General features: G+C 50.5%; 9 protein-coding genes and 1 long non-coding RNA gene across 21 annotated transcripts; 6 read left to right on the forward strand and 4 right to left on the reverse strand.

Annotated features, from left to right (window-relative positions):
* The first annotated feature begins 3856 nt into the window (after nt 1–3856).
* On the forward strand, nt 3857–119819 carry ZNRF1 (zinc and ring finger 1). Of its 3 annotated transcripts, XR_006605610.1 has the most exons (8): nt 3861–4862; nt 88139–88234; nt 98026–98131; nt 99753–99844; nt 101014–108224; nt 108516–108651; nt 119284–119350; nt 119691–119819. XR_006605610.1 is itself a non-coding variant. In XM_004754001.2 (5 exons), the coding sequence occupies exons 1-4, from the start codon at nt 4439–4441 to the stop codon at nt 99808–99810; spliced, it is 684 nt and encodes a 227-aa protein (XP_004754058.1). In that variant the 5' UTR covers nt 3857–4438; the 3' UTR covers nt 99811–99844; nt 100720–101462. The 3 variants fall into 3 exon arrangements, 2 of the variants coding, with proteins under 2 accessions (XP_004754058.1, XP_004754057.1); XM_004754001.2 differs by lacking the exons at nt 108516–108651; nt 119284–119350; nt 119691–119819 and having other exon boundaries at nt 3857–4862; nt 100720–101462; XM_004754000.3 differs by lacking the exons at nt 101014–108224; nt 108516–108651; nt 119284–119350; nt 119691–119819 and adding an exon at nt 100113–100713 and having other exon boundaries at nt 3857–4862.
* On the reverse strand, nt 102190–109286 carry LDHD (lactate dehydrogenase D). 4 transcript variants are annotated; one of them, XM_004753992.3, is made up of 12 exons: nt 109160–109286; nt 108347–108459; nt 108009–108150; nt 107705–107846; nt 107405–107564; nt 106970–107169; nt 106759–106887; nt 106550–106677; nt 105887–105977; nt 105689–105800; nt 105450–105606; nt 102190–102297 (listed from the first exon to the last, which is right to left on the reverse strand). In XM_004753992.3, exons 1-12 carry the CDS (start codon nt 109235–109237, stop codon nt 102235–102237), a joined length of 1515 nt encoding a protein of 504 aa, XP_004754049.1. In that variant the 5' UTR covers nt 109238–109286; the 3' UTR covers nt 102190–102234. The 4 variants fall into 4 exon arrangements, with proteins under 4 accessions (XP_004754049.1, XP_004754048.1, XP_004754050.1 ...); XM_004753991.3 differs by having other exon boundaries at nt 102235–102369; XM_004753993.3 differs by having other exon boundaries at nt 102251–102334.
* Nucleotides 107606–150873, forward strand: ZFP1 (ZFP1 zinc finger protein). 7 transcript variants are annotated; one of them, XM_013057015.2, is made up of 5 exons: nt 107606–107735; nt 119284–119350; nt 130009–130067; nt 146423–146574; nt 147964–150873. In XM_013057015.2, exons 4-5 carry the CDS (start codon nt 146424–146426, stop codon nt 149037–149039), a joined length of 1227 nt encoding a protein of 408 aa, XP_012912469.1. In that variant the 5' UTR covers nt 107606–107735; nt 119284–119350; nt 130009–130067; nt 146423; the 3' UTR covers nt 149040–150873. The 7 variants fall into 7 exon arrangements, with proteins under 7 accessions (XP_012912469.1, XP_012912470.1, XP_012912471.1 ...); XM_013057016.2 differs by lacking the exon at nt 107606–107735 and adding an exon at nt 108627–108651; XM_013057017.2 differs by lacking the exon at nt 107606–107735 and adding an exon at nt 113769–113903.
* Nucleotides 150874–151061: 188 nt separating this feature from the next.
* LOC101693376 lies at nt 151062–164084 on the reverse strand. Its single transcript, XR_001179724.2, has 3 exons — nt 163947–164084; nt 152250–152513; nt 151062–151363 (listed from the first exon to the last, which is right to left on the reverse strand). It is a non-coding gene; the product is annotated as an uncharacterized LOC101693376 (long non-coding RNA).
* Nucleotides 164085–174060: 9976 nt separating this feature from the next.
* LOC123390987 (chymotrypsinogen B-like) lies at nt 174061–175241 on the reverse strand. The gene is made up of 2 exons (XM_045076310.1): nt 175098–175241; nt 174061–174621 (listed from the first exon to the last, which is right to left on the reverse strand). The coding sequence occupies exons 1-2, from the start codon at nt 175167–175169 to the stop codon at nt 174460–174462; spliced, it is 234 nt and encodes a 77-aa protein (XP_044932245.1). The 5' UTR covers nt 175170–175241; the 3' UTR covers nt 174061–174459.
* A 10580-nt stretch (nt 175242–185821) lies between these two features.
* LOC123390988 (chymotrypsinogen 2) lies at nt 185822–189029 on the forward strand. Its single transcript, XM_045076311.1, has 7 exons — nt 185822–185930; nt 186840–186943; nt 187061–187140; nt 187464–187542; nt 187848–188028; nt 188114–188247; nt 188799–189029. Exons 1-7 carry the CDS (start codon nt 185879–185881, stop codon nt 188958–188960), a joined length of 792 nt encoding a protein of 263 aa, XP_044932246.1. The 5' UTR covers nt 185822–185878; the 3' UTR covers nt 188961–189029.
* Nucleotides 189030–198266: 9237 nt separating this feature from the next.
* On the forward strand, nt 198267–201452 carry LOC123390989 (chymotrypsinogen 2-like). The gene is made up of 7 exons (XM_045076312.1): nt 198267–198375; nt 199273–199376; nt 199494–199573; nt 199885–199963; nt 200269–200449; nt 200535–200668; nt 201222–201452. The coding sequence occupies exons 1-7, from the start codon at nt 198324–198326 to the stop codon at nt 201381–201383; spliced, it is 792 nt and encodes a 263-aa protein (XP_044932247.1). The 5' UTR covers nt 198267–198323; the 3' UTR covers nt 201384–201452.
* Nucleotides 201453–210455: 9003 nt separating this feature from the next.
* LOC101691590 (chymotrypsinogen 2) lies at nt 210456–213653 on the forward strand. Its single transcript, XM_004753990.3, has 7 exons — nt 210456–210564; nt 211462–211565; nt 211683–211762; nt 212087–212165; nt 212472–212652; nt 212738–212871; nt 213423–213653. The coding sequence occupies exons 1-7, from the start codon at nt 210513–210515 to the stop codon at nt 213582–213584; spliced, it is 792 nt and encodes a 263-aa protein (XP_004754047.3). The 5' UTR covers nt 210456–210512; the 3' UTR covers nt 213585–213653.
* A 377-nt stretch (nt 213654–214030) lies between these two features.
* Nucleotides 214031–217836, forward strand: LOC101691591 (chymotrypsinogen B). Its single transcript, XM_045076316.1, has 7 exons — nt 214031–214135; nt 214911–215014; nt 215104–215183; nt 215591–215669; nt 216096–216276; nt 217012–217145; nt 217618–217836. The coding sequence occupies exons 1-7, from the start codon at nt 214084–214086 to the stop codon at nt 217777–217779; spliced, it is 792 nt and encodes a 263-aa protein (XP_044932251.1). The 5' UTR covers nt 214031–214083; the 3' UTR covers nt 217780–217836.
* Nucleotides 217837–218561: 725 nt separating this feature from the next.
* On the reverse strand, nt 218562–242092 carry BCAR1 (BCAR1 scaffold protein, Cas family member). Its single transcript, XM_045076315.1, is given in 8 exon segments — nt 218562–219525; nt 223196–223285; nt 224077–225174; nt 225928–226044; nt 226221–226382; nt 232009–232620; nt 241792–241812; nt 241814–242092. Coding segments are annotated over 8 exon segments (2877 nt in total). The 5' UTR covers nt 242078–242092; the 3' UTR covers nt 218562–219012.
* Nucleotides 242093–271384: the final 29292 nt, after the last annotated feature.

Raw genomic sequence — 271384 nt, forward strand, 5'->3', positions numbered from 1 at the left:
GCCACCCAGGCGCCCGAGGCTGGCCTCTTCTAATCAGTAGACAGGACTATAAATCCTAATGGCAAATTCTTAAGTAACAGAAAGAAGTAGAGCTGTTAAGCAGATCTACTCTTTTGCACTCCATTGACGAGCATGCAGAGAAAATGAACTTGGCGTCCAAAGAGTCCTGGATGATCCAGTTTGCTGGGAAGCTTAGAAGTCTGGCTCTACCCCTACTAGCAGAGTGACTTGAATGCCTGGGTGTAGACTTTATCTCTCTGTCTCTCTCCATTTACATGGCTCCAATATTAAAATACCGAAAAAGTACATGATGAGGGGTGCCTGGGTGGCTCAGTGGGTTAAGGCTCTGCCTTTGGCTCAGGTCATGATCTTAGGGTCCTAGGATCAAGCCCCACATTGTGCTCTCTGCTCAGCGGGAAACCAACCTGTTTCCCCCTCTTTCTCTGCCTGCTGCTCTGCCTGCTTGTGATCTCTCTCTCTCTCTCTCTGTTCAAATAAAATCTTAAAAAAAAAAAAAGTACATGATGAAACAAAATCTTTGTCATCCACCCTGTCATCCCACTGTTCAGTGCTGATGATGGCCCATCCCCACGGGGGCTACATCATATTGTTTCATGTCTCTGTCTAGTACCTTTATGAATCTAGAAGCTAAGAAAAATATAGATCTTTAGGTGGGGAGGGGGCAAGTTTCTTAATTTTTCAAGTCTTGACATCCTCACTGCTCATTAGTCATTGGCCATTCTTATGTGTACTGATAATGATTTTGGTAAATCTTCCCAGAGCTCTGTACAACCTCAGGATATGGTCTGTGCTCTCTGTTGTGGCTCCTAGGACCCTCAGGCTTGCCCCCTGAGGACCAGCTTCATCTTTGGTTTCCACATCCTCTCCTATCAGCTCCACTGCTGCTTTCAGTCCCTTGAAGATGCAGTGTTCTCTGGGCCTTCGAACATGCTAGGATCATGCTTGGAACATGCTAGTCTTCCTTCAGTGCAGTTCTACCCCCGCGACCCCATTGCCAGGCTCATCACTGGCTCAACTTTTAGGCCTTGGCTTAAGATCACTGCTGGTGCCTGTCTCCTTCCATCAGCACCAGAATCTTTCACTCTCATGGCACTTCCTCATTCACTCAATCATTCACATGAGGGGCTAACCACATGCCAGGCACTGCGCTAGGCGTATCTGTCACCCTGTACTGTCACCGCTTACTTCAGTATTTTGTATGACCTTGCATTGTCATTCACATACCATCAAATTCGCCCTTTTAAATGTGTAATCAAGCAGTGTTTCGTATGTTCACAAGATTGTGCAAACATCACCACTATTCTTTAAAAAAAACATTTATTTTTTTTAGAGAGAGAGAGCACGAGCAGCGGGAGGGGCGGAGGGAGAGGGAGAGGCAGACTTCCCACTGAGCGGGGAGCCCAGCAACGCAGGGCTCAATCCCAAGACCCCAGGACCACAACCCAAGCCAAAGGCAGACGCTCAACTGACTGAACCACTCAGGCACCCCTCCTTTTTTTTTTTTTTTTTTTTTTTTTAAGTAGACTTTATACCCAACATGGAGCCCAATGCAGGGCTTAAACTCACAACCGTGAGATCAAGACCTGAGCTGAGATCAAGAGTCAGACACTTAACTGACTGAGCTACCCAGGTGCCCCAAACATCACCATTATTTAATACAGAACAATTTCATCACTCGAAAAGGAAACTAACCCTTTAGTGGTCATTCTCTATTCTTGCCAGTCCTTCGGCTCCGACAACCAGTAACCTTTCTGTCCTAGGGGATTTGTCTATTCTGGAAATTTCATATAAGTGAAATTACACAATATATGGTCTTTTGTGATAAGCTTCTTTCACTTGGTGTAATGTTTTCAAGGTTCATCCATGATGTTACACATATCAGTACTTTATTTCTTTTTGTGGCTGAATAATAGTCCACTGTATAGTCACAACACATTGCCTTTATCCATTCATAAATGGATACACAGTTGGGTTGCTTCCACTTTTTAGCTATTTTAAATAATGCTGTTATGAGCATTCACATACATGTTTATCTGTGCATATAGGTTTACATTTCTCTTGGAAATAGACATAGGAGTGGAATTGCTGGGTCATATGATAGCTGTTTAAACTTTTTGAGGAATCACCAGACTGTTTTCCAAAGCAGTTCTACTATTTTCCATTCCCACCAGCAAGGTCTGAGCGTCCCAATGTCTGCACATCTCACCAACACTTGTATTTATCACCTTTGATTATAACCATTTTAGTGGGCATGAAATGGTTCTTCTGAAACTTTGTGAGAACCCAGACTCCATCTGTCTTGCTCGCCAGACAAATCCCAGAACCTAGTGCTGTGCCTGGCACTTACTAGACATTCATATTTTGTTCTATGTGCTAAAAAAAAGTGTTGAATGGATAGGTAAATCAAAAGTTACTTAGATGGTTACAATAATGCTTACTGATTGTGGATTCTTCTCCCTAGTAGAGCTCTGTCAAGGGATCCAGTATCCTTTCTCCTGCACAGAACTGTACCACACCTTTTCTGTTACCATACTTTTTCTTCAGGGAGAAAGGAGGGTTAAACGTAAGCTTTCTTATTTTCCTTCAGATCACTCATTTGGATCTTAGGTGTGCACAAATTCCTTATTTAGCCACTTAACAGATAATTTCTTGGGTATTGGAACATTTTGTTTTTTTCTATGTTGATTTCTCAAGCGGCATTTCTGCTCACCTCTAAGCACTACACGCTTGCAAATAAATATCCTTCCTCCTGTTTCTTTCCAAGCTACTCACCCTGGGACAGTCAATACCTGTGACAGACCAGCTCTGCTATTGGGGGGATGGGTTCTTTTAATATCTCTCTACCACCTGTTTTGGCTCCTTGATGTGGAAGTATCTGAGGGATGTTTAGAGCAAGGAAGATGGACTAGGGACTGGGTGATGTTCATAGCCAGCACCCAGCACTTGAAAAATGGTTCTTGAATGAATGGATGGATGGATGGATGGATGTCAATATGTAAGAGAGACATATTGCAAAATGCAGACTCGGTGGACAAATACTTATTGAGTACCCACTGTGCATCCCACTATGGTGCATGTTGGAATAAAAGGTAAACAAAACCAGGGACTCGCCTTGGACTAGGAAGTTTCTAAAATTACCAGTTCTGGCTGTGTCTCACTTTCTATGTCACACCTAATCATCTTCAGGATCGCATTTTAGATAAGGAATCCGTCCACTGCTTAAGCTTCAAGTAGGAAGTTCCGATCTACTCTCAGCAAAATTCGGAGTCACAAGTGCCCCAGTGCCAAACAGCTAAAAATTCCCCAAATGCTAGGCTTCCTGATATGATCTTAGGGGTTCCTGGTTGGGAAACCTCCGCAAGAATGGACAGCACGTCCACCAGAGGGTGCTGTGGGGGCAAATTTGTGCCGGGAGGGAGGCTTGACCAGTGACCCTCAGAGCCAGGTAGGCGTCTCGAGTAATTTTCATTCTTCCTGGCGTTTCCTTCCCAGCCCCTTGAACCGTCGCCGCCCCTCCTCCCATAGGTGGTTCCCCCTCAATAATTAGCCATTTTCAGGACCTCTAAAGAGCGCTGGCTTTGAAAAGACGCCCGACTTCTGTTCCTGACGCCCCGTGGCTCGGGCCACTCGGGTCACAGGCCGGGTCGCGCTGGGTGGGTGGGTGGGGACCTCCTGGGCGTCAGCGGCCGGGCGCCGCAGGGGCCGCGAAGGGGTTAACCCGGCGGGGGGGAGGGGAGGGGGCGCGGGCCGCGCCTGCGCTCTGCCGCCCTCCATTGTCTCCACGGCGGCGAGGAGCGCCGGCGAGCGCAGCCCGGGACCGAGCGGGGCGGAGCGGCTGGCGGGGCCGGCGGCGGCTGGAGCGAGAGCGCGACGCGACGCGACCGCGGCTTCCCGAGCTCCGCCTGGCCGCCCAGCGCCGCAGCCCGCCCGAGGCCTGGAGGGGTCCGGGCCGGCGTCCATGGTCGCGGCGTCCTGAGGCGGGGGACGCGCCCGGTGCCCCCAGCCCTCCTCCGCCTCCTCCTGTCCGGCGGGCGGCCTCCTCCGCCGCCTTCCTGCGCCCGCCCGCCGCCTCCCTCCCTCCTTCCCTGCGGCTCCCCCGGCTTTCGGGAGCCCGGGGGCGGCCTGTGGCGCGCCGAGCCCGCGCCGGACTGCGCTTCTTTGGACCTTGAGGGGAAACATGCGTTTGGCTTGGATCGTTTTAAATTCTTAGTTTGGGATCCCCGCCCGCCTGCCTCTTCCGCCCCGCGGGTTTTCTTTCCTTTTTTCTTTTTCTTTTTCTTTTTTTTTTCCTTTTTTTCCTCCCGGTCTCCTTTTTGACTCCCTCCCCCTTTATGCTCGCCCAACCCTCCCCCCGCTGCTGAGAAGTGGGGGAGGGTCTCGGCCTCCAGGTTCCCGCCCCACCGGGGCCCGGGCGAGCATGGGGGGCAAGCAGAGCACGGCGGCCCGTTCTCGGGGCCCCTTTCCGGGGGTCTCCACCGATGACAGCGCCGTGCCCCCGCCGGGAGGGGCGCCCCACTTTGGGCACTACCGGGCGGGCGGCGGGGCCATGGGGCTGCGCAGCCGCTCAGTCAGCTCGGTGGCGGGCATGGGCATGGACCCCAGCACGGCCGGGGGGGTGCCCTTTGGCCTCTACACCCCCGCCTCCCGGGGGACCGGCGACTCGGAGAGGGCGCCCGGCGGCGGAGGGTCTGCGTCCGACTCCACCTATGCCCATGGCAATGGTTACCAGGAGACCGGCGGCGGTCACCATAGAGACGGGATGCTGTACCTGGGCTCCCGAGCCTCGCTGGCGGATGCTCTACCTCTGCACATCGCACCCAGGTGGTTCAGCTCGCACAGTGGTGAGTCCGCGGGCGGTGGAGGCCTCGGAGGGTGGAGTGCAAGGGAGGGCGCGCCGGGGCGCCCCAAACCTTCGCGCGCGCTTGCGAAGATTGGGATGTGGAGTGCGCGACCTGGATCTGTCCGCCTTCCCTTTGGTTCCTGGGGATGAATGGGCTATCTACCCTTTAGAAAAGAGGCTTCCTGCGAGGCTGCGGAGCTGGGCGTTTTAGGACTTCAGGCGTTGGTTCACTTGTGGATGAGCAGAGTGAAACCTGCCCAATGAAGTCCCATGTATCGGCATCACCGTCCTCAGAGAGGAGATCTTGTCTGGCTTATAGCAAGTCGGCCTCGATGCTTCCTTTCTGTCACTGCAGCATTGTGCCTACCTTCCCGTTAACAGGGAGAGGGATCCGGTTTGACCAAGCGGTGTCTCCCAAACAAAGAGTGTGAAAAGAAAGAAAATTGGGGGCAAGTGTTGTTTGGATTAGGGCTCCCACTCTTGCTGAGAAAAGAGGGTGCCCAATTTTGCCACCCCGCTGGAGAGCTGTCTGAATTGTTTAAAATGGAGCAGCCGGAAGGCTGCTGCCATAGACAGGTGTGGCCTGCTGAATGGAGGGCCTAGCCAGGGAGCCTCCCTCTGAGGCTTTGCAGGACCAGGGCTCTGGTGGCGGGTGCTGTATGCATGCAGTAGGCTTGGCTGGGTGACTCTCACATCCCTCCATCTTTTTTCTTCCCTCCATGCCAAGTGCTAGGTCTTCCTGGTAATCTCTACCTTTTTGTCATGGGAGGTTGGACTTCATTGCCTGGATGTTGCTGGTGTGTTACCGGGGGAAGAGGGGGGATTCAGAAAATCTGGATGAATTCATTTTGTGAACTTCTGGTGACAGGCCAGCAAAAGGCTGGAGGAGGATTTCCCAGGCCCTGACTGGCAGGGCAGAAAAGGCACTGGCAAGAACTTCTGGAGGAAAACAGGTCTGTCTGCTCAGCTAACCTGAGAAGCCAGGTTAGGCTGCTAGAAAATTGGTCAAAAGGGGTGTGGGGCCGCTATTTGCTAATTGGCAAGTCAGTGTGAAGAAGTTAACATTTTCAGACTCTTTGGGAGAGTTAAACAAATCTAGATATTGTGTAGAAAGAAGATTGCCTTATGGAGGGTGTATCTATTGGAACACTGTTCTAGCTATTGTGGAATAGGGTAGACTTTTAAAATCTTTCTTATTTCTGGAAGTAGTCTGGCTTTTGTTTCGATTCTATGAACTTTAATTTGTGAAATAATTTTTGAAGGGGAATTAGTGACTAATTTAGAGTAACACTGGAAAGTGGCTTTTGAATTGCTAAAATGATATTTTAATTCTTTTTTTTTAAAGGTTTTATTTATTGGGGCACGTGGGTGGCTCAGTGGGTTAAAGTCTCTGCCTTCGGCTCAGGTCATGATCCCAGGGTCCTGGGATTGAGCCCCCGCATCAGGCTCTCTGCTCCGCAGGGAGCCTACTTCCTCCTCTCTCTCTCTCTGCCTGCCTCTCTGCCTACTTGTGGTCTCTGTCTGTCAAATAAATAAATAAAATCTTTAAAAAAAAAAAGATTTTATTTATTTATTTGACACAGAAATCACAAGTAGGCAGAGAGGCAGGCAGAGGGAGGGGAAAGCAGGCTCCCCACTGAGCAGAGAGCCCAACTCGGGGCTCCATCCCAAGATCCTGAGATCATGACCTGAGCCGAAGGCAGAGGCTTAACCCACTGAGCCACTCAGGCGCCCCAGGATTTTAATTCTTAAACGGACCTCTAGATACCATCCGAGCTTCCTTGATCTACATCAATCTCTGTCCTGAATAAGATGCAAGGTGTGACTGCTTTGGGCACTTTTAGACATTTGATCATTTTTAGACATCTTGAAATTAAAATTTTTTCTTATAAAATTAGGTCCAGAAAAAGGAAGCTCTATTTGTAAGATGACTGTGATTAACTTTTTAAAAGAACTGTCATTAGTATCCGATTTTAAACTGAAAAGCAGTGCATGATCGTTCTCTAAAATCATAGAATTTGTGTGTTGCAAAACACATGTAATCTTATGGATGCTTATCTGGGGAAGGAGTTCCCGTTTTGAAAATTTCTTAACTGTTTCTTACTAGACGCTTCTTTTTCCTTATTCCACCTGGTACCAGGTTCCATAATGGAGTTAGGAGCTTACAGTTGAATTCCAAAATTTCAGACTCCTCAACTGCGAAACCTGAGTTTAATTTTTTTCATCTAGCTGTGGTGAGGGTAGGAAGAGCCACAGAACCATGAGAATATAGGAAAAGCCGGGGCATAGTAATCCTTCTGGGATCAATATGAAAGTGTGTGTGAGGCTGCTCCTAATATTTTGGGTAATACATTCATTTTCCAAATTTTATATAGATATACATACACACTTTTTGAAAAGTAATCTTTATACCCAGTGTGGGGCTTCAACTCACGACCCCAAGATCGAGGCTCATGCTGTACTGACTGAGCTAGACAGGCCCCCTGGGTAATACATTTTTTTATAGGACTGTCCTTTTCTAACATTTTGAGCATACCTGGCCCTGCCCACTACATGCCTCCACAAAATTCCCAAATGCTCTTGGTGCAGGAGCGGGACACCATCCTGACTGACAACCACTTGTTCAGGGATTCATTCTTTTATTCAAATAAAATAATTAGTTTTTCCTTTGCAGTTCATTTACCATGAACCTTCACATTTCCAGTCTTCTGCACTGGTAGTTCTGTCTCACTTTCCGGAACAGGCCACAGGACCTTCCTTCCAGGACATCCCTTTCCTCTCTTGTTTATTGCTGTAAGAAGAGAAACTTGTTTCTATTTTGGAGCCTTTGAGTAAAGCCAAGCAGTTTTTGCTCCTGTGTCGTAAGAGTAAAGGATAAGGACTTTGGTGCACAATTGACTAGATGCCTAGAAGTTGATGGTATGTTGTTGCTTGTGTTTTTAAGGTGCTTTTGTAAATCTTCATGGGCACCGACAACAGTTGTCAGTGAAATAAGCAGGGGAGTTCAGGGTACACGAAGCTTCCTTGGAGGGAGAGAGCTGATGTTGTGTCTGGAGGTAAAATACTAGGGTCTCTGGCCCTCCTCAGAGTAGCTGTGACCTTGGGGAAGACACATCACCTCTCTTGAGCCTCGTCTTTGTTATTTTAAAAATAGACGTGTTAGTCTTTGGCAGCCAGCCTGGAAAGGTTATTCCCCAGGTCCCGTGAGGATACATAGCCATCACATTTGTCTTCTCTTGGTTCCTACGCTTCCCCAGGTTGTGAACCTTACACGCCCTGCTCCCTGTAATTGGCTTGCTTTCCCTTCCATTCTGTTTTTGGGTAGTTCTTTCTGATCCCTCATGACTCAGACTTAAATGCCTCCTTAGAGACGGCTCTTAAAATTTGCCTCCCTTCTCTGGATCTTTCCAGCCACTCACCTGTTACCTTAACAGCACTTCACACACTTTATAAGTATTTTATTTTATCTGTTTGCCTTTTCTATTTAGTTTGACTGATTTTTAAGTGTCATGAGAATAGGATTGGGCCTCTTGCTCACTACTGTATCGCTTGCACTGTGTGTGCCTGGCACAAATATTTGTCGAGGGAATGAATCTGAGTGCCTCCTGTCCATCATCTCATTTAATCAACCCTATAACTGTGAGGTAGGCGGTTTCGTCCCCATTTTACAGGTGAGGAAACAGAGATGTAGGGCAAGGTCAGGAGCAGACACAAGGTCAGATAGTGAAGAGGTGGCAGAGCTGGGGTTGGAATATAGGTCTGCTGATGTTAGAACCTGGGCTCGTAACCATTACACTGCACTGCCTCCCATCCCAGAACACCAGGAAGCTGGCTAGTGTCCTGGAAATCATGCTGGCCGGCGAGCCAGAGCACTAGGCTCATCTGCTGGTTGGGCTATCAAATAACGGCCTGACTTGTGACCATGGGCACGTGACTCATTTAACCTCAGAGGCGCTGTTTTCTCACCTGGAACATGGTGGTAATGCCTGTCCTGCTTACCTCTCAGAGTCGTCGGGGGTGGAGGGGTCTCATGAGCTAGTGTTTACAAAAGCCAAATAGCAGACGTAAGCAAAGTGTGGGGGGGGGTTCCTGTAGGGGCACTTCTACAGTTCTCTGCCTTCTTTCCTCCGAGCAGAAGGTGCTAGGCAGGGAGATTGAGAACTGTGTGAACTGTTTCCCCAAAATGGAAGCTACTGCTCTCTGCTGAAACCTGACCTACATTGGCGGGCCGTTGATAATAATGAAGACTGTCGAGAAGAGCTGTTTTAGAAGATGAGAGTTAGTGTCTCTTCCTTTCCACTTTAAAGTGTCAATTTTGCTATAAGGTGTTTAACCTCCAGATGGTCTTCTGCGTGATGTTCTGGAGATCTGGTTCTCAGAACATGGATTTCTGGGGCGTCTGGGTGGCTCAGTTGGTTAAGTGTCTGCCTTCGGCTCAGGTCCTGGGATCAAAAAAATCTAAACTGTTCTCTGTTGTCCCCAAGTCATCAGCGGGGCTGATAGAAGGTAACTTTTGCTAAGTCTTGGACCAAGCTGGCAGGACATCTCCTGGATTCTATTTGCTGCCATTCTAGGATTCTCAGGTGATTTAATTGTCTCCTCTTAAATAATTTAAACAGTTGCCAATTCCATTGGAGGGGATCAGAAAGCCTCTCTGTGCTTCACCATGGATGTGCTAGAGGTAATGGTCCTTTACATGGCTTCTGGGGAAGGAAAAGCATTCTGTGGTCTTCAGAGAGCAAGATGGGTCTCCTACCCTGCAAAAGTTCTATTCTTAATGAAAATCTTTCTGTACAGCGGAGTTTATAGTTCTCTGTTACTATGAGGGCTTATTTTCTACAAAATAAAAATTTAAAAAGTTCCCTTGAGAAGCTGATAATTCCTTGAAGGTCACAGTTCACTCTTCCTCATTGGGGTTTGAAAGGTGTTGCAAGAAACAGTGGCTTGGCTCTTAAAGTGTTTGTTTTATGGGATGTGTGCATTTAGCTACTAAATAAAGACACACCCCAAATATGTCATAAGGAGTACTCTGAGCCAGGCCGTGCTGCACCAAGGAAATGCAATTCTAGTTCCTTTTGAGAAAAGAAACCTGCTTTGTATTGTACAAATGTGATACTCAACACAAGCTTCTAGGGCACTCATATTTTAGTAAATCTGATTATAAAACTAAACATCAATTTCAACAGTTCCAAAATTAGAAGAAACTTCATAGAGAAGTGGTTGTAACAGACAGACTAGTCTTGTGCCTGCTAACCCTTAAGTAGGGTGCTTCTAGTGATCGTGGGTCATTGAAGCTATAGTTCTAGAATCCTAAAGATAGCTCCAAGCCTAAATCCTAATCCCAGTCAGGGATTTAGAATGCTGGAGGAATTTAAATTACCATCTCTTTCTTTTCTAAGCGTTGTCATGGCCTAATCTGTATCAGATCATCCCTAGTGATTATTAGTGTACAGAAGGCATTTGTCATAGAACCAGCAGTTTTCACTTCTGAATCTTATTTTCTCATAAGGTCAGAGGTTTATCCTTGAATGCAACACATGGGTTCCTGGTTTTGGTAGTTGAGGAGTAAGTTTTGGGTATGAATGAATAACCTGAAAACCAGTTACAACCCTCAAGTGTGAAGCAGATAAGGAGCTAAGTTTAATCTTAAAGCAGCAGCTAGGGGTAGCTTCTGGACCGAAGAGACTGTTTACCCCGAAATCTCCCTGGAGTTGTTAGAACTGAGAGTGCAGCCTTCCTCTGCTGGAATTAAAAAGGAAGGGGGAATTCACCGGCTCTCTATAAACACCACGTTAAAGGAGGGCATGATAAGAATTTACAGCGCACTCTTTGGATCTATAACAAGGAGGCAGAAGCAAGAGCTCTCTTGATTTCTGTGAATGGTTCAAGGGGTTTTCAATCTTGACGGCCCCCATATTCTCTGGGGGGCTTGTTAACAATGCAGATGACTGGACCTCACTCCCAGAATTCAGTAGAGCTAAGGAGACACTGAAGAAGCTGAACTTGGAACAAATGATTCTGAAAATTCTCATCCCAAACAAAAAAAAGAAGTCTGAATGCTTTTCGGTGCACTCATTAGTGTTATTTTCAGTATTACTAAACGAATCAAGTGTCTCCAAAGCAGGATCCATACAGATCTTCCTTTCAGCTGCTCCAGAGGCTGGATTCACCCAGCAAGAGCATTGCTCATGGTTTGATGTTTTTCTTTTACATGGAACTGAGCATTTTTCTCCCAGAGATAGGCCTGAGCCCATCTGCCTTGGTCCTGAGAATTGAAGTTGCTCAGAACAGAAGGTAATTGTGGCAGTGTCCCTTCTCCTTCTGTGCTTGCCTTCCCCCTGATTTTTCTCCTAAGGCACAGCTGCCTTTGGCTGCTTGTGCTACAGAAGGGCTTGCTGAGCTAGATCCTCTTTTATGTGGCCCCAGCCAGCAGCTAGAGAAGATCCTCGAATGAATCCAGACTTTAAATGGACAAAATACCTACTTTTCCTTTTTTCCTGGAGACCCAAAACTCTGAGACCTTTTGAGTGTGTGTATGGAAATCTGTTGAGCCAAGACATTCATTTATTCAGCTGCCAGTCACTGAGTGTCTCCAGTATCCTAGGACTTGTGTGAGGTGCGGGGAATATATTTTTAATATAAGGGTGATTAACATTACTTTGTTCTTTCTAAGAATTTTGCTTCCTTACTCCTTAAGAGAGAGTCGGAATCTTGCAGCTTAAGGGGAGATTTTTACCTTCTCCATCAGTTCTTCTGTTGAACAAACAAATTCAAGGTTTCGTCTCTGAGGCTGCTCTGTGGATGGTGTTTGCTCCCTGCTCTTCACGGACAGTCTTCATTCTTTCCTTAACCCTGTTTCTGGGCTGGAGCAGGTGATTTTTCTTTGTGGTTGCAGCCCAGTGCGTGTTAAGAAATTCCTCATGTAGCCTCATACAAGTGGTCCTGTATCTTCTCAGTGAGAACATCTAAAGGAAAAACTGTTTTTGCAAACTCTTCGTGTGTACCTCTGGCTTTGGTGTCTTTGTCATCCCTAGAGCCACATTTCTTTTTGGTCATTGAACACGGTTTTCTAGAAGCATGATCCACCACTTTAGTAATCTTGTCTCTGTAAAATTTATCCCAAGCCACAAATACCCATAAGGAAATATGAGGAACGGTTTTTCCCCTTGGTCTTGTATGTCTCTGAGCTCCACAACGTTGACACTTAGTGCTGTTTTCGGTGATTTTTATTTTTATTTTTAAAGATTTTATTTATTCCTTTGAGAGAGAGAGAGTGAAACAGACAGAGTGAGAGAGCATGAGAGGGGAGGTCAGAGAAGAGGCAGACTCCCCATGGAGCTGGGATCCCCGTGTGGGACCTGATCCCTGAACTCCAGGATCAAGACCTGAGCTCAAGGCAGTCACTTAACCAACTGAGCCACCCAGGTGCCCTTTAAGTGATTTTTAAAGCTTTGCTTATGATGTGATGGCCATCGTTGGTGCCGGAAACGTCCTCCCTGCCTCCCCCGAATAATTATTAAATGTGTGTTATTTTTGAGTTTGGGGGTGGTTTTTTTTTTTTCTGAAAATAAAGGGTTTGAAAGAATGTTCCCTGCTCAGAGATTTAATATGGGCTTTGGCTGTAGGATGATACCTTCATTTTTGGAGAAACCTCACTTTATATTTAGGAATATGTAGTCATCTTGATCTTAGTGAATCAGGTTTGTCATAGCTTGGCTCCAGCTGTCTTGTTGGTAGTACCCTTTAGCCCCCTAAAAAGTATGATTAAAGAAGCCATTGCTTCACATGGAGTCGTTCTGAAATTGGTCCGCTTTGCCGTACAGTATCTCTTAAGGTCAAAATTTATTTGTTAGCATGTGGGAGAAACTTACATCTGGAGTCTTCCAGATGATCTGGGCAGAGGGAGGAGAACCCAAGACCCTAGACCCCAGCTGTTTTGGTCACTTTGCCCATATTTCTCAACTCTTTGAAGATGTTTTCATTTGATTCCTCTCCAGTAACCCTTTTTTTTCCCTGCTAACAGGGTGCTTTTCCTTAGGGAGAGTCATTAGAATTCTTTTATCCCGATGTCTGCCTGAGTACTCTGGGAATCCTACAAGGATTTGAGGGAGTCCTTGGGATTCCAGCCCAAACCAATGAAGTACTTGCCTACCATAAATACAAATTAGCTTTTTGTGATATGGTTCTATTCTGTTTAGATAATTTACACGTTTAATGCCTTGTAAAATATAATGCTATCTAAGACAGCTTTTCAGAGAAACTCTGTTTTGACACCACTCACTACGGTAACGCATCACCACATACCCCATGTACACCATATATTATTAGATTTCCGCCGTCCTGGTCACATGTGGCTGCAGTAGTCATACCATTGCAGCCAGCTGCCCTGGGGAACTATGGCAAGTCTCATACCTCTGATGAGGGCTGGTTTACACTCGCTGAACAAGCCCAGCCTTGTTGACTGTATTTAATCCGTCTATTCCCTACCTCTTCCCTCAGCCCAGAGGCCAAGTGCAACATGAAAGGATAGTGAATCTGAACATCTCCAGTATTTTGAGGTATAGGGATCGCCTATGAAGTGGCAGGCCTTTGAGAAATAGTATTATGAGCTGTTCTGTTTTTGCTGTGGCTTTAGAAAACCTTTGGATTCTTCTACTGAAAATTTGTTTAAAAAAAAAAATCTTTTTAATGAAATAGTGACTCACAAAGCAGCCACTCCTTCTCATAATAGCATTTCTCACCAGGGGAATTTTTGGTAGCTGTTGGGGGAGGGATTTGAGTAGGTTGTGGATGATAAATCCCTGGGTGGAACATAACCAGAGGCTGCCATGTCAGAACTCTGGTGCTTTCCATGCTAACAGTGAGCCCTGAATTCAGAGTGCAGGACAGCAGAATAGAATGGGGAAGGCCTGTGCCCAGTGAATTGCCACAGTAGCATGACCAATGAGATTGGAGTCGAACATTCAAACTCAGTTCATTAAAACACCGTTGTCGTGTAAGAGGATCATGAAACTGAGGCCTTGGGTGAGAGGGCCTGAGGCCCCTTAGGGGAGGAGCATCACATTTCTGGATTAAGGGATGGCTGTGGACCTAATGATGACAATAAAAGAGTCAGGAATATGCCTTCTTTTTCCATAGTGTGAAATGGTGGCCTGGTGCTTGGCGCTGACTGTGGGACTACTTTACAAGGAGACAATTCAAACAAGGTCATCTGTGCTCTGAAGGTTTTAGGTCCTAATAAAGCCTTTACAGGGACACCCAAAGTGAACACATGACCCGTCCAGCCTCTGTAGGATGGTGAAAAGGAAATGTTAGGGATAGTAAGAGTTTAGAACACACCAGGATTATGCTGTCTACATCCAAAATGCTGTCCTCAACCCCTCTGGCCGCCCAAACCAGAGCTTTAACTGTTCCCAACTTCAGTGACCTACAACTCCTCAGTCCTCGCGTCTGAACCACAGTCTTATGTAAGCTACAGACAGAGGAAAGTCTGAAAGGTTATTACAACCGTGTTAAGATTTGCTTTCCTTTGGAAAGTCGTGGCTGTCTCCACTCCGTGTTTTCCTGGCTTTGTACTTTTCTTCAAAGCCTCTTCCCAGTTCCAAGGCCCCAGAGCTCAATAAAGGGGAACAGGAAGTCAGCATTTAATGCCCAAGAGCCAGCAATAACTAATAGAGAAAAGGGCACAAACAAGGGACTCAGAGGGGGTTTTCTGGGCCTGAAAGCTCTCAGGCCTGTAGGATTATAGACCCATCCCTCGGAGATGACTTTGACCAGGCCTTCAAACAAGGAAAGAGTAAGAGGAACCTCTACTCTAAGAGGACTTTTTCTTGGGTAATATAGTGGAGACTCCACATTTTTTTTTAAAAGATTTTATTTATCACAAGTAGGCAGAGAGGCAGGGGGAAGCAGGCCTCCCTGCCAAGCAGAGAGCCCAATGCGCGGCTCGATCCCAGGACCCTAGGACCATGACCTGAGCGGAAGGCAGAGGCTTTAACCCACTGAGCCACCCAGGCGCCCTGGAAACTCCACATTTTTAATTGATGTCATAATTGCAAAGTATCTTTTGCCTAAGGAGTTCAAAGCAGTGAAGGAAAAAGTGATGGTCACTTTTTTAAAATTAAGTTTTTAATTTTAATTCCAGTATAGTTAACATACAGTGTTAAATTAGTCTCAGAGATGCAATATATACAATATATACAATTCAATATATATAATACACAATTCAACAGTTCTCTATATAACCCAGTGTCCATCACTGATAGGTGTACTCTGAACTCCCAGCACCTATTTCCTGCATCCCCCCACCACCTGCCCTCTGGCAACCATCACTTTGTTCTCTGTAGTTAAGAGTCTCGGGTGCCTGGGTGGCTCAGTGGGTTAAAGTCTCTGCCGTCGGCTCAGGTCATGATCTCAGGGTCCTGGGATCGAGCCCCACATAGGGCTCTCTGCTCAGCAGGAGCCTGCTCCCCCCCCCCTTCTTTGCCTGCCTCTCTGCCTACTTGTGATCTCTGTCTGTCAAATAAATAAATAAAATCTTTAAAAAAAAAGTCTTCCTTGGTTTGCCTCTCTTTTTTTTTCCTCATTTGTTTTGTTTCTTAAATTCCACATATGAGTGGAATCATGTGGTATTTGTCTTTCTCTGACTGACGTATTTCATTTAGCATTATACTGTCTCGCTCCATCAGTGACATTGCAAATGGCAAGCTTTCATTCTTTTTTATGGCTGAGTAATATTCCATTGTATGTATACACCACATCTTCTTTATCTGTTCAGCTATTGGTGGATTCTTGGGTTGCTTGTCGTTTAGCTATTGTAGATGATGCTGTAGTAAACATAGAGATACATGTATCCCTTTATGAATTATCGTTTTTGTACTTTTGGGGTAGATACCCAGTAATGTGATTATTGGGTTATAGGGTAGTTCATTTTTAACTTTTTACATTTTGCTTATTTAAGTGATCTATACACTCCCAAGTAGGCTCCAACTCACGACTCTGAGAATCAGGTCTTTTGACTGAGCCAGCTGGGTATCCCTTTATGTGCCTATTTTTATGCCAGTACCATACTGTTTTGATTACTACAGCTTTGTATTATAACTTGAAGTCTGGAATTGTGAGGGGTTTTTTTTGTTTTTGTTTTTGTTTTCAAGATTGCTTTGGATATTTGGGGTCTTTTTGGTTCCATACAAATTTTAGGATTGTTTTTACTAGCAATAGTTGTTCTTCCAACCCGTGAGCATGAAATGTCTTTCCATTTCTTATCGTCCTTCTGAATTTCTTTCATCAGTGTTTTACAGTTTTCAGAGTGCAGGTCTTTCACATCTTTGGTTAATTTTATTCCTAGATATCTTATTGTTTTTGGTGCAATTATAAATGAAATTGTTTTCTTAATTTCACTTTCTGCTGCTTCATTATTAACATATAGGAATGCAACAGATTTCTGTACATTGATTTTTGTATCTTGCCACTTACTAAATTATCGATTCTAGTAGTTTTTTGGATTTTCCATATATAGTATGATGTCATCTGCAAGTAGTTGAGCTTTTACTTCTTCCTAACCAGTTTCAATGCCTTTTGTTTCCTTTGATTATCTAATTGCTGTGACTAGGACTTCCAGTACTATGTTGGATAAAACTGGTGAAAGTGGACATCCTTGTCTTGTTCTTGACCTTAGGGCAAGAGTTCTTAGATTTCCCCATTCAGTACGATGTTAACTGTGGGGTTTTCATACATAAGACTTTTATAATGTTAAGGTATGTTCCCTCTATACCTACTTTGTTGATGGTTTTTATTACAAATGGATGTTTTACTTTATCAAAATTTTTCTGCAAGGCAGTGATCACTTGCCTTTTTTTTTAAGACTTTTATTTATTCATTTGATACACAGAGAGAGCACAAGCAGATAGAGAGACAGAGAGAGGAAGAAACAGACTCCTCAAGCCTGATGTAGGGCTTAATCGCAGGACCCCAGGATCATGACCTGAGCCGAAATCAGACACTTAACTGACTGAGCCACGCAGGCGCCCCGATCACTTTCATAAAATATCATGAATTACTTGCCCACCTTCTTTTCTTCGGGGTACATCTTGTCATAGGATCCAGACTGGAGCTTGACCCTTCCTTCTCCTGTCTGTTTACTTATATTAAATGAACTCTAAAGTTTCTGTCCTATGATTGCAAAATGGAAAAGTCACAGGATTTTATACTATCTCAATTTTTGGCTTCACTTGCACATTTCAGGAGATCAGATACTAGTATGACTGAATAGGAGCTCTGATGTCTTGGAATCTTTTCCAAAATAACTATTGTAGGCATTCAAAAGAGATAATGTTTTTACCTACCAAACAGATTAATAAATAAATAAACCATTATAGATGAAATTGCATAAATCCCACCCCATTCCTATATTTTTTTCTTCCCTCCCTAAAGGTATTCACTGCCTGACTCTCCTGTTCTTCATCCTCTCCATATATTCTTTATTTCAGGTTTCTGCTAAAACAATATTCATTTAATTCATATAAACATTATCATAATGACTCTATCCTTTTATATCCATATATATAATGGAGATACATATATATATATCCCCAAATGAGTTTGAGATCTGTCAGTACCTCATCATAGTACTTATTGCTTATGTTGACACATTCATTTTCACTATTGTATTCTGTTGTATGACTGACTCTACCACAAATATCACCATTTCTCAATCCATTCTTTTACAATGGGTATTAAAGTTATTTTCAGTTGCTTTGAGAATTTTTTCAGTTTCTTTACATTCTTTTACATTCTTTACATTTCTTTTCAGTTTCTTTTGAGTGAGAGTGTTTTTTTAGGGTACATCCTTAGTTGTGAAATAGCTGGGCCAGAGGTATATATATCTTCAGCTTTTAGAGAGATAGTGCCCACTGGCTCTCCAATATGCTTGTACCAGTTTTCATTCCCCAAAATAGCATATTTTCACTTCCTCCGTGCCCCTTGCCAAAACTTCATTATCATCATACTTTAATTTTTGGCAAGCTCTGGTGGGTATGAAATGGAATACCACTGTGATTTTGTTATTTATGTATTTGATAAGGTTCATTTACATATAATTAATATATTAATATCATATATTTAAATGTTTTCTTCTATGAAATGCTTGTTCATGTCTTTTACCCAGATTTATGTTGAATCTTTCATCCTTTTGACTAGTTTGTATGAATTTGTGTTTTTGTTTTGTTTCCAGACAATTATTATTTGTTGTCATATGTAATGCAGATGGATTCTCCCAGTGTGTGGCTTCTCTCTTTATTCTTTTTGTGATTTGTTACAGTTAACTTAATTGTGTAATTGAATATTCCACTGTTTTTCCTTACACCATATGCATTTTGTGTCTTAAGAAAGATTTTCTTTGCCTGAGGTCATAAAGATATTGTCTTACATTTTCATCTAAAAGTTTTTAACTTTTGCCTTTCACATTTAAGTCCTTAATCCCTGGAGAATTAAATTGTTTGAATGGAGTAGGGTGAGGATATCTTTCTTTTCCGTATGACTACTAGCTCTCCCAGCAGCAAGTGAAGAATGGTGAGGTTCTTCCCTACTGATTTGCAAAGCCCCCTCCGACATATATCAAGTTTCCTTCCAGGCCTGTATTTGTTCCTGGGCTTTTTGTTCTGTTCCATTGGTCAATTTGTCTACCCTTGTGCTAACACTTACTTAATTACTGTAGTTTTGTCTTGCTGTGTGGAAGGGCACATCCTTTCATCTTGTTATTCTTTTTCAAAGCTGTGTTGTCTAAGTGAAGCTTTCTAGGGGACAAATAAGGGAATCAGGATAGAATAAACAAAATGAAGTACAGAGTGCTAGGAACTGCTCTGTTTATAGCTGGTGTTCTTAATGACAGGACATCTGGCAAACTGACCCTAATGGGCAGTTTCAAATTTTTTCCCTTACTATGTTGTACAAACAATAACATTTCCCTGTGTCTTTGTATTGCAAACAGCAGAATAAACAGTTCTTTCTGTATGTTACAGACAACAACAATAAAAACAACAGAAACCGGTTAGCTATTTTTGGCACTTAATGCTCCCAGAATCAGCTTTGTCAACTTCTATGGGGGAAAAGCCATTAGAATATTTATTGGAATTACATTGAGTTTCTCAGTTGCCATCTTTATAAATTTGAGTCTACCTATGAACCTGATGGGAATGGGTTTGTAGATACAATAGAATTTTTAAATATTTTTTAAAGCTTTGAAATAATTTCAGATTTACAGAAAAGGTGCAAAATTTGCACAAAGAAATATTGCATTTGTGTCACCCAGAATCCTCGGATGTTACTAGGAAGTCATAAATAATTGAATGTCCAATTCAATTGGATAAAAATGTCCAGTGACTCTGTAAAGTAGCTTAAGATGTTAATGAAACTTCTCAAATATAAGGGGCCTACGTTGACCTTCTCCTAGAAATGGAAAAACCACATGATCTTAAAAATGATATGGTGTCTGAAGGGGTGGCTAGATCTAATGCTGAGATCTATTTTCATCAGAGTTGGTCTATATCCTTACCATGAACCTTTGCTCCCAAGGTTTGTACTCTGGTCCCATCTGTTGAAATAGGGGCTTGTTGCCCATAGTTCAAATCAAATCTGCCTCAGTATGACATGACATGAGACTATGTCCTGGAGTCTTGACTCAGCTGAGCTGGAGGTGCCTTCATGGGAGGAATGGGACACCCCTCTCTTGGGAGAGGCAGTGTAGGATACCCATTAAGATTGTAGGCTTGGAGGGGCGCCTGGGTGGCTCAGTGGGTTAAGCCGCTGCCTTCGGCTCAGGTCATGATCCCAGGGTCCTGGGATCGAGTCCCGCATCTGGCTCTCTGCTCAGCAGGGAGCCTGCTTCCCTCTCTCTCTCTGCCTGCTTCTCCGACTACTGGTGATTTCTCTCTGTCAAATAAATAAATAAAAATCTTTAAAGAAAAAAAAAAAAAAAGATTGTAGGCTTGGAGGGGTGCCTGGGTGGCTCAGTGGGTTAAGCTTCTGCCTTCGGCTCAGGTCATGATCTCAGGGCCCTGGAATCGAGTCCCGCATCGGGCTCTCTGCTCAGCAGGATGTCTGCTTCCCCCACCCCTCTCTGCCTACTTGTGATCTCTGTCTGTTAAATAAATAAATAAAATCTTTAAAAAAAAAAAAAGATTGCAGGCTTGGAGCCAGACTGCCTTAGGTCTGAATCCCAGGGTAACTGAGTTTTAGTTCCGGAATCTTGGGCAAGTGATTTACCCTTCCTTGCACCATAATTTCTTTAATTGTAAAGTAAGGCTAATAATAATTATATCTATCATGTGGGACTGTATGAATTAAACAAATTTGTAGGCATAAACACACTGTTCAAAATAGTGCCCGGTAGATAATAAGTAGTCTGTAAATATAACCTCATGTTATTACTTAATGTTTTTGGATAAAGCTTTATAATTTTTAAAGATCTTGAATCCCTTTTGTTAGATTTATCACTAGGTACCTTGTTTTTGCATTATTACTGTAAGTAGCTTTATATATTTTAATAATCATTTTAGATTTCTTGTATATTTGGCAAATCTGCTGAACTCTTAGAAAGAAAGAGACTGAGTATAATAATTATAATGTGAAACGTCTACAGAGAAAATTCAAGAGAATCACATCTGCAAATAACCACTCTTTAGTTCCTTCTTTTCTAATCCTCTTCTGTGTCACTTCTTTTTCTTTTAAGATTGCAGGCTAGTTCCTCCAGTAAAAAGTTTGTGTGAGCCGGTAATCATGGGCATCCTTGTTTTTCCTCTTTTTAAAGGGAGTGCTTCTTGCATTGGAACCATTGTCTGTTTGGGGTCAATTTCCTTTATTCCCTTCTATTCTTAATTTGTTAAGTATCACAGGTGGCTCTTTGATCAGATTTTTCCCTTGCATGTATTCAGATGGTCTTTCTCCCTCCATCTATTAATGATTACATTAATAGGTTTTATAATGTTTAACTCTCCTTCTTGAAGTAAGCCCTACTTGGCTGTGGTACATACATTTTTTTATAAATTGCTAGATTTAATATGTGAATATTCTACTTGGGATTTCTGCATATATGTTATGAAATTTCACTCATAATTTTATTTTCTTCTATTGCTACTATGGTTAATGTAGAATTTTTTTTTTTTTTTAAGATTTTATTTATTTGTCAAAGAGAAAGGAGAGCAAGTGCACAAGCAGGGGGAGCAGCAGGCAGAGGGAGAAGCAAACTCCCCGCTGAGCAGGGAGCCTGTCGTGGGACTCCATCCCAGGGCCCATGGACTGTGACCTGAGCTGAAGGCAGATGTTTAACCAACTGAGCCACCCATGGGTCCCAAAAGTTAATGAAGACTTTTAAAAGGAGTTTAGGAATATGTATATGTTCATTCTCTTCTAGAATTTGTACAAAGGCCTGTTAGAGTTCTGGCTGCAAACAGATTGCACACCCAGAGAGGTAATGGAATCAAATTTAATTGAAGAGACAGTTTAAAGGTGTGGGCAGGATTAAAGGCACTAACAGTGGATGACTGAAGCATCCAGAGATTGGCCCCAGTGGCAGTCTGTTAGCACTTCTGAATCCCAGGTACAAGGGGATGGGAGCTCTTTTTTTTCTTTTTCTTTTTTCTTTATTTATTTGACAGACAGAGATCACAAGTAGGCAGAGAGGCAGGCAGAGATAGAGGAGGAAGCAGGCTCCCTGCGGAGCAGAGAGCCTGATGTGGGGCTCGATCCCAGGACTCTGGGACCATGACCCGAACCGAAGGCAGAGGCCTAACCTGCTGAGCCACCCAGGCGCCCCGGGGATGGGAGTTCTTATTGAACCTGGTAAGAGGGCCGCCTGGGTGGCTCAGTGAGTTAAGCCTCTGCCTTTGGCTCAGGACATGATCTCAGGGTCTTGGAATTGACCCCCGCATTGGGCTCTATGCTCAGCGGGGAGCCTGCTTCTCTGCCTCCTTGTGATCTCTCTCTGCCAAATAAATAAATAAAATCTTAAACAAACAGACAAACCTGGTGAGAACTCTGGCTGTGGGAAAGATCTTGCATGTAAAATTGTCCTGTGAAAGTGTCTGGGCCTAGTGCTTTTTTTTTCCATGGGTAAGTTTTTATTTAATATGATTCAAGTTCTTCAGTGTTATTGGTATATTTGAGTTTCCTATTCTTGTGTCAGTTTTGATAAGGCCTATATGTCCAGGCAATCTCTGTGTCTATGCCTATATTATGTCCTCCTTTCCATTCCTATATTTGTAAGTTTTCTCTTTATTCTTGATTAGTCTTACCAGAGCTCGGTTTTATTAATTTATTTTCAAAGGACCAGCTTTTGATTTTGATTACCTTTTATTCCCCCCACATTTTGTTGCTTTCTGCCTTTTTTAAAAAAAGATTTTATTAGAAAAAGAGAGAGAGAGCACATGCAAGCAAGGGGAAGGGCAGAGGGAGAGAAAATCTTAAGTAGACTCCCCACTGAGTATAGAGCCTCATGCTGGGTTTGATCCTTCAACCCTGAGATCATGACCTGAACCAAAATCAAGACTTAGAGGCTTGACTGAGACAGGCTCTGTGCTTTCTGCTCTTAACTGTATTTTATCATTCCTTCTATTTCCCTTGGGTTTACACTGTGTTATTCTAATTTCTTGAGTTATCATACTTCATCTGAGTTAAAGTTCTGTCTTCCAGAGGTAGGCTTTAAAATTTTTTTCTATGAGCCTCTTAATGGCAGACTCTTTTTTTGCTTGCCTAAAAGTGTTTTTGTCATAACCATTGAATGATAATATGGCTTGATGTAAAAATCTGGGCTGACAGTTATTTTTTCTTTGCAATTGAAAGATGTTATTCTGTTTCATTATCTTTTGGCTTCTAATATTGCAATTGAGAAGTCGGCTTCTCCACTCCTTTTTTTTTAAAATATTTTATTTATGTATTTGACAGAGATCACAAGTTTGTAGAGAGGCAGGCAGAGAGAGAGAGGGAAGCAGGCTCCCCGCAGAGCAGAAAGCCCAATGCAGGGCTCGATCCCAGGACTCTAGGATCATGACCTGAGCCGAAGGCAGAGGTGCCCCTGCTTCTCCACTCTTAATCTGTTTTTTTTTCTCTCTCTCTCTCTCAGCTGCTTTTTTTTTTTTTAAGATTTTATTTATTTATTTGTCAGAGAGAGAGAGAGGGAGAGAGAGTGAGCACAGGCAGACAGAATGGCAGGCAGAGGGAGAAGCAGGCTCCCTGCTGAGCAAGGAGCCCAGTGTGGGACTCAATCCCAGGACGCTGGGATCATGACCCAAGCCGAAGGCAGCCGCTTAACCAACCAACTGAGCCACCCAGGCTTCCCTCTTAGTTGCTTTTTAATCTTCTCTTTGTTCATAGTGTTCTGCACATTTGCTGCCATGTTGGTTTATTTATCCTGCTTGATCTTTGTCTTTGAGTCTGAGACTTGGTGTCTTTCAAAGCACCTGAGAAATTTTCAGCTGTTTATCCCTTCAAATTTTTTATTTCCTTCCATCTTTCCTTTGGAAATCCTGGATGTTCTGTGTTGTACTTTCTTATTCTCTACTTCATGTTTCTGAAACAGTTTCATATTTCCCACGTCTTTAGCTTTGTATGCTGTGCTGTGGGTAGTTTCTTACCTACACCTTTCAGCACACACTAGTTCTTTCTTCGCCTGCTTTTTAACCCATCCACTGATTCTTCTATTTCATTGAACTGTATTTTAAATTCCTTGGAATAAGTTGGTGGATTGTTTACTTATTGCCGTCAACTGCATAAAAACAAACAAAAAATGAATAAATCACTTTATTTCATGGTTCTGGTTTTCCTCATTTGAAAAGTAAGTGGGGCTGGCTAGTTGCTTTTTGTTCTCGTCCTCAGAAATTCCATGAAGCCATATCACTGGCTTTATACCCTTGAGCAAATAAGCACTAGGAGCAGGGAGGCAGGAAGCTGGAAGCCCATCTTCATTTTGGTTCCTACTCCCTCCCAAGGGAAGAGTAGCTCCTGAGTCATCTAGAGAAGCCTTTTAGCACTGTACCTCTTTGGGGTGGAGGGAGCTGGCTCAACAGCTGGGACAATGGTCCATGTCTATGGCCATAGGAAGCTTAACTCTTTCTCTGTACTCAGGATAAACTTAGAGCTTTCCATTTTCTCAGGAGGCTGAATTTATTTTTCTTTTTCTCGACAGCACTATCCAGTACGGTAGCCACTAGCCACATGTGGCTATTTAAATTATAATTAATTAAAATTTAAAATTTAGCTTCTGACTCACACTAGCCACGTTTCAAGTTCTCACTAGCCACAGATTGCTAGTGACTGCTGTAATTGGACAGCACAGATATAGAACATTTCCGTCATTGATGAAGGCTCTGTCGGGCAGGACTCTTTCATACTCTCCACAGTATTCTGAACAGTAGATAGAGAATTGGTAAACATGAAGTTTCAGGAAATGGATCAAATGGACTTGTTGATACCCAGAATCTAAAAGGCTCTCTTTAGAGTTACCATAATTCTGCACCACCTACATTTGGAAGAATCTAGAGAGGGCATTACATTCTAAGAATGATTTATGGGATGAAATGGTGTACGGAAGCCTACTTGTCTTACTGTAACTTGGTGCCATGGGAGGGGGGGGAGCCAGGTAGGTAGAAAGGTGAATGAACCCCTGATGTTCAATCATCTTTGGGAACATGGAGAAAAATTACTGCAGGGGTATACTGAAGTTATGCGATTGTGATTAAGCTGAGACTCGGGAAGGTGGCCTTGTGAGGTAACTAGAGAAAACCAGCCCAAGTTCTTATGACTTGAAATTTGACTCAGGTTGGAAATTCCTTATAATGAAGTCATCTTTTTCCACACCCTTAAATTGACATCTCATTCTTCTTTGAGTTGCTGTAGAAGAGTTAAAGATTCTCAAGAAAAGAAAAGAGGTACTTTTGTTCTCCCCGCAACCACATACACACAAACACCCACACTTTCTTCACATATAGCTGCGTTTCGCAGTGACTGGTCTCCAGATAGACCAAGAATAAGAGCAATGTAGGTCAGCCCTGGCCCCAGCAGGCTGTAGAGTGAAGAACCACCGACCCTAACTTTGTTCATCACCCATGGCAGACAGTGCTAAAACTTAACCTCACTCTTCATTATGGAGCTCTGAGTGGACTCAGAATCCTTCTCAACACAGTGCTCTCGGTTCCCAAACCATATTAAGTAGCTGGAACTGGCAGGTGAGACTGAGACTAAACCTCTTTACTGCCCTTTGCTAGGGATTGAGGCTGGGGATTTGCCGTTCACAAAAGGGACATTGTTCTTACTGATTTCAGAGTGTAGTACCAATTTTAAGCCAGATGAAGTAGTTCAGCTGCCTGGTTGGCTCAGTGGGTAGAGCATTCAGTTCTTGATCATGGAGACATGGAGACGTGAGTTCAAGCCCCATGTTGGGCCTAGAGCCTACTTAAAAAAAAAAAAAAGTCTATCTTGAGTATTTATGGCCCAATGTAAGAATGGATACCAAAATGAAAGTTGTTAGTGAAAATGGATGGTAATTTTAGCGGTGATGGTAAAGGGAATTCGTAATGGAAAGGGGTTCAATACTTAGTTCATTCCATGATTTTTGTAGGATTGGCAAAAGTAAGTTGGAGTTGACTTTCTGGAAGAAACTGATCTGAAAGAAAAAGATGGCTTGTAAGATGACTGGGAGGGATTTAGGAGGAATTCAGAGACAGCATTTGTAAAAGGACAAGGAAGTTCTAAAAAAAAAAAATGTCCTACAGCAGGTGAAGGAGTAGGAACGGATTAACTAATAGGTAATAGGCACTTTGTAGAAACACAAAAGTTAGCAAACATTTGTGATCTCTAAATCAGTGGGGTTTTTTTTTTAAGATTTTATTTATTTATTTGGCAGAGTGAGAGAGATCACAAGTAGGCAGAGCAGCAGGCAGAGAGAGGGAGGGAAGCAGGTTCCCCGCTGAGCAGAGAGCCTGGTGTGGGGCTTGATCCCAGGACCCTGGGATCATGACCTGAGCTGAAGGCAGAGGCTTAAACCACTAAGCCACCCAGGCACCCTGAGTTGTTTTTTTTTTTTTTTAAGGTAAATCTGGAAGCATGGGTTCTTCCCAAATGTTTTTTTCCCCCGATCACAAAAATAATCAAAATATTCATTGTAAAGATTTCAAGCATTAATGTAGAAAGCAGATTTCCCATGGTTCCTCTGGTATGTATGACAGACTTGCTCTTGTGGATGAATGGATATGCATAAGAAAGTAGTACCGGGTTACCGTTTCACAACTTGTCTTTTCTGTTTAATGCCTTCTTTGTTCCACTTCATCCCATGTGCATGTGTGGATTTCTTTTGTTTTGTTTTTGTTTCTGTTGTAGTTTCTGGAAACTCGTACATGGAAGTAGAGCCTATTCACAGCAAATCCTTCCCCTTGTCCCATTATCATTGTGCCTGTTTGGGTGAAGTCACAATGAGGCATGTCGCTATCTGTGAAGTTTGCCTAGAAATGGCTTTTGCTCCTTTACTTCTTTGCTAGAGAGACGATATCTACTATTTGGTCCAGACTTCTCTGTACGTTGTTATAAAAATATCATAAGGAGGAGCGCCTGGATGGCTCAGTGGGTTAAGTGTCTGCCCTTGGCTCAGGTCATGATCTCAGGGTCTTGGGATCGAGTCCTGCATTGGACTCTCTGCTCAGCAGGGAGCCTGCTTCCTCCTCTCTCTCTGCCTGCTTCTCTCTCTGCCTTTGTTGTGATCTCTTTCTGTCAAATAAATAAATAAAATCTTATAAAAAAAAAAAAGAATACTGCAAGAAGAGTTCATGAAGCCCCTCCTGTAAATTTAGTTCATTTTCATAGAGCAATTAAATTATGAACTAGAAAGAGCTCAGAGCGCAGCCCCAATGACAGAGGATGTTTGGTAAGGAAATCACACCAGGCGAAAGGATTCATAGGAGCCCTCGTTCTCCTCCGGTCTTCAATTCTGAAACAGTCTGAGTATCTCTCACTTGTTCCAGAGTTCACTGCTTCTTTCCATTTTTCTTTCTGATGAGATGGTTGCTCCTGCCCGTAGCTAGACTTAAAGCAGGAGAGAGTTGTCTCTGGGATCTACAGTCTCAGCTACTCTAAAAGAAAACAGGCGGGGAATGGGTGTGGAGATACTTCAAGCCTGGCCTGTAAGAGGCCGCTGATCATGGCTCTGCATTTGGCTGGTGCTTTCGCTTCCTTGTGGGGTTGCAAACAGAAACTGTCAAACAGGCAGCGTGCTGGTGGGGTCTGCAGCCGTCTCCTGGGACCTAGCGACTGTCCGGGATTATATCCCACAGGGGAGTTTCACGTGGGCCTGAGTTGCACAGCCCCACGGTCTGAGGAGCTGTCAGGTGCCAGTCGGGCAAGGTCCCCTCCTCCTCCTCTTTCCAGTAACCTGTGGAATAAAAAAAGGACCCTTTCCCGAGGTGTTTTATTAAGATGTTGCTGTTCCATGTGACTGTCCCGTTGTGTGGGCAGGAAGTAAAGGTGCTGGCCCAGAACCTGGAAATGGAGTTTAGGATGAGGTGAGATCCCTCAACAGCCAGGTTCAGTGTTTATAGGATTCCTGTCCTTGAGCTTACAGCCCTTGCAGATGGCACATGTTGTTTCCCCCAAACCCCTGAAAAGTGGAGAAACTGGAGCAGAGTGGGAAAAGTACTTGGAAGAATTCTGGAATGACTGAACACTTGAGTCTCTGAACTCTTCCCTACAGGGACTGTTGCTCTGATAACACTCTGTTTTTGTTGGTTATTGCATCTTTTAAAAATAAGGAACATGCGCATCCTCAGCAAATGGTAATGCTGTTCCTAAGAGCAGACAGTTTATCTGTTGCTTACAGAGTGCCAGGCCCAGTTGTAATGCTTCTCAGATGTTGCTCGAATCCTCATCCTGTGAGCCGTTACTCTTACCCCCATTTTACAGATAACTGAGCCCCAGTGGTTGGGAATTTGCCTAGTGTCCCACAGCGAGGGAGTGATGGGGCTGTAGTTAACAGCCCCTCCTGTTGTTACCAGATGCCGTCAGTCTGGACGCCACATATCCCATGGTGGGAGTCTTTTCAGTCCTGAGTCCTTCCTCCCACTTAGGAGCCTAGAGCGTTTGTTGTAGTTTCGTGAAATGGTGGAGAAATAAATCTGATCGCCTTCCCACGTCAGCTCTGAGTTGCCGCTCTTGAGTGCGCTTCTCTGCTCTGTATCATAACATCAGCCCCGTCAACAGTATGCCCCCGGCAGGACCCACTGTAGTCCTTTCTCCCTGTCCCTCATGCCCTCATGCTCTTACTTTCTTTCGTAAATAACTTGCATTCCAAGGAATTATCTACACGGCCTCAGGTAACACACGGTTAGTCCCCTTTCCCTCTTCCCTCTTTTGCTTTGCCACAGTTAGCTTGGCTAAGCCACAACTCTGATGAAATCCAAGTCTCTGCCTCCGGTGTGGCTGTGCTTCTGGGTTGGGGGAATGGGGCGTGTTGGCTGACCTCACTCCTATTCCACGGTCACTCACCTCAAGCAGGCCTCCAGTGCTGCCTGGGAATCCTACTGTGTTTCCACTGTTCAGTCATTCTCCCCCCATCCTAGAGGACTAGTCTACACCTTCCCCTCTCTCCTCAAAACTCCTTTCTCAGCCTTTGCTGATGAACGAACTTCTGATTTCATCGAGGAAACCTGTTATTGACACTCATCACCACCTCTGTCCACCCATTTGCATCTCTGCTGTTGGCCCCTTTCCTGTAACTAGTACATCTGAGTTGTCTGTGCCCCTGGGAAGGGCTAGGATGTCCACTTGTGTGCTAGACTTCATGCCTCCTTGCTGAGTTAGGAGCGTAGCTCTAGCCTTCCTCTCTGTCTCCTAAATGTTGCTTCTCCGGACTGGCATGTTCTCGCAGCCCACAGACTACTCGTGTTTCTTCCATCTTGAAGACAGTAACGCGTTCTCTTAGTTCTCTGGTTCTCCAGATACTACCCCATTTCTCTCCTTCCTTTTATAGCAGATTCCTTAAGAGTTCGCTTTTCTTGATTTTCTGACTTTTCTCCTTCCAGTCTCTTCTAACCCACTCCGGTCAGGTATTCCCCCACACTACCGAAGCAGAACTCCTCCTGTCAAGGTCACCGAGGACCTTTGTGTTGCTAAATCTAGCAGTTGCTTCTCGCTTCTCGCTTAGGGAAAGCTGCACTTGGTCTCCTTGAAACACTTTCTTCACTTGCTTCCCGGAGTCCACCTCGCCCTGGTCGTCTGCCCGTCTCTCCCACTCTTACCTCCTTGGCTCTCAGCCGCTAATTTTGGAGGCTTATCCTGGGATTACGTCTCATTCTTTTGTATATCACAGCCTTGGTGAAGTCTTCCAGGCTGGTGGTTTTAAGCACTGCGTGTATGCCAATGTCTCAAATTTACTTTCCTGCTCAACGGCTCCCTTGGCCTTTTTTAATTTAACTGCTTTATTGAGATATAATTTGCATGCCATACAAGTCACCCATTTTAAATGTACAGTTCAGTGATCTGTTAGTGTATTAAGAGGATTGTGCAACCGTCCCCATAATCAATTTTAGAACATTTTCAGTACCCCAAAAAGAAACCCTGTAACTGTTAGAGTAACTCTGTTTCCTTCAATCTGCTCTATCCCAGGCAACTGTTAATCTACTTTCTACCTATTTGTCTGTTCTAGACGTTTCATAGACGTGGAATCATACAAAATGTTGCTTTTTCCACCTGATTTCTTTCACTTAGCAGATGTTTTCAAAATTCATCCATGTTGTAGAATGTGTCAGTACTCCATTCCTTTTTATGCCTGAATAGCATTCTGTTCTATGGGTGTATCCCATTTGGAACACTACATCAAAAGCTAATGATGTACTATATGGTGACTAGCAATACAATAAATAAAATAAAATAAAAAGAATTTTATAGTCTTAACTCTTATGCTTAGGACTTTGAACTGTTTTGCTTTAATTTTAGTATTGCAATGTGATATAAGTGCCCAACTTTTTTCTTTCACGTGGGGATGTCCCCTTGTCTCAGCACCATTTATTGCAAACACTATTCTTTCTCAATTGAATGGTCTTGGTACCTTGTTGAAAATTAGTTGACCCATAGATATTTGGGGTTATTTCTGTTCCACTGGCCTATATGTTTATCCTTATGCCAGTGTTACTTCTGGATTATCATAGCTTTCCAGTAAATTTTATTTTTTTTAAAGGTTTTATTTATTTGACAGATAGAGATCACAAGTAGGCAGAGAGGCAGGTGTGGGGGGGGGGACAGGAAGCAGGCTCCCTGCTGAGCAGAGAGCCCGATGTGGGGCCCCATCCCAGGACCCTGAGATCATGACCTGGGCCGAAGGCAGGAGGCTTTAACCCACTGAGCCACCCAGGTGCCCCCATTTTATTTTTTTTTAAGATGTTTATTTATTTATTTGACAGAGATCACACGTAGGCAGAGAGGGGGGGGTGGGGCGGGGGTTGGGAGGGGAGCAGGCTCCCTGCCGAGGAGAGAGCCCGATGCGGGGCTTGATCCCAGGACCCTGGGATCATGACCTGAGCCGAAGGCAGAGGTTTAACCCATTGAGCCACCCGGGCAACCCTCCAGTACCTTTTAAAATCAGGAAATATGAATGGTTGTTTGATGTTTCTTGCAGTTTAATTTGAATTTTAGGATAATCTTACCCATTTTTGTGAAAAAGGCACTTGGGATTTTGATAGGGATTGCCCTGAATATCTAGATCAATTTGCCATTACCAATATTGGGTTCTTCAGTGCGTGAATATGGGATGTCTTTCCATTCAAATACTCCTTTTTTTCTTTCAGCATGTTTTGTAGTTTTCAGTGTACAAGTCTGGCACTTCCTTTGAAAGTTCATTTTCCCCCCTAGTTGTTCCAGCACCACATGCTGAAAAGATTATCCTTTCCCCTACTGAATTACCACGGAACCTTTACAGAAACTCCATTGACCATTCGTGTAAGGGTCTACATCTGGTCTCTGTTCTGTCCTGCTCTATTTGTCTGTCCCTATGCCAGTGTCACACTCTTGAACACTGTAGTATTAAAGTAAGACTTACAGTCAAGAATTGTAAATCCTCTACCTTATTCTTTTGTAATTGTTTAGGGTATTCGCAATCCTTTGAATTTCCATACTCATTTTATTTATTATTTATTTATTTAAAAGATTTTACTTATTTGAGAGAGAGCGTGCTCACACATGAGCAGGGTAAGGGGCAGAGGGAGAAGCAGACTCCCCGCTGAGCAGGGAGCCCAGTGCGGGACTCCATCCCAGGAACCTGGAATCATGACCTGAGCCAAAGGCAGATGCTTAACCACTGAGTCACCCAACGTGTATGCCGTGTAATGCCATACACATTTTAGAATGAGCTTATAAATTTCCTAGGAAAAAAAGCTGGCAGGGATTTTGATTTGGATTGAATGAAATTTGTTAATAAATTTGAGGAGATTTAATGTTTTAATATTATAAATTCCAATCCATGAAAGCGGTATATTTCTACATTTATTTAAGTGGTCTCAGTAATGTTTTATACTATTAGAATGAAGGTCCTGCACACATTTTCTGTTTTTTAAATTTTATTTATTTATTTATTTATTTATTTGAGAGAGAGTGAGAGAGAGAGAGAGAGAGACAGCAAGAGAGGAAACATAAGCAGGGGGAGTAGGAGAGAGAAGCAGGCTTCCACCAAGGAGGGAGCCCAATGTGGGGCTTGATCTCAGGACCCTGGGATCATGACCTGAGCTGAAGGCAGATGCTCAGTGACCGAGCCACCCAGGAGCCCCTTGCACATATTTTTAAAACATTATCTTTAAGTATTTCATGTTTGTTTAAAAATTTTTAAAAAATTATTTGTTATTACACACAGCATGAAATTTACCATCTTAACCACTTTTAAGTGTACTGCTAAATGGCGGTAAGTACAGAATATTTATATTGTTGTGTGACCTCTAGATTCCCCAGAACTTTTTCATGTGGCAAAACTGAAACTTTCTACCCATTCATTAAACAGCTCCCCCCTTCTCCTTCACCCAGCCCTTGGCAACCACTGTTCATTCTACTTTTGTTTCTATGCATTTGACTGTTTTTACTTGACTTACCTCATATAAGTAAAATCATATGGTATTTGTCTTTTTGCAACTGCCTTATTTCACTTAGCATAATATCCTCAAGGATCATCCATTCTGTAGCAAGTGCCAGATTGTGTTTCCTTTTTAAGGCTGATTAATATCCCATCGCATGTATATGTCACATTTTGTTTATCCATTCATCCACTGATGGACATTTGGGTAGCTTCCATCTTTTGGCTACTGTTGAGTAATGCTGCTGTGAACATGAGTGTGCAAACATCTCTTCAAGGCCTTCTTTTCAGTTGTTTTGTATACATACCCAGAAGTGATATTTGTGGATCATATGGTCATTCTATTTCTAATTTTGTGAGGACCCGCCATCCTGCTGTCCACAGTGGCTGCACCAGTTTGCATTCCTGCCAGTAGGGCACTAGGGTTCCCTTTTCTCCACTCCTCACCAGCATTTGTCATCTCTTGTCTTTTGGATAATAGACATCCTGACACGTGTGAGGCAATATTTCGTTATGGTTTTGATTTGTATTTCCCTAATGATTAGTCATGTTGAGCATCTTTTCGTGTGCTTGTTGGCTATTTGTACATCTTCTTTGGAGAAATATCTATTCCAAGTCCTTTGTCTATTTTTAAATTAGGCTACTTGTTTTTTTCTTGTTGAGTTACAGAAATTTTTTATATGTTCTGGTAATAACTCCTTATTGGGGGCGCCTGGGCGGCTCAGTCAGTTAAAGCCTCTGCCTTCAGCTCAGGTCATGGTTCCAGGGTCCTGGGATCGAATCCCTCGTCAGGGAGTCTGCTTCTCTTTCTGCCTCTGTAGCTCCCCTGCCAGTGCTCTCTTGCTCATTCACTTGCTCTCTCAAATATATAAATAAAATCTAAAACAAAAAACAGCCAACAAACCTTATCAGATATATAACTTGCAAATATTTATTCCCATTCTCTAGGTTGCATTTTCACTCTGTTGTAACCTTTGATGCACAGAAGTTTTTAATCTTCATATGGTCCAACTTACCTGTTTTTACTTCTGTTGCCTATGCTTTTGATATTATATCTGTTGATGGTATTTTTTAAAACTTTATTTTCCTATAGTTCATTGCTAGTCTATATAAATACAATTGACTTTTGTATATTGATCTTGTATCCTGTGACCTTGCTAAATTAACTTACTGGTTTTAGCAGCTTTTGTGTAGTCCATAGAATTTTCTACATACTTAATTACATTATCTGTGAATCAAGACAGCTTTCCTTCTTTTCAAATCTGTTTGCTTTACTTAATTGCCCTGGATAGGATCTCCAATACAGTGTTGATTACAAGTAGTGACACAGATATCCTTGGCTTGCTACCAGTCTTAGGGGGAAGCGTTCAGTTTTCTGTTATCTGTTATTAAGTGTGATACTAGCTGTACGTGTTTCATAAGGTTTCCTTCTATTTCTAGTTCGCTGAGAGTTATTAACAATGGCTGTTGAGGGAACCTGGGTGGCTCAGTGGGCTAAGCCTCTGCCTTCAGCTCAGGTCATGATCCCAGGACCCTGGGATCAAGCCTGGCATCAGGCTCTCTGCTCACCTGGGAGCCTGCTTCCCTTCCTCTCTTTGCCTGCCTCTCTGCCTCCTTGTGACCTCTCTCTGTCAAATAAATAAAATCTTAAAAAAAAACACACAAAAAACAATGGCTGTTGAATTTTACCAAATGCTTGTTTTATATCTTTTGAGATGATCATAGAATTTGTCTTATCTGTTAATATTGATGAAAGCCAATTTATTTCAATTTTTAAAATTTTAAGGATTTCTGCTTTTATGTTTATGCATAATTTTTCCATGCAGTTTTTGTCTTGTTTTGGTATCAGTAATGTTGGCCTCATGCAACTAGTTGGGAAGTGCTTCTTTTCTGTTTCCTATAACATGTTGTGGAGTATTTTTCTTTCTTAAATGTTTGATAGAGTTCAATTAAATGTTAAATAGAGTTCAAATTAAATTTAAATGTTCAATAGAGTAAAGCCTTTGGAGCCTGGAGTTTTTTTAGTAGGTATAGAGCTATTAGTGTTATTTATTTCTTATCAAGTAGGCGTTAGTAATTTGTGCTTTTTTTTTTTTTTTTAAGATTTTATTTATTTGGAGCACCTGGGTGGTTCAGTGGGTTGGGCCTCTGCCTTTGGCTTAGGTCATGATCTCAGGGTCTAGGATCGAGCCCCGTATCGGTCTCTCTGCTCAGCAGGGAGCCTGCTTCACCCCCCCCACCTGCTTGTGATCTTTGTCAAATAAATAAAATACTAAATATTTTATTTATTAAAAATATTTTATTTATTTATTAGCACAAAGTTGTAACAGAGAGACACACAGTGAAAGAAGGAGCATAAGCAGGGGGAGTGGGAGAGGGGGAAGTAGGCTTCCCACCAAGTAGGGAGCCTGATGTGGGGCTCGATCCCAGGAACCTGGGATCATGACCTGAGCTTAACGACTAAGCCACCCAGGCACCCCAGTTATTTGTCTTCTTCTTTCTTTCTTTCTTTCTTTATTTAAAATATTTTATTTATTTATTTGACAAAGAGAGAGATCACAAGCACGCAAAGAGGCAGACAGAGAGGGGAAAGCAGGCTCCCTGCTGAGCAGAGAGCCTGATGTGGGGCTTGATCACAGGACCCGAAGATCATGACCAGAGCTGAAGGCAGAGGCTTAACCCACTGAGCCACCCAGGTGCCCCCATAATTTGTCTTTTTAATGTAATTTGTCCATTTCATCTAGGTTGTTGAATTTAACAATGATTTATTAATATCATTATGCTTACTATTATTAACAAAAAGTTGTTTGCTGTGTTTTTTTGGATGTTTTGTTTTCATTGTAACAACCATAAGGATGTTTAGGGGTGATATTTCACTCCCGACATCTTTCACTCCCGACATTGGTGATTTGTGTCTTCTCTTTTTTCTGATTAGTCTGGTAGAGATTTATCAATTTTATTAATTATTTCAGTGAACTAGGTCTGGGTTTCATTGATTCAGTTAGTCTGTTGTTTTTCTGTCTTCCATTTTGTTGATTTCTGCTTTTGATTTCATCCTACTTTCAATTTAATTTGTTCTTTTTTTAGCTCCTGAAGATTGACTTTTAGGCCTTTTAGACCTTTCTTTTCTAATATAAGCATGTAAAGCTGTAAATTTCCCATTCTTTTATTTACCTTTTATGTATTATGTATTCCATAAATGTTGATACATTATACTTTTATTTTCATTCATTTCAGTGTATTTTCTATTTATTTCTGATTTTTTTTCTATGACTCATAGGTTATTAGAAGTGTCTTATTTAATTGCAGATATTTGAGGGGTTTCCAGGTATCTTTCTGTTGCTGATTTTAGTTTAATTCTGTTGTGATTAGAAAACATACTTTGTCTTACTTGAATCCTCTTAACTTTAAGATTTTATTTATTTATTTGACAGAGAGAAATTACAAATACACTGAGAGGCAGGCAGAGAGAGAGAGAGAAGGAAGCAGGCTCCCTGCTGAGCAGAGAGCCCGATGCGGGACTCGATCCCAGGACCCTGAGATCATGACCTGAGCCGAAGGCAGCGGCTTAACCCACTGAGCCACCCAGGCGCCCCCCTCTTAACTTTTTTTTATTAAGTTTTGACTTTGATTCCAGTATTGTTAACATACAGTGTTACATTAGTGTCAGGTATATAATACAGTGACTTAACAATTCTGTACATTAAGTAGTGCTCATCCAGATTAGTGTGCTCTTGGTCTCCATCCCCTAAGCCCCACCACCTCCCCTTTGGTAACCATCAGTCTGTTTTCTATAGTGAAGGCTTTATTTCTTAGTGTGTCTCTCTCTCTTTTCTCCCTTTGCTCATTTGTTTTGTTTCTTAAATTCCACATAGAAGTGAAATCATGTGGTATTTGTTTTTCTCTGACTTATTTTGTTTAGCATTATATTCTCTAATATATTCTCTAGCATTATATTCTCATTATATTCTCTAATCCACATCGTTGCAAATGAATCCTCTTAAATTTTTCGAGATTTGTTTTGTGCTCAGAGTGTTTTCCGGTTTGGTGATGCGCCACATGAATTTGAGCAGAAAGTGTTTTTTGGTGCTTTTGGATGGATTTTCTATCAGTGTCAGGTCAATTTGGTTGATAGTGTTGTTCAGGTGTTCTGGAGTTATACTGATTTTCTTTCTTTTTCTAAGAGATTTACTTCTTTTTATTTGAGAGAGTGTGTATGCTTGCGTGTAAGGAGGGGCAGAAGGAGAGGGAGAGAGAAAATCTCAAGCAGATTCCCCTGGATGGAGAACCCTGTTGTGTGGCTCATGGTGGGGCTCTATCCTAGGACCCCTGGATCATGACCTGAGTCGAAACAAAAAGTCTGCTGCGTAACCCACTGAGCCATCCAGACTCCCCATACTGATTTTCTGTTTACTTGTTTTATCAGTCACAGGGGAAAGTGTTAAAATCTTCTGCAATAATTGTAGCCAATTCAGCTTTCTTTTGATTGGTGTTTGCACGAGTATTTTTTTCAGTCTTTTTTCTTTTAACCTATCTGTATCTTCCTACTTAAAGTGGATTTCTCAGAGAAAGCATGTAATTTGGTGTTGCTTTTGTTTTTCCAGACTATCTTTGCCTTTTACCTGGAGTGTTTGCATTTAATGCAGTTACCAATATGTTTGGATTTATGTTGACCAACTTGCTTATTTCTTTCTCTTTGCTCTTTGCTTCTTTTTCCCTCTTCCTGACTTCATTTGGACTAACAGAATCTTTAATATTCCATTTTATCTCCACTGTGGGCTTGTTAACTTTTTACCTCTTTGGCTTATTTTATTACTGATTGCTCTAGGTTTTACAACATACATCTTTAACATCACAGCGTTCCTTCAATTAGTGTTTTATCACTTCATGTACAGGGTGAGAACTCTGCAGCAGTGTTCCGTTTATTTGCCTGCCCCAGAAAATCTCTTAAGTCCTTCACCAGTGCTGCAAGTTCAGCCCTGCACCTGAGAGAAGAGTGAATGAGTAGGCCCTGAAGGACAAAATTCAGATTTCACAGTTCATTTAGCAGACATCAGATACTGAGCAAATCATGTAAAATTGAGTCCTGAAAAGCAGACATAGTCTCATTGGGGGGGGGGGGTTCTTTGATTCTGTTGGCTAAAAGAGTGAGGGAAAATTCAGTGTAACAGAGACAGGTGAAGCCTGGGCTGTGATTAGTGGGTAGCTGCCCTTATCAGTTTAATGCCAGTTAAAGGTGAAGATTCAGGTACTACCTAAGAATCAAGAAGGGTTCCCTTGAGAACCATCAGTCTCCTAAGTCCTAAGAGTTAAGCTCCTCTACCTGCCAGAATCCTTGTGAATGCTAAGACTTGCCCCTGTTTTAGCCAAGGCCTTCCTTTCTGTCAAGTAGTAGACTCAAGGACTTGTTACTTCCCAACACTGAAGTTCACTCGCCAGCTCTCAGTGGTGAGTTGAGATCATCAGACCTGCATAGCTGCTTTGGGCTAAGAGCTCATCTCTGCAGTTCTCCTTTTAAGGATCCATCTCTAGACAAGCACAGCTTGCTCTCTGGCAGCTAAGTTATCTGCTTTCTCATCCAAAGAACTTTGGACAACCCATCCGGAAATGTAGAGGCAGCTTCATTCATTTTCTTTCTCAGATGTTGACATTTTAAACACTTAAAAGGGTTAGTAATACCTGTATGGTACTTGGAGGAGTTTGTCCAGTGCACCTAGAAGGTATATGTTTATGCGTACAGACATATGTTTATTTCCCTTGGGCACAATTAGCTGAGCCATGTGCGATTTAGTTTCTTTGTATTTGCTTAGAATAAATTCAGGGACATCCTAAGTCTGTGCAACACTTTATAGGTTCGGCTGCATTGATTTGGGAGAGAAGAGAGAAGGGCGACATGAACTTGACATTTCTTGAGTGCATGTTCAGGGCCAGGCCTCCCACCTTACAGATGGGAAAAGGCAGAGCCAGAATTCGCATCTGCCTGACTCCCGTGTCATCTTTTGCAGCCTTTGTCATGGGTGGCATTTTAAATGTGGTTACGTTTAAACTTCTTTCCGATTATAAATGGACACAAGGTTCTGGTATGTAGAGAGAAGAGTGGAATGGATGATCCCATTGAAATCCACATCTTCAGGATCTTTCCTTCCCCCTGTTTCAGCAAACTCTTAAGAGCAGAGCCACATTGATAGGTTGGTGTGTAAGGGTGGAGCCATGTTTCAATTGGCCTTTAGAAAGGATATAAAGTATTCACATAAGAAATTTTTTTAATATAAAATTTGGAAAGCAGTGAAACCTTTTGCTGCCAGACATGGAAAACTTCTGTGAAAAGGAAGCAGATCAGGTCTGGCTTGTGGATATTTATATTCTGCCCCACCCCCAGCTAGATTCAGGCTGGCCCCACCCCTGAGGTGTCCAAATCAAGTCCCTACCTATTGACTACAATCTGCATATCATTTACCTAGAAGTATGTTCTAGAACAGAATTGAAACCTCTTTTGTTGTCTGTCATTGGGTAACAAAACCCACTCCCAGACTTAAGGCTTAAGACCACAGTCATTTTATATTTGCTCACAATTCTGTGACTCAGGAATTTAGGCAGGGCTCAGCCAGGCGGTTCTTCTCTGCGTGGCCCAGCAGGGCCTCTCACGGGGTTATAGGAGTCGAGAGAGCGGCTGGAGGTGGACCATCCAAGATGGCTTCACTTCCATGACACGTCTGGCATCGTGGTGGGGATGGCTAGGAGGCAAGGACCTCTCCTCCCCTTGCCTGACTGGGATTTTGTTACATGCCAGCAGGGTTCCAAGAGCAAGCATTCCAAGCCGTGAAGGTGGAGTGGCATTTCATTCAGGGCCAGCCTCAGAAGTCACCTCCTCCCCATCTTGTGGGCCTGAACAAGAATCTGGGCTGGCCCTGTGATGAGGAGGGGGTGGAGAGCGGCCATTCAGGAGGAGCCCACGGGTTGGACAGAGGCGTGTCACGACTATCTTTTAGGAACACAACCTATAAGAGAATCCTTTCCGTAGAGTGCTTGAGCCCTAGCCCCAGCCAGTTCAGTCAGAATCTAATGGCACAGCCAGGAGCTTCTCGGGAAGTCCTGTGTGCGTACTCCTGCAAGCACGGTTTGCATTGAGGTTCTCAGTCTGGCTCTTCTGGCTCCTCCCGCACCATGGCATTGCAGTGTGCGAGACTACTCCCACTCCTTTGAGCCACACTGATAAGAGAAATTGAAAATAATTTAAGTGCTGTTATATTTTTTTCTAGGACACAGTCCTATTTCTATAAAAATTTCCCCCGTCTGTTCCCGCATACACTGATGTCGAGTACTGTTGTTTTTATAATATTTGGAAAGTATGGTGAATTCCTGGTATGGACAAGGTCTTCTGTGTCTGTGACTTCTGTGATACCCCAGCATTAAACTCCGGTAGGTATTTAGGGAATTGTTTTAGGATTGAACCATTAGCACTGCTGCTGCTGAGTGTTATTAGTGTCTGTCAAAACTGTGCTCTTATAGATCAAACAATTACACATCCCTGTTAAGAATTCAGAAAAACATGTGATCTTGCACTTACACAGATTTAAAATTAGATTCAACTTGAAGAGTGACCTAAACACTTTCAAAAGAAAAACATTTTTTTAAATGTGGGAGCATATTTAGAATACCTTGAATAAATATAATTTACTTCTGTCAAATGACTTCATTTAGAAAGGCCCAAGGCAGAACTCTTCTGTCTTTGAACCATTTAAAATATAGGACGTCTTTGGGGCACCTGGGTGGCTCAGTCATTTGGGTCTCCAACTCTTGATTTCAGCTCAGGTCGTGATCTCAGGGTCATGAGATCGAGCCCCATTCATCAAGCCCCATGTCAGGCTCTGTGCTGGGCATGAAGCCTGCTTGGGATGCTCTCTCCCCTTCAGCATACACCCCCCCCGCCTCACCCACATGCCCCCCCCGATAAATAAATAAGCCAACACATACGTGTGCATAAATACATAAAACACAGGACATTTTCTTTGTTGCTTTCAACACAGGAACGCACAGATTTTACTCTTGAAACTACTTATTAATGGTCCATAAGAGTGTTGTAGTTCATGGAGTACCAAACCATGTGATTGTTCAGTCATGATTCTATTCTGTAAGAGGTATGGGTTACAGCTCTGATATAATCTCTGGGGGGACTTTGGAAGCTGTATTTTTCCTTTGTGTTCCTGGAGCTTTTTACAGATGCAAATTAATGAGCCCCAACCCTGACCTATCTGGGGTGGAGGGATATCTTAGGGGTCTGTGTTTCCAAGTGACTCTTATATGCAGTAAAGCTGGAAAACCACTCTTGCAGAGAAATCTGTATCTTTGTCCTCTGCTTCAAAGTTCCATTTCTACTAGAAAGTATCCTAAAAGATTTTCCCAGTGTGGGAACCTGCAGTTAGGGACCCTTAAGATAATACAGATGGTTGGTTGTTGGTGTTTTTTAAAATTGAGTTGTGGTTTACATACCATAAAATTCATCTCTTGTAAGTGTACAATTCAGTGATTTTTTTTTTTTTTTTTTTTTTTTTTTTTTAGTAAACATACAGAGTTGTATAACTATGACTGAAATCCAATTTTGTAACACTTCCATCTCTCCCAGATATTCCAGGATATCTGTTTGTGGTCAGTCCCTGCTCCCTTCTCCAGTCCCAAACAAGCACTTATTCTGCCCTCTCTAGATGTATGTTTTCTGGAGATTTCTTGTAAATGAAATAATATGTAGTCTTTCGCATTTGGCTTCCTTCACTGGGTTCATCAGCATGAACATGTTCCTTTTTATTGCTAACTGGTATTCTGTTTTATGCATTTACCGTGTTTTTTCTATCCATTCACCAGGCAATAAAACATTTGGATGGTTTTTGCTTTGAGGCGGTTATGAGTGATGCCACTGTGAACACTCACATGCAGGTTCCTGTGTGGCTGTGTATTTCCATCTGGCAGGCCTACGTTTAACCTTTTAAGAAACCAAAGAGCATTTTCAAAGTAGCTGTACATTTCAGCAGTGAGTGAGGGTTCCAATTTTGTCACATCTGCCCAACACCTGGTACTGTCAGTCTTAGGAATTATAGGCAATCTAGCAGGTATGTAGGGCTATCTATTTGAGGTTGTAATTTGTATTTCCATAATAAGTGATGATGTTGAGCTTCTTTTCATGTATTCTTCAGCAATTCCTATATCTTCTTTGGTGAAACATTTTCAGATCTTTGCCTGATTGTTTTTTATTGGGTTGTTTGTTGTCGTCTTATTGAGTTGTGAGAGTTCCTTATGTATTCTGGATTCAAGTCTTTTTTTTTTAATATTTTATTTATTTATTTGAGAGAGAGAGAGAGAATGAGAGAGAGAGAGCTTGAGAGGAGAGAGGTCAGTAGTAGAAGCAGGCTCCCTGCTGAGCAGGGAGCCCAATGTGGGACTCCATCCCAGGACTCCAGGATCATGACCTGAGCAGAAGGCAGTCGCTTAACCAACTGAGGCACCCAGTCTCCCATGGATTCAAGTCTTTCGTCAGATGTGTTGACTTGCAAATATTTTTTCCTAATGTGTGGCTTATCTTTTCATTTTCTTATATGGTTGTCTTTTGAAGAACAAATGTTTTTAATTTTGACTAAGTTCGGTTTTATCAGTATTTTTCTCTTCTTGGTCAGTTTTTAGTATCATGTATTTAAAAACTGTATGCCTTGGGGCAACTGGGTGGCTCAGTGGGTTAAGCCTCTGCCTTCAGCTCAGGTCTTGATCTCAGGGTCCCGGGATCCAGCCCTGCATCGGGCTCTCTGCTCAACAAGGAGCCTGCTTCCCCTCTCTCTCTGCCTCTCTCTCTGCCTGCTTATGATCTCTGTCTGTCAAATAAATAAATAAAATCTTTAAATAAAAATAAAAATAGGGGCGCCTGGGTGGCTCAGTGGGTTAAAGCTTCTGCCTTGGGTGTGGGTCATGATCCCGGGGTCCTGGGATCGAGCCCCACGTTGGGCTCTCTGCTTGGCAGGGAGCCTGCTTCCCTTCCTCTCTCTCTGCCTGCCTCTCTGCCTACTTGTGATCTCTGTCAAATAAATAAATAATATATTTTTAAATTAAAAAATAAAATAAAAATCTATGCCTTGTCCAAGGTCACGGAGATTTTCTCTTATGTTTTTATGTAGAAGTTTTATAATTTTAGCCCTTACCTATGTCTGTGTTCCATTTTGAGTTAATTTTGGGGTATGGTGTGAGGTAAGGGTGCAAGTTCTTTTTTTTTTTTTAAATCAATACAGGCAGTTGTTTTGACACCATTTGTTGAAAAGACCATCCTTTCCCCCACTGAATTCCCTTGGCAAAACCAACTGGCCATAAATGTAAAGGATTATTTCTGGACTTGGTTCTATTCCATTGACTTATATGTCTATCACTATCCTGGTTACTTACAGTTTTACAGTAAGTTTTGCAATCTGGTAGTATATGTTTTCCAACTGTGTTATTTTTCAAAATTGCTTCACCCATACCAGGTCGTTTGTATTTCCATCTCAATTTTAGGATCAGCTTGTCAATTTCTACAAAATGGTTATCCCTTTTTAAACCTTTCTATTTTTCATTCAGGAGTCGGAGACTTCTCAGCGAGAAGCTAAAGCTGACTCACTGCTCTTTGAGAGGTTGTAATAAACGGTTCCTGAGAGACACTTGTTGTCATGGCATTTCTCCAGGCAAGGCATGTTACGTGTAACGGCTAGTGAGAACACAGGCCAAGGCCAACTCCAGAGTACCAGTGGGGGCAGGGTGGGGGTAGAGTTCCCTTCCCCGCGGAGTCTCATCAATAGTTGGCCCTCTATAAATACGTAATAGGAGTGAGAGAACATCTGCAGTTTAAAAAAAAAACAAACAACCAAGTTGAAGATGAAGCATTTATCTTCTCTCTTCTGTTTGAGCCTTCCTTATTTGAAAGCCATCTTGATACCAGTAAGTTTTGCAGCAGCCTGGCCAAGCATGGCTCCCTCTCCCCTGGGTTATAGGCAGTGTCTTGGCTGATGACTTTTATCAGATTTTTTTTCACCTGTTCTTGCCTAAGCCTGTAACACATTATCACTCACACCAGACATGCTTTTATCTCTTCAGAAGCTTACAAGAGGAAGCTCTGGTGCTTTCCTTCCTCAGTTGTACTTAGAAGAACATTTTATCTCTTTCTGGCAAAGGTTGGCTGTTCATCTTTTAACATTTTAAATGGGCATTTCTTTTGAACAGGTTGCCTTCCAAAAACTGTGTACTTCTTCCTTCTACTTCATCAGGCCTCTTGTGCCAGATTCACTGAAACCCAACTAATATTTATTAAGCGTTTGAAATATTCAGGCTGCCATTTGAGGCCCTCACAGATGTGGAGAGGGTTCTTGCCCTCACAGAGCTTACAGTCTGCTCAAAGAGACAGTGTGAGGTGTAAGCACACAGATAGCTAGGAGGAGCAGTAATATCAGAGACTGGAAAGATCTCAGGACTTTCCGAGGAACCTGCTGTGAACTAGGATGTGCCTTTGTTTCATATTTTAAAAACCATGATCTTGACTTTCAGAATTTAGTTCTTGGAAATCTCTTGTGGTGGTTTAGCCTTACTGACCATAGAACAGATAGAGCGCTTGACTTCCTTGTCCTGCTGACTCACTTTGCTATCTCTGATTGTACAAGGCTCTAGGATATATTTTTCATTATTATTTTTTTAAAAGATTTAATTTATTTATTTGTCATAGAGAGAGAAGCGAGAGCAAGCACAGGCAGACAGAGTGGCCGGCAGAGGCAGAGGGAGAAGCAGGCTCCCCGCCAAGCAAGGAGCCCGATGTGGGACCCGATCCCAGGACGCTGGGATCATGACCTGAGCCGAAGGCAGCTGCTTAACCAAGTGAGCCACCCAGGCGTCCCATATTTTTCATTATTGTTATTTGATGGGCATTCTGTTTTCCCTTGGAGAAAGGGCTGTATATTTAACAAATGAACCATGAGTGACATGCCTGTAAAGGGAGTAACATGATATTTTAAGCACCTCATCTGTTATTTAATATATTGTTAAAAGTGGGGTTCTTTTCTCTCACATTGCTAAGTACTTCCACCAGAAAAAGGAGGTGGCAGAGGATTTGAAATAGTGATGCTGTTAGCTGCCCCCCCCCACCATCCCTTTCTTTCTTCTTCTTTCTTTTTTCAAAATTTTATTTATTTATTTGACAGAGAGAGAGAGACAGCGAGAGAGGGAACACAAGCAAGGGGAGGGGAAGAAGGAGAAGCGGGCTTCCTGCCGAGCAGAGAGCCTCTATCCCAGGACCCTGGGATCATGACTTGAGCAGAAGGCAGACACTTAAGGACTGAGCCACCCAGGTGCCCCCCCCCCACTCCCTTTCTGTACTGTGGGAAACCCTATTGATCAGAATCTCCTGGCAGGTGTCCTGGTTGGGTCCATGGGCGGTGCTAGTCTCATGGTCTCATGGATCTGGTTTGGAGACCTGTTTGAGCACTTGGGGTGAGAGTTTGTTTGTCTGTTTTTTAATCTAACCCACACCCATGCAAACCACGCTCCCCATACCAGTACCAAAATAACCCTGGCCAAGACTCAAGAAAAACCTAGTAAGTGACCTAAAATTAAATGCATGAACTCTTTCTGACCTTTGCATTACAATCTGTTGTTGTTGTTGTTGTTGTTGGGTATTCTTGACTTTTTTCCCCAGGAAAAGTCTGGGGAGTAGAAGTTTGAGTCACTATCCTAAGCCTAGAGAAGGGATGGAGGATTAGGGAAGGAAGGTTACTGCTAATAAGCATGGGTGGGGTCAGTGCAAATTTTAGTGGAGCTCAGATTTTCTTTTTAACCTAGCCATAAAGATTCCATGACATTACCAGTCACTGGTTTTGTCCGAGAGCCCTATTATGGTCTTGACTTTGTGAATGTGAACCATATTGCTCCTGGTGCCTGTAAGCTGGCTTTGCCCTTTTACCTTCAGCTGAGTCTTCTCCTTGATGAGCCCAGGTGTAGAGTGTGGTATGTTTACCCCCGAAACCTTTCAGATTATAGGAGGTCATATAAGCCTTGAAAAGGGCTTGGTCTTTACTCTGGCTTGAAAATAAACGTTTTGGGTATAAAACACTTTCTTTCCTAATTTTACCTTCCTGCTGGTTAGTGGTAGTTATGGGAGTGAGTTTATTGTCTTCAGAAAAGGAATGTGGTGTTGTGGAACTTTTTAAAACATCACGAGCCCTTTAGAATTTAATGTTTGCATTTATCTAGATCTCAGAGTTTTTTATTTTTACCACAAAACTTAAACATTGCCAGTATATAGGAGAGAGTATAGAAAATAATGTGGCAGACATCTATGTGCCTATCCCTGAGATGAAATGTTTACATTATTTTTTATCATTCCTGTGAATTTACCTGTACTTGTACCACTTTCATGAATCCCTATGATTTTGCATCTTAAAAGTGAATAGATTAATGTATTGTTATAACTTGCTTTTTTGTGATTTTTAATTCAGTTATGTTTTGGTGATGTATCCATACAGATTCAGCCCATTTATCTTAACTGCTGTGTTGTGTTCCCTTGATACGTGGATAAATATATTGGAACTTATATTTATCTGTATGCACAGAGAGGGACAGTTAATTAATGCACCTAAATTTCTAATTATTTTCTAATTGTTGGTTTATATTGATTTTTGTGTGTGTTTCTCCGTATAGCAGCTTTACTCAACCTTTATTAGTTCTGGCCATTGTGCTGGCAGATCTTCCTGCCTTTCTTAATACCTACCACACTTGAGTTTCTTCCTTTCCAGCCCTTGTATCTCTCCTCTCTTCTCCTTACTGTGTCAGTTCGCTAGGGCTGCCATGATGAGGTACGACAGACTGAGTGACTTAAACAATGTAACTGTATTTACTCGCAGTTCTAGAGGCTCAGAGTCCAAGATCATAGTGTCAGCAGGGTTCGTTTCTTCTGAAAGTCCCTCTGTGGCTTGTGGATGGCTGCCTTCCCGTGTCTTCACATGGTCATCCTCTGTGTGCATCCTATCTCCATTTCTTCATTAGGAGATAGCCACAGTGGATTGGGGCCTGCTGCAGTTTTACCTTTATTTTTAACCTTTATTTCTTTAACAGCCCCTTCTCCAAATACAGTCACCATCTGTGTTCCTGGGAATCAGGTCTTTAAGGTAGGAATTTTGAGGGGACAGAGTTCAGCCCATAATACTAGGTTGGCTCAGCCACCAAGTATACCACTGAATTCAAGTACTGATGGTGGGGTCCTTGATCTCTTTCTGACTACAGAGGTTTTTAAAAGAGAATGTTCTTGGGCCTCCTGGGTGGCTCAGTCGATAAGTGTCTGCCTTTGGCTCAGGTCATGATCCCAGGATCCTGGAATTGAGCCCCGCCTCGGGCTCCCTGCTCCTCGGGGATCCTCCTTCTCCCTCTCCCAACCCCCTCTGCTTGTGTTCCCTCTCTCACTGTGTCTCTCTCTGGCAAATAAATAAAACCTTTAAAAATAAATAAATAAAGAGAATGTTCTTGAAGTTTCAGCACTGAAAGGGACTACAACTGTGGGTTTGTGGATACCTTTCACTAGGTTAAAGAAATTCCTTTTTGTATCTTGTTTGTTCTCATGAATGGATGTTGGAGACTTTCCAGCCCCATGAGGGCCCCTTTGCAAGTCAGAGTCAGAAAAGGCAAACGCCTGGCCTTCCTGACGGCAGGGTTTGGAGACATGACCTGGGATCCATCCAGAGGCTAATTTGGAAAGAGCAGCTTGAGGCGGAGGAGGCGGCACGCTGTCCGAATCCAGTTCGAGTGGAGACTTGGCGTGATGGGGGGCGGGGGGCCGCGAAGGTGGCGGTTTCCTCCAGCACCTGAGGTGGACGGCTCCTCATCAGTCCGGCTCTGTGGTGTGGTGTTTGGCTTTGTCACTAGAAGCTTAGCTTCCAGTTCCTGGGACTCTGCTACCATCCTTTGAATTAGCTCCTTTTCCTCCTCATCACCATGGCCATTTCCTGCTGGTTGCAGTGAGGAACGTTTTCTGGCCCAGTCGTCCTCCCTTCCACTCTCTGTGACTCTGCTCTCTGGTTCCCGCCTGGGTTTTTGAGTTGGACACTCTTAAGATTTTCCATTATGTTTACTTTCTAGTATGTACCTTTCTCATGTATGTATGTATGTATGTATTTATTTGACAGACAGAGATCAGAAGTAAGCAGAGAGAGAGAAAGAGGAGGAAGCAGGCTCCCTGCGGAGCGGAGAACCTGATGCGGGGCTCGATCCCAGGACCCTGGGATCTTGACCTGAGCCGAAGACAGAGGCCTTAACCCACTGAGCCACCCAGGCGCCCCATCTCATGTTTTTATTGAGATATAATTTACATATAATTCACCCTTTCAAGGTGCATTGTTCAGTGGTTGCTAGAATATTCAGAGTTTCAGGGGTGCCTGGGTGGCTCAGTGGCCTTTAAAGCCTCTGCCTTCAGCTCGGGTCATGATCTCAGGGTCCTGGGATCAAGCCCTGTGTGGGGCTCTCTGCTCAGCAGGGAGCCTGCTTCCCTTCCTCTCTCTCTCTCTGCCTGCCTCTCTGCCTGCTTGTGATCTCTGTCTGTCAAATAAATAAAATCTTTAAAAAAAAAAAAGAATATTCAGAGTTTCATAACCATCACCAGCATCAATTTTAGAACATTCTCATTACCCTAAAAAGAAACTCCATGCTCTCTAGATATCTCCCATTTCCCCCTAGGTCTCCTAGGCAGTATACTTCCTGTTTATATAGGTTTGCCTCTTAAGTATATGCATTTTAAATCGCCCTTAGGTTCTGCTTTGCGGTGTCCCACAAACTATTTTTAATCACAGAAGAATTTTTTAAATCCCCTTTTATTGTTTCTTTCTAAAGATCACTTTGATATTAACTTAAGAGGCTTTATGCTTGGTAAGTTAATAATCAGGATTCATGGCTACTGAATATAGAGTGGAAAATACTACTCTGAGATCTTTTGGTGAAGCAATTACATTTCCTCAGATGATCCAATACAAATGTGTACTATCATCCGCTCTGTTCTAAGTGGTATGAAACCTAGATTCCCTGAAATACAGGAACTAATTCTCCCTTGAGTGAGCTCCTAGGGACTCACTTCCCTAAGTTACTTGGATTGGAACCCCGGTGTATCATTAAGTGGTTCCAGTGTTTTCATCCTTCTTTTGTAACCCTCACCCTCATTACCGTATGTAATTGCCTTGATATGAACACGGGCTTTTCTGTTTCTAGTTGTACAAGATAGGTTTCTTGGGTGCCTGGGTGGCTCAGTCGGTTAAGTGACTGCAGTCGGCTCAGGTCATGGTCCGGGAGTCCTGGGATTGAGCCCCGCATCGGGCTGCCAGCTCATGATCCTCTCCCTTCTCATGCTGCTTCTCTCTCTCTCTCTCTCTCTCTCTGTCTCTCAAATAAATAAACAAATAAATAAATAAAATCTTTCCCCCCCAAAAGACATGCTTCTTTTCTTCATCTTCTTACTTTGAAAAATTTCAGTACTACAGAAAACTTGAAGGAATAGGACAAAGAACACCCAAGTCCCCCTCACCTAGATTTGGCCACTTAACATGTTGCTGTATTTGAAGTTCTCTCTGGGTCTCTCATATTTTTTTCTGTACCTTTTAAAAGTAAGTCGTAGACACCATGACATTTATTCCTGAATATGAGCTAATTAATACACCTAATCTTCACATCCTTACTCAAGTTTCCATTTGTCCCCAAAAGGCCCTTTTTCTCAGCTCCCTTTTCTCTCCACCTTCCCTCCCTTGTTTCCTTCCTTCCGCCGTGTCTTACTCTTTGGAAATTGGGAATCCTTGTGTATGTCTTTAACCCCAAATGTACTTACTCTACAGGGCCTGTCAGGCCGGACTGTTGTCAGATTCCTGCGTACAGTGGGTTGCCCCCCTCCTGTGTTTTGTGATTTTTAACACGAAGCTCATCCTTAGCCGGATGCAGGCGGTGCAGGCCCGTGGTCACGGGTCTCGGGGGAGACTGTTCTGTCCTCTCTTCGTGGAAGGACGAGCCTTTCTCCAGTCTCACGTTCTCTTTGGTTCTCTCTGTTTCTGACACTTGGGGATTTCCAGTCCTTTTCTTTTGTTCTCCAATTGTATAAGGTATTTGCAGCGGTAGGGTTTTCTGGTTATGTAGGCCATCATATTACTGTAACTGGAAGGTCCCCTGACTTTCATTTTCAGAACTGAGACTTGGCGCTTCAAAGAATTTTTAAGGCTCAGGTTTACTCTTCTGCAGACTTTCAGCAAGTATCCAACGTGGTTGTCTTTCCCCACATCTCACAAGTCCAGGAATCTTAGCTTCCAAACGGTTAATCCCGATTCCAAAGATCTTGCAAATTCTTATTTTTTAAATGACGGGGAGGTTGGAGAAGGGATGGAGTTTTGAGACCGTGGTAGGGAGAGTAGTGAAGTTGTCCCAGAGGTGGAGTTATCCAAGCTGCAAGTGCCTTGTTTGGCTAAATCTTTCAGTCCTTAAGGACGTCCGCATTTGAAGAACGGTTTGCTTTGCAGTGTGATCAAGCCCCAGCAAAGTTACTACGTTTTATAAGATGAAAAGAATAAAGAATCGTGGTTCACTCCCCTGCTGAGGTTGTAGTTTGAAGGATTTATGACTTTTAACATTTTCTTTTTTTAGACAGGATCTTATTTTCAACAACAGATGGAAACAGCTGTGTCTAAAGCATGTTCCCTCCTGCCTCTTGTGAAATTTACCAGCAATCGATGATTTAGGAGCTCTCAAAGCTGAGAGAACCCCATTTTGACAAACCCAGGCTTGGGTAAAGTGGGTGTAAAGCACTCAGGTTTTGAAAAAATCTTCTCTATAGTTTTCAGTTTGCAAATTTGCAGCTACCCCCATGTAACTATAGAAAACATCTGTTTTTTTGTTGTTTTTTTTCTCCTTGAGGCCCACTTGACTTAAATTATCTATTGATCTCTTCATATTTCATGCAATGCCAAGATTCCTATCCCAAGGAGGAAGGGAGGAGGTCTTTAGGCACAAATGACTCAGAAATATTCATTAACATTTTTGGTAATTGATTAACTGTCCTTTAGTTTTGAAATTAGAAGATAAAGAATTCTGTGATTGAGCAACCTCTTTGGACTTTGGTTTTCCTTTTCTACAGTAAGTGGTTAGATGACGTTAGTAGCTCTTAACTAGGGAGAGGTTTCAGAATTGTCTGAAGAACTTTTCTTTCAACTTTGAAATAATTAGAGATTCTCAGGAGGTTGTTAGAATAATACAGAGTGGCCCCTTGTACCTTTATGTGGTTTTCCCCTGTGGTACCTCTTCCGTAACTCATGGTATTATAGCAAAATGAGGAAATTGATGGTCACCTTGGTACAACCCCCAGACCTCACTCAGGTGTCACCAGTGGGCCCAGCACCCATTTGTTTGTTGTGTAGTTTGTGCAACTACGTTTGTTACGTTTGATACAGTTTGTGCAACTGTATCACCTGTGTGGGCTGGAGTGTCCACCACCACAGTCGAGAGACCGAGCGCCCATGGCTGCAGAGACCCCTAGTGCCTCCCTTCCTGGTCACACACACACACACACACACTCCCGTTGTTCACCCCTGGCAGCCGCCAGTCTGTTCTCCGCCTCTGTAATTCATTGTTCTGTTTATGCTGTATAAATGGAATCCTACGAATGCATCCTTCAGGATTAGCTGTTTTCACTTAGTGTAATTCCCTTTTCCAGACTGTTGTGCGTATCAGCAGCTTGTTCCTCTTTGTTTGGGGGGTAAGTGTATTCTATGGTATGGACGGACGATGGTTTATTTAAGCCACCAGAGGGACCTTACCAAATGCTCGTCCACTGGTGCGGCCATACGGTCGCTTCCACGCTGCCCCCCTCCAGGACACCTTCTACTCCGCTCTTCCGTCCGTCCATCACTCCGATGGTCTTGACGCATTTCAGAGTAGTTGCAGACATTCGTGTGCTTCCCTTTAAACATTTCAACATGCACACCATCGACGGGTATTAAGTACTGGTTTATAGTTTCTCGTGTTGTAAAATTTGCATCCAGTGAAGGGCACGCATTTTAAGTATATGTTAGTTGAGTTTTGACATGCGCATAGACAAGCACACCTCACACTCCTCTATCAAGACAGAAACATGACGTCTTCCCACTAACCTCAGACTGTGGCTCCAGAGACTTACAGCCCAAACATGAGCTATTTGTAAAAGGTCCCTAATTCTGAAAAGGCTGATTCTAACGCATCCCATCTAAAGTACACTTGGGGACTTGATAGACCTCCTTCAGGCCAGAAGAAAGTGAGGGTAGTTCTTTTGATCTCAGGGCTGCGTGACATCCTTACTCCGGCAAAGCTGCCGCCATCCTCAAGCAAACAGGTCTGCCGGAGACAGTAAAATGAGAGAATTATGCAACAGACACCCATGTGACCACCACCTCAACTCTACAATAAGCATATCCCCATGTTTGCTTTATCACAAATTGTTCGTCAGTGCAGTCCTTCACCGGGCCACCCTGCCGTTCTGCTGCCTTCCACCGCATCTCTGCAGGATCTCTGGGATTCCGCCCCTGTGCAGCACAAGCTCAGAGAACTGACACAGAGCTGGTAACCATGTGAAAGTGAGGAGAATCTGAGCCTGCAGATGTGAGCTTGCTGCCACTGGGGATATGACGTGTGTATTCCCGAGGCGAGCTAGACGTCCTGTGACTTGGCTCCATAAGGCGTCTGTACTGGAAATGAAGGATGAACCGCCCGAGGAAATGGACTCCTTCTTAAAGTCCTGGCGAGGCAGGCCGACTGCCTTCCTGAAGCCCTATTTATAGATCCCAGAGGAAATCTAGGGGATTTTATCTCGCTTCCCACCCTACCTTACAAAATTAGTTCAGGTGGGTGGTTAGAATCCTAATGTTACACACCAGTTATCTAAATATACATGTAAGGTGGGAGCAGAGGGTCAGAAAAGACTGATATTCTCCAACTTGAGGACTCCAGCCTGCAAGATAAAAAAAAAAAAAAAAAAACTATGCGCCTGTTGTCTGTAGCTGTCAAAGGCTCCTTGTGAGCCCAGAGGTTTTCTTCTCTTTGCATCTGTAATTAACCGTCATGGGTATGCCTCCTGCTGCAAAACATGACGGGTATTAAATAAGCAAATTTGACTCATCTAAATTGTTCTTCTCATGAGCTCGATTATGTCCTTTCAGTTTGTGCTTTGGTGTGGCACATCACATTGTCAAGAAAATCTAGACTTCAGGAGAGAACCTGTAGGGTGTTCCTGGTTGGTCTGGGGCCCCCGGGCTCCCTATTCTGGCCACCTTTGTTGTAGGGGCCATTGGCTTGCTTGGCTCATCCTGGTGACTCAGATTCTTCTATTACATTCCCTTTGGTGGTCAGCGCCTTCCCAGGCTCAGGTCAAAACTTTGCTTCTCGTTGAATGAACTATGCGTCTCTTCCTTCGGCTTCTAGGTTTGCTTTCGTTTTAAATTGTTTCTTCCCTCCTGTTGACAGTTTGCCTTGTACTACCCCCTTTCCCCAGCAAGGCCCTGGGGAAAGTTTTGTGGTTTCCGTGGAAATGGCAGAGGCCCCCATGGAAAACAGTGCACCTGCTGTGTGTGTTTGAATGATGTGATATCTTCATGTATGCTTTTTGTGTTCCAGAGCCCCTAGCTGTTCTGCCGTCCTCGCTGATCTCTTCCTGTCAGAGGACAAGATAGGCACAGGCCTCAGATCCGGGGCAGAATTCCCCGTCAGGCCAGCGTGAGAGGGAGTAGTGGGGAGGGGACCACGGGTGGGGACAGCCATGGAAGAGATCACTGTGGGCTTCCGGGGCCACATGCTGAGTTTTCAATCTTGACTCTGGTCTCTGAGTCAGGCATGTCTAATTAAGGGTCTAGAATCATTAGTTTTTACTTTAAGAAGTAGTTTAATAACTAACAGTGATACTGTTTCTGCACTTCCCTGACCCCTCCACCATCTCAGTGCTTTGACAGCATTACCGTATTGCTCTGTGATTTCCCTCCTGATACCAGTTCCACTGGGGGGTTGGCCTTAACCTGTTCACACGAAGCATCACCTCTCCCGGAGCAGGAGACCTGCTCCCTGGTGATGGTGCCTTGGCTTTCCCTGGCCCCATTGGATGGACGATCTCAGTCTCTGCTTGTCTCTCACACCTGGCGTTCCATGCTGGTCAGGTCCAAACAAGAGGCTCTGACTCTCTTCCTGGTCTGTTCTGCTGTGTAGTTCTCTTGTTTTAGAGCAGTAATTAAAGGAGCAGGGTGTCTGGATGAACCTGTTCCTGTGATCTTATCAGCTTCCCAGAGCAACTGCAGAAAGAAGGCCTCTGTAACAGGCAGCGTGGGTGGGTCACGTTCTCTTTCCTTTACGGAGGGATGGCTTTCCTTTCTCAGCAGGTACGGCCCAGCTTCGTCCTGTGCTGCATTGATGCAGGAGAAAATTGAGAAGTGTGGGAACATCGTTTCGACTTTTCCCCTTGCTCCTATGTTATTGTTTTCTAAAGGAACTGTTTCTCTGGTTTAACTAAAGTGGCAGCAGCACTAGCTAACTAGAATTGAGAATCACTCCTCCTTTGTTCCTGCTCACTCTGCTTTTCCAGTCCCTCGCTTATTCAGAATTTCACCTTTCTTGCGTAGGTCCAGGGTCCTGATTGAAGGTCCTGGTGTCTCTTGTCAGGAAGAACTTGGTCCCAGCACTTCCTGTGCTGCTGGCCCAGGAATAGGTCATGTTCTATCCTCAGACACTGGGATCTTCTCGGGAAGACTGCGGGCTTGGTGATGGGCACTGCTTATCCCTTTTGGGAGAGAGGTCTTTTCCTCTGCCCCACAGAGCTGGAGATTTTGTGGACATGCCAGCTGCCCTCTAGAGCAAGAAACCCCTTCTTGCCACTCTGTGGAATGTTACTTCTGCTGGAAACACATATGAATGCCGATTGACCCCTTCAAGTGAGCTTGGAAACCAAAGACTGATTTTACAGAAGGAAAGGCAGCATAAACACACAGCCTTCCGGTGGGTAATTACTGCCTTTCCCGAAATGATCTTTCCTTGGGAAGGTCAGCCTCATCTCTAACTAGACGTGTCCTTGAAGAACCAAGAGGGTGTCTCTTGCACCACAAGCTCTGAAGAAAACAAGTAATGTTCCTGCTCCACTCTTTCTTCAATAAAGCCATTAGCTAGTCCATGACCCAGAGCTGTCCCTGAGCTGCTCAGAATTTAGATCTATTCCTTTGCTGAGCCGGCAGGTTATATTTATATATGATTGGGACTGTTTGCTAGTAGAGAAGATTCTGAGGACTGCAGTCATTTGAGCTGTTAAAGCTGATGATTATTTCTATAGGTCCCCTTTCCCGTTATCACTTCAGAGGCTTCTTTTCATGTCTGTTTGAAACGTAAGGATCCATAAGAGGAGCTGGAATCTTCCTCTTCGGAGCTCAGGCCTTCAGGAAGTAGGCTGAAAGGATCATCTCTTTCCACAGATCCCAGTGGCCGTTCTAGTTCACATCCCCATCAGGTGGCTCTGGCCAGAGGCTCCATAAACTAAGGTATTGGCCCGAGAAGTCCATCTTTTCCCAATGACAGCCATGCTCCCAAGTTCTAGTGGTCGTGACCAGATCAGAGTCAGGTATTCATAGTGCTGTCTGATGTTGGTGATTACCTTTCTTGGCTAAACAGTAAATCCGACACTGGCGCCCTAACAAGAATGGGAACTGTGTTCTTGTACAACGGCTTGAAGATCGTGAAGTTCACATGTCGTGTGCAGGAGGACAAACGGCGATGCGCTTAACTCACAGAAGAGACTTTTAATACCAGCAAGTTCAGCCACTCACGGTGGAAACCCACTTGAGAAGCAACTAGGAAACCCAGCAGTTCTCTGCCTCTGGCCATTTTACTGCAGAAAGGTAAGGCCCAGGGCCACCTGGGTGGCTTAGTCAGTTAAGCAGCTGCCTTCAGCTCAGGTCATGATCTCAGGGTCCTGGGTTCTAGTCCTACATTGGGCTCCCTGCTCCGCCCGGATTCTGCTTCTCTCTCTGCCCCTTCCCTTCACTCAAGCGCGCGCGCACACACACACACATGCACACACTCTATCTCTCTTTCTCAAATAAAATAAAATCCTAACAAAAGAGAGAAAGGTCAGCAGGATTGCAATGCGTGGACGTCATTCATTTCTTAGAGTTAACCAAAGTGAAAATGAGTCAGTATTACCTGGCTTCCCGCTTTGAGAAACAGTTGATGTCCTTCCATTTGTTCAGAGGTAAAATTTCCTAGCTGGCATGTTTTTAGAATGACACTCTAGTGAGTGTGAAGCGTTTGAACTCTGAAGGGCAGGGGAGTATCTGCCCAAGGGCCCGTGGCCTGAGCTTGCTCAAGCAAGGTGGTGAGGCTGACGCTTGGCTGCGAGACCCTGTCTCTGTGTCGACTTGTCTGTTTTCTCAGGAGAACTTTCCTCAGACCCTGGTGCCTATGGTCCTGTGGCATCTTCCTGTTCAGTTTCTCAGACTGTTGGATTCTTATCCTTTTTTTTTTTTTTTTTTAAAGATTTTATTTATTTATCAGAGAGAGAGAGGGGGAGAGAGAGAGCACAGGCAGACAGAATGGCAGGCAGAGGCAGAGGGAGAAGCAGGCTCCCTGCTGAGCAAGGAGCCCGATGTGGGACTCGATCCCAGGACGCTGGGATCATGACCTGAGCCGAAGGCAGCTGCTTAACCAACTGAGCCACCCAGGCGTCCCTGTTGGATTCTTATCCTGACGGGATTTCTCCTTACAGAGTCAGGCTGTTGTCTTTTTCTTTCTGATTTTTTCAAAATCTCCTGGGGTTTTCCCTCATTCAGAATCGGATGGCTCCCGGGCTTCTTTGAAAACCTCCGCCCTACCAGCCTCTTCTTCCTTTTTCCTGCTCCTCTGACTCCTGTGTAACTCAAATGCTTGTTTTATGCTTATTCACGCCAAGCAGATTTCTGATCGAAATGCGTTTACTGAGGTTATCCCAGTGCAAATACAGATGGCGGCAGAGTTTGGTTTTCTTGTCTGCTCAGCAGGAATCACCAGGTTCTGTCAACACCTGGAGAATTTTAGAAATGACTTAATTTGGTCCTGGATCGAAAGGGGCTCGAAGAAGACGAGCATCTTCAGCCCTGAGACTAAAGAGCCTTCCCTTAGCCAGGAGGTGGGCCAGGTCAGGGCGGCAGGCTGACCAGATTCCTGCTGTTCTTTCTTGGGCTTTCTCTGCGTCTGTCACTTTTGAACCTTCTAGTTTAGTTCCAGAGTCAGAGGTCTTAGGACGTAGGAGTGGAAACAGCAGATGCACCTCAGGATGGTCATTAGCATCTGCTTTGCCAGGACGTCGCTGGAGAGGGTTCTGGAGGTCTGCCTCGGAACTGCCCTTCCCACAGTGAGTTGTGCGTGGAAAAAGTAGGGACCAGTACGCTGTAAGTCCCCTGTAAGTAGGGACCAGTACACTGTAAGACCCATGCAGGGTCTGAGAGAAAAGAACCTCTACTGAGCACCTCTGGTCCTATCAGGACTCTGATATCTGGCCTTCCTCCTCTGCTTTCCCTTTTCGGCAGGAGCGGACAGATAGGATGAGAGCCTGGGGCTGTCCCATTCCGTGCGCTGTGTTCATCAGGGGTGTGCAGCGTTTTCCTATGATTTCCCCCAACCTGTGGGGTCAGCACACTGCAGGCAGCAGGAACTAAAGGGAAGAAAAGTGGCCAAGGCCTCACGAAAGAGTGGGAGAAGTGGTTAGAGATGGGAGCAGCTTGGAGGGGAGTTGAGCCCTTCTGGACAGCAGGGCTCCCAGCCCTTCATAGCGTATTTGGGCAGAAAGTACTTGGCAAATCTCATTGAATTGCTTTGAAAAGACAGGCTTGGATTGAGTTTGGTAACTTGATAGCAGCTTAAAAGAAGCTAGTTCTTGTCCCAGGCTCTCTGGTGCAGCTTTGGGTGGCTGGGTCCAGTAGAATTAGTCCACGCGGTCCCTTTCCTCCTCTCCTTTCGTAAATCGCATCTCACCAGCCAGAAGATGCACTAGGCTCTCCGCACACCTCAGTTAAGAGTTTTTGACCACACTGATTTTTTCTTTACTATTTTTTTATTAAAGATTATTTATTTATTTATTTATTTGACAGGAAGAGAGAACACAAGTAGGCAGAGAGGCAGGCAGAGAGAAAGTGGGGAAGCAGGCCCCCTGCCGAGCAGCTCCCCCCCACCCCGGGATGCAGGGCTCCATCCTAGGACCCTGAGATTGTGACCTGAGCAGGAGGCAGAGGCTTAACCCACTGAGCCACCCAGGTGCTCCAAAGCTGGTTTTTTCTTGTTATTGTTCTGGTTCTGAGCCACTGCTGTCCCAGGGACTGCTACTTGCTGGACTTTACAAATTTGAATATAAATGACTAGATACTGGCCTTGATGTCCAGCTGCATGAGCATTTGGGAGCCGTGAAGGGAGCCCTCAGAATGTCCCAGACATGCTCTAGGAAGAGCCTGCTATCAGAACCTTTTTCAGATTAGATTACAGGACTCCTTACAGACACTTTGAAATTACCCTTCGGGTTTCCGGCTTGACCGCAGATATCCATGTAATTAAAAAAAAGAACAGCATAATAAATCAAGATCAAACGCAGTAAGTCTCTGATACTGTGAGGGTATCAGAAAACCATGGTCTTTTTATTTTTGTTTGTGGCGAAACAATTTAGCTAGTTGGTCCAGGAACCGGTCTCTGCCATCAAAACACTCAGTCTCTTGAAGTTTGTTCTTAGGTCTTATTTGATCCTTCTGCTTTTAGGTGTGAGCAGAGAAAGATTTGGAGCCAGCGGTTGGAGTGTTTTACTTTACCTGCAACGACTGGAAGTTGTATAAATCAATTTAAAAGTGGACCGGGTGCCTGGGTGTCTCAGTCCGTCGAGTATCCAGCTCTTGATTTCAGCTCAGGTCATGATCTCTCAGGGTCCAGAAATAGAGCCCGCCTCGGCTCTGTGCTGGGTGTGGAGCCTGCTTAAGATGTTTTCCCCTCTCCCTGTGCCCCGGCTCGCATCTGTGCACTCACAGTCTCTCTCTCTCTCTATATCTCAAGAACAAACAAACAAAAAAACAGTGGACTAAGCATGTTAGGCTGAGAGATTTGACTGCTCGCCTCTCTTTCAGGCCAGCTTTTTGTTTTATTTGACCCTTGGAAGTCATAGTGTTTATGTTCCTGTATCTTTTCTGCCCCTCACTTCTCCCCCTACTCCTTTGCACTTACCAGGTCTGGAGGAACAGAGAGTTGAGGAAGAATTCTGTGACCAGACATTCGGTATGATTATTTGGTACAGTCCAGAATATGAGGATCCCCTCTCAGTCATGGAAAACCCAGAAGCACTTGGGCTTGCCATTACCAAACCAAGGTGATGGGCAGTTTTCTAACTTGGGTGGTCCTTCCTGGCCTGTGACAGGATTGGGGAGACAAATCCCAGCCACACATGGGAGCACCAGAGCCGTGAAGTTCACCCTAGCACACCAGCCTCAGAGGAGAGTTTAGGAGTACAGAAACCTGGATTTTAACCTTGACTGCACCATTGGTTTGGGGGAAGACTTCTGAGGTCATCTCTTCATTCCTCCTCTGTGCTGTGAGGGACCGGGCATCCCTTCACTGCAGGAGGGGGAAGCTAAGAAAATGAGGCAGGAGGATCTCAGTTATGCCTAGCGGTGACTTCCCTTCAGGGGACATGGTAAATCCAGACCCTGTCATGGAGCTCTGGTATTCTGACCAGCAGGTTTTATGACGGCTTCATCAGAAGTGATCAAGGAAAGAAGACAGGAGAACTATGGCACTTCTCAGCTGGTCCCTGTGCCCCAGTACACGTTTGAATCCACCAGTTTTCCTCACAGAATTCATCGCTTTGCCACCAGCTTGGTTTAAAGCATTAATTAGAGGAACCAGCCTTGTAACAGCTTCTGACCTAGCTGAGGCCTTTTAAAGAAAATTGGCCTAAGTGTAGTAGTGCTGTAAGAAGTTCCTGGGCAGGAACGGTGGAGGACGGTGGTTTATGCTGTATTTCCCTCCAGTTAATCTGTGAAAGAAACTTAAAACCAGGTTATACTTCTGACTTGACAAAGTATCAGTGTTCTCGCTGTTAATGCTGCTTAGAAGGATCTAAGCAAATGGCTCTTCAATGACTTCAAAAGAATCAAGACAGTTGAAAGAACTTGCTTTGACAGACCTGTTACATCTCATTTATAATAACATGCTTAGAACTGTATCTGTTCCGGGGCGCCTCACAGGAAGGTGGTGTCATGTAGCTATTCCCTTGGAAGCACCAGTAAGCCCCACCCTGGGAGGCCGGGGTCTCAGGGGCGTACACCTCACATCTCTTCAGAAATTGTATTTCTTAGTCACCTGGGAAATACTACTCCCTCCATAAGCCCTCTCGAGGCCTCTCTGAAGACCTGGAGAGGTTTCTACCTGCCGTAGCTCAAGGTCAATGCCTTGACCTTCTGCCAAGGTTCAGAGTTGCTGAGGTGAGACGGATTATTTGCCAGAACGAGTTGGTTAAGAGAGCTAAGAGAGAGTGCAGATAGGAGCTACTTTACCTTTTCACAGCAGCCATGGCCACCTGCTCCTGAGTTCACTTTGCCATCCGCGTGCCCAGTGGTAGGTGTGGAGCTGGGTCACCCGGGAACTAGGGTGTTGCTATTTTGGCCTCTTCGTGGCACTTGTGGCAGGACGAATGGCACTGCTTCACCTCTCAGTCTTTAATTGCCTTGTAAGAGCCTCTCTCCTTCAGGTCACTGTAAGTGACAGAAGCTTTGGGGAGAGGGTTGCGGGGGGTGACTGGGGTGCTGCATGGGGGGTCCAGAGAGAAACATTGGGAGAAGTCTTTCAGAGTTTCACAGTCAGTGTGGGAATAACAATTATCCCCTTGTCTTCTCTCCCAGAGGCTTTAAAAAAAAAACCCAGGAGTATTAATTCTGAAAATATTTTAGGGGGCACCTGGGTAGCTCAGCTCAGATCATGATCTCAGGGTCCTGGGATCAAGCCCCACTTCTGGCTCCCTGCTCAGCAGGGAGTCTGCTCCTCCCTCTCTCTGCTCTTTCTCGACTCGTGTTCTCCCATGCTTTCTCTCTCTCAAATAAATAACAATCTTAAAAACGAAAATACTTGAGAATATTTATCATGTGTGAGGCTTCCCAAGTCCTTTTGTACACCTGGGAACAGTAATACTGCCATTCTTCAGGGGCAGAAGAACCCAGGGTCCTCCCTGAACTGAAGGGGACCTTCCCGAGGGGAGGAAAAAACCACAGTGACTCCTAAATTTAAATCCGCACGCCTTACAATTAGCACGAATCTCAGAGACCTAAGTCAGTCTCCTTTTTATAGGTGAAAATGTGGAGAGTCAGAAATGCTAAGATCTGTCCAGGTTAGAGACAGATCCTTGATAAAAGCACTCGTGCTTTTAGCTCTCCGGTTAGTCCTTTTTCTACCGCCCCGCCCCCTACCACACCCGTGGCCAGCTGGACACTTAGAGGCCTTTGGGGCGGTAGGGAAGGAGGCCTTCAGCCTGTGCATTGCTGGAGGCCAGGGCTCGATTCCAGCCTAGATTGGGGTGGGTGTGGATAGCCAGGCTCCACCTGGGTTGGCTTTTTCCTTATCGCCCCTTCATCTCTGACCTTCCCGCCTCCCCCTACTGGCTTCAGCATTTGCCTTGGATAGGTTCTCATGTTCCGTAGCTTTGGAAAAAAAACGTGGTGGCATTCGTTTGTATGTTTCAAATTTTAGCCCAAAGATTTTTATTTCTGAGAGTATTTGAATTAATAAACGAATGCAGATACATTGCTGGTTTTGAGAACGGACGATGAAGTCTGTGAAGTCACTTTGTGAGCTCTGCGGTCCTGCCGCAGTCAGGGAGGTGAGCCTCCCTGAGCACATGGTCTCGCTCGTGTGATAAGGAAAAGACCATTCTTACCAGAATCTGAATGAGAAGGGAGAAAACTCCGTCACCACTTTTGTTCTCAGAAGTAAATGTGGGGGATAAGTGGCCTTTTGAGTGGGCTGTGACCTCCCTGTGTGCTCTGCCTCCCTGGCCCCAGGTAGGGCTAGACAAGGAGTGGGAGTTTCCTCCCTGCGTAGGATTTTTGTTACCACCGAGGTGTCCATTCCCATTATTCTTATCGCCCTTCCTGTGTAATTCTACATCACCCAGAGCAGTGTAAGATGAAAACATCTCCCTGACCTGGAGTTTTGCATTAGCTAATCTTTGAGATAAGGACCTGATTTTAAACCAAAACTCTGTTGCTCTGTCCTTGATTGGAAAGGCAGGACAAGTCAGCTGGGGTTGGTTGCTTCGGTCCCTCCCTCCCTCTGTACCTCGCTTCCCCATCTGGTTTTCCATATTATCCCGAGGTCTGTCTTCCTGGGCTGTCCTCACCCCTCCGATCACTCACAGCCGTCTGACCTTCAGTTCCCCGTGCCGCCCGCACCGGAGTGCAGAGGTTGGAGAGAGATAACACGCAGGGAAGCCATCAAGCCTCCCAGAACCTGGGCCAGGCACCTACAAGCGGCTCTGGAAAATGCAGGCTGCCCTTCTCATTTGTGCTTCCTCTTGCTCCTCTTCCCACTGTCCTGGGTGGATGGAGAAGCTAAATGAGCAGTGGATTCGGTTGCTGTGACAAGAGAATGGGGAATGGTTTTCTGGCTACTCTTGGCTATCCTCGCTTTATGTGCCACTGGCGTGGCTTGTGTTGGTGAGAGCCACGGGGACTTTTCAGAAGGACTTACTGCCCAGCCCTGCCCTTGGCTTACCATGTGCCCTCCCCAGCATCACGTGTGCTGTCCCGTGTCTCCCGGAGGGCCCAGCAAAGGACACAGTGAACACCAGTAGCCGGACCTCTCCACTCGGACCTGGTGGTGTGGGAATGCAGTATCAATCAGACTGACGAAGCTGCTTTTCCTGGGGGCTTAGCAGGTAGTTCTCCCCTTGACTTCTGTAAGAGATGGGCCATGTTCCTGCATTCCTTCCTCAGTAGTTCTTGGGCCTTCAAATAAGGAAAAGGGGAATATGCTTTCACGGAAACTGTACCAACCGCATTGCTTTGATAATTATAGTATTACCTGAGGTAAATGCAGGCAGTCAGAGCTGGGAAGGGAGAAGCGGGAAGCAGAAATGAGAAGAAAGCTAAGGAGAGACTCTTCACTGCTCTTTCCAGCATGGCCATCCAGCTAAGAGGTGCTGGCTGCTCCAGCAACTGGGGTCTCTGGGGCAGCCCCCCCCCACCGTTGCAGGGCTGTCAAGGTAAGCAGCTCCACATGGGGAGCACGAGATGGGTGAGAGGCAAAGGGACAGGCAGACTCCGCACTGAGTGGGGAGTTCCAGCACGGGGCTTAGTGCCAGGACCCGGAGATCATAACCTGAGCCGGAGTGAGATGCTTAACTGACTGAGCCACCCAGGCACTCCTCACTGCAGCTTTTTAAAGAACCTGTTATTATAAAAACTTTGAAACATTCAGAAAAGTTAAAATGATACCCCAGTGGGCACCCACATATGCACTACCTGAACTCAACACATACCATTTTTGCTGTATTTCCTTTATCTATATTACAAATATATGTATTTTTTCTAAGCCATTTGAACTAAGTTGCAAACTTTGTGACACTTTTTATCTGTATATACTGCTACATATGGGTGTTTCCCAAGAGAAAGGACATTTTCCTGCAGAATCACAGTATAATTGTCACACTTTTAAAAATTAACAGCAATTGGGTGTGCCTAAGTGGCTCAGTTTGTTAAGCATCTGCCTTTGGTTCAGGTCATTATCCCAGGGCCCTGGGATCGAGTCCCGAGCGAGCTTGCTTCTCCCTCTCCATCTGTCTCCTTGTGTGTGCGCATGTTCTCTCCTTGTCAAATAAATAAATGAGATATTTTTAAAAAATTAACAGCAATTCTATAATATCAGTACCCAACCCATATTCAGACTTTCCCCATATATCCCCAAAGTGTTTTCCCCATTCAATAAGTGTTTATTGAACGTTGAACATTATTTGTTTTTTGTTTTGTTTTGTTTTTTCAGACTTTTTATTTATTTATTTGACAGAGATCACAAGTAGGCAGAGAGGCAGGTAAAGAGAGAGAGAGGAGGAAGCAGGCTCCCTGCTGAGCAGAGAGCCTGAATCCGGGCTCAATTCCAGGACCCCGGGATGACAACCTGAGCCAAAGGCAGAGGCTTTAACCCACTGAGCCACCCCGGTGCCCCTGTTTTTTGTTTATTGAACAATGTGTAGTGAACATTAATGAATACCTTAGTAGTCACAATGGAAAATGGAAAAATAAATTTTAAAAAATCAATTAGGTACGCCTGACTGGCTCAGTTGGTTAAGCGTCCAGCTCTTGATTTCAGCTCAGGTCATGATCTCAGGGTCATGAGATTGAGCTCTGTGTCGGGCTCCACACTGGGCATGGAGCCTGCTTAAGAATCTCTCTCTCCCTCTCCCCACCCCCTTATAATCAATCACTCAGTCAGTCAATAAGACTTGCTCCCTGTCCTCGTGAACAGTCTAGCGTGAGAGATGCAGGCATGCGCAAGAAACATGATGCAAGATAGAAGGCAGAATCCAGCTCTGTAGGACGTGGGGCCTCCTCCTGCTGTAGGTTGTTGGGGGAGCTGCCAGATCCCTGGTCCTAACCCACCTCTCTCTCGGCTCCATTCGTGGATTCTAATTTGAGGGATATTTGGTCTCCGTCCAAAAAATACTTTTTTTAGATGTCTTTATTGAACTAAGATTTAGTCAAGGTTCATAGGTTACATTTGGGGGTTGATCTGTTTCTTGAATTTCTCTTGATCCAGAACTCTTGAGTGTATGTGTGCGTGTGTGGTACTGACATCTTGTAAAAACCACAACCAACTGACAGAATGTTCCTCATTCTGGATTTGTCTGATTGTTAACTCAGGGTGTCATTTAACCTGTTTCTTTATACTATCCCTGGTATTTATTTATAAACCTGTAGCTGGGTTTAAAGGCTTGATTAGTTTCAGCTTAAACATTCTGGGGAAGAGTGTGGGTTTTACGGCTACATACTTCACATTAATTATATCATGTAAGAGGATACGTAATGAATGTCGGGTTTTCCCACCATTACAGTTCTGTTAAGTTTGATCATTTGGTAAGATGGTAACTGCCAGCCCCTCCCCTTATAAATGTTTGTTTGCTCTTTCCCTTGGCAGTGAGCACGTTACTAACAGGGCAGTTTCCCTGTTAGAAGATACTCTGCAGATACCCTGGTCTCTGGCAACCAAATGACTTTATTATCATCTTAATGATAAAATTTAATGGTTTTAATATCTATTGGTGATCCTTGCCTGGATCAATTACTTCTAGGGTAGATCACTTCAAAACTGTTCATGTGTGTAATTCCATGATGTTGTCCTAGACTTTAACAGAGCTGTTGTCACTTTTCTTAAGTCTGGAACACGCTGAATTCCAAAATTACCAAGCCCCGAGGTTTGCAGATAGGGGCTTATTTAAGAAAAATAAAAAGGGTAGGAAAAAATGCAGAATGTCTTTGTGTCACAGGAGCAGGGAAGAACTTTTTCAAGCACAAATAAGGCAAAAATGCAGATGGTATTTAAAGCTTCAGTACTCAGAAGGGAGAGGATATAGAAAGAGAAGAGTAGAGGGTCAGGACTGAGGCTTGAGACATCGACAGTTAGTAAGTGGTTGGGAGGGAGAGGAGAAGGAAAACAAAAGAGGAGACAGAAGGAGCAGCTGGTGGGGTGAGGAAAACCGAGGAGTGCCATGTGGAAGCCAAATGAAGAAAGACAACCTGATCTGTGCCCCTGGGAGAGCCCGAGAAGACAAGAACCATGAGTGGACTTGGGTTTGGCAGCAGGGGGCCAGCGGTGCCTTTGATGAGCCATTCTGATGGAGTGATGAAGGCAAAAGTCTCATGGGGGTGGGCTTCAAGTGAAAGGGAAGCGAGGCATTGATTGGTAGGGACAGCGTTTCCGGGGAGGTTTGCTGCAAAGTGATGCAGAGAAATGGGGGGATAGCTGTTGAGGGAAGCTGAGTCAAGAGAAGGCACTTTTCTAAAATTGGAGAAATACCAGCATATTTATTTGTGGATGGGAATGATTGTGTAAAGAGCAAAAAAGAAAAACAGCCCCATTCCCCAAATGACTATCCACATTTTTACAGGCACACCTGTAAATCAGATGCACAGGACGCACACTTAACATGCTTGCTTTCAGAACAGAAGGTCGTGCAGGGAGGAGAATGGGGTGATTCTTGGGGATGAACGGACTCCAGAGTGCCATGAACTGTGGCGTGTGTTACATCAGCCCTTGCAGCCAGAGGGTAAAAACAGAGATCGGGGATGAGCGTGACATCTCTGACATCTGGCAGTGAAACCACAGCTAGCCCCCCACCCACGGACAGGAGGTTAGAGCTAAGTCATTTGTGAAGTCTCAAAAACTTGCCCTTTCCCGGGAAAATGCTGATGTATATTGTGCAGTCCTAATGAGGGAGCAAACCAAGAAAGAGGGAAACCTGGAATTCCAGGAAGGGGCCCTACCAAAGGAGGAGATAGTGAGAGGGCTGTGTCCTTACAGAATGAAAAAGATGCCGTTATCAGTAATTACCTTAGGGAGTTGCACTGGGGACTTCCTACTCCTACTTTTAACCTTGTATCCTTTCGTAGTGGGTAGAAGTTGTTGTAAAGCATCTGCATCTTAACTAAGCAGTTTTACTTTGTGAAACTTACCCAAAGGATGAAACTGTTAAGTGCCCAAGATACTCAGGTGCGGTCAAGACGGTGTTGTTCTGATACCAGAGAACTGGAGACAATCTAATGTCTGTCTGTAGGAAACTAGCTGAAGGAATTATATCTCTGTACAGTAGGGTGCAAAGGAGATGAGTGAGGTGGTATTATTTCCATATAAAGAAAATGTATTTTATTCTTTTCTTTTTTTTTTAAGATTTATTCATTTGTTAGAGCAAGCACAAACAGTGGGAGAGGCAAGCAGAGGGAGAGGCAGGCTCTTCACTGAGCAAGGAGCCCAGCACGGGACTCAATTCTAGGACCCTGGGATCATGACCCAAGGCGAAGGCAGATGCCCAACCAACTGAGCCACCCAGGCATCCAAAAAATGTATTTCAAAATGAAAAAAAATTTTTTATCAAAATACTGTAGATGGCATGGTATATTAAAAAAAAAAATCAACGTCTAAATATTTTAGTCCAGAAATATGTTTTACAAATAAAAGTCTATTGATCTACACTGGGGAAGGAGGGTGGTCATGCCAAACAGGGCTTTGGAGTTCACAGCCGAGTGCCGGCGTTCCTAAGAGTACAGTCCCCTGGTAAAGCCTTGAACCGAAAGAAGATGGCAGTTACAATTAGCTGGCACTTCACAATATGCTTAAGTGATTGGGAGGGGGGGGAAATCCCCAAGCGTTGTGCCATCCCCAGGGAAGGCACCTTACCAGGCCAGGAGTCTCCGTCTGCGTGGGGAGCAGGCTGTGGGGCAGCCGCACGGGTGCTGCAGACCCCTTTCTCAGGAGGCAGAACTGAGCTCTCATCCACACCCGCTGTTCCTTTTTCACAGATGGTCTAGTTGGTTGGTTTGCCTTTTAGAGCCAAGCTCAAACATCAGGCAATCCAAAAAGGTAAAGACCCAATGATCTTGTTTTGGAGCGTGGCCTCTGGAGACAGAGTGCCCCCGGCGTATGCGAGGGCCTCTAACTCCAGCTGGCGTCACGAGCAAGGCCAAGTCCAGTTCTGGGCTCTGGAGTCTGTACGGCAAGCCTCCACGTCTCTAGCTAGCCTTCCTGCTTCCCTCTGAGGCACAGAGTATCATCCCCCTCCTCCAGTTTTAAAATCTGGCTCTGGTGGCCAGGACTGGAGAACATACTTCTCTCATCACCCCATTTCCTTCCTCGGGTGAGCCTTTCTCCTCTTCTGCAAAATGGGCCTGAAACCACCTCACCAGCTCATTTTGGATGCACTCAAAAAATGAGAGGGTCCCTCCACTCCCACCGCCCCCGTTCCATTCAGCAAACGGAGGAAATCAAGCTGACACCTGAGGAGAACCAGTGGGACTGAAAAAAGTGAGAGAAACGGTACTTTCTGCTGCTTGTTACTCAGCGAGGGGACCAGTGTTGTTTAATCATTTTAAAGATCTGAGTTAGCCCAAGTCAAGAGGTAGGGTTTTAGTAACACCACTTTCCAGCTAACAAACACAGGAACAGAAGGAAAGTCCGTCAGAAGAGTTGCTTTGCAGATAGATAGCTATAGTTTGGGCACTTCATCTGGTTTTTTGTTTTGTTGGCTTTGGATTTTAGGGTATGCACTGTAAATATTATTCATGGCTGTGCCCTTCCTCACCCACTATCCACGATATTTGCACTCATGTTTAAATGTGGTCCCTTAAATGTTATTTTCCCTCAGGGCCCAACCTGGGATCCTTATACATTCTCCTAGAGTGGGTTTGTCTGTTCCCGTGGACATTTTTTTTTTCCTTCCCTATTTTATTTATTTATTTTTAAAAAGATTTTATTTATTTATTTATTTATTTATTTGACAGACAGAGATCACAAGTAGGCAGAGAAAGAGAGCGGGAAGCAGGCTCCCTGCTGAGCAGAGAACCCAATTCGGGGCTTGATCCCAGGACCCTGGGACCATGACATGAGCTGAAGGCAGAGGCTTTAACCCACTGAGCCCCCCAGGCACCCCTTCCTTCCCTATTTTAAACTGTTTCTACCCTCAGGCACATCCCCCATCCAGATCCTCTGGGCCTCGGCTCCTCACTCCACAAACACCAGCTATTTCCTCCCTCGCGTCTCTCCGATTCCTCAAATGCAGTGTGTTCGGAGTAGCCCATCGTGTTCATCCCCACCTTCGTCCAATAACCCATCCTCTTCTTACAATTGCTATGTCCATAGAAACCACTGCTTACCCGCTTTCTGAAGCCAGAAACCTGAGCATTATCGTTAGCTACTTCTGCACCCACTCCTCTGACTTCTATAATAAAAAACCCTAGAATAGGAACCCCTTCAGGATCTTTTTAACCCTGTATTCTCTGCCGGGGCTGGGCACAATGCATAGGAGGATGCCAGAAAAATTTTGGTGATTGAGATAAATAATTGTTCTGGGTTGCATCGACCAGATGTCCCTCCTGGATTCTGAGTCTGCCAGATGGCTCACTGGGCAGCCAATCCAGAGGCCTTAGGGGCGTCGGGGACCTTAGTGTTTACCAGGGGTTGGCGGGGCAGCAGGGTAGCCTGGCCCATGCCTGTTTTTCTCTATTCACCCCACTTTTGGCCTGAATGACTGCAGCAACTCCCTAATTGCTCTGCAGGCTTTCAAACCAACCCAGTCTGCTTACTGCACTGTGACCACAGTGGTGTTTTAAAACCTCATCCATGTCAGACTTGCTGGATTGCTTGTAATATTTCTGGAATGATGCACGGAAGTCCTCAGTGTGCCTTACAAGGCCTTCTCAAATCTGATCCTTACTTCCCTCTTTGGCTTCCACTTTTTTTTTGGCCCCTCTACCTGTTGACACTTTTAAAAAAGGAAACTTTTTAAAAATTATGGTTCATGTACATTCAGAAAAATGCTTGTTGCATCCTAAGTGTGCATCTTGATGGATCTTCACAAACTGCACAACTCTGTAAGCAGCGTCCCAGGAGACCCTCCCTTGGCCCTTTCCAGTCCCTGCTCCGTAGCAGGGAATGGTTCTCCCTACTGGTAACAGCGTGGATTTGTCTTACGATTGTACTTTAAGTAGGTAGAGTCATAAGCTTTGCACTCCTGTGTCTGTTCCCTTCTTCAGCAGCATGTCTGGGAGACGTGCCCGTACTGTTAGGTCAAGTTGTAGACCTTCCATTTGCTCCGCTGTAACGGTTCTCCATTATCTGAACGCGCTGTATTTTATGTGTCCATTTGTTCTTGCACTCAGGCTACAGAGCAAAACTGCCCCAGACTACGTGGTGTAAAATCACTCTCATGCTCCCGGATTGTGTGGCCCTGGTATTTGCATAGGGGACAGCAGGAGCAGCTGGTCTCTGCTTCATGATATCGGGGGCTTCCGCTGGACAACTGGGTGACAGGGCACAGTGTCTCTTGATGGCCCATGACTCACCTGACTGGCTCTCAGCTAGAACGCCAACATGTGTGGCCTCTCCTTTCGGCCTGCGCTTCCTCCCAGCGTGGGGGCTGGGTTCTGGGTGTGGGTCCTGAGAGCGCGCGAGGGGGCAGCTCTGTCTTCCGTGTGACAGCCTCACAAGCGTTTCATCTGCTCACTTGGTCAGACCAGTCAAAAGCCCACCCGGGTTGAAGGAGAGGGAAAACAGGTTCCAGAGCCTGGTGAAGACAACAGGGTTCTGGAAGTGTGTGTGGAACTGGGAAGAGTCCTAAGGCCATTTCTGGAAAACACAGTCTGCTACTCCATTCGACTGGTGATTGATGATGGGTTTTTGCCTTTCTGATCCAGCAGCCACACTGAGAATTTTTTAGTTCTTTGAAAAAAGAGCCTCTCTGTCCTCAGGCCTTTGCACGTGCTGTTCCGTTCACTTAGAAGGAGAACTCTCTTCTCCCTTTCCTTCCTTGCTCGCTTCTGCTCCCCGCCCCTCGCTGCCTGGCTGCCTTCCGCCGTCCTTCAGTCTCAGCGTAGCCCGTGCCACTTCCTGGAAGCCTTTCTCACATCACTGCCCTCAGCCCCGGCCTCGAGCTCTCCGTGAGGGCTGCACTCCCCTTCCACGTGGCACCTTGTCCTGTGCTACCATCAGGGCGATTGTGAGGTCATGCCCCGGCCTGCGTACCCGTATGTAGCATCAGAGTCGAAGCTCCAGGAAGGCGCTCTTTCTGCCTTGTCTGCCAAACAGGGCCTGGCACTTCGCAACCCTCAGGAAAACCCTCAGGGTCCACCCACTATGTCTGCACAAAATTGAGCGTTAACACTTTAATTCGTTGGATTAATTGTGTTGTAAGACACACACTTGTGAGCACAAGCACTGAGTGTGAGAGCAAGCAGCCGTCGTGGGTTTAGATCGTCCCATCAGACCCCTCCTTTTGCTGGTAAGAAATGTAAGCAGAGCTGTGACATGAGTCACCGTGCCTGAAACAGAGGCCTCCGGGACCCTCAGTTAATTCCAGGTCCACTCTGTGAGGGGAGGCATTGCAGTGAAAGGGACTGGGTTTAAGTCCCCGGCTCCCTTCACCTCTGATATGGGCAAGCGGGATGAAGGCCAGGCGCTGCCATTCGTCATACCCTTCCCACATGCAAGCAGCGACAAGGAGCGAGGCCTCCTCTGTCGGTCCCCCTGTGGTCCCCTTGTTCTCCTGTCCCCCATCGGGGGCTGTTTGTCAACCAGTTAGCTAGGTGGGTGAAACGAAGCAGTAGAAAAATTGAGGCCAGGCAGCTTTTCACAAGTATTGATTGTTTGCTGGCTTCTGTTAATAGTGCGCTCCCCCCCCCCCCCGCCCAGTCTCCCTCTGGTGCAGAGTTAATACTGTTTCTTGGTTTGTGGCATTTTATCATTGGTCTGGGCAAGGCCGTTCTCTTGGTTTTACTCATTTGTACATTGATTTACTTCCTTTTATTCCTGTTCGCCATTCCACTCCACAGCCAACATGCCCATGTGCTTGGGGTGTATTCCCTTACTGGTGTGTATTGTGAATTGTTGCTTTGTGTAGTGTGTATTTATGTTTTTGCATTTGGATTATAGTTAATCGTGGGCATATGTTTTTCACTTAAGTAAATGGCTTGGTACTACATATCCTTTGTTTCTTCCTTTTTTTTTTTTTTACTTGGCGCTGTGTTCATCTCTCTCGTGTGTTCGTGTGTGTGTACAGTCCATTGCTGCTGCCTGCTGTATAATGCTTCGTAGGGTCCATGCTCGACATGAACTCCCGCCTACCTCATCTGGGCTGCCTGGAGCTCACTGCTACTTGCCTCTGTGCTGGGGTGGATGTCCTGCGCTGTCTTCCGGTTGGCCTCTGGGAAACATATCCAGACCAGAAAGCTTTCTAGGATCATTTCTTCTGAGGACATAAAAGCGATGGCTGTGTCTGATTTGTCTCCCTAGTCTCTCCTAGGTACAAAGAAGGTGGGCTACTTAGACTGCCCCAGCTTTTAGCCTGGCTCTGGAATCTTGCTGTGATGCCATCCAGAGACAAAGGTTGGGGTTTTATTCTCTCATGGGTCAGTTTGAAGTTTGAGATTCTTCACTTTGAGTTGTTCAGAATCACATTGCTCCTTTTGTGTCCACGTGTGAAACAAGCCACCATTGCCAAGGTCTGTTCTGTTAGCCTATTGTCCATGACTGTTCTAGACCTCCTGTGTGGAGGCAGCTTGGTGTAGTGTGAGGCCATACAGTGGAGTCAGGCAGGCAGAAGACATAGCTTGCTTCTCCATGTGCTTGGTAGCCCCATCTGTGAGCTGGGGTCATACCATCGGCCCACAGGGTGTGTGTGGGGTCCCACATGGAACCACATAGCACAGAACTTATCCAGGGGGCAATTCTGACTCTCTTCTTGGCTCTCCTGCTATGGGACATGAAAGCCCCCAACAAGAGTGTTGAAAGAGAACAGTGTCTAATGGGTGTTGATCTGTGTTAAAATATTTGTTACCACATGGTGAATTATTTATAGATAGACTTATGTCTAGAATTTGTTTCAAAATAACCTGGCACATGGTGGGGGGGTGGGTTGGGGTAGAGGTCAGGTAACCATATAATTTATTGTCCAGTCCTAGGCATGTTTGAGACTGAAAAAGGGGGCTCTTAATTACACAAGGATTGGAGCCTGGGTGCTTCAGTCAGTTAAGCATCCAACTCTTGGTTTCTGCTCAGATCATGATCTCATGGGTCATTCTCCCTCTGCTCTTCCCCACCACTCATGTGCACTCTCTCTCTCTCTCTCAAATAAATAAGTAAATCTTCAAAAAAAATTACACCAGGACAAGCTTAAACCAGGATTGTCCAGGCAAACCAAGACATGGCCATCCCAAGAGAAAATGAGACAGAACTGACCCTGAGTTGATCATCGTTGAAGCTGGAGGATGAGTACCTGGGAGCTCATTCTATTCTATTTTTGTTTGTCTGAAAAACTCCATAATAAAAGGGGTTTTCTTTAATTTTTGAAACATTTATTTTTAAGATTTTATTTATTTATTTGACAGAGAGAGAGAGATCACAAGTAGGCAGAGAGAGGGGGGAAGCAGGCTCCCCACTGAGCAGAGAGCCCGATGTGGACCTCGATCCCAGGACCCTGAGATCACGACCTGAGCCAAAGGCAGAAGCCTAACCTGCTGAGCCACACAGGCGCCCCGATTTGTCTTTAATTTTAAAGAAATATATCTTTTAGACTGCTGAAGCATTCAGAAGTCCCCACCATCCAGGAAATGGCCATTGTGTCCCTAAGCAGCTCCTGCCTGGAGTAGAAGAGTCACTGGTACCCTTCCACCTCCTCTAGGCACTTCCACGTGGGGAGAAGTAGATAGAGAGGTCCAGCAGAATGAGACACCAGAGAGGATTCTAGGTCAACTGGACTTGGTTTAGCATGGGGGCAGGGCTGATGTCTTTCCCTCCTGCAGGACTTTCAAGTCCTACCCAGGTGGCAAGCTGAGCCGAGCCCTTCGCATCCGCTCCACACCGTAGTGCTGGGGGGGTGGGGGGGCATGTGATTACAATCTGCACCCTGTGTCAGAACCACGGGCTGGGCAGGAAGCAGCATGACCGCAGCGGGTTTTTAACGAACCTGCCTCATACACTCTGCACCATCCTACTTAGTTCTCAGTGTGATCCGGTGGTTGGTGGAGCCTTGAGTGGTAGAAGCTAGCCCCTGCTGGGAATGGACTCAGATATAGTCTGATGTTCCCTTAATTTGTTTTCTCTTTCCAGTTGTACAGCTGGGCCTTCTTCACACAGTTCCATGAAGTGTGATATCCATACTTCCAACTGATAGTTTCAAGAGCCTATCAGATGCCGTGATCTGGGAACATAGCAGTAAAAGAAAAAGATTCCGCCTTCCAGGAGCTTATATTGAAATGGGGTGACAGATAGCAGGTGCAGCGGTGGGGAATGCTAAGAAGAATATAAAGCCCGTTGGGCTCTGGAGGGTGGATCGAGACTGGTGGCCGTTAGAGCGGTTGTCCAAGGAGGTGAGAGAGAACTAGCCAGATGTTGAGGAAAGGGCATGATAGGGGACCAAAAAGCAAGTATAACAACGTGCTGGGGGCAGGTGGAGGAGGGCCACCTTTCTCAAATGCTGCTGATTGTTGGATAATTGACTTTAGGATTCTATCATGTGGAGGTCCTTGGTAGTGGCAATTTTGGGGATTGGAGTAGTTCAAGAGGGAACAAAAGGAGAAACAGTGTGAAGAAAGCCATGGTAGATAAGTTCTTCGCAGGTGCTCCTCATTGTAAATGGGGCTGTTGCTGAAGGTGTAGCTGGTGCTGAGAGTGCCCTGTAGGCTGCGGATGAGCGTGTGTGCATGGACTCAGTAGAGAGGGAAATTCTGTTTACTGGAACTTGTTGTAAGTGACCCTCTGGTACACTTTAGTCAGTGTGAAATGACCCTGATATTGAGGTATGGAGCCCTCAGGGCCTGGTTCAGTTTTCTTTTTTCTGTCGGCAGTCCCTCTTCTCCATACTAAAGGTAACTCACAAGTGTTGGGACTGTTTTCAAAATACCACAAAATACCAGGTAATCTTCTGTCTGTAATCCTAATTATACAAATAGTTATTAACTTTTGGGTTATAAATCCAAACCCTTTTGACAATCTAAGTGTGTGGATGGATCCAGTGCCTAGAAAAAAACATCCCTGCCACAGAACCTGCCATATTATTTTAGGAGGTTTTGGGATCCTGTGATGTCCATTCTAGAAGTGTTCAGGTCAAGAGGCTGCACTATCAGGTATGCTGAGTAGACGCTCACTTAAGCCTAGAAGAATCATGAAAAGAATAAGAGCTCTGTGGCCTTGTTGCTTCTTTTCTTCCCTAATAGATCATCAGTTCCTTGAGGGTAGAAATTATATTCAGTCCTTTGCCATGTTTCCTTACCACTTAATAACTAGAATAAAAATGAATGGACAGACCCACTGATTGACTTGGCTGCTCATCCTACTTGAGTGTGGCAAGCAGTTGTGCAGTTGTCAGTGGTGCCCCAAGAGAGGCATGCTCCAGTAATTTTTGGTAGAGTCATGGGACCCCACGTATGCCCCCCACCTATGTCCCCCCTTTAAGATCTGATCCTTTAGGAAAATAACGAAGCCTCCTGTAACAATCTACATTCATTTCCTATTACTACTACAACGACTTATCACAAGTTTGACCACATAAATTTACTCTCATATTTTTGGAGGTTCAAGTCTGAAATGGTCTGACTGGGTTAAAATCAAGGCATTGGCAGAATTGCATCTCTTCTGGAGGTTCTAGAGCAGAACCCATAGAACCCGTTCCCTTGCCTTTTCTAGCTTCTAGAGGCTGCCTTTGTGATTACATTGGGCCTCCCTGGATAGTCTGGAATGATCTCCGATTCTAAAATCCTTAATTTATCCCATCTGCGAAGCCCTTCTTATCATGTACGCGGTATCTGGGATTAGGATGTGGACATCTTTCGGGAACCATTATTCTGCCCGTCACGCATTTGTATAGCTTTTTACACACGTTTTCATTGAATGGCTAGACAGAATTATTCCTGTTTCACAGAACAAAAGAAAAAAAAAAAAGGGGAGTTCAAGGAGGCTAGGTGACTTGGCCTTGGCCATGGAACTGGTGACTCAAATGCCAGAATTCTGAGTCCAGATCCAAGTTGTTCCATTCTGTTCGGTTGCTTGTGTTTTTGATACTCTTACCTTCCACAGATTTCATTAAGTGATATTTATCAATATTTAGGTATCTGATGCCAGTACTTTGGGAAGTTGATGTACTGACGTGAAATGGGGGGATGTCAGAATCTGCAGAAAAGTCATCAAGGCAAAGACGTCAGCGTGAAGGAGGAGTTACCATTTTGAGTGGTCTTCCCATTTCACAAACATGTTAAGGGGCAGTGCAGGGTCAGCTCACTGGCTAAATATTTTATCTGCTGACACGCAGTTGATTTTACATGTTGCATCATATCACAGGCTTTTGCTTGCCCTCCCGATTACTTAACCATGACGAGACCCCTGACTTTCTTCACCTTGGATCCTAGTACTGGGAGTAAGGATTTGTAAGGTATGGCCGTGTTCCTGCCACCACGTTGGCGTCTTTCCCCTTGCTGTCCTCTCTCCATCTACCATTTTAGTCTACCAGCCTCAAAGCAATCTAAACCAGAGATGAAGAAAACCAGTACAGTAGCACACTTTATGCATCTTGATAGGGGTCATACACTATTTTAGGGAGCTTAGAATTGACGATCCTTCTAGCTTGTGCTTTGTGTCTGGAGGGTCTCTGGGGAATCCTTTTTTAACTCATCGGTTGGTCAGTACCTCCTAGCTCTCTAGGGTCTTTCCATCTCCTCTGTGGTACTCACAGCCGTGGATGACAAAAAAGCAAGGGCTGAGGCATGAAGGCCTTCTCTTACCCTTTGAGTTCCCTTTGATAAGATTGATTGTTCTACTGCTGTTAGGCTTTCAAAAACAACCCCATTCTATTCTTCTGGCCTCTTCCTCTTTAGATGCCATTTCAAAGCACAGTTGTGGCCTACAGGACTGTGTCCTCTGAGTTCCTGCTTCCATCTACTTCGGTGTTGGAGGTACAGCTGAGCAGAGGGTGCCCTGCTGGGCGGAGGCCAGGTCTAGACCCAGGCAAGAAGCCAGCCAGCATTCATTCTGCCAAATAGCCACACTCAGCCTGCAGTAGTGCCCAAGCCGGAGCTGCTCATTGTTAGGACAGGAATACAGTGGCACGTGTGCTGCATCCCGAGATTACATGGAGAGCTGTGAGGAACTTTCCAGCAGACCTCCAGGGACATGAAGGCCAGTGTTGTCAGCATCAGTAGTGCCAGGCAAATGGTGTTTTTCAGTATAAGCAGTCACTTAGATGTGAGTGTCATGTCCATTTGCCTGGTGAGTGGGATTCTGATTGAATGTGGTATAGTAGTATGTTCAAGTATTTTCCTTCTTGTCAGTGAAATTCCTATCAGCCATATGGACACTGGGGTAGACGATGCCTTCAGGAGCTCAAAAATAAACTATTGATTTTCTCTAGATTTTGTGTGAAACTTTCCTTCTTTGTTCTTTCCCTTCCATAACTCTCCCTTTTCCCTCCAATTCTACCTCCAAAAACTTTAAAAAAAAAAAAAAAAAGCAAAGTTCATTCAAAGTTGATTTTTTTAAACAAATCAATCAAGGCCCCAGGATTTGAAAAAGAATATATTCAGTAGCGAAACAGGCCAGCAACAGGGTGGTTCCAAGCCCAGTCCTGGCTGGTGTCCTACTCAGACAGTGTCCGCGACTGGGAGAAGTGAGGCTCCCTTCTGTTGCTAATCAGTCCACAAATCTCTTCAGGTGTTAACTGCCCTTCTTTGCCTAGAAACCAGATTTTATTGTTTCCTTTGTCTTTTTTGAGGTCCCGTGGCCCCACTCTTTGCCACTGAATCTGTGAAGAAAAGGCAGAGGATTTTTGCCCACTCCTAAGAGTGTTCTCTGGCACTGCCTAAACACTGGAAAGCCCACCTGAGCGGTAGCTATGGGTGTTGGATCCAAGGGCCATTGGAGGCATGTGGTGTGTTAGGGATCGGAACAAAGGTAGGGGCAGCCGTTGATAGGAAAGCATGGCATTCAGCTAAGGAACTAGGTATTTCCGGGCCAGACCTGTCTATCCCATTGCCTAGCTTTTGGTGATCACTAATAATCTAAGAATTTAAAGAAATTCTGGCTTGACTCCTTAGATACTATTACTCTTGTAACAGATGGTCCATCCTTCAAATAAGACATCTCTAAAATGAAAGCCAGATGTTCATCTGGAGTCCACATACACATTTGCTGAATCATGATTAGATGTCCTTAAGCTTGCCTAAGGATGCTAGCCAGGTGACGAGGGGTTATATTTGACATTCATCTCCCCTGGCCTTGATCACACTCACTCTTGGGCTTTTGCTTTTTCCATATTCACACTTGCTCAGTCTTGGGTCATCAGACCATCATGTCCCCATCACTCCCTCTTCAACAGTCCTGGGGCCTCTCTCTGGAAGAAATGAGTTGTAGTGTCAAAGGAAAGAGAACCGATTAGTCACCATAGCTCCTGTTCTGGCGAATGCCTTTCCTCTTCTTCACTTGGCTGCTGCTGGGCTCCCCCTGCTGAGAGTCGCTGTAGCACCTGCGTGGGTCTGATGTCATCAGGCACGGATCCATGTGCACACCCTGCAGGTCTTTGCTCTGTGCCCTCTGTAGATACCGTCACTGAGCCTGTTCTCATTTGTAGTAAACGAACAGGAATAAATAAATGTATCGGGTATATCGTTGGGATTGGTCTATACATATTTTTAAATATCCATATATGTATTTCTCATATATTCACTGATTCTAATTTGATTATGATTTAACAACTCAAAAATCAAGATGTATCCTATAATCACATCTTATAGTTAGCAGCAGGGTTTTGGGGGTTTTTTCCTCTCTTAAAGGTTTATAATGATGTCTCTTTAAATTGATGGCATCTTTGGATCCACAGAATATGTGTGGTCAGCTCATTTTCCATTGCTTTGCCTGAAGAACAGGCAAAGAAATGAAACAGGGAGATCTAACAGTTCGCCTCAGTATATTTGAGCTGAACTGAGCGCAGCCTAGTAAAATGGCCACCCCACGTTCCACATGTCTTTTTCTCCACACAGAACACTCATACATCCATCTTTGGTTGGACTTTAAAACAAACTGGGCACTATACAAATATTGCTAAGTAGCTTGCACAAGGCCACCTGGCTAGTGCAAGGGAGAGCCTCCTTCTTCTGACTCCTGATAGGATTTTCTTTCCTCCAAACCAGTCAGCCCAGAGTCCAGAAAGAGCAAAAACACGTTGGGGGTAGAATATACCGTGCTTGGAATAGAGAATGGAGATCACTACTGAGAGAATCTCTATAGTAGGTGAAAGTTGGAAATTCAGACACCCACAGAAGAAAAAAGCTAAGCACAATATATGATCACTATAGAATACATAGACATTGAAAATGATAAGTATGTGGATTGTTGCTGATGCAAGGAAGGATGTATATTTAAAAAGCAAAATATAAATATCCAGACAGAGAGGATTCTGGGAAGGTAGTGCCTGTAATGCATGTCTCCTCTTTTTGACTTACAGTGCCAGCTCTTTCCCTCTTCGAGCCAAGCAGTGGGGCAAGCAGTCATGGCCCAGGAGTTAGAAAGGCTTAGCTCCTGAGAAAATGCTTAGACACAGCATGAAGGTGGAGATTGGAGATGATAAGATACCTGGAAGATGTACAAGACATTTGACATACAAGTAATAGGAATAATGGAAGGAAAAGAATGTAGAGGAAGAATGTATTGGTCAGGATAGGCTAGAACTAGGTCGATAATGTAATAACAAATAAACTCAGTAGTTTAAACTCAACAAATTCATTTTTTCCCCACACTACAGTATCCAGTACAGGTCATGGCTATGTTGGGGGTTGGAGGGAAGAGGTGCATGGAGTAGTGGTCTGCTCATTGTTATTTAGGAACCTAAGGTGGTGGGCTGCAGCACAGGACTGTGGTAAATCATGAGCTAGTGCTTAAAGTCTGCTTGGCAGTGCATAGATTACTCCTACTCACATTTCCCTAGCCATAGCAAATCACAACCTCACCTTTAACTTCGAAGGGGGTAGGCAAGTACAATCCTACTGTAATATATAGCTAGAAGGAGGAACACTAGAAATACTTGGTGGACAGCCCTCATGCCTTACCACGAGGGGAATGACTAAGGCACATCTAAGCATATCCTATAAAATATCTGAACCCTAAGGATGAAAGGAAAAATCTCTCAAGCTTTCTGTCCAAAGGAACATATTATTTACAAGGGGAAAAGAACCACACTGGTGGTTCAAATTTTCTATTTGCTACACCAAAAAGCCAGAATATGGTAGAATTTTTATCCATAGACCATTGAGGAAAAAAAGGAAAACAACGATCCTATCCTCAGGTAGACTTTTATTAGCATAGTATTAGAAGTCTTAGTCAGAGCAATTAGGCAAGAAAAAGAAATAAAAGTCATCCAAATTGGAAAGGAAAAAGTAAAGTATCAGATGATGTAAAATTGTATAGAAAACCCTAAAGCCTCCACCAAAAAATTGTTTTACCTAATAAACAAATTCATTAGTCAGTGACATATCCAAAAATGAAATTAAGAAAACTATTCTATTTACAATAGCATCAAGAACAATTACTTAGGAATAAATTTAACCAAGGAGGTAAAATATTTGTACACCAAAAGCTCTAAGACACTGACGAAACAAACTGAAGAAGACAAATAAAAAGATACTCCGTGTTCATCGATTGAAAGAATGTATGTTGTTAAAATGGGATTTTCACATTCAGTGCAATCCATATCAAAATTCCAGTAGGATTTTTCACAAAAAATAGGAAAAACAATCCTAAAATGTGTATGAAGCCATAAAAAATCCCGAATAGCCAAAGCATTCTTGAGAAAGAAGAATAAAGCCAGAGGTATCACACTTCCTGATTTCAAACTATGTTGCTAAGCTATTGTAATCAAAACAGTATGGTATTGGCATAAAAACAGATACATAGACCAGTGGAACAGAATAGAGGCCAAAAATAAACCCATGCATGTACGGTCAATTAATTTTTTACAAAGCACGGAGAATACACAATGGGGAAAGGATAGTCTGTTCAGTGGTGTTAGGAAAATTGGTTATCCACATGCAAAAGAATGAAACTGGATCCCTTACATCATACACAAAAATCAACTCAGAATGGATTAAAGACATTAGTATAAGACCTGAAACCATAAAATCCTGCAATTTATGATTGAAATTTGTAAGAGAGCATGTCCCCACTGTCACCTGCCACTCCTGGTACTTACTGTGCTTGTGAAATTGACTATCACTGTCCTAACACACCCAAGTTCTCGGGCACCTGTCTCCCCATCGGAGGGGCCTTCCTTGACCACTGTAGCTAAATTAGTGCATGCATGCACGCGCACATACACACACACACACCCTCACTGCTTGCTACTTTTTTGGTGATTTATGATGAAAATTTCAAACATACAGGAAAATGGAAAGAAATTTCACTTAGGCATCATTTTATGATACATTTCATTTCAGTGCACATCAGTACATGTTGCTTTAAAATGCTTCAGCACGTGTATCATTAACTACAGTTCAGTATTTGCTTAATTTTTTTTATGGTTGTGGCAAAATATAAAAACAATGAAATTTCAAATCTTAACTGTCCATTCATTGAAATTTGAATTCATTGAATTCAATTTTGAATTTTTACACATGCATATGTGTAACCCAAACCCTCTTCATGATATAGAACATTTCATCACCCCCAAAAGGGCTCTCATCCCCTTTTCAGTTCATTTCTGCCCAAACTGCTACCTCCCAGAGACGGGCAGTGTTTTGATTTTTTCCACTACAGAATTTTCCCTGTTATAAACTTCATACATCTGGAATCATAATATGTGCTCTTTTGTGTCCTTCCTCAGCATATTTTTCGTATCTGTCCATGTGGTTGCATGTATCAGTAGTGCTTGCTTTGTATAGCCAAGTGGTGTTCCATTGTATTCCATCAAGCCACAGTTTGTGTACCTGTTCCGTTGATAGACAGTTGAGTTATTTCCAGTTTTTGCTTGTCATGAATAAACCTGTGATGCAAATTCTTACAAACATCTATTTGTAGACATAAGTCTTCATTTCTTTTGGGTAATTATGTAAATGAGGAATTGTTTAGGTCAGGCCGCGTATATGTTTTGTTGTATAAAGAACTCCCAGACTGCTTCCCAAAGTGGCTCCTGCCAACAATCCGTGAGAGTTCTAGTTGCTCTACACTGTTGCCAGTATTTTAAATTTTACTGTTTGGCAATTGAGTAAATAGATGCATTGGGGTTCTCCAGAGAAGCAGAGCCAATGGTCAGGGGAAGGAGAAAGGGAAAGAGAGAGAACGTGATTTATTGTAAGGAATTGGCTCATGCAGTTATGGAAACTAAGAAATTCCATGATCTGTCATCTGCAAGCTCAAGATCCAGGAATGCTTTCTGGAGTTAGTTGCAGTTTGAGTCTGAAGGCCAGAGAACCAGGAGAACCAATACTGTACATCCCGGTCTGACGACAGAAGACAAGTGTCCCAGATCAGCCAGGCAGACAGCTCAGAGCCTCTTTTTCTCCATCTTTTATTCTGTTCAGCATTTCCAATGGATTGGATGATGCCCGCCAGCCTAGGGGTAGGCAGTCAGCTTTATTGAGTCTACCAATTCAAATGTTAATTTCATCCAGGAACACCCTCACAAACACACCTAGAAATTATGTTTAAGCAGATATTTGGGCACCCCATGATGCAGCCAAGTTGACACATAGAGTTAACCATCACAACAGACATGTTAAAATACATACACACGTGCGCGTGCGCGCGCGCACACGCGCACACACACACATTAAACTGGTTCTAGGTGTCAGTGTGGCTGTGTCCTCTAATAGCCACTTACGAGAATTCTCTTGGCTCCTGAGGCAACAGGTAAGCCTCAGTCCCTGGAATGGAACTGCGGAAGGCAAGTCCGGAAGAGAGGTGTTGTTAAAAGAAGCAAGTCAGAACTGCTGGGCCTTTTCCTAGTCCAGAATGTTCTTTAGGCAGGCATGCCTCACCAACTCATAAATTGTGCCTTGGTGTCCAGTTATGTCTCAGAGGTTGTGTGGGAAAGTATGTGTGAAGAATGTGATATCCGCAGCCTCTGCTCTTGGGGACATGTCTCTTCGGCAGTTAGAAATGTCAAAGAAAGTCATCCATGTTACCCCTTGATCTTTTTCCTGTAATCCCATTTTACAGGGGCCCCCCGGGTGCCTTAGTCAGTTAACATCTGCCTTCAGCTCAGTTCATGATCCCAGGGTTCTGGGGTAGAGCCTGAGTTATTGGGCTCCCTGCCCTGCAGGGGGAGTCTGCTTCTTCCCCCGCCCTCTGGTGTTCCCCCTACTTGTGCATGTTCTTTGTCTGTCGCTGTCTCTCTCTCTCTCTCTCTCAAATAAATAAATAAAATCTTTTTTTAAAATCCCATTTTAGCAAATCATTTGGTCAAGTCCCACTTCACAGACAAGCCCCACAGGATGTGAGAGGAAAGATCCAGGCTGGAAACTAGGAACTGAACCGTGGGGACAAGGTGTTGAGGGTGGGGTTAGGGGAATGTTCATCCGCCCCCCTTCCCTGAGACAGAAGGCCCTGCCTGGACGGCCTGGCTTCCTTTTCCCTGGTTGCTTCTTCAGATTCTTCTCCCTTTAGGTGATCCCAGAGACAGGCAGAACTGGGGCAGCGTTAAAATAGCGCATCAGCCTAGGAGGGAGGGTCAGGGAGGGAACTGGGGCAACACGAGGAGCACACGTCCCGCCCGAGAAATCAGGTCTTAAAGGAGAAGGTTGCAGTTTTGGGAACTGAGAAAAACTGATTTACATCACAAGGTGGATGTTGTGGAGGACTGAGAGGGTGGTGACCTGAGCCAGTTGCTCCTGTCCCCCCTCGGTTGCCTTGTCAGTCCTGGAAGGACCCGGGTGCAGGCAGAGGCTGACCATACATGACTGTGTGTGCGCCCCGGGGTCTCTGCGGGTTCATCTAGCAGGGGGCTTACGCTGCCCTTGTGGCTACAGGGGTCCAGGCCCTGCACTGGGTGCCGAGTGGAGGTTTGTCTTCTGCCAGGCGCAATAGTTTGTAGACCAGCTGAGGATTCCCCCGTTTACGCAATCTGCTGTTGAAAGACAGGAAGCAGCTGGGCTCTGGCTGATCACACACTCGTGGGCTGTTCTGGCTGTATAATTCTGAGCGGCTCTGATGACGAGAAAGAGCAGAAGTGAGGTCCCCATCAGAAGGGCTCCTCTCAACTGGGGTAGAGGAATCCTGTGGCAGCGTCTGCTTGGCAGAGCCCATCCTGGGCAGAATCGGCAGGTTACAGGCAAATTCCCCTTGGTGCCCTGTCATTCGTCCCTTCCTCATTTTGAGAGGTTGGCAGAGAAGGGCTAGGAACCGTGTAACTTCCGTGCCTCTGCCACAGCCTGGTGGGAGCACATGACGACTGAGAGGAACCGTGCTCAGACTTGGCCAGCAAGCTGGGGGCGGTGAGTGAAGCCGGCCCTTCACTCTGTTCAAATTAAAGACCCAACGTGTGCAGGGCGCTGCTTCTGACAGAAAATAAGATCGGGAGAGGGAGAGTGGCCGGGTGCGCGTGCTGCCTGCCTCCCAGCTCCCGGGGTGCAGTGGGCAGTCAGGTCTCAGGGGCAGGCAGGGAGCACCTGTCCCAAAGACTCTACTGTAGCTTTCTCATGAAGGAAAAGAAAGCATCTCGTGCACACACTTCTTGAGGGCTGATGAAGGGCTCTCCTGAAATTGGAGTCAATCTCATCAGTTGGGCGACTTCGTGAGCCTTTGTCTTTGTCCACGGGCTGATTTCAATTTGGCTCGAACTTTTTTCCAAAATGGTATCAAAATTTCCTAGATACTTTAACCTCCCGGTAGTTCATAAGGATCACAGTATGTATCATTCCATAGCTCTGTTGATGCTAAATTGTGACTGGACATTTACAAGAAAAGGTTGGGGCAGTAGAGTGGTAGCACCCGTCTGAATCATGGGATGACCTTCCAGGAAAGAAGGTGGGGACATCAGTTATTCCCCCTTCCCTCTTGTCTTTTATTTTCCGTTTCAAAGGTGATTTGCAAACTCGGCCTTTTAACCCCCAGTGTTACAGGCGCCAAGTAGAGAGCACAGCTCTGTCCTTCCATGTGAGCAGTGCCCAGGAGGAAAAAAAAATGGCCGATTGCTTCCGTGTATGGGATTATCCAGGCCCATGTGCTTCAGAAGAAAGTGCTGGGACAGTGTGGAGGATTTGAAGTTATTATTTCGTAATACCCAGCATCTGTGTGGCATTCATGTTCCCTTTGCCGTAGCACGCCACCCTCCTATACCAGCCCTCCTGTCGCCCAGCTCGGCAAGCAGGGCACACGCCAGGCGGTGAGGCTTCCTGGGCACTGTGTGCCAGCTCTGCGAGGTCGAGCTCACGGCAGTACCCCCTCCGTCACCCCGTCAGTGAGGAGACACACACAGCCCAGTGGCTGCTCACAGGGACCACTCAGTGCCCTCGAGCTGCTGTCGGTCACCCGCTGCAAGAGTGGGAGCCACAGGCTGAACGGGGAGCCTCATTCCACATGGGGTTTAGCAAAGTGCCGTGTGTGATGCTCCAGAAGTGCACAGGGAGCCAGTGGGACAAGGAGAGGTGGCCACTCCCTCCCTACCCGCTCTGCAGGCCCACTCTGCGTGACCTATGGCCTCTGTGCCCTGCTGCTCCGCCATCCCCAACCCCCGTCTCCTGGCCCCCCAAACCCTTCCCCAGTCCTCCTTCCTCCTTCCTCATTCCGTGCTGCTGGGCTGGATGATACATTTGATTAGCTGCTTCCTCGGGCACTTGCAGTCTTCTTACCTCATCCGATCCTTGCAAGAGAGAGGCCAAGTCCTCTTTCTTTCCGATGAGAACACAGAGGTCCAGGGAGTGGAGATTACTTAACCACATCTCGAAGCTGGAAAACCCAAGTCATCTTGTCATTTCCTACTCATGTAATAGTCTGTGAGTTCTTTTTTCATCCTTAATCTTGCCCCCCATTCCAGAGGAAGGTCTCACAAGTGGCACTAACCCTGCTTTTGCTAAAATGTAGGTCTCTTCCTACCACGGCGCTGCTTCCTCTCCCGATGTAATGTTTCCTGACCCACCTCTTCTTAAAACCCTGTTCTGAGGTGTTTTCCCGGTACCACTGTGCAGTTAACCCAGTTTCAACCCTGTTTCCCCAGAGATAACATCAGACCGCACAGGTTAAGGGCTCCGTCCCCTGAGACTGCCCCTCATTTCAGACACCAGTCACAAGTTCAGGTTGTCACCTCTGCTTCTGCCTGACTGCACTTAGTGAGATGTTCCCATGATCCCCTCTCAAGTTTGTTTAATTTGCTAGAGCAACTCACAAGACTCAGAGAAACATTTTACTTACTTGATGACCATTTTATTATAGAAGGATATAACTCAGGAACAGCCAGATGGAAGAGATGCAGAGGACAAGACATAGGGACAAGGCATGGAGCCCCCATATCCTGTCCTGGGGTGCCAGCCCCCCTGAATCTTCATGTATTCACCGCCCTGGAAGCTGTCTGACCCCCATCCTCTGGGGGGTCTATGGAGGCTTCATTACACAAGCATAATTGATGGAATCAGTGGCCATTGGTGACCAACTCCATCTCCAGCCCCCTCCCCTCCCCAGGGGTTGAAGGGTGCGACGAAAAGTTCCGATCCTCTAATCAGCTGGTTGGTTCCCCTTGCAACTAGCCTCCATCTTTAGTTTAGTAAGGAAGTTTCCCAGAGTCACCTCATTAACATAAATTTTGGTGCATTTGAAAGGGACTTGTTATGAGTAACAAGACGTTCCTTTCACATTACAGCTCTGGAGCTATTTGGGAACCAGTGACAAAAAAACAAATACTACTGGTCTTATAATGTTAGGAAATTCCCAGGGTGTTAGGAACTCTGTGCCAGGAAGGGGATGAAGACCAAATACATAGTTCTTACTGTAAATCACAATATCACGTGTAGTCGGCTTGTTCTTCCTGGATAGAAAGGATTTTCAGTGGCCTAAGAAATCTGACCCACCTCAGCCCCACCCCTTCAAGTGTTTGAGCCTGAGTCTTCTTCAAGGCCTCTTTCTCTTTACAATGAGGGCACTGGCCTAACCCTGGGAGTCTCACCTTGGTTTGTTTTTCTGGGACATAAATGTCCAATGACGTTTCCTTGTAGACCTTCTCGTTGGGTGGCCTACTTCCCAGTACCTTAGCTATAACTCAACTCCCTGTCCTGCATTCAAGGAGTCATGTTAGGACGCGGGGGTGATTGATGCTATTATAGTGATAACCATGAACCTGTTCTAGGTTATCAGAAAAGCAAGTAATGCGGGGCATAAGGCCTCCTCTCAGTAGTAATAGTTCACGTCAGTATTCCCAGCAACTGTATCAGGCCCTGGTTTTGGAGGAGCTGGTCCAGGGCACATCCAGCCTGACGTGCTCTCAGCTGTGAGCCCTCAGCCTGCAGACAGGGTGCTTACGTGTAACAAGTTGAAACTAGAAATGTCCTATAGTCATTTAAGGTGTCACAAAACCTTGGTCTTTTGAGCCTGAAAAAAAGGTGGAAGAACTCTGAAGAAAAAGAGACAATCTCCCAATGGTTGGTAATTCTGTGGAATGTTTCTTCATATTAGTTTATGGGCATGAGGGCAGATTCAAGGCTGCAGAGGGACTTAGGGTAGATGTGAAGACATCCTCATTGTACAAGACTCAAGTTCCTTACTTTCCTGTCCACCACATGTGTCACACTGGGTCTGTAGATTTCTGACCTGGGTTAGAAGAGAATCAGCCTGGCACATCTGAGATCTGGTTTTGCCAGAAAACAGGGGATGGACCCTCTGCCCACCATGTTTCTTATCAGTTTTCTGGCTTTGTTATTAATGGATTCATAACCCACCTAGAGATCAGAAAGTATAGCCCTTGCTCAAAGCTTGGCCAGGATCCTTGGATTGATAGCACTTGCAAGACTTTTTAGCTGAGACACAGGATGCCCACGATCTTTGAGGAAAGGGGTCAGGGGAATAGGGACTGTGCCCTGAAGTCTGAGGTCCACTTTGTCCATAGTTAACTGGACACTGGATTTTCTGTCTCATCCTATAGTTCATTGTCACTGAAAAGAGGAGGTTTTGGAGAAGACTTTGAGCAAAGTGCTTATGCCCTACATGGGGACACAGGAGCTGGCTTGCTTCCTGTCTCTACACCTGCAGCTCTCAAAGTCCAGGGCTCCCATATAGAGTGAGCAAGGCCCTGGGAAGAAAAGTGTGACCTCCTCCGCTGTCCAGGAGCAGCTAACAGTCAATATGAGCCCTCCACCTCTTACCTGTTTCATAGGAAGTGTTGCCGATAGATATTACCAGCGTCCAGTGAAACTGGGCATAGAATGATTTGGAAAGTTAACAGGAGAGTCAGATTTTCACAACAAGATTTAGATGTGCTGTATTGAACCTAGGAAATCCAAGCTTGGGGACAAGTAGGAATTATGGTCACAAAAGGGAGAAGCTGCAATGTGTGAAATTTGATGTGGACAAATGAGTAATAACTTTTCAGTGGTATTAGATCATTTTGGTAGAATGGAGCAGAATTGATCATTTGAAAATAATTTCAAAAATAAAATGGGGGAAAATTGGAAATTGTTTATCTTTAAGATGTTTATTAAAAAAATAAGTCAAGGGACTGTGTTCGTTTAATCGAGTTTAGCTCAGAAGATTCTCGGCGGAAATCTCCCAATACTGGTACAGTTCTGACTGGACTGCCCAGATGTATGAGCAATCCAGACTCCCATGGCGGTGGGACGGCGGGGTCACACCACCCTGTGTTCGCCGGATCTTGTGCAACAGCTGTTACTCTTAGTGGCACACGGCCAAGGCGCGCGTGGCATCTGGGAGTGCTCCAGAGGGCCACCCTGCTGCTCCACACTCTCAGAGGACAGCTGCCTGAGCAACAGGGAGGCCCGGTGGGACGGAGGTGCTACCTGGTTCGGGGGGCAGGGGCGGGCAGGTGAAGGATGCACATGCTGAGCTGACTGCTGTCAGGCTTCCTCCCACAGGTGCCCAGCCCAGTGGTTTGAGGGCTGTGAGGAGGAGGGCTATTCCACGCTTTGCATCCCTGCCTATGCCTGCTGTCCACTGGAGCCCCTTGGGAAAGGGTCTAAAGGAAAATAAAACTCAAACCAGCCCGGGGCCTCGGGATAAGATTCGCCAAGGGGCCTGGCAGGGATCGCACTGGCGGGACAGTGGGCGTTGGGAGGTTGTGATAAAATAACAGAAGGAACGAAGGAGGGATCGGGTCTAGGGTCTGTCTAGATTGTAGTCCTCCACGTTGGCCCTGAACCCCCTGGCCATAGCTGTCTTGGGGCCTCTGTGTTGGTTGTGGGTGTGCTTGGCTTGGAGGAAGTGTTTCATACTGTTCTCCTCTCTTGCAGGTTTCAAGTGCCCCATTTGTTCCAAGTCTGTGGCTTCTGATGAGATGGAAATGCACTTTATAATGTGTCTGAGCAAACCTCGCCTCTCCTACAACGGTAAGGATTTGGTGGGGGGCCCTCCAAAGGAGAGTCTTCAGTTCGTGCGGCTCTGGGCAGCGTTGCCACCCCATTCTCCGGCAGGAGCGCCTGCGTGGTGTTGAGGAACTGACTGTTCAAGGGATCTTGGTGCAGCAGCTGGGAAGGAAGCAGAGCAGAACAGGAAGGCAGGCCCAGGGGTCAGGCCTGCGGCCCTGGACAGGCTCTCAGTGTGCTCAGTTAGGCCTTTGCCCATTTATGCACCTGCCATTGGGGGCCTGGGGAGGACGCCCCCTCCTTAGGGGAGGAGGCTTCGGTGCCCCTGGTGTGCACAGCACAATAGCTTCAGCGAGCGGACACCCTTCAGAAAATAAAATGCTGACCTGCCACCTAGTTAGTCCACCAAGGCCACACTGCTTCCCACCTTGGAGGCTGCCTCAGAGCTGAGCAGTGGGGTGCAACAGGGAGTGCAACAGGGGGTAGAATCATCAGGCAAGGCCGTCCCATGAAACACGCAACCTCTGCGGACGAAGGAAGTGTCAGCATGGGCCTGGTATGCTGTGGGTCAAGATTTGGGACCCAGCCAATCTGAATTCAAAGTCTGCCTCCATCACTTCGAGACTATACAGTCTTACACAAGCTGCTCAGCATAGCAGAGCCTTGGTTTTCTGTCCATGAAATGGGACTGTCAAGGGTCAGTGGTCAGGAAGTTACAGCAGCCATTGATTGAGACAGTCACCCTCAAAGATGTGAACCCCTCTTGAGTTTCCTCTTGTCATTTTCCAGAGTGGACTGACCTCTCTTTAGTGCTGGGTCCTGTGGGCTGCCAGCAGCTCTCTGGTCTTCCACTGTTACGTGCTTAATCTGGTCTCCAGACCACGTTCACCAGAGAAATTCGTCTTCTACCAGAGCAGGCGCTGGATTGGAGGAGGTTGTGTCCCAGCCCTGTCACTGGGCTGCTCCCTGGGGTTGAAGTCAGAGCAGCACTCGGGAAGGGTTCAGCGAGTTCTCAGTCTGTGGACTGGATGGGAGGTGAGCCTGGGATCACTTGAGCCCCGTCCTGACAATGAAAGTGTCCCGGGTAGACTCTCCTTCCAGAGCTGTGCTTGGCCTCCTGCCTCCTCAGACCCAGATGCACTCCTGCCTCCACACAACGTTAGTCTAGGGAGGCCCGATGATTCCAGATTGCTCCTACAAAGTGCATCTGACAAATCTGATCTACTCCTGCTCCTAAAAGCACACCCTACTATTCTTTTATCTCTTACTTACTTGCTTAGCCGAAATTTCTGCATGCATGTGGGTAGGCTAGTTACCTTCTTGTCCCAGCTACCCTCAGTCAGTCATACTTGGTGGGGTCAGAGGCTGCAAGACAAATTGTGGGCCCTGCCCCCACCCCCGGTGCTCCCATCCCCTCTATTTCCCACCTGGTACCCAGGAAGCCCCTGTTCTACCCTGAGGACACCCTCTCCCTGTCCCCGGACACTGACTGCTGCCATTCTCTGAAACATTGTCATGTGAGCTCTGGGCTTCCTGTCAGACTCGTCAGTGCACGTTCCTTAAAGGATGCTCCAGCTCCACTTGGTTCTGCCCCTCGTCTCTGCCTGGGACCATGGAGGGTGTCGAGTCTTCTCCTATTGCCCGCAGCCCTCCCCAGCCATGGCCTCAGAAACTGTGTTCACTCATTCTCCACATGTGCATAGCCCTCATGAAGACCGCTTTTTGTCCTGTGGGTGGCTGGGGAGAGTTCTCTGTAGACACTGCCTTGCTGTCATAAGAACACAAAGCAGCCTCAGAGTTGCCTCCGTCCGAGAGGACTGGGTTCTTGACGTCATCAGGGAGAACTTTGCAAGGGCAGCTGTGAGAGGACAGAGCGCTCTTGGGGCCACCTGTGTGACAGGTACCCACACACCCCATTCATTGAGCTGGGAAGGTGAGGGCCTTATAAGTGCCTGGTGCTCCCCAGAGTTCTCCTCTATGCCCACAGCCACAGGGCAGGGCCCCCTCTACCTGTCCCCTTCACCGCTTGGCAGCCCAGTCTGAGCACATGCCACCCGCAAAAGTCACACTCACAGTCCCCTTAGAGGAAGAGGAAGTTGGCCAACCAGCCCAAGACAGAAGTGCAGCTGTTCCCATCCTGGTCCCATTTCCCCTCCTCCTCTAATTGAAAGCTACATCTTCAGAATGTGTGTGTGTGTGAGAAAGAGAGAGAGAGAAAGAGAGAGTGCGTGTGTATGTGTGTGTGTGAGAACTAGAGGCTTTAAATTCAAGGTTCTCTTCTGCAAAAGCCAATCCTTCCCAGCAGAGGCAAGAGAAGTGTGTTGCATCTGGTCCTGTCAGTGGAATTTGACTTAAGGCCATGAAGATGCTTCAGAAATGATGGCCAGCCTCTCCCTGGAGACCTACGCATTAATGGCCGGGCTCCCGGGAGCCAGTCTCTATGTTTGCTGAAGACATTTGAACCTTCCAGATAAGAGAAGGTGTTTGCCACCTGGAGTGTGTGTATGGAGTGGAAGTCTCCAGAGCTCATCTAGGGCCTGTTCTACTTCACATGTAGGACAGGCCTTTCAGGGGCCATAGGCCAACCAAGTCAGGGCCTCTAGGTGTTTATTTTAGTTTTGCCAATAACGTAGTTTGCCCATGATTTCTCATCACCCCATCCTCCCCACCTTCTACTAGATCTTTTCTGTTAAAAAGAAATGTGAGAAGACTTAAAGAATCTATAAAGTGTGCAGCTCCTGGAATCTTCTGGAAAATGGGCAAGATGAGCTTTTCTTAGTGGATAGAAAACAAAGTACCATTTTCTTTCTTCTTCTTCTTTTTTTTTTTTTTTTAATATTTTATTTATTTATTTGACAGATCACAAGTAGGCAGAGAGTGGGGGGAAGCAGGCTCCCCGCTGAGCAGAGAGCCTGATTCGGGGCTCGATCCCAGGACCCTGGGATCATGACCTGAGCTGAAGGCAGATGTTTTAACCCACTAAGCCACCCAGGCGCCCCACAAAGTGCCATTTTCTTATGAAGATTCACCAGAACTCCTGGTCACTCCCCTGGAGATTATTTCTCATTGACATACACATACACACACTTTCTGTAATTGCTGGCACTAATTGGGGGAAATTTCTAGAAAATTTACAGTGGTTATATAAGATGAAATTTAGTTAACCACCAAAGGAAAAAAAGTAGAAACCTCCTAAATGAGGCAGATAGAAAGTAGTATTTTTCTTATTATGAGGGTTGGCCTGAGCTGTGGGCTGGAAAACCTCCAGTAGCGGCCTGCCAGATTAAAAAAAAAAAAAAAAAAAACACAACAACTTAGGAAAGGCAAGACTAGTTTAACTGGTCCACCCAGTGCTCAAGAGAAGTGTGAAGAGCAGGAACTGGTGCTCCCAGGGCAAGCACCTGGCTCAGAAGGCTTGTGAGTTGCCTACGCCATGGAGAGGGTGCAGAAAGCGCGCCATCCCTCCTCCTCCTCACCCAAGGGCCGCTCTGAACTCAGGACCCCTAGGAGATGAGGGGGGAGTTGGTCCGTCCCACTTCTGTGGGTAAATGTGGTGAGCTTTAGTAGGCCTCTGATTTCTCTCCTATTCAACATCTGTTTGTAGTCCTGAGAGCTGAGACTCACCCTCAAGAATATGCATCCCAGTTTCGACCTCAGCTGGCAGAATGAGCCTTGAGATGGGCTGGGGGACCTGATTTTGTTGTGAACATAAGAGAGTCCCGATACCGTGACGGGGCGGGCACAATGGATGGCCAGCTGTTTGTGGAAAGTTTAGGAGACCCTGATTCCAAGACAGCCAGGGGTCTGTGGCTCCGGTAGATTCTGGGGTGTTTCAGGTTCCTTTGCCAGCAGCACTAAGGGAAGCTTAGTGCCTGGTAAAGCAGCTTCAGGAGATGCTCAGCTCTCTTCTGGAGTGCAGACCATGTCCTGCGTTTTAGGTCCTCCCTACCCTCTCTCCTCCTCTCTGCCAAAAGTCGTTGCCCCCAACTTCAGGGCTCTGAAAATGCTGCGTGTTGTGCAAAGTTTCTTTGAAGGAGCGAGAATCTGACTCCCCTAAAAGCAGGAATACTTCCTGCTAGTTTTCCCCAAGCCAGCAGATGTGTGTAAATGGTGCTTACTTGGCCTGTGTCCCTGCTGAGACCCTGTGGTTGGGATGGAAGTGCCTTTTCTTAGGCCTGGAGGAACCAGGTCCTGGCCGGCCGAGGAGTGTGCCCAGCCCAATGGGGCCCTGCCAGGGGCTATTGTTAGACCTGCGGCAGTGCCAGACTCAGAGGTGTCCCCTCCTCCAGGAGGGAGGGCCGGAGGGAGCTCCAGCATTGCTGACCAGTTGGCTGTTGGGTGAGTGAGGAGTCAGCGGGCCGGAGACACACAGGGGCTTGCCACAGTGGGGACACAAGAATCAGGTGGCTGCAAGAGAAGGGACTGAGTGGGGTCACTGTGGGGAGCCCTATTGAAGAGGAAGTCCTCCAGGCCTGAGCTTTATTGGCTGACTCTCGCTGGGCTTCCATTATTGGAGCAGTCTGGGGTGTCTGGGTGGGGATGCCACCGCTGGTAGGGGATCTCTCTGCTCTAGGTTTCCCTTTTCCTGGAGATTTCCCAAGAAGGGAGCTGGCAACACCTGGCACTGATGGCACCATCCCTCCCTAACCCACAGGAGACGGGGGCCGGCAGTTCTGCATTTGCTGGGGAGGCAACAGGGGTTCTCCTTCTGGCTCCTACCTTCCTTCCCAGCACCAGGGGAAACGCATGATGTCTGGTCCTGCCCTCAGCGGCTGACTCTGAGCTGTACCAGCTTCAGCCTCCCCGCCCCCCACCCATGACGCCAGCAGCTCTGGACGTCCCCTGGGGAGTGTGGGGGCCGGGGCTCTCCACAGGGCAGCGCAGCCTCACAGTGGCACTCGGGGCTGTTGGGGGCAGTGCCGCTCCCTGCACCTAGGCTTCTCCCCCTTCTTGGGCCCCGCATGCACAAATCCACAAGGAGAGAAAGAGCTGAAACTGAGATGGCTGGTGCTTTCTAGCCTCAAGGGAAGAGACCCTGTTGCCTGGTCTCTTGGAGACCAGGAGAGGAGGTAAGGTCACCAAGTAGAAGGAACTGGTCTTGGAAGCCATGGCCACTTACCAGCTACATGGGCTGATTCAGAGACACCCCGTCCCCGCCTGCCCAAAGGGTCTTTAGCATTCACTGAGAGGTTTCTGTGAAGTCCTGCCATACAGCTGACCCCAAAGAAGTGAAGCCTCCTTTCTCTCCTTGTCCTAGATCTTTCTTTGACAAACAGCTGCTCTCAAGAGTGCTCCCCCTGTATCTCAGAGAGAGAGCAGAACTAAGCAGTCACTTCCCACCCTGCCCTACCCCAGCCGCTGCCCAGGCATCACCTCTCCCCCTGCTGTGGCACCGGAGAGCTTTGCCTCTGGTTTGGTTCCCTGGTGTAGTTGGAGGGACAGGCATTGGCATCATCAAGCACCACCCCCAGCCGGACCAAACACTTCGAAGACCCCCCTTGGGCAGTGACATTGGCTTTGCACAGGGCATCAGGAAGCTTGGGCGGGGCAGGGGTGGGTGGGGGCAGTGGTTAAGAGCCAGTAAGACAAAAGCAGAAGGCAGAGCTTCATTTCTGGGTTCTCAACAACCAGCATCGGTTAAGGCCCCATCCTGTGGGTACCTAGGGATACCAAGGGACATTTGCGTCTGTCTACCAGGTGGCCTCAATCTGTGCCAGGCCCAGGGTCCTTGGCTTTGGGCCTGGAGGTTCCCAACGGCGGGCAGTAGCCTCCTGCAGAAAGGGTGTGGAAATCACATAGGAACCTGTTGATAGCCAGGCATCGGTTTCAGCCACTTCCACCCTCCTGCTGAGCTCCCAGGGACATCTGGGGGCTGCCGATTCCAGAGCTCCAGGGACTGGGACAGGAAGTTTTACTCAGCCCACTCAGGCCTGTGGCCGGATCTGTGTACCTCCTGTTTTCCGCTCCGGGAAGAATGCCACTCCCTGGGCACAAAACTGGGTGTGGACACCGCTGGCCTCCCCACACTGTCAGGTTCCCAGCCCCCAACTCCTCCCTATCCTCGGCACTCCAGGCCACGGTGAGATGGGCTCCCCACCCTTGCCAGCTGCGTGGGCCAGTCCGAGTTCATTCCCACCCACGCTGCTGTCCCAGGCTGGCTGGTGAGGCACAGCGCGGTGCTGTCTGCGAAGTGTCATGTGCTGGTAGTGGACTGTTAGGACAAAAATGCGTCTGACCTTCATGTGCTCAAGCCTGAATCCTTGGTAAGGAAAAGGAACCGCCCTTGCGCCTCCTGTCTCCTACGCACGCCTGGCCCTTCCCTCAGTGACATCCAGTATGAACAGAGAGGAGGGTCAAGTCCAGTCCTGTTGAAGAAGCAAATCTCAAGTCTTATCTCCATTCCCGGCTCCCGCCCCCTAGCTCCGTCACCTCTACCCTGGCCAGAAGCCTGTGCAGGTGGAGAGCACAGCTGGCCGGGCAAGGAGCTGTTTGGAACCCAGGGAATTCCAACCTAACCCCTTGGCCTCACAGCTGGGGTGCCAGTCAGTGGGGGGAAATGGAAGGGATGATAACTTGGATCTGTAACCTTACTGTCCGCAGGAAAGGAATTCAGCCATTAGTGTGGAGAGAGGGGCGTGACCGGGACCCAGGGCCCACACTCCCTGTACCAATGAGACTCCCGAGGCAGGGAGGGCAGAAGTCAGCACCCAGGAATGTCTGCAAGACAGCTCTGCCTTCTCAAAGCCCAGACCAGTTTTCCCCCCATCCTTATTGGGGATTTTTCCTGCAATGTTTTATTTTGAAAGTGTCAAACATAGAGTACAGTTTGAGGGTTTTACCGTGAACGCCCAGATCCTCACCATCCAGAGTCTGCGTTTCCCTGCAGGCGCTCAGTTACTTGGCTCCGTCCACCAAACCCATCTTCCCCGTCGACACGTTTCAGAGCCACATGAATACACCAGTACGCTTCCTTCTTGGGGTTTTTAATTCTACAGGTAATGCACGTGCGAGTACATTCAAAAACACATAAAAACGTTCTGCTTTTAGTCTTCCTTGCCTTCAACATGGAAGTGTAGCTCCTCCAGATGTTTCCTGGGCTTACATGAACGCACAGATGCACACACATACTCAGTAAGGAGGGCATCTGGTGCCGTAGGACATGGGATCAAGCTCTTCTGCTGATCCACTGCTTGCCACACTGGGAGTCTGAGGTGACCACTGGCAGACCAATGATGCGCCACCTGCTTTTTCTGTTCAGGGGGGCCTGTGGGTTAGCCTGATGTTGGCAGGGGACAATCCCAGGTCGTCATGGCCAGGCAGCTGAGAGTGACTTTTCCCACAGCTCTTATGCCCAGGGACATCAGTACTGAATTGTTCCTAACTTGGGCTTTTTTGTCAGAGTTCTTGGTAGGGAGCTTTAAGGCACTTTAGCTCTCTAGGCCTTGAAGAATCCTCATTTTCTGGGCCCCAGATGTTTCCTTTCCCACCAGAGCAATCAGAGGGAGGACCTAGAAACAGCAAGGGTGAGGGGCACCAAGTGAAGGGTTTCAGGCCCTGCAGAGGCAACATGTTTGACTTCTCTGGCTTCCGTGTCCTCCTTGGCAAGACAGGGATGACACATACGTCCTGCCTCGCTCGTGAAACTGCGGCTCAGTTGAACACACACCATCTCGGTGTGTGTCAGTGGCCGTGCTCGAGAACAAGTAGTGAGGAACTGATCCTGTTTCCAGCTCGCCTTTCTCCACATCCATCACCCCCTCCTTGGCATTTCTCCTGTGGTTTGGGGAACTTCTGAGTAACCTTGGCTTCCCTCACCCTTGCACCTGCCTTTCAGATGTTAGAGTTAACCTTGTGTTCTGTCTTCTGCCTTCTTGGATTTCAGCTGAATCTCTATCCCACGTCTACACTCGTCACCCACATCTCTCTTCCAAACCCCAGCCCTAGACTGCAGTGGACTCCTGGAGGTTTCCATTAGCATGTCCCAGTGGAGACACCTGGTCAGCACCTCGCACCCAACTCAACTCACTTCTCATGCCTGACCTTCTCTTCCTGGGTCCCCTCTCCTAGGCACCTGCCACTTGCCCAGCTGCCCTGGTCAGCACATGCCATCTCTCCCTCCTTGCCCCCGTGGCTAGTGCAGGTCCTGAGTCCTTCCCTCCTGCACTGCTGCCGCGGGCTCCCCATCTCTGAGCTCTGCGAGCCCATCCTCCAGTATTAGCAGAGACCAGCGGTGATCAGAATGCGTCTCCAGAGGCTCCTGATGAACCACATGAATCCTAGGCACCACAGCAGAACACGAGTTTGTCCTGGGGGTGTCTGTCTCACCCCATTGTGGCCCCCATGTTTCTCTGCAGATGCCTTAGCAAACTTCCCGCTCTTCCCAGTGCACAGATACTGTTCCCTTTGCCTGAAATGTCCGCACCCTGATGGGGCATCAGCCATCCCTTCTTACCTGGGCTTTTATGCATCATAAGGCTTCCTAGAAGTTCGTGTGCTGTTCATTTCCATTTTCTTGTCCGCCTCCTCTGTGAGACTGTGACTTCAGTCCTGAGGCCGTGGCTTCTTCGCAGAGTTGCCAGTGCCCAGAATGTCATAGAAATTTAATAAGGGGCTGCTGCCCCAGCCACAGTGCTCCCTCTGTGTGCTCAGGCTTTTCCAACCATGGCTGTGCGAAGGGCTTGGGGTGTCCAGTGGCTTCCTCCTGTTCCTTTTGTGGTGGGGGACCTTTTCTTCTTTTTTAAATTGAGTCATAGTACCATTTAGAACCTTCCCAATGCTACCACCACCACCATCTCTTTCTAGTTAGGATTTTCCAAAGAAAACCCCTTGCGTGATTGTACTTTTACCTGAAATAAGAGTCCATCTCACAGAGCCAGAGGGTAGAAGAGTGGGTCACCGGGGCCAAGGGGACGGGGAAGTAGGGAGGTGCTATTCAACAGGTGTAGAGTTTCAGTCATGTCAGATGAGTAAGTTCTGGAGATCCGGCTGCAGTTAGCAGTACTATCGTGCACTCTTGAAAATCTGTCAAGAGGGTAGATTTCATCGTAAGTGTTCTTAAGAACACCACCAGAAGAGGAGAAGAACACCCCTGCCCCATAGAGCAGTCACCCCGCAACCCTCCTGCCCCAGCCCTGGGCCTATGTCTTGTTCGGATTGGCCTGCGCTGCACATTTCATAGAAAGGAGTCGTTGAATAGGGGACTTTTTGTGTCTGGCTTCCTTCCCTTCACGTGATGTTCTCCAAGTCCATCCACACTGCAGCCCGCATCCGTGTCCGCCCCTTTCCCATGGCCGAGCGACACTCCGCTGTATGGATTTGTTGATCCAGTTCTCAGCCGGGGGCGCCAGGGCTGTTTCCACCCGTCGGCTGTTGCGAGCCATGCTGCTGCGGACGGGCTCGCCCCAGCTCCCGCTCTTCCATCCTCTCTCCCTCACACCCCACCGCCGTGCTTTGCCAAACCAGAACTCCAGGCACCTGGTCCACATGTTTGGGGGAAGGTTTCCTCAGGGAGGCAGCTGGCCTCTGCGACATACCTGTCCCCGCCCGAGCCCCTTTTGCCCTTCGTCCCCTGGCCACTTTCTTGGTGATTGGTCCCACTTGGTCTCGAGATCACGGACGTGCAGTATGCATGTCTTGTCTCTGCAGGGAGGGCTTTCGGGTCAGCGAACCCTTGGGCTCCTGTGTCACCCACACAGCCTTGCCCACTTCAGGTGGCCCAAGGGTCCCACCCAGTTCGCAGACCTGTGCCCGCTTTGTGCCACCTGTCTGCTAGTGACTGACCATCTTCCGCTCTCCTCTGTCCCCCCCCTTTGCAGATGACGTGCTGACGAAAGACGCGGGTGAGTGTGTGATCTGCCTGGAGGAGCTGCTTCAGGGGGACACGATAGCCAGGCTGCCCTGCCTGTGCATTTATCACAAAAGGTATGGAAGGGCCCCCAGGGCCGGTCAGCTCCATCTGCAATCCCAGAGGGCCCCTTCCCTGCTGCTGGGGTGGGGGGGCACCCTCACCACTAGCCGTTCAGTCCCCTCGCGTGGTGGGACAACCTCTTTGCCAAGGGCTCTAAGTGGGGGCAGAGCAGGTCTCTGGTGTGATGGCCTGGATGGTAAGGGCTGACAGAGACCTGCGGAGCCCATAGGCGAGAGGCACTTAAGATCCCACCCGGAAAGAGGTTGCTTTTGCATGTCTCCCTGAGCCTTTTCTTCCTCCACGGGCTGCTCCACAGCACGAGAACTGTCATCCATGCCAGAGAGGCTGCACAGAGGGCTAGTGCGTGCAGCCCCTGTCCCTTCTCCCCCGAGGGCCAGAGGCAAGAATAGCCACGACTTGGGCAGCCACGGCACGAAAAGCTGCTGGAATTAGCAGGGCTCAGAGTCATTCTCAGGCTCTAGTACGAGCCGTGGTCTTGCTTCCAGCTAGAAAGAAGACACCTCTTTTCCCAAGACGGGAGGACACTCTGTGCCATCTGCTCTTGGCTCCCCGAGTCCCAGAACTTCTTCTGACACACGGGCTTTTTCACAGCCCGCCTCACAGGGCTACTGGCCACGAGGCGATGGTGGCGCCTGGCACACAGATGTGGCTGGTGCATGAGAGGCTCCAGGTTGGCCCCAGGGGAGGAGGTCTTGGACTGGGTCTGGCACAGATTGCTCCAGCCCCCCAGGGACGCACCGCTCAGAACCAGAAGATGGAAATGCTGGGCTCTAGGGGAGAATTATGCAAATTATCTACCTGGTTCCTGTGTTCGAAAATACCCAGATGTTGGCTTACAAATCAGAAAGCTCTCTTGGGGCAATCTCTGTTTCCTGTCTGGTTCAGATGGTCCTTTCTCTGAACACTGGAGACCAGGGTTTCACTGTCAGCCTCTTGTCTGGCCCTGTCTGACTGTCCCCAGCAACGTGACTGAGCCAAAGGGCTGGTCCTCCCCTTCCCATCTCCTCCAGGAAGGGTTCTGGCCATCCGCTGACCACAACTGACCAAGCTATGTAGAGCTTGGCAGGGGTGGGGAGGGAGGATGTCTCCTGAGAAGTCCCACCGGGGACAAAGCCTCAAGGCTGCCCCTTTGACCAAGGAGGGGGCTCTCCGGACCCCAAAGCTGGAGCAACAGCCAGCCTGCTGGGTCTTGGTTCCCATCTTCTTGTGCTTTAAGCCCGAGAGATGGTGGGCTCACTGGCCAGCATGGCTGTCCCGCTCTCACCCTCTCCCTGGTAGCTGTTACCCCCCACCGCCCCAACCCCATCCAGGCTCCCCTCGGGTGAAGCCTTGGTCCCTCTCAGGGCCACACTCCCTGCGTCCTGCAGCTCCCAGATCCAGCCAATCCTATACCCACCCTGCTGGGCCGATGCCTCAGCCTGAGCTGACATCAGTCTTGGTGTTCTCCCTTCTTGCTTCAAAAAGTGGGTGTCTGGGGACATACTTGTTTTCCCCGGAGGTCCTCATGAGTGATTTAGCAAACCCCTGCTCAGAAGCCTAACCCCTGGAGAGCACACCCCAAGGAACAGCCTGGTCAGTGGTAACGTGTCTCCCCTTGCCACCTCCCTGCCTCAGTTGCATAGATTCATGGTTTGAAGTGAACAGATCTTGTCCAGAACATCCCGCGGACTGACCCTGCTGGGCTCGCTTGCTGACTCCTCTCAAAGGTGAGCCCGTGGCTGGGGGTGCTCTGGACTCTGGGCCTGGGGTCCAGTCACTCTGGGGCCTGGAGGGTAGGGAGCTCAGGTGCCCTTACACACCCCACCAAGAAGGGAGCATCTTCCCAGTTAATGGTTCTGTGAGGGGGCGGGTATGATTGTCCAGGAAGACTAGCAGATACAAACTCCTAACCTGATGGAGAAGCTGCTCAGTAGAATTGCATTCGCTGGGAAAAGACCCATGTATTCCGGACATCTAAAGTGAGTCTCCCTGAAGGCTCAGAAAGATCCCGTGGAACGTGCCGGGTGGGAGAAGCAGCGGCGAGCTCTAGGACCAGACGCTGGGTTTGTGTCCTGCTCCGCCTCGTGCTGGAGGAGTGGTGAGGGCAAGTCCTGCTTCTCGGGGTCTCTGCTTCTTCAGGCCAGGGGGATAACCTCACTCCCTGTGGGAGTCCCTGTGGGACGGTACACTGTCCTCTGCGGTGCTCATCCGTGATCATGTCACTGCTGGTTCTTCCTGCCTTTAGGCCACCTGCCTCCCACACACACTCACACTCTCACCCATACTTACGCACACACCGCTTCCAGATCAATCTCTGCAGCAGGCCGGCACAGCCTTCCCCACCAGATGTGCACACGTGGTCCCTATCTAACTGTGCTCTGACTCCCCGTCTCCTCCCCAGGGCACCTTGCTTCCCAGCTGACCACCCTCTCCTGTCCCCATCCTCCCTGTCCCTTGTGAGTTCTGAGGCGGCAGAGAAAACCAAAACCCTGACTCCACCTCATCTCACATCAAAAGGTTTTGGGGCTTCCTTTCTTTTCTCTCTCTCGCTGTCTCTCTTGTTTTTGTTTGTTTGTTTTGTTTTCCTTTGTTCTTTCATTAGGTTTATTTTATTTATTCCAAGTAAGCTCCCAGAACAGCTGATGATGTCAGACAAATCAGGGACATTTGCTCTTTTTACCTTCCCCTCAAAAACTGAGGACACGGGGAGAAGAAAAAGCAAGGGTGAGAGTGAGGCAGAGGGACTGGGCCGGCGCCGGAGCGGGAGTCCAAACCCCGGCGGGACGTTTGGCTTCGGGCCCCAGAGTGGAACCACAGACGCCCGGCCAGCCTCAGCGGGATGCATGCGGCCGGCCTCGGCTGCCAGAGCGCGACTTACGTGTTCCGGTCCACACAGGGACAGCCAGCCCCCGTTCCTGAGAGGAGGCATCGGACACGGGCAGAGCTGAGCTGGGGACACCAGTGGGAACAGGGCACCCCTTCTGCACTGACTTCCAGAAAATGGTTCTCCCTTTCTCCCTGAGGACACCAAATTGGATGAGAGCGAGTTTGAGAGAAGAATCAACTGCTATCTTTCCCCTCAGCCCTCCTCCCAGGAGGGAAAGGGCATTTTCTTTTACACCTTTGAAAGGCATTGTGGGTCTGTCTAAAGTGTTTACAAAAAAAAAAAAAATTATAAAAAAAAAAAGTCTAGTGTCGACTGGTGTTTTCCCTCGTGATGTTTACAGATTGCTGTCTGCTGCCCAGCTAGAGCCCACTCAGTGACAGACGGACGGGGCCGCGCACACGGTCTCCTCCTGTGCCCAGCACCATCCCATCCCACGCCCACCCTGGCCCTGTCTATCACCACCACTCTGCCTTGGGTGTTTTGTCTTTCTTTCTTTCTTTCTTTTTCTTCTTTTTTTTTTTTTTTTTTTTTTGTATTTTTCCCCCTCCAATTTCTGGCTTGGTTTTGCACATATCTCACCTTGGGACCCTGATATTTAACTTCATTGCCAAAAAAACAACAACAACAACAACAACAACCAACCTATCAAGGACCTCTTCCTCTCCCTACCCTTTATCTCTCCCTCCTTCCCTCCTGGTTCTGGTCAGTTCAGAGGATTTAATAATCACAAGTGTCCTGCAAAAATGCCAGAACATTTTTCTTAGACCCTTGTGGATTTTTTGTTTCCAGAAAACTTAAACACACAAAAGACTTACTAAAGGAATATGTACAGTTATCCCTGTTTTCAGGCACTCTGTTTGAGAACATTTTAGCCATTGATGTTCACACGTGGCATCAGCCCATGCAAGATAGGTTTCTGTATTTATATATTAAAATACAAAAAAAAAAAAAAACCTTATAAAATGTTTAAAAAAATGTTCAAAGCTTGGGGGAAAAGCTTTCTTCATTAGTCAAGGTGTTTTGATATGGTATTAAAATGTCTAATAAAAGGTGCACTGTGTGACTTTATTTTAACGAGGTATTGTTACACATTTCAAGAATTGGAGGTTGAAGGCCTGTCCCCCACTCCCTCACCTACCTCCCTAGCCTTTTCCAGGCTGCTACTTGGCACTACAGGAGTGTGGAGTGGTCCTCAGAGCAGTCATGCCTGGGCAGAGGGAACCTGGCAGGTCATACCAGAGTCCTTCGGGGGTTTTGACCCTCCCAAGCATCATGGAGTCCATCTGCCATCACCTGCGGAGTGGTTATGACAGAACTCTTCAGGAAAGATCTGCGGGGGCAAAAAGATCCTGCAGCCGGTGGAGGCTGCGAGGATGCAGACTCAGGTATCGGCCCAGTCCCCGCCTTCATCCTCAGTTCCCCATCCCACGTCCGTCCTGCCTCGCCTGTTGCTCAGTCTGCATCTCGGTGCTGACTCATGGGCATGCTTCATTGAGGCCGAGAAGGAGGCCCTGCTTTGGGGCTGAGCCAGCTCAGAGCCCTTGAACTGGAACCAGCCACTCCGGGCTCACAGGAGTTGGCACACCTCAAGCTGGGCGGGAAGCTCGGAGCAGGGGGTAGCGGCTCATGCCTGGCCTCTGTCCCTGTGCCAGACAGGCTCCTGGAGCAGCATTCCAGGGCCTCCTGCAGAGCCTGTGAAGGAAGGCTCTGGAGGGAGATGCCTCCAAGCTTCTGTGCTCACACCCCTCCTGGGGCCTCTCCAGTGCTGTTGCCTGGAGAGTGCTCTGCCTTCCTCAGGCCCTGGCTCTGCAGTCCTCCAACGTCAAGTGCTTCCCGAAGCACCTACTCTGTGCAAGGGCACCGTAGGCCGGGGCGGATGTGAACCGAGGCACAGGCACACTCAGAGTGTTCAGAGAAATGCTAAAGAATTTGCGGGTCTGAGCCTGGGCCTTAGCGTCAGACCCACCTGGGGTGGGGAACCCCCAATCCTCCCTGCCCCCCGGGTCCAACCCTTTCCAGGGTAGCAAGAGCATGAGCTCTAAACTGTCTGTAGGTGGGCTCCTCTGTTGGGCAGAATGATCTTGGGGGGACAACGTGGCCCTTCTGAACCTGAACCCCAGGTTGGATCGCATTTGAGTGGGGACAGAGCCGCACAACTCAGGTCACCGTGAGGGGCAAACAATCCTCCCGGAAGCCTCTGGCACATGCAGAGCAGGTTCCCTCGTAGATCCGTCCCCGCAAAGAGCACTGTTCTATTCACAGCACCTCCTGCTTCTGCCTGGCAACTGTGTCTCCCTGTTCTAAATTTAATTACTCTAGCAAAGCTGGCCCTGGAGATCTCCTTGCCTGACCCCTGGGCCTGCAGGCAGAGGCCTCTGTGACCACCTTGGCGGCTTTGGCCCGGGGGCCTTAGCAGGTCCCTGGGTAAGCCAAGTGGTCGTGACCCGGTAGGGCAGGCTGCAGCCCACACTGGGCTCTATTCCAGGCTCCTGGGGCCAGTCCCTGTCCCCACCCCCAGCGCCTTGCACTCCCACCCAGCGCACGGCGGCCCTCTGCCGGCTGCAGTGTTCTCAGAATCTACCCAGATTGCCGGCTCCGAGGGCAGGGTGGACCGGGCTGGTCCAGGCATCCCAGGGAGAGCTGCGCTGTCATTCATGCTCCATCCAGGCAGCTCTCCCAAGCTCTGTCCTTCCAGGAGGGGAGGAAACCAGCTGGAACTGGGAGGTGGCTAAGGGCCTTGCACACCTTGGGGAGCTTCCTGGGCAGAAGCAGCTCACTAAGACCGTTCAGCTAGCAGCCGTTTAACAGTGTTGAGTTTCCTAGGAGAAGGTCCTTATGCTTAGGCGGTAGATGTTAAATTCTATAGGTAAATGGTGTCAGGAAATGTGTAACTCAATTCCAGATGGTTCCCCAGAAAGTACACACACAAAGCAAATTAGGCAGAAATAGTCAGTTGAATCTTCAGGGGCTGGTATTTCAGCAAACAGTGAGATTGTTCTTCCAGCTCATCTAAGAAGAGCCGTGCCCAGTAAGGGGAGACACCTCCATTGCAGACCTTCCCCCTGAGCTGGGGGCGAGGCAGCCAAGTTGGGGTGGGGGTGGGGCCAGTGAGCTGTGCGCTGCTTAGATGGTGCCTGGAGCTGGTCGCTTGGGGAGAGCCGGTGAGGCTTGCCCCCACATCACCCCTTGACTGAGCTACTGCTTGTAGCCTGGGGGTGGAGACGTCCCAGAGGAGCAAACTGGGCTCAGTCCCCAGTGTTCGAGTGGCTTCCAAGGACCAAGTTGGGCTGAGAAGTCCCAGAAGGGTGCCTCTGTCCAGGGCCTGGACAGCTGATGGGAGAGGCAGGGAGGGACCCAAGAGGTGGAGGCAGGGAAGGAGTTCAACAGGTTCCTGGGAGTGAGGTGAGATGGGAGGGTCCCGCTGGCCTACCCGCTTTGCTGAGCTAGCACCTTTGCTTAGGGGCCAAAGGAAATGGGCCCGCAGGATAGGCTCCTGGGCCGGAGTTTAGAGACCGACTTCCAGGACACCAAGCCAACCCCATCTCAACCTTGGGGAAGTAGGGAGGGGACCCAAGGCAGAGTTACAGGCCCTGGACAGAGGGGAGTCCTGGGTGCCGCTGCCCAGCGCAGATGCTGTGGTGTTGGGCGCCCTCTTGTGGGCTTGGGAACAACTGATAAGTTTGAGGGCCAAGTGGTCTGGTCAGGGATCCTAAGGCATGGGCAGGCCCAGGGGAGCGAGGGCAGATCCTGACTTCAATGGGGAAAAGCTAGTAGTAAAATACATCACACCATGGAGAAGTATAATACGAGGACAAAAATTTCACTTCCTTTTCCACTGATTGGCAGCAGCCATTTGAAGAACATGTTCAGAATGTTCTCGGGCCCAGTTCAGGCCGGTTGTGAGGGGCGTCAGCCATGGGCAAATCCTCAGGCTCTCTGTTCTCATGAGCAGCAGTTGCGACAGGGACTTTCGTCCCTGAAAGTGACTTTCTGTAGCCTAAGCACCATTCCCTCCCTCCCAGGCTGCGATAAGTCAGAGGACAGACAGGGGAGGAGGGACGAGGGACAAGGACAAAGGTTAGAGAACCCGAAGGAGGTGGTGAGGACAGGCACAGGAGGCCATTCACAGGTACTGTCTGCTTATCTCCAAACTGCCGCAAATGGGGTTCTGGTTTATTTCAGGGGCCCAAGGACACCTACACCAGGAAAGGCCTATTCCTGTCCCCACACCAGACAGGTAGAGTAGGGCTGAGGGAGCTAAGTCCCTGAGGCCTTGCCCCCAGCCCTCAGCAGCAGGGAGGGCTGGACCAAGGGGAAGGCAAGCAAGGATACCTGCAGATCTGGGCCAAGACAGAACTGTTTTGTGACAAGAAGGAAGGTTCCAGAACAGGAGGTTCCACTGTCTGGGGGCTTGTAGGCCAAGTACTTGGAGACCCTCACAGCACCTTGCCTGGGTTCATGAGGCCTCGGGGATCCAGCATGGCCTTCAGCTGCCGCATGATCTCCATGCCCACGACGCCCACCTCCTCCTGTAGCAGCTGCCGCTTGCCCAGACCAATGCCATGTTCCCCAGTACACGTCCCGTGGAGTGCCAGTGCCCGCCTGGGAGGCAGCGAAGAGATCCTCAGCAGGGTGCTCCTTCCCCCCACCCCACCCCCCCGCCAGCCAAGGGGTTTTCTCTTACCTGCCCAGCTGTTTTCCAAAGTCCCTGACCCTGCGGAGCTCCTCGGTGTCCTCTGGGTCCACCAGCAGAATGCAATGGAAATTGCCATCGCCCACATGTCCAACAATGCATCCTGCGGGCCCAGAGGATAGAGCTGCTGCCCCAGTCCAGGCCTCCCCCTTCCCTCCCACATGGTGCTCCGGCAGTGGGCATGCGGACCTGTGAGTCCTGACGCCTTCAGGTCCTCCTTGGTCTGCACCAGGATCTCCGGCAGCCGGGAGATGGGCACACACACGTCGGTGGAATAGCCCTGGGTGGGGGCAGGTTTGTGAGGTTGTCCCCCCTCACCTCCTGCCTGCCTGGAGGTAAGAGGTCCTTGTGGCCAAGGTTAAGAACAGGTCAAAGGAGCCTTGACCTCACCCCCCCACAAAACTAGCTGCTTTTCTCTAGGCCTATTTGCCCCGGGCGACCACACACATGGCCAGAGTGAGTGCCCTGCCTTGCCCACAGAGGCTTTGCCAGCTCTCACCTTGCTCCCTGCCGGGCCACATGCAGGGCATACATGGAGGGGCCCAGGCAGCCACGCCTTCACACATGCTGCCTGGAGCCCAGTCTCCTCTTCCATTTGGCCGACCCCTTCTGCTTCATCCTCTCTCCAGCCAGCCTGCCCTCCGCGTGCACAGACCCTAAGAGCACCTGCACTGTCCCTGTGCCCAGGCCGGGGCTCCCTCCTGAGGCTTTGGCAGACAACTACTTCTCCGCTAGACAGTGTCTGAGAAGCAGCTGGGTAGGGGCCAGGCTGCCCACAGTGGGTCTCAGCCTCCTGCTTGGGACAGCAGGATGGTGGGCAGTGGCTGCTACCTGCACCCCAGCCCAACTCACCTTGCAGCCCGGCCGCAGGGCCAGAGCGGCGTACCAGGCGTTGTGCCGCGCCGCCCAGAGCCGGCTGCGCTCCTGGGCCCCCTTGGCCCAGGAGAAGTGGGAGGCTCCGTTGTGCTGGGTGATCTCCTCTGCAAGGGCGGGGGGAGGTTCACACAGGGCCTCACTCGGGGGCCAGCCTGAGCCCGCCACCCCATAGGAGCCCAGCACACCTGCCCGCTCTATCTGCTCGGCCAGTGCCCGCTCAGACCCGTGGAACTCAAGGAAGAGTGTGGGTGCCACGAAGGAGTTCAGCTGGCTGTGCCTGTTGCAGGCGTCCATCATGACTTCATCCAGAAACTCTGGGGCCAAGGAGAGGGCAGGTGAGGTGAGGCCCAGGCCTCTTCCAGGAAGCCTACCTAGACGGCCCAGCCCCCAGCTCACCAATGCGGGCCACGGGCACTGCAGCCTGGAGGATGTGAACGGTGGCATCCACAGCAGCCTGGACACTGGGAAATGCGCAGGTGGCGGCCACCGTGGCCTCAGGGGCGGGGTGCAGGCGCAGGGTGGCAGCCGTGATGAGTCCCAGTGTCCCCTCAGAGCCCACGAAGAGCCCTGTGAGGTTGTAGCCTGCTGCACTCTTCCTGGACCCAGGGGACATATAAGGCAGGTGAGTGCCCGGCCAGGAGGTGGTGGCTTTCTGGCCACAAGCCTGAGCTGGAGGCCCAGCACCGTCCCCCAGGCCCCTGCCAGGAGGGGAGTCGGCCCAGCCTGCCATCAAGACAGGTGAAGAACGTTGGCGGGTGTGTGCGACTGGAGGCTCAGAGCCCTCAGGGGCCTGGCCGCCCAATCCCATTTCCGGGAGGGGGAGGGGCTCACCGGAAGTGCCGGCCCAGGCCCGCGGTGTGAAGCAGCCGGCCCCCGGGCAGCACCACCTCCAGGTTCAGCACGTTGTCCCGCATCGTGCCATACCGCACAGCGTTGGTGCCGGAGGCCGCGGTGGCCACCATGCCCCCGAGGGAGGCGTCCGCGCCCGGGTCTGCAGGGCAGAGTACAGGCAGAAGGCGGCCTGGGGTACGTACGTACCTGGGGACCGAGGGCTCCCCTTGCGCCCGGAAACAGCCCTGCCCCCCTGGGAGCCCTCAGGGCACCGGGGAAGGGCCTCGAGCTCCAGCCTACCCACAGGAAACCAGAGGCCACTGTCCCGCAGGTAGGTGTTGAGCGTTTTGCGGGTGACGCCGGGCTCCACCACCACAGAGAAGTCCTGTGGGTTTACCCTCAGGATTTGGTCCATGCGTGTCAGGTTGATGCAGACGCCGCCCTGGTGGGAAGGGATGCCAAGGAGCTGACGGACCTGTGTCCTCCCGGGGCCAGGCACCTCCCATAGGACCTCCTCTCCAGGCTGAGCTGCCCAGAGGTCAGGAGCCCCGGAGGGCAGGTTAGGGTGGGGAGGAGGCAGCCACGGTGGGGGTGGGGGGGCTACCTGCATGGCACAGACTCCACCCTCAAGCCCCGTGCCAGTGCCAAATGGGACGATGGGCACTCCTTGGCTGTAGCACAGGGCGGCCAGCTGGCTGACCTGTTCCACATTCTGGGGCCACACCACAGCGCCTGGAGGTCGGCACCTGGAACCAGACCATCAGCAGTTTCTGCGGGCACGGTGTACCCTCGGTGCTGCTCATGTCGGAGGAGCCCCAAGGTATCACGGGTGGGAGAGGGATGGTGGGGAGGAGAGGCAGAGAATGCAGCCCTCCCCCCAAAAAACGATAGGGTTGGGGGAGAAGACAGCCCAGGACTCTGATGGGGGAGGGGCCCCCACACCTGTGCATGGACTCATCGTGCCCGTGCTGCTCTCGGTCAGCAGCAGTAGTGGACACATGAGGGCTCCCCACAACTGCCTTCAGAGCCTCCACAAAGTCTTTGCCGAGCTCGCCCTGCAAAGAAGAAACACACTCGCTCAGAGCCCCCCACCCCCGTCCCCCTGGGCCAGGTCCAGGAGTGGAGGAGGGGCTGCCAGCACCCCACTGACACCAATTGGAGGACCAGCACATCTAGGCCTGGCCGGTGGACCCACAGGAAGTAAACCCACTCTACAAGAAGGCCCCTTTCTAAACAGAACCATCAAGGTCAGTGTTTCAGTTGGGAAAAAACAGCACCGGGGTCAAAATCGAGCCAGTTTCACTCTACAGAAAGGAACCCTACAGGGTTCCATAACGTAGCCAGTTCTGCCCTAGTGGCTTGGAAGATTTACTTATCTCTGCTCTTCCTCCACCACTGCCCCAGGCACGCTAGGAAACTGAGAGGGATAAAAGAAGAATGGGAAGGGAAAGCCCCATCCCGAAGTCACTGAGGTGCCTCCCCCCAACCATCCTTACCCCCTAGGCATTGTTTCAAAATGGGAGCCCCAAAGAGAGTGTTCTGGAGCCCATATACTTTCGATTTTACACCCACCAGCCTCATTTGTGGCAGCTGTGGGGACCTCAGCCCATCTCACTCAACACCCACACTTGGCACAGAGCGAGCCCAGTGATCCTCCGCTCAAGGTCATAGGGTGCTGGTGCAGCACACAGAGCCTGGTGGAAGCTTGGCATCTGGCCCCTCACCCTCCAGCGGGCTTCCCCGTCCCCCACCTACCTTCGTCCCCCTGGAGCAGTAGCCCCTCCAGGGGAACAGCCCCCGGGGGTTCGCAGCAGCCTGGAGCAAACTGGCCATTGTGGGGCAGCAGCCCAAGGGGCGTGTGCAAGGTGGCCAGGTTGCTGCCCCAGCCCAATGGCTGTGCTGGGGGGAGGAGGGGTGGCCGCTTAAGGTGGCACGGCCTTAAGGTGGCCCTGCCAGCCCTTGGTGTGTCATTACTCCCAAAGAGGTGAGGGTTACCTAAAACAAAGGCAAACAGGCTAGCGGCCCCTCTCTGGCTTAAGGCTCTGTGGTGGCTTCCCTTGGTCTTTAAAATAAAGGCAGCATCCTTGCCATGGACTTAAAGGTCCCTATGGTCCCTGCTCTACTTGACATCTACCCACTTTTTTCCAGTCTCCTCTTTGGCATCTGAGTTCCAGTTTCCCTTTGGGTTCCTGTATCCCCTGAGCTCCAGCCAGCTCAGGGCCTTGGCACACACCCTTTGTCTCTCTTACCCTGCAAGTCTCAGGACTCTGAGGAGGGAAGTGCACGGAGGCGGAGGTGGGGAGCGAGTAGGGCAGTGAGGCAAGCCCGGAAGTCTCCCTGGAAGAGGGGAGATCTAAGTAGGCACTCCTCTAGTTCACCAGCTAAGTGAAGGGAAAGGAGGGTGTCCTTTCATCTCCACTGTTCTGCTGGGTGGATTTCAGAACTATCCTGCAGTGATGTGGCTGCCACTCCTGAAGCCCTTTCAAGCTCCCTTTTCCTTCCACAGCAAATTTGGAGACGCATGTTGCTAACATTACTAAGATAAAGCTATTCCCAGCTTTGTTTTTCTTCTCAATTGAATCTCGAATACAAACTCCTACTTGGGTCCTTCTCCCCAGCCGCGTTTGAATGAATTCACATTGCCACTCCCGGTGTGTTGCTTAACTGGCTTGTTTCAAAAAACGTCTCTTACCGTTGGCTAGTTCAAATCAAGATCCTGTGAAAGTCCACAAAACGCAGTTGGTTAACATGTCTCATAAATCTGTTTTCTTCTCTAGCAATTTCCCTCCCCCCATACCTTTTTTTCCGTGCCATTTATTTGTTAAAGAAACTGGGTCTCTTGTTGTGCAGAATTTTCTACCTTCTATTTGTGGATGGTTGCATCCATGTGGTATTGTTTGATATCTTCCTCTGGTCCCTGTATTTCTTTTTTTTTTTTTTTAAGATTTTATTTATTTATTTGACAGACAGAGATCACAAGTAGGCAGAGAGAGAGAGAGAGAGGGAAGCAGGCTCCCTGCTGAGCAGAGAGCCCGATGCGGGGCTCGATCCCAGGACCCTGAGATCATGACCTGAGCTGAAGGCAGCGGCTTAACCCACTGAGCCACCCAGGTGCCCCGGTCCCTGTATTTCTTGTAAATTGTTAGATCAAGGTGTGGCGCTGTGCAGTACAACTTCCTCTTAAATTTTGGAAATATTCGGTACCTGTGCTTCCATTAGCCACAGGTAGCTAATGGTACTGGAGGTATCTGTTGTTTGAGGAGAGATGCCAGGGAGAGATTGTGGCAAACCCTAAAAGAAGACCTGCAATGCAGATCCCTAAGGTTTGGAAGCAGGGTCATGACATTTGCAACAGAGACTATATACACCATTCAAAAAAGTGCCCCCTGGCCTGTTACCAGGTCCTGGTTATGCTGGTGAGTGTGAGCACATCAAGTGGCTACCTGGCCGGAGCTGGGCATCATGGGCTGTGTTTGTTTTTGGTTTGTTTGTTTGTTTGTTTGTTTTTAAGATTCCATCCATTCATTTGTCAGAGAGAGAGAGAGAGAGAGAGGACAGCAGGCAAGGGAGGGAGCCCAATGCGGGACTCAGTCCCAGGACCCTGGGATTGTGACCTCAGCTGAAGGCAGAAGCTTAACTGACTCAGCCACCCAGGCATCCCCATGGGCTGTATTCTATCAGACTCACCAAATCATAAAGGCAGGTGGGTCCAAAACAACCCATCATTAGACAAAAGAGTAATAGGTAAAATTGGGCACAACCAGGGCCAGAAGGCAAACTAAGCTGCACAGGTAGACGGCTTGGATCCCCAGGTCACCCACCATCACCTGGCCAGCACCTTTCCTTCAGCTCACACCTTTATGGCCATAAGGGGAACTTTGATGACCCGCTGATAGAAGAAGGAAAAGTTCAAGCTCGGTTCATGAATGGGTAGGCTCAGTATGAGGGTGTGAGCCAACAGACTGTTGCTACACTAGGGCTCCACTTAGGGGTAAAGGAAGTCCCTCCAGTTGGCAGAGCTCCAGGTCACGCACCTATTCATCCCCTTTTGTAAAAAGAAAAATGGCCCCATAGAAGAATAAGTATAGGCTCCTGGGCAATGGCGAATGGCTTGACTATGTAGTCAAGGTCCTATGAAGGAGAAAGATTGGAAAATCAGGGTCCAAGAGGTTTGGAGAAGAGGCATGTAGATGGAGCTCTAGGAGTAAGCACAAAGTGGGATCTCTGTAGCACAGGTATCACACGTTAACGCCCACCAGCCAGTATCTGACACGGAAGAGACCAAACAGAGCAGATAATATGATTGATTCTGCCAGTTATCATTGGCCAATGATATCAGTGTCAAAGACCACTCCAGTGCTGGCACAATGGTAGCATGGAGGCTAATAATGGATCTGCCAGCGTGGAAACCACTCACTAAGGCTGATCTGGCTATTGCCACTGCTGGGCATTCACCTACTGCCGCATTGAATCCCCCCACATAGTACCATTCCTCAAGGAGACCAACCAGTCATTTGGTCACAAGTCAGTTACAATGGACTGCTTCCACTCTGAAAGGGGAGCAATTTATGTGGGCTGAGATCAACACAACACATGTTATGCATCTGGAATTGCCTCTCCTGCCTCCAGGGACTCAGCCAACCCTACTGTCTGGAGGTTCACAGAATATTTGATCCACCACCACAGTATACCACATAACATCGCCTAAAGCCAAAAAAACCACTTATTTTTTGTTGACCTTTTAGAACAGTGGTGGAATGGCCTTTGGGAGGTACAACTAAGACAGCAGCTTGGAGATACATCCACTCCACTGCAGTGCCAGAAGAGGAAGAGATTTTCATATAACTAACAGATAAAAGGGGAGTATCAAAATGACCTTCAACTTTTTATTCTGAAATAATTTTAGACTTTGAGAAAAATTGCAAAATTAGTACAGGGAGTTCCTATATATCCTTAACTTGGTTTTCACTAGTGTTTACATTATATATAACCATAGGACAGCTGTCAAAACTAAGAACAAGTAAAATATTCATCAATATAGTTAGAGAATTGGTGCATATTTGATTTCACCAGCTCTTCCAATAAAGTCCTCTTTTTGGGGGGTGGGGAGAGGAGTTGTTTGGTCCAGGATCTAATCCATCATCTCATTCTGCCATTAGTTGTCTTGTCTCCTTTGTCTCCTACAATCTGTTGCAATTCCTTAGTCTTTTCTTGTCTTTCTGACCTTGACATCTTGAGGGGTACTTGTCAGTTACTTTATTGAATGTTCTTCAGTTTGGATTGTCTGTTGTTTTCTCATGAGTATATTGAGGTCATGTGTTTCTGGAAAGGATGCCACAGAAGGGTGATGCCCTTCTCAATATATCATATCAGCAGTTTCAGATGTCAGTATGTCTTATTAGCAGTGACGTTTACTTTGAACACTTGGTTTAGGTGATGTCTGTGGGGTTTCTGCACTGCGAAATAACATTTTTCTCTTTTTAGTTAGCAAACATTTGGGGTAGATACTTGAAGACTGTACCAATATCCTGTTTCATCTCACTTTCATCCACCAGTCTTAGCTTCTACTGGTGGATCTTGCCTGCAGTCATTGTTATTGTGGTATTGTGTGTTCTGATGGTGATTTTCTACTTCTCTTATTCCCTCAGTATTAGTTGATTAGAATTATTCTCTAAGGAAGAGCCATCCTTCTGCCTCATTTATTTATTTGCCTACTCAATTATTTATATATTACCAATATGGACTGATGAATACTTATTTTACTCCACAGTTTATAATCTAATACTGTTATTATTTTGTTGCTCAGTCAGTTCTGGCTTTGGCCACTGGAGACCTCTGTCATATGGATTTCTCTGCCCTTTAGACACCCACAGCTATTTTTAAGCACTGCCTTACTTTCTAGTACTATAAGATGCTCTGGGCTCATCTTGTCTAACCCCTTCTCACACCAGAAACCAACCACTTTTCCAAGGACTTCTGGCTCCTTTTAGTGGAGAATAGTATTTTAAACTTGAGATTTGCTTGTTAGATGTGCTTCTAAACTGAACAATAAGAAAACAAAAAACGTGTGCAAAAGATCTGAGCACTTCACCAAAGAAAACATACAGGTGGAAAATAAGCATATGAAAAGATGCTCAACATCACCTGTCATCACAGAATTACAAGTTAAAACAAGACATCACTATGCACCCATTAGAATTATGAAAATTAAAAAAAAAATGACATCAAATGCTGACAAGGACACAGAGCAACAGGAAGTCTCATTCACTGCTGGTGGGAATGCAAAATGGTACAGTCACTTTGGAAGATAGTTTGACAGCTTCTTACAAAGAAATGCCATAGTCTTACCATATGATCTAGCGATCATGTTCCTAAGTACTTATCCAATTGAGTTAAAACATATGTCTCCACAGAAGTCTGCACGTGAATGTTTACAGCAGCTTTATTCAAAATCTCCATAAACTCCAAATCTCCAAGATGTCCATCCAAAGGTGAATGGGTAAGCCAACCATAGTGCATTAAAACAAGAGAATACTTAGCTCCTAAAAGTCACAAAAAGACATGGAGGAATCTTAAATGCATCGTGCCAAGTAAAAGAAATCAGTCTGAAAAAAGCCACATGCTATGTAATTCCAACCATGTGACATTCTGGAAAAGATAAAACTAGGCAGGCAGTAAAAAGACCAGTGGTTTCCAGGGACTAGAGTTGCAAGGGAGGAATACATGAACTACAGGGGATTTTTAGGGTGGTAGAACTATTCTGTATGACTTGGTAATGGTGGGTACATGACCTTACGCAATGTTCAAAACCTACAGAACTTTACAACACCAAGAGTGAACCTTACTGCAAACGAATTAAAAAAAAAAAAAATCATTTAGGGGGTTGGAAGATCCCAGCAAAGAATGCAGGCTGTGACAAGAGGATCTAACTATAGCTTTCTAAATGTATGAAGCAAACTCACTGAAGGGGGTATGGGAAAGTAGTGCTGACCCAAGGAACTTTGGGAATGGAGTGTATAAGACTAAAGGCAAAAGGAACTGCCCATGTACCTAGTCAGTACCACAGAAGTACGAATTAACAGTTCTGATACAACCATACATATATGCTGGATTGATTGAATAAATTAATAAATGGGGAGAAGAGACAAGCTCCCCATGCAGAAGAATTCCAAATAAGTTATGTAGGTACTCAATCCTAGAGATAGAGAGCATAACTTCCCACTCCAAAAATGTGGACTGTTCATAGTGACTTCCTTGCCAAGAATAAAGTATGGAGAGGGGAAAAGAAAAGAGTCACTTTGCAGTGGGGAGCTCTAATAAACACTATGTGGCCAAGGTCAACACCAACAGTCATAAATCATGTTGATAGCATGGGTTCAAGTGTATCCTCCCAAAATTCATGTCCTTCCCAAGACCTCAGAATTTGACTCTCTTTGGAAATTGGGTCATTGCAGATGTAATTAGTTAAGATGGGGTGATTCTGGGGCGCCTGGGTGGCTCAGTGAGTTAAGCCTCTGCCTTTGGCTCCAGTCATGATCTCGGGGTCCTGGGATCGAGCCCCGCATCAGCTCTCTGCTCAGTAGAGAACTCGCTTTCCTGTCTCTCTCTCTGCTTGCCTCTCTGCATACTTGTGATCTGTCAAATAAATAAATAAAATAAAATAAAAAAAAAGATGGGGTGGTTCTGGAGTAGGGTTGGCCTTTAATTCAATATGACTTGTCTCTTTGTAAGAAGAGGAGAAGAGACATAGGGACAAGAGCTGAGAATATCGTGTGACAAAGGAGGCAGGGACCGACATGCTACAGCAGGAGCCAAGGAAGCTAGGGAAACCACTGGAAGCTACAGAGAAGCAAAGAAGGATTTTTCTGTGGTTTTCAGATGTGGTGGCCTTGCCAACTTCATTTCAGACCTCCAGGCTCCAGAACCAGGAAAGAACAAATTTATGTTGCTTTAAGCCAGTTTGTGGTACTTGGTTATGACAGCCCTAGGACATTGATACAGTGCCCGTGACATGATATGATGAAAATGGTCCTTTATCTTTCCTCCCCAGAACCCATAACTCCTGTCTAATCAGGAGGAAAAACACCAAACAAATGCCAAACATCCTACAAAAGTTCTGACTAGAACTCAAAACTAACTAGAACTTAAAACTGTCAACATCATCAAAAACAAGGAAAGTCAGAGAAACAGTCACAGCCAAGAAGGGCCTATCCCTTAAGCCACTAGAACTGCTGAAACCATTAACAACATGTGTTTCTCATAGTTCTGGAGGCCAGGAAGTCCGAGCTTTAGTTTTTCCATTTGTAAAGAAGTATTTGGACCAAAGAGACCCCACAATCCGTTCTGTTTCTGGATCCACTCATGAAAAATGGGACTCTTTGATTCAACTGGTTAATTTTTTAATAATACTTGGCCCAATAGTACTAATACCCATGTCTTTTTTTTTTTAAGATTTATTTATTTGAGAGAGGGAGTAGTGAGAGAATAGGAGCATGAATGGTGGAGGGAGAGGAAGAAGCAGGCTCCCCGCTGAGCAGGGACCCCCCCCCCCATTGTGGAGCCTCATCCCAGGACCCTGAGATCATGACCAGAGCCAAAGGCACAAACTTAAACCAACTGAACCACCCAGGCACCCCTCCCTATGTCTTTCTGACCCATATGAAATTATTTCTAAATCCTCTACAAAAATAATGCATCCAGTACTGAAACTTATTCAAAATGACTATGATTTTGTTTTTTCACTTTACAAACTATTCTTCATTCTGGTTTTGGGTTTTTTGTTTTTGTTTTTGTTTTTTTAGTTTTTGTTTTTTTAATTTAAATTCGATCAGCCAACATCTGGTACATCATTAGTTTCCCATGCAGAGTTCAAAAATTCATCAGTTGCGTATAACACAGAATGATGATTACTTTTTTTTTAAAGATTTTATTTATCTATTTGACAGAGAGAGACACAGTGAGAGTGGGAACACAAGCAAAGGGAGTGGGAGAAGCAGGCTTCCTGCTGAGCAGGGGGGCTCAATCCCAGGACCCTGGGACCATGATCTGAGCCGAAGGCAGATTTTTAATGACTGAGCCACACAGGCATCCCTGAGAATGACTTTTTTGTAGAGCCAAGAGCTGGCCAGCAGGAGAAACAAGCTAAGGGGGCAGCTCCCTCCTCTGGCATGGGTACCTCTTGTTCCCCTCTGGTGACAATAAAATGTTGGGTGGTGCTGGTAGCCACCCCCGGAGGCAAGAGGCAGCCTGCACAGGCAGCACCTGGTACCCTCAGGTGGACAGGACTACAAAATTGGATGATCTTGGTCGTGGCTGCATTTCAAGCATCAGAAGTTCCTGCTCTTGTCATTCTTTTTTTTTTTTTTTTTTTAAGATTTTGTTTATTTATTTGACAGAGAGAAAGAGATCACAAGTAGGCAGAGAGGCATGCAGAAAGAGAGGGGGAAGCAGGTTCCCCACTGAGCAGAGAGCCTGATGTGGGGCTCGATCCCAGGATCCTGAGATCATGACCTGAGTTGAAGGCAGAGGCTTACCCCACTGAGCCACCCAGGCACCCCACAAATCTTTTTTTTTTTAAAGGATTGATTTTTTTTAACAGTTCTTGTGATAGTCTATAAATAAACATGAAAAGTAACCAATTGCCGAAATATACTCAATAGTACTATTATCTTACCTGTATGTAATTAACTTAGGGAGGTTGAACTTTTTCCTTTGCTAGTTTTTCACATTGGTAGACTTGATAATAGGAAGGCATTCACAAAGTGTTGATCTAATTAAAAATCTGGAGAATGCCACGCCGACCTCATGATTTCTAGTTTCCCTTCTTTTGTAAGTTGAGGGAGCAAGTTACAGTTTTCTCTGTAGCCATCAGGGAAACCCAGCCACAGTTTAGGTGGAAAACACAGCTTAACAATTTTATTATTTTGAATGTGGAGTCCAAATTTGTCAAAAAGAGAGTTGTCAGAAGAAACAAGAATTACCTCATGCGATCCCTGTATAGCCACACCCTCCAAACCCCAACTTCTAGCAGCCACTGATAATGTTCTCCATCATTGTAGGTTTTTGGGGGGGGTTTTGAAGATTTTATTTATTTATTTGACAGAGAGAGATCACAAGTAGGCAGAGCAGCAGGCAGAGAGAGAGGGGGAAGCAGGCTCCCCACTGAGCAGAGAGCCCAATGAGGGGCTCGATCCCAGGACCCTGAGATCATGACCTGAGCTGAAGGCAGAGGCTTAACCCACTGAGCCACCCAGGCAATCCCATCACTGTAGTTTTGTCGTTTTGAGAAGGTCATTTAAATGGAATGATTCAGTATGTACTATTTGGGTTGGTTTCTTCCATTCAGGATATCACCTTCAAGATTCATCCAAGGTACTTTAAGAATCGATAGATCATATACTTTTAGTTGGCGAGTGGTAATCCACTGTATGGACATACTACGTTGATCATCTGTTGCCCCATTGAAGAACATTGACTGGGCTGTCAGCAGTTTTTGATGATTGTGAATAGAGCTGCTGTAAACATTCACAGATAGATTTTCCTGCGAATGGAACTTTTCACTTTTCCAGGACAAATAGTTAGGAGTTGGGATCAATGGCCTATGGGTCAATGGGTCAATGGCATATGCGTGTTTAACTTTTTAAGAAGCTGCCAAACTGTCATCTATTTTTGATAATAATTTCTTAATACTGGAATAGCGCAGAGTTGCAGTCTTGGTTCTCCTGCCTCTACGGTTTCCTGCTTCACAACCGAGGCTCAGGCTCCAAGTATAGTTGTGTCCCTTCATTGAAAGCGCAGGCATCCCTAAGGTGGAGTGTGTCTGGCTCACCTCTGTGCATTTCGCAGTCTCGAGTTCTGCATGGTCAGTGGCGGAGTGGGTGATAGTGTATGTGAGTGCGTTGGTGTCCAAACAGCCACCTCTTCCCTGTGGGACCTTGGGCAAGCTGGATTGTTTCGTCATTTAGCTTCTACACTTGAGAAAGAACTGAATGACACCCTTAATTTGGTTGTTGCAAAGATTAAATGGGATAACAAAACCTAAAGCTCTCAGCTTGGTCTGGAATGCAGTAAGTAGTTAGCACATTGCCTGTCATTAGTTCTTACTTTGCCCTGCATGGTATAAAAGTGACATGGGGGAAAGCTTGTCACTCTGACCTTTTACCTCTAGGCCTGTTTAATAGGCAGACGGAAGCTGATGATCGGCCCCGAGGGCTGGTCCTGGTGATGTTGGGAAATTCTCCTGTAATGTTGATATATGGGAAAGGTTTGTGTGTCTGCCCTGCTCTCTTGGCTGGCAGTGCTGCTGGGAACACACCGAGGACAGAGAGTGGAGCATCTGCAGGCTGTGCTTATTTCAATTGTTGGTTGTTTTTTTTTTTTTTGTAAGATTTTTATTTATTTATTTGACAGACAGAGGTCACAAATAGGTAGAGAAGCAGGCAGAGAGAGAGATGGGGAAGCAGGCTCTCTGCTGAGCAGAGAGCCCGATATGGGGCTCGATCCCAGGACCCTGGGATCACGACCTGAGCCGAAGGCAGAGGCTTAACCCACTGAGCCACCCAGGCGCCCCATCTTTTTCATTCCTCATCTATCCCAAGCATAGTACTGGAAAGACAGAGAGAAATGAAACAGTCCCTGTATCCCCTGGGAATCCTTGGATAAAACCTTTCTAAGCCATTGGCCATATGAGAATCCTTCACTTACCAGGGAGAAAGATAGACTTGTCAGATGCTCAGTAAGATAGCTGGATTTTGCAAGGTTCAAGCTGTTCCATTTATGTTCAATTTACGTTTAAAAATGAAGGAACAAAAGCATGAGGTGTTTACTTTGCTCGGATTTGGGAGAATTTTTTGTGAGCTTCCTACTTTGTAATTTTGCAGGGAGCGAAAAAGAGATTGAAGGCCATTTCTCAGAGCCCCCAGACGAGGAAGGAGAAGCTGTGATCAGGTATTTTTCCCTTCCATCATCTCAGGTGTGAAAGGGGGAAGCAGGTTGGCTTGCTGGGAGGAATGGAAACCAGATGGAGTGGTGTTGTCAGACACTGGGAATAACCAAGGGCATCTCCCACTAGGGGTCTGCTGATAGAGTCTTGGAATTATGATTACGGAGCCTCATACCTGATTGCAGAGTCTTGGCTCAAACCTCACCTGCTCAGTAAAGCCTTCCCTAACCACTCTGTTCCAAAATGCACCCCACCACAGCACTCCCGATAGGTTCTCCTTAGTGGTGAATGCCACCTGACTCGCTGTATATTTTGCTTTTTGTTTATTGCCTTGTCCTCCAACAGGAATGTAAGCTCACAAGGGGAGGGAGCTTTGCGTGTGGCTCACAGCTGTGTCTTCACGGGTGCCTGATAAACCTTGATTGCAGGAATGCTGAATCAAGGGGTAGAAAATAAAGACACCTGGTGGAAAAACCCGACCCTGTCACTATCTTTTTTTTTTTTTTTAAAGATTTTATTTATTTATTTGACAGAGAGAGACAGTGAGAGAGGGAACACAAGCAGCAGCAGAGGCAGAGGAAGAAGCAGGCTTCTGGCTGAGTAGAGAGCCCACATGGGATTCAACGCCAGGACCCTAAGATCATGACCTAAGCTGAAGGCAGATGCTTAACGACAGAGCCACCCAGGTGCCCCTGTCACTAAATATCTTAGAAAAAGAATCATTTTTAGACCTGGAAAGGAGTAAGGAATTGCTATTAATATGTGGCCAAAAATTCTTCCTAAACATTGACTTTCTCAGGTTCAGAGTCCAGATAAAGGAACAGAAAGTTGTTAATTAAAATTTAACATGATCAGGAAAATCCAAATGAGGAAATTCTTCAGGAGAGACAACACTCTGTTTTCAACATATAAACGGCAAAGAAAGAAAAGATATGGATGGAGAACCTATGATATGGAGTCATTTGGATCTTGAGTTATAAAAACTTAAAGAAATATATGATGTTTTTTAAAAGAATTGGGAAATATGAGAGCACCTGGATGGCTCAGTTGGTTAAACATCAGGCTTCCGCTCAGATCATGATCCCAGGGTCCTGGGATGGAGTTCTGGAGGGGGTTCCCTGCTCAGCGGGAGTCTGCCTCTCTCTCCCTCTGCCCCTCCCCGCTGCTTGTGGGCTCTCTCTCACTCTCTCAAATAGATACATAAAATCTTAAATAAAAAAAAAAAAAGAATTTGGAAATATGAACAGCAACTGGATATTTGAATACCACTAAGGAAACAATGTTAATTTTTTTAGGTGTGATAATGGCACATAAAGATTGTGCTGTTAATGTAGTCTGTAGACTCCTGGGGTTCCCAGGATACTCTCAGAAATCCAGGAGGTCAAGATTATTTTGATAATGATACTTAGACATTACTTTCTTGCAAAAGCAGTTGGAGGAGAGGGGGGCTTTCCTGGGGCCACCGCAGGATTGAAGAGAGTGGCACCCCACTGAACTAGCCCTCATTGCATTCTGTGCTCTCACGTAATTCTAGAGAAGGAATGCTTGGTTTACTTAAGAATGACCTTAATGGAGCAGTAAACATTATTAATTGTATTAAGTCTCAACCTTCCGAGCATGTCTTGTTCTTGTATTTGTTTTTAAGATTTTATTCATTTATTTGAGAGAGCACAAGCAGGGGGAACGGCAGGCAGAGGGAGAGGGAGAAGCAGACTCCCTGCGGAGCAAGGAGCCCCACGTGAGACTTAGTCCCAGGACCCTGGAAACCACGACCTGAGCGAAAGGCAGGCACTTAACAACTGAGCCACCCAGGTGCCCCGAATGTGTGTTTTTAATAATCTTATGAAACAAGAAGAACGCACAAGTATTCTGTCCCAGGCAGGGGCCGGATGATTGTCTCCAGGAAAATCACTCCTGCAGTCCTTTGAGTGCTGAGCTGAACGGGCTGCGTTTCTCATGGAACACCTTTTTTTACTGCATTGGCTGACAGTCAAACCAAGCCTGAGTGTTTGGCAGATATTTTCTCAGAAATGAATGAAGTGAGCTGTCACTTCAAGGAAAACAACTGGCTATATTTGTTGCCCAATGATAAAATGAGCTTTCAAGTGAAGATCAGAGTTTTGGCAAAGACTTGTATCTGCTTCCAAATACTTAAAGCTTTTCTGATGAGACCAGTGGTGATATTATTGCTGTCCTTTGGCACTATGTAATGAAATCTATTAACACTTGAAAGATCTTCATGACTCAGTGAGCCAGTTATTTTTCAAATGCTCGTTTTCTCTCTCTCTCAAATAAAACAATAAAATCTTTCAAAAATAAATAACTTATTTATTTATTTGAGAGAGAGAAAGCACATGTGGTGGGGGGGAGGATCAGAGAGAAGGGGAGGAGCAGACTCCCCGCTGAGCAGGAAGCCCAATGCAGGGCTTGGTCCCAGGACCCCAGGATCACTACCTGAACTGAAGGCAGACGTTTAACCAACTGAGCCACCCAGGGGCCCCCAGTGGATTTTAATATAACAGTACAAAATTCATTGATATGCAATGTGGCAACACCTCAGCCTTCCTCGGCTGAGCAGTTGGTTGAATAGTTGCTTCCAGCTGAGGTCATAACTCCAGGGGTCCTGGGATGGAGCCTGCAACCGGCTCCTTGCTCAGCAGGAAGCCTGCTTGTGCATGCTCTCTCTCTCTCTCTCTCTGACAAATAAATAAAATCTTTTTTTAAAAAAAGGCACAAATAAAAATGCAATGTGTTTTCCAAAAAACATTCTCTACACTTGTCCTTTATTCCTAAGAGGAAATTAACAGAAAATAATGTGGTTTTGAATTTTTCAAGTTCTTCAGAAACAGTCCACACTACACAGTATTCTGTGTTGTTAAGCATAAGGCATAGGAGAAATTATTTTGTGTGTGCATATGGGGGATGGGTTCTTCCCTTTTTGTATATTCCTGTAGTCTTTTCAAAATACACCCAAAAGATTTTTTATTATTTTGTGTAATACGTGTTTATATCTATTAGCTATTAGTCTGTGTTTTTATTTTATTTTAAAGATTTTATTTATTTATTTGACAGAGATCACAAATAGGCAGAGAAGCAGGCAGAGAGAGAGGAGGAAGCAGGCTCCCCGCTGAGCAGAGAGCCCGAGGTGGGGCTCGATTTCAGGTCCCTGGGATCATGACCTGAGCCAAAGGCAGAGGCTTTAACACACTGAGCCACCCAGGCTCCCCATCCAGTTTATTTTTTAAAATTCTGATAAAATGTACATAACATGGGGCACCTGGGTGAGCCCTGCCTCAGGCTCTCTGCTCAGCGGGGAGCCTGCTTCCTCCTCCCTCTCTTTCTCTCTCTGGCTGTCTCTCTGCCTACTTGTGATCTCTGTCAAATAAATAAATAAAATCTTTAAAAAATAAAATATACATAACATGAAATTTACCATTTTAAACATTCTAAGCATACAATTCAGTGGCATTAAACATACTCACAATGTTGTATAGCCACCAGCATTATCTCTTTTTTTTAAAGATTATTTATTTTTTGAGAGAGAGAGTGGGAGCAGGGCTGGCGGGGCAGAGGGAGAGAGAGAGAAGTTCAAGCAGGCTCTGTGCCACCAAGCACAACCTGAGTGGAAATCCTGAGTCTGGCACTCAATTGGCAGCCACCCAAGCACCCCATCACTATCTCTTTTAAGAACTTTTTTTTTTTTTCATCATCCCACACATTGTCCCCATGCCTCCCTTCCTCTAGGCCTTGGTAATCTCTATTCTACTTTCTCTATGAATTTACTTAGTCTAGATACTTCCTGTAAGTGGAATTACACAATATTGGCTTAAGTCACTTAGCATATCTTCAGTGTTCAGCCATGTTGCACCATGGGTCAGAACTTCATTCTTTTTTTGGCTGAATGATATTGCATCATACATATATACCATGTTGATTTATCGATTCTTTTGTTGGTGGGCACTTGGGTTCTTCCTACTGTTTGCCTATTGTGAATACTGCCACTATGAATATTGATGTACAAGTACCTTTTTGAAATCATATATTGTTTTAATTAAAAGCTAGTTGTTACCACTACACACCTATTAGAATGGCCAAAATCCACAACAGTGACAATACCAAATGCTGACAAGGATGTGGAGCAAAGTGAATTCTCATTCACTGCTGGTGGGCATGCAAAATGGCACAGCCACTTTGAAAGACACTTTGACAGTTTCTTAAAAAATGAAACAAACTCCTCCCATATGAGCTAGCAATTATACTCCTTAGTGCTTGCCCAAATAAGTTATTTTATTTCCACACAACCCTCTGCACATGAATGTTTATAGCAGCTTTATTCGTAATTTTCAGAACTTGGAAGCAACTTGGGACACCTGGGTGGCTTAAAACAAAACAAAACAAGACAAAACAAAACTTTAAAAAAATGAACTACCAAGCCATGAAAAGATATACAGGAACTTCTAATGCATATTTCTAAGTGCAAGAAGCTAATCTGAAAAGGCTACATTCTATATGATTCCAACAATACTAAACTATGCACATGTAAATATCAGTGTTTTCCAGGGGTTCGGGGAGAAGGAGGAAGGAATGATTAGAAGGAACACAGTGGATGAAAAACTATTCCATATGATATTATAGTGGGGGATAGATGTCATTATGTATAATACTTTATATATACATATCAAAATCTATAGAATGTACATGAAGAGTGTATCCTAAAGTAAACAACATGAAGAGTGAAACTGTGTCAATGGACATTTCATTATAACAAATTTACCACTGTGGTTAGGGGATGTTGATAGTGGAGGAGACTATGCAGGTTCAGGGGCAAGTGGTGTGCAGAAATTCTCTGTACATTCTCCTCAAATTTTGCTGTGCACATAAATCTGCCCTAAAGAATAAAGACAGAAGAAGCTAGTTGCAGCCTGTGATATCTTTATGGCAAATTTTTTCTCTTTTTTATTTTTTTGCTTAAAAAAAAGAGATTTCATTTTTAAGTAACCTCTGCACCCAACGTGGGTCTTGAACCCATAACCCCGAGATCAAGAGTTGCATGCTCGGGGCGCCTGGGTGGCTCAGTGGGTTAAGCCTCTGCTTCCAGCTCAGGTCATGATCTCAGGGTCCTGGGATTGAGCCCCCCATCGGGCTCTCTGCTCAGCAGGGAGCCTGCTTCCCCCTCTGTCTCTGCCTGCCTCTCTGCCTACTTGTGATCTCTGTCTGTCAAATAAATAAAAGTAAAATATTAAAAAAAAAAAAGTTGCATGCTTCGGGGCGCCTGGGTGGCTCAGTGGGTTAAGCCGCTGCCTTCGGCTCGGGTCGTGATCTCAGGGTCCTGGGATCGAGTCCCGCGTCGGGCTCTCTGCTCAGCGGGGAGCCTGCTTCCTTCTCTCTCTCTGCCTGCCTCTCAGTGTACTTGTAGTTTCTCTCTGTCAAATAAATAAATAAAATCTTAAAAAAAAAAAAAAAAGTTGCATGCTTCATGGACTGAGCCAGCTAAGCACCCCTGGCCAATTTTATTTTTAAAAAATCACGAAGGTATGAATTTAATGTTACACACGGCTATCTTTGAAAAATTATAGATATTTATTTTATACATATTTTCTAATTAGTTACCATAGATTACCTATGTAATCTTTGAAAGCCAAGTTTTTATATTTTTGGGGAGGTGGTGGTTGTAATTCATAACCCTTTCTGCGGGAAATGAACAGTTCAGACGGGGGATTATCGCCTCCGCCAGGGATTATCTCCGTCAGGCTCAAACCACCCGCCAAACTAGAAACCTTCCTTAGGAGTCCCTACAGCGGCACGCCCAAAGACTTATGGGAAATGTAGTCCCGGAATTTGATGAACCACCCCTCAGAGGACCCTGGGACGGCCAGCAGCCCTTGCATCTGCGCATGTGCAATGCTGCGAGCGCGCCGGTGGCTGCCCTTCCCCCACCTCCTGCCGCGAGTGGGTGACAGGGCCCCGGTCTCCGCGCGTCTTCGCTGACTCGCTCCCTGACCCGGCTAGGCACTGAGCCACAAGTGGAGGCTGTGCCCCTCCAGGTATGAAGGTGGTTCCCACGCAGCTCTGCAAGGCCTGGGGGCTGAGGGGAAGGAGTTGAGGGATGGGCTCCTGTCCGCGCGGGGTGGGAGCCCAAACTTCCGCGACTCGAAGGCGGCGACGACCCTCGGGGCGGCGTCGGGGGCCGCCTGGCGTTGTTCTCGGCGCGGGGCTGGCGGGACTCGCCTGGCCGGACGTGCGGGGGCGGAGACGGAGGCTGGGGGTGCGGCGGCGAGGGCTCGCCTTCCTCCCTTTGTCAAAAGAAGCGCCGCCGACTGGCCGCAAGTGTCTCTTGCCGCGCGGGAGCGAGTCCGGAAGCTCGCGCGGGTGCGCGCGTGACCAGGCCCCGGGGGCGCGGGGCGAGGCTGGGGGCGGGGCCGGACACACCTGGCGGCGCCGGGAAGGCACGTGCGGCGTGCAGGAGCCTCGCCAGGTGCAGGGAGCAATGAAAGCCCCGGCAAGTTACCTGAGGCACACGGGGTTCCTAATAAGAGCTCTGACCTCTCAGGAAAAACCTTTTCAGCCAAATCTTCCTCTGATCCTTACACCTGGTCTGCGACGCCGCTAGTGTCTCAGTTGCAACCGGAGGGAAAAGGGAGGCTCAGATGGGCGGAAGACCCGAGATCATACAGCCAGCCAGCACCTTGTGTAAATGGCACGTGCTTTTTCCATTTGCCTTTTGATTTCGCTCACTGATAGTTGTGCCATGCCGGCGTTTTGAATTTCTCTGTTGTAGAATTTACTGTTCCCTTGTATGACGTCCAGAAACCTTGACCACTTTGAGATTATGCAGGTTGACTTATGCTTCCCACTGTACTTTAGAATCAGTTGTATTTTTTTTTTAAATCTGCCCGTATTTTATTATCCAATTAATGGCTGCATTTAATGAGGAGGAATGGACTCCTTTATGATACTGGGTCTTACTGTAGGCCTTCCCAGTGTTCAAGTCCTGTTTTGTTTTGTCCCCTTCAAGGCGCTTGATAATTACAGTTTGTCGTTTTTTCAGCTTTATTCTTATGTACTATTTTATTGAAGATGTAATCATTTTTCCATTATTTCATATGTTTTCTCTTGCTTTTGTTCATATTTTCCACTGTTCTTATTTTGTATCTTGGGACTTCACCCCTTTTTGTTTTTGCCTCCTTTATTGTGGTAGCTAACAGTTATTTTTATTATTAATAATAGCTTTAATATCTGTAGCATCTGTAGTAGTGTCTACTCCGTCATTTTTATCTTGGAAATTGGTGTCCTTTTTTTTTTTTTTTTACTTTTGGCCAGGTTACCTAGAGGTTTTTCAATATTATTGATGTTTTCAAATAACCAGCTTTTGGGTTTTATTGAATTTCTCTGTTTTTTTCTGTTTTTTTTTTTTTTTTAAATTTCTATGCTTACCTTTATTATTTCCTTTCTTATGTTTGCTTTGGGTTTAATTTCCTTTTCTGATTTCTGAAGGTGGAAGCTGCGATCATTGATAAAAATTTTCTTCTTTTCTGATACAAATAGTGTAATGCAGTGTTTTTTTTTAATTTTTTTAATTTTTTAGGATTATATTTGTCAGAGAGAGAGCATAAGTAGGGAGAACGGCAGGCAGAGGGAGGCAGTCTCTTTGCTGAGCAAGGAGCCCAATGCAGGACTCTATTCTAGGACCCCAGGATTATGACTGGAGGCGAGGGCAGAGGCTTGACTGAGCCACACAGGTGTCCCTAATGCAGTGTTTATAGTTAACAGTTAATATTGTAAATAGTTTAATGCTGTATTACTACTTCAGCTATGTCCCTCAAATTTTGTTATGTTGTGCTTTCATTTCCATTTAGTTCTTTGATTTTTTAAACTTTTCCTTGTGACTTTTCACCCCTTGGTTATTTAGAATTCTTTTTAACTTCCAAATATTTGGAAGGAAGGAATTTCCAGATCTCTTTCCATTAATTGATTTTTAGTTTAATTCTGTCAAGGAATATACTTTGTTACAAATTTCAGTTCTTTAAAATTTGAGGTTTATTGGGTTTCTGGGTGGCTCAGTTGGTTGGGCAACTGCCTTCAGCTCGGGTCGTGATCCCAGAGTCCTGGGATCGAGTCCCACATAGGGCTCCCGGCTCCACGGGGAGTCTGCTTCTCTCTCTGACCTTCTCCCCTCTCATGTGCTCTCTCACTGTCTCTCTCCCAAATAAATAAATAAAATCTTAAAAAAAAAAAACCAACCCAAAACTTGAGGTTTGTTTTCTGACCAAGTATGTGACCTATCTTAGGAATTTTTAATATGTATTTTAATGACTATTGTGCTGTTGGTGGTAGAGTCTTCTATAAATATGAAATGGGTCAGGGTGGTTTATAATATGGTTTAGTTCTTCTGTATCCTACTGGTTTTCTGTCAACCAATTCAGTCACTGAGAAAAGAGTATTGATGTCTCCAACTATAGTTATGGATTCATCTGTTTTTTCTTTCAGTTCTGTCAGTTTTTGCTTCATGTATTTTGAAGTTGGTAGGTACAATATATTTAGGATTGTTAGGTCTTCTGGTCATTTGACACAATGATCAGGTGATATCTATAATACCACTCTCTGGTAATATTATTTTGAAGCCTACTCCATTTGATATTAATATAATCACTCTAGCTTTCTTTTGATTAGTGTTTACAAAGCATATCTTTTTCATACTTTTACTTTTTTTTAAAGATTTTTATTCATTCTAGAGAGGGACAGAGAAGAATTGTGGGGGGCGGGGGGGAAGCATAGGGAGAAGGACAAGCAGACTCTGCTCAGCATGGAGCCCCATGTGGGGCTTCATCTTGGGTCCCCGAGATTGTGACCTGAGCCTGAACTAAGAGTCAGACAAAGTGTGTCAGTCAAGCGCCCCCATCCTTTTACTTTTGATCTAGCTATGTTTTTATGTTTCAAACTGTGTATCAACAGCACATAGTTTGGCCTTGATTTTTTTTTCCAGTTAGACAGCCTCTGTCATTTCATTGGTGTATTTATACCAATTATCAGTGTGGTTTGATTAAAACCTACTGTCTTGCTAGTTTTTTCTACTTGTCCTATTTGGTCTTTGTTCCTATTTTCTTCCTTTTCTACTTCTGGATTGATGGGTACTTTTATGATTTCATTTTTTCCCTCCACTATTGGCTTATAATTTATTTGTCTTAAAAAAATTTTTTTGTGGTTGCTCTAGAGTTTATAATGTAAATCTGGAGTTAATTCACAGTGGACCTTTAAGTAATATTGTACTGCTTTATGTATAAGATCATATATATATATATATATATGTATATGTGTATATATATACTCCCAATTCATCATCCCATCTTTTGTGCTATTGTCATGTATTTTGCATATGCCATAAGCCCTCGAAACTACTTTTTAACAAATCGATTATCCTTTAGAGTGATTAAAAGTAAGAAAAAGTTTCCTTTAGAGTCATCTTTATTTTAACTACTCCCAGAGATCTTTATTTCTTTGTGTAGATCTAGGTTTTTGTCTGGTTTTATCATATTCCTTCTACCTAAAGAACTGCTTTAAATATTTTGTGTAGTACAAGTCTACTGGTAATGAGTTCTCTATGTTTTTGTTTGTTCAAAAAGGTTTGGATTTCAGTTGTTTTTTTTTTTTTTAAAGATTTTATTTATCAGAGGTGGGGGGGGAGCGAGCACAGGCAGACAGAATGGCAGGCAGAGGCAGAGGGAGAGGGAGAAGCAGGCTCCCTGCCGAGCAAGGAGCCCGATGTGGGACTCGATCCCAGGACGCTGGGATCATGACCTGAGCCGAAGGCAGCTGCTTAACCAACTGAGCCACCCAGGCGTCCCATCAGTTTCATTTTTTGAAGAATATATTTGCTGGGTATAGAATACTGGGTTGATAGATGCCCTCCTCCCCCCTTTTAAAGTACTTTACAGATGTCACTGCATTATCTTCTGGCTTGTATAGTTTCTAAGGAAAAATTGGCTGTGACTCTTTATCTTGGTCCTCTATATAATGTGTCAGCTTTCCCTCTGGCTACTTTCAAGACTTTCTCTTTAACCTCAGTTGTCAGTGGTTTGAATATGTTGTGTTGCATATGGTTTGGCTTGCTATTTATCCTATTTGGATAAATTATTTGAGCTTCTTGGATCTATCGTTGGTATCATTCCTTTTTTTTTGGAGAATTCTCAGTCATTATGTCTTCAAAACTTCTGTCCCAATCTCTCTTTTCCTTTTGGGATTCCAGTGACGTGTTTGTTAGGCTGATTGATACTGTACCACAGCCTTTGGATTCTCTAATTTTTCATTCTGCTTTGTCTTTGTGTTTCATTTGGGTAATTTATTTTTAAAAAGGATTTATTTATTTGAGAGAGAGAGACTGTGAATAGGGGGAGGGCAGAGGGGGGGAGAGAGAGAGAGAATCCTAAAGCAGACTCCCTGCTTTATCAATAATCAGGAGTCAGCTGCTCAACTGATTGAGCCACCCAAGTATCCCCTTTCTGTCCATTCTGAAGAGGCAAGGGACTATCCCAGTAGGTGGTGTTTCCCCCAGTGATATGTAAAGCTCTATAAACAAGTTACTGTTTGTAGGGATTGTAGGGGTTTGTAGGGGTTCCAAGGCAGATCACATCACTAATAACAATATCTTCCTTTTTCTCTCTTCCAGTTCTACCTTCATAGTTCCTGGGCTTCACCCAAATACTGCAAAAAATGAACAAATCCCAGGTGAGTTGATTGTTTTTCCCAACTTTATTTTTCAGTGCATCTGAGGAAGTTTATAAGGAAGGACCCAGAGAAAGGTGAAATAGAATAGAAAGGAAAACAGTAAGAATGGTTGATCAATACTAGCAGCCAAAAAGCAAACGAGTTGTCTTGAATTGATTATGTGTTATGTCCTTGGTTCTCTGGTATTAGTTCTGAACAAATTTTATGGACCTTCACATAAATGGTGTTTTGGACAACATCCCCAGATACTGTGGGTTTATCAGTTTGTCTCTGGTTGTTTTATATCGCATTCTTCACTGCAAATGCAGGGTTTTGTGTGTATTTTATTCTTTCAATCAAATTAGTATGATGCCAAAGAATTCAGTAAATCTCTGGGTGTGTATTTAAATTCAACAGCCTCCACGAGTGCCACTGTCATTACTTTCTTGACTAGCTTTCCAGAGTTTATATGTACATATTTATACAAGTACAAGTATAGGTTATTTTTTTTTTTTTAAGAATTTTATTTATTTCTGGGACGCCTGGGTGGCTCAGTTGGTTAAGCAGCTGCCTTCGGCTCAGGTCATGATCCCAGCGTCCTGGGATCGAGTCCCACATTGGGCTCCTTGCTCGGCGGGGAGCCTGCTTCTCCCTCTGCCTCTGCCTGACTCTCCGTCTGCCTGTGCTCGCTCTCTCCCCTCTCTCTCTCTGATAAATAAATCTTTAAAAAAAAAAAAAAGAATTTTATTTATTTATTTGACAGAGAGAGATCACAAGTAGGCAGAGAAGCAGGCAGAGAGAGAGGAAGGGAAGCAGGCCCCTGCTGAGCAGAGAGCCCCATGTGGAACTCGATCCCAGGACCCTGAGATCATGACCTGAGCCGAAGGCAGTGGCTTAACCTACTGAGCCACCCAGGCGCCCCTACAAGTATAGGTTATTTTAAGATAGCATATTAATCATGCTGGTTTGTTTATATGTGGGTTTTTTTTTAGGTTTTTTTTTTTTTTTTTTTTTTTTTTTGAGAGGGTAAGTGGGAGAGGGAACACAATGAGAGGGAGTGGCAGAGGGAGAAGCAGGGTCCACACTGCACAGGGAGCCCAATGTGGGGCTCAATCCCAGGACCCCAGGATCATGATCCAAGCTGAAGGCAGATGCTTAACTATCTGAGCCACCCAGGTGCCCTATATGAGTTTTATTTTGTTTTTATTTAATACACTTCAAGGTTTTTTTCTTTTTTTTTAAAAGATTTTATTTATTCATTTGACAGAGAGAGGGGGATGACACAAGTAGGGAGAGTGGGGAGGAAGAAGCAGGCTTCCCACTGAGCAGGGAGCCCAATGCAGGGCTTGATCCCAGGATCCTGGGATCATGACCCGAGCCAAAGGCAAATGCTTAATGACTGAGGCCCTTCTAGACTTCATTTTTTCAGAGCAGTTTGAATTTACAGAAGATGTGAGCAAAAAGTAGAGTTCCCATATACTCCTTCACTCCTTCCACACAGTTTACCCTTATTAACATCTTGCATTAATGTGGTATATCTGTTATAATTCACGAGTCAATATGGACACTTCAAAATCTGTAGTTTACATTAGGGCTCATTCTTGGTGTTGTACGCTCTATAGATTTTGACATTATATGACAAGTATTCCCCACTGTAGTTTCCTAGAATAGTTTCCTGGCCTATCTGTTCATGCTTATCTCCCTCTCCCTGAGCCCCTGGAAACCACTGATCTTTTTACTGTGTGCATAGTTTTGCCTTTCCCAGAATGTCATATAGTTGGAATCATACAGTTTCTTTCACTTAGAAATATGCATTTGAGTTTCCTGTATGTTTTTTCATAGCTTGATCATTTCATTTTACCACTGAATAATATTCTGTTATATGGTTGTACCAACATGTATTTATCCATTCACCTATTGAATGATTGCTTCCATGTTTTGATAGTTATGACAGGCGCTACAAACATTCATTTGCAGGAGATAAAATAACTTGAGTAACTACAGAGGAGTGTAATTGCTAGACCATATGGTAAGGGTGTGTTTAGTGTTGTAATAAACTGCCAGAGTGTCTTTCAAAGTGGCTGTGCCATTTAGCATCCCTATGAGCAGTGAATGAGAATTCCCGTTGCTCCATAGACCTTGCCAGCATTTGTTGCTGTCAGTGTTGTGGATTTTGGCCATTCTGATAGGTTTGTAGCAATATTTCATTGTAATTTGAAATTCCTGTATGACATGATGTTGAGCATGTTTTCCTATGTTTATTTGCCATCTCTATATTTTCTTTGATGAATTGTCTGTGAAGGTCTTTGGCCCATTTTTAAATCAGGCTGTTTGCTTTCATATTGTTGATTTTTAAGAGTTCTTTTATAGAATTTGGATACCAGTCCTTTTTCAGGTATGTGTTTGCAAAGATTTTCTCCCTATCTGTGGCTTGTCTTTTCATTCTCTCAATTTTGTATTTTTATCACTCAATGTCTGAAGTCTCCATATCAGAAGTTTCCTCATTTTTTTTAATTGTATAATGTAACATATATACAGAGGAGTGTTTAAAGCTTTGTGATACTCTTTATATACATTACAACAATGTGTATAATAAATATGTATGCCTTGGGTGCCTGGGTGGCTTAGTTGGCTAAGCGTCTGCCTTCGGCTCAGGTCATGGTGTCAGGGTCCTAGGATCGTGTCCCTCATCTGGCTCCTTGCTCAGTGAGGAGCCTGCTTCTCCCTCTCCCTCTTCTGCTCTCCGTGCTTTTGTTCTCTCACTCTCTCTGTCAAATAAATGACTTTAAGAAAATAAAATAAATATGTATGCCTTAATAATAAAATGGGCATCCATGTACCATACCCAAGTTAAGAAACAGAACATTCTCTGGGGTGCCCGACTGACTTACTCAGTTAAGCATCTGCCTTCTGCTCAGGTCTTGATCCCAGGTCCTGGAATCGAGCTCTACATCCGGCTCCCTCCTCAGCAGGAAGCCTGCTTTTCTCTCTCTTTCTGCCCCTCCGCCCTGGTGCACGTATAGGCACTCTCTCAAATAAAATTTTTAAAAAAGCAAAACATTCTGTGTTCCTTATGATACATTTTCTGATTCAGTCCTCCTAGTAGGTAGCCAGTATCTTGATATTTCTGTGAATTATTCCCCTCCTTTCTTTAAAGATTTTGTAGCTTATCTATATATATTCCTAATCAATATAAAATTCAGTTTTGAGAAACTATAACTGGAATTTATATTACTTTGTTTTGCATAATTTTCTTTCTGGTTGGTGGGTTTTTTCTTTTCCTTCCAGACAATAAGATCTAAAAATGTCCTTATATGCACCCATGTTCCCTTTGTCAAGACTTGGGTGTTTTTTGTTTTTTTGGGAGCGGTTTAAGAAAAATTTATTTAAATTCAATTAATTATTATATAGTATATTATTAGTTTCAGAGGTAGAGTTCAGTAATTCATGAGTTGTGAATAACACCCAGTTCTTATGACATCATGTGCCCTCCTTAATGCCCATCATGCAGTTACCCCATCCCCCAACCCACCTCCCCTTTAGCAACCCTCAGGTTGTTTCCCATAGTTAAGAGTCTCTTATGGTTGTCTGTCTCTCTGATTTCATCTTATATAATTTTCCCCTCTCTTCCCCTTCTCCTATGATTCTGCTTTGTTTCTTAAATTCTGCATATGAGTGAAATCATATGATACCTGTCTTTCTCTGACTTATTTTGCTTAGCATAATATCCTCTACTTCCATCCACATACAAATGTTAAGATTTAATGGTGGTTTTTTTTTATGGCTGAGTAATATTCCATTGTATACATACACCACATCTTCATCTGTTGATGGACATCTAGGCTCTTTCCATAGTTTGACTATTGTGGACTTTGCTCCTGTAAACATTGGAGTGCAGGTGCCCCTTCAGATCACTACCTTTGTCTCTTTTGGGTAAATGTGTTTTTTGGTAATCATTGTTTTTTCAAGTTACATTAGCCAGTGTTCACTAAAGAGATGTAACCATTCATGTGTTATTAGTGGTAGTCTAAAATGATACAACCTTACTGGGGAGTAATATGGCACAAATGATCAAGTAAGCATAAGTCTAATTGTATCTAGAAATTTTGCTGTATTGGGTAAAGATTTCTAGGAGAAAATGAGCTGAATAGAGTCTCTGGGTCATAGTCTGGCTTCAGCTTTTCAGAGAGTTTCCAAAAATCCCATTTGGAAATGTCATTGGCAAGGTCATGAGAAAGATAGGAAAACCTAGGCTCACATAGTTGGGCCATCTGGCAGGGTCAAAGTGTGGATCAGGTATAGAATGTCTGGTAGAAATATAATTAGAGCAGGTGGGTTGCTCTATATTCTTTATTTCTTAGCTCACTGGGCAACAGCCACCTCTCAGGAGTAGATTATAGCAGAACACAAGAAGTGAGTGTCTTCATCTGATCTAGGGCAGCTTGGTGTGGAGGGGAAACATAGATGCCATCACTACATGTTCAAACCAAGTCAGACCCCATATGGCTAAGAATCTGAGCCAGGCTCACCCAGGCATTCTGCCCTCAGGTTGAAAAGGTGGTACAGTGCGGTCAGCATCTTGTTTATGACAACCCTCAAAATGCTTGCTTTCGAATCAAACAATTACATTCTCTATGACAAGCAGTTTGGTATCAGTAGAGAATCAATGCCATCCTGCAGTCTCCTTGAAACTTTGCCTAGGGATTTCCTTTGGCTCTGATATTGATCGTTTTTTTGCCCCTTCCCATGTCTTTTGTCTTATTTGGGTTACTGTTGTTTTACTGGAATACATTCATTCTCCAGTATCTTCTTAAGAAAGGGTATGTGAGAGATATGTTTTGTAGACTTTGCATTTGTGAAAATGTCTTCCTTCTGTTGTGATACTTGCTTGATAAGATAGTATGAATGTGTATTTGTCCATTTGTTGCTTTAGTTCTCTCTGGTGTTGCTTCATGTAATTTGAAGCTGTGTTATTGAGTGTGTGTGCATTTATAATTGCTCTCTCTTCCTGGTGGTTTTACCCTTCTGTCATTTTGGAATGCCCTTCTGTGGTTATAGAAATACAGCCATACCTGCCTTTTTGTGATTAGTGCTTTTGTGTTGTATTTTTTAAGTGGTTTCTGTAGGGATTACGGCTTATATACTTTACTAATCATCTTGAATTAATATTTTACAACCTGGGGACACGTGGGTGGCTCCGTTGGTTGAGCGTCTGCCTTTGGCTCAGGTCATGATCCTGGGATCCTGGGATCGAGTCCCACATTGGGATCCTGGGATCCTGGGATCGAGTCCCACATTGGGATCCTGGAGTCCTGGGATCAAGTCCCACATTGGGATCCTGGAGTCCTGGGATCAAGTCCCACATTGCTTCTCCCTCTGCCTCTTTTGCTTCCCCTGCTTGTGCTTTCTCTCTCTCTGACAAATAAATTAAATCTTAAAAAAATATATATACTATACCACCTCAATATGATCCAAGAACAGTATATATTCTATTGCAATGAATTGTAGCTTTTATCTCTATGTATGCCTTTTATTTTACCCTTTTTTTTTAAAGATTTTATTTATTTATTTGACAGACAGATATCACAAGTAAGCAGAGAGGTAAGCAGAGAGAGAGGAGGAAGCAGTCTCCCTGATGAGCAGAGAGCACGATGCGGGACTTGATCTCAGGACCCTGAGATCATGACCTGAGCCAAAGGCAGAGGCTTAACCCACTGAGCCACCCATGTACCCCTACCTTTTTTTTTTTTTTTTTAAGATTTTATTTATTCATTTGAGAGAGAGAGTGCACGCCACACAAGCAGAGAGGAGGTTCAGTATGGTTCAGAGGTAGAGGGAGAAGTAGACTCCCCACTGAGCAGGGAGCCTGACATGGGATTTGATCCCAGGACCTGCAGATCATGACCTGAGCTGAAGGCAGACATCCAACCATCTGAGCCACCCAGGGAGTGCCCCTATTTTACCTTTATTTTGAAAAATATTTTCCCTGGGAAAAGAATTCTAGGGTTTGTTTTTTCTCTCAGTACTTTTTTTTTTTTTAGATTATTTATTTATTTATTTGATAGACAAAGATCACAAGTAGGCAGAGAGGCAGGCAGAGAGAGAGAGGAAAAGCAGGGTCCCAGCTGAGCAGAGAGCCTGATGCGGGACTTGATCCCAGGACCCTGAGATCATGACCTGAGCCTAAGGCAGAGGCTTAACCCGCTGAGCCACCCAAGCCCCTCTTTCAGTACTTTATTATTTTTTTGATTTTCTAAAATTTTATTTTTTTCAGTGTTCTAGAATTCATTCTTTATGCACCACACCAGTGCTCCATGCAATACATGCCTCCATAATACCCACCACCCGGTTCACTCAACCCCCTACCCCCTTCCCTCCAAAACCCGCAGTTTGTTTCTCAGAGTCCACAGTATTTCATGGTTTGTCTCCCCCTCCAATTTCCCTCAGCTCACTTCTCTCCATCTCCCAATGTCCTCCATGTTATTCCTTATGCTCCACAAGTAAGTGAAACCATATAATTGACTCTTTCTGCTTGACTTAATTTCACTCAGCATAATCTCCAGTCCCATTCATTTTGATACAAAACTTGGGTATTCATCCTTTCTGATGGAAGCATAATACTCCATTGTATGTATGGACCACATCTTCTTTTCCATTTGTCCATTGAAGGGCATCTTGGTTCTTTCCACAGTTTGGTGACTGTTGGCCATTGCTACTATGAACACTGGGGTACAGGTGGCCCTTCCTTTCCCTGAATCAGTATCTTTGGGGTAGATACCCAATAGTGCAATTGCAGGGTCATAGGGAAGCTCTATTTTTAATTTCTTTTTTTTTTTAAATTTATTTATTTGACAGAGATCACAAGTAGGCAGAGAGGCAGGCAGAGAGAGAGGAGGAAGCAGGCTCTCTGCTGAGCAGAGAACCCGATGGAGGGCTCGATCCCAGGACCCTGGGATCATGACCTGAGCCGAAGGCAGAGGCTTTAACCCACTGAGCCACCCAGGCACCCCTATTTTTAATTTCTTAAGGAATTTCTACACTGTTTTCCAAAGTGGCTGTACCAGCTTGCATTCCTTTGAACAGTATAAGAGGGTTCCCCTTTCTCCACATCCTTTCCAACACTTGTTGTTTACTGTCTTGTTAATTTTGGCCATTCTAACTGGTGTAAGATGGTATCTCAATGTGGTTTTGATTTGAAACTCCCTGATGGCTAATGATGATGAATATTTTTTCATGTGTCTGTTAGCCATTTGTATGTCTTCTTTGGAGAAGTGTCTGTTCATGTCTTCTGCCCTTTTTTTTTTTTTTTTTTTTAGGATTTTATTTATTTATTTGACAGAGATCACAAGTAGGTAAAGAGGCAGGCAGAGAGAGAGGACAAAGCAGTCTCCCTGCTAAGCAGAGAACCTGATGTGGGGCTTGATCCCAGGACCTTGGGATCATGACCTGAGCCGAAGACAGAGGCTTTAACCCACTGAGCCACCCAGGTGCACCTCTTCTGCCCATTTTTTGACTTGATTATCTGTTTTGTGTGTGTTGAGTTTGAAGAGTTCTTTATACATCTTGGATATCAGCTCTTTGTAGTGTCATTTACAAATCTCTTCTCCCATTCCACGGGTTGCCTCTTTGTTTTGTTGACTGTTTCCTTTGCTGTGCAGAAGTTTTTGATCTTGATGAGGTCCCAAAAGTTCCATTTTCGTTTTTGTTTCCTTTGCCTTTGGAGACCTATCTTGAAAGAAGTTGTTGTGGCCAGTGTCGAAGAGGTTACTGCCTATGTTCTTCTCTAGGATTTTGATAGATTCCTGCCTCACATTTAGGTCTTTTATCCATTTCGAGTTTATCTTTGTGTGTGGTGTAAAATAATGGTCGAGTTTCCTTCTTCTACACATAGCTGTCTAGTTTTTCCAGTACCATTTATTGAAGAGGCTGTCTTTCTTCCACTGTATAATTTTTCCTGCTTTGTCGAAGATTATTTGATCATAGAGTTGCAGGTCCATATCTGGGCTCTACTCTGTTCCCCTGGTCTATGTGTCTGTTTTTGTGCCAGTGCCATGCTGTCTTGGTGATCACAGCTTTGTAGTAAAGCTTGAAATCAGGCAACGTGATGCCTCAGTTTTGTTTTTCTTTTTCAACATTTCCTTAGCAATTTGGCGTCTCTTCTGGTTCCATACAAATTTAGGATTGTTCTAGTTCTTTGAAAAATGCCGGTGGAATTTGGATCAGGATGGCACTGAAAGTATAGATTGCTTTAGGCAGTACAGACATTTTAACAATGTTTATTCTTCCGATCCATGTGCGTAGAATGGTCTTCCATCTTTTTGTGTCTTCTTCAATTTCTTTTTTTTTTTTAATAAACACAATATACTTATCAGTACTACTGTTTTTGTTTTTGTTTTAAAGATTTTATTTATTTGACAGAGAGAGATCACAAGTAGGCAGAGAGGCAGGCAGAGAGAGGGGGAAAACAGGCTTCCTGCTGAGCAGAGAGCCTGACACAGGGCTCAATCCCAGGACCCTGAGATCATGACCTGACCTGAAGGCAGAGGCTCAACTCACTAAGCCCCCAGGGACGCCCCATCTTCTTCAGTTTCTTTCATGAGTGTTCTGTAGTTCCCTTGAGTACGGATCCTTTACCTCCTTGGTTGGGTTATTCCCAGGTATCTTATGGTTCTCAGTGCTGTAGTAATGGAATCAATTCTCTAATTTCCCTTTCTTTATTTTCATTGTTAGTGAATAAGAAAGCAACTGACTTCTGTACACTGATTTTGTATCCTGCCACATTACTGAATTGCTGTATGAGTTCTCGTAGTTTGGGGGTAGAGTCTTTTGGGTTTTCCCAAAAGATATATATAACATTTATATATGTTATATATATAACATTTATAACATTATATAAAGTATCATGTCATCTGTGAAGAGAGAGAGTCTGATTTCTTCATTGCCAATATGAATACCTTTTATTTCTCTTTGTTGTCTGATTGCTGTTGCTGGGACTTCTAGTACTATGTTGAACAAGGGTGGTGAGAGTGGGTATCCTTGTTGTGTTCCTGATCTCAAAGGGAAGGCTGTCAGCTTTTCCCCATTGAGGATGATATTCGCTGTGGGTTTTTCATAGATAGAATTTATGAAGTTGAGGAATGTTCCCTCTGTCCCTATACTTTGAATCATTTTAATCAGGAACGGATGCTGTGTCTTGTCAAATGCTTTTTTTGTATCAACTGAGAGTATCATGTGGTTCTTCTCTCTTACTGATTTGTTCCCTCACATTGATTGATTTGTGAATGTTGAACCACCCTTGCATCCCATGGATAAATCCCACCTGGTCATGGTGGATAATCTTTTTAATGCACTGTTGGATCCTATTAGCTAGGATCTTGTTGAGAGTCTTGGCATCCATATTCATCAGGAATATTGGTCTGAAATTCTCTCTTTTGGTGGGGTCTTTGCCTGGTTTAGGGATCAGGGTAATGCTGGCTTCATAGAAAAAGTCTGGAAGTTTTCCTTCCATTTCTATTTTTTGAAACAGCCTCAGGTAAATAGGTATTATTTCTTCTTTGAATGTTTAGGGAGAGATCATGACTAACACCAAGGAAATAGAAACAATCATTAGAAATTATCATCAACAATTATATGCCAATAAGTTAAGCAACCTAGATGAAATGGATGCATTCCTAGAAACCTATAAACTTCCAAAACTGAATCAGGGGGAAATTGACAACTTGAATAGATTAATATCTAGTAACGAAATTGAAGCAGTGATCAAAAGCCTCCCTAAAAACAAGAGGCCAGGACCTGATGGATTCCCTGGAGCATTCTTTGAGTACTTTTTTTTTTTTGGACAGAGATCACAAGTAGGCAAAGAGGCAGGCAGAGAGAGAGGAAGGGAAGCAGGCTCCCTGCTGAGCAGAGAGCCTGATTCGGGGCTCGATCCCAGGACCCTGGGATCATGACCTGAGCCGAAGGCAGAAGCTTTAACCCACTGAGCCGCTCAGGTGCCCCTTGATGCTTATATTTAACAAAGTTTAAGACGTTAGTTACAATTTATATTTTCTCCCCACACACAATACTTTCTGCTACAACTCCCAGATTGCTGGAATCCAAAAATTAGTTTCAGCTAATTACTTAAAACCTCCTTCCCACATCCTTTATACACTTATTTTAACAACATATTTTGCTCTCTTATTTGCTTCTTGATGCTTTTTGCATTCAACTGACTCTTAATAGATTTAACTGTCCTCTTTATGGTTCATATCATTTTATAGTAGTAAAAATACCTGGGACGCCTGGGTGGCTCAGTGGGTTAAGCCGCTGCTTTCGGCTCAGGTCATGATCTCAGGGTCCTGGGATCGAGTCCCGCATCGGGCTCTCTGCTCAGCAGGGAGCCTGCTTCCCTCTCTCTCTCTCTGCCTGCCTCTCCATCTACTTGTGATTTCTCTCTGTCAAATAAATAAATAAAAATCTTAAAAAAAAAATACCTAACATTTACCTGACATTTATTATTTAGGAGCCATCATTTTTTTTTAGATATTTTTAAATTTATATATTTGACAGAGAGAGGGAACACAAGCAGGGGGAGTGGTCTCCCCACTAAGCAGGGAGCCTGATGTGGGGCTCAATCCCAAGACCCTGGGATCATGACCTGAGCTGAAGGCAGACGCTTAATGGCTGAGCCACCCAGGTGCCCCAATAACCATCATTTTTTTTTTAAGATTTTATTTATTTATTTGACAGAGACATAGCGAGAGAGAGAACACAAGCAGAGGGAGTGAGAGAGGGAGTGGGAGTAGGCCTCCCACCAAGCAGGGAGCCCGATGCGGGGCTCGATCCCAGGACCCTGGGATCATGACCCGAGCCGAAGGCAGAGGCTTGATGAGTAAGCCACCCAGGCGCCCAGTAACCATCATTTTAGATCAGGTTGTTAAACTAATGCCATGAGCCAAATGCCCTTCAGCCTTCTTTTTGTATGACCCACAAGTAAAAGTGGTTTTACATTCCTTTAATGGCTAGGGAAAAAAACCAAAAGAATAGTATCTTATGGTATGAAAATTGTATGAAATTCCCATTTCCGTGTCCATAAATCAAGTTTTATTGGAACACAGCCATGCCCATTTGTTTACATACTTCCTGTGCCTGTTGTCGTGGTACAGTGGCAGACTTGATTGGTTGTAGTTAAGACTACATGTGGCCTGCAGAATTGAAAACATTTACTATTTTCCTTTATAGAAAGGAAATTTACTATTTTGAGGAAAATTTACTATTTTCCTTTATAGAAAATTTGTCAACTCAATGTCTAGTATCTTCAGTACCTTGGTGATATTCTGTTTTCTGGCTTACATTGTTTCTGTTGAAAAGTCAGCTGTTGGTTTTATTGTGCCTTTGTAGACAGTACATCTTTTTTCTCTGGGATTGTTAGCAGTTTTATGATGTGAATAAATGTGATTTTCTTTTTATTTGTTCTTCTTGGGGTTAATGGTGTTCAGTGTTCTGATGTGTGAGCTGTTTTGGAAAAATCCAAGTAAGCCACTGTGTCTTCAAGTATTGTTTCTGTTGCGTTTTGCCTCTTATACTGGGACTCCCAACTGCAAGTATATTAGGCCTTTTTAGTTTGTCCCATGGATCTTTTAGTCTTTTCGATATGTTGCCCATCCTTTATTCTTCCTCCATTTTGGTCTAGATTCCTTACTGACCCTTACTGATCCAGTTTTCTCATCACTTTCTAGAAGTGTCTAACCTGCTGTTAAATCCAGTTACATACTTTTAAAGCATCTTTTCTAAACACTTTTTTTTTTTTTCCTGTGCAATTTTACTCTGTGCTGTTCCTTTCTTTTGTGAGAGGTTACGTAGCCCATGACTTATGCCTGGGTGATGAGTCATATTGTATGTCTCTACTTACATGATGCTGAAAATGTGGTGATTTCACTGACACTTACTCCATGAATGTAGTGATCATATCCTGGATGCCGAAAAGCTGACTAACCACTAGTAAAACTGATACCTAGATCAAATATACGGCCAAGTACAAATAAAGCCAGAATTGATCTAGGAATCATGTAGATTACAAACTGAATAACACACTTTTAATGAAGAGACAAGCATACTGGAGCATGACATCTCAGGAAAATGAGCCAGATATTAGGGTTCCCCGTGTAGTACCAAAATCTTTATATAATCTGAGTATGAACAACTGAGATGCTCTGTTATTTTGGCTTGCTACTTAGGATGTTGCTGTAGGAATTATGTGGCATGTCTCCTTAGGAAGAAGAAGATAATGAAAACCAAAGTTGAATACTCCATTCAACTCAGCATTATTTTGTTTGTTTGTGCCTGACATATACTTATGTACTTTGTGCTAACAGGAATATAAAGATGAGCAAGGTACAATTTCTGGTCTAAAAAATTTTAGCATCTAGGAGGGATAATGGAAGGAATAAAACACATTTAACAAAAAGAAAGCAAGGCAAAATTGCCACAAGAGATAGAAACAAAATACCCAGGATTTAAAACCAATCAGGGACTCACAGTATGGAAGGATCACATCGAAGTGATGTAGGATGTGATCCTACCGGAAGGATCTTTGCATGGAGAGGAGAGCCATGGGAAAGAGGGATGGAACAAAAATTTGAATGATGTTGAATACTGAACTAGTCATTGTTTATTAGTTTTCAGTGGGTAAGGAATGATTGTGTCTACCCAAGGTAATCGTGTACTAGAACTATTCTTTAGGGAAATGATGTTAGCTGTAGAATGTGGGGTAAATGAGAATAAGGGGAGGCAGAAAATAAGAGGCTTTTGTAATAATTGGGGTGGCAGTGGAAACAGTAGGCAAAGAAAGAACTTGACGGGTTCTCTAGCTTGCCTATCCGGATGAAGACTGATCTTGTGTTTTGTGTCCCTAGTACTTAATTTAGTCCCTTGGAAATTTCCTAGTGATTCTGTTATGTGAACTGTAATTTCAGAAGTGATATGATAAAGGAATAAGTTTTTACTACTGAGAAAATGTTGGCACTATGATTGTTGACCCTCCATGGCCTTGATCTCAGGCACTGACCCACCGCCTGCATTCTCTGCCCCTGCCAAGTGGCTAAAGAATCCTAGACGGTGTCATGAAATAATGCTGATGAGGCTACCTGCAAAGGTATGCAGCATAACTAAGTCATTTGTAGTACTCAGACCTTCATGTCGTTTTTTTCTTACAACTTTTCCCAAGGCTAGGAATTATCAATGAGAGACGGTGAGAAGTCAGTAGGGCAAGGCTTTTAAAGATGGGGACAAGTGTAATCTAGATTTTGGAGGTATGATCTAAGAGGGGCACGGACAGGAAGAATCACAGAAGCCGAAGGAATCAAAGGTCATAACTGAAGATGAAAGATTCAGAATAGAATGTGCATAGGTTAAAGAAGATTCTTGTACTCAAAAGTAAATTGGGAGGTGACAGTTTAGATGTACAGACAGTCCCCAGCATGAGATTGTTCATGATTTCTTTTACCTTACAATGTTGTGAAGGCAGTATGCATTCGGTAGAAACTGTACTTGGAATTTTGAACTTTTCTTGGCTTAAGGGTACATGGTAGCATATACTTGTGATGCTGGGCAGCGGCCGCAGACCACAGCTCCCTGTCAGCTACACAGTCAAGAAGGTAAACAACCAATATACTTAAAACCATTCTGCACCCCAATCAATCATTCTGTTTTATCATTTTCAGTACAGAATTCAGTAAATTACATGAAATATTCAATGCTTTATTATAAAATAGGCTTTGAATTAGATGATTTTGTGTACTTGTCCGCTAACATCAGTGTTCTGATGTTTACAGTAGGCTAAGCTCCACTGTTCAGTGGGTTAGGTGGACTAGATGCATTTTCAGCTTACAGTGTTTTCACATTGTGGTGGGTTTATCAGGATGTAACCCCACATCGTAAGTCCAGGAAGATCTAACAGTTTGAAGAGTTGAAGAAGGGGTAGTAAAAAATGGTCGGCTCTGGATGTCAAGTATGCTCGGCGCACCTCTACTCATGGCCATCGGCTTTCTCCCCAGAACACCAGATTCATTCCAGATGGAAACTATACTGTCTTGGCAAGTCTTTGAAGTCAGTCATGTTTGATGTACCTTTTAATGCTGTGGTATCAGAATTGTGTTTTATCAACAGTTTTTTGAGTTGTTTGTATACGTATGGAAAATGGCACTGAGAGAAAAAAAAAGTATTTTCACATTGGATGTTAGAGTCCTTTCTAAGTCATAGTTCCTTCGGGGCACCCGAGTGGCTCAGATGGTTAGGCATCTGCCCTTGGGTCATGATGCCCGGGTCCTGGGATTGAATTCTGCATCAGGTTCCTTGCTCCGTGGGGGCTGCTGCTTCCTCTGCCTCTGCCTCTCTGCCTGCTTGTGCTCTTTTCATCTCGTGCCTTGTATGCACTCTCTCGCGCTCTGAAATAAAATCTTGAAAAGAAAAAACCTTGTTTACAAAATAAATTCCTGTAACTTGAGTCAATGTAATGTGCCAGAGGCTTATCCCCCTTGCTGGTCTGGCGGCCATCCGAAAGTTATTGTACCTGTCACCTGGCCACGTGGATGTAGGTTAATAAAATCTCTATAGCCACCATTCAGGCCAAGAAATAGAAGTTACCCAGATTCTTGAAGCTCTTATGGAATCTTCCCTGTGTAGCTGGAATTAATTCATTTTCACTGCTTTATAGGACTCAGTTCTAATAGACACAGAAAATCAGTCTACTGTTGATGAACGTTTGTCTTTGGGCTCTTAATGTAAAATGGGACTGTGAACATTTTTAAAAAAATTTGTATTTGAGGTATAATGACATAGGACTGTTGCATGGGTACAGTGTAATGGTTTGATACTGGCATATATTGCTCAATGATCACCTCAGTGAGTCTGGTAAACATCCATCACCAATACATGTTGTAATTTTTTTCTTGTGACGAGAACTCAACAGTTTTCAAGTACGCAGTATAGTATTGCTAACTCATGTCACTGTGCTGCACATGCCATCCGCACGTCTTGTCTAATAATTGGAAGTTTGTACCTTTTGACCCCCCGCTTTGCCCAGTTCCCACCCTCCACTCTGGCAGCCAGTCTGTTCTCTGTATCAGTGAGCTTGGTTGTTTCGGGAGGTTTTAGATTCTACATACAGGTGAGGTGATACAGTATTTGTCTTTTTGTGACTTATTTTGCTTCACATGATACTCTCAGAATCCATCCATGTTGTCACAAGGGACCAGATTTTCTCTTATGTCTGAGTAATAATAGTCCATTGTATGTATGTGCCACATTTCCTTTTCCATTCGTCAAGCCTTGGACATGGAGGTTGTTTTTATATCTTGGCTGTTGTAAATAAGGTGGCAGTGAACGTGGGAGTGCATGTATCTTTTTTTTTCCTTTTCTCTTAAGATTTATTTTTGGGGGAGAGAGTACATGCACGAGTGGCGGGGGGCTGGGCAGAGGGAGACGCAGACTTCCTGCTGAGCAGGGGGCCCAGTGCTGGACTCTGTCCTAGTATCCTGAGATCATGGCATGAGCCAGAGGCAGACACCCAGGCGCCCTGCACGTAGCTTTTCAAGCGAGTGTTTTTGTTTTCTCTGGATAAACACTCACAGGTGGAAGTGCTGGATCAGGAGGTGGTTCTGCTTCTGGAGGCAGCTTCCCACTGGCTTTCTTAGTGGCCGCACCAGTTTGCATTACCACAAACAGTGCACTGGGATTCCCTTTTCTCCACATCCTCAAGGAGTTCTTTGTATATTGGGATATTAACCCCTTATCAGATGATTTGCAAGTATTTGATCCCATTTGTAGGTTATGCCTAACATTTTACTTTCTTTTTTTTTTTTTTTTTAAGATTTTATTTATTTATATTACAGACAGAGATCACAAGGAGGCAGAGAGAGGAAGGGAAGCAGGCTCCCTGCCAAGCAGAGAGCCCGATGCGGGGCTCGATCCCAGGACCCTGGGATCATGACCTGAGCCGAAGACAGAGGCTTTAACCCACTGAGCCACCCAGGCGCCCTAATTAATTCTTTAATACTGTCTGGTTTGATACCACAGAAGTACCTATATGAGCATCAACTCTGCTCTGCTCTAGTAACACTAAATACTGCATATTTACGCATTTATCTCCGTATACACATTTTCAGAGAACAGTGTTTTATTAATCTTAGATGCCTGTCAGATGTGATAGTGCTGGAGGTATAAGGGAATCTAAATAAATGCTCTATTATAAAAAATTTTTTTGGAAATATGACAAAACCGTGAAGATCTATAGTTGGTGTTCTACATACATTTTCATGGTGAATGACTGTTTTATAACAAGGTGAGAGTAAGTTTTCACATATCCTTTCTACATTACCAAATGTTGGTCATTTCAGAATGAATAGCAATATGCCATTTCAGGAATCTGTTTCATTCACGGATGTGACTGTGGACTTCACTCAGGAGGAATGGGAGCAGCTGGACCCCTCCCAGAGGATCCTGTACATGGATGTGATGCTGGAGAATTACAGCAACTTACTGTCAGTGGGTAAGGGCCTCTTTCTGGTGCAGTTCAGTGTCCATTACCAAAAACTCTTGAGTATCTGAATTTCTGAGTGGTTTTGGCCTTGGGCTCCAGTTGTTTAGCCATGAGAGAGCAGACTGTTAAGCTGTGCCTTCTTTATTTTGGAGATTTCTGAAGTCCGGGCTATGTTCCATTAGCAGTTATCTGATATCAAATCAGATGTGATTTTCAGGCTACAGGAAGAGAAGAATAGAGAGCATATGAACAATTGCCAGTTCACAAATTTCTAAGGAAGATGGCAAAAGAGGGAAGGAGAATCAGAAGCCAGTGGAAGTAATATCCTAGGAATTATGAATGGGTTGAAATACTTTAAAACATTTTTTAAGAATCAGTTTTTCAGGTTTCCAAACCATTAGAGATGGCCAAGACCAGATGACCTGTATTGTTCAGATCTCAGAATCATACCTCCAACTACCAGTCTGTCCCTGCAAAACTTTTGCATTTTTCCCTCACTCTTGGCATTTGCCTAACCTGTCCTAAACCTTTGTGATTAGTATTCTCAGTTTGCCAGAATGGTGACTTTGGTATTTTAGGTCTTGGAATTGGTATAATAAACGTAAGGAATTTTTAAAAAAAAATTTTTTTAGCATAAGGGTGATATCTTTGTCCTAGACGCAAATGGCAGCAGGATCACAAGAGTCAGGAATGATCACAAGAGTCAGGAATAATCAGGAACACACAGATGAAAATAAAGGTTATTTCAGGTGTAGGTCAAGGGAATAAATCTGATCCTTAAGATTTCTTTCAAATTAAAGCAGGGACAAGATGGGTTTAGAGAAGAAATTAAACATAGTAGGATAAAAATGATTGTCTCAAGGATATGGGACTCTTGGATTAATTTTATTTCCTACAAAATAGGAGTTCTGGATCTTGTCATCCACTTGCAAAAGTAAAGAGATGTGAATCTTTGCAGCACTGTCCGCTCTGCAGACCTGCGAGAAGTGTTGGCTCTAGGAAGTTAAGTGGCAGAGATGAGCAGCCCACAATCATTCAGAGCCTAAGCGGAGCTAAACTCAGATCAGTTTGGCCTTTTTTCCTTAACATCTTCATCTGTGCTAACTGTTCGGTGTCCTTAAGGACAATTCTTGATCTCCTTTGCCCCCCCCCAGATTTGCCAGCCTTCCCACATCGTTTGTGCCCTGTTCGGTGCTCTTTGTTTTTTACTGTCAAGGCTACTTACATCCATTGCCAGTTTCTACTTTTTTTTTTTTGCCAAGGGCTTTTGTATTTCAAAGCTTAAGAACTAGGTAGAATTTGCATTGGAGATTCTAATACTGGAAGACTGGATCCCACACTCAAGAGGCAGCCTCACACTTCCGTTCTCTAACGTTGTCCTCACGTGCTCTTTCCTAGAGGTGTGGAAGGCCGACGACCAGATGGAGCGGGACCGCAGCGGCCCCGATGAGCAGGCGAGGCCGTTTATCATTTTTAAGAACCAAACCCCAATGGAGGAAAGAGGTAGTCTCTTCGGAAAAACATTTAATCTGAGCACAGATTTTGTTTCTTTAAGGCAAGTACCCTATAAATACGACTTATATGAAAAAACTTTGAAAACAAATTCAGACTTAATTAATAATAATCGAAGCTACATAAGAAAGAGACCTGATGAGTGCAATGGATTTGGGAAAGCACTCCTCTGTCTGAAGCAAGAGAAAACCCATAATGGATTAGAGTACTCCGAATATAACAAAAGTGGAAAAGTCTTTAAAGAAGGCATTTTTAAACATCAGAAAATAAGAAATTTGGTACAACCTTTTATTTGTAATTACTGTGACAAGGCTTTCTCCTTTAAGTCACTCCTTATTAGTCACAAGAGAATACACACTGGAGAAAAACCTTATGAATGTAATGTATGTAAGAAAACCTTCTCCCATAAGGCAAACCTCATTAAACATCAAAGGATTCACACAGGGGAGAAACCCTTTGAATGTATTGAATGTGGAAAAGCCTTCACCCACCAGTCAAACCTCATCGTCCACCAGAGAGCACATATGGAGAAGAAGCCCTACGAATGCAGCGATTGTGGCAAGACATTTGCCCAGAAATTTGAACTTACTACACACCAGAGAATTCACACGGGAGAACGACCCTATGAGTGTAATGAATGTGCAAAAACCTTCTTCAAGAAATCCAACCTCATTATACATCAGAAAATTCACACCGGGGAGAAGCGCTATGAGTGCAGTGAGTGTGGGAAGTCCTTTATCCAGAACTCTCAACTCATCATCCACATGAGAACTCATACGGGGGAGAAACCCTATGAATGTACCGAATGTGGCAAAACCTTCAGCCAGAGGTCAACCCTTCGATTACATTTGCGGATCCATACAGGAGAGAAACCGTACGAGTGTTCGGAATGTGGGAAGGCCTTCAGCAGGAAATCCCGCCTCAGCGTCCATCAAAGAGTTCACCTGGCGGAAAAGGCCTGACACTGCGGCCCCCGGGCCCGTGGCAAGCCCTCCCACCACAGCCCTTCCCGCGCGGGAGAAACCGCACGAAGGTACTGAAGGAACATGGAAATTCACAGTGAGCTACGGTCCGGCACGTCGAAAAATGTGTAAAAACAGGGTCCCCTCCGTACAGTGTTACACCAGAAGTTAGTGGTGATGCCCAGCTAAAGAATATCTAGCAGCTTACAGCAAGTGTAAACAGACATGCTCACTTGTATTACAGTGAGTTTTGTTAAGTCTTGAATTACTCAAGAATGAAATATTCTGGGCAGCAGCGTCAAGGATCAGTACCTTAGGAATTTAGTGGTTATGTGTGATCCTATCTTGGGTCTACACCTGTAAATCTGACACAGTCACTGGGAGTTTGAGATTCTTGTCCTCTGACAGTAGGGGCACAAGTAAGATTTTCCATGCTAAACATTGTGTGTTTTTCAGTACCTTTCCAAGCCCGTACGCATTCCACGTGAAACAGGTGACCGTCTCTGTGGCGTACGGCCGCTGTTCTCTCCTCCTCGCTGCCCTGGAGCGTCGGTCTGCGATCCTTGTCCTGCTGCCTCTTCCATAAACCGAAGACAACGTTCAAGTTTTAACTTGCTTCTGGGGTTGCTGGAAAGCATTCTTCCCATCAGTAGGTCAGTGAGCGACCATCAAGAGCGGATTGGGAGAGTGCAGGAGCTCGGCGGGCCGGCACCCCGGGCCCCAGCCCACGTGGCGCCATCGCTGGTGTGCAGCTGCCGTGCAGGTGTTTACTCCAGATGCATGTCGTTCAACATAGTGTATAACCCAGAAACTACGTGTACTTTTCTTTGTGCGTTTCCCTATTTCTCCTAATATTTTACAAATTGTCTTACAAAAAAGTAGGATGTGTATGTGGTTCGCAGATGTTACATTTTAGAGACTTAGAGAAAAAATGTAAGAAACTGTCAGTAAGTGTCTTACTGCTTTTTAAAATGTCCATGTGCACAACACACTTTAGAAATGCATTCTTGCCACATTCTGTTTAAAGGAGGCATTTCCGCTCCCTGAGTTTCATGGTCACCTACCGAAAATATCTCCCTTCGGAAGTTGAGTAGAAGTTAAGCCTTGCCTTTAAAGGTTCACAAACACCTTAGAAGTTAGACTTTTCGGTGATCTCTCCATATGTTTAACAATTAACCTAAACAGCTTTTCGCATAACTCAGAGGCACACCATCTTAGTATTGATTTCAAATTCCCAAGTTTCTCTCCTGATCTGTCATAAATCACACACCAGATTTGTCACTGGCAACTATAACTGGCCTTGTGTCTTCCTTGTTCCTGAATGTCACTGATGTGTGCAAATCTGTAGGAGTGTGAGAGACTTTCTGAACAGATTTACCAGAACAGCTATAGTCCAGGAAATCTCTTGTCTTTCTAAATTGTCATCTTGTCTACTACCAACAAGGAAGCAGGGGAGAAGATTCATTTCATACACCACTGTTAGAAATGTGTCAAGTGTGACTTTTAACATTAAGAATACACCTACACTTCAGTCCCGGAGTCTCACTCCTGGGACTCTATCCCTAAGACAACAAAGTGCCAGTACTTAAGATTATATGTTTATCAATGTATATTGTATTTTTTGATAAGGACAAAAAAAGGAAACAATGTGAGTGACCATCAGAAAGAGAATGATTGAATAAGCTGCAGTAAAAATGTACCATGGCTGGATGGTATCCATGGAAAAGAATGTGTAGGAGCAAATGCCTCCAGATCAGATGAAGAGAAGGGGGGGGGAGAGGAAAAGGGGAGAGAGCATTTGTGTGTGTACACCACATTTTTAAAATAAAGATCTAAGTATATGTGTGTCTGTGTGTATTTGTATGATTTTATGATCCTGGATAATAAGTTCTAAATATCATGGAGTCTAGTGGAAAATGTTTCATGCATTCCTTGGTCCCTGAATTAACTCATTTATACTAAAACACCGTAACTCACTTGTAACACAGTTAAATCATTATTCATAATTAACATTAGTTAACACAACATGAGGCAGGTTCTCGTACTTTATAAACAGCTCTAGCTTTCATAGCTGTAGGGTATGCTTGAGCCTATGTTCACCATGATAACACATATTTGACATTCATTGTTCACACAAGGAAACATTTAATACAAAAAAAAAAAAAAATGAAAAGGAAAAACCCATGAAAAATTTTCAGGGAAGCCAAGGTCATTATCACAAATCAGCAAGTTGCAAATGCTTTGAGAAAACATAACTACCTTTACAAATGCAAAGGTAACCGCTGGGGTGACTGTCCTCTCGTGGGCTCTTTGCTCCCAAGGTCCTAGAAATCCAGATTAGAGAAAAAAATTCCCTTGTAATCCTCAGAAATCAAAGTGGTTTTAGATGAAACTTCTCCTGAAACAGGTTCTTACAGCCTGGGCATAGAGCCGCATTTCAGTCTTGCAGGATGCTGGGGACAGTAGGCCAAGAGGCAGTGCGCTTTGCACAGCAAAACCCAGCCCACAGGGGTCTCCAGATTCTGACCTCTGCCTATCTGACTCCCAACACCCATGCCCACTGCACTTGACCCCATTACCTGTCTTTATTCCATTTGATTTTTTTTTAAGGTTTTTTTTGTTTGTTTGTTTTGTTTTTTTTTAATTTGACAGCACAGCAGGGGGAGCAGCAAGCAGAGGGAAAGGGAGAAGCAGACTCCCCAAGCAGGGAACCCAATGTGAGACTTGATCCCAGGGCCCTGGAATCATGGCCTGAGCCAAAGGAAGACTCTTCTATTTCCACAGATAACCTTTTCATAACTAAAATGCTTAGATACTTACACTTCTCCCCATTGTTTAATGCTTTATAAATTTAAAGTTGGGGATCATGTTGCATAAAGCTGGCATGGATAAATTTGATTGGCATCTCTCTACTCTGAAGTCGAGGGATGGTGGGGGGTTGTAGGTCGGAGGAAACTGCAGGGTGAGAGGCTGAGGCACAGCTTGCAAAACCATGGCCATGTGAGATGCCGTGGGTCCTCAGGGTTGGGGCAGGTGACTTTGTGGAACGCAGCTAGAGGTTTCATTCCAGGCCCCCCCCGTCCCCCACTCTGTCTTCGTTCTCTGTGGCTGCACGATGACACAGAGCCCCTCTCCCAACCAGACAGCTGGTCTGGACGTCAGGAACCTGGGCCTCGTTTGGCTAGAATGTTTCTTGACTCAGATCCTTACCTGGATTGTCCCATCAAATCCAGCCGGCCTGAGGAGAGTGGACTCTTGGCACCTGCTCTCCACTTCCCTCTTCCGCCTTGGCTAGGTCCGTACTCCGGGGATTCTGAAGGCAAAAACTCCCGCAGCTCATCCTGCCGAGCCCGTCAGGAGAACGGTCTGGGACCCTGCTCCGGTGCTCCAGATCTCAGCGCAGCGTTGGTGACCTTCATCCTCCGTCTGACTCTTCTGTCCCGAGAGGCTGCTCTTCCAGCTCAGACGTACACGCTGGATTGTATGTGATAGGTTTGAATTAAGGACAATCTACCTTTCTCCGTTTTATAAGGACTGTCCGAATGTTAACCAAAATACAACCAACCGAAACACACCTCTCGGGGCTACTGGGACTCGTGAAAGAATCCAGAGATGGGGACTGAGGACTTCAGTTACCGGAAAGGGAAGGGAGCATAACCCCCCGTGAGAAGCCCGGACCACAGGTGGGGACACTGACGGTGGACGCGGGGACATGCACTCACTCCAAAAGACATTTTGAGCACCAACGAGGCAGCAGGCATCTGTGGCCCGCCAGGGACACAGTGGGAACAAGAGCCTGCCGGCCGAGCCGAGCTGCAGGAGGGTGGAGACACAGGTATGGGCTGGGCCTGCCCTGGTGAGAAAAACCAGAAGCCACAGGGAACCTCAAGTAAGGAAGAGCATCATCTGCTTTTTAAAGAGTGAGCTTGATCCTAACTGGGAGGGGCATTGGGGTAGGTGCCCAGAAACAGAAACCCGCCACTTAACAGGAAAACCCTAGGAGACGAAGTTCTGCCAGGTCATGGCCCCCTTCAATGGCTTTCAACAAAATTTCAAATAGCAACCAAATGCTTTCTCTATTACTGGTGGCCATCAGTGAGAAGTCCTCTTACAAACTCAAGTTCACTTAAATTCTTGCTTTCCTAGATTTTTTTTTTTTTTTTGAGATTTTACTCATTTATTGGACAGAGACACAGCAAGAAAGGCAACACAAGCAGGGGGAGAGGGAGAGGCAGGCTTCCGGCGGAGCAGAGAGCCCAGTGCAGGCGATTCCAGGATCCCAGGACTCGGGTCATGACCCCAGCCAAAGGCAGATGCTCAAGGACTGAGCCACCCGGGGAACCGCCCCTGCCCAGATCTCTTCCTAATGTCTGCTGGTGTTTGAACCATTCCTCTTCCTCCAGCCCACCCAGACTCCTGAGAATTACCCGTTCTTACCTCAAAACCCCACAATTCCACACCCCAAAAAACATTTAGAGTAACCGTCCAGGTGATCAGAGACAGGCCAGACCTGAGCGCTTCCTCCACCAGGTCGAGGCTGAACGTGGGACCGGGAGTTCTCGGAGGCTGGTGTCCATGCAGGCGCGGAGCCGCTGCGGGGAGTGCGGGAGGGCAGTGCGGGAGGGCAGTGCGGGAGGGCAGTGCGGGAGGGCAGTGCGGGAGGGCAGTGCGGGAGGGCAGTGCGGGAGGGCAGTGCGCCAAGTGAGGAGAGGCCAGGACGGCGCCGGGGCTGCCGCCTTTCAAAGTGACGTGGCAGAGACCAAGACGGGGAAGAACGCTTGTGCTGGGCAGTATGTGATTCAGGGTAGCAGGAGGCCTGTGGGACGGTGGCCTCATCACTTTGCTCGGGACAACAGACACCGCAATGTTGAAAAACAGCGCCGGACTCTGTTAGCGGCAAGCGTCGGGCTGCGGGTGGGCCGGGGACTGGCTCCGGCCCGAGGGCGGGCACAGGACGAAGGGCCGGGTCTGGGCAAGGAGGGCAGCCGAGGGTCCCGAGGGTCCCTGCTGGGACGAATGGTCGTTGACGGAACAGGCCATCCAGAGGGTGGGTGGGTGACGGCAGGTGGACAAACATGACCAGATGGGTCAAGCTGCTGAGGATGCTTAACGGCCGCCTGCGACCCGAGGAGGTGAGACACTTCAGACGCCAACAACAAATAGCAGCACCAGCGGCCGCCGGCGGACAGCAGCAGCCGGGCTGGGAACTCGGCGCCGATCGCCGGCCGTGCTCTGGGCAGCACGCGGCCGTTCGCTCCCTGCACGTTAGCTCACTGAAGAGTCACCTGCTCCCGCCCCCGTGTCATTCTGAGTCCCCGGGCCCCACGGGATATCGTGGGTTCGTTCAGTCCCTGGTGGGATGTCACTTTAAAAAGGGACAAATATAGGGCGCCTGGGTGGCTCAGTGGGTTAAGCTGCTGTCTTCGGCTCAGGTCGTGATCTCAGGGTCCTGGGATCGAGTCCCGCATCGGGCTCCTTGCTCGGCAGGGAGCCTGCTTCTCCCTCTGCCTCTAGCCTGCCACTCTGTCTGCCTGTGCTCACTCTCTGTATATCTCTCTCTAACAAATAAATAAAAATCTTAAAAAAAAAAAAAAAAAGTCTGGTCTTTAAAAAAAAAAAGGGACAAATATAAATGTTCCCGATAAGGGAGCAGAAGGCTGAGGAAAGGCCGAAGCAGACACCCCTCAACCCCCACCTCCAGGGGACATCTGTGACATTCCTCAGGCACTCCTGGATGCCCTAAAGGAAAAACAAATAGTTAATCTATAGAGACTACAATCCCGCAAGACAGGAGTCTCAGTTTAACAAAAGCCTTAGCAATTAGGGCGCCTGGGTGGCTCAGTGGGCCTCTGCCTTGAGCTTGGGTCAAGATCCCAGGGTCCTGGGATTGAGCACTGCATCGGGCTCTCTGCTAGCAGGGAGCCTGCTTCCTCCTCTCTCTCTGCCTGCCTCTCTGCCTACTTGTGATCTCTGTCAAATAAATAAATAAAATCTTTAAAAAAAAAAAAAAAAAGCCTTAGCAATTTACAAGAACAAAGCATTTCTATCAATAACTGAGCTTCCAGAAGGAAATGTAAACACAATTAAATGTTCTCAGAACCTGCAGCCCACTGACAGCCACTCGAAGCGGGCGGAGTGTTGTGTTCCTCCAGGAAGCTCCTGACTGTCTCACTGTTAATGCCTTACTGGAAGAAAAACCACCTGAACCTGACAATTGCAAGGCCCAGGGTATCCCAAGAGTCTTCTCTAACATACAAAAGTCCTTTAGAAACCCTCCCTTTTCCTTACCTCCCCCCGACTCCCAAATACATCATCAGCCGCACCTCCCAAACCAGCTGCCCACAGAGAGGTTTCAAGAATTCCTTCTTGGCCTTCGGCTCCAGACCTCACCTACATTCCAAAACCCCATCATCCCGAAACGCACGCAACCAGCATTTCCTAAACACCCTGAGGGGTGCATCAGTCCCCTGGCAAAGGGAACTCCTCTGTGGAAGGTTCCTGGGTGTTGCCCAGTGCCTTGGCGAACCCACTGCCCCGCATCCGGCATGAATGTGCCAGAAGTCCAGGGGCTGTAACCAGAGGCAGACCCCAATCCCAGGGGGTTCCTAGAAAGGGAACGGGCTGCCTTGGAAGAAGGTACACAGGAATATCACCCACACATTTTTCCAGCAACAACACAAGATGAGGGTAACAGGAGAAAATCACCAAGTAGAAACTGGGATCAGAAACTATCTTAACTGAAACTCAAACCTTTAAGATTTTATGCAGAAGGACAGAGAGAAGGCAATTGACGGGCTGTCCCAGGTTTGGGGACTGAGTTCTGCATTATGACTCACGGCTGCTCTAACGCTTTTACCGGCCAGTGTCTCCGGAGACCCTACAATGCTGATATCCATAACCCGCTCAGAGATCCGTCCAGGCCACAGGCTTGCTTCCCCTGAGACGCCACAGACCCGGCGCCCCTCGGCTCTCGACTGACTGGGGCAGAACCAAGCAACGTACCTCACAAGGCACCCCCGCTGCCAAAGGGAAAGCCAGCGGCGTTAGAGACCTGCGGTGGTGGGGAAGGCGGGGAAGGGCAGGCAAAGGCCGCGGAGCCACCCACGCGTGCCAGGGCCCTGCCTCTCCTCGCTCGGACGCGTACTGCCGCGTGCTGTGCCCGCCCCTCGGTCCCCGCGATGACAGCTAAGGCTCACAGCGAATGGAAAACATGGACGAGCTGTGCAAAGGCAGCAGCCTTTGCTGCTCCATTGGTAGAAGGGCCCACGCCTGGTCCCACTGCGTGTGTGCGAGAGGGGTTCCCCCACGCCCACAAGCGATTCTCGGACACCCACGGGGTGCCCTAAGACATAAGACTCAGCTCAGTTCTGACGCTACTCACTTAGAGATCACATCAGATTCCACAGGTTAAATGTCAGTCCTAAACTCCTTGTGCTTTTGGGTCCATGATCAAAGGAGCGAGACAGATAAAGAGCAAAAGTCAAGCAAAGCTTTATTTCGCGCCAAGCATCGAGAATCAAACCTACCGGTGGGGCCGTCCCTTATGGAGAGAGCGACCCTCCCAAGCCTCACAGACTATCTTTTATAGAGCAAAGGCCATGTGGTTGAGCCTGGCCACACACGGGTGGCCAATGAGACTGCAACACACAGAGAAAGCTGCACAGTCATGCGAGGTCCCACACGGGTGGCCAACTGAACTACAATTCACCCCACAGTAGCTATTTGAACTGGCCTATCGCCTTGGTCAGAACTGGCGCCCAAAAGGCGGGGCCCACACTCCTTGGTAGATAGGGGGACAGTATGCGCGCCGCACTGACTGGAGGTCTCCACCTGGCCTGACTCGTCCTTGTACTCTGGGCTCTGTTTCCCCTACTTGCTTTTAAGTAAGTTCCCCTGGGGGCGGCAGGGTCAGTGTAAGTTTTACTGCATAACCAACAAAATCACTGTTTAACCAAGATGGAATTGCTCTGGCTAAATAGGCCCTTACAGTGCGTGTTTATGAAGGCTTCCTTACACGGCAGGACTGATCCAATCACTGACGGTCAGTGACTGAACTCAGTGTCCAGGTTCTCTCCTCTCCCTGAAGGACAAGGGGTGGGACTCAAAGTCCCAACCCTTTAGTCGCTGGGTTGGCTCCACTGGCAACCAGCCCCCCACCCCCTTAGGAGAGTTCCAAAAGTCAGCTCATTAACGTAACAAAAGACATCTTTACCCCTCTTATCACTTAGGAAGTTCCAAGGATTTCAGTAGCTCTATGCCAGAAATGGGGACAAGAGCCAAATACACATTTATCATAAATCACCACATCACAGCCCATCCCCTTCTCAGAGGTGGATCCCTTAGAGCAAAACAGTCTTAGAAATCAGAAGTTACTGGCATCTTCCTAGCATCCCGTCCAGTCCTGGTAAGCTCCCGGGCCACGCCATCCTGTGACAGCATCTCGGCTGACGAGGTCACTCACACCCGCAGGTTACCGTGCAGGGCCCTCGGCTTCCCAAAGCAGGAGTGGTCGCAAGGCTACACCACCCTTTCATGCCTCTGGGGTGGTCCGGTAAGAGACCTACGTCCTCTTGCTGGGAGCCTCTTTCAGGATGTGACTGTAGTATTTTATTTCCCTCGTCACATAACCCACGTATTCAATCCTCGGCCCACGCTACTATTTTTTCCTTCTCTCCATTTATCTCCCATTTTTACCCCTTTGGAAGGGACGTTCCGGAGGGCCACTGTGCTGGCCTGGACTGCAAGCAGCTTCCGGACAGGGTGCTGTCCATTCACCTGGGCGCCCCCCGTCGTAAACCAAGCAGCGCTTTGTTGGTGAGAGGTGAGCCGTTCCTAGAGCCCGGTGCACGGGACACGTGGTTCTGGTGGCTCCTTGCATGGCCCCAAAGGCTGTCCGAGAGAAAAAGAGGCTCCTGCTTGTGGATCCAGTGTGCTCCCGTATGATGTCCACGTTCTTATGGAATCTTCTGGGCAGAGTGTGGTTCTCTGCCATCACCCAAGACATTAGGAGAATCTCACCTTTCACAGTTATTTTATGTCCTGGAAATCTCCCAATCAGTCCGCAGCAGCAGGCTAATACCTGTCGCTCTCTGGTATACCCCATCAGCAACATCCGCACCCGCTGGTCTGGTCCCAAAACCCCCGGTCACTGCGGGGAGGCTGTCCCAGAAAAGCACCTATGCGAGTGGTGTCTTTCCACAAAGACGACTTTATTCAATCCTAATGCAAGGTTAACACAACTGTCCAGCAGTTTCAGGATTCCCAACTCAACGACATTTCACACGCATTTAACTTGGCTCCCTTTGTGCCCCACAAGGCAAAGTCCAGAAACACAAACTCACAACACAAAGATACAACCAGGGTAAGAAGCTCAGGAAGCGAACGTGAGGTCCGTCTGGGACCAGCTGACAGGAGGCCTCGGCGGCTCTGAACTTACCGCTTACTCTGCTCAACGCCGAGCAGTGAGGCTGCATACAGGATCAGTCGGGCAGACATCTGGTGGCATCTTGCCTTCCTAACGTGGCCAGACGCAAAACGGTCACCGTGTGGAGAGTCTGACAGCTTGTTGCCGAAGTCCTCGCTTTCTAGCGGGGTGTGATCAGCCTTGGGCCCCTGCAGGTCTCCTGGGGCTAGTGATTGGCCTCTCAGTTCTTTCGGGTTCACACGGCCTCATGGACTATCAGTCCGTAGTCCTGCCGGTCCGTGCTGGCTTCGGGGAAACCTGGCCATGGCTCCAACGCCCTTTGCCCGCTTGACATGAGTGACTCCATCTTGCTCTCTACAGAGGCTCTCATGGGCTTTTGCTTTAAGCCCCCGTCTGGAGTACAGGTGGCAGACACCTCCACATCTCCTGTGAGTGGGGATGACATGGTCCAAAGGCACGGGGAGGGCTTCGCCTTTTGTAGTTCAGACACGGCCTGCCTTCGCGCAGGTCCCCACTCAAACACAACCTTTTTGTGGGTTTAGAGACGGGAGTGAGCAAATCCCCAGGGAGGGTGCATTCTCCAAAATCTGAATCAGCTAACCCAACACCAGCTTCTTGTTGGTCCCAGGCACGGGCAGTGACACTGTAAGTTGCTGGCTTGATATCCCGAGTGGCTCCTGCCTGCGTTTTCCCTGAGAATTTCACAGCTTGAGAAGACCTTGGCCCCTTCCTGGATTTATGACCCAGGACGAGTGGGTCACGTGCACCACTGTCACATTCAAATGAGTCCCAGCCTGACCTGCGTTTTCCAGTCTTTCCCATCATCGATGTAGCAGGTTAGTACACTGCACACCTGCATCAGTTCGCATCCCTGTGACCGCATCACTGAGCACCGGCGACATCACATAACCAGGGGCAGCTCAGTGAACATAAATCGAGATCCTTCCCACACGCAGGCAGACAGCAGTGGGCTCCTTTCCAAGAGGAAGAGAGGAAAGCTTTTGCAAGACCAGTCACCGAGGACTAGCCTCCTTTAGCCTGTTGTTTTCTTTTGACCTTTCTTTTTTGGTTGTTTGTTTTGTTTCAAGGTTTTAAGTCCTCTCTACAGCCAACGTGGGGCTTGAACTCCCAACCCTGAGATCAAGAGTCACCGGCTCCACTCCGTGGACTGAGCCAGCCAGGCGCGCCAAGCTTGTTGTGTTCTCTGCATGGCCGGAGCCGCGGAGGCTGTGGGCCTCTGGGTTCCATCCTCGGAGTCTTACCGTTGGTGGCCACGAGCCCTCACTGCTCCCAGGAGGGACACGGGGCTACGGTGCAGAGAGCGTGTGGCCACAGGACTCCGGTTTCTAGCACATCATTACCCAGAGTCACCTCCTCCTGTTCACCAAGGGTTCAATCAACTGCTTATGTGGGATCGGGCTGGCCTCCACAGCGCCCCGATCTAAGCTCGGCCCCTAGTAAGACTTCGCCCATAGGTTTTGCCAGCACAGCGCATGGGCTCCTGTGTCAAGGAGTCCCCGAAAAGGCTCCTTTCCCTATCCACCCTGCCCCCGGCACATCTGAGAAGCTTCTAGAACTGCTCTTCAGTTTTCTAACAGTGAAGTTACACGAGTTAAAGGCGCCCGCTCCTCTCAGCTAGAATCTGGGTAATGGGCCCATTCAGTGGCTGAAGATCCCAGTTACCCCAGAGCAAATCCCACAGGGCTTGCCTACTTCATCTGGGGTGCCCCACCTGGTATTTGTAAGGGGAGTGAGCGGTCCCCCTTCTCAGGACGGACACACCTCACAGGGCCTTTTATCCAGGCCGCCCAGCCGGGTGTTCCCTCGGCTGTTCCCTCGTGTGTCGGGACGGGGGCAGCCGTGTCCTTTCGGTTCACGTGGGACACCACCTCCCCAGGAGGGCATCCGACCCCTGTTGGAGGAGATCGTCGAGAAGACAGGCCCACGACTGAGCCACCAACTAGACCCAGTCTGCCAGAGGCTCCCGCCCCTCCCCCGACCTGGGAATGCATGTTCCCCACTGTCCCTGTCCCAGGAGCCCCTGCGAGGATGAAGCCTTGAGAGATTAATGTGTTCGAGGCCACCTGGACGGTACACGTGACTGAACCCCACTGACACCTCTCTGTGAACATGAGGTTCTGGACGGCGGGTGTGGAGATCTGCTCCTGGGGCAGCGGCCCACGAGAGCCTTCATGGAAGCCCCTCCTCACGAAACCTGTGGTCTACCAGGCCTCAGGGGTCCACCTCTTCCTCCCCACACCCCCCGCCACAGAAGCTGGTTTCAGATCTCACCCGGAGAGCTCCCGGGGTTGTAACCCACCCGTCCGAAGCGACAGGGCTCAGCCCCACAGATGACACGGGCACCCCTCCCCCACTCCGGACACGGTCACCAGGTCGGGTTGCCCCCCACGGGCCTCCGACGGACTCGCCATACACCGGAGCCCTCCCTTGTGCCCAGTTCATTCGCCGGAGCAGCTCAGAATTCAAGAAACCCGTTTCCTCACTAGGTTACTTTCTTACTGTAAAAAGATGTAAGCCGGAACAGCCAGACGGAAGGCAGGGGGCAGGGTCGTGGCAGACGGGCCCCAGCATCCGTGCTCTCAGGGGGCCGCACGCTCCTGAATCTTCGCCTGTTCTCCAACCCCGAGACCCCCAACTTAGTTCTTCCGGGCTTCTGTGGAGACTCCATTACATGGGCACGACCGATTAAATCATCGCCCACCGGTGACTGAACCCCATCTCCAGCCCCTCTCCTGTCCCCAAGGGTCAGGGCGTGCGACTCAAAGTGCCAACCCTTTCATCCCATGATTGGCTCCACTGGAAACCTGCCGCCCCATCCTTAAAGGGCTTCCAAAAGTCCCCCGTTAACCTAACCAAAGATGCCTCTAGGGCTCTCACCACTTAGGACACGGCCCTGGTTGTAGGAGGTCTGCACAGTGACAGGGACAAAGACCAGGGATGTATTTATTATACGTCACAGTACCACAACTGGGTTTACCCTTCACGGGACCATAGTGACCCAGATGACCCCTTCTTCATGTCCAACCCTGAAGAGGCTCACCTCGCCCAGAGTGGAGAGGAATTCTTCTGGCAAGGTCCACCCCCTAATCACAGGGCACAGTTATTAAGTTGACTGGGATCGCTAAAACCAAGGCCCTGCAGGGCTCGGACGCGGTTCCTAGACACGGGGGAGAAGCCCCCCACCCCGGACACACAGATCCTCCCGACCCACGTCCCTCCGCTCCTCCCACCCCGGAACGGTCACCCCGCCAAAAATTTCCTTCAACAGAAAAGGCTGCCCGCTTCTTTCCAGTAAACCTGTGGTCCAATTCCGCCCACTAAGGTAAGCCGAACGGTAAACCTTTCTTGGGAGTCACGAAAACTCAAGGTTCCTGGCCACTTGCTCTGGACAGCCGCTCTCCAGACGCCAGGCCCTGAAACTGGCATGCCCCCAGCTACAGCCCCTCTGCTGCCCACCGTGTCCTGCCACACGCTGCCCCCGTGACCCCGAGCCCGTCCCGGCTCTGCCCCCTTCACTAACCTCCGGGATTGGCAGTCACCTAAGCACCTACCCTAAGACACGGGCAGCCCCCAGTGGGCCTGCCCCACTTCCCGGAGAGAATCGTTCCTATTCCATCTGGTGACCCACCGAGAAAATAAAAACACGCAGTCCGGGGGCGCCTGGGTGGCTCAGTGGGTTAAGCCTCTGCCTTCGGCTCAGGTCATGATCTCAGGGTCCTGGGATCGAGTCCCGCATCAGACTCTCTGCTCTCTGCTCAGCAGGGAGCCTGCTTCCTTCTCTCTTTCTGCCTGCCTCTCTGCCTACTTGTGATCTCTCTGTGTGTCAAATAAATAAAAATCTTAAAAAAAAATACGCAGGGGTGCCTGGGTGGCTCAGTGGGTTAAGCCGCTGCCTTCGGCTCAGGTCATGATCTCAGGGTCCTGGGATCGAGCCCCGCATCGGGCTCTCTGCTCAGCAGGGAGCCTGCTTCCCTCTTTCTCTCTCTGCCTGCCTCTCTGCCTGCTTGTGATCTCTGTCAAATAAATAAATAACATCTTTAAAAAATATATATATATGCAGTCCGTTTGGGCTCAATGTCAATATCATCTGAGGAAATCCCTCTAAATTCTCTGAGGGGAACTCCTTGTACCCACAAGGCATCACCAGTGAAACTCACAGGTATACGGACCCCTGAGATGTAACCACTCGGACACGGACCTCAGGTTCCCGGGGGTGGTCCCGGCTAGGTCTTCCCAGGCATGGGCGCGTCCACACCACCCCCACGCAGGGAACAAGCCCAAGCTCTTGGCCTTGCTGGTGGGACTCGCCATGTGGAGGCCAGCGACTCTTCCTCGCCCGGTGAGGACAGAAAGCCCTGCGGAGTATGGAATTACACTGGCTGCGGTGACAGGAGCCCACCCTCTCCCGCTGAAACGGCCCCATGTGGCCAGCACACAAGCCGGTCACCAATGACGGCGCCTCACCCCGGACTGGGTTCCCCCGAGGCTCTGACGGCTGTTCTCAAAGAACTGACTGAGCACACAGGGCAGATGCAAGGAGCGTCCCTTGCAGTCACTGACGTGGCAAGCATGTTCTACATGTTCTCCCAGAGGAACTCCAGGCCCAATCTGGTTTCACTTTGGAAGCCCCCCCCTCTTTTAAGATTTATTTACTTATTTATTTGGCAGACAGAGATCACAAGTAGGCGGAGAGGCAGGCGGCGGGGATGGGGGTGGGGGTGGGGGGACAGGCTCCCCGCTGAGCAGAGAGCCTGATGCAGGGCTCGATCCCAGGGCCCTGGGATCATGTCCTGAGCCGAAGGCAGAGGCTTTAACCCACTGAGCCACCCAGTTGCCCCGGAAGGGGCCGCTTTTAGGCAGTTCCCGAGGGGATGTGTTTTTTCATTTTTTAGACAGAGAGCAAGTGGGGGATGGAGAGAAGAAGGGAGAGAGAGACTCTTAAATAGGCTCCATACCTAGTGTGGAGTCCAACAAGGGGCTCGATCTCACGACCCTGAGATCCTGCCCCGAGCTGAAATCAAGAGTCCGACGCCAGACTCCCTGAGCCACCCAGGCGCCCCCACGACGGGATATTTCAACAGCCCTACAATGACACGTAACCTCCACCAGGATTCAAACACCTCACAGTAAAAAGTATTGCTTGGGGCACTCCAGGGGGGACTTCATGCCGAGGGGTCCCTCTGGGGAGGCGGTCCTGGCAGCATCGCACCCCCGCACAGGCCACCTACCCCACACGCGCTCCACGGCCCAGCCCATCTGTGCCGTCTCTGGGCATCACCTGATTCTCTAAGGACTGAGAAGCCCCCAAGCGTCACACAGGCCTCACTGGCCCTTAAACCACCCACTCAAACAGGCAGGACACCTGCTTGGCCTTCTCGCGCTCCAGAGGACACGCTCTCCAACCCTCCAGACGCAGCCACGCGCATGTCCGCCCCTCGCACTTGCAGGCCAGCACCCCTCACCGTTAGCCCCACACAAGTCCTCGGAGTCTGCAGCAAACACCCGTCTACCTGGCTTCCTACGGGGTTGATGCCTAAATGCCCTCCCCCAGCGCCAGCACAATCTATGGCCCTTGAGCACCAGGTTCTAGAATCCTACTGGGCTCTTTGAGAATCCAAGGCCCTACCCAGCCCCACCCACTCTGAACAAGTCCCCGCCCTGGCTGAGGTTAGAGACGGGCGCCTGCAGAAGCTCTGCCCGGCTCGAATGCCTGAAGGGTGGAAGGGGGGCTTCACGGGGGGCTGACCCTGGCGTCAAAGGCCTTTCCCTTGCCTGAGAGCTGAGAAGTGAGAGTGACACCCCGCTTCCTCTTTCTGCTGCTGTTTCCTCAGGGCGCCCCTTGGGACCAACTGTCTGCCGTGGACGGGTGTCTTCTTCACTGACGGTGACAGCACCGTCACACGCAAGCAGCTGGCTGGGGACCACGGCGCTCCGGCCCAGCCAACAGGTAGAACCTGTAGCTGCTGGCCCTGCCCTTGAGGAGATGGCGAGACGGGCCTTCTGCGGTCCACACTCCACAGACCGACCTTGTGGTCTGGTCTGACCAAGAGCCAAGGGACGAGTCCTCACAGAGACCAGCCCACCTGGGCCGCCCGCACAGGGAAGCAGTCAGCGCCGGCCCCAGTTCCCACCGCCATTCGTCCCACACACTAACCGCTCCACTGAGGCCATTCGCGGCAAAACCTTGGACCCCTCCCTCCAGCCAGCGCCCACCCTTCCCAGTGCGCGCGAAGGGACTCACACAAGCTCAGGTCGCAGGGGGATTCGTGCCTGAACAGCCCTGGGCTCGGGACTCCCCCCTTCCACTGCCGCAGCCAAGCTGGGGACAGACCAGTACGTTCTCTGCTCCCTGATCAGACCATGGACACTATCCTGCTGGGGACACGGTCCTGGGGAGACCTCCCCGCCCCCACCCGCCTGCCAACAGACCGCCCTCCCTGGCCCCTGCCGCCCTCTGCTGGGCCTTCCAGAGGGGCCAGCGATGCCCCTGATGCTTCCCCAGGGCTCCCCTCGGGGACTCCCCCCACCCACAGCTCCTCCTCAAAGCAGGCCAGCTCCTTGTTAGCCCTGTCCCCTGGGACCACCTGACCAGGGTGCCCCCTCCAGCTCTCCGGAGACTCAGCATGGATGCTCTACCACAGCGCTCCCAGGGACTCACTACCGCCCCCAGGCGGCTAGCGTCTTCAAGACACCCTCCTGCTCGCTTCTTGCCCGCTGGGCCTTCACACCCCATGCACCCACACACCAAGTGTTACAGAACACCCCCCCCAACCCAGTTCCACTTCGTGTCATTTCTGGCAGTCGTCACACCTGCACCTTCCAGGTGTCTGTCCTCATTACTTTGTCCTGATCCCACGCCTCACTTCTGTAGGATTTTCCCAGCAGCTCACCCTCCAGTTCACACTGGTGAGCTCAGCAAGGCACACAGCCCAGCTTGAGGCCCGCATCCCTGAATCCCCGTGCCCAGGTCGGGATCCCATCAGGTTGGTGGGAGAGGACTTCCCGGGGAGTCCTGGCGACAGTGGGGACGCTCCAAAAGCAGCCACATACCCACCAGTCGCTCTCCGCGAGGGCTGCCTCATGAAGCTAAACTCCCGGCTAGTTTTCAGGCAACAGAAACCCTCTCTGGGGACCCACCAGTGGGCTCAACAGACGAGGTTTTGGAGGTGGGGGTGCTCGACCTCGGGCTGCGCACAGCCTGGGGGTTAGGGTTACTGGTAGACCCAGGGCTTCAGCATCGCACAGACGCGATGCTGGAACACGACAGCTCCCACCCGCCACTGCACCACAGGATGGAAACACCAGGAACGCTGGAGAGCCCAGCTGGCGGGGCTCAGGCCAAGCACGCCACGCATCTGGGCAGCAAAGGGACTGAATCTCTTTTTAGGCGGTGTCCCCCTGCAAGCAATTCTAAAGGACACTCCCCTCCTCCCCACTTCTGCACACGTGGCTACAAGCTGATGCCATACTACTGTGTCAGAGGCCTTGTCGATGGCCCAAGATGTTAAGATATTCCACGACAGTGCCTCAGTCTCTGAAGGGATTGCCAGGGCCTCGGAGATCCCCAAGCCACTTTCACGGCTGAACTCGAAGTTTGGGGCCGGGCTACGCACTGGATTTCAGACGAGCGCCCGTGCAATTAATGCAGGATCTGCTTCTATCCTCTTCACTCGACGGTAATGAAGTAATGGTTGGTTAAACGTGCTCTACCTGACTTCTAAGCCAGCCTCTACCGGTGCTGCTAACACGGTCCGCGCCAGGAGCTCCCCGGGCATCACAGCAGGGGCTGATCTAGGGCTCGGTTGTAAGAAAGCATCTGACTAGAGCTGGTGATTCCCCAGGGCCTCCCTTCCAGAATCGCTGCCTCAAATAAACCCTACGCCAGCTGCTTGCCTCTGCACGGCCATACCCCTGCTTTCCTGTGTTTTGGAGATCTCACCCTTCGACTTCGTTTTTCCCTTCTTGGGCTTTCACTCCCGCGCGTGTCTGGTTGAAATTCACCTATAAAGGGAGTCCGGGAAATGCCGGGCGCGGGCATTCCTGAGTCTCCACAGGATGTGGCTGCAGCTGGGGTGAGCTCCCTGCTCTGCAGAGCCCCACGCACAGAGGAACGACCCCTGCCCCACAGAACCCACGATCCAGATGCAGGAGAGGCCGGCGCAGGACAGGGTCTCCAACAGCAGGGCAGCCCAGGTGCGCCGGAGGTGTGGGGTGGGGGGAGCGCGGAGCAGGGCGCGCACCTGAGGCCGGTGAGGAGGCCGGCTGCAATCTCGGGCCCACAACGCCAGACTGGGAGGCAGCTCGGCCTGCGGGTCATCGCCCTTGATTTCTTTTGCCTGCACAGACTGAGCAGGGCCCCTGGTAGTGCTCCCTCTGTTGTGCTCTGGAGGACAGGGCCTCCACATCTGCGCAGGGCAGGGCCCCGGAGGCCCCTCATCAGGGGGAGTGAATCCACACACCTGCTACCTCAGGGGTCCCAGCACGAGGTCACCGGCAGCTCTGGTCAGTAGCAGCGCCTCCCTCCACCTGCCCTGGCCAGTGGCCAGGCCCAGGAGCCCTGCTTTCGGCTCTCTCCCCGGCACATTCTCCCCAGCTCTGCCAGGTGGGCACGTCTCCTGAGCCTTCCCGTGGAATAGACAGCCCCTGGGCCTTCTGCCTGACGTGGGGCCTTCCCTCTGCAGCACCACCTCCTGCACCTTCTCTCCCTACACCCCACCCCGACCCCGCAGACCCACTTGGCATTTCTGCCTCATCGACTGTGGCCCAGGGCTGGTTTCGGTGCTCCTGGGAGCCATCTTGGCAGCCCAAGGGCACCATCCCCCGGGGGCCTGGCCAGGGGCCCAAAACCTGTACCCTAGAAGAGTGCTCCCGGATCAATAAAATCTCCCTCCTCCAGGGGGAAGTCCTGCCCCCTTGACCCTGAATACTTGCGGGCTGAGCCCTACCGCACCCTTGGGGAACAGCTTCCTTCAGCTATTACCAGGCCTGGTACAGCCTCAGGGCGGGGGTGAGGGGGTCGATGCCGGGGTGTCTGCTGGTCTGCAGGGCCCTGACCTAACGGCAGGCCTGTGCCGGCCTTGGAACCTGGCGACGCTGTGACTCAGTCCTGGACCCAGGCCTCAGCTTTCCTCACCAGGCGGACTCCAGAGGGGAGCGCCTCCTCCCGGGCTCTCAACAAGGCACACCGGCTTTCTCAGCGAGCTTTTAACTGCCCGAGAATCACTCTCAGCTTTTCCTTTTCTTTCCCCAAAACTTAACTGGGCTTAGCAACAGCCACACCATTTCACGGTCCTTGTATTTTCTCCCTCACTCAAGGTTTTTCAAACTTTTGACATACAGAAAGCCCTGGTGAGTTCTCTCCGGCCAAAATAGCACCCCAGGTCATCAGCGGTAAACATTTTAACAACTTCATGGTTACCTTGTTCCAGAGGCACAGAGGCCAGGAGTCTCCCTGCCAACCAGCGGCCCCTGGTCCAGCTCAGAACCCCACCCTGCAGCTGCTTTCTGGAGGCCACTCCTAGATGTAGCTCCCCATAAAGAAAGCTTATCAGAAGGCGCTCCCTACCTGGTTCAGGAGCGGCAGCTGTTGGGCAGAGGGAAAAGCTTCGAGAAGAGATGGGGCCTTTATAAACCCACCAGCCAATCAGGGCTTTGGGCTGCCTGGAAAGGAGGCAGGGCCTGGCTCTCAATGATTCTCTTCAGCTGAGGAAATGCCCAGAGAGGACAGACAGCAGAGAGCTGCCTGGGGTGTCCACCATCCCTGTGTAAGCCGTCCCAGGATCCAGCAGGCTGTGGGTACCGATGCAGGCTGATACGTGGCCAGCAAGTAGTGTGACATTGTCCAGAGGTAGATGACGAACATTCTCGTCTGATCAATTCCAATGTTTCAGTTGGGTAGAAGCAAGTTCACCTGTGCCCGGACACAGAGAAGGTGGGGAGCGTGCATTGAGTCAAACACGCCTAACTCAGAACAAGAATATGGGGCAGCAGATCCTGTCTTCCAGAGGCTCTGTCTGCAGACAGGCACAGACTCCTGGTTCAATTGTACACAGTTTGATTAACTGTACTTAACTGATCGCAAAAATGTATACTTGGAATACGGATATGTAAACCAACATTTTCAACTGTAATTTTTTTTAAAAGATTTTATTTATTTATTTGACAGAGAGAGATCACATGTAGGCAGAGAGAGAGAGAGAGAGGAGGAAACAGGCTCCCTGCTGAGCAGAGAGTCCGATGTGGGACTCGATCCCAGGACCCTGAGATCATGACCTGAGCCGAAGGCAGCGGCTTAACCCACTGAGCCACCCAGGCGCCCTTTCAACTGTAATTTTTATGAAACTTAAATGTGGATCAAGTATTCCTTTCGAGATCTGAGCATCTTGCTTGAGATGTGTTGTAAGTGCGATACACACTGGATTTCAAAGACCAAGTATGAGAAAAAGAATGTGAAATAAACTGTTAATTCTAAAACGTTGATTACATGTTGAAATAATAGGTGCCTATACTGGGTTAAATAAAATATAGTAATAAAATTAAATCACCTATTTCTTTTTACTTTTTTTGGAAGGCTAGCAGGTAATGCAAAAATCACGGATTTGGCTTACCTTCGGGTTTGCACACACCTAGTTGGAAGGAAGTCAAGACGCAAGGCACTGCAATGTGGTTCTCGCACTGGCCACTAGGTGGCAACCTTAACCCAGGACTGCGATTTTCAGATTCCAGGAGGCAGCTTCTCCAATGATCAATCTCGAGGGAAATCTAGAGGAAAATATGGAGACAGGGAGAAAAGTGGGAGAAAGACCCGGGAGAGGAAAGGACACTCTGAACTGCGGGTTGTGTGTGGCCATGACTGTGACCAACAGCAGGAGGCTGCAGGCTCAGCTCTGGGAGAATAAAATAGAAGTGCACTGTCTAGGGTGCATTGTCCCAGGCAGGTGGCTCAGTTGGTTAAGCCTCTGCCTTTGGTTCAAGTCATGATCTCAGGGTCCTGGGATCGAGCCCCACATTGGGCTCTCTGCTCTGCAGGGAACCTGCTTTTCCCTATCTCTCTGCCTGCCTCTCTGCCTGCTTGTGATCTCTGTGTCCAATAAATAAGTAAAATCTTAAAAAAAAAAAAAAAAGTGCATTATCTACCTGCCCCAGGCCCGCCTATGCCGGCTAGTGCAGCTGTCCTTGGATAAATGGGTCATGCAGAAACTGTGCAGGTGAGGAGCCGAGGTGGTCAGAGAGACCACCTCCCTGCCCCCACCCATCCCTCCCAACTGCCTCTGGGTGCTGCTTTTCCTTGGAGACAGAGACAGAGCACGAGTGCAGCCCAGAGCAGTCTCCTGGTGGAAAAGGCAGTGATGAGCTGTGGCTGTGTACTTCTGGGTCCTGATCTCAAGGGACTGACACCCACCAGCAGCTTTGGCCTCTCTCCCTGTGTGTTGGGCGACCCAGTACTCCATGTCCCATATGCCAAAACAATGAGAATTCTGAGGACATCCGCTCATTCAAATGGAAATTTACAGATTCCACTGGAAACAGATATGAGAGGGGAAAAAACGGACCAAGACTTAAAATAGGCATAAACACCATACAAAATAAGATAATTTGCCAGCAATATCGAATTAGAACAAGAAACTAGGAGACACCTGGGTACCTCAGTCAGTTGGACGTGACCTTCAGTTCAGGTCATGATTCCAGGGTCCTGGGATCAAGTCCCTCATCAGGCTCCTTGTTCAGTGAGGAGCCTACTTTTCTTTCTTTTTTTTTTTTTAATATTTTTATTTATTTATTTGATAGAGATTACAGGTAGGCAGAAGGGCAGGCAGAGAGAGAGAGGAGGAGCAGGCTCCCTGCTGAGCAGAGAGCCCAATGTGGGGCTCCGATCCCAGGACCCTGAGACATGACCCTGAAGGCAGAGGCTTTAACCCACTGAGCCACCCAGGCGCCCCTGGGAGCCTGCTTTTCAATCCTCCCCCTGCTCATGCTCTCTCTCTCTCTGCCAATTAGATGAATAAAATCTTTAAAAAAAATTTTTTTTAAAGAAAGTGTTAAAAAAGAAAAGAACAAGAAACTAGAAAAAGAGCCAAGTAGAAATGATAGACATGAAAACCACAGTGATTAAAGGAAAGAACATAATAGAAGACTTAACAGTAGAAGTAAGACAGTTGAGAAATTGTGGGGTGCCTGGGTAGCTCAGTTGCTTACGCATCTGACTCTTGATTTTGGCTCAGGTCATGATCTCATAGTCGTGGGAGGATCTCGGCATTGGGCTCCTGCTGGGCATGGAGCCTGCTCAAGATTCTCTCTCTCCCTCCACTCTCTGCCCCTCCCCAACTGCCCTTCCCCCTGCACACTTTAAATAAATAAAATCTTAATGAAAAAAAAAAAAAAGAAATTGATGGGTTAGAAGGTGGGTTAAGAAACTCTCTTGGAAGAATCAAGAAATGAAAGGGATTAGGGAGGATTAAAACGGGAAATGCCGGTGCCTAGAAAACAGGGGTGCCAGAAAACGAGATGAAGAAGAAAACAGAAACGGATACAACTCTCTGGGTGAAGGACCTGTAGATTCCTCTGATTGAAGGAAAGATGTAAAAAACCTTAGAATGGAAAACTCAAGGGTGCAACTGTATGATTCCATTTGTATGAAGTTCCAAAGGGGCAGAGCTAGGCCATGCCACTGAGGTCGGCAGAGTGGCTCTGCTGAGGCTACAGGAGCACCAAGATGGAAGGGGCGACCCGGTCTCAGTGCTATTCCCGGGTCAGTTTGCTGTGTGACTGTGATCTCATAACAATTCATCTAAATGGGGCACCCAGCTGGCTCAGTCGGAGGAGCGCATGACTCTTGATCTTGGGGTCGTGTGTTTGAGCCCCATGTGGAGGCGTAGATTGTACCTGAAATTAAAAAAAAAAAAAAAAAAAGTTCATCGAACTACCCACAGTTTGTGCTTTTTCTTGTATTATGTCATTCTTTGATAAAAAGGTCACTGGAGGAGTGCCTGGGTGGCTCAGTGGGTTAAAGCCTCTGCCTTCCACTCGGGTCATGATCCCAGGGTCCTGGGATCGAGCCCCGCATCGGGCTCTCTGCTCAGCAGGGAGCCTGCTTCCTCCTCTCTCTCTGCCTGCTTCTCTGCCTACTTGTGATCTCTGTCTGTCAAATAAATAAATAAAATATTTAAAAAAAAAAGTCACTGGACCAGGAGAGAGCACACTGCCATATAACTCCTAAGTTGAAGAAATTATAATGGAGATAGAAAAACTTAGGACGACATAAATAAAAATTTATGGGCCGCAATGAAAGCAGTGCTTTGAGGGAAATTTAAAGTCTGAAATATTTATATTAGGAAAGGGGAAAGGCAGAAAATGAATGAGCCACAGGGTCAAACTAAGAGGTTAGAAAATAACAAATAATAAACACAAAATAACTAGGAGACTAGTGTTACCCGATACCAAAGCCAGATGAAACGTTACAAAAAAAGAAAATTGTAGACCAGCATGACTCTTGAGTATAGAAGCAAAAGTCCTCCATAAAACATAAGCAAACCAAATCCACCGGGGTACTAAAAAGATTACCCACCGTGGCCAAATGGGATTTATCCCAAGCTCGCGAGGGTGATTGAACATAAGAAATGGACCAATGGAACACACTGTATTAACAGAAAGAAGAAAAACCCAAATGATGATCTCAAATGACGCAGAAAAAAACCTTTGACCAAATTCAACAGGCTTTCACGATAAAAAGCACACAGACAACTAAAAAATACAGAAGAACCTGCTCGACGCTAAAGGGCATTTATGAAAAAGACACACAGGAAACGTTGCATCCAATGGTGAAGGACTGAAAGCTTTCCCGCTCAGATGGGAACAAAAACAAGGTGTCTGCTCTCACCACTGCGAGCAAATACCGTATTGGAAACTATGGTCAGAACAAATTAGACAAGAGGGAAAAAAAATTAATAAAAGTCATTGAAATGGGAAAGGAAAAAGCACAGCTACCTCTATCTGCGCATGACACGATCCTACACACAGAAAAGCCCAAAGAATCGACAAGCGAGCGATTCAAGTTAATAACTTCAGGAAAGTGCCATGATGCAGGAGAAACACAAGAACATCAGTTGAGGTTCTGCACCCCCGTGCCTATAACATTCTGAAAAGGAATTTAAGAAAGCTGCTCCAGGGGCACCTGAGTGGCTCAGTTGGTTAAAAAATCCAACTCTCGGTTTCGGCTTAAGTCATGACCTCAGGGTCGTGAGATCGAGCCCCGTGTGGGGCACCATGCTCAGTGTGACGTCAGCTCGAGAGTCTCTCCCTCCCCCTCTTTCTGTCCCTTCCCACGCTCTTTCTCTCTCTCGCAAATAAATGGTTTTTAAAAAGAAAGCTACCCATTAACCGTAGCATCGAGTTGATGAAATAGTACAGGGAGGTTTTAGACAAAAAGAGCTGACTCAAGCCGGGAGCATCTCGTCACCCCAGACCGCGAGGAAACCCCGAAACCCTGTTTCAGATGTCAGCGCGTCTCCGAGCCAAGGGGAGAAGCTCCCACCGGTCGAGGCAGCTCGGTCTGAGCTTCAATAAGGACAATTACAACGGAGCGAAACCCTCGTGGACATTTAAATGTTTATTTATCTTTTTATTTTTTAGAGGGGCTGGGGAGGGGCCGAGGGCGAGGGAGGGAGAGAATCTTAAGCAGCTCCAGGTCAGCATGGAGCCCGACGCGGGGCTTGATCGCACGACCCTGGGATCATGATGTGAGCTGAAATCAAGAGTCGGACACTTAACTGCCTGAGCCCCCCAGGGGCCCCCACCATTGTATACCCTGAAATCCGCAGGAATGTCGTAATTCTAGAACACAAAAACATCATGGGCTGGGTCACTTTTGGAGGATGATTGAGGGCAAACATCCTGAAAATCAGTGAGAGAAAAGGCGTTTAAAAACTCTGTAAAGGAGGCACCCGGGTGTCTCAGTCTGTGGGGCAGCTGACTCTCGATTCCAGCTGAGGTCCTGACCTCAGCATCATGAGATAGAGCCCTACCTCGGGCTCTGCCCTCAGTGCAGAGTCTCCATGAAGTCTCTCTCTCCTTCCCCCCTGCCCCTCCCCAGTGAGCACATGCTCTCTCTCTCTCAAATACATAAGTGTTACCCAAAAAACCTGGAAAGGAGAAGTTGGTAAACATTCCCCCTCCACATGCTCTAGGAACAGCGCTGCTGGGCAACTGACTGATAGGTGGGGGCGTCCCTCTGGAACTATTCCAGACCACAGAGGAGAAATCCATGTTAAAATGAAGCTGCCCCCATTGCACAAGCCCCAGATGAACCAGCGAACCCAGGCGGCGAGCATCGGATCAGCTCACCTAACGATAAGAGAGGCAGCCAGTCCTGACTGCTCTGATGAAGGAAGCCGGCGCCCCCCCCTCCAGCGGGGCCAACGGCATTGAACCAAAGTCTGACCGGGCCTCTAGATTTAACTGCTGAATCCCAGGAACAGAGGACAAGGAGGGAGCTGAAAGGAGAGCGGTGCCAAGCTCTGGTGCTGGACTGGAGATCTCCCCAGCTACGGAGGCTTAACGCGAGTCGAGCCTGCGCGGGCGCAGGATCCCAGGCAGGGAAGGGCCAAGGGCATTGGGTACGGTGGGAGCTGGGAGCACGTGGTCGCAGGAGAAGGCTTCATGGGCCGGCGATCTCGGTCCCAGGGCCCACCTTTCAGGGCTGTGGGCTGCATAGCCTAGCCAAGGACCACTGCCTTCCAGAAAGCTCTTTGGGTAAAGCTGGGTCCAACAGGTAGCAACTCAGTTGGAGCCCATGGAGTCCTGAGCAGGGAGGAGAATCAGAGCGTCCCTGAGAAGCCGGGAATGTGAACAGAAAAGGTGGTACGGCCACCTGGGCAGGTGACAGAGACTCAGCCCCACGCCTCCTAGACCGTACAGAGACACATATGAACTCGGTGCTTCCCTCGTATGCTTTTATGAGCTCATCATTGAATCACGGGCTCAGCTGGCAGCAAGTATTTCCTGAACCCAAGGGATGAGCTCGGTGACGCGGGCGTACACAGCAGGAACAGAGGTGGAACAGACGCTGCTGCTCCAGGACACGACGCCCACCAGGGTCCAGACTCCAGCCTTCTGGCAGACAAGGGGGCCCCCAGAGTCGCCCTGCAGGAGGACAAAAACTAGTTTCCAAGCCTGAAGTGGGATTCCAAGGCCCCAGTGTGCCCTGACTTGCTCCAGCCCAGGTCCTGTGCAGAGAAATGACACGCCTGGGCACGATGACCAAGCAGGAGACCCTTCAATGTGGGCCCCACAGCAGCCTCGGCTCTGTTACCATCTCCCGGCAGGTGGCCAACCCTCTGACCCGGCCAGTGCCTGTGCAACAGGCCACAAACATCCAGCTCCCAGGGGCTGGCGTGAGGGGGCCGTGGCCGCCGAGGCCCCCGGGAGCCCCGCGGCACGCCCAGGCCAGAGAGAGCCCTCAGGCAGAGGCCCCTGCTTCTGCGGGTCCGGGCTGGGGTCTGGGCAGCTGGCCGGAGCGAGGGGGCCAAGACACGCGCAGAGAGGACCTGCCCTCTGGGCTGAGCAGGGGTGGCATGAGGTCCGACGGGGAGCACCAGGGTGGCAGAGCCGGGCCATACCGAGCAGGAGGACACGCCGCTGGCACCCGCGCAAACCATCACATTCGTGATCCTGCTGCCCCAGAACTTCATGCAGTCGGCGTTGGACAGGAGGGGCAGGGCCGCCTGCTGCAGCTTGTCGGGGGTCTTGTAGGCTGGAGGGACACAGCAGGCCCGAAGGGGTCAGGGCCTCTCCTTCCGCCCCGACCCCCTGGACAGTGCCACACACAGCCACTGGCCTCAAGTCAGGAGGGAAGTCGGGCCTGGAGGTGGGGCATGGCAGTGAGGGGGCCACGCTTGCCGGTGCTTCCGTGCTTCTCCGCAAGGTGGTCTTCAAGGACAGAGTGTTTAAGCTCATCTTTTTATTTTTAGGTATTTATTTATTTGACAGAGAAAGCAGAAGCAGGGGGAATGGCAGGCAGAGGGAGAGGAAGAAGCAGGCTTCCTGCTGAGCAGGGGGCCAGATTCAGGTCTCCATCCCAGGACCCTGGAATCATGACCTGAGCCGAAGGCAGACTCTTAATCGAATGAGCCAGGAATTATTCATGCATCAATTAATTATTATCATTAATTATTAAAGAAAACAGGACTTCGGTTCTGCCCCATCGAATGACACACAGGGAACACAGAAAACGTGGGGTTGAATTGTCCCAGGCGCTGAGAAAAGACAGGTGTCCTCCATACGTCCGTGAGGACCGGGGAATTCTCGGCACCTGTGCAAGCAACGTTGGGCTGCTGCAGCCCCGGAGGACAGGCAGCCCTCCCCCGGGTAACACAGGCCAGCGCCTGCCCTGTTGCCCCTCGGTCACTCAACACAGCAGATTCTTGCCAAAACACGTCAGCATACCAATCGCTTTCTCCGTAACAGCAAAGACGTTAGAACAAAATTGGGATGAATTTACACAGCTGACCACTTTACAGTGAACGGGTATCCGCACCAGTGGGGATAAATCTATAACATAACACAGGCAGGGAAAAGCACTTTGTCTTTTGTTTTTTGTTTGTTTATTTATTTATTTGACAGAGATCACAAGTAGGCAGAGAGGCAGGCAGAGAGAGAGAGAGAGGAGGAGGAAGTAGGCTCCCTGCTGAGCAGGGAGCTAGATTCGGGGCTCGATCCCAGGACCCTGCGATCACGACCTGAGCTGAAGGCAGAGGCTTTAACCCACTGAGCCACCCAGGTGCCCCTGTCTTTTGTTTTTAAAGTACGCTCGCTCTCCGCGCAGCATGGGGCTTGAACTCTCCACCCTGAGATCTAGGGCGGCATGCACCAAGCCGGGTGCCCCGGGCACGCTTTAAAATTGACGTAGTGGGCGCCTGGGTGGCTCAGTGGGTTAAGCTGCTGCCTTGGCTCAGGTCATGATCTCAGGGTCCTGGGATCGAGTCCCGCATCGGACTCTGCTCAGCAGGGAGCCTGCTTCCTCCTCTTTCTCTCTGCCTGCCTCTCTGCCTACTTGTAATCTCTCTGTCAAATAAATAAATAAAATCTTTTAAAAAATAAAATAAAATAAAATTGACGTAGTGTGGGGCACCTACGTGGCTCAGGCTGCCTTCGGCTCAGGTCATGATCCCAGTAAGCTGGGATTGAGCCCCACGATGGGCTCCCTGCTCAGCGGGAAGCCTGTTTCTCCCTCTCCCACACTTCCTGCTGTATTCCTTCTCTCTGTCACCCCTAGTTCATGTTTTAAGAAGAAAGTAATACTTGCAAAACCCTGATAATAAATTTGTGGTTGTCATATTATTTCCTGTAATTTTTACCATTCCCTCTTCTTTTTTAGTGGAAAATAAAGGACTTCACATACGCCTGGCACAACAGATGAAAATCCGAGGAGAGGCACAGAGAGTCTCCTGCGACCCCACCCGGCTCTGCTCACAGCACCCCTGCTGAGCCCCGCCTGGGGCTGTAGGACTCAGCAGAGGCCCAGACTGGGCTCTGGCACCCTCCTGGCTCAGAGAGCCGCAGAAGGACCCTGGTGTTCCCGGCAGCCTCTGGGGAGAGGCCCCCAGGTTCAGGGAAGGGGGCTCCAAACACCCTTGTGGCCAGGTCCTAGGGCTCGCCCTGGACAGGGCACTTCGAGCTCCTTCTGTGGCGCTGGCAGCAGAGCCACTGAGGGCTTGGGCCCTCCTCCTCAACCTGCTCCAGGGCTGGTAGGTCCACTCCTGGGGTCCCGACACTCACAACCAAAGGCAGCCCCCACAAGGGCAAAGCAGGAAAGAAGCCAGAGAAAGGCTATGTTGCCGTCGTCAGAATCATACGAGACAACCATGCTGGGAGCCCTGCTTTTAAGTCCCCTGGGCAACCCCAAGCCCTGCCCAGCCAGAGGAGCCCAAGATCCATCCTCCCTGTTATCAAAGGACCTTGAGCGATAAGTGGGGTCAAGCCCCTGGCACAGCTGAGCTGGACTCAGCGTGGGATGTCCCAGCCGCTGGGAAAAGGGCTGCTGGTCTGATGCATTTTCACCCCTAAGACTTGGCAACACCTGGCATCCCGAAGGCTGAGTGGGCGGTGCCGGCACCCCAGCCAGGAGCTCGGGTCCCACAGAGCCCAGCTCTGTGCAGCCTTTAGCCAGTGTCAGATGCGGGGACCAGCCATGGCCAGGGCAACGGGGAGCAACCCTAGCTCCTAACCATAGGCAATCCCACCACGGGGCTTGAAGAACCCTGGCTGTGGTCACCAGGAGGCCTCCAGTATACTGAATATAGGCAGCAGGTGCTCAGCAAAGAGTATTTTCAGTGAGGGGCACCTGGGTGGCTCAGAAGGTTAAGCCTCTGCCTTCGGCTCAGGTCAGAATCCCAGGGTCCTGGGGTTGAGCCCCACATCAGGCTCTCTGCTCAGCGGGGAGCCTGCTTCCCCCCTCTCTCTCTGCCTGCCTATCCGCCTACTTGTGATATATGTCTGTCAAATAAATAAATAAAATAAAATCTTGGGGGGGGGGAATAGTATTTTCAGCGCAATGTCATCTAGAGTGTTGTACAGGTGGTCCAGGTCATAGAGGGGGTCCCTTTCAAACCAGCCCAGCCAGGTAGCTCCTGAGCGTGGCTGAGGGGGTGTGTGGGGTGAGGACATTGCGCTCATGGAGGCCACAAGCAGGTTCTAGGTGAGCAAACACATTGACAGGCCATCGTGCCCCTAGCCCAGGGCTCAACTCGGTCTCTTTCTTCGGTAACTCACAGCATAAGGAACTAGTCACTGTAGACAGCTCCATGTCCCGTAAAATCGGGCACTGGTTCCACGCCATTAAATGATCCACAGGGAAACAACAGACACGATGTTGATGATCCCAGAACACTGAGAAAAGGAAGGGACGGGTAATAGGATGGTGATACGCTTGCCACAGGTAGGGGCCCAGTGACCTCTCGGCAGATCCTGGTGTAGACGCTGGGCTGGGGGCTCCCGTGCACGTAGCACATGGCGCCCCTGTCCTCATGAGGCCCGGAGCCTAGTGACAGAGTCACACACCGAAACGACAGAAATATGATGTGGTGAGTCCCATTGTGCAGGGAGGGCAAGGAGAGCACTGTGGTTCTGGAAGGTGGTCTGGGCTTCAGCCCTGAGCCGGTTTGTCAGGAAAGCTAGGGGTGGCCAGAGGGGTCTCCTCCCGAGGCTTCTGGGCACTGTGCTCCCCAGGCCTCCATCACCCCGGGAGAGGCCTGCCAGAGCAAGCTGCACAGGGTCACTGCTCCTGATCCAGCGGCCTGGAGGCTTTGTCTTGGTCTGTGCGTGCTTGGCATGAAGTTTGTTCCAAATGTTTCCGAGGGGGAAGCAGGGGCTCTGACCTGTGGGGACAGTGGCCACGGGCGGGGCGGGCTTCCAGAGGGACCCCGTCTCTAGGGCAGAGCCGAGGGAGCCACATTTGAGGGAGCCACATTTCCAGGAACATAGAGAGCCACCAGGCCTGAAGATTTTCGACACCCCCCGCTGTGTGCCCCTCCCCCGCCCTGGGGGGGGTACCCAGCCGAGTGTCCACCTTGGCTGCGAGTGTGAGGAGTCCAAAGTTAGGGTCCACGTCAGGGTCATTTACATTTGCTGCGGTTTTTTTCTTTTCTTCCTTCGCTCATTCCAAGCAGGCAGCCCGGCCAGCTGTATTTTCCTTGCCTCAGGGACTTTTCCAGAGCAGAAAGAGCTGGAAGTCTCTGGCTCTTTGGGTCTGTTGCACAAGTAAACTCCTGGCCCAGTGGAGTGTAAGAGGAATCTTCTGGAAAGGCAGGGACAGCTCCCCCAGTTGCAGAGGCGAGCGCGGGGGAGGCTCGGAGACCCGAGGTGACGGCTACTCCCATCTGCTGCCATGTCTCCTACTTTGACAGTCAACCAGGCCGTGAGCTGAGCCCTCCTGGTGGCAGCAGCAGCAGTGAGGCCTCCTGGGTGCCTGCCTGAGCCCTTCCCCCTTCTCCTCCACACAGCGCGCTGCCACAGAGGGTCAGCTGGCCCCAGCTCTCAGCCGGGAGGGGAGGTTCTGACTAGTGTCCCTGGGTCCCGCTGCCCCGAGAGGGCTGTGGCGAAGCCAGCGCCACCCTGCTGCGCCCGGGGGGTCTCATGTGCGTGTGCCACTTGGCCCAGGGGCCGCCATCCTGAGACGCTGACTAGGGACTGCGACACCGCCTCCCCCAACCTCCCAGGGGAACCTACCCCCGCAAGCTCCATGATAAGCTCCCTGACTAGAGCCCTGGGCACCTCACCAGCCTTGTGTGTTTTTCCTAAACCCTGCCCACACCTTTGCAAAGTTCCCTTCATTTAAATTCAACTCAATACCCCAATGTTGAGGGGCACCTGGGTGGCTCAGTAGGTTAAAAGCCTCTGCCCTCCGTTTTGCTCAGGTTATGATCCCAGGGTGCTGGGTGCCGATCCCAGCCCACATCGGCTCTCTGCTCAGCAAGGAGCCTGCTTCCCCCTCTCTCTCCGCCTGCCTCTCTGCCTACTTGTGATCCCTTCTGTCAGATAAATAAAATCTAAAAAATAACAAATTTAAAAATAACCCAATTTTGAGGGTGCGACCTGTTTTCCGGCAAGACCGTGACTGATGTAGTGCTTGTGTCCCCTGGCCCACTGAACATGGGGTTCTGGGAAGGTGTTGCTCACAGACTGGAGAAGTCCATGGGTAACCTCTTTGTCAGAGAAGAGGAGACCCCGCTGGCTCACGGGGTGAGGCTGTGGCATCGCCAATTAGCATCGGCAGAGGCCGAAGGGCAGGCGGAAACAGGCCCTCCGAGGCAGGTGGCTGTGGCACCGAGTCCCTCCAGGGTCAGCAGTGATCACAAACCCGGGGGAGTTGGACCAATGGTGCAGCAGGACACAAGAAGCTGATGAAAACCACAAGTCATCAGGGACATGTGCATCAAAACCACAGTGAGATACAGCTCATATCCATACAGGATGGCAAACAGAAGCCCACACCAAACAAACAAAACAAGCAAACAAACAAACAAAAACCCAGGAAATAAGAATGAGAAAGGATGTGGAGAAATGGGATCCCTCGCACACTGTCGGTTCCTCAAGAAAGTACAGATTTACCCCATGATCTCGCAATTCCACCTTGGCGCATACACCCAGAAGAATCAAAGCAGATATTTGTACACCCATGTTTGTACCAACATTATCCATGGTATCTAAGACATGGGAGTAACACACACCTTACCACAGAGGAACACAAAAACAGAAGGTGCTCTATGTATAGAAGGGAATATCATTTGGCCTTACAAAGGAAGGAAATCCTAGGGCACCTGGGTGGCTCAGTGGGTTAAGCCTTTGCCTTCAGCTCAGGTCATGGTCTCAGGGTCCTGGGATCAAGTCCTGCATCGAATCTCCGCTCAACAGGGAACCTGCTTCCCCCTCTCGCTCTGCCTGCCTCTATGCCTACTGTGATCTCTCTCTCTGTGTCAAATAAATAAATAAAATATTTAAAAAAGAAAAAAGGAAGGAAATCCCACACAGGCTACAGCATGAACAAAACTGTAGGGTGTCAGGCTCAGTGAAAGAAGCTAGTCACGAAAAGGCAAACTCGGTATGATCCCATTTATATAAGTCATCGGACAGAAAGCAGAATGATGGCTGCCTGGGGCTGGCGGGGGAGACAATAAAAGGTTAGAGTTTAACAGATGCAGAGCTCCACTGTAGCAAAATGAAGAGAGTTCTGGACGTGGTGGGGGGCGTACACCAGTGGGAAAGCACTTAATACCACTGATGGAGTTCAGACATAGTTCAGATCTCAAATTACCACAATTTGAAAATTAAGAAAAAACACAGAAAGTGAGATACTGCTTCACAACTACCACAAAGGCGATGATTTTTTAGAAGGGAAAACAAGAGGTTTTGCCAAGGATGTGAAGAAACTGGAATCCATGCACACTGCTGGAGGGGATGGAAAAATCGGGTAGTCTCTGTGGAAAAAGGTATGATGGCTCCTCAAAGAGCTAAACATTGAATTATCATATGACCCAGCAATTTCCCTCCTAAGTATACATATTCCCTTCAAAAACGAGAACAGGGATTCAAACAGATACTTGTATGCCAATATTCACAACAGCCAAAAACTGGAAACAACCCAAATGCCCATCAGGGACAAATGGATAAATGAACTGGGCATAGCCACACAATGGAATATTACTCAGTCGTGAAAAAGAGCAGAGTACAGCTATATCCTACAACACGGGTCAACCTTGAAAACATCACACTCAAAGACACAACCAGGTCCCAGTGGCTCATGTACTTCACGATTCCAGTTCCGTGAGACATCCATAATGGACAAATCCATAGAGACGTACATTAAATTGAGGTTACAAGGGCTGGGGGAGAGGAAAATTGGCGTTATCCTGCAGGGGACGCACTTGAAGTGATGAGAACGTTTTGGGAACAGGGAGCATGGTTGTGCAAATTGGGAATGTAATTACTGCCACTGAATTGTACACTTAAAAAGGGTGAAAATGGATGGACATGGGGAGGGTATGTACTATGGCGAGTGCTGGGAATTGTGTAAGACTGATGAATCACAGACCTGTACCTCTGGGGCAAATAATACATTATAAGTTAATTTAAAAATTTTTTTTGAATGGTGAAAGTGGGACATTTCATGTTATATATATTTTACCACAATTTTTAAAAACTGATGCAATAAACCCAAAACCATTGCTTCATCTGCTTGAAATGGGTGAATTGTATGGCCCATGATTTACACCATACCAACACGGACAAGCCTGGAACCTGACTTTGGGCTTGGAGGCTTACAGAGCCCGACAGACACTCAGCCCCACCAGGTAATGAGCTGGTGGGAAAGGAGTGGGGTACTTTAGGCAGAGAGAGCAAGGCTGGAGAACTCTGAACCCCCATATCTCCATGAAGACCCCCATGCCAATGCAGGTGCTCCCCGCCCCTGTCCGAGGGAGCCAGTCTCCATCTGCACGAAGGCTCTGTGCCCACCTGGGGCGGCCGCCTTCTGAGAGAGCCAGTTCTCTGAAGAACCTACTCCACCCATGCGCACCCCTACCCGTGCCCATGGCACTAGTTGGTCCTTTCCATTTCCCTGTACCCACACCTTTCACCCTTCAACTTAAGTGGAAGGTGAGACACTGAAGATGCAAACAGATGAGAACCAGACCACAGAGAACAGAGCTCTGCCCCCTCCACGCCCCCAACCTTCCACCCCCCAAGTCTGCAGGAACCACCACACCCTTTCTCCAGGACAAAGCTTTCCCCTGCCCTTGCCTGCCTGGGAGTTTGTGCCTGAGGCCAGTGATGGGGACGGACCACCTCCTAGCAAGACGCCCCCCTTCCCCTTGGGGCGGTCTTCACCATCTTTCACAAAGGCCAAGTTCCCATGAGAGGCCTCCCCCAGGCGTCCCCCGACCAACTCCCTGGGGTGCATTGGACGTCGCCAGCATTTCCAGCCAAGAACACAAGTGAATCACAAAACCATTTGGCTGAGTGAAAGAATCCACTTACAAAGAAAACATATAGTCCCATTCCGTGTATATCAATTTCTAGAACAGGCAAAAGTAATCTGCGGTGAAAGAAATCGAACGGTGGTTAATGGTTACCTCAGAGAAGGGATAGCTGGAAAGAGGCATGAGGGAACTTTCTGGTATGATGGCATTATCTTATATCCTGGTTGTGGTGTTTGTTACACTATGGGGTGTGTGTGTGCATCTGTTTGTCCCTCTGTTCACTTAAGACCTGTGCATCTCATCACATGTAAATTATACCTCAATATACGTTATTTTTCATACAAAGAAGAGTCTGGGATTTGACCTCCTGAGAGGCGGGGCTTCAGGAAGAGGGACCCCTTCACCTAAGGAAACTGACATTTGAGTTTCGGCCTCGAGCCATACCCCAGTCTTCGCCCTGTCAGCGGCGGAAGGACGCACTCCCTCCGCGCCACGCGGCCCCTGGACACCCCCCACCCGCCCTGCACAACCCCCACCAGGAGCCAGATTCTAGGAGGCGGCCCGGCAGGGACTGGCTCAGGGCCGGCTGTCCCCAGCAAAGCACAGGCGTCCCTGGAAAGAGCCTTCCCACGCTGTTTGTTCCCAGGGCGCACTCGGAGCGGGTCACCCTGAGCCACCCGCCCCCTTTTCCAGGAATTTCTTCAGCACCGCCCGCCAAACACACCAGCTGCTGCGCCCCTGCAGCGAGGTGACCCGCGCGGAGTCAAGCCTTTCCGAGATGGCGCGCCACCCGCCACCAGGGCCATACCTTCTCCCTTGCGGTGCGCAGGAGTAGGACGGGTGCGCTCCAGGAGCCCAGGGCGCAGGGTTCCAAACCGAGGGGGGGAAGTTAGAAACAGCGAAAAGTGAAACCAGGGAAATACTCGATACTGTCAGCTTTGTTGGCAAACAGCCGGGTCGGGACACCCGGAGGCTCACCTTGGGACCCTGACGCCTTCGCTGCCTGTCCCAGCCCTGAACGCGCGAGGGCGGAGGAGCCCCGCGTCGAAAAAGGAGGGGAAGGGCGCGAGCCAAGGGGTCCTTCCTCGGGCTCCGGGGTCGCGACGCCGCTGGCCGGAGGGCCTCGGGCCCCGCCCCCCGCGGGAGTGCGTGCACGTGCGGCCCGCCCCCCCCCCCCCCGCCGCCGCCGGCAGCTGCGCGCGTTCCCAGATCTCCGCCGCCCTCCCGCGAGGTGCGCGGGGAGGGCGGGGTCTCGGCGCTCCAAGACCGCGGCCCCACCCCCATCCGCGGCGCCCCTCCCACCTAGGGTCCTGCAAGGCCTCCGACCCGGCCTCCTCCCTTTCCGACAGGTGGAATGACGCACCAGGCGGTTGCAGCATCGCGGTCAGCCGCAGCATCGCGGTCAGCCGCTCCCAACTGCGTCTTCAATACAGCCCGACTCGGTCCCCCACCCTGCGCCCCGGGCCTCCTGCCTCGGCCTCCAGAGCGTGGCAAGTCGCTCTTGTCATTGCCTGGGCTTGCGCACAGTCCCGAGGCGCACTCCACCTGCTCCTGTAACTTACAGAATGTCCCCTCTGGGTGAGGCCCAAGTAATAACCATGGTAACTCCTTAGCTGGTAGGAATGTACATTTTACTTTTTCCCCCTCTTTTCAGTAAATTCTCCCACTCCTTTCCCCATGCATGCTTCCTAAAAGCAGGAAAAATCCGTGTTTCTTTTCTTTTGTCCCAGCCCGCTGTGGGCCAGGTAAACCAGGCTGGAAAGGAGGAACGGGCTTGCATGGACAGCAGGGTCTCACAGAGGGGGCCACCCTCCGCCCCCTGCTTTGTGCCCGGCTTTCCCACCTGTTAGTGTGGCCACCCCTCGCTGTCATTAGACAGTCTTCTAGAATGCAGCAAGGGCACCTATCAGAATTCCAAGAAGGAGCACAGAGGACCAACCAACGTGGACCGTGCGTCCCCATTTTACTACTTAGAAACAAAACCAGAGAGGTCACATAACCTGCCCAAGACTGCACAGCTGTTCTCTGCGGAGCCACCATCAGTGCGAAGGAAATGAAAAGCAGCCATGAGTTATCATTTTCCTTGTGTTTTGCGAGACTCACGCTGTACCTCACGCTCGCACCCTCACCCTCAAATTTCTCCTTCCCTGGATTCTTAAGTGCGGAGCAAGGGCCCCACTGTGCACCGTGCCGCCCGAACCAGAAGCAGTGCTCCTTGCCTGCGCGCCCCACTCCGTTTCCTCCTGCCTGGCCCAGCCTGCACCGGGTCCCACTGAGAGCATAACCCCAGGAGGCGCCATGCTCCATCCCAGGGCTCCGTGGCATCTGGGTGAAGAGACCCGGCCTGCTGTGCGCAGGCAGTGGGTGGCCTGCCCCGCCGAGCCACGCTGCACATAGCCCAAGTGACCACCCCAGACACTGAACAGACCCTCACAGAGCCTTCTTGACCATCCCCAAGGCCGAAGGAACATTCTCAGCCCTGGCCGGCTGCCCCTTGGTCCCCACTCTTCCTTCCTCCTTGACCACACTGCCCAGGGCTTTAGGATAACGAACACACCAGCTCAGTTACTTGTCCAAGGTTCTCCAGCCCATGAGAGAGTAGGCTGGAGCTCCAACCCTGCCCAGGCCTGGCTGCTGTCCCGACGTCCCTTCGTGGAAGAGGAAGCCCAAGTTCTCTGAGCTCTTCTCCGTGGCTACCTTGTTTGGAACCACCTTTGCCCTTGACCCAGACCCAAGCAGGACCATGGGCCACAGCTGCTGCCATCACACACCCTGATGCCAGACCTGCTCTGGCACATCCTACCTCCGCGGGCACATGCCCAGGAAAGGGACTGCCACCTCAAGGTTTGCAGATAACAGCTTGGTGCACAGGGATATAACAGGGAGCTCCGCAGGCAGGCACCCTACAGCTCTCTGACCACAGCACCATGGCCTTCCTCTGGCTTCTCTCCTGCTGCGCCCTCCTGAGCACAGCCTTCGGTGAGTTCGGGGCCAGCAGAGGCCGGGAGGGAGGTCTCTGCTAACCTACAACCCTGGGGCCAGAAAGGGCAACAGGGACCCTGCTCCCTGTTCAGCTGGACGCGGTGCTTTGAGCGTGAGTGCATTTCTCTGCCCCTCTGGGCCTCACCAGCCCCATCGCCACAAGGGGACCAGGATGGGACCAGTCGGCCTGGATGGCCAGGATGGCCCTCAGGAGGATAGGGAGGCCAAGTCCAGAGGGAGTGAAAATTCTTCTGAACAGCTAGTGGCTCCCAGTCAGGCTCAGAGGCCGAGCTGGCGGGCACGTACGGCTTGGCCTCCACCAGCCCTTCGGGACCCTCGAAACAGCACTTTCAAGCTTGTGTTCGTGGAGCCCTTAATCTGTGCCAGGAACAGAGCAAGTTCCTGCTTTGCCTGCTGAGTCTTCTTGCAGCTTTCTTTCCTTATTTTTTAAGAATTTATTTATTTATTTGAGAGAGAATTTGAGTGAGTGGAGGGGCAGAAGGAGAGAGAGAGAGATTGAGGCAGACTACTCTGAGCATAGAGCCAGACAGGGGGCCCGACCTCAGGACCCTGAGATCAAGACCTGAGCTGAAATCCAGAGTCGGATGTCCAACCCAGGCACCCCGTCTTCCTGCATCCGTCTCCCAGCTCTGTGAGGGTAGCAGCTATATGACCCCCTCTCTGCAGATGGAAAGATGCTCAGAACAGTAGGGCTAGGCAGTGGTGGGGCTGGGCCCACACCCCCAGACCCTGCCTCCAGCCCGTGCTTGGGCCCAGCCACCACCTTGCAGCCAACCTGCTGGGCTTGTCTGGGCTGAAGCACACGTCCGACTGAGCTGTCCCTGGGGGTTCCTGGGAGAGTGGGGAGCCCGGGCCCCCATCCCTTACCCCACGCTCCCACCCCAGGCTGCGGGGTTCCTGCCATCCACCCCGTGCTGAGTGGCTTGTCCCGGATCGTCAATGGAGAGGACGCTGTCCCGGGCTCCTGGCCCTGGCAGGTGTCGCTGCAGGTAAGGGAGGAGTTCTACCCCTGAGTGGGGGACACGCTGGGGTATGGACCCACCTGGGGTCAGCCCAGGGGGCTGCTGGTGTCCAGCCAACACACACTCCTCCCCGTCTTCCTCCAGGACAGCACTGGCTTCCACTTCTGCGGGGGCTCCCTAATCAGCGAGGACTGGGTGGTCACTGCCGCCCACTGCGGGGTCAGGTGAAGACCCAGGGTCCCCAGGAAACCCCTTGGCCTGGGGGAGACTCTCTGGACCTTTAACTCCTTGGGCCTCGGTTTCCTTGTTTGGGAACATGTAGAAAACCCGACCGTGCCGGTCTCCCAAGGGTCCCCTGGAAGGAAACACCCAGCGGGCTGTAGGGGCAGGTGTTCCAGGGGTGTTGCTAATATTTTGAGGTCCTATCTCTGGTCAACAACACAGAGCACATGTACACAGGTACACACGCTAACACACGCAGCCTGCACCTGCTGTGTGTGCCCCCTGCCTCACAGCAGGACCCCCTTCTCTCTCGGGCCCTCTCCAGAACCTCCCACCTGGTCGTGGCTGGGGAGTTTGACCAGGGCTCTGATGCTGAGGACATCCAAGTGCTGAAGATTGCCAAGGTATGGTGGCCTGGAGTCCAGGTGTGGCCCTGGGGTAGAGCAGGGGGCAGACCTGGGGAGTGTGGTGCCTAGGCTAATGCCTGAACACCCCCAGCTGTTCCCAACCTCCGCGGGATCCCGTTGTGACAGGGCAAAGCAGAAAGCAGGGTGTCCTGGGCCTGGGCCAGGCTCCTGGGGCCGCAGGAGGGGTTGCCATGTTGAAGACAGAAGCACGGGGTGATCTGGGGTGGCCCAGTGCCCTGGTTCAGCCCCATGTCAGCCTCTTCCCGGACCCCAACCACAGCCCCCCGCCCCTGCCCCCGCAGGTCTTCAAGAACCCAAAGTTCAACATATTCACCGTCAACAACGACATCACCCTGCTGAAGCTGGCCACGCCCGCCCGCTTCTCCCAGACCGTGTCCCCCGTGTGCCTGCCCAATGAGAACGACGACTTCCCTGCGGGGACCCTGTGCGCCACCACTGGCTGGGGCCTGACCAAACACACCAGTGAGCGCCCTCCAGCCGGGTGGGTGAGAGACGGGGGACTGGGGGGCCAGGGTGCGGTCACTGACCGCCACCCCTATCTTTCCAGATGCCAACACCCCTGACAGGCTTCAGCAGGCGACCCTGCCCCTCCTGTCCAACACCGAGTGCAAGAAGTTCTGGGGCAACAAGATCACCAACCTCATGGTCTGCGCCGGGGCCAGTGGCGTGTCCTCCTGCATGGTACGGTCTCTGGGCTCTCCCCGGCCCCTTCCCTCCCAGCCCGGCGTGGGTTCCAGCAAAAGCCCAGGTCAGGGGCTTGGCCAGAGAGAGGAGGTAGAAGCCACACGCAGGCCTCTTTAGACGGCCCGACAGCCTCTCCCTTGAATTCCTCCTTGAGCTGTTGTAAAAACGCAGTTCTCCTGGCCGAATGCCCCCGCCCCCGGGAGCAGTGCCGCGTACAGCCTGGTAGTGGCCCATGGCGCCCAGAGGTCTCCAGACGGGGTTGGGCTCCATGGCCCACCCTCACCACCTGTGCTTCCTCCCCGTCAACCAAACCACTTTATTAGGCGTCTATCACAGGGTCCCAGGCGATGGCCCAGACGTTCAGGGGCACAAACCACGCAAGGAGCTGCTGTAGCTTCTTTCGTAATCGTTCATAATCCCTCCAGTAGGCATGTGTCATGTGTCCGTGGGCTGCCCGGCCCTTGTCAGGGCTCTGGAACAACATCCAGGGGCTCCTTGGCCTGGCCGCCTGGGCTGCGGATCCAAGCCCTTCTTCTCTATCCCTGTAGGGCGACTCTGGGGGTCCCCTGGTCTGCCAGAAGGATGGAGCCTGGACCCTGGTGGGCATCGTGTCCTGGGGTAGCGGCACCTGTTCCACCTCCAGTCCTGGCGTGTACGCCCGTGTCACCGAGCTCATGCCCTGGGTACGGCAGATTCTGGAAGCCAACTGAGTCTCCGGCCTCACCCTGCCATCCCTGCCGACCTGCTTCCACAAAGCCTCAATAAATCATTAAAAGACACATTGATGATGTGCTTTTCTGGAGTGGGGACCCTGAGACCTCATTCTTTTTTTTTTTTTTTTTTACATATTATTTTATTTTATTTTTTAAAGATTTTTATTTATTTATTTGACAGACAGAGATCACAAGTAGGCAGAGAGGCAGGCAGAGAGAGGAGGAAGCAGGCGCTCTACGGAGCAGAGCGCCGGATGCGGGGCTCGATCCGAGGACTCTGCGCCAAAGGCAGAGGCTTTAACCCACTGAGCCACACAGGCACCCCTGAGACCTCATTATGCTCGTGAACTTGGGTCTTCACTGGGATGAATGGCAGGAGGTACCTGGAGGGCCTGCCTTTGGTCTTGCTCCCAAGAGATGATATAGGACCATGGCCCCCATACCTGGCTACACGCTTCCACCCCGGAAAGCAGCAGGGGCCTGGCCCTCCAAGCCACGCTCAGGGCGCTCAGGGCCCTGCCCTGGGGAGTGGGCAGCTGCGGGATGGGCCAGCTGCCGGCTGCACACACCTGTGGTTCCAAGGACCCTTCCCAGGAGCAGCTGCCCAGGCCTGCGCAGGAACCAGGTGCTTCTCAGCCCAGGGCCTAGTGATAAGGAAGGGGATGGCGAGGCAGGCTGCGATTCGTGGGCCGGGGAATATAATGAGGGTCCTTCAGGCTGACCCTATTCAACCTCCTGAGTAACACTCCATGACCTTTCTCTGGGCTGCCATGGCTTTCTTCTCTTTGGCGCTCCGGTAAGCGCAAAGTTCAGGGGCGAGGCAGCCCCACACCAGGCCTCTCCCACCCCCAACACCCACACCCCCAGAAGCTGGGACCTGGAGGGCCAAGTCCTAGCACCTCTCCTCACCTGCCCCGCCTGACCCCCCGCCGGCCCCGCGGGCTCCCCTCTCAGCCTTGCTGGGTGCCTCTCCTGGGCTCCCCACTCCTGCTCTGCCTAGAGGTCCCTCGAGCCCCTCAGACTCCACGGGTCATGTTGGACCTGCCTCATCTTGGCCTCCTCCGTGGGCTCAGAAAGGGGGGGTCGTCTTGGCTCCCCCAGCATCCACATCCGTCCCCGAGCCACTGGAGTTGGGCCTCCGGAAGGTGTCCCACGCCGGTCCCTTTGGCCCTGCTCCTTCCATCCTCCTGACTCCGGCAGCCTCGGGGGTTTGTGCTGTTCCAGTGGGAGTAACACTCCGCTACTACCGCAGACTTGGGGGCAGTGAGAGCACCGGGACTCAAGCAGGATGTCCCAGCCCGATGACCCAGGACCCTGGGTTTGGAGCAGATGGAGGCCCTGACCCCTCCGAGCCTGCTGTGTCCCTCCAGCCTAGGGGTGCCTGGGTGGCTCACTCGGTTGGGCAACTACCTCTGGCTGGGGTCAGATGGAAACCAGTCTCCTGTGGGGCTCCCTGCTCAGCAGAGGGTCTGCTTGTCCCTCTCCCTCTGCCTGCTGCTCCCCTTGCTTTGCTCTCTCTCTCTCAAATAAATAGATAAGATCTTAGAATGTTGGAGGACGTGGACGTCTGGGTGGTTCATTCAGTTAGGAGTCTACCTTGGCTCAGGTCATGATCCCAGAGTCCTGGGATCGAGCCCCACATCGGGCTCTCTGCTCATCGCAGAGCCTGTTTCCCCCCCTCGCTCTACCTGCCTGTCTGCCTACTTGGGATATCTGTCTGTCAAATAAATAAATAAAATAAAATCTTGGGGAAAAAAAAAAGTATTTTCAGGGCAATATTATCTAGAAGTGTTGTACAGGTGGTCCAGGTCATCGAGGGGGTCCCCTTCAAACCAGCCCAGCCAGGAAGCTCCTGAGTGTAGCTGAGGGTGGTGTGTGGGGTGCGGACATTGCCTTCACGGAGGCCACAAGCAGGTTCTAGGTGAGCAAACACATTGACAGGCCATCGTGCCCCTAGCCCAGGGCTCAACTCGGTCACTTTCTTCGGTAACTCACAGAGTAAGGAACTAGTCACTGTAGACAGCTCCATGTCCCGTAAAATCGGGCACTGGTTCCACGCCATTAAATGATCCACAGGGAAACAACAGAAACGATGTTGATGATCCCAGAACACTGAGAAAAGGAAGGGGCGGGTAATAGGATGGTGATACGCTTGCCACAAGTAGGGACCCGGTGACCTCTTGGCAGATCCTGGTGTAGACGCTGGGCTGGGGGCTCCCATGCACGTAGCACATGGCGCCCCTGTCCTCATAAGCCCCGAAGCCTAGTGACAGAGTCACACACCAAAATGACAGAAATATGACGTGGTGAGTCCCATTGTCCAGGCAGGGCAAGGAGAGCACTGTGGTTCTGGAAGGTGGTCTGGGCTTCAGCCCTGAGCCGGTTTGTCAGGAAAGCTAGGGGTGGCCAGAGGGGTCTCCTCCCGAGGCTTCTGGGCACTGTGCTCCCCAGGCCTCCATCACCCCGGGAGAGGCCTGCCAGAGCGAGCGACGCAGGTCACTGCTCCTGATCCAGCGGCCTGGAGGCTTTGTCTTGGTCTGTGCGTGCTTGGCATGAAGTTTGTTCCAAATGTTTCCGAGGGGGAAGCAGGGGCTCTGACCTGTGGGGACAGTGGCCACGGGCGGGGCGGGCTTCCAGAGGGACCCCGTCTCTAGGGCAGAGCCGAGGGAGCCACATTTGAGGGAGCCACATTTCCAGGAACATAGAGAGCCACCAGGCCTGAAGATTTTCGACACCCCCCGCTGTGTGCCCCTCCCCCGCCCTGGGGGGGGTACCCAGCCGAGTGTCCACCTTGGCTGCGAGTGTGAGGAGTCCAAAGTTAGGGTCCACGTCAGGGTCATTTACATTTGCTGCGGTTTTTTTCTTTTCTTCCTTCGCTCATTCCAAGCAGGCAGCCCGGCCAGCTGTATTTTCCTTGCCTCAGGGACTTTTCCAGAGCAGAAAGAGCTGGAAGTCTCTGGCTCTTTGGGTCTGTTGCACAAGTAAACTCCTGGCCCAGTGGAGTGTAAGAGGAATCTTCTAGAAAGGCAGGGACAGCTCCCCCAGTTGCAGAGGCGAGCGTAGGGGAGGCTCAGAGCCCTGAGGTCATGGCTACTCCCATCTGCTGCCATGTCTCCTACTTTGACGGTCAACCAGGCCAGGAGCTGAGCCCTCCTGGTATCAGCAGCAGCAGCGAGGCCTCCTGGGTGCCTGCCTGAGCCCTTCCCCCTTCTCCTCCACACAGCGCGCTGCCACAGAGGGTCAGCTGGCCCCAGCTCTCAGCCGGGAGGGGAGGTTCTGACTAGTGTCCCTGGGTCCCGCTGCACCCGAGAGGGCTGTGGCGAAGCCAGCGCCACCCTGCTGCGCCCGGGGGTCTCAAGTGCATGTGCCACTTGGCCCGCGGGCCGCCATCCTGAGATCCTGACTAGGGACTGTGACACCCCCTCCCCCAATCTCCCAGGGAAACCTACCCCTGCAAGCTCCATGATAAGCTCCCTGACTAGAGCCCTGGGCACCTCACCAGCCTTGTGTGTTTTTCCTAAACCCTGCCCACACCTTTGTAAAGTTCCCTTCATTTAAATTCAACTCAATACCCCAATGTTGAGGGGCACCTGGGTGGCTCAGTGGGTTAAAAGCCTCTGCCCTGGGCTCAGGTTATGATCTCAGGGTTCTGGGATCGAGCCCCAAGTAGGGCTCTCTGTTCAGCAAGGAGCATGCTTCCCTCTCTCCCCGCCTGCCTCTCTGCCTACTTGTGATCTCAATCTATCAAATAAATAAATAAAATCTAAAAAATAACCCAATTTTGAGGGTGCCACCTCTTTTCTGGCAAGACCGTGACTGATGTAGTGCTTGTGTCCCCTGGCCCACTGAACATGGGGTTCTGGGAAGGCGTTGCTCACAGACTGGAGAAGTCCATGGGTAACCTCTTTGTCAGAGAAGAGGAGACCCCGCTGGCCCACAGGGTGAGGCTGTGGCATCGCCAATTAGCATCGGCAGAGGCCGAAGGGCAGGCGGAAACAGGCCCTCTGAGGCAGGTGGCTGTGGCACCGAGTCCCTCCAGGGTCAGCAGTGATCACAAACCCGGGGGAGTTGGACCAATGGTGCAGGAGGACACAAGAAGCTGATGAAAACCACAAGTCATCAGGGAGATGTGCATCAAAACCACAGTGAGATACAGCTCATGTCCATACAGGATGGCAAACAGAAGCCCACACCAAACAAACAAAACAAGCAAACAAACAAACAAAAACCCAGGAAATAAGAATGAGAAAGGATGTGGAGAAATGGGATCCCTCCCACACTGTCGGTTCCTCAAAAAAGTACAGATTTACCCCATGATCTCGCAATTCCACCTTGGCGCATGCACCCAGAAGAATTCAAAGCAGATATTTGTACACCCATGTTTGTACCAACATTATCCATGGTATCTAAGACATGGGAGTAACACACGCCTAACCAAAGATGAACACAGAAACAGGTGCTCTACGTATAGAAGGGAATATCATTTGGCCTTACAAAGGAAGGAAATCCTAGGGCGCCTGGGTGGCTCAGTGGGTTAAGCCTTTGCCTTCGGCTCAGTCATGGTCTCAGGGTCCTGGGATCAAGCCCTGCATCGGGCTCTCTGCTCAGCGGGGAACCTGCTTCCCCCTCTCGCTCTGCCTGCCTCTATGCCTACTATGATCTCTCTCTCTGTGTCAAATAAATAAACAAAATCTTTAAAAAAGGAAAAAGGAAGGAAATCCCACACAGGCTACAGCATGGACAAAACTGTAGGGTGTCAGGCTCAGTGAAAGAGGCTAGTCACGAAAAGGCAAACTCGCTATGATCCCATTTATAAGTCATCAGACGGCAAGCAGAATGATGGCTGCCTGGGGCTGGCGGGGAACACAACGGAAGGTTAGAGTTTAACAGATGCAGAGCTCCACTGTAGCAAGATGAAGAGAGTTCTGGACGTGGTGGGGGCATACACCAGTGGGAAAGCACTTAATACCACTGATGGAGCTGAACATGGTTCAGACGGCATGAAGCATCTGAACATGGTTCAGACGGCAAATTACCACAATTTGAAAAGTAAGGAAAAACACAAAAAGTGAGATGCTGCTTCACACCTACCATGATGGCGATGATTTTTTAAAAGTGAAAACAAGAGGATTTGGCAAGGATGTGGAGAAACTGGAATCCATGCACACTGCTGGAGGGGATGGAAAAATCGGGTAGTCTCTGTGGAAAACGGTATGATGGCTCCTCAAAGAGTTAAACATTGAATTATCATATAACCCAGCAATTTCCCTCCTAGGTATACATATTCCCTTCAAAAACAAGAGAAGGGATTCAAACAGATACTTGTATGCCAATATTCACAACAGCCAAAAACTGGAAACAACCCAAATGTCCATCAGGGACAAATGGATAAATGAACTGGGCACAGCCACACAATGGAATATTACTCAGTCATGAAAAAGAACAGAGTACAGCTATATCCTACAACACGGGTCAACCTTGAAAACATCACACTCAAAGACACAACCTGGTCCCAGTGGCCCACGTACTGCACGATTCCAGTTCCGTGAGACATCCATAATGGACAAATCCATAGAGACGTACATTAAATTGAGGTTACCAGGGCTGGGGGAGAGGAAAATTGGCGTTATCCTGCAGGGGACGCACTTGAAGTGATGAGAACGTTTTGGGAACAGGGAGCATGGTTGTGCAAATTGGGAATGTAATTACTGCCACTGAATTGTACACTTAAAAAGGGTGATAATGGATGGACATGGGGAGGGTATGTACTATGGCGAGTGCTGGGAATTGTGTAAGACTGATGAATCACAGACCTGTACCTCTGGGGCAAATAATACATTATAAGTTAATTTAAAATTTTTTTTTGAATGGTGAAAGTGGGACATTTCATGTTATATATATTTTACCACAATTTTTAAAAACTGATGCAATAAACCCAAAACCATTGCTTCATCTGCTTGAAATGGGTGAATTGTATGGCCCGTGATTTACACCATACCAACACGGACAAGCATGGAGCCTGCCTTTGGGCTTGGAGGCTTACAGAGCCTGACAGACACTCAGCCCCACCAGATAAGGAGCTGGTGGGAAAGGAGTGGGGGGTACCTTAGGCAGACAGAGCAAGGCTGCAGAACTCTGAACCCCCAAATCTCCATGAAGCCCCTCGTGCCAATACAGGTGCTCCCTGCCCGAGGGAGCCAGTCTCCATCTGCACCAATGCTCTGTGCTCACCTGGGGCGATCGCCTTCTGAGAGAGCCAGTTCTCCAGAACCTACCCCACCCATCCCCGAGGCAGAGCAAGACCCCCGCCCCATTCCCCTTGGGGCGGTCTTCACCATCTTTCACAAAGGCGAGGCTCCCATGAGAGGCCTCCCCCAGGTGTCCCCCGACCAACCCCGTGGGGTGCATTGGACGTCGCCTGCATTTCCAGCCAAGAACACAAGTGAATCACAAAACCATTTGGCTGAGTGAAAAGAATCCACATACAAAGACAACATATAATCCCATTCCGTGTATATCAATTTCTAGAAAAGGCAAAACCAATCTGTGGTGAAAGAAATCACAATGGTGGTTGCTGGAAAGAGGCATGAGGGAACTTTCTGGTATGATGGCATTATCTTATATCCTGGTTGTGGTGTTTGTTACACTATGGGGTGTGTGTGTGCATCTGTTTGTCCCTCTGTTCACTTAAGACCTGTGCATCTCATCACATGTAAATTATACCTCAATATACGTTATTTTTCATACAAAGAAGAGTCTGGGATTTGACCTCCTGAGAGGCGGGGCTTCAGGAAGAGGGACCCCTTCACCTAAGGAAACTGACATTTGAGTTTCGGCCTCGAGCCATACCCCAGTCTTAGCCCTGTCAGCGGCGGAAGGACGCACTCCCTCCGTGCCACGCGGCCCCTGGACACCCCCCACCCGCCCCGCACAACCCCCACCAGGAGCCAGATTCTAGGAGGCGGCCCGGCAGGGATTGGCTCAGGGCCGGCTGTCCCCAGCAAAGCACAGGCGTCCCTGGAAAGAGCCTTCCCACGCTGTTTGTTCCCAGGGCGCACTCGGAGCGGGTCACCCTGAGCCACCCGCCCCCTTTTCCAGGAATTTCTTCAGCACCGCCCGCCAAACACACCAGCTGCTGCGCCCCTGCAGCGAGGTGACCCGCGCGGAGTCAAGCCTTTCCGAGATGGCGCGCCACCCGCCACCAGGGCCATACCTTCTCCCTTGCGGTGCGCAGGAGTAGGACGGGTGCGCTCCAGGAGCCCAGGACGCAGGGTTCCAAACCGAGGGGGGGAAGTTAGAAATAGCGAAAAGTGAAACCAGGGAAATACTCGATACTGTCAGCTTTGTTGGCAGAACAGCCGGGTCGGGACACCCGGAGGCTCACCTTGGGACCCTGACGCCTTCGCTGCCTGTCCCAGCCCTGAACGCGCGAGGGCGGAGGAGCCCCGCGTCGAAAGGAAGGGCGCGAGCCAACGGGTCCTTCCTCGGGCTCCGGGGTCGCGACGCCGCTGGCCGGAGGGCCTCGGGCCCCGCCCCCCGCGGGAGTGCGTGCACGTGCGGCTCGCCCCCCCCCCCCGCCGCCGCCGCCGCCGCCGGCAGCTGCGCGCGTTCCCAGATCTCCGCCGCCCTCCCGCGAGGTGCGCGGGAGGGCGGGGTCTCGGCGCTCCAAGACCGCGGCCCCACCCCCATCCGCGGCGCCCCTCCCACCTAGGGTCCTGCAAGGCCTCCAATCCCGGCCTCCTAGCTTTCTGGCAGGTGCAGCATCGCGGTCAGCCGCTCCCGACTGCGTCTTCAATATGGCCCGAATCGGTCCCGCACCCCGCGCCCCCGGGCCTCCTGCCTTCCAGGCTCATGAGGGCCCTAAGCCTCCAGAGCGTGGCAAGTCGCTCTTGTCATTGCCTGGGCTTGCGCACAGTCCCCGAGGCGCACTCCACCTGCTCCTATAACTTACAGAATGTCCCGTCTGGGTGAGGCCCTCCTGCCTTGGTATTAACCATGATAACTCCTCAGCTGTAGGAATGTACATTTTACTTTTTCCCCCCTCTTTTCGTAAATTCTCCCACTCCCTTCCCCATGCATGCATCCTAAAAGCAGGAAAAATCCTTGTTTCTTTTCTTTTGTCCCAGCCGCTCTAGGCCTGGTAAACCAGGCTGGAAAGGAGGAACGGGCTTGCATGGACAGCAGGGTCTCACAGAGGGGGCCACCCTCCGCCCCCTGCTTTGTGCCCGGCTTTCCCACCTGTTAGTGTGGCCACGCCTCGCTGTCATTAGACAGTCTTCTAGAATGCAGCAAGGGCACCGATCGGAATTCCAAGGAGTACAGAGGACCAACCAACGTGGACCGTGCGTTAGGCCGGGTCCCAGCGCGGTCCTTACATAATGGGGACAAGCATCCCCATTTTACTACTTAGAAACAAAACCAGAGAGGTCACATAACCTGCCCAAGACTGCACAGCTGTTCTGTGCGGAGCCACCATCAGTGCGAAGGAAATGAAAAGCAGCCATGAGTTATCATTTTCCTTGTGTTTTGCGGAACTCACGCTGTACCTCACGCTCGCACCCTCACCCTCAAATTTCTCCTTCCCTGGATTCTTAAGTGCGGAGCAAGGGCCCCACTGTGCACCGTGCCGCCCGAACCAGAAGCAGTGCTCCTTGCCTGCGCGCCCCACTCCGTTTCCTCCTGCCTGGCCCAGCCTGCACCGGGTCCCACTGAGAGCATAACCCCAGGAGGCGCCATGCTCCATCCCAGGGTCCCTGGCATCTGGGTGAAGAGACCCGGCCTGCTGTGCGCAGGCAGTGGGTGGCCTGCCCCGCCGAGCCACGCTGCACATAGCCCAAGTGACCACCCCAGACACTGAACAGACCCTCACAGAGCCTTCTTGACCATCCCCAAGGCCGAAGGAACATTCTCAGCCCTGGCCGGCTGCCCCTTGGTCCCCACTCCTCCTCCCTCCTTGACCACACTGCCCAGGGCTTTAGGATAACGAACACACCAGCTCAGTTACTTGTCCAAGGTTCTCCAGCCCATGAGAGAGTAGGCTGGATTCCAGCCCTGCCCAGGCCTGGCTGATGTCCCGACGTCCCTTCGTGGAAGAGGAAGCCCAAGTTCTCTGAGCTCTTCTCCGTGGCTACCTTGTTTGGAACCACCTTTGCCCTTGACCCAGACCCAAGCAGGACCATGGGCCACAGCTGCTGCCATCACACACCCTGATGCCAGACCTGCTCTGGCACATTCTACCTCCGTGGGCACATGCCCAGGAAATTGACTGCCACCTCAAGGTTTGCAGATAACAGCTTGGTGCACAGGGATATAACGGGAGCTCCGCAGGCAGGCACCCTACAGCTCTCTGACCACAGCACCATGGCCTTCCTCTGGCTTCTCTCCTGCTGCGCCCTCCTGAGCACAGCCTTCGGTGAGTTCGGGGCCAGCAGAGGCCGGGAGGGAGGTCTCTGCTCCCCTACAACCCTGGGGCCAGATGGGGCAACAGGGACCCTGCTCCCTGTTCAGCTGGACGCGGTGCTGTGACCGTGAGCACGTCTCTCTCCCCCACTGGGCCTCACCAGCCCCATCGCCACAAGGGCACCAGGATGGGACCAGTCGGCCTGGATGGCCAGGATGGCCCCCAGGAGGATAGGCAGGCCAAGTCCAGAGGGAGTGAAAATTCTTCTGAACAGCTAGTGGCTCCCAGTCAGGCTCAGAGGCCGAGCTGGCGGGCAGGTACGGCTTGGCCTCCACCAGCCCTTCAGGACCCTCGAAACAGCACTTTCAAGCTTGTGTTCGTGGAGCCCTTAATCTGTGCCAGGAACAGAGCAAGTTCCTGTTCTGCCTGCTGAGTCTTCTTGTAGCTTTCTTTCTTTATTTTTTAGGAATGCATTTATTTATTTGAGTGAGTGGAGGGGCGGAAGGAGAGAGAGAGAGATTGAGGCAGACTACTCTGAGCATAGAGCCAGACGGGGGCCCGACCTCAGGACCCCGAGATCAAGACCTGAGCTGAAATCCAGAGTCGGATGTCCAACCCAGGCACCCCGTCTTCCTGCATCCGTCTCCCAGCTCTGTGAGGGTAGCAGCTATATGACCCCCTCTCTGCAGATGGAAAGATGCTCAGAACAGTAGGGCTAGGCAGTGGTGGGGCTGGGCCCACACCCCCAGACCCTGCCTCCAGCCCGTGCTTGGGCCCAGCCACCACCTTGCAGCCAACCTGCTGGGCTTGTCTGGGCTGAAGCACACGTCCGACTGAGCTGTCCCTGGGGGTTCCTGGGAGAGTGGGGAGCCCGGGCCCCCATCCCTTACCCCACGCTCCCACCCCCAGGCTGCGGGGTTCCTGCCATCCACCCCGTGCTGAGTGGCTTGTCCCGGATCGTCAATGGAGAGGACGCTGTCCCGGGCTCCTGGCCCTGGCAGGTGTCCCTGCAGGTAAGGGAGGAGTTCTACCCCCGAGTGGGGGACAAGCTGGGGTATGGGCCCACCTGGGGTCAGCCCGGGGGGCTGCTGGTGTCCAGTCAACACACACTCCTCCCCGTCTTCCTCCAGGACAGCACTGGCTTCCACTTCTGCGGGGGCTCCCTCATCAGCGAGGACTGGGTGGTCACTGCCGCCCACTGCGGGGTCAGGTGAGGACCCAGGGTCCCCAGGAAACCCCTTGGTCGGGGGGAGACTCTCTGGACCTTTAACTCCTTGGGCCGCAGTTTCCTTGTTTGGGAACATGTAGAAAAACCGACTCGTGCCAAGGGTCCCTGGGAAGGAAACACCCAGCGGGCTGTAGGGGCAGGTGTTCCAGGGGCAGTTGCTAATATATTGAGGTCCAATCTCTGATCAACAACTCAGACCACACAGGTACACACGCTAATACACGCAGCCTGCACCTGCTGTGTGCGCCCCCTGCCTCACAGCAGGACCCCCTTCTCTCTCGGGCCCTCTCCAGAACCTCCCACCTGGTCGTGGCTGGGGAGTTTGACCAGGGCTCTGATGCTGAGGACATCCAAGTGCTGAAGATTGCCAAGGTATGGTGGCCTGGAGTCCAGATGTGCCTGGGCTAGAGCGGGGGGCAGGCCCTGGGGAGTGTGGTGCCAAGGCTAATGCCTGAACACCCCCAGCTGCTCCCAACCTCCACGGGATCCCGTTGTGACAGGGCAAAGCAGAAAGCAGGGTGTCCTGGGCCTAGGCCAGGCTCCTGGGGCCGCAGGAGGGGTTGCCATGTTGAAGACAGAAGCACGGGGGTGATCTGGGGTGGCCCAGCGCCCTCGCTCAGCCCCATGTCAGCCTCTTCCCGGACCCCAACCACAGCCCCCCGCCCCTGCCCCCGCAGGTCTTCAAGAACCCCAAGTTCAACATATTCACCGTCAACAACGACATCACCCTGCTGAAGCTGGCCACGCCCGCCCGCTTCTCCCAGACCGTGTCCCCCGTGTGCCTGCCCAATGAGAACGACGACTTCCCTGCGGGGACCCTGTGCGCCACCACTGGCTGGGGCCTGACCAAACACACCAGTGAGCGCCCTCCAGCCGGGTGGGTGGGAGACGGAGGTTTGGGGGGCCTGGGTGCGGTCACTGACCGCCACCCCTATCTTTCCAGATGCCAATGGCCCTGACAGGCTTCAGCAGGCGACCCTGCCCCTCCTGTCCAACACCGAGTGCAAGAAGTTCTGGGGCAACAAGATCACCAACCTCATGGTCTGCGCCGGGGCCAGTGGCGTGTCCTCCTGCATGGTACGGTCTCTGGGCTCTCCCCGGCCCCTTCCTTCCCAGCCCGGCGTGGGTTCCAGCAAAAGCCCAGGTCAGGGGCTTGGCCAGAGAGAAGAGGTAGAAGCCACATGCAGGCCTCTTTAGACGGCCCGACAGCCTCTCCCTGGAATTTCTGCTTGAGCTGTTGTAAAAACGCAGTTCTTCTGGAAGAACGCCCCTGCCCCCGGGAGCAGTGCCGCGTACAGCCTGGGTAGTGGCCCATGGCGCCCAGAGGTCTCCAGACGGGGTTGGGCTCCATGGCCCGCCCTCATCACCTGTGCTTCCTCCCGGTCAACCAAACCACTTTATTAGGCGTCTATCACAGGGTCTCAGCCAATGGCCCAGACGTTCAGGGGCACAAACCACGCAAGGAGCTGCTGTAGCTTCTTTTGTAATCGTTCATAATCCCTCCAGTAGGCATGTGCTATGTGTCCGCGGGCTGGCAGGCCCTCGTCAGGGCTCTGGAACAACGTCCAGGGTCCCCTGGGCAAGGCCGCGTGGGCTGCCAGATCCAAGCCCCTGGTCTCTCTCCCTGTAGGGCGACTCTGGGGGTCCCTTGGTCTGCCAGAAGGATGGAGCCTGGACCCTGGTGGGCATCGTGTCCTGGGGCAGCGGCACCTGTTCCACCTCCAGTCCTGCCGTGTATGCCCGCGTTACCGAGCTCATGCCCTGGGTACGGCAGATTCTGGAAGCCAACTGAGTCTCCGGCCTCACCCTGCCATCCCTGCGGACCTGCTCCCATGAAGATTCATTAAATCAATAAAAGACACATTGATGATGTGCTCTTCTGTGTTGGGGCCCCTGAGACCTCATTCTGCTTGTGAACATTGGTCTTCACTGGGACGAATGGCGGGAGGTACCTGGAGGGCCTGCCTTTGGTCTTGCTCCCAAGAGATGATATAGGACCATGGCCCCCATGCCTGGCTCCACGCTTCCACCCCGGCAAGCAGCATGGGCCTGGCCCTCCAAGCCATGCTCAGGGCGCTCAGGGCCCCGCCCCGGGGAGTGGGCAGCTGCGGGATGGGCCAGCTGCCGGCTGCACACACCTGTGGTTCCAAGGACCCTTCCCAGGAGCAGCTGCCCAGGCCTGCCCAGGAACCAGGTGCTTCTCAGCCCAGGGCCTCGTGATAAGGAAGGGGATGGCGAGGCAGGCTGCGATTCGTGGGCCGGGGAATATATTGAGGGTCCTTCAGGCTGACCCTATTCAACCTCCTGAGTCACACTCTATGACCTTTCTCTGGGCTGTCCTTGGCTTTCTCCTCTTTGGCGCTCCGGTAAGTACAAAGTTCGGGGGGCGAGGCAGCCCCACACCAGGCCTCTCCCACCCCCAACACCCACACCCCCAGAAGCTGGGCCCTAGAGGGCCAAGTCCTAGCACCTCTCCTCACCTGCCCCGCCTGACCGCCCGCCGGCCCCGCGGGCTCCCCTCTCAGCCTCGCTGAGTGCCTCTCCTGGGCTCCCCACTCCTGCTCTGCCTAGAGGTCCCTCGAGCCCCTCAAACTCCACGGGTCATGCTGGACCTGCCTCATCTTGGCCTCCTCCATTGTCTCAGAAAGGGGGGGTCGTCCAGACTCCTTCAGCATCCACATCCGTCCCCAAGCCACTGGCGTTGGGCCTCCGGAAGGTGTCCCACGCCGGTCCCTTTGGCCCTGCTCCTTCCATCCTCCTGACTCCGGCAGCCTGGGGGTCTGTGCTGTTCCAGTGGGAGTAACACTCCGCTGCTATCGCAGACTTGGGGGCCGTGAGAGCACCGGGACTCAAGCAGGATGTCCCAGCCCGGTTTGTAGCAGATGGAGGCCCTGACCCCTCCGAGCCTGCTGTGTCCCTCCAGCCTAGGGGTGCCTGGGTGGCTCACTCGGTTGAGCGACTGCCTCTGGCTGGGGTCCGATGGAAACCAGTCTCCTGTGGGGCTCCCTGCTCAGCAGAGGGTCTGCTTGTCCCTCTCCCTCTGCCTGCTGCTCCCCTTGCTTTGCTCTGTCTCTCTCTAATAAATCGATAAGAACTTAGAAAGTTGGAGGGAGTGGACCTCTGCGTGGTTCATTCAATTAAGAGTCTGCCTTTGGCTCAGGACATGATCCCAGAGTCCTGGGATCGAGCCCCACATCGGGCTCTCTGCTCATCGCGGAACCTGCTCCCCTCCCTCTCTCTGCCTGCCTGTCTGCCTATTTAGGATATCTGTCTGTCAAATAAATAAATAAAATAAAATCTTGGAGAAAAAAAAAGTATTTTCAGCGCAATATTATCTAGAAGTGTTGTACAGGTGGTCCAGGTCATCGAGGGGGTCCCCTTCAAACCAGCCCAGCCAGGAAGCTCCTGAGCGTAGCTGAGGGGGTGTGTGGGGTGCGGACATTGCCTTCACGGAGGCCACAAGCAGGTTCTAGGTGAGCAAACACATTGACAGGCCATCGTGCCCCTAGCCCAGGGCTCAACTCGGTCTCTTTCTTCGGTAACTCACAGCGTAAGGAACTAGTCACTGTAGACAGCTCCATGTCCCGTAAAATCGGGCACTGGTTCCACGCCATTAAATGATCCACAGGGAAACAACAGAAACGATGTTGATGATCCCAGAACACTGAGAAAAGGAAGGGGCGGGTAATAGGATGGTGATACGCTTGCCACAAGTAGGGACCCGGTGACCTCTTGGCAGATCCTGGTGTAGACGCTGGGCTGGGGGCTCCCGTGCACGTAGCCCATGGCGCCCCTGTCCTCATAAGCCCCGAAGCCTAGTGACAGAGTCACACACCAAAATGACAGAAATATGACGTGGTGAGTCCCATTGTCCAGGCAGGGCAAGGAGAGCACTGTGGTTCTGGAAGGTGGTCTGGGCTTCAGCCCTGAGCCGGTTTGTCAGGAAAGCTAGGGGTGGCCAGAGGGGTCTCCTCCCGAGGCTTCTGGGCACTGTGCTCCCCAGGCCTCCATCACCCCGGGAGAGGCCTGCCAGAGCGAGCGACGCAGGTCACTGCTCCTGATCCAGCGGCCTGGAGACTTTGTCTTGGTCTGTGTGTGCTCGGCATGGAGTTTGTTCCAAAGGCTTCCCGGGGCAGAGGCAGGGGCTCTGACCTGTGGGGACAGTGGCCACGGGCGGGGCAGGCTTCCAGAGGGACCCCGCCTCTAGGGCAGAGCCGAGGGAGCCACATTTGAGGGAGCCACATTTCCAGGAACATAGAGAGCCACCAGGCCTGAAGCTTTTCGACACCCCCCGCTGTGTGCCCCTCCCCCGCCCTGGGGGGGGTACCCAGCCGAGTGTCCACCTTGGCTGCGAGTGTGAGGAGTCCAAAGTTAGGGTCCACGTCAGGGTCATTTACATTTGCTGCGGTTTTTTTCTTTTTTTCCTTCGATCATTCCAAGCAGGTAGCCCAGCCAACTGTATTTTCCTTGCCTCAGGGACTTTTCCAGAGCAGAAAGAGCTGGAAGTCTCTGGCTCTTTAGGTCTGTTGCACAAGTAAACTCCTGGCCCAGTGGAGTGTAAGAGGAATCTTCTGGAAAAGCAGGGATAGCTCCCCTAGTTGCAGAGGCGAGCGTAGGGGAGGCTCGGAGCCCCGAGGTGACGGCTACTCCCATCTGCTGCCATGTCTCCTACTTTGACAGTCAACCAGGCCTTGAGCTGAGCCCTCCTGGTGGCAGCAGCAGCAGCAAGGCCTCCTGGGTGCCTGCCTGAGCCCTTCCCCCTTCTCCTCCACACAGCGGGCTGCCACAGAGGGTCAGCTGGCCCCAGCTCTCAGCCGGGAGGGGAGGCTCTGACTAGTGTCCCTGGATCCCGCTGCTGCCAAAGGGCTGTGGCGAAGCCAGCCCCACCCCGCTGCGCCTGGGGGTCGTCTCGTGTGAGTGTACGGCTTGGCCCTCTGGCCGCCTTCCTGAGACGCTGACTAGGGACTGTGACACCCCCTACCCCAACCTCCCAGGGGAACCTGCCCGCCCCCCCAAGCTCCATGATAAGCTCCCTGACTAGAGCCCTGGGCACCTCACCACCTTGTGTGTTTTTCCTAAACTCTGCCCACACCTTTGCAAAGTTCCCTTCATTTAAATTCAACTCAATACCCCAATGTTGAGGGGCACCTGGGTGGCTCAGTGGGTTAAAAGCCTCTGCCCTGGGCTCAGGTTATGATCTCAGGGTCCTGGGATCGAGCCCCAAGTAGGGCTCTCTGCTCAGCAAGGAGCATGCTTCCCTCTCTCTCCGCCTGCCTCTCTGCCCACTTGTGATCTCTATCTGTCAGATAAATAAATAAAATCTAAAAAATAACAAAAAATTACCCAATTTTGAGGGTGCGACCTATTTTCCGGCAAGACCGTGACTGATGTAGTGCTTGAGTCCCCTGGCCCACTGAACATGGGGTTCTGGGAAGGTGTTGCTCACAGACTGGAGAAGTCCATGGGTAACCTCTTTGTCAGAGAAGAGGAGACCCCGCTGGCTCACGGGGTGAGGCTGTGGCATCGCCAATTAGCATCGGCAGAGGCCGAAGGGCAGGCGGAAACAGGCCCTCCAAGGCAGGTGGCTGTGGCACCGAGTCCCTCCAGGGTCAGCAGTGATCACAAACCCCGGGGAGTTGGACCAATGGTGCAGGAGGACACAAGAAGCTGATGAAAACCACAAGTCATCAGGGACATGTGCATCAAAACCACAGTGAGATACAGCTCATATCCATACAGGATGGCAAACAGAAGCCCACACCAAACAAACAAAACAAGCAAACAAACAAACAAAAACCCAGGAAATAAGAATGAGAAAGGATGTGGAGAAATGGGATCCCTCGCACACTGTCGGTTCCTCAAAAAAGTACAGATTTACCCCATGATCTCGCAATTCCACCTTGGCACATGCACCCAGAAGAATTCAAAGCAGATATTTGTACACCCATGTTTGTACCAACCTTATCTATGGTATCTAAGACATGGGAGTAACACAAGCCTAACCACAGATGAACACAAAAACAGAAGGTGCTCTATGTATAGAAGGGAATATCATTGGGCCTTAAAAAGGAAGGAAATCCTAGGGCACCTGGGTGGCTCGGTGGGTTAAGCCTTTGCCTTTGGCTCAGGTCATGGTCTCAGGGTCCTGGGATCAAGCCCTGCATCGGGCTCTCTGCTCAGCGGGGAACCTGCTTCCCCCTCTCGCTCTGCCTACCTCTATGCCTACTATGATCTCTCTCTCTGTGTCAAATAAATAAATAAAATCTTTAAAAAAGGAAAAAGGAAGGAAATCCCACACAGGCTACAGCATGGACAAAACTGTAGGGTGTCAGGCTCAGTGAAAGAGGCTAGTCACGAAAAGGCAAACTCGCTATGATCCCATTTATAAGTCATCAGACGGCAAGCAGAATGATGGCTGCCTGGGGCTGGCGGGGAACACAACGGAAGGTTAGAGTTTAACAGATGCAGAGCTCCACTGTAGCAAGATGAAGAGAGTTCTGGACGTGGTGGGGGCATACACCAGTGGGAAAGCACTTAATACCACTGATGGAGCTGAACATGGTTCAGACGGCATGAAGCATCTGAACATGGTTCAGACGGCAAATTACCACAATTTGAAAAGTAAGGAAAAACACAACAAGTGAGATGCTGCTTCACACCTACCATGATGGTGATGATTTTTTAAAAGTGAAAACAAGAGGATTTGGCAAGGGTGTGGAGAAACTGGAAGCCATGCACACTGCTGGAGGGGATGGAAAAATCGGGTAGTCTCTGTGGAAAACGGTATGATGGCTCCTCAAAGAGTTAAACATTGAATTATCATATAACCCAGCAATTTCCCTCCTAGGTATACATATTCCCTTCAAAAACAAGAGCAGGGATTCAAACAGATACTTGTATGCCAATATTCACAACAGCCAAAAACTGGAAACAACCCAAATGTCCATCAGGGACAAATGGATAAATGAACTGGGCACAGCCACACAATGGAATATTACTCAGTCATGAAAAAGAACAGAGTACAGCTATATCCTACAACACGGGTCAACCTTGAAAACATCACACTCAAAGACACAAGGCGGTCCCAGTGGCCCACGTACTACACGATTCCAGTTCCGTGAGACATCCATAATGGACAAATCCATAGAGACGTACATTAAATTGAGGTTACCAGGGCTGGGGGAGAGGAAAATTGGCGTTATCCTGCAGGGGACGCACTTGAAGTGATGAGAACGTTTTGGGAACAGGGAGCATGGTTGTGCAAATTGGGAATGTAATTACTGCCACTGAATTGTACACTTAAAAAGGGTGAAAATGGATGGATATGGGGAGGGTATGTACTATGGCGAGTGCTGGGAATTGTGTAAGACGGATGAATCACAGACCTGTACCTCTGGGGCAAATAATACATTATAAGTTAATTAAAAAATTTTTTTTGAATGGTGAAAGTGGGACATTTCATGTTATATATATTTTACCACAATTTTTAAAAACTGATGCAATAAACCCAAAACCATTGCTTCATCTGCTTGAAATGGGTGAATTGTATGGCCCGTGATTTACACCATACCAACACAGACAAGCATGGAGCCTGCCTTTGGGCTTGGAGGCTTACAGAGCCTGACAGACACTCAGCCCCACCAGATAAGGAGCTGGTGGGAAAGGAGTGGGGGGTACCTTAGGCAGACAGAGCAAGGCTGCAGAACTCTGAACCCCCAAATCTCCATGAAGCCCCTCGTGCCAATACAGGTGCTCCCTGCCCGAGGGAGCCAGTCTCCATCTGCACCAATGCTCTGTGCTCACCTGGGGCGATCGCCTTCTGAGAGAGCCAGTTCTCCAGAACCTACCCCACCCATCCCAGAGGCATAGCAAGACCCCCGCCCCATTCCCCTTGGGGCGGTCTTCACCATCTTTCACAAAGGCGAGGCTCCCATGAGAGGCCTCCCCCAGGTGTCCCCCGACCAACCCCGTGGGGTGCATTGGACGTCGCCTGCATTTCCAGCCAAGAACACAAGTGAATCACAAAACCATTTGGCTGAGTGAAAAGAATCCACATACAAAGACAACATATAATCCCATTCCGTGTATATCAATTTCTAGAAAAGGCAAAACTAATCTGTGGTGAAAGAAATCACAATGGTGGTTACTGGAAAGAGGCATGAGGGAACTTTCTGGTATGATGGCATTATCTTATATCCTGGTTGTGGTGTTTGTTACACTATGGGGTGTGTGTGTGCATCTGTTTGTCCCTCTGTTCACTTAAGACCTGTGCATCTCATCACATGTAAATTATACTTCAATATACGTTATTTTTCATACAAAGAAGAGTCTGGGATTTGACCTCCTGAGAGGCGGGGCTTCAGGAAGAGGGACCCCTTCACCTAAGGAAACTGACATTTGAGTTTCGGCCTCGAGCCATACCCCAGTCTTCGCCCTGTCAGCGGCGGAAGGACGCACTCCCTCGGCGCCACGCGGCCCCTGGACACCCCCCACCCGCCCCGCACAACCCCCACCAGGAGCCAGATTCTAGGAGGCGGCCCGGCAGGGATTGGCTCAGGGCCGGCTGTCCCCAGCTAAGCACAGGCGTCCCTGGAAAGAGCCTTCCCACGCTGTTTGTTCCCAGGGCGCACTCGGAGCGGCTCACCCTGAGCCACCCGCCCCCTTTTCCAGGAATTTCTTCAGCACCGCCCGCCAAACACACCAGCTGCTGCGCCCCTGCAGCGAGGTGACCCGCGCGGAGTCAAGCCTTTCCGAGATGGCGCGCCACCCGCCACCAGGGCCATACCTTCTCCCTTGCGGTGCGCAGGAGTAGGACGGGTGCGCTCCAGGAGCCCAGGGCGCAGGGTTCCAAACCGAGGGGGGGAAGTTAGAAACAGCGAAAAGTGAAACCAGGGAAATACTCGATACTGTCAGCTTTGTTTGCAGAAAGAACAGCCGGGTCGGGACACCCGGAGGCTCACCTCGGGACCCTGACGCCTTCGCTGCCTGTCCCAGCCCTGAACGCGCGAGGGCGGAGGAGCCCCGCGTCGAAAGGAAGGGCGCGAGCCAACGGGTCCTTCCTCGGGCTCCGGGGTCGCGACGCCGCTGGCCGGAGGGCCTCGGGCCCCGCCCCCCGCGGGAGTGCGTGCACGTGCGGCTCGCCCCCCCCCCGCCGCCGCCGCCGCCGCCGGCAGCTGCGCGCGTTCCCAGATCTCCGCCGCCCTCCCGCGAGGTGCGCGGGGTGGGCGGGGTCTCGGCGCTCCAAGACCGCGGCCCCACCCCCATCCGCAGCGCTCTCCCACCTAGGGTCCTGCAAGGCCTCCAATCCCGGCCTCCTAGCTTTCTGGCAGGTGCAGCATCGCGGTCAGCCGCTCCCGACTGCGTCTTCAATATGGCCCGAATCGGTCCCGCACCCCGCGCCCCCGGGCCTCCTGCCTTCCAGACTCATGAAGGCCCTAAGCCTCCAGAGAGTGGCAAGTCGCTCTTGTCATTGCCTGGGCTTGCGCACAGTCCCCGAGGCGCACTCCACCTGCTCCTATAACTTACAGAATGTCCCGTCTGGGTGAGGCCCTCCTGCCTTGGTATTAACCATGATAACTCCTCAGCTGTAGGAATGTACATTTTACTTTTTCCCCCTCTTTTCAGTAAATTCTCCCACTCCTTTCCCCATGCATGCTTCCTAAAAGCTGGAAAAATCTGTGTTTCTTTTCTTTTGTCCCAGCCCGCTCTGGGCCAGGTAAACCAGGCTGGAAAGGAGGAACGGGCTTGCATGGACAGCAGGGTCTCACAGAGGGGGCCACCCTCCGCCCCCTGCTTTGTGCCCGGCTTTCCCACCTGTTAGTGTGGCCACACCTCGCTGTCATTAGACAGTCTTCTAGAATGCAGCAAGGGCACCGATCGGAATTCCAAGGAGTACAGAGGACCAACCAACATGGACCGTGCGTTAGGCCGGGTCCCAGCGCGGTCCTTACATAATGGGGACAAGCATCCCCATTTTACTACTTAGAAACAAAACCAGAGAGGTCACATAACCTGCCCAAGACTGCACAGCTGTTCTGTGCGGAGCCACCATCAGTGCGAAGGAAATGAAAAGCAGCCATGAGTTATCATTTTCCTTGTGTTTTTCGGGACTCACGCTGTACCTCACGCTCGCACCCTCACCCTCAAATTTCTCCTTCCCTGGAGCAAGGGCCCCACTGTGCACCGTGCCGCCCGAACCAGAAGCAGTGCTCCTTGCCTGCGCGCCCCACTCCGTTTCCTCCTGCCTGGCCCAGCCTGCACCGGGTCCCACTGAGAGCATAACCCCAGGAGGCGCCATGCTCCATCCCAGGGTCCCTGGCATCTGGGTGAAGAGACCCGGCCTGCTGTGCGCAGGCAGTGGGTGGCCTGCCCCGCCGAGCCACGCTGCACATAGCCCAAGTGACCACCCCAGACACTGAACAGACCCTCACAGAGCCTTCTTGACCATCCCCAAGGCCGAAGGAACATTCTCAGCCCTGGCCGGCTGCCCCTTGGTCCCCACTCCTCCTCCCTCCTTGACCACACTGCCCAGGGCTTTAGGATAACGAACACACCAGCTCAGTTACTTGTCCAGGTTCTCCAGCCCATGAGAGAGTAGGCTGGAGCTCCAACCCTGCCCAGGCCTGGCTGCTGTCCCGACGTCCCTTCGTGGAAGAGGAAGCCCAAGTTCTCTGAGCTCTTCTCCGTGGCTACCTTGTTTGGAACCACCTTTGCCCTTGACCCAGACCCAAGCAGGACCATGGGCCACAGCTGCTGCCATCACACACCCTGATGCCAGACCTGCTCTGGCACATTCTACCTCCGTGGGCACATGCCCAGGAAATTGACTGCCACCTCAAGGTTTGCAGATAACAGCTTGGTGCACAGGGATATAACGGGAGCTCCGCAGGCAGGCACCCTACAGCTCTCTGACCACAGCACCATGGCCTTCCTCTGGCTTCTCTCCTGCTGCGCCCTCCTGAGCACAGCCTTCGGTGAGTTCGGGGTCAGCAGAGGCCGGGAGGGAGGTCTCTGCTCCCCTACAGCCCTGGGGCCAGATGGGGCAACAGGGACCCTGCTCCCTGTTCAGCTGCATGTGGTGCTGTGAGCGTGAGCACGTCTCTCTCCCCCACTGGGCCTCACCAGCCCCATCGCCACAAGGGCACCAGGATGGGACCAGTCGGCCTGGATGGCCAGGATGGCCCCCAGGAGGATAGGGAGGCCAAGTCCAGAGGGAGTGAAAATTCTTCTGAACAGCTAGTGGCTCCCAGTCAGGCTCAGAGGCCGAGCTGGCGGGCAGGTACGGCTTGGCCTCCACCAGCCCTTCAGGACCCTCGAAACAGCACTTTCAAGCTTGTGTTCGTGGAGCCCTTAATCTGTGCCAGGAACAGAGCAAGTTCCTGCTTTGCCTGCTGAGTCTTCTTGTAGCTTTCTTTCTTTATTTTTTAGGAATTCATTTATTTATTTGAGTGAGTGGAGGGGCAGAAGGAGAGAGAGAGAGATTGAGGCAGACTACTCTGAGCATAGAGCCAGATGGGGGCCCGACCTCAGGACCCCGAGATCAAGACCTGAGCTGAAATCCAGAGTCGGATGTCCAACCCAGGCACCCCGTCTTCCTGCATCCGTCTCCCAGCTCTGTGAGGGTAGCAGCTATATGACCCCCTCTCTGCAGATGGAAAGATGCTCAGAACAGTAGGGCTAGGCAGTGGTGGGGCTGGGCCCACACCCCCAGACCCTGCCTCCAGCCCGTGCTTGGGCCCAGCCACCACCTTGCAGCCAACCTGCTGGGCTTGTCTGGGCTGAAGCACACGTCCGACTGAGCTGTCCCTGGGGGTTCCTGGGAGAGTGGGGAGCCCAGGCCCCCATCCCTTACCCCACGCTCCCACCCCCAGGCTGCGGGGTTCCTGCCATCCACCCCGTGCTGAGTGGCTTGTCCCGGATCGTCAATGGAGAGGACGCTGTCCCGGGCTCCTGGCCCTGGCAGGTGTCCCTGCAGGTAAGGGAGGTGTTCTACCCCTGAGTGGGGGACACGCTGGGGTATGGGCCCACCTGGGGTCAGCCCGGGGGTCTGCTGGTGTCCAGCCAACACACACTCCTCCCCGTCTTCCTCCAGGACAGCACTGGCTACCACTTCTGCGGGGGGTCCCTCATCAGCGAGGACTGGGTGGTCACTGCCGCCCACTGCGGGGTCAGGTGAGGAACCAGGGTCCCCAGGAGACCCCTTGGTCGGGGGGAGACTCTCTGGACCTTTAACTCCTTGGCCTCGGTTTCCTTGTTTGGGAACATGTAGAAAACCTGACTCGTGCCGGTCTCCCAAGGGTCCCCGGGAAGGAAACACCCAGCGGGCTGTAGGGGCAGGTGTTCCAGGGGCAGTTGCTAATATTTTGAGGTCCTATCTCTGATCAACAACTCAGACCACATGCACACAGGTACAAACGCTAACACACGCAGCCTGCACCTGCTGTGTGCGCCCCCTGCCTCACAGCAGGACCCCCTTCTCTCTTGGGCCCTCTCCAGAACCTCCCACCTGGTCGTGGCTGGGGAGTTTGACCAGGGCTCTGATGCTGAGGACATCCAAGTGCTGAAGATTGCCAAGGTATGGTGGCCTGGAGTCCAGGTGTGACCCTGGGGGAACAGGGGCCAGGCCCTGGGGAGTGTGGTGCCCAGGTTAATGCCTGAACACCCCCAGCTGCTCCCAACCTCTGTGGGATCCCGTTGTGACAGGGCAAAGCAGAAAGCAGGGTGTCCTGGGCCTGAGCTAGGCTCCTGGGGCCGCAGGAGGGGTTGCCATATTGAAGATAGAAGCACGGGGGTGATGTGGGGTGGCCCAGCGCCCTGGTTCAGCCCTGTGCCAGCCATCCTCCCGGACCCCAAGCACAGCCCCCCGCCCCTGCCCCCGCAGGTCTTCAAGAACCCCAAGTTCAACATATTCACCGTCAACAACGACATCACCCTGCTGAAGCTGGCCACGCCCGCCCGCTTCTCCCAGACCGTGTCCCCCGTGTGCCTGCCCAATGAGAACGACAACTTCCCTGCCGGGACCCTGTGCGCCACCACTGGCTGGGGCCGGACCAAACACACCAGTGAGCACCCTCCAGCTGGGTGGGTGGGAGACGGGGGGCTGGGGGGTCGGGTTGCGGTCACTGACCACCACCCCTATCTTTCCAGATGCCAATGGCCCTGACAGGCTTCAGCAGGCGACCCTGCCCCTCCTGTCCAACACCGAGTGCAAGAAGTTCTGGGGCAACAAGATCACCAACCTCATGGTCTGCGCCGGGGCCAGTGGCGTGTCCTCCTGCATGGTACGGTCTCTGGGCTCTCCCCGGCCCCTTCCCTCCCAGCCCGGCGTGGGTTCCAGCAAAAGCCCAGGTCAGGGGCTTGGCCAGAGAGAGGAGGTAGAAGCCACACGCAGGCCTCTTTAGACGGCCCGACAGCCTCTCCCTGGAATTCCTCCTTGAGCTGTTGTAAAAACGCAGTTCTTCTGGAAGAACGCCCCCGCCCCCGGGAGCAGTGCCGCGTACAGCCTGGTAGTGGCCCATGGCGCCCAGAGGTCTCCAGATGGGGTTGGGCTCCATGGCCCACCCTCACCACCTGTGCTTCCTCCCCGTCAACCAAACCACTTTATTAGGCGTCTATCACAGGGTCCCAGGCGATGGCCCAGACGTTCAGGGGCACAAACCACGCAAGGAGCTGCTGTAGCTTCTTTCGTAATCGTTCATAATCCCTCCAGTAGGCATGTGCTATGTGTCTGCGGGCTGCCCGGCCCTCGTCAGGGCTCTGGAACAACATCCAGGGTCCCCTTGGCCTGGCCGCCTGGGCTGCGGATCCAAGCCCTTCTTCTCTCTCCCTGTAGGGCGACTCTGGGGGTCCCTTGGTCTGCCAGAAGGATGGAGCCTGGACCCTGGTGGGCATCGTGTCCTGGGGCAGCGGCACCTGTTCCACCTCCAGTCCTGCCGTGTATGCCCGTGTCACTGAGCTCATGCCCTGGGTACGGCAGATTCTGGAAGCCAACTGAGTCTCCGGCCTCACCCTCCCATCCCTGCCGACCTGCTCCCATGAAGGTTCAATAAATCAATAAAAGACACATTGATGATGTGCTCTTCTGTGTTGGGGCCCCTGAGACCTCATTCTGCTCGTGAACATTGGTCTTCACTGGGACGAATGGCGGGAGGTACCTGGAGGGCCTGCCTTTGGTCTTGATCCCAAGCCTGGCTCCATGCTTCCACCCCGGCAAGCAGCATGGGCCTGGCCCTCCAAGCCATGCTCAGGGCGCTCAGGGCCCCGCCCCGGGGAGTGGGCAGCTGCGGGATGGGCCAGCTGCCGGCTGCACACACCTGTGGTTCCAAGGACCCTTCCCAGGAGCAGCTGCCCAGGCCTGCCCAGGAACCAGGTGCTTCTCAGCCCAGGGCCTCGTGATAAGGAAGGGGATGGCGAGGCAGGCTGTGATTGGTGGGCCGGGGAATATATTGAGGGTCCTTCAGGCTGACCCTATTCAACCTCCTGAGTCACACACCATGACCTTTCTCTGGGCTGTCCTTGGCTTTCTCCTCTTTGGCGGCAGCTCCGGTAAGCGCAAAGTTCGGGGGGCGAGGCAGCCCCACACCAGGCCTCTCCCCACCCCCAACACCCCCACCCCCACCCCCAGAAGCTGGGACCTGGAGGGCTAAGTCCTAGTACCTCTCCTCACCTGCCCCGCCTGACCCCCCGCCAGCCCCCACAGCCTTGCTGGGTGCCTCTCCTGGGCTCCCCACTCCTGCTCTGCCTAGAGGTCCCTCCGGCCCCTCAGACTCCACGGGTCATGCTGGACCTGCCTCATCTTGGCCTCCTCCTTTGGTTCAGAAAGTGGGGGTCGTCCGGGCTCCCCCAGCATCCACATCTGTCCCCGAGCCACTGGAGTTGGGCCTCCGGAATGTCTCCCACGCCGGTCCCTTTGGCCCTGTCCCTTCCGTCCTCCTGACTCTGGCAGCCTCCGGGGTTTGTGGTGTTCCGGTGGGAGTAACACTGCGCTGCTACCGCAGACTTGAGGGCAGTGAGAGCACCGGGACTCAAGCAGGATGTCTCAGCTCGACAACCCAGGACCCTGGGTTTGAAGGATGGAGGCTCCTCTTGGGGCACACAGTGGGTTGGGGAGCTGGCTATGTAGGAGTCTCCAGACCCAGGCTTCTAGCTCTGGTCCCTAACTCTGGATGTCCCCAGCCTCCAGGACCCTCCACAAGGGCCCCAGGGCAGCTGCCGGCCGGGTCAGGATGGGCTGGGTGCTGGGTGGCTACAGAGGCTGGACGTCTAGTTCTCCCTCCTCGGCCCCCGTCCATTGACCAGCTACCCTGGCCCTGGCCCCCAGGCTGCGGGGTCCCTGCCATCCACCCTGAGCTGAGTGGCCTGTCCCGGATCGTCAATGGGGAAGACGCTGTGCCCAGCTCCTGGCCCTGGCAGGTGTCCCTGCAGGTGAGGGGGAAGCTGAGGAGGGGGCGGGATGGACTGGGCATGGTCAGGCAGGAGCAGCGAGGCTGACTGTCCGGCTCCCCTCTCCCCAGACCAACTCGGGCTTACACTTCTGCGGGGGCTCGCTCATCAGCCAGGACTGGGTGCTCACCGCTGCCCACTGCAGAGTCAGGTGAGGCCAGGACTCGGGCAGCAGGGGCCCCCTGGGTGTCAGGGAACAGCCCTCACTCCCTCCCCAGGCCCCATCCCAGGCACCGTGCCCTGACGGGAAGGGTCTGAGGCCAAGGGCAGGTGGGGAAGACGCTGTTCCTACCTCCTAGCCACAGGCAGAGCCATCACCTGCAGGAGAAAATCCCGATCCTTGTGCCCCCTGCCACCCTGGACCCCCGCTTCATCCAGGAGAGCCACTCTAGTCCAGTGCCTTCAGTGCACAGCTGGGGAGCCAGGCCCCCATGTCCTCGTGGGAAGGAGAGGTTCAGCCGAGGCTTCCTGCAATTGGCAAAAGCACACCGTGTCCCCCGTGTGCCTGCCCGGCGCCCGGGCACCCCGAGACTCCTCTGCCACCTCCTCTCCCCCCAGGAAGAGCCACCGTGTGGTGGCTGGCGTGTCTGATCACGGCTCTGATGGCGAGGCTGTCCAGGTGTTGAGGATCGCAAAGGTACCTCGAGGGCGGGTGGCCGAGGAGGCCGCCCCTGGGGGCCTGGGATGAGGGCGGGGCAAGGTGGGCAGGGTGTGCGGGAACACATGACCTTGGCCGACCCATCGGGCCTCACCCTTGCACTTCTCAGTCCAGAGCCTTCTTTCCCAAGGAGAAAGCTCCTTTACAAATACAGAATGCTGCTTCTGATGGGAAGATGAAATTTTGCTCATTGTAGAAAAGCACAAAAATACAAAAACTAAATATCACCGATGTGTCAAATGCCAGTTTCCAGAGATTTTGCCTGTGCAGCTCCATCTGTGCTCCTTTCTCAACGACTGCCCGCCTGGCACGGAGCCCTCTGCGTCTCGAGACCTCTGTCCCTACCTCCCCACGTCAACCCCCAAGTCCTCTGAGCTCTGCCCAGCCCCCACCATGTCTCCCCAGGTTTTTGAACACCCACTGTGGGACAGGATTATGGACACCAACGACATCGCCCTGCTGAAGCTGGCCACGCCTGCCCTGCTCTCCAGCACTGTGTCCCCTGTGTGCCTGCCCAGCGCCAATGCCAGCTTCCCCCCGGGCTCCGTCTGCGCCACCACGGGCTGGGGCAAGACCCAGTACAACTGTGAGTGGCCTTGCAGGGCCTTTTCGGAAGGGAGGGAGCCTCATTCTCATTTTGGTCTAAATTCCACGCATGTAAATCGCAAACCATAAATCTTTCTTTCCTTTATTTAAAACCCTCATAATGAAAAATCTACCAAACATGATTAGAGATGACCTTAGGGGTGCCTGGGTGGCTCAGTCGGTTGGGCGACTGCCTCTGGCTGCGGTCCGATGGAAACCAGTCTCCTGTGGGGCTCCCTGCTCAGCAGAGGGTCTGCTTGTCCCTCTCCCTCTGCCTGCTGCTCCCCCTGCTTCGCTCTCTCTCTCTCAAACAAACAGATGAGATCTTAAAAAGTTGGAGGGGGCGGACACCTGGGTGGCTCATTCGATTAAGAGTCTGCCTTCGGCTCAGGTCCTGATTCCAGGGTCCTGGGATGGAGACCTGAATCTGGCCCCCTGCTCAGCAGGAAGCCTGCTTCTTCCTCTCCCTCTGCCTGCCATTCCCCCTGCTTCTGCTTTCTCTGTCAAATAAATAAATACCTAAAAATAAAAAGATGAGCTTAAGCACTCTGTCCTTGAAGACCACCTTGCGGAGAAGCACGGAAGCACCGGCAAGCGTGGCCCCCTCACTGCCATGCCCCACCTCCAGGCCCGACTTCCCTCCTGACTTGAGGCCAGTGGCTGTGTGTGGCACTGTCCAGGGGGTCGGGGCGGAAGGAGAGGCCCTGACCCCTCCGGGCCTGCTGTGTCCCTCCAGCCTACAAGACCCCCGACAAGCTGCAGCAGGCGGCCCTGCCCCTCCTGTCCAACGCCGACTGCATGAAATTCTGGGGCAGCAGGATCACGAATGTGATGGTTTGCGCGGGTGCCAGCGGCGTGTCCTCCTGCTCGGTATGGCCCGGCTCTGCCACCCTGGTGCTCCCCGTCGGACCTCATGCCACCCCTGCTCAGCCCAGAGGGCAGGTCCTCTCTGCGCGTGTCTTGGCTCCTTCGCTCAGGCCAGCTGCCCAGACCCCAGCCCAGACCTGGACCTGCAGAAACAGGGGCCTCTGCCCAAGGGCTCTCTCTGGCCTGGGCGTGCTGCAGGCCTTAGCCCCCTCACGCCAGCCCCCGGGAGCCGGGAGTTTGTAGCCCATTGCACAGGCACTGGCCGGGTCAGGGGTTGTCCACCTGCCCCAGGCCCTCTGGAGTTGGTGACGGAGCTGGGGCTGCCATGGGACCCACATTGAAGGGTCTCCTGCTCAGTCACTGTGCCCAGGCATGTCATTTTTCTGCACTGAACCTGGGCTGGGGCAGGTCAGGGCACACTGGGGCCTTGGCACCCCACTTCGGGCTTGGAAACCAGTCCTTTATCCTCCTGCAGGGCGACTCTGGGGGCCCCCTGGTCTGCCAGAACGACGGAGTTTGGACCCTGGTGGGCGTCGTATCCTGGGGCAGTAGCTGGTGCAACCCATTCTCTCCAGGGGTGTATACCCGCGTCACCAAGTTCATTCCCTGGGTTCGTGAGGTTCTGCAGGCCAACTGAACCCCTGCCTCACCCCCCAACTCCTGCAAAACCCAAATAAAACCCTGAGAGCAACCACATGCCTTTTGCTGTCTGTGTCCTCGCCAGGGTGCTGAGGGGCTGGAGGATGGGGGCCTTCACTGGGGTCCCCGCTGGGGAGGGTTGACAGATCCTGCCCTTCTTCTTAGGGGTAGGAGACCAGGGCCCAAGGTGACGGGCAGAACAGTCAGGGTAGGAGCAGCAGTTCCTGAAACCCAGGGTAAGGGCCCTGTGGATCCCCAAGTCCCAACGTAGAGGCCAAGTCTATGTGTAATTCAAGGAAGACGCTCCGGAGTAAGTCCCTGGGTGAAATTATGAGCTTCTAAGAGCAAAGCTCTGGGTGAGGTCTGTGAAAACAAGTTTCTGTGGTGTCCTCCACGGGTTCTCTGCCTTGGAGCGTAGGCCCCAGTGGAGCCCAGTGTGTTCTGGGAGCTGCTTCAGTCCGTGCTGGCTTCCCGCCGACCTGGCCACGGGCGCGCCCCTCCTCGGCCATCGCGCCCTGCTGTTTGAGGATGACTCAGCTTCTCTCCAGCAGCCTTGGCTCTCAAGGTCTCGGGGTCATGGCAGACCTACCCCCACCTTGGAGGAGATCCCTGGCCTCATGTCCTTAGCCTGGCTCCTGAAAGGACCCACTTGGTCTTCACCCTCCCAAGAAGCTTCCCACAACTTCACCCCAAATCCCCTCCGTCTGTGGCATCCGAGAGCAAGGACACCCCTGCCTGCATCCATGAGGCCTGTTGGCTCTCACACCTCACACCAGAGGCTTCCCATTTTTAAAATTTTATTTAAATGTCGACTATTAGTCAAATGATTGGAAAATCAATAATGAAAAATAGTGTTTTAGAGTTTTTCTCCTGGTACAGTGGCGCTTGTGGTGTGGGGGAGCGAGGGGCAGGGCCCCCCAGCGGGGCTAGGATCAGCTCAAGGGGTCCTCTGAGGCCACGGGGATCGAGGGGTCTTTGGGCCCCGGCGCCGTGTATGCAGGAAGACCCCAGCCTACTCCTCAGCCTTGTCTCCCGGGGGCCCAGCTCTGCTTGGGCTCTGCTGAGGAAATGCTGTCCCATATCCTGCCCCGTCATAAATATGTACAAATCCCTGGACAGTCTGGGGCACCAGGCCTGGGCAGAGCTGGGGTGCCTGTCCCCACGCCTATAGCACGGCAACTCTCTCGGGGCAGGTGTCGTCCTCCCGACCCCATCCCTCCATCACGGGCTCTCAGGCTGCCGCCAGCTGGCCCAGGACCCGGCGGAACTGCTGGGTGCTGTGGCCCAACTCCTTGACCCTGTCCACCATGTCCTGGGCGGCGGCGGGGGACGGGTACTGCAGGGCAGCGGCCTTGGTCGTGGCCACGATGCCACGCAGAAGGTCACACAGTAGGTTGCTGTAGTGGGTCACCTGGCTGCGCACGTCGGCCGCCTTGGCCTGCCGCGACAGCGTGTCCCCGATGAACACCAGCTTGTGGGCGCTGAGGATGACAAACTTGCTGTGTGCCACGAAGATCTTGGGGGGCTGGTTGGTGGCCACGGCAGTGAAGAAGGCGTCCACCGCATTGGTGAGGGTGGTCAGGTTGGCCTCGCACTGCTCCAGGTAGAAGAGCAGCAGCTGCCGGTCCGAGGACCCCAGGCTGCCTGTCCGCCCTGGGGCCAGTGGCTGCGCTGGGGTCCAGTTGGCCAGGTCGTGCTCGATGGGCCGGGACACCTCCTGCTCCAGCCGCTCGAACTGCTTCAGCTGCAGCAGAGGGAGAGCAGAGTGAGAACCGCGGCTGCACCACACCGAGAAAGAGAACGGGACAGCTCCCAGCGGGAGCGGGGACAGGCGCGGTCTCTAGGCCACAGGCAAAGCATGCGTCCGCAGCGGCCTCCCGACACTCGCCAGTAACTTCTGCCTATCTCAAAAGGTAGGATTCCATTTTGTAACATTTTGGAAACCATGAAATGATCGACACAGAACAAATGAGCAGCTGCCGTGGTTGGGGACGTCAGTCTCTGCTTACGTAATCGGGAAGCAATCACTGCGGGAAAGTGCGTGAAGGGGACTCGGACCTGCTTTATACTCTCTGCGGCTTCCTAGGAACCTATCCATACTTCACAATGAATTTTAAAAGCCCCACATTTTGTCTTTAACATATACGTTGTAAAAAGATTCAAATCGGGACACCTGGGTGGCTCAGTCAGTTAAGCATCTGACTCTTGATTTGGGCTCAGGTCATGATCTTGGGGGTCACGGGATTGAGCCCTGTGTAGAATGTGCTCAGCAGGGAGTCTGCCTGATTCTCTCCCTCTACCCCTGCCCCCAATCACACTTTAAATAAATTAATCAATTCTTAAAAAAGAAAAACTTCAAATACACCAACAAGCAGAAAACAAGACAGCTGTCCGCTGGTATCTCGGGTCCCCGGAAGTCACCCCTGGTAGAATATAATCCAGGTCTGTTATCTTTTAGAACCAAACACAAGTATTTGCAGACGAAAGGCTGTAACATCTCCAACATGGTTTGCGGGGTAAGGCTGCCAGATACCCAGCTTAGCAGCCGTCCCGAGAGGGGCTGGGAGTGGGTGAATGCACCCAGGGGACTGCCTTCTTCAGTTTTATAAGGGAATTCAATTTTCCATTATAAAAACTTTAAACAGAAGAGATGTAGCGGGGTGTGCCTGGCTGGCTTAGCTAGGAGAGCGTGCAACTCTCGATTGCAGAGTTGTGAGTCTGAGTCCCACAGTAGCGATTACTTAAAATAAAATCTTAAAAAAAAGAAAAAAAGAAAGGTCATGGTATTTGTAAAACTTGTTACTTGTACCAAATGCTGTTTTCTTACAATACATAATTTTTTGAGTATTTCTAGGCTACATGGTCCATCTGCATGTTTTTTCAAACTGTCTTAGTCTCTAAAATACTTCTCCAATGTACTTATTAAAACAAAATCCAGCTCCAAGTGGATCCATGCAGTTCACATCCACGGTGTTTGAGGGCCGACTGTTTTATGGCCGCCCTTCCAGCCCCGAGCCAGAGGGCAGGGGCCCGCTGTCAGCTGGTCTGTGTCAGCGCAGGGGGAGAGGGGCTCTCCACGACGGCAGCCCCCGCCATGCAAGCTGCCCGTGTGGACTGAGCTGACTGACCAGGGGCCTGCGGGGCTGTGATCAGCTGTGCACAGGCTCAGGCACAGATAAGTTCTGTTTCATCCAAGATTTCAAGCCTTCATTTAATTAGCAAAACCAGCATGGACTTGCCCCTTCCTCATCCCCGAAACAATCGGCGGCAACCTGGGGAGACTCACCATTTGGCCCCCTCAGCCAGGGAGAGGATGCACACTCACTTTCAGTTCGAACTCTTTTCCATTCTTTGACAATTCTTTTTTTAAGATTTTATTCCATTTATTTGACAAAGAGAGAGAGAGATCACAAGTAGGCACAAAGGCAGGCAGAGAGAGAGGAGGAAGCAGGCTCCCCACTGAGCAGAGAGCCCCATGCCGGGCTTGGTCCCAGGACCCTGAGATCGTGACTTGAGCCGAAGGGAGAGGCTTAACCCACTGAGCCACCCAGGCGCCCCATTCTTTGACAATTCTTAATAGCTATCTAAGATTTTACTGTATTATTTGTTTTATTTATTCAAGCAATATTCTGGGGTGGGGACAACCAACACACGTGTCTACATTTTTTTTTTTTTTTTTAGATTTTTTCTTTATTTATCTGACACAAGTAGGCAGAGAGAGAGGAGGAAGCAGGCTACCCGCAGAGCAGGAAGCCCGATGTGGGGCTCGATCCCAGGACCCTGGGATCATGACCTGAGCCGAAGGCAGAGGCATAACCCACTGAGCCACCCAGGTGCCCCTGTCTACATTTTTTTTTAATTTTTTTAAATTTTATTTATTTCTTTGGCAGAGACAAATCACAAGTAGGCAGAGAGGCAGGCAGAGAGAGAAGGAAGCAGGCTCCCTGCTGAGCAGAGAGCCCGATGCGGGACTCGATCTCAGGACCCTGAGATCATGACCTAAGCTGAAGGCAGAGGCTTTAACCCACTGAGCCACCCAGGCGCCCTACATGTCTACAATTGATGAGCCTGTACCGTAGTGGTGCTTTAGGTCCCTGGCCGAAGGGCACTCGACCTTTCTAGAGCTTTTCATGTATATTCCTATCTCTTCTTCCAGCTTTTAGTAATTTACCTTTGGGATCAAGCAGGTCGGTGAAGTGCTGTTCATGAAAGCAATTCTGGGAATACCTGAAATGTCCCACCAACAGGGGACCAGATAAATAAATGCTGGCACAGTCCAGAGAAGTCACAGAGTTTGATAAAGCGCATGTCCATTTCTTAAACTAGTGGAGATTCCATACATCAGACAGATGATGGATGGACGGATGGATGGATGGATGGAGATACCTCTAATTATGAACTTTTATCCCTTTACAGAGTATGTTCCATGGGCCAGGCTTCTGCTCTTCCCTCCCTTAATTCTCACAATGACCCTGAGATGGACCCACTATGGTCTGTACCTTATAGCTGGGCCAATGGTGCTCTGCAGGGGCCAGGGTGGAGCTGGGAAGCTCTCCTGGCTCTGCCATCCGCCCCATGCCCGGGGCGGGGGTGGGGTGCGAGGTGCTGAAAATCTGATAGGTGATTTTTCTGTGCTTACATCATGCTTGTCTGTATTTTTTTTTCCATCTTCATAATCAGAATAAAGGTACCTTATTTATTAATTTATTTTTATAATCCCTTTCCTACCCTTAGGAAATGATCTGAAGTATGAAGAAATTCTATATCTGCACACAAGTACAGCAGTACCATTATAATCAGGGAAACTGGGTATGATGTAAGCATTTAATACTCAGACATGTCCCATGACCTTTAAAAACAACTGAGGAAGAATGTTTAATGCCATGGGACAATTTTGAAATAAAAGCAGATGTTCTGGGGCGCCTGGGTCGCTCAGTGGGTTAAAGCCTCTGCCTTTGCCTCAGGTTGTCATCCCGGGGTCCTGGGATCGAGCCCCACCTAGGGCTCTCTGCTCAGCAGGGAGCCTGCTTCACCCCCCCTCTCTCTCTGCCTGCCTCTCTGCCTACTTGTGATGTCTGTCAAATAAATAAATAAAATCTTTAAAAAAAAAAAACAAACAAAAAACACATGTTCCTGCTCATAAACTCAAGAACATGAAAACATAGAGGCTACTCTGGACGCAGGAGCAGAGCTACAAACGAGCCCCAGGGTACCCCCACTGCTTCAGGGGCCTTGTTTCCTGCCTTTTTACACTTTTCTCTGTGTTCCCATGTCTACCACGATCACTCTGATAATAACACACAGAAATCCACCAGACGCACGGAGACAGTCCTGTGGCAGAGAGGGCGGTGGGAGGCTCGGCTCCAGAGGGGCTGCTGGGCTCCCCCGCCCCAGCCCAGAGAAGGCATGCTTACCTGCTGCAGCTCCAGCTGGCCCTTCCCCTGCCGCATGATGTTGCCCTTTTCCAGCAGCTCTTTCTGGGTTTTCTCAAACTCTTCCTTCCCCTGGAGGCAAGGCACAAGGACTGGACTGAGTCAGGAGCCCCATGGGCCTGGGGGAGCGCAAGGCCCTGTCGGCAGCCACCAGGTGGCACTGCATGCCAGACCCAGGCTCGCAGCAGGAACAGCCTCCCAGGAGGGTGCGCTCCAGGCCCCTTCCACCAACTGCGGCCCCCCCCCTGGTGGCCAGGCCATCCTCCCTGCCCCGGCTCCCGTACCAGGAATCACGTTCAAACCCTTCCCCTTGGCATACAGGGCCTGTTCATCCATTCCTGACCACTGGGCCTTGGCACCTGCTGACTCAACCTGAAATGCTCCCTACTGGGGTACTCGGTTGGCATCCGGGTCTCTGTGCTCAGAGGCCCACCTTCCCATCTCCTGGTTTTCTTTCTTTCCCAATGCCTGTAACAATCTTTGTTTTTGTTTATACTTCAAAATCCCTCTCCCCACACACAAGAGAGCTGCTTCTGTCCTGCTCACTGGAGCAGCTCAGCCCTGCAAGTGCTCAAGGGTCGTTCTTGGCTGGCACTGCAGGGCCTCTGATGACATGGCCACGTCAGCCCAAAGGCCTGAGGCGGGTAGAGGACTGGGTCTGGGCGGGGGTTGCATCTGGCCTGGAAGGTCAGAGAGTGGGCACAGGGACTCACTGAGGCCTACTGGGGCCCAAATTCTTCTTTTGGCCACAGGAAGACTCCGTGTGGAGGGGATCAAGGTGCCCAGGACAGGGTTAGAAAACTTAGAGACCTGAGGAGGCCAGCAGGCTTCCCCAGGAGGCTCCCCTGGGAGCCGGCACTTACCTGCAGGTGCACGTAGTCGTAATCCTCCATCCAGCCCCCCTCACTGTTCTCATACTGCCCATCCGGGGAGTCCTGCGAGGTGAACTTAGGGGGTGAGGGCAGGGGCCGGGACTGGATGCTGCTGGCCTTGTCGATGGGGTTGGGGTGCAGGGGGCCGCCCCCCTCTGGCCCCCCAACGGGGGCCTTGGTCCGTCTGAAGAGCAGTGAGGCATTGCCGTGCAAGAAAGAGGCCAGCTGCTTGGCGTCCTCGGGCACAGCCCGCGAGCAGGCCACCAGGCGGTCCACATCTTCGGGAGTGGTCCCCGCGCCTCCGCGGCCCCCCTCGAGAGCCTGCCCGTGGGCCACCAGCGTCTGGTACACATCCTCCATCTTCTGCAGCTGCCGGCTAAGCTTAGCGTGCAGCGTGCGGTCCGACGTGTGCGCGGCATTGCCTATGGCGCCGCGGGCGAACTCCAGCAGCTCGTGGACGGCGCCCTGCACGGCGGCCACGGCGGCCCGCAGGTCCTGCCCCGTCAGCTCCTGGGGCTCGGGGGCGCAGCGCCAGCCCCCGCCGGTGCCTGCGCTGCCCGCCAGGTCCAGCAGCTGGGCGACGGTGGTGCTCACGGCCTGCTGCAGTCGCGCCAGGGCCTCCACCGCCACCTCCAGTTCCAGCGGCTCGCGGCCCGGCCCAGCGGCCTCCAGGGAGGAGGCTGACTGGCTGCTGCGTGTGCTGCCGGTGCTGGAGGCTGACAGCCGCTTGGCCTCGCTCGGGGGCTCTCGCTCTGCGGGCGGCGGCACCGCATACACGCTGTCGTCGGCCACGCTGCCGTCGGCCGCCTCGGCGGGGAGGAGCCGTTCGCGGGGCACGTCGTAGAGGGGGCCGGGGCCGGGCCGCCGCAAGCCGGGGGGCACGTCGTAGAGGTCAGGAGCGGGCGGGGGCACATCGTACACGTCCTCGGCTGCCAGCGAGTCCGGGGGTGGCGTGGCCAGGACCAGAGGGTGGCGGGTCGGGTCGAAGGGCTTGGCCTTGGCGAAGGCGGGGGGCACATCGTAGGTCTCCTCACGGAGCAGCGGGCCATCGGGCACGTCCTTGCTCACGGATGGAGGGACATCATACACCTGGTGGGCAGAGGATCGGTCAAGGCTGCCTATCCACCTGCCCAGATGGAGCCCCCGGGGCAGGACTGGGCCACTCATACAGATGCAGCACCGGGTGTCCTGGTTCCTACCTACACAGGTTAAGGTTAAGAACCCAACTCTGGAGCCAGCCCTGAGCTCAGAATCCCAGCTCCACCGCTTACTGGCTGTGTGACTTAAGGCAGGCGACTCAACCTCTCTGTGCCTGTCTGCTGAGCTGTTAGAGGGGAGAACCCACTTACAGGTTTGTGACCAGGATTACAGGAGTTTGTTCACTGTGCAGCTACAAACACGTGCTGAGAAGGCAGCTGTGACACCACCTCGCCCCCATCACCCCCGTGTGGTCTCTGCTGTGCACCAGGAACCTGGCTGATCTGTGTGTTGTATTTACGGTGACAACACCCTGCTTCACCCAGGACAGTGATGGTTTGTTCCTGATGCTCCCTCATAATTCCTGGTCCCCGCTCACTCTCAGAAGGGTCCTGCTTTGAAGAATGAACTCTGTGGTCTCCTTGCTAATATCCTGTGTGATCCCCTCAAGAACCCATGAAAGGCCCATGAGGGGGGGTCTTTGTAGAGATGAGGAAGTGGAGGCTGGAGCGCTCAGTTTGCACTTCTGTCACAGACTGAGGAGCAGAGCCGGGGCCTGCAGACGTGGGTCCCCACCCCTGGCCCACACTCTGTCGCACCCAGCCCTGTATACACACCAGTCCCAGCTCCCCCCCGACTGCTTACTGCGTGGTGGGTGGACAGCGGCAGGCCTTTCTCCACACTGGGGGGCACATCGTATACATCCAGTGATGGGTCCCGGCCATTAGGACCCTTGACAGCCATGGGTGGTGTGTCGTAGACCTGAGGCAGAAAAGATGTGGTGACACAGGTGCCCCTGCCAGGGCCACCGGAGGGTACAGGAAGAGCAGAACCACCACAGCACCAACCCCAGGACAACCCTGGCCGGGACAGGGGTAGCCCAGCTCCCTAAGCTGGGCTGGGCCAAGGTGCCCCCAACTCCTAGACCCAGTACCTACCTCTTGGCCATACTGGCTGGGCAGCAGCCCCCGAGCAGGGGGCACGTCGTAGATGTCCTGGGGCCCTGGGGCCAGCAGGTGGCGGGGGATGTCGTACTCGTCCTGCTCTGGCTGGGAGGCCTCAAACACATAGCCCTGGCCCACACGGGTGGGCACCACCACCTGTGGGCAAGAGCCATCTGTCACCAACCTGTCACCACCAGCCTGGAAACCATCTTCCAGGACCCACCATCAGGTCCCCAGGGAGAGTCTACGCAACAGGGGCAGTCTCCGAGGGTGGCCTTGGAGGCCAGTGAGAGACAAGGGCGTTCTCATCCTCTGTGTTCTTGACCCTTTCCTCGATGTGATACAGCATCTGGAGAGCACACGAACCCCCAGGGTTTGTCCAGAGTCGTCTGGTTCTAGCCAGGAAATGACAGTAGTCTACAGCTGGATGACCTGGGAAGTCCCAGAGGAGGGTCTGCCCTGGACTGAGATGGCCCTGCCTGATGTCACCTCCTAGCTGCCCCCTCCCAACTTGGGGGGACAAACAGAGACGATGGTGCCAGGCTGTGCCAGCTAGAGGTAGCCTGCAGGAGGTCCCAATGGCTGGGGCATGGTGCCTCCAGAAGCTGGTGCCCCTGCCCTCAGCCACTGAGCACATCCTGGGAAGACTCCTGAAGGCAGGCCCACCAAGGACTCCCACTCAGGGCCGTTCTTGGGCCCTGCTGGAAAGCTGGGCATGGGCGTGAGGGAGGGGTCAAGACTAGAGCCAAGAACCCTGCACTCCCCAGCATACCACACCCAGAGGGCCACCCAGACCATCTCTAACCCAACAAGGGTAAGACCTAAGTCAGGGGACGCTGGCTCTGAGAAGGGGCCAACACATTCCCCTCTCTGGTACCCTTCCCTGGCCTGGCATCCAAGACAGCAAGCTGCCGAAAGTGACCCACGACAGTCTCTTCTTTCCAGGCACGCATCCTGGCCGAAGTGGGGTCTGGGAGCCACTGCCCAGTGGGAGGGGCTGGCAGGATCTAACCCAGCGCAGGGCAGGGCATGCCTCCCCCACAAGGCTCCCTGCTCAAGCGCTCTGGGACAGAAAGGCCTTTTGTTCCCTAGTCAAAGGGGATGTCTGGAACAGAGTTGACTCAGGACCTCCCCACACATCCCTGGGGGCAGCAGGGCTGGCCCTCGGGCTCGGTGCTCCCAGAACCCGGCATCCCGGGCCTGCAGCGGGCCCCACGGCACTGACAGCGGGCCCCGCATATCCGTGTCCTGTGGATCTGCAGGCACTGGTTACTCTGAGAGCAGCAGAGCACCCCAGGCCTGGGGTGTGGGCACTTTTCTGCACAGCCCCGGGCTTGGCACGGCCTCCGCTGATGAGGCCTGTGCCCTCCTCCCAGGCAGCCCGGCAGACAGTTAGCTGCTGGGGTGAGTGCCGGGTGGGGGGGCATTCCCCACCCACCACACCCCACCCCCAGCGTGTCTGGGAGTGGAGCTGGCGGCCCTCCCCAGACTCATCTCCCTCCTGGAGCCCCAGACTTGAGTCTCCTCCAGAGCTATTTTTAGCCACTAGAACCTGCCAACAACAGGACAGGCGGGGCAGGCGGGGGCTAGCGGGACGTGGCCCGTTGGCAGAGCTTTGGGGTGAGACCCGAGGCGTCTCCAGGCCCCGCAGACAGCAGATGCCCCACGAAGAGCCCCCACAGTGCGTCTCGACGACAGAGCCAGTGGGGAGCACCGGCGGAGGGGCTCTGGGGCCGGACCCTGGGCCTGGGCCGTCGGCAGCCTGCCATCCACTGCTGCGCCGAGCCGTGACAGGAAGCAGCTGGACGGGCCAGCAAGTGCTCTCCATCAGAAGGAAGCGGGAAGGCAGCCCCCGGTGAGGAGAAGCTTGTCAGAGAAACCTACTCTCCAGAGAGCTGCTGAGCCCGCTAATCACAGGCTGCCCCACTCTGCACCTGAGGCCCCATGAGCAGGCCCCCGAGATCCCCGGGGGCTGGGTGACACAGCCAGAGCCTGGGAGGACACACAGAACTCCTGACCGAAGGCCCTCAAGCTCCCACACAGACACATCTCAACAGAGAGAGAACACACAAAGACACACACGAGACCCAAGCTGGGCTGGGTGTATGCAGAGAGCAGGGGTGAGCCCAGAGACCCTACTGGGAAAGGCCACACACTCTGCCACCTTCTACCTGGGCCGGCCGGCCCCCTCCAGGCCGCTCAGCTACTGGTCTCCCCCTTTCTGCAGAGTGGACGTGACCCCATGTGACCCAGAATGGCTCTGGCTCTGGCCCACTCCCCTCTAGAAGCCTCAGCATCTTCCTCTGGAGCACTGCTGGAGTGCTATGGGACCGAGTAGGTGACAATCTAACCTCTCACCCAGACTGAGGGACGTGCTGGACACGGGTCGCTTCCAAGCTCCTGGACTCCCAGGAGGTACAGGACTGAGCTCAGCTGTGTCTGTCCAGGCGCCTGACCCAGCACCACAGCTGTCCCCTCGGCACAGCTGCGGCCCCTAACCCAGAGGCACTCCCCCACAAGCGACCTCACAAAACACGTCCCTCTCTGGGGGCCCCATCTGCTTCTGCCGTCAGCGTCCCTCTGGCTACGCCCCAGCCTGGAAGGTGCTAATGCAGTGGTGTGGGGGTGCCCTCTCCCCAGCCACACATGCCACTGGGCCCCAGGCTCCTGGCATCTGACCCTTCCCCTCCTGGCCAGCAGCATCACTCGCCCCGGGCTTCCTGGGGGGCAGGACCTCCCACCCCACCCACTGTCCTGGCAGGGTCCCTCCTCACCCAACCTCACCTCTACCCCCCGAACTAAGAGCCTGTGTTTCCCAGACTTCTGAGGAGCAGCACAAGGTTTACGAACGCACAACCCAGAAATGTGGACGAAGAGGCCTGTACCGAGACACTTACTGCCTCGCTGTAATCCAGACCCTGCGATCAGAAACCTCCTGGAGCCCGCCCCAAGGGGAGGGGCAACACAACAAATCTGAGGTGCCCATTACAATCACCTTAAGGACCCAAGAAAATGCTTCCGCCACCTGTGGGACTTACAGTCTCAAAAATGCAAAAGTCTGCATACAAATCTGTTTAAGACATAAAAAATATGCAAAGATAAAATGTGCCCAAATTTCCACTGATCACCTCTTGACTGGGCAATCTCCTCTCCAGGCTTTTTCTTTTCTTTATAAGACTTAATTTACTGATTTGAGAGAGCTAGAAACAGAGTACGAGCAGGAAGCAAGGGGAGAGGGAGAAGCAGACTCTGCACTGAGCAGGGAGCCCAACACGGGGCTCGATCCCAGGACCCTGGGATCAGGACCTGAGCCAAGGGCAGACACTTAATCAACTGAGCTACCAGGTGCCCGTCTCCAAACTTTTTCTAGAGTATATGTTTTCTAAGACAAATGAGCACTGCTTTCATGATCAGAACATAAAAGCAGAAGCTCTCGAGGCTGCCTAGACCAGGAAAAACAAGGCTTCGCAGGGGAGGCCAACCCGCCAGGCCAGGGCCCTCAGGACACAGTCCCGAGCAGCACTACCACTGGGCCCAGCCAGCTGAGCCCAGATGTCCCCTGAGAGCCAGAGCCTCACCTGGGAGGGTCACAGAACCCACAGCCAAATTGTGGGCTCAGGTCCACAGCCTAGCACATGCTCCCACTGCTGTTTCCTGGCCCACGGGCTTCCAGTGCTTGGAAGGACTAGGGCACCAGGACCAGCCTGTCGGTTTAGGGAGGAAAGTGGGAAAGGGATAGGGCATGCCCCCCGGGGTGTGTGTGAAGCGTGGAGTGTGTGTGTGTGTGACTGAGTGTGAGTGTGCAGGGGATGGACTCTGGCCTGTCCTGAGGCTCTCCAGCTGGGCACTGCTCTCTGGGTCTCCCCATGGGGTAGGTGTTTCCCAGGCAGGGCTCTGCTTCTCTCCCTACAGCCACCTTGGGAATGGCCTATCTGGGCTCTTCCAGTCCAGCGTGGGGTGCTTCTGCCACTGGCCAGGCTCTTGCCAGGCAGCTGAAGGAGCAAGCAGGGCAGGAAGTGTGAGCTAGTGACCCTGGTGACCAGGGTCCAGGCGCCTCCTCTCAGCCAGTCAGCCTGATCCCTGGCCGAGTCTCCTGGTCGCCATGCTGTGCCCCAAGGGCAGGCGCCCCCATTAGCCCTGGACACACCCTGAGAACAGAGGCTCAGGGCCATGGGGGGAGCAACCACTCGGCCACTGTCTCTACGGGCATGGTGGCTCGAGAGGAGACATGGCACAAACACGAGGCCTGGTCTGGGTGGCAGGGAGTGGATGCTCCGAGTTCAGCAGCTTCTCCCACGGGCCAGCTACTGCCCCAGAACCTGGCCTCTCCCGCCAGGGCTTCTGGGGCATGCTGGCTGCTGGGGTCTCCCCTCTGCAGAGGGCTGAGCTGGGTAGCGGGGCTGGGCGGGCTGAGGGCCCTCCCTGCTGGCACAGGCTGGGTTTCTCAAGGTCCTCCTGGCTGAGCTGGAATGAAGAACAGCCATGGAGGGGACAGGGAGAGCGGGTGTGGCAACCCGGTCCTCCAAAGTATATGGGACGCCTCCTCTGCTTCTGGGCTCCCAGAAATTCCACTCCCCAAATCTTCAAGGGACGTGGGCATGGAAAGACACAGGCCAAAGGCAAAAAGAGGCTGCTCCTGTCTCGGCCGAGAGTGGGCTAGGAGCTCCCTCTTCGGTCAGCCTCTTTCTCACACGCGGATGGACTTGGGGGTACAATGCACAGGCAGGCCGGTGTGGAGCCAAGGGTGCTGCCCCCAGGGCCCTATCCCTCGGCCCAGCCCCCTGGCAACAGCCCACACGGTGTCCTCTGAGAGGCCTCCTCCGGCAATCCCACCGGCAGTGTCCTCCCCATGGCCTGGGCGCCTGTGGAGCCAGGAACGGCCGGAAGATGCGTTCCACGCCCACCCAAGGAGCGGACACGCACACCCAGAGGACTCATGGGAGCCCCTGGGCACAAGGCGGCCGGCCTCTCCGCTCCGTGTGCCTCCCTCCCCTGCTGGCTGGGACGCCGACACGCTGGCTGGAGCTCACGAGGCAGCCATCCGGGCCTGGGAGATGCAAGCCCCGGGCCGAGGATGGCGGCATTAACAAGACGGACTGGGGTGGGGGGTGTCGAGACCCGTGGAGGTGCTTCCTCAGCCAAATGGTGACACGTGAGAAAGCTAAGTCTCTGACTCCATCTACTCCTATGGATTTTCGGCCGTGCCTGCCCAACCGCCACACTGAGCTCCTTCCTTCCAGTGCTGCCCCCAGGGACCCCTTGCTCTCCTGGTGCCCCCCACCCCACTGGGCCCTGCACCCTGCCCTCTGTGGGCCGAATAACATCACTAGAACATGGAGTAGGCAACCGCCCGCCGTCAGGCAGGGGTCTGGTTGTTCTGGAGCATCAAGCCCCCCGCTGGGCTGTCCGACGCGCACGTACACACATACACACACACACACCCACCGCTGCTTAGGGTTCATGTGCCCAGTCCTGCCGGCCCACCCCTTCCGGACTTCCAGGCCTTTGACAGACACTGCATCTTTTGCTGGGGACACCCTCCCACTGGGGTCTGTCTGCTGAAGGTCACCTCACAGTCCAAGGCCAGCTGGGATCTCTTCTCTGGGAGCTGCCTGTCCATCTTCAGTAGCCAGATAACACAGTCCCCAAACACTCACCTCCTGTCCCCGCCCAGACCAAACATGCAGCTGTTGCTGGAGCCCTCGAGACCCCAAGGGTCTGGCCTGGGCCCAGAAACCAAAGCCTGGGGGTGGACTGCCCGCTCAGGCCAATACAGCCTTACCTTTGCTGGTGGCTTCGACCCCTCCCAGCTGCGCGTGTCCATGGATGGGGGAACCTGGTAGATGTCATGCCCTATCCCAGCAGCAGGTGGCACCTGGTAAATGTCCTGGGCGGGGCTGCCAGGCCCTGGGGGCACCTGGTAAAGGTCGGGGGCTGGGCTGGGAAAAGGGTGATGGGGCATTTGCTTTGAGAACGTTGATGTCTGCTTCGCTGGAGGGGACTGGAACTGTGGGCTGGGCCCAGGCGCTTGGTAGAGGCCTTGCTGAGTCTTGCTGGGGGTGGGCACCAGGTAGACGCTATCGGGCTGGGGCTGGTATGCGGCAGGAAGCATGGGCGTGTACTGGGCAGCCGGGGTGTGGAGGCCAGGCTGGGGTTGGGCCGCAGGGGCAGGTGGGCCAGGTCCGGGTCCCGCCGGCTTCTTGTCATGCATGCCCACCAGGATCTTCAGGCGGTTTCCGGGCACAATGCCTTGGCGCCCATGCAGTGAGCAGAGCCACCAGCCATCCAGGCCCTGTGTGTCCCGCTCCAGCACGGTCATGATGTCGCCCTTGCGGAAGGAGAGCTCATCTGGGGACTCGGCCACGTTGTCATAGAGGGCTTTGGCCAGCACGTTCTGGGGAGAGAGGACACAGGGGTGCATGAGGATGGATGCCAGGGGCTCGGCGGACCGCCCAGCTGCCACCCGAGGCAGCTAATCTTGGCACTGAGAAAGGATGGTCTGAGGAGATTCTGGGGCCTCTGCCCCTCCTGCTTGCAGCAGAGACGCCCAGCTGATCCCAGCGTCTCTCAAATAAGCCTGGACACTACCTCAGACTCCTCCAGGATGCAGCTGCGTTCTACACTCCAGGGATGGCACTCCACAAACTCCTGGAAACCACTCCAAAGTGGTTTAGCGGCGCTACCACCTGCACCAACGCTGAGGACAGCGAGAGTGAGAACGCTGACCAGCAGGTGCTGGGAAGAAAACAGGACGCACACCCTCCCTGCTCCAACCCCCGGGGCCTCTGCCCCGCCAGCCAAGAGGAAAACACTGGAGTGTGGGGAGGGGACCTGCCAGGACAAAGTCGTCATCATCTGCAGACCACATGACCGTAATAATGCCAACAAACCAGGACCAGCAACTGATGAGAGAGAAATACAGAAAAGCCTGCACCACCACCACCACCAGCTACTCGTTACTTAGGAATTAATCAAGCAAAGACAGCAGGAGACCTCAGGGCAAAAAGTGTGGACGTTCTGCCAAGAGGCTCAAGGAAAAACCTGAATAAAAGAGAAAACACACCAAGTTCACGGTGGGATGACTAAGCACTATGAAAGGCCAATTTGCCTCAGCTTACTTCATAAGTTACAATTGTAACAAAAATGCCAGTTTTCTTTTCTTTTCTTTTTTTTTTAAAGGAATTTAACCAAAGAAAAAGAATCCTTCTAGAATTAACGGAGAAAGAGAGGTCCTTGAATAAGCAGGTTCTGAAAATGAAATGCAACGGAGCACACTCTTTTTGGAGTACGAGGACGTGCCAGGACTTTGGTTCAGCGAGCTCGCTGGGGACCAGTACCCCAGGACAGGGCTGGCTGACAGCCCGGCGGCAGAAGCCCCACATGCAACCCTTCATGGCAGCACCCCAGGGCAGAGGGCAGGCCAGGGCTGTTTCACAGGTGGTATTAGGAAACTCATTCATCGGAGGAAGAAAAATCAATTCGCACACTCGCCTCAAGTTATAAACAAAGAACAATTCAAGACCCACAAGTCAAAGACACAACTCTAACAAAAGAAAAAACTGCAGAGAATATCTTTATGACCTTGACGTGGGAAAAAATTATGACATACAACTCTAAAAACAAAGACCGCAAAAGCACAAAACATAAGGTTAACAATGAGGTCAAACAGATCCAACCTCACCAAAGCGGAATGGTTTCCACCAGGGGGAGGCGGGTAACCCAAAGCTGATGGGGTAACAGGTCACCAAACGATGAGAGAGGGATGAATCTAGAATCTGCAGCATTCTACATATCAGCATCTACATATCAGCAAGGCAAAGACAAGACAGGCCCCAATGGAAAACCAACAAGATACAAACAGCGCGTTGTCTGGAGGGAAACGACTGGCTAAGAGCACCACGGAGGCTGCGCAGGGTCCCAGCCCGCATGTGAGGACACATCTGCCACTCTGCTCTGGGCTCCAGCAGGTGTCCAGGTATCCGGGGAGGGAGGCCAGCCACACCCCCGAGTTAGAGTAGCAAGCCCACAACCCTTTATGTAAACATTATAAACGTCCATGAAACACTCTACGTATTTTGCAGGACTGCAGACACATGACACCGGCATGTATGCTTCTGGAAAAGGGACAGGCAACAGGAATCAATGAGGAAGATACGGCAAAACAAGAAAGGGGTCTCATACAGACAGCGGATGTACCCTCCCCTGGCCCTACTTTTTACCCTGTCATTCTCCTGCTAATTCTCCCAGCCACCCAAGAAGCAGGCACTGCTGAGGGGCTCTCTTAGTCAGCAAACCCTCCTGGAGAGGGACAGGAGCTGCACATGGCCCGGGCACAGAGAGGTCGCATTGCTAAGCAGCCTGTGTGGGACCTGGGGAGGGCCTTGGGGGTGATGGGGTAGAAGCAGGAGGACCCCAGCACTGGCAGACACCAAGCTGGCAGGCCCAGAACCCCGCTGGCTCCTGTGTTCTCCGTCCTCAGTCTCTGCCCTGCCGCTCCCCTCCGGCAGGTGCCAGGATCAGGGTGGACCCAGAGATTTCAGAAGGTCCCAGAAGGGGGTAGGAATGAAGGGGGCACCTGGCTGACAGGAGGCCAAGGGCTGCTTGGGCCTCCCAGGGAGGGGACAAAGCGGGATCAGCTGGGAATCCATTTCTCCGGAGCCACTCAGAGTCTCCAGACCCAGAAAGAGCCAGATGCTGGGGGCCAGGCTGGGGGCCAGGGTCAGCCCAGGTGGGCAGATCACAGAGAGCACAGAAGTGGCTTCACTCCGGCTTCACTCCGGCACCGTGGCTAGCACCGGGGCAAAGGTGCTCGAAACTGCTGGGTGTTGCAACACTGCCCACATCACGATTGTGATGGTCACAGACGCACGGAAGCATTAACTACACGGTCACAAAATGTCACCTGAACTTAAAAAAAATGGAGAAAGGGTAAGAATAACAGTGTGAATGTTTGGGACAATGGGGGATGCTTTCTCTTCCTGTTTTTCAGAATTTCTCAGTTTGTATTTAATGAGCATTTCTTGGCTTGGGCTTTGAAAAAACACACATCCTGAGAAAGAACAGCGGACTACCTCCCCGGCTCCAAGGCAGGATGGGACAGAGGCGGCCGAAGCGGGTCCAGAGGCCACAGCCCCAGGAGGAGCAGGCAGGGGCAAGGGCCATCCTGCAGCACTTGGGGGCCTATGGGCCCCATCCCCAGGCTGCCTGCAAGAAAAGCAAGTTTCCCAAATATGGTCTACAGCCTGCCTTGGGGAATCACATCCCGTCAGGGGGCGGGACACCGGGCCTACCCTCCTCCCCCTGTGACCCCAGAAAACAGAGCCACCCCACTGGGTCCCCCCCAGCCCCTGCCCTGGTGACCACAGGAAGTGCCAGCAGAGTGAGTCACAGGAAAATTCCCCTCTAGCCCAGTCAGAGGGGGCGGGGTACAGACGGAAGGGACTGCCCCTCAGAGGCCCCTCACCTCTCAGGAGGGCAGCTCAGGGAAGGCTGGCAGCGGGGTCTCGGCCAGACCCCCCCAGGCAGTGCCGGCTGCTCAGGAAAGCTGGGAGGCTCTGCCAAGGGCAAGGTCTGGTGGGGAAGAGGGAAGAGGGGGAGGGTCTGCCCAGGCCCAGGAGAGCTACTGGGGCCTCCTGCACCCAGGGTGGCCAGCCCCCACCCCCTTGGCGTGAGCTCACTGAGCAGTCAAGGCCAACAACGACTGCAACTGTATAGTCTGGGGCGGCTGGAGCCAGGCCGGGAAGCACCTCCAGGGCTGGGCACGTGGCACAGAGTGCCTGGCACCAGGGGCGCCTCCGTCTGCATCAGCGGGTGCCCCCACCAGGAGCCCCAGAGGCAGTCTCTCTGCAGCCCCCTTGCTCCAGCTGGCCGAGCACCCCAGCTTTGGGCCTCTAAGCCTCCCCAGCTGTTCCAAGACGCGTTCCTCCTTGCTCCTCCTTCCTTCGGAGTCGCTCAGCAGCGGCGCAAACCAGTCCTGGGTCTGGCCTTCCCTCCGCTGCTGGGTGACTCTGAGCAAGTCCGTGAGCCTCTGCGAATACCCAGATCCCTCTGCGAATACCCAGATCCCCGTGCTAAAAGGACAGTCCTGGTTTCATAGGATTGTTCCTTTGTTCCACAAAAAATCTGACCGGCTCCTGCTTTCTGCCCGGTGCTGGGCCAGACTCCGCAAGACAGTGCAGGCCTAGCTTACGCAGGCCCCTGTCTGCATGGGGCTTACATTTCAGTGAAGCAAAGAGCAAATGATTTATTAGGGTGTGTGTGGGGGGGGGGACTGGGGCACCTAAAATGATGTGGGAGACAGGGCCACTGGACAGGGCAGTCAGAGAGGACCTCCCCAAGGTGACATTTCAGAAGACTCATGAAGAATGAAAACCAGGCACCGGGACACCAGCTAGGGAAGAGTGCACAGGCAGAGGATGGACAAGAGCCAAGCCCCACCCCAGGTTAAAAAAATTTAAAAAGCAAAATAAAGAAAGAAAGAGCCAAGGCCCTGAGGGAGGAAGAGGTTGGAGGGAGACAGGGTTGTGGCCCTGGAGTGGCAGGTAGGCCGGTACTGGTAAAGACTCTGGGCAAGTGCCTGAGAGCTCAGGAAATGTCATCAAACGGTGGCCGCCCACGGCAGGTAAGGCCAGCCAGGGCAAAGCCTTCAGACAGCACCTGAGCATCTCTACTCCGGACACACCCCCCAGGACCCAGCATGCAAGAAGGGCCAGCCCCCCAGAGGCTGGGCCAATCAGGTGCTTCTCCCCACCTGTTAGGGGGCTCAGCCGTGACCTCTAGAGGTGCCATCACAGTCTGGGCGGACACCACCAGCCATCTGTGCACAGGGACCACCGAGAGCACTGCCTGACTCACCCCAAGGTTCTGGCCAACCTCATCCCTGCCTCAGGAAACCTTCCACAGTGCCCCACTCCTCCAGGGACGTTACCAGGCCTCTTCTTGGGCACTCACCCCCAACTCCAAGTGATGACCAGAACTCTTGTTACTGCCTACATCTTGCCTCTGACCCCGGTGCCCAGGATGGGGGGTGGGGCTGTGTCCTTCAGCACGGACCCCGCAGGCACACGAGCATGGGGCCTGGTCCTCAATGGGCAGGCTTAGCCAGATGTACCGCTTGCAGAAGCTCAAATCCTAGCCTCTCTGGGAGCCGCCAGGAGGACCCTCTGGGGCTCACTCACCCCAGAAGGACGGGGAGGTGATGCCAGCCTGATGCCAACACTCCCCAGGCAGAGGCCGGCCCGCCAGGCCTGCTCAGAACAACACCCTGGTTGTTGCACACAGGAGCCCACAGGGCCGCCCCACAGACCCTGCCTGGCTCTTAGAATAGCGCGCATTGTGTCCTTGGGACCTGTGGGCACCAGACCCACCGGGTGGGGCAGGCTCTCAGACAAGGCGTCACTGGGCTTCAGCCGCAGGTGGGCCATGTCTGGCAGACTGCAGCAGCCATCCACCGGCTTTGTGGCACTCTTCCTTGGCTTCGCCAGCTGCCTTGGGGAGTGCTGGATGCGTTCTCGGTATACCCCCAAACCCTGACTCCAGGTGTGACCTGGTAGTTGGGACCGGCGAGAAGAAACATGACCGAGAGGTTCACAACAATAACGGTAACGACGAGCTGTCGGGGTAAGCACTTCGCGTACTCGAATCATCCCTTTTAGCCTCATGGGACATTGAAACTTCCACCTTACAGACAGGGAAACCGAGCAGAACTGTGACCTGACTTGCTAGGGACACAGGCAGATCTGTGCCCTGTGAGAAAGCAGAGCTAGCTGGCTCCCGCAGTGACGCTTAGCTTCCTAGAAGCCAGGAGGGAGATCTGACAGGACCCTTTCTTTCCCCTGGCCCTCAGTCCCAATGCAACACACACACACACATACAGAGTCCCAATGCAACACATACACACACACACACACACACCTCTCCCAGCCCCAAGCACAGAGCTTCCCACACAGTAGTCACTCGGAAAACACTAGTTCCCTTCATACCCAGAACCATCTCACACTCAGGCCAAGATTATTTCTGGGGTATTCTGTTTGCTTGTCCCAAGGAGCCCCCATGGCTAATGGATACAGGCCCAATGCCCGTGTGTCTGAATGGCAGTCTGCATCCACAACCCCTGCTCACTGGTGCCCTTGGAATCCCCCTGGAAAGACAGCAGCCTGGGGCCCACTTGCCAGGGTCCTGACCATCCTTCCTACTCTGGGGACAGTCTCATCCCTTCCCAGAGGTCCTTGGTGAAACTCCGTCCCAGCCAGCCTGACCATCACTCCTCTAATACACCCAGGAACAACTGATTAGCCTGAGTCTGGGCTCAAGTCCTCAGTGTTGACTACCACGGAGCAAAACCATGGGCACCTCTATTCCAGAGCCGTCCCAAGGGGAGTGCAGCTCCTGCCCTACCCACCTCAGGACAAGGCTGGGAACCGTATGTGGGTCCTCGGCCCTCTGTCTGGTGCTCAGCACCTAGAGGGCAGCTCTGCTGAAGGAAGGACTAAGAGCCGTCATGTGCTGGCCACCACCAGCGGCTCCCTTCCGCAAACACGAGCTCTGGCTGCAGCAGCTGCTGGACATGCTTCCCTGTCCCCGGCCGGCTCAGCACTGGAGACAGCACCCTGCCCCACCCCTGCCAGGGCATCCCAGACACTGTCCCCGGGAGGCTGGCAGAGAAGGAAAAGTGGCATGGGCAGGGCCCTCCTGCCAGGGCACAGAGCACCTGCAGCGGTCACACACCGCAGATGGTGACCGCAAGCAAACCGGAGAAAGGGCACCCAGAGGGTGGGAGGCAAAGTCCTGGAGCCTGCAGCCCATTCCCACTGCCAGCAGCTTGGGAAGGGTCCCCAACCCCTCTAGAATCCTCCCCACTGCCACCCAACCCAGGCAAGTGACCTAGGCTGGCAGAACCCTGACCTCCACACTTGACTACCCATTCATTACTCTCCTTCTCTGTTTCTGGAACCTTGCTGGAAGGACTCGGATTCTGGAACAGCCGGTTCACTACTACTGACATTTGGTCTCTCAGAGAGACCGGCATGAGGCAGACCTTCACTTCAGGGACAACACCGGACTCAGATATGCAATCATGGAGGGGCAGAGGCAGAAGGAACAGCCCCAGCAGGGACAGGAGGGACCTCACTCCTTCTAAGACCCCAGTTTCTCTACCTTGACATCTAAAGCCCCCTGCAGCTCTGCCACGCTCCAGTCCTGAGTGGTAACTTTCAGCAACCCTTCAAGCAGCACCAACAAACTCAGCAGGAATGGAGGGGGACACAACGGTACAAAAGTGGGGTTCTCACTCAAATTAAAGTATCAAATCCCTGATTTCTAGGATGCACAGTAAAGATGAGGGTCTGATATGGGGCCCTGTCACCCCCCTGCCCCAGGCTCGAACCTCACTCCTCACTTACAAGTGGAAGAAATCAGGGCAGCAAGACAGGAGAGCCAAGGCCTCTCTCCAGTGCCAGAAGGCCCAGCCCTATCCCCCTCCTTGAAGGGTAACCACCCTTTAGCCCCTTATTTGGGGGCCCTGAGGGCCCAGAGAAAGAGAAGCTTGCTGGAGAATGATCCCTATCACCCCAGCCCTACACCTTGCTCTCCAAGTGTCCCTCACCCCTCTGGGAAGCTTCCTGGGGAGCACACCTGGCCTCTGCTTCTGGCCGCCCACTGGTTGTGGGCTCCTGGGAGCTGGAGGAGGGAGTTTTCCAGGCCCATGAGAAAAAGGTGATGGGAACTCCCAGAACAATGGATGCCAGGAGGGGACCACAAAAGCACAGTCCTGGACCCAGAAGGACCCCACCAAGTTGGCAGCCAGCAGAGCATAGCAGCACCCCAGGGCCCAGAGCACTCCCAATCCAGGGGTGGGGGTGGGAGAGCACACATGAGGCCGGGCGTGGGGCTGTACTGGGAGACTAAGCTCTGAATCCAAGCCCATGAGAACAAGTACCTCTCCCTCTCTGTGCCTCAGTCTCCCCATGTGGATGACAACAGAGAGAGTAGCTGTCTCGGGGCCCTTCCCACTCAGGAGGCCCTAGTGCTGCTGCCCTTACTTCTCGCCCCTGTCCATGCCCAAGGAGATGGTCCTGGCAGCCCACAGCCCTCACACCCTGGTTCAGTACAAACTGTAACGGCCAGAAGCTCCAGCTCTCCTCCTGGAACCAAGGCTGACTGTCCCGGCAGAACCTGGCCCTGCCCTGCCTCCACCCAGTTCCCATGGGGGCTCCTTTGTGGCCCCGGGCAAGCGGGTAGTGGGTGCTGCTGCCAGGAGGGCATGTCAGCAGCTCCTCCCAGCACCCAGCACACACCTGCTTTTCTAGGCCCTGCCACCCTGGGACCCCACATCATGAGCTCTTGAGCTAGGAAAGGAAATGGGACACCGGAGGATGTGTCTCCCCGCCTCAAGGATGAGAAACATGTCCCAGCCTGGCTGAAATCTGGAGTCATGCAAACGGGGAGAGTGCCTCCCAGCCTAGACCTTCGGGGCAGGGTAGAGAAAAAGAAGCCCCATGTCCCCAAGATTGACAAGTGAGCCACTACCCCCACCCAGTCTGGGACCCAAGACCCCAAAATCTCCCCCAGGCAATAACCCACCCAGGGACCCCAAGCACCCCAGCCCTCAGCAAGTCTTAGCTTCTCCAACTCCTTCAACAGTGCTCTGAGCTGCGCCTCCAACAGCAGTGAGGGGCTGGGCACTCTGGGGGGACCCCGAGTGCGGCCCTGCTCCTCCCCTAGCTCCACACTCTGAGACCTCGAACGCTGGGACCAGGGTCACAGTGTGGCCCTGGATGCCGCCGCCTGGAGGCTTCTACCTCAGTATTTGCAACCAGGGTAGGTAAAGGCGGAAAAGCGCCTACCCCCAGGCCGGGGATCCAAGCGCACACAGGCCGGGGGTGAATCATTAACAGACCCAGGATTTGCTCTCCCGCAGCACCAACATCTCGGTCGGTCACCGCGCACTTGTTCGCTCGATCCCTAGCCTGGGGGCGGGGAGGGGGAGCTCCCCACGCCAAAACACACAGATGGACCAAGGAGGGACTACCAACCCCCCGCGTCCTGGAAATCCACGCCTCCTGGAAGTTCATGGTCCAGGGAATCTCTGACTTGTCCCTGTTGCTGAGGAAACTGAGGCTCGGAGACGGGTCTCGCAGGCCCAAGGTCACCCAGCAGGCGGCGGCCGGCAGGGGGAGAGCGGGACTCCGGCCAGCAACTTTCCCGGATCCAGGAACTTTCCTGCCGGCCAGCGGCCCGAGTCCCGCCCTTCCAACCGCCCCGTGAGCACGCAGGCTCTGGGATCCTCCGCAGTGGTCGCCTCCGCGCGCTCCCGCCACGGCGGAAGATGGGCTCCAGGACCTCGGACCCCTGCCCGGTCGCGGCCCTGCGGAGACTCCAGCGGCCAGCGGTTCCCAGGACCCGCAGGTCCGGCAGGAAATGCCACTCATTTAACTCTCACTAGGGACCGCCCCGCGCGCGGGCTGGGCGGCCGCCTGGAAGCCGGTACGCGGACGCCGGCCGGCGCCCGCAGGAGCCCGGCCCCGGCCCCGCGCTCCCGGACCCCGGCCGCGGCCGCCGCACTCACCAGGTAGTTCATCGTGTCCGGCCGAACTGGGGCCCCGCCTCCCCGCAGGGGCGCACACCACGCTGCTCGTGCCGCGCTCTCTCTGGGCCCCGAGAAGGCCGCAGCCGCCCGGGTCCCGGCCTGGGTCCGACCGCTTCAGCCACCACGCTGGCTGCGGCCACCACCGCCCAGAGAAGGTCCCAGCTCGCTCCGCCCGCCGCCGCCGCCGCCGCCGCCGCCGCGGCCCGACCGGCCCAGCCCGGCTCCCAGCATGCCCGGCCGCGCGCGCCCATTGGCCGCTCCCCATGCAAATGAGCCGCCGGCCGGCCCTGGGGGCGCGAGCGCGCGCCGCCCAGTGGGACCGCCCCAACCCCCCTCACCGGGCACCGGGCTCCAGGCGCCCGCCTGCTACCAGCTTTCGAGGCTGGCACGGGGGATGTCACCTTTTCTCCAAATGCACGTCCCCCGCCCTCCATCAAGGGCGAGAACGCGTCCTTCCTCACGGGCTAAGCAAACGCATCCTCTTCTGGGAAGACCGCTGGGATTACTCCCCCCACCCCCAACATGCGCCCCTGCAGCCCCCATGCAGCCCTCAAGATGCTGGCCTCAAGTCGACTTCTGCCTTCACCTCCCACCAAACCGTGGGCATTACGCACGTGTCCATAGGACCGACCGATCAGATATGAATCTATTAACGAGAAGGGGCATACCACAGCTGGCAGAAAACGAATAATGACCCCCCTCACCAACTCTGGTCAGGCCCACCGTGAAAGCCCCAGGAAATGACGACTCAAGGCAGGGAGGCTGGGAACTCCAACAGGTCCCATAATGAGGCACAGAGCCACAGTTCCACCAGACATGCCTGAGGGTCCGGGTCTACCCAGGGTTGAGGAGCTCACCACCTCCCCCCTTCTCCAGTGAAACGAACCAAGTGACCCTGAATTGTCCCCCATAGTCTCGGTTCTGCCCTAGGAGTTCTGCTCCCACCCCAATCCCTCAGTCCGTGCTGTCCAGGCCTAACGGCATGCCCAACAACATGGGGGTAGGAGGCAGCCAGGAATGAGAGGGAAGGAAGAGGCACCCCAGGGAAACTGAGGGGAGAGCACCTTGGTTTTAGCACCTAGGCTGCAGAATAGTGACCGTCACCCCACACAACACAATCAGGGTATGCCAGAGTCTCTGAGCACCTCCAGGGTTGCACAATGGCCTGCAGCAAGGTCTAGGGTAGAACCAGTGCAGTGCCTTATCTCCAGGATCCTCAGCTGTCCCCCTAGACCATTGGCTGAGCTTACAGACACCATTAGGCAGCTCACAATGCCAGAGAAGCAGGGGGTCAAACCTGGCTTTGCCCTGCAGGGAACCCTCTGGCATGGCCTAGAAAATACATACAAGCCCAAGATGGACCCACAGCTGCCCCTACACCTGAAGCACCTATCTGACACCCAGGGCTCGACTGACCCAGCCCCTGGCCAGGTGTGCCGCCTCAGCCCTCTCCCATCTGTAAAAGGAAGGCATTGGGCTAAAGGCCCCTGGACAGCTTGTTCAAAATCACATTCCTTAGGGCACCTGGCTGGCTCAGTTGGTAGAGAGCATGTAACTTTTTTTTTTTTTAAGATTTTATTTATTTATTTGACAGAGATCACAAGTAGGTGGAGAGGCAGGCAGAGAGAGAGGGGGAAGCAGGCTCCCTGCTGAGCAGAAAGCCCGATGCGGGGCTTGAGGTTCTCCTGGGTCTCCCCTCTTGTGGACAGAGGAGGTGAGACCAGTCCTCATGGCCTGGCAGAGAACCCAGCCTGCAGGGCTCCAGGCGGGTCTCTGCAGGAGTGGGCGGGGACACAAAGGGCCTGGCCCTCAGCGGGCTGGCCCTACTCCATCCTAGCTGGCCTTGGGAGAGAGAGGAGATGGCTGGCTGGGACCAAGGGAACTGGAGACCCTCCAGACTCTGGCTCTGGATTAAAGCAGCGCTGGAGGCGGGGTCGCTGGTGTGGGCCGGCAGGCGGGGGAGGGGAACCCTGCTCAGGCAGAGGCATTTCAAAAATTTGCTCCTTTTCCACTTAAACTCCCTCCCACTCCCCAAGCCTGTGCCTCCCAGAATGGCATTTCCGCTTTGTAATCAAGGCCCTGGAATCTGTGCCCCACTGTGATGGAAGGGAGGTAACTGGAAGGGGAAAGAGATGCCCACTCCCAGGTCTGCAGGTAGATGGGAGGGGGAGGGGCATCAACTGAGCAGACTCTGGTTGGGGTGTTTGGGGAACCCTCAGTGCCAAGAAGCTCTGACAGGGATTACAACCCCCAGGACGGCCTCCATGATGGCTCCAGACAAGGGCTCTATGACCATGTGCTCATTTCATGCCCACAGCAATTCTGCAAAACAGGCTTCATGATTAGCCCCATTTCCCTGATGAAGAGGTTGAGACCAAGTTTACGGCCCCTAGCCTCATACTATCGGCTCCCAGCCACAAAGGGATCAGAGCTGGTGACCAGAGAAGGTATGATGAGGCTGCTAGACAGGTGGAGCTCTGGGACAGGGCAGGAAGGGAACGAAAGAGGCACTAGGGCTCAGAAAGCCAAAGAAGCTGTCACACTAAGAGACCCCAAAGGACAAGCAGCACTCCCCCAAACATGGCTGAGTTCAGAACCAGAGCCCCGTGCCCTCATTCCGACAGGAAGGGCAGGGCACTGTGGGGGCGATGAGGTGGGGAAGGGACTGCTGGCTGGAGGCAGCCCGGCATCTCCTGCCTGCTGGCAGACTCCCAGCCCACAGGCTGGAGGGCAGATGTCACCAACCCCTCCCCCGGGGCCCAGAGCAGTGGGAAACATAGTGGGACCAGCACATGGGGGCAATGGCTCCCATGTGTCCATTAAAGTGTCCACAGGGGTGGGCGCTGCTGATGATCCCAGACCCTAAAGGGAGAGGAGAGCTCGGAACCCTGCTCCCGCTCTCTGGGCTTTTGGGGTCCTCTTCTTTGGTCAGACCCGCCGCACGAAGAACTCTTCTTGCTTTAGGGCCAACAATGTCTGCTGCAGTGTTCGTAAGCGCAAACAAAAGGGGGGGCCTAACCTAAAGGTCCAACTGCTGGGGACTGCCTAGACGACCACGGCCTCTCCATGGAATACCGTGCGGCTAAGACGGTGGCCACATTCAAAGACCGAAATCACGCGAGAAGATGCCCGTGACGATGGGAAGTGGAAAGAGCAGGCTGAGATGGCTTGCGCCGTGTGACTGCAAGCGGCCCCTTTCTCAGCAGCGCACAGGGTGGCTGGACGCGTCAGCTGATGGCCAGCTCCGGGAGCGGCAGCAGGAAAGGATTTCCTGAGGCCGGAGGTGAGTCCTGCCAGCCCTGGGGACAGGAAGAAATGATGAATCTGGGGGCCACAGGGCGCTGACGCCGTCCCCCTGCGCTGGGCGCTCGCACCCGCAATCTCACAACCAGCCTGTGCGCGGAAGCCAGCTGCCCTCGGCCCCGGAAAGCCGCGCGTCCAGCTGCGTCCAGAACCCCTGCCGCACACAGGCTGGACCCCCGCACATGGGCCGGCGGAACTGCCACTCCCCAGAGCCCCAGACAGGGGACGTGCTGGGCCCAGGTCCCAGCACCAGAACTGAGCTATGACTACAGCCCGCCCACCCAGCGACTCAGGTGTGTCCCTGTGGAAAAGCACCCCAGGGGACCCCAAACAGGGCAGAGCACGTACTCCTAGGGTGAGGTGGCATATCTGACATGAAAAGCTTTCCCATTCTCCTGTTCTCTGAGGACAGAGTGACCAGTGGCCAGTGGGGCAGTTCATTCCTGGTGATGAGTGGGACTGGGGGAAGGTGGGTGGGGACACCAGCCTGGAGCCGAATGGCAGCCTGCCATCCTCTTCCACATCCCTGCAGGCTAGCACCCGGACACCTGGGTTCCAGGGTGAGGGCAGGGTGCCACTGCCAGGTGCAGGGACACAGCCAGTGTGAGCCGGGGGCTGACTAGCCGCCCATCTCCGAGCTCCAGGCCTGGCTCCCAGCCATTGCAATGCCCCCGCTTCTCACAGCTGCCTCCCCTCCTGCTCTGGCTCCTTCAAGGAGGGAACTGGAAGGAACGCAATACTCCTCTAATTCTTTTACCAATGCTTTTCTAATTTGAAAATTAAAGAGCAGCAGAGGCACCTGCAGGGCAGTACCTGCTTGGGAGAGGGGCTCTGTTCACAGCAGGCCCCAGGCTGGAGCTGCTGAACGTGGCTAGGCCCCGGAGCACTTCCCAGAGGCTTCCTGCCACACCCAGGGCACGGACTCCCAATGGCCTAAGTCCCCTTTCTCCTCTGCACCCCTTCTCTCTCATCTTCCTCTGAGACCACCTCTCCCGACAGGATCCCCCTGGGTGCAGGCAAGCAGGTGGAGGCTTGGACCAAGAGCCAGGCCCCCCAGGTGAGTAAGGAGATTAGGACCTGGGTGCACCTGCCCTCTCTGCTGGGGCCAGAACACTACTCCCTGCACCCGCACTGCCCCCCCCCACCCAAACACTACCTGGGAGAGGAATGTGGAAGAGTCTGCAGGAGAAATGGGGGCAGCGGAGAGAGGAGCAAGGTCCTGGCTGGAAGCGGGGGACGAAGACAAGTCCCTGTCCCCAGCGAAAAAGCCTAGCTGCTGGTGGCTGCCCAGGCTTGGCTGACAGCCTGAGCCGGCGGGGACAAGGGTGCGGTCAAGAAGCCACCCCAGCTAGCCATCTGCTCTCGCCTCTCCCCATAGCAACCAGCTCCAGCACATCAGGGCAGTTGGAGGGGGATGACTTCTAATGCCATCTGCCAACCCCCCCAGGCCTACTTCCGCAGGAACACAGGTGCCCACACCCACAGGGACCCAGGAGGGGCAGAACAATGTGGCCCAGCCACTTGGCTGGTGGGCAGGGGAAGACGCGAGGGGGCAGTGGAGTGACAGAAGGGGACTCTGGGGGCAGCTCCGGCAGGCAGGCACCGGGAAGGTGCTGCTGCTGCTCCCTCCCTGGACAGTACTGTTGGGGCATTCCCACCCACCCTGCTCCACTCCAGTCCACAGAGAAAGGCTCCGTGGACCCCAGGACATGCACCCACAAGAGCAGGGGCCAAGACTGTAAACGGCTCCAGCTGGCGTGGGATTCACAGCCATTCCTGCACCTTTCCGAGCCTTGGCTGGTGCCTGTGTTCAGAGTAACGACACCAGCCCATCACCAGGCTAGGAGACTGCCGTGGATCAAGGCACCCTGGTGTCAGCAGCCCAGATAGGCACCTGCCCGTCACACAGCAGCCCCTCTGTGGCTGGCACAGGGCGGTGGGTGGGGGCTCCCTGCGCCACTCCGCTAAGCCCTCCCAACTCTCCCAGCCTCCGCTCAGGTGCCCTGAGCTTCCCTAAGTCCCTGAACCACAAGTGGAATAAAATTTCCTCGGACACCCTTGGACAAAACCTTCCTGTGATGCCCCACTGCCCCCACCTGGACCAGCCAAGGCTGGGGGCGTTGGCCGTCCGGGGAGGGGCCGGTTACGGGGTCTCTCACTGCCCACGTGAGAGTGTGCCGGGGATGCCTTCAGCACCCGTCACTATCAGCATAGAGCTGCAGTGAAATCGGGTCCCTGGCCTGGGGGAGGCAGGGGTCGGGGGAGACAGACAGACACACACACACACACACACACACACACGGGAATGCCTATGGGGACAGAGCCCTGGAGGGGACTGCAGCGGACCCCAGGGGCTAGGTTATACAAGGTGCTGGGGAAGGGTCCTCTTTGAGAAGGTGGCATTTAACAGATGTGCAAATCTTCTACCAGGCTCATTATGCAGAAAAAAAATAACAGTAAAGATTAGTAAAAATAGCACAGGCTCATCAACGCCCTCTGTGTGAAGAGCTCTGGAAGCAGGGAGCAGTTCTCAAGCAGCCCCTCCCCCATTCCTTGAGTAGGGGGGTGTCCGCCACCCTGGGGCTCCCCAGAGTTGAAGCAGAGCAGCCCTGAGTGTCTGCCCAGTGCGGTGTCTCGGAACGAAGAGCAACGAGCCCAGGAATCTGTCTGGACCTGAGAGGGTGGAGGGACAGGGCAGCTCAGGTAAGGCTCCAACCTTTCCCCCTCCTGCTCTCCTAGAGGCGTCTCCCTGCCCGGACCACTGGAATGGACTGGATGAACACAGGGGGCTCCAAAACCTAAGACACTTCACCTCCGGGACAACCTAGGAAGAGGGAACACAAACCCCAGATACCTGGACAGGGCTGAACAGAAAGGTGTGGGGTCACACCACTTCCTGAACCAGATGGAACTTTGGGGGACACAGGATCTGGAAGTGCAGACAACTCTCTAGGCACACGTGCTTGGATATCGGGTTTTATAAAATACTGAAATGGAGTATTACACCAACGGCCATGCCAGTGTCCCAGTACCTAAAAATACCCAGCATACAAAAACCAGAGGCAGATATCCATCAGCAAGAGGAGGGCTAAGTACATAATTTCATATTCATAAATGGAACACTACTCAACACAGCAGAGAGGAAAGAGCTCCCGGTACACACTGCACGGATCAAAACAAGCAGACCTCAAAGAGCACATTGCTATATGCTTCCGCTTACAGAAAATTCGAGAACAGGGGTGCCTGGGTGGCTCCACTGGTGGAGCATCTGACTCTAGGTTTCCAGCTCAGGTCATGATTTCAGGCTCTGTGTTCAGCAGAGGGTCTGCTTGGGATTCTCTACCATGCATGTGCTAGTATGTTCTAAGATAAATAAATAAATCTTTAAGAAAAAAAAGAAAGAAAAAAGAAAGCTCAAGAACAAGCTAAACTAAGCCACAGTATACAAAATCAGAACACAGGTCACCTTACAGAGGGCTGGGGACAAGTGACTATAAAAGGGACACTTTCAAACTTTCTGAGATGATGGAGATGTTCATTACCCTGATTTGACTGACGGTTACATGGGATCTGCATTAGTCAAAACTCATCTAACATCTGTCCATTTCAATATACATAAAATATTCTTTAATAAAAAGAGTCTCACTGGTAAAAATTAAACAAAACACAGAGGAAAAAATACATGGAATCAGGAATACCAAAAATAGGTATTGCAATTCTAAACCCACCGTGTTACCCTTTTTGCCCTGTTAGGGAACTTAAAGTTATGTATGTCTATCTTCCCCACACATTACATAGTTCTGGATCTTTTGACCATCCCAGACTATTTGTGTCTTTCACTATAATCTACTTCAAATCCTTCTTGGAACTTGGAGAGTTTTAAATAATAAATTTAGATTACTGAAAAGCCCCTTCAGGCTCTAATCTCCTTTAGAGAAGGGATTAATTTTAGAGCTGCAACTTGTGACCATCCATCCGACCAGAGCAGGCATCCAACACCACCTCTACCACAGTCCCCAACCTGTCTCAGCCATTTTTCTTTCTCTTGAAGGGGCGGAGAAAATGGCCCAGCAAATAGTGACGGAGAATAAACCAAAGAAAACAATGGGGTTGGACCAGGATGCAATCAGAGCAGGCAGCTGTGACAAAGCCCGAGTCAAAGGCTGGGGAGGCGACAGTGACCCAGTGGTGAAGGTGACACAGTGGCATGCTGGGGGGTGGGGGGAGGGGCAGGAGCCCAGGCACCCCTGATCAGGGAGCACAGCCTCATGCCTCAATGTGGGAAGTGGGGGCTCGGTGAGTGTTGCTCTTATGGCCCACTTGGCTCACTCCCAGGCTTAAGCCCCCCGAATGTGCCTCCTTCCTGAGCAAGTCCCTTCCTGAGCAGGCGGCCCCAGATCACACCTGAGGACAGACTGCAGGGCCCCAGGCTTCTACTGCCTGCTGGTCTGTACCCACTCCTGGTGGCATCCAGCACAGGGCGTGCCCACCTGGCCTGGGGCCCGGCGGGCCAGCTGGTGGCCATAACAGGGGTCACTGTGTGTCAGTGGGATGAGGACAAGTACCTGGCTACCCAAAGCCCAAGAGGCAGGGGTCCTGTAGGTAAGGGAAGCAGGTGAGGGTCTAGGGTCACCCCATGCCAAGGCCTTGGCAGGAAACACACCAAGCAGCCAGCAGTGCAGAACAAAGAGCATAACCTCAACCAAAGGAATTGCTATGACTTATTAGCCTCTTACTAAAAGCTTTCTGCAACCCTTGCCAAGTTCTCACCAAACTCCATGAGTTAGTGTGGTTAAGCTCCCCATAATACAGACGTGGAGACAGGCTCAGAGGGCTTCAGTAAGAGCTCAAGGTGTAGACAAGCCAGCACGATTCATTCTGGAGCCCTTGCCCTCCACCCACCCTAAGTACCCCCCGTCCTGAAGCAGCTTCTCTGGGAACCCTCATTCGGTCCCCAGCCAGGCCTCCAGGACAGCAGCAGAGGCGCCCGGCTCTCTGTACAGGGCCGGGCTGAATGCCCGCGGGGCTCCCCGTACCCCACTGCCTGCTCTGCAGGTAGTCAGGGCCCGCTAGGGCAACGGGGCAGACATAGGCGAGCCAAGCAGGCCTGAGTCCGACCTCGAGGAAGCCTGCAGCCTGGGGAGGGAGCCTGACAGCAACCAGATAACTCCAACAATAAACACGAAATCACAGGTGTGAGTCCCAGAGGGCTTTGCAGAATGCTGCCCTCTGCCTGAGCACTTCAGGGTGAGCAGGAGATCAGGAGTGACCTGGTGAGCAAGGCAGTGGCCGGAGATCACTTCCTACAGAGGGAGGGCCAGGCAGAACCATAGTCAGGTAGGAGGAGGGGCAAGCCAGGTGCTTTGGAGACTGACCAGAGGACTTTGGTCTAAGACCTGGCCTCCTCCTCTGTCCTCTTCTAAGCCCAGTCCATCAGGCCTCAGCTGTCCACAGCCTGGAGCAGTGAACCCAGCGCAGAGCCTCCCAGCTTCCTGGCCAGCTCTCCCATCACGGCGCCGGCAGGCATGGAACCAGCGACCCCTGGTTCCTGGGATCGATGGTGGATCAACCAGGTGCCACACCTGGTCCATTGATCTCCACCAACTGCAGCAGGGACCTCACGGGGCTAGATCCACCCTGCCGCAGAACTCGCACTGCTTGGGGCCAGCTGCCTGGCCTCTCCGAGTCTCAGCTGCCTTTTCTCCCCAGGGTACCGAAGGGGTTACACAAACTCATACTTGAAAAGCCACAAGCAGAGGGTCAGGCTCTTAGCAGTCTTGGCCTCTGCGGACAGCTCACCAGGCCGCAGCCCCCACAATTAGAGAGGCCATGCAGGGCGATGCTCACTTTCCGACTCTGCGTCCTGGCAGACCCGGCTCCCACCCCGACGTCGTCTCTCAGTGGCCACAAAACCCTGGCGACACACAGGTCCTCCTCGACCCTGTGAGGCCTAGAGCCCAGCTCCTGGCACGCACATCAACGCCTTCACTCCTTGAAAGGACCCGTTGGCAACCAGTAAAGGAGCAGAAGGAAAGATAGTATTAATTTAAAAAAAAGAAAAGAAAAAGTAATAAGATTAAGTTAAATGAATAAATAAAATATAAAGGAGCAGAGAGGTTAGCATGGTCGTGTCCATTTCACAGACGGGAAAGGAGCGGCAGGAACAGACATCAGGGGACTTATCCACAAGCTGGAAGCTGGGCTCTTGCCTCACAGTGCCAGGGCAGGCAGCACCTTGTCGCTCCTACACGTAAATCATGCCAATGCCCACCAGGGTTCTCGGGGGGTGGCACAGCGGTTTGCCTTTCAAATGCTTCCTGCCTGATCAGAGGGAAGAGACAGGCCTGGGGTGCCAGATGGCCAAGCCCAAGAAGAAGGCCAATGTCAGGGAGCAGCGAGGAAGTAAATCTCCAGGTGCTATGTGGGCACTTCCCTCAGCTCAGGGAAGAGGAAGGAGCAACTGAGCAGGGATGCAGGGTGCCCCCGTGTGCCCTCCCACCTCTGGGCTCCAGAACCCATGTGGGTCAAATATCAGAGTGAGACCAGCTAATCCCTGCCCAACCCCCTGCTCTAAGAGGAAGTCACTCCTGGCTCAACCTGGCCCATCCCAACCTTTTCTCTCCCTGCCACCACCTCCCATTCCATTCTGAAGCATCTCATAATTTATATGGGCCAAAGTGCCTACGTCAGCCCCATCCAGGAAAAGACTGCCCAAATGAATGGGTGTGCTTAAAACCCAAACACATCCGTGAGGACCACACGGGCAGTCACCATTCTGGCTTAAGGAGGCGGCTTCGCCTGGAAGCCTCCAAGGGGCCGCCAAGCACATGAAAGCCAAGCACAAGCACATGAAAGCAATTTTCAGAACATTTCACGGCAGGTCCAAAAATGAATCTCTCCTCCCGCCCCACCAGCTTATACCCTGTCCAAGGTCCCAGGAGAGGGCCAGGGTACTCTGACAGCCCAGCCACTAGGGGCAGATGGTGAGACCCCCATCCACCCCCTGCAGAACCACCAGGGGCTGCGGCACTAGGCGGGAATGAGCCGAGTGACTTAGAGCTGCCAGTGGTGGGGATGGACTGGGCAGACCACAGCTTCAGGTCTATACAGCAGGTGTCCACAGCAGAGGGCCTAAGTCAGACCCCACCCCCCACCACACCTCTCCCTCTACAGAGGGGGCCACTGAGGTACAGAGCCCAGGACGGCTGCCCAGAGTCCTGTAAAGCAAGGGGTCTGGCTGCCATCCTGGACTCTGCGTCCAGATTATGACTGTGGACGCAGACCTCCCAAATGAGACCATTCCAGCTTGTGATGTGGCCTGAGTCACATCCCCTGTTCACTATTGCCCTAGAGCCCCAGGCCCTCAAGCAGGCTCAGATGGTCCAGTTCCCCTCCAGCCAGTGCCCACAGGGTCACAGCCGGGCCAGAAAAGATCCAGAGCTTTGCAGGACAGCGGAGCAGGAAGGAAAGGGGCCTGACAGGCATTTTCTGTCTTCTTTCTTTCTTTTTAAAGATGAGGCAGTTATACTCTGAACCAGAGCAGGTGTTGGGGGATTCCGGGGCGGGGCAGGGGGTGGCGTTCACCTCAGCACAGTCTGGGAGACTTACTTTTTTCATCTGTAACTCTGCATTAGCGCTCTGGGGGCGGCAGGAGCTAGGGGTCTCTGGTTCCATAATACCAGTGCTTTGCACTTACACAGCTCCTCCGCTCTCTACGTCCTGCAGGATGGTTGGCTAAGAGGCCACTACCCTGCCAGGAAGCCGCTCCTGTCTGCCTCACTCTAAAAGTGGGGTCCAGAGTGAGGAGCAGTCTCAAAAAGGAGGTCAGGTGGGCAGGCGCAACGGACCACTGCGCCTTCCTGTCAGAGGGAAGAGATCTGAAGTCAGCAGAAACAATGGCTGAAAGCCACCGCTCTCCAGCCTGCAGGTGGCGCCCCTTCCGGGGAGGATCCAGGACTTGGGCCCCTACCTCAGTCTGTCCATCTGTAAAGCGGGCGGGGGTCTGCACCTGAGGCCTGCTGACTGGGGGTGGCCACGACCACTTGACACCCTCAGGAGGCGGCACCAAAGCCTCCAGATGCAGGCCTATCCCCGGAGCCATGATGGCCTGGGAACTGGCCAAGCCCGCCTGGCTGGGCCAGAAAGAGGGGGTGACAGGCGAGAGGAGAAGCCCCCTTGGCTAGGAGGAAGGTCTGGTCCCAGCACCCAGAGAAAAATTTCTTGGGAAAGTGAGTGCATCAGCCTTTCTGGGGGCAGGCACAGATCCGCACTCCGACCACAGTCCTGGGGGGCGGGCTGTCCCGGGAGAGATAAAGAGCCGGCCCCAGGCCTGACCATCCCGGGGGACGTCCCTGGAGCACACCAGGGCAGCTATCCCGGGTGGTTTCCTGTGGGCAGCACAGACCTCCCCCCCTTCACCCGGCCCAGTCGTCCTGGAGGGGAGTTCCCGGCGAGAGACACAGACCTCTCCCCACTAGGCCTGGCCATCCTGGTGGGGGAAGGGGTTCTGCGGGACAGCACGAACTCCGGCCTGGCCCAGCCGTCCCAGGGGTTTCACCGGGCCAACAAAGGACCCCGCGAAGCCGGCCGTCCTGGGGGGGCTCCCGGAGGGAACAGCATGGAGCCCAGACGGAGCCGGCTCCTGGGAGATGGAAAGAAAGGCAGAGGCAGAGAGACCGGCTTGGGGGAGACGCCCCCACGCTAACTCCCATGCCCGGCCCGGGAAGGCCCCAGGTGGGGTGACCCCCGCCCTAATGCCCGGAGCCCCCGCGGCATTAGGCCTGCAGCGGGCGGCGCGAGGTCTCAGGCCCGGCCGGGAGCAGCAGACCCGGGGTCCCGGCCGGCGGTCGGTACTCACCGGCACGGACATCTTGGCCGCCGCTCCCGGGGCCCGGGCGGGCAGCGGCGCCGGCAGGCTGGGGGCTCCGGTCCGCCGCGCCGCTCAGAGCCCCCCGCGCGGGGTCCCGCTGCTCTCGGGGTTCCCCGCGGGCTCCTGCGCGCTCCCGGCGGCCGGACTGTCCGGCGGCTTCGGCCCGCCCCGCGCATGCGCCGCCTCGCGCCGCCCCTCCCCCTCCCGTCTCCTCCCCGGGGGCCGCGTTAAAGGCGAGGACCCCGGACCGCGGCATTTTTCTGTCGGCCCAACGCGGCGAGGAGGCTCGGTCTCCGCCCCTCACCCAACCTTCATGGGCCACCTCGAGTCGCGCCGTCTCCTGCTCTCCCACCCGGTTCTGGAGACCAGAGCCCCCACCCCCCACGTTGGCCAACCCAGGATGCTGGGCGCCTGCCCTGCGGTCTGGCGGGGCTCCCAGTCCCTGTGCCTGAAGGCGATTGCAGGTCAGCCTCGCAGGGCTCCTAGAAACCGTCCCCGCTGCTCCCGCTGAGAGCCCAGAGACCCGGGCACCCCCACGCCGCGCTGCCCAGACCTCCTCCGCCCGCTGTGTCCTCCCCCTCTGCCCCTCCCTCAGTGGTGGGGAGCTCCTGACTGCCTGGGAACAGCCTAGCGCATTGTCGGGTCATCTGACAAATAGAGCTGACGGATAGAGCTGGACTGGCTTTTAGGGAGGATCCTGCCTCCCCGTAACCCCCACTCAAGGGCCACCCACCGTCAGGCCACCCAGGGCCAAGGGCTAGCCCTCAGACGCTGGAAGACGGGCCTTAGCGGCCCCAGCCTTTCCTCTCCAAGGTTAAGCATCCCCAATTTCTTCAGTTGTTCCACATCTGCCATGGTGTGCACTGATAGTGGCTGTACCTGTGCGCCCTGATTTCCCACGCCCTGCCAGGTGGGCCTTGCTGTTCTCATGTTACATCTAATAAACGGAGGCTCTGAAATCCCTCAGCTACCAGAAGGCAGAACCAGGAGTCTGACCACTTGGGTCCACTACTTAAGGTATACAGCCCATCCCTGTTCCCTGGTGACCCTTCCTGGGCAAAGCTGCACCCAGAGAAAGGGCTGTTACCGCCCAGAAAGAATGAGTGAGTGTGTACACCAAGGAGGAAAGGTAGAGCGGGCTCCATGAGGCGGGCTGGCCACAGATGTACTTCATGGTAGGACCTGGGGGACAGTGCTCAAGCTCTCAAAGAGGTCTGTGGGAGCAAGTGCCCAGGACTACAGGCTCTTCTGTCCACCAGGTGTGCAGTGCCAAGAGTCATTGAACAGAGGGACAAAGTCCGGGGGAGAAGAGCTTCCTCAGATCGGGCCCCAGGTCCCCAGGCCTCAAAACCCCCCAATGGCAGATCATCTGTTGGGGTTTAGGAGGCTTTCCAGCCTTCTTCCCCCAAGAGGTGGGGCTGCCTTCATCTTTCTCTAGGATGCTCCTAGGAAAGTCCTAACAGCAGGCCCCAGCAATGAGAGGGATATTAGATGTGCAAGAACGGAGGGAAATCGAAGCCTGCTATGAAGCCCAAGTCCCGATTCTAGGACTGATGAGCTGGGGTCCCTTCCTGCTCCACCTAAGCAGGGTTGTCCGCCCCTTGAAGCAGGCGTTGTCAAGTATGTGCCTCAGTTTCCCCAGCCCTGGTACTTGGTAAGACATTGCTGGAGGGAGCAGGCAGGGCCACTGCAAACAGAGGGGATTCTGGGCCGACAGCTGCCACCTCCTCAAAGGGCACTCTGTGTGTGTGTCTGGCAGGCAGCCCTGCCCGTGCCCACCCGACCGCATCCAGCTGGCACTGGGGCTCCTGAGCTGGGAGCAGCAGCTCAGCCTGGCGCCTGGGCTCCCAGCCACATGCGCCCGCTGTCTCAGAGGCCCCCACTGCCACCCTGGCCCCTCCCTCCCTGAGCCCAGGCTGCTCCTTCCTTCTCTCCAGCTTTGGCTGGCTTCTTTTCACCCACTGTTTCTGTGTTCTTTCCCATCAGCCCCTTCTCTAGGAGCCCAGGCCAGAACGGGGCGCACAGTGGGGAAAGACCCTCTCCACACCCCTGAGTATAGGGAAATGGAAATCCGGGGGAGGGGTGGAGCAGGGGTCATGACCTCCAAACTGTCTAGCCCCTGCCTCAATCTGGTCCCCACCAATGGCTTACAGCTGCTTGTTCGGGGACGGTGTCACTAACTCATCCCTTAGCACGGGAAGAGGGATCTCTGGCCAGAGCCGCACTTATTCCAAGGCAGGGATCCAGGACTCTGGGAAGGGGGTTGACCCCTCCCACCCCGACTGCATTCGCCCATTCCCCAGCAGGCAAATGATCCCAGCATGACTCAGTCCCACGGAAGGCAGGCTCTGGAGGCCTCACAACTAGCAATTCACACCAGAAGGAACAGCTGGAGTGCCTGACCAGTTGCCAGCACCCCAAGAGGATCCTTGAGGGCCAACCAGGGCCCCAGGGAGACAACGGTTACTGTTGTTCCTGGCGCTGGGAGGGAAGGGAATTTGGACCCGGCCACAGAGTAAATCTGGACAGCGGAAAGCTTCATACTCAGGTGACTGGACACCAAGGCCCCGCGTCTAGAAGGCCGAGGCCTGGGAGGTGGCTCCTTCTCCCCACCCCCACGCAGGTAACCAGGGACTTCTCTAACAGAGGGACTCCAGGCCCAGGAGAGCACAGTGAGCCTTTTGGGGCACTTGTGGTCCCCCTGTGATAGTCCTACATTAGCACTGTGCTTTTTGTCATCATTTATGAACTGACATCAATACACCCTCATTAGCTAATATTTAATGTAATAGTTTACACTGTTCAGACTGCCTTAGTTCCGCCCACCCCGTCCTTGTCCTTTTCCTGTTCCCAGATCCCATCAAGAATCCCACATTACATTCAGCTGTCATGTCGCCTTAGGCTCCAATGGGCTGTGGCCATTTCTCAGACTTTCCTTGCTTTGGATGACCCTGCCAGTCTTGATGAGTACTGGTCAGGGATTTTGTGGAATGTCCCTCGACTGGGATTTTCCTGGTGTTTTTTTCTTATGGTTAGACTGGGGTTATGGATTTTTGGGAAGACCTCTGAAGTAAAAAATCATTCTCTCCACGTCATATCAAGGATGGATACTGTCAACGGGACAACTTCCTATAGTTAGTCGGCCTTGATCATGCGGCTGACACAGCATCTGTTCGGTTTTCTAGTCTGTTCTCTTTGGAAGGAATGAGGATTTATGCTCCATCTCCTGAGCACAGAGTATCTACATAAAAACGTTGGGAAGTCTTCCGTGGGAAATGTCTCTTTTCTTCTTCTTCTTCTTTTTTTAAAGATTTTATTTATTTATTTGACAGACGGAGACCACAAGTAGGCAGAGAGGCAGGCAGAGAGAGAGGAGGAAGCAGGCTTCCCACCGAGCAGAGAGCCAGATGCGGGGCTTGATTCCAGAACCCTGGGATCATGACCTGAGCTAAAGGCAGAGGCTTTAACCCACTGAGCCACCCAGGCGCCCCGGAAATGTCTCTCTTCATTTATTTATTTGCTTATATCAGTATGAACTCATGGATATTCATTTTATACCTTGGGTTATAATCCAACACTACCTTATTTTCTTTGCATGTATTGATCTTGCTTGGGCAATATGGAGTTTTTTCAGTTGGTGCATCAGATTTTCTCAGAAGAATCTAGAAACCCATTTTGTTTTTTTAAAATCGTTGGATTTTGAAACGTTGACTGAGTGAGTCAAACAGAATGCTTTCATAGGCCAACCCCAGGCAGCTGGTGGCTCTGGTGTTAGAGTACCTGCCTGGTTTGAGTCCGGCTCTCCTGCTTGCTCCTGAATCATTTTGGGCAGGTGCATGAGTTCATCTGTCTGGGGTTCTGTTTTCCTCATCTGTGAAATGGGAGGATGATACTTCCTGGGTGGTTGAGAGGATTCAGTTGAATGACTCAGGGAAAGTTTGGGGCTCTGGAGCTGGCACAGAGCCCTTGCTTTATAAACGGCAGGGACCATCATTGCCACATGCACGAGCCAGGCAGCTTCCTATGGAGAGCAAGATCTGGGCTTGTTTGAAGGAGACCTAGAAGAAGCCTTTAGGGTTGGGGGTGGCCAAGGGGACCCCGTGAGCTCTGGAGTGGATGAGAACAGGGACTACCACCCAAGCCTGGTTTTCAACTTAAAAGTTGATTTCTACTACTCTGTATTAACACCACATTGATGGGGGGGGGGTGTACCCAGACTAGATGTCCTTACTTACTCTAAAGTGTGAATGATTACCTCTCCCAGGGATGGCAAGTCAGCCTGGCACAGAAAGTGATGCTCAGCTTAGTGAAGTGTGTGGGGAACCCACCGGTCCACCAGGTGAGACCTTGGCGGTCTGTCTTGGCATCACTTCAGACTTATCCTGTGACCTTAAACAAGTGCAGTTTCCAGTATCCTTGAGGGTAATTCCACAGTCTCCTAGAGGGTGGGCCCTAAGGGCTAGGGAAGGGCACTTCCTTGTGTCTCCCCCATCACAGAACCTTCGGTATGCTCTGCCTGAGAAGCTTCTAGTTAGGAGAGGGCATTAATGTTTAGGTCACCAGATGGCTGCATACACAGGGAGACCATTGTGCCCCTGACAAGGTGTCTTTAGGACCTGATGGCAGGAGGGAGATAGACGTATTAGTTTCTTATTGATGCTGCAACAAGTTCCTACACACTCAGTGGCTTAACAGTATAAACTTAGTATCCTATAGTTCTGGAGGTTGAAAGTCCAAAATGGCTGGCGGGGCTACCTTTCTTCTGGAGGCTCTAGGAGAGGACAGCTTCTCTTGACTTTTTCAGCTTCTAGAGACTGCCTGCATCCCTTGGCTTGGGGCACCTCATCACTCCAACCTCTGCATCTCTCCTCCCACCTTCTCGGCCTTTGGCCCTCCTGACTTCTTCTTATAAGAACCTTGTGACTTCCGTGGGGCCCATTCAAGTAATCCAGGACAACCTCTCCATCTCCAGATCCTTAATTGAATCAGAGCTCCAAAGCACCCTTTGCCTTGTAACGTAACCTAACATAGTCTCCAGGGTTTCAGATGTGTACGGGAGGACCCCTGACTCCCCCAAAATGCTCCCCATCTGAGCCCCATAGCTTGAATCCTGGTGATGGCTGAGTGTGGCCAGAGCAGGAACCTTCTTATTCAGCTCAAGTGGCATCTCTTGCTGGAGGTAGGAAAAGCGATAAATGACCTATGGCTTCCGCATACCATCTGGCAAGACAAGGCAAAGAAGCCCAACAGGCAGGGACCCTTTGACCCTGAAATTCCAGAAATTTATCTTTAAAAATGCACTCATGAGTAGCCAAAGATATACATGACAAGGCTGTCACTGGCAGCTCTCCTTATTAGCAGGAAAACATGGGAACAACTTACATAGTCAATACTGGGCTCTACTTAAATAAATTGTGTAATATTTACGTGATAGAATTCCATCCTGGCCATCACCACCAATGACAGAGAGTGACATGGAAATATGTTTACTATAGACTCTTAAGTGAAGAAAAATAGAATTCCAAATAAGTATGGTCAGATCCTATTTTCATAAAAATTCACATATTAATATTTATGTCATATATTTGCATTGGGGAAAATGGTAGGATAGATAACATAGTTATCAGCCGTGGTTATCTTGGGGTGGGGTCAGATTTTGGTCACTATGTGTAATATTTAGAGAAGGCCTATTGGGAGCTCAGACTATGCTGGTTAATAAGTAGGGTTTTGTCTGTCTTCGTGGATTAGGATTTCACAGGAGACTGTTTTCAGAGAAGGGAATGGGGTTTTGTTGAAACTAAAATTATTTTCTCTGTTTTCCAATTTTTTTTTTTTAAGATTTTATTTATTTATTTGACAGACGGAGATCACAAGTAGGCAGAGAAGCAGGCAGAGAGAGAGGAGGAAGCAGGCTCCCTGCTGAGCAGAGAGCCCAATGAGGGGCTGGATCCCAGGACCCTGGGATCATGACCCGAGCCGATGGCAGAGGCTTTAACCCGCTGAGCCACCCAGGCACCCCTCAGCTTTTTTTTTTTTTTTAAGTTTATTTATTTAAGTAAACTCTACAACCAACGTCATGCTCGAACTCATGGCCCTGAGATCAAGAGTCACATGCTCTTCTCACTGAGCCAGCTGGGTGCGCCCCATTTTAACTATTTTTAAGTGTACGATTCATGTCTAGAACTTTCTCATCATCCCACACAGAAAATGTCTCATCAAACCAAAACTCCCCTTCTCCCCCTTCCCAGCCCCTGGCAGCCACCATTCCACCTTCTGTCTCTAAGAAATTGCCTGTTCTTGGATGATTTTTTTTTTTAAAGACAGGTTTGTGAGGGGGAAACGCAACTGCCAAGTCCTAGGAAAGGCAAGCCACCGTGGACGGGTTCCCATAGACACTTTGGGGCCTGACACCCAGGAGATCCAAGCGAACAGCCAACAGAGCAGAGGCCCTGCGGTCAGTCCCCTGCGGATCCCACTGCCCAATCGCTTCCCCCTCCCCAGCCCCCAGCAGGCAGGAGGCCAAGGGAAAGGGACTGGCCAGGGCTCCGAGAACCAGACAGCTGAGCTGGGTGGAACCACAGGCTCCCACCTCGGCTAGCTGCGAGGGCCCTGGCCGTTGGCCTCCTGGTTTTCTAGGATGTTTGTAAACACCAGAGACCAGAGCCCCTTCCAGGAACAGGCCTGCGTTCTCAGTGACTGTGACAAGTGGAATTTCACTGTCCGCTGGAAACAATCCCCAGGGCATTGTGTTTCTGAATCCAGGGATGAAGCCACCCGCCTGAATAGAATGCATTCTCTAAATCAGTAAGGAGCCCCAAAGAGCTGTCGCCACATTGAGGTCACGAGCGTGAGTCCCCAGAGCAGCCGTTCGGTTCTCAGTGAAGCAGCCATGCCGGCCCTCACACCCCCATCAGCTGTTCTGCTGCCTGGAGACCAAGGGTCTGCCACAGGGGCGCTGGGAAAGTCTCCCTGCTCCCTGGGACTGAGTGGACCCTTGTGGAAACAGGACGGAACTCACGGAAGGGAGTGAGATCTGCACTTTGGCAAGAAGCTGGCCTCCCTGTCACCTTTGGCCTCTGGGGGCAGGACAGGACCCGGGTTCTGGCCCTGCCTTATGAACTTCAGCATGGTACTTACGCTCTAAGCATGTTTTCATCCCCTCTGTCCAATGGGGCTTAATAAAGCAGCAAAGCGGCCCCCAGCTCCAGGGAGCCCCCTCCCTATTCCATTCTATGTGAAAACTCCCCCCCACCCCCCCGCCGCCAAGAACTGCACAGTTCATGGCCCTGGCTCACACGTCCTGGAAGGACTGGGTCTACGGCAGACAAGGGCTGCGGTGGTACCCAATGGGGAGATACCCATTAGCTGCTGCGTGGGATTCGGAATCAGTGACTTGCCTCTCCACCCACCAGCTGGCCTTTCCTGGCCAGGAGCTTTCTACTTCTGCTTCCCCGAGGCGGGAGGGGCCCCGCCCATCCTGATGGGGCTAAAAGGGGAGGCTAATAAAGTGGTGGAGGCTGGCCCAAGTCCTGGCCTCGAGGGTAACCTCTGGCAAGTTCTTTACTCAAGGCCTTGGGCTCAGTGTATGATGGGAACAATGTCTGGTGGAATGTTCTAGAAAGAAAAGGCTGCATATCACTAGGATGACAGACCTTCCCAGTGGAACGGAGTGATGCTTACTGCGGGGCATCCCAACAATGCCAGGCTAAGACCTGGAGACCCAGATAGAGGAGTGGAATTGGGCTCTGCCCTCCTGGCCTGCCAGAGATGGTAGGGGCTTCCTGGAGGAGGCAGCCCTCAAACAGGACCATGAAGGATGAGCAAGAGTTCAGGGGGCCTGTGTGGACAGCAAAACCGGTGTGGAAAGGGGCTCCCCTCCAGGGTCCAAAAGCCTGAGACCCACCTGTTCCTGGGGAGAGACAACCAAGGTTTCCAAAAGCAGACCCTTAGTGGGGAGGCCTGCATTCAAAGCACCACGGAGCTGGTCCTAACCCAGATTTACTAAGAAAGCCCATGTAAGGAGGACCAGAGTCTTCTTTTCATCAGGGGAAGAGAGGGAAAACCTCCCTTGGTGAGCCCAGGCAGGATCCCCTCTTACTCTCTGGCCTCTGGGCACATGGATTTATGCTGCTGAATAACCCAGGCCGCAGGGAGACGAGGGAACAAGAGCACAGCAACCCCTGGGCCAGCCGGCAGCCGGAGGGCACCTCATGGCCATGACTCAGCTTGGAGAGAAGCCAGGGCAGCTGCCCGAGAGCTCTGTGCGTTGTGGGGTATTGTTTTTGCTGCCAGCATCTCAGGCTCTTGAAAAGGATCTGCCTTTGGGTTGATTTAATTTAACTTAATAAATATATTTTAGAGACAGCGAGAGAGAGTGGGGGGGGGGTGGGGGCAGAGAGAGAGGGAGAGAGAGAATCTCAAGAAGATTCCCCGTGGCGCAGTGAGCCTGACGTGGGGCTCGATCCTATGACCCTGAGATCGCGATCTGAACCAAAACCGAGAGCCAGATGTCCAATTGAATGAGACATCCAGGTGCTTCGTGGGTTGGTTTTAAATGGTTTCCTTCCAGATAATCCGTGTAGCCAATCTCCAAGGAAGGAGCCTTCAGCAGCCCTGAGGCCCGGGGTAGCCTAAGCCCAGCTCCTCCCAGGGAGCCTGGAGCCTTGCCGTAGTTGGCAATGAACCAGTTTGCCATCAGCATGCACAGAAGCCCAGGCGTGCTCTGGGTATCCTGCTGCCCCAGCCTCGCGGGCTGCCTCTTGTCCCACTGAGTGGGACAATTGCCATAGCCCCAGTCTGTACTGCTTTATACTTGCCAGGAAGCACCCCCATCTCACAGAGCAAAAGTGAGGCTGCATGAGGCAGCCAAAGCTAAATAAGAAACAATGGTGCCAGGACTGATGGCTGGGGTGTGGTCCCAACTCAAGGTCAACGTCAAGGTGGTAGACCTGGAGAGCACAATAAAGAGGCTGAGACGAGAAAGGGCAAGCCATTGGAAGGAGGGGGAGGGACACCTGGCTGGTTCCATCAGTAGAGCGCCAGACTCTCGATCTCAGGTTTGTGGGTTCGAGCCCCACATTGGGTATGGACATTACTTAAAAATAAAATCTTAAAAAAATCAAAGAGGAGAAGGCTTAGTTTGGGAAGATAAAGACAGAGAGGGATTGAGAATGGAGATTGAGCAGTTGGGAATAATACTTTAAGGCAAATTCAGACTTGCTCACTAGACCTCAGAACCACCAGGCAAGTGTGAAAGAAGGGTAGTGAAGCCCCCCTCTTTTTTTTTTTTCTTCTTTTTTTTTTTTAAAGCAAGGTCTACACCCAACATAGGGCTTGAACTCATGACCCTGAGATCAAGAGGCACACATTCTATGGACTGCACCAGCCAGGCACCCCTTGAAGGCCTATCTCTTAACTGCATAAAACTCATCTGCTCCGGAGCACCTGGGTGGCTCAGTCATTTAAGCCTCTGCCTTCAGCTCAGGTCATGATCTCAGGATCCTGGGATCGAGCCCAGGTCAGGTTCCCTGCTCAGTGTGGAGTCTGCTTTTCCTTCTTCCTACTTGTGTTCTCTCTCTCATGTTCTAATATGTAAAATTAAAGAAAAAAAAAAACAAACTCATCTGCCCTGAGAGGTAAAGCTAACTGGATTCAAAAAACGTTGAGAGCAACTCACAGATGAACGCACCACAAAACTAGGTTTGTGATGAATTAGGTCCTGGGGCATATTCCTGCTGCATTTGTCGGGTTCTTCAGAGAAGCAGAAGCAACAGGAGGCAGGGAGGCTGCCAAGTCCCATGGCTGGCCATTCGTGGGCTAGAGACCCCAGGGAGCCAGCGCTGGGGGAGCTGATGGTGTATGTCCAGTCCAAGCTGGAGGCTCCTGGAACCAGGAGCACTGGTGGATGGGAGAAGGATGTCTGAGCTCAGGGAGAGAGCAAATTTGCCTTTCTCCACCTTTTGTTCTATCCAGACCCTCAATGGATTTGATGATGTCCACCCACACTGGTGACAAGGGTCTTTACTCAGTCTACCTATTCAAATGCTAATCTCTTCCAGAAAAAGTCCTTACAGACATGTTCTACCACTTATCTTGGCATCCCTTAGCCCAGTCAAGTTGGTACATAAAATTAACCATCATGCCTGCCTTGTTCAAGTGCCCCTTCCAGAGATGGGGTTGGTACAAAAGAACATTGGGCACTTAGGCGTGGTCTAGTTCAGTCTCCTCCATGGACGGCCATTCTCCTCCTAGTTCTGGCCACATCTTACCCAGAGCACTGAGCTCCATGCTCAGAGACAGGCAAACAGAACTACTTGGCTGAATCTTGTCTTCTCAGTTGGCTGAGCGTCGGAATCTCGAGTTTGGCTCAGGTCATGATCTCGGGGTCCTGAGATAGAGCCCCTCACTGGGCCCCATGCTTAGTGCATAGTCTGCGTGTTCCTCTCCCTCTGCTCCTCCCCCAACTCGCACCGCACTGTCTCTCTCTCTCCCAAATAAATAAATAAAATCTTAAAAAAAAAAAAAAAGGTTTGACTCAATGGGGAAATGCTCATGGCATTTACTATAGGATACACAACGGCACCAGTGCAGTCCAATATAGTTTTATGATGATGGAAGCGTTGGGTGCCCGCACTATCAACAATTGTAGCCACTAGTCACATGATTGATTACTGAGCACTTGACATCTTTGGTCTGTGTGAGAAACTGAATTTTGAGTTCTTTTCTTTTTCCTTTTGGATTTTGAAGGCTAATGAATTTAAAATTTAAATTGAGGGGCACCTGGCTGGCTCAGTCGGTAGACCATGTGACTCCTGATCTCGGGGTTGTGAGTTCAAGCCCTACTTTGGGCATGGAGTCTACTAAAAAATAATTTTTTTTTTTCTGAAATATGCACACGTGGTCAGTAGCTTCTGTGTTGAGCTGCCTGGGGATGAGTACAATTCCAACTGCCTTAAGAAAAGTTCTGTAAAAATATGGGGAAAAGCCTGAAAGTATCCCGAAATGTAGCAGTTTTCTTTGTTGATAAGATGATGAAAGATTTTAAATCCTGTTTGATTTTTCTGCTTCCAAATTTTCCAACAGTGAGTGGTTTCTTTCTGTGATCAGAAGAAGGGAGAAGAGGGAGAGAAGCCTGGAGCAGGCCAAGCTCACGCTGGCAGGAAGGCTGCAGTGCGGGCTGGGCTGGTGGGAGCCGGCCCATCCGCCTTGCACGGGGCTTGTTTTGACAGGAGCGTTGTGCCTCCGGTGGCTTGGGGCTTCTCCAAGCTGCAGGGCAACCTAGCTGACACACTGTAAAGCCCGTTTAGCGGGTGTGAGCACGTGTGTGTGTATGTGTATGGGGGCCCCCAATCTGTTGCCAGCTTGCAGCGCGGTGTTCCCTCTTCAGCTGTTTGCTGGGATTTGGGTGGATTTTGTCGTCTGCTTTGCTCGCTTGCTTTCCCTGGAGACTTCCTTCAGCTGCTTTTCCCAGTGACGGCTAACTTTAAGGGGCTTCCTGCTAAGCTCTCTATGGGGGCCTCCGAAGACTCCTCGAAGTCGGAGAAAGTTCCTGCGGGTGCCGGGCGTACTCATTACGGTTTGCTGATGCATCAGGAATTTAGGAGGCTGAATTATTTGAAGTGGCAAGACTAAAGGAAGATGGAATTTTCCTAAACACATAGCTGGAGGCTTTATTATTTTTAATAAGCAGGGAGGCGATGCACAGGGGTTCTCCAACTTGAGCGGGTCAGCGTCACCCAGCTGCCTGTGGGAGATGAGATTCCTAGTGTTCGCTGCCCACTCTTGGATTGTTTAATCCTTCCCCTTTGCTTTACAGATATAGAAATGCGAGGAAGGGGAGGCAAGAGGCCAAGCCATGTACGGAAGCAGGTCACTCTGCGATGAGGGTGTCTCCCTAGACCGCGCCTGGGGTAGATGACTGGGAATGGGTAGAATCCCCTCCGTGTCTCAGGACTCCAACCTCAAATTCAAAGGTCCCATAATGGAGCTCAACAGCAGAGCGTAACGGAATCGTGGGGTCTGGCTTGAGACAGCAGTAAAGACAGGGTAATCTTGATGAGGCAACTGAGACCCAGAGGGTCGCCCCTGCCCCAGATGGCCGTTCTCTGGGCCCCAGAGCTTGCAGACTTAAAATGTCTTCTGACTGTCAGTCCTGGGGCCTCCAACACAGATGGGCTTGGGTTATACTGCGAAGCTGTTGGGTGGGAGAGGGAGGGCTGACGAGAGCAGAGCAGCTGGGCAGCGACCCTCCACACTCTGAAGACTGGCCACCGCTCCCTCTGAGGGGGCACCCACCGCAGCCCCATGTCACAGCTGTGGCCCAAGGGCTGGGAACAGCTCAGAACACTGGGCCGAATTTGAAGACGGGCAGCTCCATAACTTCTACTAGAAAACCCACATACTGTGATTCATTTTTGGTGCCTTCAAATTTGAAGCTCGTTTTTCTGGGTCAGGGACCATTTATCTGCATCTAACATGTCGAGGCTCGCCGCATCTTTCCAACATATGGCCTGTGTGTGTCCTGTCTCTCCGCGTCTGTCAAGGCCATGTGGGCAAAGGGAAGGCTGACTCGGCAGTGCTGGAACCATGGGCTATGCTGGGAGGGGGCACTTGGCCTCGCATGGGCTCATCAGCTTCCCAGCCTCCCATCCTGGTTTTCAGAGAAAGAGAAGTTGGGGGGCACCTGGTAGTTTACCTGAGGGAGTCCCTCATCTCCTAGGGAAACGTTCCAGGGGCTGTTTGGAAGATCATTCTGGAATGCCTGCTAGCCCAGGATGGGACACAGTGAAAACCCCCTGACACCTAGCAAGCTCATCGCCACGGCAACCCCGCATCCCTGTGCTGCCCACCCCTCGGACACCTCTCTGTGGGATGGATAGGGGAAGTCTAAACGGGAGGTTGTCTTTCTTTTTTAAAAAATTATCTTGAAATACTTCAGAAAATAAAGGCATAATGAATAACGTAAGAAAAATCCATGTCCTCACCTCCCAATTTAAAATATAAAACCACATCTGTTAACAAAGCTCCTTTTCTTTCTCTGATCATAGAACCTTCCCTATCCCGTGAGAGGTAATGGCTATACTGAGTTTAGTGTCGATCACCCATTCATTATATATAATTACACTTATATACACGTTATATATATGTAATTATATACACTTCTTATATTCTGAACCAAGGTATATTATCTTTTGCAAGTTAAAACATTTTTTTTTTTTGAGGTGGGAGTCACATAACATAAAATCAACCATCTCAAAGTGTAAAATTCAGTGGTATTTAGTGCACTGGCAGTGTGAGGCAACCATCACCTCCATGTTCGTGTTTTTGAACTTGAATAACGGGCATCACACGTTAGGACTGATGCCGCCGGCTTTTCGCCGCGGTGCTGCTTCCGAGGCTCATCTGTGCTGATGTGCGGCCCTCCTCACTCGACCCACTGCTGTCCTGTGTCGCCGCGCCATGTGACTGCTTCCCGACCGATCCCTTCTCCTGATGGCTACTGGGTAGACTCCAGGTTGTAATGATCACCACGGGGCCTGCCTCCTTGTGCTGCTTCTCCAGGATGTCAACCCAGGAGTAAAGCGGCGCTGTCAGGGGCTGACAGCAGTCCCAGATTAGACATCGCTGAAGTGCTCCTCAAAGTGCTAATTTATGTTCACAGAAGCCTGGCTGTCTTGGGGAGCTGGGGGCCGGGTGCACAATGTAATTAGAGTAACCTAACACTTGGAGAGTGTGCTGCGTTTAATAAGACGCCGTGAGGGAGGCTCTCAGCAGCCTCCTGAACAAGGTGTCTGAGACTCAGAGGGACTCGGCCCCAGATCCCAGCACAGGGTTAGGACTGAAGGTCAGAGGCAGGACAACCTGGGACGGTGCTGTCTCCCCCCCGCCCCCTTGTACCTTACTTCAGCATGGGTCACAGTGGACCCCGTCAGCTTTCTGAGGTGACAACACAACGAACGCCGGCTGGCAGTCCACAGAGAGGAGACCCTCAAAGGATCTCGGTAGTGTGGGCCATTCCAGGCTGCAGGGAAGCAGGCCGGACTCTCCTGGACTCGCACATTCCGTTTTCCTTGTGGTGGTCGACGTGTTTGTGCCCGAAGGTCGCAGCTGATAGTATTTTGGGGTCTAAGTTGCCCTAGGAGGGCACAAAAAAAAGACAAGACTTTACAGAGAAGTCGGAGGGAGGAAGCGTGAGCACACCCAGGGAAGGAGGTACAGTGGGAGAGGCAGTTAGGATTCCTGGACTGTCCAAGGAACTGTCAACAGGGCACGGGCCCGTCCTGCCCGCACTCCCTGAAACCAGGCGGCCTCCCAGGAGAGCAACCCTGTGTACCTCGCTTAGCACAGAAACCTGGTTCTGGAGCAGAGCTTAAGCCTGAAGTGACACTTGAGCAGAGGCCTGTCTGGACAAGGCTTCGGGGTGTCTCCGTTGCAGAGAGTGGCTGGGCCGCTGCCCCAGGGCAGGGGCAGAGTTGGAAGCTGAAGGGGTATGCCCACACCTCTGGGGTCCTTCCGCCACGAACTTTCGGCACTGGGAGCGCCAGCGGCCACTCCCCCAGTGCAAGCACCTCCCCGTCTTTGGTTCTTCCGGCCCCTGCACCCAGGTCTGTGGGTCTGGAGCCAGAAGGCAGTGAAAGGCAGTTTCGCTTGGCCTGCCCGGCCCCCATCTGACCCTCCAGTCACGAGATGTAGGTGTGATCACCGGTGGTTTTGCAGTCTGACCTCAGGCAAGTTTCCTCTTGTGAAAAATGAGGAGGATCTGACAGATGGCCTGCACGGAAGCAGCTGGTGGTGGGACCTCTCTACCACTTGTCCGCCAGGGCTCCCAGCCCAGGTCCCCCGCATCCGCTCCCACGGCGCTCAGCTCACGCACGATTCAGCTCGCCACGCCGTCTCTTCTTCCCTAGAGACCTTAGGGCGCACTCCTAATTGGAGCACCATGTTTCTTAGGAAATAGGTGAGCAGAAAAGCATAAGGAAGCTTATTCTTTGACCTTATGCTGTTCTGGAGCAGTTTTTTCACCATTGGGAAGGCATCATCAGATGCCCTAGAAATCTGACACACCCATCTGGGGCAAGGAGAAGACAAAGACTGAAGGCAGAGCAGGGCCAGGAAACAACCTTCAGGGATTCTCCACAGGCCACGGCACAGCCAGGAGGTGTCCTTGGGCCGTCCCCCTGCCGTTCACACCAGGCCATGGTCCCAAGGCCCATGGTGCCCTGCCCAACTGCCTCTTAGCACTGACTCGGTCTTTCCACTTCCCTACCCCAGGGCAAAGGGAAATTGTTTCCTTCGGAGTAAGGCAGAAGACTTTTCACTAAATATGGATGTGAAGAGCTAGATACAACATTATCCACTTGTTCTTAAAAGCTGTGGGCTAGGTAGTGCCTGGGTGGCTCGGTCGTTAAGCATCTGCCTTTGGCTCAGGTCATATCCCAGGGTGCTGGGATCGAGCCCCCTGTCGGGCTCCCCGCTCAGCCGGCAGGCTGCTTCTCCCTCTCCTTCTGCCTATCCCCACCCCCACCCCGTCCCCTGCTCGTGCTCTCTCTCTCAAGTAAATAAATAAAATCTTTTAAAAATTAAAAAAAAAAACCAACAACAAAAAATAAAAAATACTGTGGGCTAGATGATGTCTGCCACGGTTCAATCAGGACAGATGGAAAAGAGGATTCTGGATTGAACATGGTTAACACCTCTGTCAGCCCCACTACCCCGCTGGTCTCAGGGGGCCCACCAGAAAAGGTCAGGCATTCACTGAGGCAGCTCTCAGGCCTTGGCTAGCAAGGTAGGTAGAGGCAGGGACAGGTAGCCACGCTGGCCATGAAGGCAGGTGCCACAAGGGCATGGACGGGGCTTAGGCAGGAGCAGAGCCGACGAAGAGGAAGGCCCAAGGGTGGTCACAGGAGACCTGAGGCCACTCCACTCTGCAGCCAGAGTGCCCGGCATGCTGTGCGAGGTCAGGCAGGGCTGGGAAGACTCCCGTCTCCTGGGGCCTGGTTTCCACTTAGGAGAAACAGCCATTCATGCCCCCGCCCCAGCACCAGTCTCGCCGGCCGGGTTCTGTCGCTGGGGACTGAGCCCCAACAGCAAGCAAACATAGGGCACAGAGGGGTCCAGGAGATGGGACAACATGTAATCTGCAAAGACCAGGCTCCGAGTTGTTAAAACAAGCCCAGGATCTGGGCAGGCGGGGAGTGTTCCCGCCACTACATTCCTGGCCACGGTCAGACCCGCAGGGTGGGAGCGGGGCTCTGGAAGGCCGCTCATCCTGCTCTGGAACAGCTGGGCACTTCTTAGTCCTTTCCTATACACAGCTCCGTTCTCTCTCTGGCACAATTGAAAAACAAAACCAGAAATAGTTCATTATTAAAAACTCAAATCCAAAGAGAAGTACAGAGAATAGTGTAGGACGGGCTGTCTTCCTCACTCAGATTCAACCACCACCAACACATGGCCCATCACTTCTCATCTCTGAGCCCACCCACTCCTTGGTGACAATTTTAAGGACTAAATGGAGAAATGCCTGTTGGTTTATTATGAAGAATTGAGTGTTCTGGGTACCACTGTTTGGCTGACTTATCACCGATCACCTAATTCCACCCCCATCTTCCACAACAGGCTCCAGCCTCTGCTCCTGCTGGGGCAGGGGGCAGTCGGATGATCCAGCGTCGGCCGGTGAGACACACACCACAGCCGGCTTCGAAGCTGCTTTTAAAAGTCTCATTGCAGGCTGACACACGTGGGCACACACAGACACACCTGCGCCTGTATCAGCCACAGGAAGCGATTTCATCAATACGATGAACTTAGCTCAACACAAGTGACTTTTTTTTTTTTTTAAGATTTTATTTTTAAGCCATCTCTACACCCAGCCTGGGGCTTGAACTTAGAACCCCGAGATCAAGAGTCACACCCTCTACCAACTGAGCCACCCAGACGCCCCAATGCAGGTGGCTTTTTAGGAGGCTCTATGGAGATGAAGAGAGAAGCAGCTTGAGTCAAGGCAAATGCAACTGTTTTAACTGAGAATGTCTGGGAACACGGAAGCAAGGTGCACAAAGCTCGCAGAAAGGGCATCTGTGACAAGAATGGGGTAAGAAAGGCGCCTGGGTGGCTCAGTGGGTTGAGCCTCTGCCTTAGGCTGAGGTCATGATCTCAAGGTCCTAGGATAGAGCTCTGCATCGGGCTCTCTGCTCAGCAAGGAGCCTGCTTCCCTCCACCCCCGCCTGCCTCTCCGTGTACTTGTGATCTCTCTCTCTCTCTCCATCAAATAAATAAATAAATTCTTAAAAAAAAAAAAAAAAGAAGAAGAATGGAGTAAATAGCTGCATATTCCTTGACAAGCGGCTGGATTCTGCCAAAAGGGGTGAGGCTGGAGGGGCTTTCTGCTTCACTGGCCAC

This window comes from Mustela putorius, unplaced genomic scaffold (assembly GCF_011764305.1).
Source record: "Mustela putorius furo isolate JIRA1106 unplaced genomic scaffold, ASM1176430v1.1 tig00000174_pilon_pilon_pilon, whole genome shotgun sequence".
NCBI classification, from domain to species: domain Eukaryota; kingdom Metazoa; phylum Chordata; class Mammalia; order Carnivora; family Mustelidae; genus Mustela; species Mustela putorius.

Coding starts and splice junctions, on each gene's coding strand:
- ZNRF1 (XM_004754001.2), top strand. CDS start 4,439: ATGGGGGGCAAGCAGAGCACGGCGGCCCGTTCTCGGGGCCCCTTTCCG. Junction 4,863..88,138: donor GTGGTTCAGCTCGCACAGTG/GTGAGTCCGCGG, acceptor CCTCTCTTGCAG/GTTTCAAGTGCCCCATTTGT. Junction 98,132..99,752: donor CTGTGCATTTATCACAAAAG/GTATGGAAGGGC, acceptor TCCCTGCCTCAG/TTGCATAGATTCATGGTTTG.
- LDHD (XM_004753991.3), bottom strand. CDS start 109,237: ATGGCCAGTTTGCTCCAGGCTGCTGCGAACCCCCGGGGGCTGTTCCCC. Junction 106,888..106,969: donor AGTGCCCGTGGCCCGCATTG/GTGAGCTGGGGG, acceptor CCTTGGCCCCAG/AGTTTCTGGATGAAGTCATG. Junction 106,678..106,758: donor CGAGCAGATAGAGCGGGCAG/GTGTGCTGGGCT, acceptor CCGCCCTTGCAG/AGGAGATCACCCAGCACAAC.
- ZFP1 (XM_013057015.2), top strand. CDS start 146,424: ATGAATAGCAATATGCCATTTCAGGAATCTGTTTCATTCACGGATGTG. Junction 146,575..147,963: donor CAGCAACTTACTGTCAGTGG/GTAAGGGCCTCT, acceptor GCTCTTTCCTAG/AGGTGTGGAAGGCCGACGAC.
- LOC123390987 (XM_045076310.1), bottom strand. CDS start 175,169: ATGAAGTTCTGGGGCAGCAGGATCACGAATGTGATGGTTTGCGCGGGT. Junction 174,622..175,097: donor GCGGCGTGTCCTCCTGCTCG/GTATGGCCCGGC, acceptor GTCCTCCTGCAG/GGCGACTCTGGGGGCCCCCT.
- LOC123390988 (XM_045076311.1), top strand. CDS start 185,879: ATGGCCTTCCTCTGGCTTCTCTCCTGCTGCGCCCTCCTGAGCACAGCC. Junction 185,931..186,839: donor CCTCCTGAGCACAGCCTTCG/GTGAGTTCGGGG, acceptor CTCCCACCCCAG/GCTGCGGGGTTCCTGCCATC. Junction 187,141..187,463: donor GCCGCCCACTGCGGGGTCAG/GTGAAGACCCAG, acceptor GGCCCTCTCCAG/AACCTCCCACCTGGTCGTGG.
- LOC123390989 (XM_045076312.1), top strand. CDS start 198,324: ATGGCCTTCCTCTGGCTTCTCTCCTGCTGCGCCCTCCTGAGCACAGCC. Junction 199,964..200,268: donor AAGTGCTGAAGATTGCCAAG/GTATGGTGGCCT, acceptor CTGCCCCCGCAG/GTCTTCAAGAACCCCAAGTT. Junction 200,450..200,534: donor GGGCCTGACCAAACACACCA/GTGAGCGCCCTC, acceptor CTATCTTTCCAG/ATGCCAATGGCCCTGACAGG.
- LOC101691590 (XM_004753990.3), top strand. CDS start 210,513: ATGGCCTTCCTCTGGCTTCTCTCCTGCTGCGCCCTCCTGAGCACAGCC. Junction 210,565..211,461: donor CCTCCTGAGCACAGCCTTCG/GTGAGTTCGGGG, acceptor TCCCACCCCCAG/GCTGCGGGGTTCCTGCCATC. Junction 212,872..213,422: donor GTGGCGTGTCCTCCTGCATG/GTACGGTCTCTG, acceptor CTCTCCCTGTAG/GGCGACTCTGGGGGTCCCTT.
- LOC101691591 (XM_045076316.1), top strand. CDS start 214,084: ATGACCTTTCTCTGGGCTGTCCTTGGCTTTCTCCTCTTTGGCGGCAGC. Junction 215,670..216,095: donor AGGTGTTGAGGATCGCAAAG/GTACCTCGAGGG, acceptor ATGTCTCCCCAG/GTTTTTGAACACCCACTGTG. Junction 216,277..217,011: donor GGGCAAGACCCAGTACAACT/GTGAGTGGCCTT, acceptor GTGTCCCTCCAG/CCTACAAGACCCCCGACAAG.